The 267,753-nt window shown below is 33.0% G+C and overlaps 1 protein-coding gene across 1 annotated transcript; it reads right to left on the reverse strand.

Moving 5' to 3' along the window:
- Window positions 1–120,652: 120,652 nt before the first annotated feature.
- On the reverse strand, window positions 120,653–242,403 carry LOC143253247 (carbonic anhydrase-related protein 10-like). The gene is made up of 10 exons (XM_076506792.1): window positions 242,015–242,403; window positions 215,025–215,072; window positions 172,568–172,704; window positions 159,366–159,560; window positions 152,011–152,112; window positions 138,570–138,636; window positions 132,967–133,121; window positions 132,183–132,314; window positions 131,277–131,319; window positions 120,653–123,643 (listed from the first exon to the last, which is right to left on the reverse strand). The coding sequence occupies exons 1-10, from the start codon at window positions 242,070–242,072 to the stop codon at window positions 123,612–123,614; spliced, it is 969 nt and encodes a 322-aa protein (XP_076362907.1). The 5' UTR covers window positions 242,073–242,403; the 3' UTR covers window positions 120,653–123,611.
- Between the last annotated feature and the right edge of the window lie 25,350 nt (window positions 242,404–267,753).

Raw genomic sequence — 267,753 nt, forward strand, 5'->3', positions numbered from 1 at the left:
TTAACTACTTTATTAGGACAACAGAGAATGTGCACCACTGCGATACCAAGTGGCACGATTCTGTTTAAAAATAGGGTTAGATCTGCTTCAGGAATTTTAATGCCTTTTTTACTGTCTGGTTCTTGTGAAGGACATATTAAAAACTAACATTAGACAGATAATAATCAGCCTGGTGCAAACAGAAGAACACAGCTTTAGTAGTGCTTGAAGTACAAACTGAGAACAATGAATGACTGGAAGCGTATGGTGTCAGGTGATTCCTTAATCATAGACACGATCACATTATGGTTAATCAATAAAGGGAGAGGTATGTTTCTTTGTTTGTTTTTGTTATTCCTACCGGTTGTTAAATAACCTTTGTAATCGGATCCAGTAGCAGTGGCAGAAGAGGGTGAATAGCTCTTCCACTAAGAAAACGTGTTACCACAAAATAATTATAGCTGACTACGAGGAAAATGGTGAAATTGGCATGCAAAGTGCAACAGATATCACACTGCTTTCTAACTGATTTGTTTTAACGTGTCTTGGTTAGCCCAACTACACCTGTGCCGTACGAAGTATATTAGAAAAACTATCATAAGGCAGTCAATAACCAGTTTGAAATCAACTTTTCATTGCTGCAAAAGGAAAAGAAAAAAAAGTTCCATAAGAGTTTAGACGCAAATCATGCATAATGAATTAACAGAAGCGTGTGTTGTTACGTGATGAACTGAGTTTCTCCCCTTTTCTGTGTGAAAGTATAGTGAATATTTGGAGTAAACTATATAAGGCGTTTAACTCATTTATGTTTGTCCATAGTTTGGAAATTGTTATGGCAAACATCCTTTAATGCATTGCTTTAGAAAAGTCAATAATTTACAGAATTACTTGAATAATGTTGCCTGTCATGCCCTTCCTACAATTCTTTGTTTCATTTCTGATGGCTGCTAATATTAGTTAACGATCTGACTGAGGATGTACTTGAAAATTTCATTTGCTGCAATTATCATGTGGTGACGTCTGTTAACCAAATACAAGATATAGTCCTTGACGAATTGGCTACACTTGAAAAACTTAGACCATTTAAAGTACAGGCTGTTATTGGAGAAAAGTTGTATTCTTAATAAATCAGGGTCTTAATGAAGTGTAAAATCACCAAGTGTACATACAACGTACAAAGCTATGCACTTTTGTTTATTGATTTGTAATTAATCACAAAGCTTTACAACGGGCGACTTGTGTTCTGCCCACCACGGGTATCGAAACTCGGTTTTCAGTGTTTTAAGTTTGCAGACGTATCGCTGTGCTACTGGGGAGGACAATTATGTAGGTTAAGGAAGAGCTACACAGAATATTGCAGCTGCGTTATGTACTTTCAGTGTAAATATATTTCATGTTACTCATGGTTTTCTATCGCGAATATGTCATCACGCAAAAGTGTTTAAGCTTTATTTTATCAAAAAGCTATATAAAGGTAAGGTTTAAATAAGCTGGTATAATTTGTTATTCATGATTATTTAACTAATATTATATATATTTTAAAACAACATAAAACCGAGATATATGTAAACATTTATATCTGTAAATGAAAGTCACAAAATTCCCAAGCAAAGTTACATGGTTGTTTGAAATAAGGTCATATCTAAGGTTAGTTTTTTCATTTCCACCTGTAACATACCTTGCATATTTAGTTTATATATATATATACACATACACACACACACACTAGGATATGATATGTCATTCCTACTCTGAAGTTTACAACGTATCTTTCTTTATCTTCCCTTCTCTCACCCCCCCATACATGTAAATATATATTCCACATGTGAATATAATACAGTTAAGATCTTGATACAGACTTTAAAAAGGCCACAAGCTGAAACGCAGCACTTAAGTTGCAACATTACAACCAACCGTAGGAAACTAGCTGAAACGTTGCACTTAAGTTGTCACACGACAGTCCAAACCTCTATTCATAATTTAGAAAAATAGAGTATCGGCAAGGTTTGTTTGGAAATCAACTCACCAATCACATGGCCCTGACTTGCAAACTGGATGTTAAAATCTATACAGCAATTTATCTCAGAACGACTGGTATGGGTATTAACACTTTTATTGATAAGAAGAGAACAACGTTTCGACCTTCCTAGGTCATCTTCAGGTTAAGAAAGAGAGAGTTTGCAATTATACAACAATATTTCCTAATAATGTAAGCTTAATAAGACACAAACGTAACCCTCATAAGAGGAAACCGGAATTTGATACCCATGGTGAGTACAGCATAGATAGCCAAACGTGTAGTCTTGTGCTTAGTTTGTTTTGTTTTTGAATTTCGCACAAAGCTACTCGAGGGTTATTTGTGCTAGCCGTCTCTAATTTAGCAGTGTAAGACTAGAGGGAAGGCAGCTAGTCATCACCACCCACCGCTAACTCTTGGGCTACTCTTTTACCAACGAATAGTGGGATTGACCGCACATTATAACGCCCCCACGGCTGGGAGGGCGAGCATGTTTGGCGCGAAGGTGTTGCGAACCCGCGACCCTAAGATTACAAGTCGCACGCATTAGACGCTCGGCCATACCAGGCCGCCTTGTGCTTAGCAATATACGAACAAAGAATCATAAGAGGATATATTCGATATAATTCCTGAAATTTGCGCTCAGACTCTTTACGACTAAATTTTTTCTTTGTAAAAAGTGAGTGTTTCTAACGCAAATATTAGACGGATGATGGTAGTTTCTAGTATAAAGATTTTTTTTTCGAAGCATAGCACTTAGATAATTAAATCTTCGTAAGAATTGCATTTTAACGGGCATTTTGTTCAGACATTGTAATGGTGTTAAAATATGAAACACCGTTTTAACCTGAGCATTTCATTGTTTTATTCACTGTTTCCTTGAGTAAATTTATTACAAGCTGGAAAATATATACCTTCTATATGTCATAGCTACTTCGATTCAATTGTATGGAAAGTAAATGGAAATATTCATAAATATCGGAATAAAGAGTTTCTCATTGTTTGTTTGTTTGTTTGTTTTTGAATTTTGCGCAAAGCTACTCGAGGGCTATATGCGCGAGCCATCCTAATTTAGCAGTGTAAGACTAGAGGGAAGGCAGCTAGTCATCACCACCAACCGCCAACTCTTGAGCTACTCTTTTACCAACGAATAGTGGAATTGACCGTCACATAATAACGCCCACACGGCTAAAAGGGGCGAGCATGTTTGGTGCGACCGAAAGAGTTTCTCATGACTAAACTTCTGGAATAACACATTCTTTATAATTTATTCACGTATATTTTACCATTTTCTTTTTATTTATACTCTGAAATATAACCAAACCAATTTTATTTTTAATTTCCTGTATTTAAATATTAGCACATTTCCTGGGATATCTATATAACAACACATCTTTAACTAATACAATAACACTTTTCAGTACTAAAATAACACCAATGACAACTATAAACTATAATAGATGAGAACAAATTAAAATTTTAACGGAAAGTAGAGAACGTTGGTTATTCGAAGATTGCTCCATTTAACTAAACGGATCACAATATTAACCAAAATAGGGATTGAAAATTGTTTTAAAATTTGTCTACCTAGTATCACTTTACTTGTTTATGTACTTTTTATTGCAGCATTTTTATACTTCTTATAACAATTTTACGAACAACTAACAATACGTCCTTCCCTTAAAATTTTGATTTTCTTTCCCATTTAGTTGTTTAGTTTTTATAGTCCATGGAATGGACACAACAACTATAAAATTTCAGTGTAGCCATATTCCTGATAGCTATAACCTTTAAAAGAATTAAAACCACATTCACAAGTTTATAAAATTTAATCCTTGCTTTCGCCTACAGATAAATGTTTAAAGTTGCCAATGCAGGGATTAAATTTGTGATTGTGGTTTCATTTTTGTTTCAGTACCTCTCTTAGTAGGATTACTACTTCATTTTAGAATTTGTAACTTTAATACACTTGTTTGTTTACTTTTTACGTTATACCTGTATAAACAATATACTTTACCTTTAGAAACAGTAGCGTGTTTATCTATCATTATGTGGCGTCATCTATTGGGTTGAAAAAATATTTAAATATGTGCATGATATGTGTGCTATTTATATTACATCTGGATATATATATGTGTGTGTGTAGATTTTTATTAGAATATCGAAAGTGGATACCCAAGACTAGTAGTCAAGTAAGCTGGAGAAATATTATATGGGTTGTCTCGCTAACGTGATCAGGTTGGTAGTAGTCCAAAAGATTGCTTTTTGAGAAATTTTTGAGTTGTTATACTGGAAATATAACGATATTTTTAGCGTATTATTAGTAAATATGCACATAATATATACCGTAACCAGTATTCTGAATGGTTAGTTTTTTGTTCAGAAATTCGACAGCGTGGTTTGTCGGTGTGTAAATTATTTGGAATCATTGTCGAACCATACTATTAAGTACTACCGTACTTAAAATACAAAACATATTTTTGCTAGATCTATAAAAACTTCTATACTAAAATAACACAATAGTTCTTTTCTATACTAAAACAATAACCTTTCTTTACAGTGACACTATAACAGTTTTCTGTAACTTTTGCATTATGAAAGATATTTTGCAATTTTAGTTTAGTTTTTGCATTTCTCTCATGTGCAGTTATTTAAGAATCTATAAATAATTAATCCGTATTTCAGTAGTAACCATAAAAATGTAAGATCTAATGTAATTAAACTTACTTTTAGTGTTATTGTGTATTTGTTTTACGGAAATCATTTTTTGAAGCTCGCAAAAATATCCGAAAATGATAATATCGAAAGTTGCCAGAGCCTAATGTTTATAATAATAAGACTAAGTTCCCATCAAAGAACGCTGTTAAGTTTGAATTAATTTTACATTTTTCAGCTTAAAAGACGGATATTTTTATCTAGTTTATTTTTAATTATTTATAATTTGAAAGACAATTTACCATCACATTCAATACATTCCTCCATTAATGAAATTATCTTCTGTTTAGTACAGTTTATTTTTTTAATTTAGTCATGCAGATCTTAAAAACTACCTTCCAGAAATATTCTCTATCGTCAAGATTTACCCGTGGCAAGCTCTTAATGAGTTGTTACTTCAATTGAAATAAAAAATAGATTAATTACTTTGATAAAGTATAAGTGTGATTAAGTGGTCCTTCCGAGATAATTAACATCAATGTCCTACACTGCTTATGACACGTCTTTTTGAATAATGATCACAGAGACGAAGAAAGCTGTATCAAATATAGATTGGAAAAAGAGGAAAACAAGAACTAAGTCAATAGTTCCGTCCAATGTATGCTGTCAATTAGTTTCTCTTTAGAAGACCGGTATTCTTTCTGATGGATCTCGATTATAAGGGGTTGAAAACACCGTAAGTTTCAATATGAATTTCGATCTACAAGCTCAGTTGCAATACTTTTCCAATCATCTAGGCGCTTTTGCAAGCAGCATGAGATACCGCCGAATCGATTTAGAATATCAGTACAAAGAGAAACGCAAATGAGACGTAAGAAATTGGATGCGTTGAATAGGAAACACAGATTGGGGGTACGAGTAATATACTTCGATTTTGGGCTAAGAAGTAATCGCATTACATTAAAAATGTTTGAGTTTATTTTTTCAATATTCTCGAAACAGTTGAAACTTCTAGTTTGGTGAAAGCAAAAATATCAGAGGAACGCGTACGTACGAACGTGCGAAGAAATTTTCATTCGTGTAATTATAGTTAGAGATAATTGATGTTGAATGTACTTGTTCTTTAGTATGAATAATCAATATACTGGATTTGTAATTTATTTCCACTAAGTGGACTGCAAATCAAAATATTAGTTAAAATAATCACAATTTGTTATAATAGCAGGGAGTCAGCCTGCTAAGCGAAAATAACATCTAAGATAACATGAGAATTTAGAACAGATTTTCGTTTTTCAATAATTTAAAAGCTTCATGTTTTATTTTATGTTGAAGAATGTAAAATTTAAATTTTTCTTTCAGATATGAGCTGGACATCACCTTATAATTAGCATGCCTGGTATGTAAATCCGTGGAAAAATAATTTGCGACCCCTTTCACAAAATGCGTTTCGTAATTTGTCTTACTGGGTGAGCAATAAGAGCGATGGACAATTCCCACAGTTTCATCAGACCAAAGAGATTAGAGAGTTGACGGTATACTCTACTGACTAGCTACATTCCCTCTAGTTTAAAATTTCGAAATTGTGGAACAAGTAAACATATTTTTTTAAGTATATGTTCTGTTTGTTAAGAGAAAAAAAGGAAATAAAACCAAGGAACCCGAAATTTGAATAAAATGGAAATCACAGTTTTTTTGTAAAATATAAATACGTTATTTAATATAATAAGGAACTTATGTGACATTAAAAAATGGTGAAGGATTGCTTATTTTACATCCTAATATAAATTTAATTATTAAATTACTATTTTTAACAAAAATAAGGGAAATGCTGACTAGTTTCCATTTTCTTAACTTTTTCTTAAAGAAAAAGGGGCCTTAGATATGATTAAGAATACAGACAATGGAAGTTGGCTTGAGTTAATTCAGATGCAATTATTGCAAATTACGATGTAGTTACCTTTATAAAATAAAACGTAGTCTTGAAAGTTCGTTGAAACCTGCTATACCTTATATAGAACATTCCATTAAACAAGTTGAAATTTGTTTATTTTTTCATCACGTTCATGACACTAAAATAAATATTATATACCAAGGTTGTACTAATATCTTCAATCACAATTTCTGTGGAATCCAGGAGGTCAGGAATTTTTGTGTAATATGAAACGAGTCATTGCTTATCATTGTAACAGAAATTGACTTGTTTGTTTCAGAGCAAAACACATTAGGTTATTTACTGTGTCCACCAGCTGGGATCGAACCTAGGATTTTAGCGTTGCAACTTCGTAAACTTACCGTTGTTTGTTTGTTTTCTAATTTTCGCGAAAAGTTACATGGAGGCTATCTGCGCTAGTCGTCTTTAATTTAGTAGTGTAAGACTAGAGGAAAGACAACTAGTCATTACCACTCACCTCCAATTCTTGGGCTACTTTTTTACCAACAAATAGTGGGATTAACCAATCATTATAACGCTCCCATGACTGAAAGGGTGAACATGTTTGGTGTGACGGGGATTCGAAGCCGGGACGCTCGGATTACGGGTCGAGTGCCTTATCCACCTGGCCATGCCGGGCCCTAAGAGATGCAGGTGTTTTATATCTACACACAAATGAAGTAATATAATAGTTAAAACTTGGATCTGGAATGGCCTGGTAACTAAAGCGCTCAACTCGCAATTTACAAGTAGTGGGATCCAAAAAAGACGCTGAACATAGATGCTCTTTCAGCCGTGAGAACATGTAATGATCGCATTACCCGTTGGTTAAAATTAGTTGCCAACAGACTGCCTTTCTTCTAGTCGGCAGTTCAAAATTAGGGACGGCGAAGATAGTTTTAGTTGCTTTGCCAAAGATTAAACAAACGAAGAAACAGTTGTATCTCAAAAAAACAAATGTTTATTTACATTTTAAATGTTTCATTTCTAAGGAAAAGTATACAATATGGGATTCTGTATATTTTACTTATTTTTCTAATAAATAAAATGGTTTAGTAAATTTAATTCAATAACAATATGAAACGACTGGCCTTCCATCTTATATATATATTGGAAATTGTGGTGGCTGAGCGTGACCCGGCATGGCTAAGTGTGTTAAGGCGTTCGACTCGTAAGCCGAGGGTCGCGGGTTCGAATTCCGGTCGCACTCGCCCTTTCAGCAGTGGGGGCGTTATAATGTTATGATCAATCCCACTATTCGTTGGTAAAAGAGTAGCCCAAGAGTTGGCGGTTGGTGATAATGATTATCTGCCTTCCCTCTAGTCTTACACTGTAAATTAGGGACGGGTAGCGCAGATAGTACTCGAGTAGCTTTGCGCGAAATTCAAAAACAAACAAACCAACAATAACATTTGATAAATCTACATTTTTATTATTTACGTTTTGTCACATTTCAAAATGTGAATGAAAGTATATTAATATAACATTTTAGTGTAGAATATCCTGGTTGCGAAAGAAAATTTAGCATCATGAGAAAAAATAGATAAAAAATTGTAATCACAGCCATTACATTTGACAGTATATCTGCGCAAATAATCTGATTCCATGTACTATGGATTGCTAAAACACTTTCTTGAAAGCCTACGTGATCCTGGCCGTGAGACTGACGATCAATAACAAATGAAATAGTTGGAGCATAGGACAAAGGCCATTATTATTTCAAAGTTCGATTAACCTCAGTTGTATCATGCAATGAATATGCTCACTACAGCTATAAGTAAAATATTTTCAAGAATTATCTGTGAAATTTTGACATAAAATAAACAGTAAAACAATTTCGCATAGTTATCTATGCGTGTTTTTCTTGTAGCAAAGCCAAATGAGGCTATTTGCTGAGTCCACCGATAGGAATCGAGCCCCTGATTTTAGGGTTGTAAATCCGTAGACTTACCGCTCTATCAGCGGGGGACTAGTTTGGGTGAGCGCTAAAGTTTACAAATTTGCAACGTTACAGTGAGGGGATTGATTCCTTGCGTTGGACAGACCGTAAGTAGTCCATTGTGTAGTTTTGCATTCAGGTATTAATGTATGAAGAAATCTCGAGGTAAATAACGCTTATACTTTTCTAGGATAGTTCAGGTTTTACTGATATGATACGACAATACGTTTCTTAGAACGAATGAAATAATCATGAAATTTAGTAGGATTTGGGCTACATTTTGTTTGGTAATTAATTTTCTATTCTCAAGGCAAATGTATTTTTATGCTTAAATGGAATTCCTTACAAATGTGTTTAAAAGTATCATTTTAAACAATAAAGTAAAGTAGGAGAGACACTTCATAGGTTTGTTTGTTTGTTTTTTATTTCGCGCAATGCTACACGAGGGTTATCTGCGCTAGCCGTCCCTAATTTAGCTGTGTAAAACTAGAGGGACGGCAGCTAGTCATCACCACCCAGCGCCAACTCTTGAGCTACTCTTTGATGAATGGATATCCAGCTTGAAACCTATAAAGTGTTGGCTTTAGAATTTATTTCATATTCAAATCCTCATATATTGCTTTGTTAACCGTACCATCTTCGTAACATGTTTCTTTTTTTTTTGTTTCTTACGGATGGTTCTCATTCGTTACAATAACCTTCATTTTACTGATGACTGTGTTGCTTTAAGTTGACTTAGAATATAGTCTTGCAGCCTCTTTCTGTCCCAATAGCTCTACTGTGCTCTTTTTCTACGAAGTTCAATTCTTCAAAATGCTCTGTCTTTTAGTGTCTTGTGATTGCACTCGTTAAGTTTTGAATTTCGCGCAAAGCTACTCCTCAAGGGCTATCCGCGCAAGCCGTCCCTCATTTAGCATTGTAATAAGTCTAGAAAACCGTGAATTAAGCATATATTTTGAAATATAGCATAGTATGTTTTATTTTAAATAAGATAATGCAAATACTAAAAATCTTTCTTTTGTTATAGTTGTTGCTTTTAAACTTATTTTTTGATATATTAGCTCTTAAATGTTGTTCATATGTATCGTGATTGAAACGTCATTTCTTCAAACAAAAATTATTTATATTCATATATTAGGTTAATGTTATAACAATTTATTATTTTGTATTATTTACCTGACAAAATGTTTGAAATAAGATAAATATATTATCATACTCAGGATATAGGATGGATCGCCTTTTACCACGAAAGCATAGCCTTAACTACAGGTAGCACGGCCCGTCACTCTGTGCTAGAAGGTGTCTTGTTCGATCGTAAACCTGTTTATCTAGGAATACGGTTATCTTGTTTGATTAAAATACAACTTGTTGAGGCATTTTGTCTATATTTATTTTAGTGTACAAATGTCGGCAGAGGATATTTGTGATGAGTGCGACATTCAAGTTTATTCCAAAATGTTTAATCGCATTAAGATCTCGTGATTGTACTCGTTAAGTTTTGAATTTCGCGCAAAGCTACTCGAGAGCTATCCGCGTTAGCCATCCCTCATTTAGCACTGTAAGACAAGAGGAAAGGCAGCCAGTCATCACCACCCACCATCAACTCTTTGGCTACTTGTTTACCAACAAATAGTGGGATTAACCGAACATTATAATGCCCTCCCGACTCGTAGGGCAAATAAGTTTGGTATAATGGGTATTCAAACCCGCGATCCTCGTATTACGAGTCGAGTGCCTTAACCACCTGACTATGCAGGGCTGAAGGTAAAAGAACATGAAAAAGATAAGTTGGCGTCATGTTTTATGAAACAATTTCGAGCAATACGAGCGCAACATTATGGTAATAGATAAACCTTTGTTCATCATAGTAGAAATGCATAATTGTAGGGTGGACATATTCGGCTCAATAACAAGAACAAAAGTCGAAACATATGATCTGTAACAGCATCAATTCGAACAATAAAGCTATTTAAACATGTTAAGAATTAAAAGCCTAACAGACATACTATACTAAATAGAAAACTTACCAGTTAAATCAACTTTTAATGAATCCCCCCCCCCCAGTGGCATAATGACATCTCTGCAAGAATCCAGGTTTCGATATTCGGGGTGAGCAGAGCACGGAAAGCTCATAGTGTTGCTTTGTGCTTAACTTCAAACAAAGAAACAAAACTTTAGTGAATTAAATAAGCAGTAAAATGTAAATGCACTAATACAAATGAAGTGGGTTATTCCAGCGAAATGAAATAAGTTGCCTTTAATAACTTCATGTTTAAATATCTACCCATCTAAATTTTCAAACTGAACTGTCAAATCGCTGTAAATAGGAACTTAGAAACGACACTACTATTAATTAAACACAGTCGTGTTTGGGAAAAAAAATCTTCATGTGATTAAATGTTATTTCAAAAACAATTATTTTTTTTTGTTTTTGATTATAAATAATAGATCCTTGTTAGATTCAAAGCGGCTACTGTAGAGGATTGAAGTATAACTATCGATTTGATTAAAATTGCCAGGCACGTGTCCTGTTGCGTATCTTTTGATAAATTTCTGTAAAACTTCAGTGCTAGAAAAAACACTGTCAGTTGAATGGTGTGAATTTCCTGTAAACTTTACTATGTGTTACAGTATATTAATATATAATGATACTATTTTACAAGCTGGTTATACATTAGAACTATATACAGTTCTTTTATATCATACTTCAATTACCTTTAAGCAAGTTAATAATTTTGTAGTTTCAATCGTGTACCACGTGGAACATCCTCGTGTAATAGAACCTCACATATTGTGTAAAGTAAAACGAGATCGAACTTCTGTAAATATCTATCCTCTTCGAAATTTACATGGTTTCAAGCACGCTAATAAACTTTCAGTTTACTGTTATACTACGAAATACCGGACTGGAAAGATTTTTTTAATATTTCAAACTGAAGACCTTCTTTGACAAAAATACTTATAAAAATACTTTCTACTTACATAATTGGTGAGGAATCTGTTGCAGTACCCTGCTCAACACATAAAGCTAAAACAAACGACAAGCAATCACCAATACAACAATGAGGTTGGACTGACCATTATTTCCACAATTTCCAATAATTTCAGGCCACCAATTCAGTAGACTACTATGTTTTCTCCCTTGTATATGTTGATCTTTTTTGATCAGATAGTTATCTAATAATAGAGGAATAAAAACTAGCAAATTAATTGAAAAATTATCTATTATTATGCTATTAATTTGGATGTTTCACACAGCCTGAGGATCGCAGGTTCGAACCCCTGTCCCACCAAACATGCTCTCTTTTTCAGACGTGGGGGTTATAAAAGAGTAACCAAATGGTTGGCGGTGGGTGGTGATGACTAGTTGGCTTTCCTTTAATCTTTTGCTGTTAAATTAGGGATGGCTAGATTAGATATCCATTGTGTAGCTTTGCGCGGAATTCAAACCTAACCAAATGTCACTGGCTAAACTTTATTAATGTTATGACTAAAGTTCTTTTAATATAAACATAAAGAAGGATTATCTACCTTCAAAAGGCCACCGACTTTTAGCCGCGGCATAGCGAATCGTAGAATAGTTTTGAGTTGGGCTTTTCTCTTCCAAGTACGAACTTTTAGCTCATAGCTCCGTCATCTCTTGACCGATTTGAAATCTAATTGCACTTTTGGACTCAAGAGGTAAAAGCCTTTCGACTGATGTATTGGACCACGCCCAAGACCCAATAGATTAGATTACTCTAATCCTGCCTAAAATAATTTCAATTTGAGGGTAAGCTGGTAGAGATCCTAATGAGTAATAAAAGTGAATCGAGTATACGCGCGCCCCACGCTTGGTGTTGCTAGCACACAAAATTATGGCTAATAAAAGGAAAGAAAACGTCTTATAGATTAATTTAACCTGATCCTACCTAAAAGAATTTCAAGTGCTGCGGCTAAATGAGGGTTCCTTCTTATTTTATTATGTACTGGGACTCTTTAAATGAAGTAATAAATGTGCAGTTATCTTCTGTAAACTACTTTCTTGTAACGATAGGAAAAACCAGCAATAAAGTCGTCTTACGAGAGATTATTATAGATCTACAAACTTTCAACATTAAAATTTCGGGCTTGATTGTCCATGGTGGACAAAGTGCAGATGGTTTTGTACTTAGATAAACAACATTTACTATAGACCTTTAAGGTATGCAGTTATGACTGAATTACAAATTACTACTATACATACACACACATTTATATAGAAAGAGTAGATAACCGGTAAACAAAAAAGTAACGCAAACAACGTCTTCAAGCATCTCCCACAATATAAAACTGTTTAAATACCTCGACGTTTCACTGTGGTGGCTTTTACATGTGATAAAAATCATCTTTCAGTATGGTGAAATAAACACAATTAATCTAAATTTTATTAATGATTAACGTGCTTATTTATACAGGTAATATAGTTCATTAGCACCTCCTAACTTGATAGAACTTAATGAAAGAAACATGACAATTAAAGAAAGGAAAGGTGAACAAACAAATCACATATTTACTGGCAGGATCACAAGTTAGACTTTACAGATAAATAGATTGCATTTGAAGTCTAAAATGTATTTTTCGTAACAAATATAAAATAAAAGCATTAGAAAAAAATGAAAAGTATCAGAGATAAAGAGCGTTTTACATCTGCCAGGAAAATTAATAATTTTTTTCTCTGCTATAACAACAATAAAATGTTGACCAAAAATGGCAAATCGTATTTGCAAATGAAACTTACTACCAAAGCACTTTCCATTCATTCTCACTACAGCAGCCTTGGGTATGTTTGAAATAGAAATTAGTGTCTCAGTTTCTTTAATATAACGTTCACCAATGTTAAACACACAGTTTTTGATCACGGAGAAGCAAAGCAAACGGAAATAGTTTGTTTGTTTTTCCTTTGCTCAATAACAGCTTTAAGGATGATAATATTAATTTGTTAGTTATAAGAGACTGTTCGCATTTATCCATGAATTTAAAAAAACACGTTATTTTATTTTTTATTAAAGGCTCTAAAGATTTTAGGGCTAAACAATATTACATAAAAAGTGCCTTTACGTCTTTTTTTTCTATAATTGTCAGTTACAGTTAAGAACATTTTTATGGTGTTTACAGTATTACCATTAGCTTTTAAGGTGACCTTAAGATTTTCCAGAAGATAAGTCACATCGTTAGAGTTGTTACTGGTCTAGGAATGATGGAGATATTTATTGTAAGAAAGAAGCTGGTTTCGTAGATGTTTCTGATACGGGCCTGTTATTAGGTGACTATTGACTTTAATGTTGGAAAGCACAGACATTCAAAATCCAAACTTGTTTAAAAGTCAAATTTAACTTTTTTGTGTGGAAGTAAACTTCTAAATTATCATTCCAAACACCATAGACCAATGTATAAAAATCTCGTATTGAGCTGCTACTTACTACGGATTTACCACATCTGTTATCTCGAAGACTACAACTACTGGTCTGGTAATATACCTGGACCTGGAATAAAATCCAAATAAAATGTTAAGTGAATTATATTCAATGTATCTTAGTTTTATGGACACGGAAAAATGACATGCTATAGTAATTTTTTCTTTGATGTTTTTACGTAAGTAACAGCAAAGCCGAAAGAAATTATTTTGTATTATTGGTCATTCTGATGTTGGTGGATTGAATATTCTACGTATTTACAAGATTTAGTGAACTATGAAGCGCATTATGGTTTTTTGGTCTCTTAAAAATAAAATCACATAACTTTCAACAGTTCTAATAATCTGGACAATTTCAGGTAAAATCGTTATGTCAGTTTGAAATACCATATTTATATGGAAAATATTAAAGAGGAGAGGTTAACTTTAATTTAACCACTTCAGGAGAATCATAACCTATACTAGCATAACTACTTTTCTGTTACTATTCATTAACTTGAAAATATTCAAATCTTAAAGAAAGAATTCCTAGGCCGTGTTTTGCTTGTGCACAGAATACAAAAGAAAAACCATTAATAAGAGCCGATTTGTAGACCAGGTGTTAGGATCTACTGATAGCGATGGTTACATGCCCTGAGTCTACCAAGAGAATTAGTATAATGTTAACTTGCTGAAATAAAAGGCGAAATGTCGAGTTAACAGAATACGTTGTTGTGGTAAGTGTTATTTTGCTTTCTCTTGTTATACTTACTGTTCGATAAAGCTGCTATTGAGTTTAAAACATGTCCGTAAGTGACAGTTTAGAAACGATTTCTCAGTTTGGTAACATAACCTTCGTCTGTTTGTGTGGGTCAAACCTGTGGATGTAGCAGAAATTTAGTCAGAACAAAAAACATGAATAGATTTTTATAATGGTGTGTGCGTTTTATAGCAAAGCCCCATCAGGTTAGTTGCTGAGTCTATCGATGGGAATCGAACCCCATAATGGTGTAAACGGAAAAGCATTAAGTACGATTTTTCATAGTTTAATAACCACCTAACGGTATCTAATCTCTACTTGTTTCCAAAGCAAAATAGAAAATCTTGTTCTTTTAAATGGCATAATCTTTGAATTAGACTATATAAGGAATTATATTAAAAAAAAGAAAAAAATGATGATTTACCACATTATACACGAATAAAGCGTGCTATAAACATAGCTCCTAACATGCAAGATATTTAACATGAATAAAGAAAATTAAACTCTTCAAGGTATGTGTAACTGCTTTAATATTTTCTAAAGAGTAAATAATGCTGCACCTTAAGATAAACGTGAATGACAATTATTAATAAATTAGCTGGAGTATCCATCCCCTGTATGGATTAAGAAATGTTATCTTAGGACATGAAAATTTGATTCCCTTATACATAATTGTAAACAAACGTAAAACTGAAAATTTGTACGTACACTTGCTTGGACCCAATGAACCTGCATTCAATTTTGGCGAAAATTTATTCAAACCCTTGCGAAATAATGATATGGACAACATGCAATACTATTATGTTTATACAGTTACTATTTAAAACACGCTGCACATACATTGTGCATTTTTCACTATATACCAAAAGACATTTTAAATAAATGGCTAGGCACACCATGGTCAGGTGGTTAAGGCACTCGACTTGCGATCCGAGGGTTGCAGCGTCGAATCCCCGTCACACCAAATCTGCTAGCCCTTTCAGTCGTGGGGGCATTATAATTTAATGGTCAATCCCACTATTCGTTTCTAAAAGAGTAACCCAAGAGTTGATGGTGGGTGGTAATGACTAATTTCTTTTCTTCTGGTCTTATACTGCTAAATTTGGAACGGCTAGCGCAGATAGCCCTTGCGTAGCTTTGCGCGAAATTCGAAAAGAAACAAACATATAATGAATGGCTTCAAACGTATACATGCTTTACGCAACAGTTCTCATCCTATTTTTAATTAAGATACTACGTAGGAATATAGGAATACGAAGTATTCAAGTTTCTATGGAAATTTAAATATCAGAGTGTTTTATTCTCAGAACACGTGCAGAATTTTGTTTGTAGTTAGTTGTGGATCATTAATATTACAATTTATAGGCAAAGCGATTATATCTGAAAATAATAAAATATATTAAATATTAATATGAAAGACAAATAAATTATATTGACAACAAACAAAATATACATGTTTTTGTTAAAAAAGCTCACAAACTGTGTATTTCGTACGGACTTTCTTGGTGCATTGTACATGAAACTGGAAATTACTACCTCATTTTTAGAGCATCCTCTAGTAGCTTGAAGGTTTGTAACACAAAACCTTTGGGTTCGATCTCCGCGGCGGAAACAACACACATGATCCATTGTGTAGTATTTTGCTGAAAACACAGATTAACTCATATATGACTGAATTTAAAAATTATACATAAATGAAACGTTTAGTCCTTTCCTTGATTTTATGTTTTACTTGTAACGAAAATATGATAAAAAAAACTAAACACAAATCACGTTTGCAAGCATAGGTTTATGTATTTGTCAGAATTAAATAAATGAAAGTCGTACAGCCATTAAGTTTCTTCATGCAACCCTCAATAATATGCACTACGTTAAATCAATTGTTTGGAAATAATCTTACTTATTTTTCCGTTATATAAAATCTAACTTTGTCAATCTTTTAAAGTTTACTTTAACCAAAAATCACCAGAACAGTCGGTGCACAAAAGTCGTTTATAGTTCCCCGCTGGGATAGCGGTAAGTCTACGAATATACAACGTTGTGATCAGGGACTCGATTCTCCTCAGTGGACACAGCAGATATCCCTATATGGCTTTGCTATAAGAAAATATACACACTCACAGTTATCAATAAATTATCTTTAACTTTTTTGTCTTTGCCACTCAGTGGGTTATCGATAAGCTTACTGATTTGCAACGCTAAAATTAGAAGTTCGATTTCCCGCGTCGGACAGTGCACTGATAGCCTACTGCGTGGCTTTGCACTAAAGACAAACATACAAACAAAGTGTCTGTTTTTCTATATATATGTTTCTGTATGTATTCGCTTTATTCGGGATTTGTACAAACACATATTTTCGTCTTTTTTTTTGTTTAAATCACTAAGTTAATATGACGATAAGACTTTAAGCAAAGTTTTTAACCTTATTGTGGCAAGTGGTATAGATAATATCACTAAGTATATGAAATCCTCAGTCCTAAGTCTTTCTGTTATTTTCAACTTATAGGAAGTGAACAAAACATTCCTTTGAAGAAAAAAAACTTTTAAAAATAAGAAACGAGTGAACTGAACGAACCTTATCTCATATTAAGAAGAACATGGAATATCGTTATTTGAAGTTGTATTATTAATGAACAGCATGGTCATAAACTTTAATTGTTATTTTTAGTTTGACAAGAACAAGAGTAGAATAATTTCGCTTCTGGGTGTTTTTCAAGTTGAACAGGAAGTAATGGTACCAGTTGAAGATAGCGGGAACAAATACAGAAAATAGAAAGCTTTAAAGACAAATAACAAAGCAGATTATACTGTCATACATGAACATAACACTGATTATAACCACATTGCTATTTTGATGAGAAGAACAAATGCGATACTTTCCTGGTAGAGCATCTTTTTCCACAGTGAAATATAACTAACCGCATTCTGGATGTTAACGATGTAAAAATATGACAGCGATAAGAAACAAAAATATACTCTTCAAAAAAAGAAACGCAAAAGGGATATTTTTGTTATTTTAAAGAAAAATATATGTAATAACGTTACAAGCTCAGAGTATGTGATTTTACACGTGTTAAGGCACTGATTGTCAGACCAAAATGACAATAAAAGTTGTGCACTTTGAAAACGGAGGAAAACATCGGATTTTTCGCCAAAACGCATGCGTGTCCAATAAATTTGTTTGAGAGATCTGCATGTTCTGCAAGTGCAACATGTGCAAAATTCCTATAAAAGTGACGGGTTCTCGGTTTCCATAGCTCAGTGTTAAGCCACCGACACGCAATACAGTTACGCCAAGACTGACTGAAGCACAACGCAACAACGCCATTGGTCGCTTGGAAGCAGGCGAATCTCGATCAAATGTTGCCAGAGCTGTGAATGTCCACCAAAGCACCATCACAAGGCTATGGAATCGTCACCAACAACATGGATCAACTCGTGACCGTCCACGATCTGGCAGACCTCGTGTGACCACGCCCGCACAAGATCGCAACATCCGGTTACGTCACCTTCGGGATAGGACGTCTACTGCCTCAACCATACCAGGGCTGCGTAGGATTTCCGATCAGACCGTACGCAACCGTCTACGAGATTCTTAGGCCCCATGTGCAACCCATCATGGTGAACGTCAACGACGTTTTTCAACATGACAACGCCCGTCCTCACACAGCCCGATTCACCACTGTCTTCTTGAGACACCACAACATCAACGTTCTTCCCTGGCACTCCAGATCACCAGATTTAAACCCCATCGAACATCTTTGGGACGAGTTGGACCGACGTCTGCGACGGCGACAACCTCAACCGCAGACTCTACCTCAGCTTGCAGCAGCTTTGCAGGCTGAGTGGACAGCCATTCCACAGGATGTGATTCGTCATCTCATCGCTTCCATGGGCAGGAGATGCCAAGCAGTTATTGATGCTCACGGGGGGCATACTCGTTATTGACGTTGAGTGACGTTAAACTTTACCTAGTGAGCGTGGACTTCGCCTTTGCAGACTTTGGATGTTCAGCAGTGAACGTGCAAAGTTTCACACATGTCATACAGAACTACCCGGAATAAACTTGTTAACAATGTGTCTCATATTTTGCCTTTTGCATTTCTTTTTTTGAAGAGTATATGTTAGTGCTTCATATATATTTATGTCGGGCAAGGCCTAGTGGTCAGAGCGTCCTGACTATGAATCAGATAATTCTTCGATCGCTTCCTATTTGTTTAGAAAAACGCCCTTAACACTTTGAGGGCGTGGGCGCGCTATAAAAGTACGATCATATCAAACTATTTGGTCACTGCTAAATTAGGGACGGCTAGCACAGATAGCCCTCGAGTAGCTTTGTGCGAAATTCCAAACATACAAGGCTTACATCCGTCCACTAATAGAGTACGGATGTCAAGTAACATACAATATGTCAAACAACACACTCCAGAAAATCCAAGTGCAACAAAACAGAATATTAAAATCCGCATTCAGCCTACCATCATTTACACCAATAAATTATCTACACCAAATTAGTAATTTACCAACTATAAGAGATAGAATAACAGAACTTTCTCTCAAATATTATCTAAAAGCAGAAAATAGAAACAAACTAACGGCATCACTACACAAATTATCAAGTGCACCAACAAAATACATATCACCTTACAACATATTTCAAGAATCACAATCCACTCAACAAAGAATCTAAATAAATAAAATCCATGTTATTAACATGAATTCCTTTTTTTCAGATACAGGGCACACGACAGGCAAAACTTTCGGCGCCTGTCGTGTGAAAGTGGGTTTTCTCGGGGCACTCCCTTTTCCCCCCACATCAAAATCTTTAGGCATTGGATTTCTAGATCTCAGCCCAGGCAACTCTTTTGCCAGACCCTGAATCGTGCCGTTTGATTTGATCTGGATTTGAATGAATTATATTCATGTTCACATCTGCCCAACTTCTTCCTTTCGGGACAGGTCCCGGCCTTTCTTTCCACTGCTGCCTTTGTTTCCACCCAAAACAACATTTAGAGAGACATCCTCCACCCAAAAAAAGTCAAGAATAATAACAATAATTAATTTATTAAATAAAATAATAATAATAAAAAAACTACCACTTAATCTTAATAACAATCCATGAAAGGGGACGAAGAGGAACCACAACGTTCCTGAACACCCCAGTTGGAGAGAGAACTCTTCTGATTTCTCTCTCTCTAAACTGAACCCCTGCCACGTTAGTTTAGTTAGTTTAGTTTACTATTCGGTCAAATGAAAGTAATCCCAGAATTGGCGGTATGTGCTGTTGAGGAATTTCCTTCTCTCTATTTTGTCAGCTGAAAATAAGAAATGGCTATATATTTATGTACAGGAAGCCCTTTTTGTAGCTATGAGTGAAAATTTTGAAATAATCTAAACTTCACATCAAGAGAATTTGTTTAAGTTTTTTTTTACAAAGGATTTCTTAAACTTGTGTAACTTTATCAAGGTTTATAAATTATTAAGAATTTTGTCAGTGATCTAATATATCTTGATTCTTTATAAAAAAATGATGTTACAACTAACACAAAAAATAGAATAAGTATACTGATTTATAGTAACTGTGTTATACCAAAAGTAATGACTAACTTTTTACAGCTATTAGTTATTCAATAGAGGCATCGAATAATATATCATACTTGGTACTGTTGTCCCAGTTCTATTTACTATTATTATTTCTTACTTTTCAAGTATTAGAAGATTTAAGATATTATTAGTTGACTGACTATTTTATATCTATAAGAATAAAAAAAAACATAATGTTTCTCACCAATAAAATAACACTATTTTTTTACAGAACGTCTTGATTTACGTCCTACATATTTTGTAGATTGAAGAAGATAAAAAGGCCCAATTATTAAATTTTTACATATGTATTTCAGCTCCGTTTAAACTGTGGTATATTCGTCACACTGATACTTGTACGAGATAAGCTGTTCAATTCCCACTGACAGTGTCACTTACATTAAACTTTGTTTCATGCCAATTTTTCAAGTTGATCAAAGTCACTGAAAAAGTTCTGCAGGCTATCTAATTCAAAATAGCTTACGAAATACACTGGTCTTTCTATATTCCCATGCTTGTTGATATATTTAAAATATATTCCCTTAATAAAAAACACTCTGTCTGAATATTATGACAAGTAATGATTATTGCATTATCTTTATAAAATAATTTGTTAAATTTGTATACAGTAAAGTAATTTCACCAGACAGTCGTTAAGTAAAAAGACCTTTCGGTTTTATCTGTATTTAATTAGTTTCTTTCTTGGAAGTGATTTAATCAGTTTTTGCTCATTCAGTACGAATAGATAAATGACCTTGCATATATTCTAATTTAATATATGCATAATATCTATACATAATTGCATAATTTTAAACCGTTGTGATGGCTTAACGGTAAGTTGGAGTATTTACAATCTAAAATTCAAGACTCGATTAATGTGTTGTCACGCAGTAGATAGTCCAATGTGCAGCTTTACACTCTTTAAACGGAAAACAAAGAACAGATTTCCTAAGGTAATAATATTTAGTGTTGTTGTCACGCAGTAGATAGTCCAATGTACAGCTTTACACTCTTTAAACGGAAAACAAAGAACAGATTTCCTAAGGTAATAATATTTAGTGTTGTTGTCACGTAGTAGATAGTCCAATGTGCAGCTTCACACTCTTTAAACGGAAAACAAAGAACAGATTTCCTAAGGTAATAATATTTAGATGATAAAAGCTAAAAACAACAACCTTTATACAACAACCTTCAGCTTCTTCATCATTTCGTCAAATCCCACTGAGAAGTGAACACTCTGAAAGTGCGTTAATACTTTCTCTGATGCCATCTTGGAGATCGAAAAGTGTAGCTAGATAGACGTAGAGAGTATTGACTTGCCATGTTCAGAAAGACAAAAGCCTATTAGCAACAGGTTTGAACAGCTCCCCCCCAAAGAAAAACAATATTAATCCTACATGATCAGTCTAGCAGTTTGGTGAGATATTGTACAGTGCCTAACACAAAACTAACAAACACACACACACAAATGGAATGTATAAATACCTCATTGTACCCAGGTAATGAACTCAGAAACTGTTTTCTCTTCTAGAAGAGAAATACCACATATCTTTCGTTCTATAAGAGCATACCAAACATTAGGGTATTTTAAAGACTTTCTTACATAACCTTAAGGCTACCATTCTTCTCAAATTCGCAAGTAGCTGAACTGATGCAATAAAACGCTTTTTCAATCTTTTCTCCTCAACTTTTCAAGTTAAGTTCAAACAATAAAGATCATAACATATCATCCAAAATTAAAGCAAGTTAATATCAATACTATTTATACTCATTGTTGTTTGTGAAAAATAGTGAAGAGTAAGTTAATATCAATACTATTTATAATGATTTCATAAATTAAATAATAAAATAAGATCATACGCAGCTGTGCTGCTTCAAAATGGAAGAATAAATTATAGAAAATAACGACAATATAACAGATAAAACCCATGAATGTCTCAACTTAAATAATGGGAATGGAGAAATAACGTAAGATAGTGGAGTTTTTTTTCGCTATTAATATATCGTGACAACTTCGGATGAACATAACTTACTATATTTGTAAGTCAAATCTAATTTTTATTCTGCTATAAATGAGCTTCTTGTGTGTGTTTGTAACATAGGAATGACTTTCAAAGTTATTAAAATTTCCACTTATAAATAGAACCCGGAATGGCCAAGTGGTTAGGGTGCTCGATTCGTAATCTGATGGTCACGGGTTAAAATCCCAGCCCCACCAAACATGCTCGCCCTTTCAGCCGTGGAGGCGTTATAATATGACGATCAATTCCACTATTAGTTGGTTAAAGAGTAAACCAAGAGTTGAGGGTGGGTGGCGATAACGTACAATGCTAAATCAGGAACGGTTAGCGCAGATAGTCCTCAAGCAGCTTCGCGCGAAATTCAAAACCTACAAACACTTACAAATGTAACGTGTACACATTTCTCATGTACATATCCTCCGGTCAGTGAAGGGTAAGATAAAATAAACTAGCAACTATTGAAGACCGACATCAGGCTAACAACTACAATATTTATTGCTAACCTATAACTGTGCTTCATCATCGAATATTCTAATAAATTTACAATATAAAACTTGGGATTTTTCCCTTTTTTAGCTGATGTCTTTTATGGTCAAATTCTAAAGCTACAATATAAGAGACTAACATATTCTTTTATGACTGAGTTGTAATTTTAAACTAATATATAAACACTTTCCATTGGACACAACAAAACGTATATAATAAAATGGTATAAATATACTCGTACTTCTAAACAATATTTGTAAATATTCACTATTTAGATATATGGTGAAACTACGATTATATTTTCATAAACAGAATGAAATCCAATAAATGAGAAAAAAAATATACAAATGTACGCACAATTTCATCAAAAAACATCCAGAGACAGGAAAAACATGGCTATTAAAATAGTAAAATACCAGCTCAATTTAAACCCTAAAAAGAAAGTTTCGAAAATACACGGACATAGAACTGTCAAAATTTCAACTTTTGAGCAACACTCACTTCAAAAGCGTTTTGTTTACTATATGCCAAATATATGATTAAATAAGATATTGATATCTATTCAAGAATTTAAGCAAAAACATTTTTTTTTGTAACTGAGGAAATACAAAAATTTGCCATCAATCATAACCTTGCTATTGTAGATCTTACATAAACAATTTCATGACATTTAGAAGGGTCACGGGCTCGAATTCCCATCCCACCAAACCTGCTTGCTCTTTCAGTCGTGGGGGCGTTAATTTGTGAGCGTCACTTCTGCTATTCGTTTGTGACAGAGTAGCCTAAAATTTTGCGGTGGGTGGTGATGTTAGCTGCTTTCTCTCTAATTTTTTTACTAATAAATTGGTGTTAGCTAGCGCAGATAGCCCTGAAATAGCTTTGCGCAAACTTCTACGCAAACAAATCAATCTTAACAAAAAATGCTAAGAACGCTATATTCTTTTGTTTTTGCGCTCTACCAATATTAAAACGTGTGTTGGATAAAAATGTAATATGAGTTCACTCAATAAAAAAACGTATCAGTCGCGGAAAATTTAATCCATTTTTTCTCTTTTTAATTTAACGTTACCTTTTGTTGTGTGTAAAAAGTTATCAACTTGGGCATATTAAGAAAAATAGCTTAACATTATGTTTTAAATTTAGATTATTTTCTAAAGGACTCCACTTTGACATTTGTTTACTGTCAACTGAATGTTTACGGAATTGAAATAGCTCTCAGGTGACTAAATTGTAGATCCGAAGGCTTGTAACTCTAAAAATCAAGTTCCAATAACCACAGTGACAGAGCACAGACAGGTTTATGCTTAATAAAAAACCAAAAATAAATAACAACTGAAATGTTTACGTTTGTTTTTTGTGCCAGTTATTCGTTTTAAATATTCAAAGCTCATACAACCAGCTTACATTTATCATACAGACATTTGAGTCAGTAAAACAAGAAGGAATCTTTAATAGCCGCAACCATAATTAGGCCTTAAATCGGTCAAGAGATGGAGCTGTGGGTTAAAAATTTGTACTTGAAAAGAAACTCGGAGCCGTTTTATGAACCGCTATGCCGCGGCTATAAATGATTAAATCTCTTACAAAAAGAAACAAAAAATGACAATGTTACCTTTAAGTTGTTTCTGTTTATAATTTCCACTTAAAGCTACACTTAATTATTTTCGCATGCCTTCGTTGATGCTGAATTGACAGACAAGAGGGAAGACAACTAGTTAGCAACACCTACCATATTTTTGTCTGATCTTGTGGTGAGATCTGACTGTGGCTCACCTAACGTATCCGTGAGTTGTTTCGCTAACGTGAAGTGAGACATGAACCGTTAGATTCATAGCCCGGTTAGCTTCTAACAGTAACAGGTACAAGCCAGTCAAAGACGATTATCACAGACTTTCAACTGTTTATTTGAACCCGTTAGAAACCAGTAACATGGATAATATTATTACAGTGTAATAATTAATGTTAACTATTTTAAGTGAACAATTGGTAAGCAAAAAAGTGACTTTGGACAGATATTGGACCCCAGGACCCCTTGTTAAAATACAAACAACAACAAGTGGGTATTCTGTACATAAGTATGTACATAAATATACATGAAACGTGTTGCTTAAATAAACAGCTAAAATTCAATTCAGAACCTTAGAAATAGTTTGATGTAAACATGCGGTTTATATATCTTAAAGAAAAATTCTTATTTTAAAACCTGAATACAAATTTATATTCTTTAACCTCCACTTCATTATAAACAGGCGTGTATCAGATTTACAGTAAGCTGTAAAAGTCTTTAGTATAAAACGATTAAACTAGTGACCCGACGTATAACCGGTCTTAGCATGAGATGAAACAAATACTGTCAAAGGATTTGTTTTATTAGGCATAAGAGGATCATCTGAGCTCAGCAAAAGTACCAAATCAACTTTTAACGAGCGCTTTTTATACGATTTTGATTACGATTTGCAAAATCGTGGAATTTAGGGGTATTTGACACATTTATATAGTTTGTCAAGATATATGTATATTTGAGCAAGACTCCTAATGTAACAAGCTACGTACTATAAAATAACTTGTACTGAATAAAAAGTATTGTAGAGTATTGCTTATGAAGTGTTTGTATTGTTACAAATGCGTCACATTTTAAAGAAACATGTATAACTTATTGATTATTAACAGAATCTGTGGAAGAACATTTTCATCACAACGAACATTATAGGCTACATTTTTTTAAACTGACGATCAATTTTCACCAGCTGCTGCTCATTTAAAACTGAGTGTGTCAAAATGAAGGCTTCTAAGAAAAGTTTATTCTTCTGTTCCCACCCGCCAACAACCTCTAACAGTGAGTCACAATAGAAAATTCAACCAAGGAGAAACTGGCTGGAAGCCCATCAATTACTATCTTTTGTGCCGTGAACTTTGTTTGACGACAGCTTTATTGAGTTCACTGGTGAATTGGAAAACTGTTGAAAACAAACATTCTAAAAAAAAAAAAAACAGAGCAAGGTGATGCGATAGTTTACTTTTGTTTCTCTGTTTTCTATCACTTACTCCAAAATTGCATGTCATTTCGCCAATGTAACGTTTGTTCTTATGCAACAAAATGGTCTCTTTTGAAACTTTGTTTAATAGATAAGACTAAACCATGTAAATTGAAAAGAAAACAAATCCCTATCAAATATATAGATGCATAATACGACAAGCTATTTGTTTGCCTGTTTGTTTTGCCCCTGGGCTATCTGCTGAGCCCACCGAGGGGAATCGAACCTTTGATTATAGCGTTGTAATTTCATAGACTTACTGCTGTGAAGTATTTTAAAACCAATCAAACAGCACTTTAACCATATTAAGATTTTTTGTTGTAGTAGTAATAGTTGTAAATACCGTTAAATATATATTTAAATGGCTCGGCATGGCCAAGCGCGTTAAGGCTTCCACTTTTTTAAAAGTTTTGCTTCCTGAAAAGTTTTTACTGATTGTGACAGGTGCCTGTTGGGTATGCACAAATATAGTTTTGGTTTTGCTTCATCACGTAGGAACTCTGAGAAATAGACAGTTTGTTTGTTTGTTTTTGAATTTCGCACAAAGCTACTCGAGGGCTATCTGTGCTAGCCGTCCCTAATTTAGCAGCGTAAGACTAGAGGGAAGGCAGCTAGTCATCACCACCTACCGCCAACTCTTGGGCTACTCTTTTACCAACGAATAGTGGGATTGACCGTCACATTATAACGCCCCCACGGTTGGGAGGGCGAGCATGTTTGGCGCGACGGGGATGCGAACCCGCGACCCTCAGATTACGAGTCGCACGCCTTAACATGCTTGGCCATACCGGGCCAAATAGACAGTTAACTGTTTACCGGCAATAACGTATTTAATTGCATTTATGTTTCTAATAAGCTATTAAGTTCAACATAATTAAAAGTGTTTTGCTCCTGATTTTCGTTTGTATTCAATGTCCAGTTTATCACGTTGCAGTGTCCAACAGTAGGCAGCAAGCATTGACGGATTCCAGTTGCCCTGATATCGTTTTTCCATTGTAGCAATGTCCTGGTGGAAACTAAAGATTTTGATGAAACGGTACGTTATGGGCACATTTAGATGTGATTTTCGTGATCAGCAGCCAAAAATCAATAAAGAACACCCAACAGTGTTCAAGAAGCAAAAACTTTGTTGTGCAGTGTAATTTATATAAGATTATATAAGATCTCACTGCTTAATCACATACTGCTGAATTCGAGTCGCTACGAGTATAAAAATACCTGTGCTAGTTTTATAAACTGATGAAACATAGAAGTAGATATGAATTATAATTTATAACAGTACAAATTTTATTTTGTGGGTTTTAAATGCCTTTCCGAACAAAGGAGAATGTAATCAAACTAATTTGTGTGTGTAGATTTTATAGCAGGGCCACAAGCTGTCTGCTGTGCTCACCAAAGAAATCGAACCCTTGATTTTATCATTCTCAATCTACAGATTTACAATTGTACTCTTTCTTCTGACATACTAAAAGTAAAAAAAAAAATTGTAGTCTGTGATGTTTTATCAGCTCAATGCTGATTTACAGTTATCCAACGTTTCATCTTTCATCGCATTTAAGACAAAGCACAAAAAAAACTTCAACTGAATCACAGACAAAATATAGATATAATATAAAATGTGTTTCAAAAGTAGATCAAAAGTACAATAAATAAAATGATATAGCTATTTTTGTAGATATAACTAATCGGTTCCTTACGTAGAAAATACCTCTTCAATATATATTTATATACATATTCTTTATATAAATCGTCGTTAATTCTTCTCCATTTTATCATGAAAGTATTGAGTATATAATAACCAAAGGATTTGTTTGCTTACCTCAAACGTTGCAAACTTGGTTATCATTTATAGTTCTAGCTAAATTAAAATATGTTTCTTTATTTATCAGGAGAACGAAAATCTTTCAAACGAAAATCCTAATCCAGGAATTCTCATTTCTTTAATTGTCGGATCGGAAACTTTTAAAATTTTGTTGCAATCCCACTTAAGACTTTTATAAAAGCATTAAAAATTAAAACATTATATTTTTTTCGAAATTGTGAAATCTTTTATAGCTGTATATTGAAACGCTAACATAAGTTCTTTTTATGATACCCGGGTGGAACACGAGCATTAATATTTATAAATTAATTCATGTAAAGTATAGCATAGGTAACGGAAATTTTTATACGCACTTTTGTTCTTGAAATCTGTTGATAAATAACATTTTTTTTCTTGAGGGAGAGTTTCTAAACTCGGAATAACTACTTCATTTTTTAGCTCTAAGAATAACACATCTGAAAATAACATAAATAAAATCATGCAGCTTTAAATTATAAACAAGTCTAATAATAGGATTAGAAAAATTAACATCTCAATGTTGTCGTTTTTTTCTTTTTTTTGAGGTAACTCATGAATAAAATCGATAGTATCTCTCTATATGGTACTTTAACAATGGAAGGCCCTAAGATATTATCTAAAATAAATAAGTGGTTTCATTACTTTTCCTATTTCACCTATTATAAACAAAACATGATTTCATTATTTTAGAAGTTAGTAAAATTGTGTAAAGCAGATCAGTTCAACATGTGTACATTGTAGGTGCAGATTTAACGTTTTCTGTAAAATTTATGTCTTTCTTTATATTTTAAAAGTTTTAGGTAAATCTGTTATACATATATATGTCTCGTTTTTGATTTTCTTTTTCATTTAGTCCCACTAATGAGTAGCAAACAAGTTTACGAACTCGAGCGAATAACAGTTTGAATGATTTTGTGAATTATTATATTTATTTTTTGTAATTATATTAAGAAGTAATTCAAAACGAGCACCAATAATTATATAAACAAAACGTGAAAAATTCTGATATGCTCTTGAAGAAAGGTTATGATTTTATCCTATGGGTCCCCCGCTGGTACAGCGGTAAGTCTACCTATTTACAACACTAAAATCAGGAGTTCGATTCCCCTGAGTGAACTCAGCAGATAGCCCAATGTGGCTTTGCTATAAAAAAACGTACATCCACACATTGTCCTCCAGGTGTTATATCTGGGTTTAATATTTCATTTTTCTGGTCGTTGTTTGAAGTTAAGCGTAAAGCTACACAATGCGCTACCTGTTTTTTCCCTACCAAGGGGTATCTAAACCAGGTTTCTAGCGTCTAAGTCCACAGACATACCGCTGTACCACTGGGAAGCGGTTAGGGAACTTGCAACCTTCAGGTTGCGAATTTGAAATCCCTGTCGCCGAACATGGTCGCCCTTTCAGTTGAAGAGGCTTATAACGTTACAATCATTCCCGATATTTGTTAGTAAAAGAGTAGCCCAAGAGTTGATTGTGGTGGTGCTGACTAGCTGCCTTTTCTATAGCTTATTACTGCCAAATTTAGAAACAAAATTAAACTATCCCAGATCATTTTCGAGTAGCTCTGCCCGAAATTTAGACAAAACCAATTACAACAATACGGTATTACCTGAAAGAATAAAAGAAAAAATAGAATTATTTTATATATTGATAAAATGAAAACTTTCTATTACATGAGCCATACATATTACCACTATGTCTTCAGTCTGAAGGAGATTCAAATTTATTACTTTAACTAGTTCCATTTACACACAAACGACGTAATATAATAGTTACAACTAGGGTCTGGTTTGGTCTGGTAACTAAAGCGCTCAACTCGGAATTTGCATGTGGCGCTATCCAAAAAAGACGCTGAACATAATGTTCTTTCAGCCGTGAAAACATAATAATATAATGATCGGCTCGTTTGGGTTGAGAAAATATTTTACATAGAAGAGCGAACAACGTTTCGACCTTCTATGTAAAATATTTTCTCAACCCAAACGAGCCGTTTTGCATATAAATTTCTCAACAAGTGGGTTTCTCGACATCACTGAATATAATGATCGCATTATCCGTTGGTAAAAATTAGTTGCCAGCCGGTTGTTTATCCTCTAGTGAGCAGTTCGATATTAGGGACGACGTAGGTAGTTTTAGTTGCTTTGTCAAAGATTAGACAAACGAAGAAACAGTTGTACCATTAGAAAACAAATGTTTCTTTAAATTTTAAAGATTTCCTTTGTATAGAAGATTATATAATATAAAATTATGTGTATTTTACTTATTTTTAGTGGTTTAGTTAGTTTAAATCAGTGAAACGACAGGCCTTTCATCTTATATACATTGCAAACCGTGGTGTCTGTCTGAGCGTTCGTCTGTCTTCCGTGTGTTTGTTTGTATTGAATTTTCGCGCAAAGCTACATAAAGGCTATCTGCACTAGCCGTCCCTAATTTAGCAGTGTAAGACTAAATGGAAGACAACTAGTCATCACCACTCACCACCATCTCTAGGGCTACTCTTTTACCAAAGAATAGTGGTATTGATCGTCACATTAAAACGCTCCCACGGCTTAAAGGGCGAGCATGTTCCGTGTAACGGGGACTGGAATCCGAGACCCTCAGATTACGAGTCGAACGCCTTAACCCACCTGACCATGCCGAGCCCCTCCGTATGAAAAGCTGCCCACGCAGGCAAAGCTCAATATTCACTTTTGAAATAACGAGAGAAAAAAGCATGAATAATGTTGATGCTAAATTTTATTTCACAACCAGGATATTCTACACTAAAATGTTAGGAATTATTTATATTAATATACTTTCATTTACATTTCAAAATGTGACAGAACTTAAATAATACAAATGTAGATTTAACGTATGTTATTGTCGAGTGGCTCTTAGCACGACTGAGATGTTCAACAATTACTTTTGGCAGTTGGCGATTAAGTAAATCAGAAATTTCGTTTTGAATGAAACTAAGAGTACAAGAAATTAACTTTTTAAAGTCCGTGAAGCAATTTACTCTAACAGGGCACTTTTGCTAGTGTTAAACATTTGTTAAAAGTACTAACTCAAATGATAACCCGTGTTTTAATTTATTATTTCATCAGATCGGAAGATGACTTAGAAGTACGAACATAATCTATACTGTGTAATATTATGCTTTCTTTCTATGTGAAAAGTTAATAAACCAGTACTATGTAAACGCATGCAATAGCTAATTAATAAGCATAGTTATACTTCATCTGTCAGTCAATGTTTCATCTTCCACTAATCAGAATGTGGAATCTTGTTCACTTTTTTCTGAAACAGGCAGAAAAAGGCCCAGCAGGTTTAGATGTTCCTGCTTCTATCTCGCATGTGATCTGATTAGTGTTACGATGGACTCAGTGGTTAGCATTCGCTTTATTCCAGCAATTTTTTGTTCTGTTCTACCATTGCTACCGTGGAAGTTAGTTTGGCTGAATGAGATGGGGTGGAGTCGTTTTCAGATAGAGTTGAATTTGTGAACGTTGTATTAAAACATTGCAGCTGAAAACGTATCAGCTCCAATTTATGTTCTACTATGAGGAGCAGACATGCGTAAATGTCATCATGATTTTAATTTTTGACTAATATACGGTCATGTAATCGTGTTGTTTTTCACGTTGATAAGAGCAGTGCCGAATGTGCTTGTTTTTTACACGAACAAAAAAATGTGAACTTTACGAAACAGACAGAATAACAGTTTGAATTATTTTGTGTTTTATTATATTTGTTGTTGTTTTTTGTAATTATGTTAAAATAATTTAAAAAGAGCACAATAATCATCTTAGCAAAATGTGAAAAATTCTTTTATGTTCTTGAGAAGAGGTTATGATTTTGTCCTCTAAGTGTCACATTTAAGTTTAATAGTTTATTTTTCTGATTGCTGTTTGAAGTTAAGCACAAAGTTACATAATGAGCTGGCCCGGCATGGCCAAGCGTTTTAACGCGTGCGACTCGTAATCTGAGGGTCGCGGGTTCGCATCCCCGTCGCGCCAAACATGCTCGCCCTTTCAGCCGTGGGGGCATTATAATGTGACGGTCAATCCCACTATTCGTTGGTAAAAGAGTAGCCCAAGAGTTGGCGGTAGGTGGTGATGACTAGCTGCCTTCCCTCTAGTCTTATACTGCTAAATTAGGGACGGCTAGCACAGATAGCCCTCGAGTAGCTTTGTGCGAAATTCAAAACAAACAAACAAACATAATGAGCTACCTATGTTCTGCCCACTACAAGTATCTAAACCCGGTTTCCATAGACATACTGTCGTGCCACTGGGGAGATACAAGAATGGTAATATTACTATTTAACTAGAATAAATTATCATTTTCTTATACTTATTGCTAATTGTTTTGTGCTCTCGGTTTAACGTGAGCTCAAAACTCAAATTGCCTTATTTCTCGACCCATTATAAATTAATGGTAATTCATACCTGGAGTTGGTTTAATGTCTGTATACACATGGTTATAAGTATAAAGATTTATTTGTGAAATCACTTTCAGTACTTTATACAGAAAATGTGTTCCTAGAAGATAAGAAAGTAACTTTTCTTCTTACTTAACCCTTTAAGGATCTCTTAATTTTGATTCGTGGCAGTGTTCACTGACATTTATGTTCGATTAGCAGTCACCGTAAAAACGTACGAATTTTGTTCTTTGGAAGCAGAAAGTGCTATTATTTTATAGTTTAGTCTCCCCACTTCTTGTTGTAATGGATCTTAAACAACCCCAAGATTTCAAAGTTAAGGAAACTAAACCCAAAGGAACAATTAAGCGTAAGTGATTACAGTCCGCTGTGTCAGCTTGCTTTTCGTGTAAATGATAATAATATAAGAATGAAATGTATTAGCAATATTACTACAAAAGATTGCATTACACAATATATGTAAAACTCAAATGTATTAAACTTCTTGCTGGCGTTAGAATAAAAAATAAATAGGATGTTACTTGTATCTACGAGTTGACAAATTCAGCTTAGGTTTAAGCTCATAAGTTTCGTTAAGGCAATTTCGAATGATGACTTTTGAAATCAATCTCAGAAAATTTAAATATAACTTACTTATTATTGTTCAGCCAACCCCCAGTGGCACCACTGTTTGTCTGCGGAGTTAAAACGCTTGCATCTTGGGGGTTAATTGGACGATAATAGTTTGAAAAATAAAGTGTTTTTAATATTTCGTTAGTAGTGTAAGCTACAATAACTAAATGAAGAAGCTGTTTAAATAACAATATTCAATGCCTGTGCAATAACAAGCCTTTTGTTGAATGTTAGATTAAGTTTGTATAGTTATGATGCTACATCAAAATAAGATTGATAATAATTTAAATTACTTCGGATTTATTGTGGTGTAATATCACACATCCGTTACTACTAAACGCCGTGCTACACTATTTAAGAGATTTGGTTTCATTATAATAATTACAAGTGGTTTAACTAGTAAGTTTGTTTGAATGCTAATCTAAGCAAACAACTTTTAAACAGTGTAGAGTCTGAGTTATATTGTTATTTGGTCTAATGCAAGTGGTTATAAATGTCGATTTTATTAATCGTGGCGTCTCTCGATAAAACTTTTCATAACGTCTTGAAATTAATCATTTATAAAACATATTCAAATCAAGTTATTCAGCACTTTTAATAATTCACTTTAAAATCTTTAAGGATACTTTCAATAAAAGAGGTTGTTAGGAGTAAAAACTGCATGAAATGTTAGTTTTAGGGTATAATCAGTATGTCGAGTGGAGGTAGTTAAAGGAAAAATATGGCAGCATTTCAATAATTTAAATATATTTTACCTGAGACATTTGCATATTAAGAAAAAACAGTCAAGTATTAAATTACCACAACTTTACTAAAATTCTAAAGTAGATTGACAAATGCTGAAAAAACGTAACAAAAATACATGCTCTGTTCCTGCACATTAATAGTCCACAGTAATAAACAAGACCAGGTTTGTTTTGAAATATAGAATAGGTTGAGCAACGTCAGGTTGTTTTAAATTAAACGCCTCAACCATTTATAGCTTTCAGTGGTCAAAACTTTTACTTCTGGCTAATTCTTAGCCCTTAAATTTCAGATAAATGTGTTAGGAAATGAACAAATAAGATTAGAAGTATAAGAAGAAAAACAAACAGTATAAAACCACAGGAATGACTTTACGGCATGGTTTTCATAAAGCTAACATCAATACAAAACACTACCTTGTTAAAAGACGTCACGTGCACTTTTCTGTACTTTTTAACACTATAAATCCGCCAAAACAAAATATTAAACGAGACGTACATCTTTCGCTTCTATATACCTTAATTTTACCCACTTAATGGCCAACTTAGCTGTTTTTAAGGATTTATTATCAAAATAGGTTTCTTGATATAAAGTAATATTTTATAAGATTTTGAGCTGCTTGATATAAAAGTAATTTTTTGTAAGAACTTGAGCTGTTTGGTACAAAGTAATTTTTCTATAATTACTTCATTCATAACTTAATGTTTCTGATTGGTGCAGCCAAAGCTTTTAGTCTAAAAGTGGATAATACAAATAAAAGAACAGTGAGTGACTAGTGAAGATAACCACGTTAAAATCCCATGATTAGTGAATGGCCCTTAATAAGCGCCATTGATTTGTGAAGATGAGTATACTGAAGATCAATGATTAATAAAAGGCATAAAAACATAAACAACATAATAAAGTATTTAGAGTAATAGCAATACTTTAAAATAAGTTTGAGATTTTGTCACATTTGACAAACTTATGATCAAAAGAAGCTAGCTACTTAAATTGAAAACTAAAAACCAATTCGGTAATAAATATGGCCAATTACCTTTACTGCTCTTACGTTCTTACTTATAAAGATTAGAATAAATTATCTCATCAGTTAGTGCCCTCGCTATTTACAGTACTTTCGGCCGTAAGTACAGTAACATCTCAGGAAATTTCACTTAAACCTAAATCCACATATTAAGCTAACAATGGAAAAAATATTTAATAAATACGAAATAATAAAAACTAAAAATGTAATAATTTTAAACATACTAAGCATTCTAACCAATACTGTTAATAAAAGTAACGTTGAAGAAAGGATAGAGTATATCTCATTTATTGAACACAAACACCAGATTAAGTCGTGCCATAAGTTTAACGTTCGTTGAACATCATACAGGCAGTATTTCAGAAACGATCACGAGTCTCCCTTTTTTAGAATTGCTATTATAAATACAATAGATTGTTTAAAGTATTGATATTCACATGGCATTACGACAGACTTCAGAATCAGATATACATCATTCTGAGTATAACTTGAAAGAATATAACTGCTTTAAAGTTAACGATGTAATATTTGCGAATCTTACAAAAAGAATAACTTAAGATTAGATAACATTCATTTTGGATATAGAAAATAGAACTTTTCATTGCAAGTGATTTTAATGACGGATCTTGTAAATACGTACACATTTACAAACTTCATGAGCTGGTGAGTTGTTTAAAAAGTACTTGATGTTATCGAGACGCATCCCCGTCGCACCAAACATGCTCGCCCTTTCAGCCGTGGGGGCGTTATAATGTGACGGTCAATCCCACTATTCGTTGGTTAAAAAAGGTAGCCCAAGAGTTGGCGGTGGGGGTTTGCGCGAAATTCAAAAACAAACAACCTAAACTTTCCCTTTCCAGAATTATAGATGTCACGAACCATATTTTGAAAGATTTTGACAAGTAGGCCTAAAATTCTCCAATAATTTTAAAATATCGCGGTCATTCTATTGACAATGAAGATATCCATGACTCAGACTTCTTAAAGCTAAGTTTAAATTTTATTCTATTCATTCATATACTAGCTAGTTTAGTTTGAAAAGGAAAGAATGGTCCACGATAAATGTTAAAACATTTTAAAGAAAGTAACATGGGAATTGTAATAACAATTGATTTATCATTTCATTGAACATATCCCGACAGTTTCCTACAATAAATGTGAATTGCAAAAAAAAAAGGTTCGTCAAACCCTCGAGAAATGCGAACAAAAGTCATTGAAAGTTCGAATTATTAAATGAAGATAATCAACTGGCATTATCTATCAATGTTTTCTTTAATTTATTTGTCATGTTTCACAGACAAATCAAAGCAGCAACAATATTATACTTTTAAGTAGATGTAGTAATCACGATCACATTAACTATAATTGTGAAACTGAGACTGGTTTTATGTCTCATTAAATATCTAACCGAATAAATATTTTTGAAAAAGACCCATTTAGCAAAATAAGGTACTTAATAATCAGCAAGAGCCCTCTTTGTGTTGATGTAATATCTATATCTTTTATTGTACTTCTATTCAGCCGATGGACTGCGTTTTAGAGGGTCCTATTTCGTTCTTTAGTCAAAGCAAAGTGATCATCTCTGATTGCATGGTAATTTAAAGAGCTGGGGAAGTTCAGGACCTCAGAAGTGTTATTCTGTTAAGTCAGGGTTTCATTGATGGTTTATGATTTTTTTTTTTTCATGTAGCTAATGACAATCTGGATAATATTAAACCAAGTTATCCGACATCTGTACAAAGTCTGATCTAAGAATTGTCCTGCAGCTAGATCTAAAGTTTGACTTGAAGGTACTTGTGAATGACGCAGAACTATGTCAACGTGTCAAGTTTTGTTTGTTTTGTGAATTTCGCGCAAAGTTACACGATGGCTATCTGCGCTAGCTGTCCCTAGTTTAGCAGTGTAAAACTAGAGGGAAGGCAACTAGTCATCACCACCTACCGCCAACTCTTGGGCTACTCTTTTACCACCAAATAGTGGGATTGACTGTAACATTATAACTCCCCCTCGGCTAAAAGAGCAAGCATATTTGTTGTGAGGGGAATTGAAACCCGCGACCCTTAGTTCGAGAGTCGAGCGCCCTAACCACCTGGCCATGCCGGACAAGACATATCAAGCAAACCCACTTCTCTGAACAATAAAAAGACTTTTGTTCAAAGTCATGGCTTTCCACACCATAACTCAGTTGCCACGAAAACTAATATATTAAACGATGTGACGCTAAATATATCATTTGTTTGTGCCTTTTCATTCATGAACCAGGCAAGTTTTGGTTAACGCGCAAAAAAACTTTGATTCGTATGCGCCTAGTGTCATTTTTTACAGTTCCAGTGATAAAACATCACGAGCTGTGTGTAACTGTGGCGTTACGACCGGACTCATGACTTACTGGTTATCATTCCCGCTTTTCTATTGAAATCTATGTTGCAACAAGTCAGTGAATTAACAAAACTTATTTGTCGTGTTGACATTATGACATTAATGACCATCATGACCATGTTCAAATATCTAATGCAAGTGTTCTCAAATTGATGTCCGAGAAGCCCGGAAGTGTTAAAGTACAAGGGGGGCGTAGCAAGTACACAATAATGCTAAGATATTAAGTCTCTGAATTAATGAGGTGGGATCTCAGTTAAATGCAAATGTCCTGTTTGTGTGTGCAAAGAGTGGGATGGTGGTCTTGTGCTGAGAATATGTGGGATCCCCTGGACTGATATGTAAATTACATATGCAGTACGAAATTTCAAGTTTCTTTTTATGTTTCTGGTTTGCCCCCCGCTAGTACAGCGGTATGTGTCCGGATTTACAATGCTAAAATCAGCGGTTCGATTCCCCTCGGTGGGCTGAGCAGATAGCCCCATGTGGCTTTGCTATAAGAAAATCACAATCACTGTTCCTGGTTTTCAAGATTTCAACTTAAAAGGTCTGATGGTTAGGACGCTGGACTCGCAATCTGAGGATCTTGGGTTTGCATCCCCGTCGCCGAACATGCTTGCATTTTCGGCCATGGAAAAGTTATAATGTCACGGTCAATCCTACTTTTTGTTGGTAAAAGGGTAGCTCAAGAGTTGGTGGTGGGTGGCGTTGACTAGCTGCTTTCCTTCTAGTCTATCACTGCTAAATTAGGGGCAGCTAACGTAGATACCTCTCATTTGGTTTTGCACAAATTTCAGAACAAAACAAACAAATCAAGACTGCAGTAGCCTTGATAGTCTGTTTTTCCATCCAAATCGCTTGTTTTCACCAGCAAGAAATTATACGACATAATTATAAGGAAACAATAGGAGGAGTCCAAGCGATCTATAGAACAGCGTGAGAAAAAACGATACAGTATTAACGTCAGATGAAGGTAGGCGGTTTAAAATGTATAACAGGTACCTAATGCACCGAAACAACTGTGCATTCTAACAACATAAGTTACGGGTTAATAATATATCGATTGCAAGAATTAAATTGAGGAGTAATTTTCTACACTGTGTTAAATGTTCGTCTCTTTAAAATATCAGTCTATTGTGAGTTTCAAGCTTAACATCAAATTTTAGAGTTAAAATTGTAATTTATGATTTTTTTTTGTATTTATGGAAACAAGTACGTTTGTTGTAACTAATTTATTATTTAAAGCGGGACATTTATTAACATGTATGTAACGTATGTCTTTCCGCGTTGAAATGGATGATTTTTATATCTTTTTTTTTTTTTTTGCATTTGTAATTTAAAAACACGGGTAACAGAATAGATTTTACTCTAATAATAGGAACATTAACAACTTCTTGCGTCCCGGCATATCCAGGTGGTTAAGGCGCTCGCGTCGTACTCCAAAGTTCGCAGGTTCAAATCCACATCGCACCAAACGTGCTCGCCCTATCTGTAGGGGCATTATAATGTTACGGTCAATGCCACTGTTCATTGTTAAAAGAGTAGCCCACGAGTTGGCAAGGGGTAGTGATGACTAGTTGCCTTTCCTCTAGTCTTACACTGCTAAATTAGGGACGGCTAGAGCAGATAACCCTCGTGTAACTTTGTGCAAAATATAAAAAGAAGCAACTCTCTTTTGAGATAAAAGTAGGCAGTTATTATTCAAAAAGTGTAATAAAATATCTGAATATATTTTTAATGGTATACAATTACATGTAGCTACGTTTTTCGATAACACATCCAATCATCGATTTTGATACGATAGATGTTGTAAGTCGACTATAAATCATTTCAGTTGCAAGTGAATCATTACATTACTAAATTTGCACAAAGAAATTAAGGTTCATATATATTAAATAACACAGTTTTTAAAAAGATAGAAATTTTAACTCTATTTAATTAAAAACTACATAAAACTAAAATATAGATTTGAAAACCATATTTTGTCACTTGAAGTCATAGCAGTTTCTAATAAGTTCTTTCCAGCTAGAGTATTTAAAAACAGATTTGAATACTGTAAGAATTAAACGACAAAAACAGCGAGGTATGGCCGGCATTTTTATCTTCTTTTCAAAACATTGTTGCCAAAAGATGGCGTCACACAAACAAGAGTTTACACTATCTTTTCTGTGCCAAAGCCAAACCGTTTTGTTGATTTAGTGATCAATCAAGAGCATAAAGCAATTTTTTGTATTTTTTATATAATGTTGAACTCCTTTGAGCAGGTTTTGGAGGAAATCATATAGTACGTTTGATTAAATTTGCTTCCCTGGCAGAAGTATTGCTCAACAACGTTTCTAAAGAGTCTTACTATTGCAACGAATGGTTTACAACTCTCTTTAAACAATCACTATAAGTTTGTATCTACGAAGTGAAAAGCTAGATAATGTTACTTAAGCTACGAGATTACTATCTTAACGTTACAGTCACAGTGGTGAACAATTTTATAATAACTATATACATTTATCAAATCAACTACGAGATATCGCATAATTTGTTTTTTTTGTTTTTTGAATTTCGCGCAAAGCTACACGATGGTTATCTGCGTTAGCCGTCTCTAATTTAGCAGTGGAAGACTGGAGGGAAGGCAGCTAGTCATCACCACACCACCAACTCTTGGGCTACTCTTTTACCAACGAATAGTGGGATTGACCGTCACATTATAACGCCCCCACGGCTGAAAGGGCGAGCATGTTTGGCACGACGGGGATGCGAACTCGCGACCCTCAGATTACAAGTCGCACGCCTTAACACGCTTGGCCATGCAGGGCCGGCATAATTTGAACTATGACTTTATCACATTCGTAACTCTTTTACTTTCGAGATAATTATGTGCAAAGTCATTATTTCTAGTTGCTTTCCACTAGTCTATAAAGCAAATTCTTGATTTTTTTTTGTAGCCAGTTAATAACTTGCATATAGGCTTAGTAATTCTCGTCTTTTTATTTTCACAATGGGAACTTCTTTAAGTACGACTGTAGAACCTTTTTCTCAGACTATACAGAAATTTTCATAAGAACGTCGTTAAGTATGCGTTAAGACTATTTATTTCGATACAAACTTTTCAACTTCTACTGATGCTTTATCCTGTTCTAAGAAAATGTTTTAGAACTTTATGTAGTTATGAACAGCATTGAAGATACTCGTAGGTTCTCTAGGATAAACTAAGGTTCATAAAATTAGCACTGATACTAACAATAGTTTTAACTATTTATGAAAATGCATGTCCTGACACTTGCGAATTAAATTTTCTATAAAGCAGGTTTAACAGTTCTCTAATCTTTATATCCCGCTAGCTGGCATTATTTTCCAAAACAATAGGAGTTCTTCACACATTTTTTATCTTTTATGTTCTGAAATATTTTCTTTTGTTTTAAAAAAGGTTTATCAAGAATCTTTGTTCGCAACGTGAACTTTCTAAAACTGCCAAACGTTTCATTTCAATAAACCATCTCATTCGTTTTTCTCAACAGTTTTACTTAGCAAATGACCTTCTTTAAATTGAATAGTTTTTAGTCTCTTTTTAACTCCACATCTTTATCATTGTTTTTCACCATGCTGCTACACAAATTACGTTAAAAATACTATCATTGGCGTATAATGTTTCTCTTCGTTATTTCATTGTATTTCATTTTCTTGCTTTCTAAAGACACACTATCAGATAAATTATTTCCTGTGCATTTTTCGTTCCAGTATGATACAGAGGGAGTTACTCTTGATGTAAACATTGTAAAATAATTAATCGAAGATATGGGCTGTTATCGTATAATAAGCAGCTCTGAGCATGCGTAAGGACGTATTCTTGGCAGAGAAAAAATCGTTTCTGATACCACCATGTATACAGTATCTCTTGTGTAAGGACACTTGTGAAGATATTTGTTCCACTATTTTTGCATAACAAAGCTTAACACTTTGTTTAAAAAAAAACTGAATTCTTAACCCTATCGCCCCATTCACGATCATTAAAAAGAGCTCAGTAAACCTTACCGTACTTTCTTGTTAACACAACTCTTACAATGAGGAGATTTGAAAGAACAGAACAGCCTTTCATCATAGACTGACCCATTTGTTTTGACTCTTTTCTAAAGTTTTGATTACAAAGTCTTAAGGAAACTTATAACGTTGTTAAAGATATGTCATTATTTTTCTACCTTCCTCTTAATAAGCATTACTTATATCATAAGTGTAAACGTTTTAAATGCTAAAAAGCTTATTTTATGTTAAAAGTATAATTTTACAGCTCTGTGTGGTTTAATCTTAAGCATACACATATTATTGGTCAAAATGTTTGTATGCTCTTATATATCGATGTCATTGTTTACGTACATGGAGTAGTTATTGTGCAAATGCCTGAGTAGTAACAGAGAAGATAGCGTATAATCGGACAAATCTGTACGAGTTATTATTATGGTTCTGTTTAAGTTGTTTAGAGTATTTGTTCATTAAACCACACATACACATCTGTTTTGTATAAAAAGTTGCGTTTTTGGTATAACGTTTCTCGAAACAAATCAATGATCATTCAAACAAATTCTTTGTACATGATGAAACGTCGTGTCTCGTCACGTGCTAGGAGTTATGTGACGTAAAATTGTTCAACTATCCAAAAACGGTATGAAGCAAATGAACACTGTTAGAACAATACGGTACCCCTAGTGTATCGTATCCACAATCATGAAATGAAATACAGGAAACGTTATTACAGAAACGTCTGCTTGTAGACGCTGATAATTATTGCCAGAGACGACCATGTTTTGATGGAATGGCATGAACACATTCCTTCTGGAGTATCCAGGAGGACAGTGAATAGGATACTGTACAAACAGTTATTTTGCAAGAAGGTCTATTTGCAAACCAATATTAACCAGAATTTACTATCTTTATTAAGTTACTTGGGCAAAACAAATGCCAACTTATAGTTAAAACAATGGCGACATTTCATCTTTTGAGATGAGTCCTGTTTCCAATTTGTTAAAGCTGACGATGAAATTTGTGTTTTTGTTCTGCCTGGAGAACAGAAGAAAGCAAACGACGAACAGGAATTCCACCAGGAAGTGGTGCAGTACATGTTTGAGCAACTATTCATCAAGGTGGAAAAACTGCTCTACATATTCTTCACGGAAACGTCAAAAGTATCTTTTATAGGCATCACACTGAGATGAATTCCTGCCACATGCTTGAGTAAGGCTTGACAATAACTTTCTGTTGAAGGATAGCGATGCCACTGCCCCCACTGGGCGTATTGTGTATGATTATCTCGACTAGGGGAACGTTACAAGATTATCATGAACATCAAGCTTCCTGACTGTAATTACTTTGAAAACTGTTATGCAGAAATTACTCTAAACCAGCTACTGTAGCTGAGTCGCAACACTTTCTAGTAAAAAAAGTCACAGTATATTACATCAATAGCCTCATCGACAGCGTGTCACTCCACCTTGCGGATGGTGTTACAGTACGAGGAGAATCAACCAAGCATTGAATGTTTAATATGAACTGATATAAGGTTATAGAAACTATTTATAATAATTTGATATTATTTCTTGCCGTTTTATATTTTTGCTAAGATGTTGTTGTGATAGGTGAACTATTGAAATACTCCTCTTTCTGTATGTATCTCATAAACTATTTTGCTGTTCTAATAAATTTTTCATGATGTTAATAGAACACGATGTCTCATTATACAAATTACATATGTGCTTAATATAACATGCATTTCTCAGTTTCACAGCACTAAGTGTATTTATATTCCATCTTAATAATACGGATTTTATTTGTTACGAAATATGTAAAAAGTTTAGTCAAGACTGTATATAGGATTGTTGACTCAAATAATTATATAATTTTTCATCTGCTGTCAAAAGCAAAATATTTTTTATATTTATTGTAGAACTATAATACAAAAAGAAAGATTAATAACGAATTAAAGTAATTTGTAGTATGCTGAGAATGAATGAACAAATTTTTCAAGTTCTTCGCATCAAAGCAAATTAATAATAATTTTAAAGCAAAGTTCGTGAAACAACTCAAAGAAAATGATATTTAAATCTAATTAGTAACTCAGAAATATGCCCTGAAAGTGAGCTTTACTCTTCGGGCTCTTTAATAATTACATTGTAAAGTTACTGCACGTATTTCACACCATATTTTGTCCCCCTTTACCTAGGCCTGGCACGGCCGAGCGCGTAAGGCGTGCGACTTCTAATTCGCGGGTTCGCGCCCGCGTCGCGCTAAACATGCTCGTCCTCCCAGCCGTGGGGGTGTATAATGTGACGGTCAATCCCACTATTCGTTGGTAAAAGAGTAGTCCAAGAGTTGGCGGTGGGTGGTGATGACTAACTGCCTTCCCTCTAGTCTTACACTGCTAAATTAGGGACGGCTAGCACAGATAGCCCTCGAGTAACTTTGTGCGAAATTCCAAAACAAATAATCAAGTCCCCTTTACCATATTTAATAAAAACACCCCAGACTTTTGATTTAATCTTTGTCTCTCTGGATTATTTTTATGTTTAAGTTTTAAGACTTCTGCAATAATTCACTTGCCTTTTCAGGCTGCTGTGAAGAAACAAAACACATTTTAAAATGAATTTCTAGAAATAATATAAGGTTATACAACAGGTTTCCTCTATATTTACAATTTTATTGAGACAAGTCATCTGATCACACACACATAAAACAGCTCCAAAACTAATATTTGTTCAGAATCGCTGAGTGAAACCAGCATGACGAAAAACTTATGTAGCAATGAAGATGATTTAGCACTGCAGAGAGATAATCACATTTTACAGGACTAACGTGCATATAATACTGAAATGACTCACTCCTTATACGAGTCATAGCGTCATGTGCAATATGTTTAACTTATTTATTCGCTGTAAATTTTACGTAAAGCTGCTCGAGGGATATCTTTGCTAGCCGTTCCTAATTTAGAAGGGTAAGACTAGAGGGAAGGCAGCTAGTAAACACCACTCACCGCAAACTTAGGTTTTCCCTTTTATCAACAAATAGTGGAATTGACCGGAACAATATAACGCTCCCAGGGCTGAAAGAGTGAGCATGTTTGGTGACAGGAATACGAATTCGAAATCTGCATATTTCGAGTCAAGCACCTTAACCATCAGGCCATATGTTTAGCATCTATGCATTAGGTTCATGACGAATTCCTGACCATTTGACGATACAATGCCACCACTGTCAGATTTATATATAAAAATTCTAAATAATATGTCTTTTCGTAATATTTCGAAGAAAGAAACCTTCAGTATTCTTTTTGGAAGCAGATGAACTCGTACAGAATAGGGTTTAAGAAACGACGGACTTGGCGTAAGCCAATCCAATCTGAAGCAACGCTGACGTCGGTAAAATCAAAGTCATAAACAATTTTCCAGTATCAATAAAATATAACAAACAAGGTCTTAAAGTGGATGAAGACTCACAGTCTTCAAGACATACCTTGAAATAAACGGTCTTTTTGAGGAAAAAAAATGGCAAAAGAAACCAAAATTATAGCAATCGTTTTGGACCATAAATTGCCATGTCATCTGATGAAGCTCCAGCGCGCTTTTGTTTAAACATGCCTTTGGAAACCGACGTCCAGTTGGAAGACTAGAATACTTGAAGAATTTAGATTTGTTTGTTTGTTTGGAATTAGGCACAAATCTACATAATAGACTATCTGTGCTCTGCCCACCATGAATATCGAATCCGGTGTTTAGCGGTGTGATTCCGTAGACATACCGCTATTGGGAGGCGAAGAACTTAGAAGCATAAGATATACCAGAAGGTTTTTGTGGTTTATACCTCTCAGACATGTTCTAATACAGAATCAGAATAGTGCCACTTTGGCACCTTAGTTTTAATGTTTTTTTTCTTCATAATATCAAGTCGAACTGGTCATAGACGGCGTGTAGCTGGTACATTTTATGAAGTAGAAATTACAATATTTTTTTTTTACTTTCTTGTTTAGTTGAACTTAAGTATAGAGCCAAAATGTGTGTTTTGCCCACCACGTGTACAACAACCTTGTTTCTCGCGTTGTAATTCAGCAGATATAACATTGTGCCACTGGGAAGGAAGCCTTTTACTTTCTTTAATAATATTCTTACAGCAATATGTAAGGTACCAAAAGCAATCCATCTAAGTTAAGTTAAAGTAATCTTCAAAATAATTCAATAAAATTCCACAGGTACATCAAAAGATGTACAAAAGGTCATGGTAGTGAATATAAAATGAAGTCTTAAAGTGTAATTTACATTTTCCCTAATTATCAATGCAGTCACATAAAGATATGTACTATACTTCATAATCTAAAAATGACATTAAATATAACAGGAGGAACTATCTTAAGCGTCCAAAACAATGTTTTCAATACAAAACTTATAAAGAAACGGAAAGGCCATCAAAATGATTTTATCTTCAAAGATCTTTATAAAATCAATAAATATATGTTAAATTCAGTCTTAAAGACATGTAATTTATTCCATGTATTTCAACTGCGTATCATGAATAGACCACTAAATTTCAGCAGGTCATGCACTAACATCATCATTACTTGGTAATAAACTTTTGTCAAAATTATATTACTTTGAAATCACTACATACAAAACGTGAAGAGTTATATGCCAATGTTTGGCAGCAAAATCGGTTAATCTAAAGCTGTGCCCCTAGAGTATCATATTCGAAAAGTGTTACGAGAAATCTGACCCCTAGAATTTACCTAATTACACCGTGACTTCTATCTTGATGTTTCTTGGAATACAGATGAAATATTCTGATACAATTTATTTTGGTTACCTTTATAACTTCCTACAAGATGCTTCACATTTCCATGACTTAAAGTTCACAATAAATTAGAAGAAGATTTTCACATCATATCTTAAGTTTAATTTTTTCGCCACTGTATTCTACTTGCATGAATGAGTATCAAAAAATGCATTTTATTAGAGCGACTGACTTTTTATGTAAAAACAATTTCATTATATGTTTATATGTGACTACTAGAACACAACACTGCATTGAAATACTCTTTTAGTTTTAGTTTTTTCGTAAACTAAAGGACTCTCACCAATCTGGTGAAAGCTGACATAGTGATGACAAATATCAAGTTAAGCTGCAAACAGGTTTGACGCCTATTTTGATCTACTTTTGGAAAAGAGAATTTCTATGAATTGTCAACATTCTAGCCCAGCAGCGATTTCTCATTTAGTTTGGCGTAATTTTTGTTTTGTTGTCAACATAATCACTTTACCTGATCCTTTCAGGTCACATTACCAAAACAACAATCAATGAAACATATTTCTCAGTTTTATGGATGAAACGACATTACTTCGAGCAGGACTTGACTGATCTCATTCGCTGTTATCTTGTGCTGCCAAAGTTACAAAAAATAAAATGTACAAAAATAATACTAAATTAGCCCTTAATCATATTTTATAAAGACCGTTAGTGTTCATAACTCATTGTGTGGCAGATGAAAATTAATAGCTGACTTCGGATGCTAGTAATTCCTTACGTTCTTTTTACGTTTACAGCTTTATTTCTTGCCATTGTGGAGAGATATTTTGTTATATTCAATATCGTCAGCCAAGTTCTATTGCTTCTACAAATTCATCACCTTATCTTATTTTGTTTAACTCATAAAAATAATTCACTACTCATTAAAAATGTATTCTTTTTGGGCTAAGCACGTGTCTTAGCTACTGATTTTCAACATATAATTTAATGTCGAATAATTCATCATTGCTAATACGTCGACACCATTAGGGTAATTATGCTAAGTTTCTAAACTTAAAGAAACATTTTATAACACAACTACTTAAACTGTTTTTGTCTAGAATTTTAGATGTACTTGCGCAGCGTCCCCGAAAGTGTTCTGTTCTAAGAGTAAATAAAACCAAAATTAAGAGTAACAAATATTTTTTATCTGTTGCTTTTGAAGTTCATATGTCACACTGTGCATAATGCTTCTCGTGATTCATGACATGCGCATTTTTAACTGAACTTACAACAATACAAACTGCAAGCATCTCTTATGTGATATAATTTTAGTGTTTACTGACCGACTGACAAACACACTTCTGCATAGTGGTCCAGAGGGTTAAAACAGGTGACCCCACCAGGCGGCCTTTGACCCTCTTTTTGCGAAATAAATATGTGACTGAAACAATCTTAGATGAGGATGACCACTAGAGGCACTGCGTTGTTGTTGTTGTTGTTTTGAATTAAGCACAAAGCTACACAATGGGCTATCTGTGCTCTGCCCACCACGGGTATCGAAACCCGGTTTTTAGCGTTGTAAGTCCGCAGATGTACCGCTGAGCCACTGGGGCGGCACTACGTTTACTTAAAAAGTATGGAAATAACCATCTTGTAAATTTACCTTTTACTTCATTAATAAATTAATAAGAAAAATACACGTTATAGATTCAAATATATTTTATTTTATTAATTAAATTATTTGAAGCTTTGTACTGTCAGTTTTAGTTTGTGTTTTAGTGAACGCTCCTGAAGAAGCTATAAAGCGAAACGTTAAGCGTATAATTAAATTTAGAAAAACTAATTTTGGTGTTACAAGATCGTTTATTTCTAATATCAATATGTCTTCTGTACTCCAATATGTACTCAAGAAACTAAATAATGAGGTGCCTGTAAGTAATTAAAAATATATATCTAAATATTCCAAAAACACCAGCTAAACAGCCGTTGCCAGTTGAAGTATGTTTTCAGAGTAGCGGAATTATAACAAATCAAATGTAAACCAGTTTCACGTAAACTAAATGAAATTCTGTTATTTTGTAATAAAAAAATCGTACGCTTCATATCATAATTTTGACAATTTTAGCCTACTTTTTCCTTCCTTCATTCGCGTGAAGGCATAAATAAGAAATGTTATACTAACAATATACGGTGGTTCGTAACTGATAGCTTTTCACCTTGAAAAGAAAGATAATTTAAGGTTTAATTTACGAAGGAAAGTAAGTATAGAAAAAAGTGAGAGTTCAGCAGAGCAAGAGGTGATAAATTATCTCTCAACATTGTTGAACACAAAGTTTTTGGCCGATTGATCAAGAAAGTTTTGTTCTGGGATTGTTAGATACGAAAAGCGAGATTTTTTTTTGCACCTAGATACTATCGTTGTTCCTCTTAGGATTCTTAGTATCTCCGCTGTGATTAAGGAATACTGGTTATGTTTTCCCATCGAATCTGTATACACCAATATCAAGAGACAAAATAACAAAAATGAAAAAACTCCTTCTCTTTTAAAAACCCAATGATAGTGGTTATTTTTTTTTATTTTTTGTAGAAAGTAAAATAAATCTCAGATTTTCTCCAAATACCAGATGCTTTCAGATCAGAGTAGTATCTTTAAGGACTGAAAAAGTTTAAAGACTGAGTTAGTTTTGAAGAAAGTTCTTTCAAGCAAATTGATATGTCATCAAAATACATTTAACAGTTTGTCAAGACTACTAGAGAAAATGTTTTGGTTACATGTAGACTAAATGTAGAATTTGAGTGTCGATTGAAACAAAAAGTGAAAAATCAGTTTTTAGTCGTCACAGAAATCCCTATTTATTGACTATACTGAAATAGAATAATTTTCTAGTTTCACTTGCATTGTATATGTACTAGTATTTTTGTCATTTACACATGCTTTTTTCTAAGGCAAACTTCCTCTCATAGATATTATTATTATTTATTCTAATTGTACTGGTTCGAGTATTAAATTGATAACTAGCATCAAATCTTAGTCAAGTAATACTTAGGCATGTACGGAACATTTAATATTCATCCACCGTTTAAGGAACAGTATAAATTACAATTAAATATTTAAGCTTACTCATTAAAACAGTTTCTGCTGAGCATTTACACGCACAAACAAGATACATTTCCTTTGAAAATAAATGCGTTTTAAATAATGGCTGTAAACTTTATATGTAAAGATAATTAAACAATTATTTTCAAGAGAACTTTTAAAAATTTTCGCAGAATATTTTCATATTGTAAAATATCAATAATACGTACTTCAATGGAAAGATATGGAATAGACACACATGTAGAGAGAGAGAGATTAAAAGCTAGATATATACATATATACGTTGCTTACATCTCTATATGTAGCTTACATTGTGTAAATGTAAATGAAGCAAGGATAAGTCAAATGCAGTCGTTGACTTTGACAGAACAAGGATACAAACTTCTGAAAGTGATATTTCAACGTTGTTTGTTATACGTTTTTTGTTTTAAACCTTATCATTCAGATATCTTTCATAGTTAATCTGTGTAAACAATATTTTGCGTCAACATTATTTATATTAAAAAATATGGGGAATGTGTATATTTGTTGCTAAAGCAATGTTACACAATAGACTAGCTGTGTTTTGCACGTCAAAGGGATCGACTTTTAGCGTTTTAGCTCTCGACCTTACTCCTCAGTTATCGAGTGGGGGGGGGGGGTTGGAAATATGTGGCCGTCTTATCGAACCTTGAGTAGAGGCTTATATTAGGGTAAATGTATGTACATAACGTGTTCAGAGTGAACGAATGGTTTCATTATTTTTGAAGAATAGCAGATGTTTAGGTTAGAAAATGCTCGTCACTGGACCTCATATCTAGTAGTCCATTCATTCCTCTCATACTTTTAATGTTCAAAACGCTTATATTTTTACATTTTACAACTTCCCAATACTCTGAAATTCAATGAAGCAAAATATTATAGAAAAATTAACTTTATAAATATTTTACCTACAATGTAGGCCCGGCATGGTTCAGGTGGTTAAGGCACTTGACTCGTAATCCGAGGATCGAGGGTTCGAATCGCTGTCACACGAAACATGCTCGCCCTTTCAGCCGTGGGGTTGTTGTAATGTGACCGTCAATCCTATTATTAGTTGGTTAAAGAGTAAACCAAGAATTGGCGGTGGGTGGTGCCTTACCTGTAGTCTTACACTGTTAAATTAGGGACAGCTAGCGCAGATAGCCTTTGTGTAGCTTTGCGCGCATTTCAAAAATAAATAAACAGACAAAAACAAAATTATTTATGCTATCTTAAAATTAAATAAGTCACGTAACTAATTTGGCTCGTGTTATTAGTAAAAGTCCATTGAATATAGTAAAATATGAGCATTAAAACAGCTAATTTCAATATTGAAATTAGCCCCAGAACACTTTGTTATTTTTTTATCTGTTTATGATTAATAAAACATAAACTGATAATTAACCAACAAGTGTTGATGATGCAAATCAAATGTTATCCACACACCAAATACTTAAATATGAGGAATGTTCTGGATAACAACATGAAAATATTGAAGCTTTTATATTAATGTTTAGAATTAATCAATGTGTAATTCTAACGTATTGCTGATGACCTACACTTGGGTATCGATTCTTGTTTTAAGTATCGTATACGTTGTGTTCTTAGCCAATATATAACTATTTAAAGCAATAACTAACATTTATATTATGTCGTATTTATTTTAATTTTCTCACTTCAGTAATTTCACGAACTGACTTTAAGTTTGCCAGGTAAGTTTATTTTCTTTATTTCTGGTAAACATAGAGTCAAAAAATCATCCCACAGAAACTCATTTACGAATTTTTTGCATTCTTAATGATGTCATATTATTTCTGCCTGAGTTGACTTTATGTGGAAATCATAAAATAAGTTTACGAGTGATTTTATCCATTTTTTGATCTTCTTTTTTCCCTTCAAGAAGGGTTTTAAGTGTTTCCACCATAATTCGACAAATGATGCTTCGTTGTCAGCCCTGTCCAAATGAACGAGAGTTTAACGAGATGAAAAGGCCACCCATTGAATGACTCTTTCATGAGCACAAATACGCCCGCCTGTATGAAATTACGGCTCAGGTGGTGCTTCACACTAGAGTAGGCACAAATTATCCACTCAGCTTCTCCAAAAGTATCAATAATGAGCTGAGAGCGGAAAAGAAATAGCCTAACGCAAGTTCTTTTTCTCTCTCTCTTTTTTTTTCCACGATGAAATGTTGGACGCGCATGAACAATAAAAAAAAGGAAAACGTGATTTGTGCACGTTATTATCCTTCAGAGTTTTAAAGATGTTATTTGTACCTTTAGAAGCACAAGTTGTTATCAAACCTTCAGCTGGTTCCTTTTATTTCTAGTGATTGTTATTTACTTAGCAGATAAAAGACCAAACTTAATTTTGATTACAGTGAGCAAACTATGTATAAAATCAGAAAAATTATTTGATCAGTTGTTTAAATGTCTATAATAACAAACTGATCTTTTTCGCATAGCTTACAATCCATGGATGCATAAGTTTGAAATGGGAATTATGAAATTTTGCTAGGTATTTCATAAGAAAGTGTATAAAGTCAGTTGGCTACAGCACCTTGTGAAAATACAAACAATTTCAGCAGTTCAATTATCTTTCATTGTAGTCACGCGATATCACTCACGTCAGGAAAAACAATTCTACTAATTTTATTTTTTGAAATATCGCCTAGAATAACTCCTATTTCCTAAGTCTAATGAATTCGATTTTGTATTAGAAAAAAATGCGCGGCTGGTCGGAATCTATGTTGTAAAAAAACAAATAATATAACTTAGAGGTCACTAGGGTCTATCTATTGATTTAACTGAGGAGCCAGCGCGATACGATATAGGAAACTACAAGCAACGTTTTAAAAGGTATACAGAGCATTTGAACGTAATAGATATATGAGCTTTAGACATATAAAAATAATCTACAACATAAACTAATATACTTTAGGTCTGAACATTGGGAAATTGTATACGGAGTTTTTATAATGATTGTGTACAATATTTCTTAAGTAACCTCGTCATTGCCACAAGCATCAGCACTCAAAATAAAGACTAGTCAAGGCGACGACTTTTGAATAGTAAATCAGGTAGTCAAGCGGTGCTAAAAAAGACTCTCCAACTAGTCGCTAAAATCGATGACTACCTAATATGACTATTAAATATTAGTCATTTTTACTATTGTGTTGTCGGAAAATAGTCAGGTGATGGTGGCAGGGATACCTGGCAGGTAATAAATTTGACTGCTCTATGATAGTCGTTATGACTTTCGTTAGGTAGTCATTCTGACCAATGCTAACTACCTAGTCAGTGTGATCCTATTCGTCCAAGGAGCGGTTGTCATTATGACTATCCAACGATCATGGAAGATAAGTTATGTTGACCCGGTCAGGACCACCTCTGCAATGTCACTGTTAGGCAAAGAGATCATCTTCAGTCAGTTGTGGTCAGCAGAACCGCTACTGAGCAGTGAACTCTGCATCCATCTGATGATTCAACCTAAGTCCCAGTAACCTGCCACCATCCTGAAAAATATAAAATGCATTTTAGCAGCACCATTTTTATTCTAAACTGAACACAAGTGTACATCAATATACATGTAACAAAATAAAATTCAAAATGCAGCTGCAATTTGAAAATAAACAACTGAACTTCACACTTGGTTTTTGAAAATTCATCCTGGATCAAATACACACGACAAGTTACTATTACCAGATCTTTGAACACTTTCCTCTTCCTTTACCTTTGGACGTTTTGATAGATTTCCCGCTGCTATGTTTTTTGACATTCAAGAGATCAAACAACTGAAGAACACATCTGTCTGCATCTTTATCAGATTTGCTAATTTTCTTGGACTCATCATAGAGCTTCAGAACAACTCTTTCAACAAAGTTGAAAGTTTTCTTAAGTTTTGTTGGAAAAGTTAAAGATATAAAAACTCCCTATATACATAGTGAATGCTTCCACAAAATCTTAAGTGGCACAAATATCAAAGCCATCAATATATAGTTTGAATTCCTGATCACAAAACTGAGAAATTAAACCACATTGAATGTATATACCACTCTCAGTAGGTTCCCTAACTTCAGTACCCACCATGATACTTTCACTTTCTTTTAAAAGAAAAGGAATACCAAGAATAGCAATACTAGATGTAACATCAGGCATGTGTGAGGACTGTTTCATAAGAAATGTTAGCAGTGGATTATTTTCTGGTGATATGTTTCTGTCCTGCAAGTGAGAATTTACTGAGTCCTTATATTGAGAAAGTTAGATAATCCTTTTTCTACATCATTTCCTAGCCGCTTAAATTCATTCAATAGTTGTGCTGGTGATGCCACAAGGAAAGGATAATGCTCTATAAGTTCATTGACAGGAGTGTTGTCAATGACCAGTTTCCTACGATCATGCAGAGTTTTGTCCATAAGCAAGTCCACTTTACAAAAATCATCCCTTTTTTCTGCAATGAAGACGAGTTTTCATCCATTCCTTGTGTTTTTCGGTGGAAGTTTCATCCTCCCCAACTGGCTTTTCACACAAGTATTGCTTTAATCCATATAGCCTCTGTTCTGAGATGTGTTTTGGAGATGGGGTTTCATCTGTTGCAGTTTTCGTCTTTTTATTTCTTTCTTGGACTATAGGCAATGATGAATCCTTCCGCTTTCTATTATTCTGGAATTTTTGACGAATCCTCATCCTCCACAGCTCCTGCAATTAGAATTGACAGAATTAGTTCTATTGAGAATGAATAACAAAACTGCCCTGGTATCACTATAATTATTTTAAACAGCATTTCTTTTAAACCACTTTTGGCATTTTTCAAGTTTAATCTGAGAAACTGAAAGTCATACACATACTGGTTAATAAATCAGTTGTACGAGTTCATCTTGACAATGTATTCTCTTTAGCGTCAAATTAGTTGAGTTTCATTAATTGAGTCATGTTACATCGTATACAAACAAAACAAATATTTCAAAGTATCAAAATAGTATTCTCCATAGCTCCTCCTTGGTAAATATATGTATTTGTGTGTATTTTAAAAAAATATAACTTCCCACAAAATTTGCACTTGTTTCTTTACTAGTATTATGCAGCACAAAAAATGTCATTTAATTTATTCTGTAACTAATGAATATATTTTTTGCAGAATACATTTACACCCTTACAAGTGGTGATATGGTTATTCCTGTTATGCACTTTAGGACTAATTTTATTAGGCTCAATGGCTTTTGGGCTCATAAAGTCAAATGTATAGATAAAAGAATATATTTGTGATGAAAATATATTTCACAACAAACATAACATAAAGCACATGTGGATAGTACTTACACGAACACCTTGAGGTGTTACATTTGGAGCATCTGACAGCTGAGGGTAGCGCTTAAATCCACTACTTGGCCATACTGCCTTGAACTGGGATATCTGGAAAATAGAGGTTGGGCAGGCTATCAAGTACAGATGAAGACATCTGAAGAGATATAATTGCACGCTTGTAATTAGAAATGGTACACATGGTATTCACTGCACAGCACTTACAAGGTATAGTTGGAAACCTCAGTGTAGACTGCATTCAGTAAATGGAAGCGAGCTTCTTTCTCAACAGGCTTCCCTTGCGACAACAGCAAAACAATAGATCTAGGCAGATTTGAAAAATTTTCCAGCTTAAAGGGTACTGGCCAAGGCTTGAATGCTAAAATGCTGACCAAAGAAAATATCAAATAGTTCAAAACAATTACAAATTGGGGTTGACTGATTGCAATGAAATACTAACTAAGGCCTAATTGTCTCAAGTGAAAGATGAAACTATTTCTCCAACAGATTGAAAGATCTGTTTGACATTCATTAGGACATATCCTACCATGATGATATGGACTGAATTTGCTCAGTAGTGGAACCGGGTGAAGATGCACTCTGCTTGCTTGAAGGCACTTCAGGGTTTGGTGGATTCTGGTAAAAAATACATTTTTAACGGGTCTAAATTTGGAATAATAAAAATTAACAACCGTAATTGTACTATGTTGAATAATGTATATTGAACAATTTTACTTCTTTTCTTCGGAATAAAGTTTCCGCAGAGTGATTTCCAATAACTACATAAATGATTATAATCACTCAAATTTAAATGGGTTGGGCATTCTTACAAACGACTTGCCACAACATCTATCTCTCAGTCAGAGGCCCCAGCATTAGAAACTGGAGAAACGCGTAACTTTGCTCGTGTACAGTTTTCCATGTACACTTGAGCTGACAAGTTGGTAGCATCTACATCCAGATTTAGGCTGTCAGAAATCTTACTGGGCAGCAATCCCAGATCATCCACTGACACCACAATTTTTTTCATTGTAGGTAATGTGGTAGGATAAAACCATCTCTCTGGAATCTAAAAGTATGGAACTGATCAAAAATAATTTATATGTATACACATGAAGAAAAGTAGTCATTGAAGAACAACTACAAAACAACAAAAAAAGATATATTAAATTTTTATAAATTTAACATCAGCAGGACTGGTATAAATCAGCTAAATAAGTAATTTGGTTTTTTCCCCTAACAAATAGTAGCCTTTAAAAGGTGAAAGCAAATATAAGTAGTCTGACCTCATTAGATGGTGATGATAGTGGTGAATTTGGTGCAAATATGCATGATACATATTAATATGACACAAGTTCTCTCTGAAAATTTTGATGAAATTTGTCACAAAAAGGCAGAAACAAATTTACATAAAATATGTGAAATCTTTTGATGAAGTTTGTCACTGGAAGGTATACACCAAGTTACATAAAATAGGTTAAAATTTACCACTGATTACCAAGTTTTGTTTAAAATTTTCATCATTCAGTCGCCACGAATGTAGTGATGTAGGATGATCATATTTCCACCTTTGTTCACATAACAAGGCAATGGGTGATGATCATAAAGATCTGAAATGCTCAGGAGTTCATAGCTTCTCATTGGCTCTACAATGTAAGCATGAAGATGCCTGTGATAATCAACAGTTTGGTATATTTGACAATACAAAAAAGGTTTTCCCCAAAGAACAAAACAACACATCACTGAAGAAAATTGAAGACTGTCAAATTCGTAGCTACTGACAACCATTGTCCCTGTGTTGTATGTGAGGCAGTTGACTGTGCAACCTGATGCGTCAGTGACAAAATCGCCTTCCCCAACAAATGCACTGACAAGGTTTTGCTCTTCTCCGAGTGAATTCACAGGCAATTTGACAGGATTAGTCAGGTCAAAGGCATCTATTCCAAAAAATCCATTGCTTTCCAAATGTGAACAGAGTTTATACTGGTGTCTCATTGCTATTGTTTTGGCTAGATTCCACCTGTTTTTGGTACGCCTTGCAACATTAACAAAAAACTATGTTTGGCCTCAAATCTCATGGTCCACACATTTCTCAGTGGACCAAATCTGCGGGTCATCTCTGGGTATGCAAAGTAAAATGTCCATTTGGCTTGAGAGTTCTATTTGGAAATTCTTTTTCATAAAGAGAATGGAACTGTTGTATCACATCATTTAAGAATTTAATGCCTTGCATATGACATTGATGGACACATTATCAATTCTACCATATCCAGCAAAGCCAAAAGAACTTCCCATTTGTTGTTGCCTTCTGGTACTGCATCACCCAACAGTAATGAAAATAACCTTAAGAGACACCAAACTTGCACAGCTTTTTGCTTAATGTGTACAGACCCTCTCAAAATAACAAGCTCAGGCCTATTGATTTTATCAGTTCCTTTATAGTGGAACTCCTTCACTCTGCATGCAAGGTACTGAAGGCTGAAGTATCCAGACAAGCCATACTGATCTATGAGTAAAACTAAAATTTCTGACATCAAGCCAGATTCAAAAAGGTCATGTAATATATCAGGTGGTAGAGCATTTGCCACATGAAATTGCTGCATAACGTTCAGGGGCGATCTTTTTTTAACCCTATATGTACTTGACAAAGTCGGTTCAGTTTCGACCATTGCAACTTGGTAATTATAGGATACAATAGATCTCTCTAGACATTTTGAAATATCAGTCAACTTTCTTAAATAATCCCGAGTTACCATGCAGAATCTACATGATCTGAGAGCAGAAAATGATTTAAGAAATTCTTCAATAGCATAGCTTCCCAAATTATCTGCATCAACAACAAGAAATGCACCTTTGAATTTGAATGTTCCCTCTGGTTTGACAATGTCAATACCAATGTTTTCAAAAACAGATAGTTCTTCAATCAAAGGTCTCATCACTGTATTTAGCCCATGTTTTTTTTACATTTTGGCTCTTCACCAAGATTGCTAAGAATATACAATGAAACTGTGATCTCAAAGCAGGTTCAATATTGCCTAACTGATAGTAGAAAGCAGCATATTTGTTAGCAGGAGCTCTTATTCTAGCCTAGTTCACAGCTGTAAACTCGTCAAAATAGAGAATGATTTGAAGGGCAAGGGTAGTTTCTTGCCAGAATGGATGTTTTTTGAAATGATCAATGACATCTCTAAGACAATCATCAGCTGACTGGCGAGGATAAACAACCTGGCTAAAAATATCATCATGTTTAAGCAAACACTTCAGAGTATCTAATAAAGAAACATACCAGCAATTCCCAGGTCATACTCAACAGGTTTTACAAATGCCAAATTATCGTCAATGTAAAACTGGAAATTATTGTGGTCAGTGAAATTTTCAATCATGGAATGTAAGTCAAGACTTTCTTTTTTGCAAGCTTTCATCACTGTAACTATACTATTTCTAGGAACCTCCTTACTGATCAATGTTCTTTTTATGGTTTGGAATAAATGTTCATCTTTGGCAGCCATAATAGAACAGGACAAATTTAAAAAGAATACTTGTAGTTTTGTAAGTAATTTGTTTTCATTTTCACGCAGCTGCAGAATTGTTTTAGCTAAGGTTCTTTGCTTGTCTGCGACAACTATCTCCTTATTACCATCAAATGCCTCATCACTGTCAAAGTTTTTATATCTCTGTTCCATAAAATACTTGGCACATTCATCACCAGCTTCATTATCATGCATACTGGTAGTCCATCCATGCATTTTATTTATATGTCTTTTCAAACATCTGATGCTTTTGCACGGTCTTTCACATCCATTAACCCCACATGGACAACAAATCCAGGCTCATGCTCACGAACCAAAGTAAAATGTGAAAGAAGCTTCCTAAAATGCCTAACCTTATAATTACATTTAATGCAAGGGAAAATACTGAAAACGTCTGACTGTTCTGCTATGTTTAATTCCAAAGTTTACCAAATTTCACAGTGTCACGGGTTTTTATTCTGGAACGTAAAATGTATCATTTATTTAACTGAATTTAATGATAAATGTCAACAATAACAACTAGCAAATGTAGTCAATTTGAGTGATGTCAACACAACAACATTTTAAAGAATAGCAGAAGATAATTAAAATATGGATAAACCATTATAGTGAGATGTAAGTGGTAATTTTACCTGTCTTACAGTGTCAACAGATGGTCGAGTAGTTTCGCTCGTCAAAATGTTTGCATTAGTTACTGTTATTTACGCCCCCCGATGTGGCTTTGCTATAAGAAAACACACACACACACACACACTGTTATTTACGGTTGCGTGATCTTTGGTCAAGTATTAAGACTTACACAATTCTAATTTAGTGTTAATATAAACAGATGCTTATTCAATTTTATTTGTAGTATGATCTGCTTCAACGATTACATACTTTTCATTTGTTTACTCACTCTAAATAAAAGTTGTTCATTACGACTACCAGGGCATAGTCACGTCTATTTTCTGCTCTAGAGATATCGTGGTCGCTGTCAAATTGACTATCTAAAATATATCAATAAGCAAGATGACTATCATTTTGTAGTCGTGGATATGCAATTGACTATTAAGTAGAAACGATGATCTATTACTAGTCAGTTTGAGTGACTTTTAGTCAATTAAAGGAATTAGTCAGTTTGACTACTTCCCAGTCAGAATGACCATGTCTCAGTCTGTTTCACCACTTCCAAGTCGTCTTGACTACTTCATAGCAGAACTGCTATGCTAGCCTTAAGGATTACTTTGTGGTCAGGAAGACCAACACCATAGTCAGCATTAACTCATGAATTAACACCCTTGATGTTTCTTATAGTATTAAGGCGCAGTTCAAACAAATGACTGTATACGTGCATTTTGTTCCATAAATACAACAACTGAAATGTGACCAGGTCTAAACTTTACAAGAATTTATTTATTTACTTTTTTAAGGGGGGAATAAATTTCTTTCACACAAAATAAATCCTACCTAAATAAATCTTAGTTATCGACCACTACTATTTCTTCACTGTTTTATTTGACAATTGTGTTTTTATACTGTTGTGTGCGTGTGTTGGAATATTCGAATATGAAATCCAATAATCAATACATTTATTATTACAATCCACAACGATCTAAGTTATGACTGAAATAAGCTTTCCCCACGTGGTTAACCCTCTCGCTGACACTACACGTCCGGGAAATGCATCCAGTTCGTCTAGTAGTCCGCAGCGCAAATCGAGTACAAATGGAAAACATCTACACATTGGCGCGAGCGAGACTATCTCTTTTTCAGAGGGGTGTACCAGGTCGAGTTTATCTGAAGGTGGGAGTTCCTTGTGCAAGGAGGGCTGTAGGTGTTATTTGTGGAGAGCGGTTTATCATTTCTCAAGGTGGTCGAGTGGGGATTTAGGGGCTCACATACAACAATACATACACAGGGGGGAAGTGAAGTTCACTCCTTAACGGCAGCCGAAGGTAGGGATGACACTATAGGGGGGGGGGAGAAATCACATAAAGAAATATTTTATCGCACAGTGGAGAATTACATATGACGTTTATAGAATTTATAATGACCGAAACTTGTACTGATATTGCACAATTGCCATGCAACCGCGCAGATGACGGAAAGAAGAAATCCAGGTAAATATTAATCGTTTATGTCTTATTTTCCTATACTATGTTTCAATAAAACAATATAATAATACGAATGTTTAACTTTCTAGATTAGCTGAAGTGAATCCATCCGTATTTTTTGTACAACTCGTTATGTGTAAACAAGGGTGGTTGCCCGTTACATTGTGTAGGTCTGTACTACTGTAGTCTAGCAGTAGTAGAGTAGGAATATTTATATTTAGGTAATGCTTTGAAGCAAGTATGAAATCTAAAACATTTCCCAGTCTTGACATCACAAATGCACATATTTTGTATCTTGAATGCATATCCTGTGGTAGAATCAAAAGCCCGCAATGATCCATGTTGCTGCTCTGTTAAATTTAGCGCCACCTATACCGCTGCTGAAAAGATTTGTTACGGCCACCGCTACACAGATGAAAGTTGTATACTCATTAAAAGGGACCTCGTCTGTTATTATTTTGTAGACCTTTGATAATGAAAGATGACATACGATAATACGTTAATAATAAATCCTTATTTTTAATAAATCAGCTGAGCTACAAATGCTAAAGCGTACACACTTTATGCGACGTGTATATTATGGCGGGATCCACTGACACAGCCAACAATGGAGTTACAAATGGGAGCGGCAAGACAAATCATTTGAAAATGGCAAAAAAGTGAAACCTATATTGTGTTTAATGTGTGTTTTCTTTAATTTAATATTACAAACTATCTAAAAATCTCTTTAGGTACAAAATGTATTTAAATTTTTAAACTCTATACTTTGAAATCCAATGGTGCGAGATAGGAGCCAGCGCCAGGCCGTACACTATGAATAAAAGGCCTGTGATCCTGCAAAATATTCCCCCAACCCCCTCTCCCTTCTTTGCTCCCAGGGAACTTTCTCAGACTTTGGGTCCCTCCCATAATCCATACCATATCCATATCGGTGAGAGAAATGTAGGATCCGGGGGATATCGCATCGAGTTATGAGCAACCGAGTTGTGTAGTTAAAATAATAAGAATTCTATACCCTTACGAAAATCAGGGGGATACTATGGATCACGCATGAGCATGCGTGTGCGTCTGCAGAGATTTCATTGTTCACTCTACAGTCCACAATTTCTTTCGGATTTCTGTCCAATTTGGTGAATATGTTCGTTAGGTTAAGGTCTGGCCAATAAATGTATATGGCCACCCCCGGGGCGGTTGTGGCAAGAATTTGCATTTTGAAATACGTTTTTATTCGCTAAATTGAGGGCAAGTCCGAGGACTTGCAATTATTTTATACACTGCAAGTTGTTTTTTTTCCTTTAGGAACATAACAGGAAACCAGTTGAAATATCTTGTTACTCCACGAACCGTGTAAAATGATGTTACAAGGCAGTTTTATCTTGACATTCAACAGCACTGTACATATAACTCATAGAGTGAACTAGCTCACATTAAATCCTGAAGTAATACACTGGTAATAGAACTTGGAATTACCTCTTATGAGATACGAGGGCTGTTCAAAAAATACGCGGACTGTTTGAATTGCGCGGCTTCAGTTGGTTCCGGGGGAATCCGCTTGGTGTCGCTAGGTTTGCACATATCAGCTGATTACGACGCCATTTCCCGATTGCAGATATCTTCATTTATGTATTAGCTACGCGGTTTTAAGCGAAGTGCGATTTTTTCGTTTGGCGGATTTCAGAATGAATGACCTGAAGGAGCAACGACTCACTGTGATATTATGTGTTAAACTTGGAAACTCTGCGACTGAAACTTTTGCTATGCTTAACACGGCTTACGGTGATGTTGCTATGAAGCGTACGGCATGTTTCAAGTGGCATGAACGTTTTAAGGATGGTCGACAGTCCATTGAAGATGATGAGCGTCCTGGACGTCCTTCCACGTCAACTGACGACCCACACGTCGACAAAATCAACACCCTGGTGCGGGCAAATCGACGTCTGACTGTCAGGGAGCTTGCTGCAGAGTGTGGGATATCAGTTGGATCTTGTTACGAGATTTTGACCGAAAAATTGAAGATGCACCGCGTTGCTGCGAAATTTGTGCCTCAGAACTCGTGAGTTTTTGGCCAAACACTCGATCACTGTTCTTCCCCACCCCCCCTACTCACTTGACCTTGCTCCTTGAGATATTTTCTTGTTCCCCAAACTCAAAAGACCCTTGAAAGGAAGAAGATTTGAGACGATTCCCGAGATTAAGGTAAATGCGACGAAGGAGCTGGAGGACATTACAAAAGAAGCGTACCAGGACTGTTTCAACAAGTGGAAACACCGTTGGGATAAGTGTGTGCGTTGGGGAGGAGAGTACTTTGAAGGGGTCCCAGACCTGTAACTTCTAAATAAAGTACATTTTGTTTTATGACGTCAGTCCGCGTATTTTTTGAACAGCCCTCGTATGTGGATAATGAACACAGATGTGTATGTATAACTGACCAACAAGGAGATTTTTAGTTCTAGATATTGCGTTGTTTTACAGTCAGTTAATAAACAGAGAAGTAATTAAAAAAATTCTTTATACTAAATTTGTCCCGTTTACGTTGAAACGTAAACAAGTACATTAACTTAAAGTAAAGTTATGAAAGTAACTTTGAATTTTATCTTTTGCAAAAGCGTCGAATTATCCGTTGCGCAAACTTTTGTTGCTTCTGTTTCTCATAATTCTAATACAATAATATTTATAGTTTTACTCGTTCGTCATTGCTACAATTGTTCATAAAATCGCAATATGTATAATTTTTCATCGTTTTTTTTAAGTACAGTAATTTAGTATATGGTATACGCCTCCTGCTGAGTAACTTCTGTATATGAGAAATGCTCAGTCATTAGTAAATGTATTTAAATTCATATTTACTTGTTTAATGCTGATTTTTCATATAGCCCAAACGTGATTACGAACTCAGAACATTCTCTTAAAAAACATCTTTGTTATAAACCTAAAATTACAATTTAATATGTTGGGTACATTAATTTTATTGTTAAGTAGCTATTCTATCATAAATAACAAACATTTAAACTGAGTTATGAGACATCATTATACGAAATGTTATCAGGCCAATAAATCTTACTCATGAATGGGCTACTTGAAAGCATTTTTAACTTAACCATCTTGTGTACACAACAGTGTAACAATATAAATTTTTGGTTAACCGAGTATTTGCCCATTTGAAGCTTCAACTTTTTATAGGTCAACCGTATGCTGAAATACATTTTGCTCCTGGGTTGCATTGAAATATTCCAATTAACCATTTTGTATATGTAATAGTGTAACAATCGAATTTTCGATTAACCGAGTATTTTCATATGTTAAGCTTCAATTATTTCATTTTTTTAATGTCCAAAGTTTTAAATACTAATATTAAATCGAACAAGCTCAAATGGTTTTAACTGTTAACCTAGCGGTTAAATGAAATAATCTTTTTTTTCGACATCCAACAATAGAATGAAATATTACGTTCAATTCTGTTAGTTTAGTTTATTGTAAACTCATTTAAGTTTCAGTACGAAGAAAGTACGTGTTAGTAATCGACCAGCAATAATAATTGTTTTAAACGTATTGTTTAATTTGTACTAAAGTAATAATGTCGTCTCATCTTTTAGTCTGTTTACTGTTATGTTTAGATTAAGTTCGGAGGGTACTTGTTTTTAAAAATATCTATAGCGTTAACTTTAGAAATTTATCAATTGGGCCTCAAAAAATTACAAAAATAATGTTTTTTATTGATATACTTGTTTCTGAATTTAATATTTATATTTTTCATCATTTCCAATTTTCTTAGTTCTATATAAAACACTCCAAAGATTTTAAATTGCGCCATAATAAATTCTATTTCATGAACAAAACTATCCTTAATTCTTTTCTACGAAAAAAATGTATAACTTCAAAGTATACATATGACTTGGAGGGAAAATAGTCATTAATCAGCTACTCAACCAAACGAATGGGATTGCAGTTAAAGAGAGGCACATTTAAAAGAACTGTCCCGTAAGTATATCAATCTGTAAGAAATTTATGATCAAAAGTTTCCTTGATTATGGACTGTGGCAAAGCCTAATAGTTAGAATGCGGGTTTCGTGACCAAAACCAGGTGCCGAACATGCTCATCGTTTCAGTCTTGGGTGTTTACAATGTTGTAGTCATTCCAACAGTGTGTTGATAAAGAGTAGCCTAAGAGTTCGCAGTTGGTGCTGCCGACTGGTCGCATTCCATATATTCCGTAGTTCAAAACCAGAAAAGCAGTTGTTAGCCTCAGTAGCTTTGCTGTAAACAAGCAAAAATACTTTGATTACTTACTTATACAATCAGATTTTGAGTGAGATATGTAATAAAAGGTGGGGAATTAGTAAAAACCGCATTACCATATTTAAATTTCTAACATGTGTGATCTGTACTTTCAAATTCTGAAATATGAAACGTAAACGAAATATATGTGGACATTATTGGCAGATAAATATTAGGTTTTTTTATCCAACGATGCCGTAGCTGAATTAATTAGTACAACCACTCAATATAGTTGTCTTAGTGGAAATCAAAATTACTGCCTATTCAGTAGTGGAAATATATATATCTAGAAACGTGTCTGTAGTTAATATTGTAAAATGTGATGCGATAATGACAGAAACAAATTTGAGAAGAATGATATTAGAAAGTACTAAAACACAACATTGTAAGCTATCAGGTGGGTCAACATTAAATCTAAGGGCTTATAACGCTAAAAACGAGTTTCGATACCTGCGATGAGCAAACCACAGATTTGTGCTTCATAATAAACAAACAAACGTACTTGCATGTTGAAACCACATAATCCACTATAATGATATTTTGTTAGAATTTGTATTAAAAAAAACGAAATATTTTGCAAAGTAAATAATTCTAGAAAATAGAAATTATTACTATAATCATATAAATAAGGTTTATTGAAAATCGACAAGCTATAATTCATAACTTCCAAAATTTTGTTTCAAATTAAATTTTTATGCTGCCTAATCGTGACAGATATGGAGTGGTCATCTTGTTTTAGGGGATGGTTTGTTTGTTTGTAATTAAGCACAAACCTTCAGAATAAGCTATCTCTGTGCTGTCTACCAAAGGTATCGAAACCAGATTTCTAGCATTGTAAGTCCATATACATATCGCTGTACCACTAGGGGTTTGAGCGATTGACCTGTACACATAAGTGATGTTTTTAGCTTTTGATGTAACAAAAATTTAGAAACACAGAACGAAAGCTAAAATATCAGTTTATTCTTCCTATTAATATATACCACTAGTGTATATCAAACAACAGCAATTCTTAAATTTATTTACAATATCTATAATGGGATAATTCTGATATTGTTTTACTTTTCTCTGTCCTCTTTTATTGGTTGTTTTAATGATGCAAATCTTTACAGAATATCTGTTGGTGAATTGTTTTTACGTTACGTACACTAAAATTGTTTTTATGTTTTAATGGAAGTTTTAAGTTAAAAATTGATTATAGGTTTATATTTGTTATACTTGGTTGCAGTCGTCAAACATTAAAATGAACGAGGTAGAAATTGTCACAACTAGAAGAGAAACCTCGTGTCGAATGCTATCGTTTTCTATATTTGCTTCAATACATTTATATTTGGCGGCCTGCACATAGTTTAGTGTAATCAGTCGAGAAGTGTCAGTTGACCACCAGTATATTTTAATTTAGTCATTCGAGGCATGTCAGTTTGTTTATAAAATATTTTAATGTGGTCAATCAAGACATGTCTTTTAGTTAACAACATATTTTTATGCACTGAGTCAGGAGACATTTGGTTAACAAAAGTTTCGTACGGACAACTTGTTAGCAATATAATTTAGTTTGATTATTTGAAAGACGTCAGTTGTTAGCAGCATAATTTAGTGTGGTGAGTCGAGAGATGTCAGTTGGTTAGCAACAGACGTTGAGTGGCTAACTCATAGTTCTCTTAGCTCACTGAATTTCTTCTTGAATAATAGTAATTATTTAGCTACTTTATTAGCTACAATTGTCACAATAAAATATAAAGGAATGAACATGTTATATTAAAATAATTTTGAATGTTTAAATCAGTAATTGTGTTGAACCATAGCCACTAGAGACGCGGTGGAACAGAATGTATCATAACCACATTTTCAAATTGTTTCGCTCCAAAGTGCGGAAAGCTTTTATGCCAATGGGCTATAAATCATGAACTCTCAAACTTAAAGTTCAAGTAACCTTGTTTTTAGCCGAGACTGATCCGCTAGAACAAAAAGGAACTGAATAAGTTTGATCAATTTATCTGTCACGAATATGGGACGATTATAGCACCTTTATCTTTCAAGGAAACAATCCATGGCAATTTCAGCTGAAGTCCACGAAGAAAACAAAAGCAAAATCGAGCGTGTCTTTTCTACTTCTTCAAGATAATGTAATAGTTATTTACTGTTTAATTGCAATTTATTTAACTGTGTATTCAAATACAGCTTAATTTACCGTACTCCAATTTTTATTACTTACATTTCTAAATTACATTTAACATGGAGCTTTCCGTAAATATTAATATAAGCCAAATGGAATATATATATCACGCAATGGTTTATAATCAGAAATAAAACCTTCTTTAACTCTTAAGTTTTCATCGTTTACAAAATTAAAGTAAATTTGACTTACATCGAACTTTTTAGCATGAAATTGATTGATCGTTAGTATAAAGTTATATATGATTTAAAACTAAAGGACATGTAATGTATAGTCAAAATATTTTTACATGCATACATATATTCATATCTGTTAAGACTCAAACAATCTCTGCTTATAAGAAAGCAATCATTTGATCATTTTATACTGTAGCGAGTATGATTTCAGAGTGTGAGAATCAACTTTTTAAGTAGTTCTTTACTTAAACGGTACTTAGACAGATAACTGGAGTTTTGCTCCTATGGATCAATCTAACCAAGTGTCTAAAGGTTCTACAAACTTAATTTTTAGATTTTGGTCTAACCACATTTTCTCCTTTAATATCTCGTCCAAGTATGCAATTAACATATGTTTAGAATTTTGTATGTATTAGTAAACCCATCGCCAAGTTGCACAGGAAAAGCAGGTTAATATTTCACGCTGAGATTTTTGTATAAATAAATTTATGAAGTATTGCACAAGCATAATCCTGGCTTAAGTTTACATTCGTGGCTAATAATACTTTATTACGTCAAAGTAAGTACTTTAAATTTTTAAAACTAAAAATAATCGCCATGCTCCAATTTGACAGCTGTCTATGAATAAGGACGTGTGTGATAAATTTTTCTCTTTATTGAGCGTAGGACATTTTAAGATATATTTTCATGGATTGCAGACAGCATAGTCTTTGAAAACAACTAGAGGGATTGCAATAAATTGATTCAAAGTTTTAACTGATTACAGAAAAATATTTTTGAAATACGAAAAGTGGGAAGTAAATATGAATTTAGAGCACAATTCACCTGAGTTGCCTGTAATCGAGTAATAAGTATATCACTTTCTAATTTTGAATCACTGACCAGTTACACAAATATGAAATAAAATAGGTGATATAAAATATGACGGACAAGACAAACAAAAACATTAACGAAGAAAATATTTTGATATATGAACAGCTTCGTAAATAAAAGTTTTTTGATAAATAAAAATATACAGAAACACTAGTTTGAAAGTTTTGAGGCTCATGGTTGCTTTCTGTTGCCGCAAAATAAAACAACAAATACACTCCATACTTTGAGGCCATGAGTGTGTTATAAGAGTGACGGTCATATCCTACTATTTGGTCAGAGCAGAATAGCCTGAGCGTTAGATGTAGATGTTGTTCACTAGCTACCTTCCTTCTAATTTGTCACTTTAAAATTAAGAGGATGGTTGTGTGTTGACAGCCCTTGTATAGCTTTGTACTGAAATCCACCTCAGGCCAATGCATTAAAACTTTTTACTCTTAGACCAAACCCTTTTACTCTCTTTTGTTTAATCTGTTGTAAAAGGTTTATTTATGTTTATCAAAACAAAATATCTGATTACGTACTACAGTAAATAAGATAATTTGTATGATGTGTAAACTTCGCTCCTTTCCTTTCAACTGATTCATTGTCACAGCCGTCATAGCACGTAAGCTTATAGACAATTGACGATTTGGTTTGATGTGAAACAAAAAGTTTCACAGAAATGCGTTAGGAAGAATACTTGAATTTCTAATTGCTCAAATCACATGATTAGAGATGCTTAATTACCGGTGCCGGTACCGACAACCTAGTATAGCCGGTATTACTGCTAAACCTGCACCATATTTTGCCAAAGAAACTTATCAAGCTACCCTTGCTAACTACCTGATTACAACGAAGCTATCCTAAAATACGAGTTGCTTATAACTGCAACACTTAAGTTTCAATCACAATCAACGCCAAATGCTTACAACTTTTCACCATTACCATAATTCTTTAATTAGTTATGGACACGAGAAAGTTGTGATGGAAAAAAAATAATCCTTTTTTTTCTATTGATATTTATATGTAAAACTTGTTTTTCATAAGCAATATAAGAATATGCACTGGATCTTAGTTCTGTTTACCGGCTAACGTGATAAGTTATTGCAACTTTACGTTAAATGGGACTTTGTGGTACCGGATATGTCTTTACAAATGACTAGCTAGTTTTAAGACTTCAGATACTTATATACCTTTGATATTTAGTACATCTTTAATTATATCTCCAGTGTTATATTCTGCACGTCACGTTTACAGACGAATGAGATAATTCAATTGAAAAAATATCCATTCTCAATATTCAGAACTTTTGGTATTTAAAAAAATCCACAATAAGTAAAAGTAGTATAACAAAAACATTTTGCTTTGAGTGGGTTTATTGTTTATAGAAAAAAAAGGTGAAAGAGATATTTAAACAAAAACCACACGCCCTCGTTACCCCTGGACAGTATGAGATACATAACTCAGCTCACGTATCACCACAAGTTTAGTACAATCTTGTAAATTAAAGCTTGCCGCTCAAACTCTTCTTATAAGAGTGAATTTTACGCTGTTTTTAAGCCTAAAAGACCTATAGATAAGCATATCATGATAGGTTTATATATAATTGAACAATAACACATTTCTTAATTTCACTTGGCACTGTTTTCTCAGACTAACTTTTGTTGTGTTTCTAAATAAAATATAAAAATTATGTTCCCATCTACAATCTTTCATTTCGTTAGAAACGTTTACGTTTCGCAGGTACAAAACACATCGAAGAAACACATTAAACCAATTCAGAATGAAACAGTGGACGCTGATATAAAAAGGTATGGTAATAATATACTTAAATCCAGGCTCTGCATGGCCAGGTGAGTCAAAGCATTCAATTCGAAATCTGATGGTCGCAGGTTCAAATCCCAGTCGCACTAAAAATGCTCACCCTTTCAGCGGTGGGGGCGTTATAATGAAACGGTCAATCCCACTATTCGTTGGTAAAAGAATAGTCCAAGAGTTGGCAGGAGGTGGTGATGACTAGCTGCCTTCTCTCTAGTCTTACACTGCTAAATTAGACACAGCTAGCGCAGATAGCCCTTGAGTAGCTTTGCGCGAAATTGAAAAACAAACAAACTAAATAAAGTCCAAGATGAGCGAACCTTCTAAAAAATTCTCTCGCGTGCGTATGGTAATTTTTAGCAGTAGATTATCATGTACTACTAATCTGAATTACTTTAAATGAAACTTCTTTAGAAGTTAAATGTTATTAATAACCATAATATTTCACAAGAAATAAAATTAATGAATTAGTAACAATAATACTGGACTTTTTTAAGGAAAAAATTAGTCCTCTTGTTTATTTACAGTCATGTGAAAAGTTAGGACACCCTATGAAAGCCTGTGTATTTGAGTAACATTTTTGGATATATAGATATTTAATCTCAATTTCGACAATACTGAGAGATTATAGGAATATAACTAAACAATTAAAACTGAAGAAAAGACTTTTCAAAATTTTCTGAAAATGTAATTCTACAAAAATGCATATTCTAACTGAGGAAAAGGTTAGGACACCCTACCCCCAATAGTTAGTGTTACCCCCTTTGGCTGAAATAACTGCAGTGAGACGCTTCTTGTAGCCATTTACCAGTCTCTGACATCGGTCTGAAGAAAGTTTGCCCCACTCCTCCATGCAGAATTCTTTCAATTGTGAGATGTTTCTTGCATGTACAGCCCGTTTCAAGTCGCCCCACAGCATCTCAATGGGATTAAGATCTGGACTTTCACTCGACCATTTCAGGACTCTCCATTTCTTAGTTTTCATCCAGTCCTTGGTGGATTTACTGGTATGTTTTTGTCGTGTTGCAGGGTCCAGTTCCGCTTCAGCTTTAATTTTCGTACAGATGGTCTCACATGATTTTCAAGCATCCTCTGATACACAATAGAATTCATGGTGGATTCTATGATTGTGAGCTGTCCAGGTCCTGCTGCAGCAAAGCAGCCCCAAACCATGACACTTCCACCTCCATGCTTCACAATTGGTATGAGGTTCTTTCCCTGGAATACTGTATTTGGCTTACGCCAAACATGTCCTATGTTCTGGTGTCCAAATAATTCAATTTCGGACTAATCTGACCAAAGAACATTATTTCATTATTTCTCTACCTTCTCTCTGGCAAACTTCAGTCTGGTCTTGATGTTTCTCTTAGAGAGCAAAAATTTCCTCCTTGCACACCTCCCATGCAAGTTAAACTTGTGCAGTCTCTTTCTGATTGTAGAAGCATGCACTTTCACATCAACAGTAGCCAGAGCCTGCTGTAGGTCCCGTGATGACATGTTAGGGTGTTTGGAGACCTCTTTTAGCATCTTGCGGTCTGATCTCGGTGTGAACTTGCTTGGACGACCAGACCTGGGCATGTTGGTAGTTGTCTTGAAAGCCCTTCACTTGTTGACTATATTCCGGACAGTGATATGGTTGATTTCAAAATCTTTTGGGATCTTTTTAAATCCCTTACCAGACTTATAAGCTGCTACAGTTTTCTTTCTGAAGGCTCAGACAGCTCTTTTGCTCTCACCATGGTACTCACTTCAACAGTCAGGAGCACGCCAAACTAAATATCTGAGGTTTAAATAGGGCAAACCTTATTCAAAATGCTGAGTAACGATCTTCTAATCATGTGCACCTGGTGTGATACGCCTGTGTGTGAGTTGAGCCATTTTAAGTGGGAATAAATGTGGGGGTGTCCTAACTTTTCCTCAGTTAGAATATGCATTTTTGTAGAATTACATTTACAGAAGATCTTGAAAAGTCTTTTCTTTAGTTTTAATTATTTAGTTATATTCCTATAATCTCTCAGTATTGTTAAAATTGAGATTAAATATCTATATATCCAAAAATGTTACAAAATTACACAGGCTTTTATAGGGTGTCCTAACTTTTTCACATGACTGTATGTTTATTCATTGTTTTACTATTAACAGAAAACATTTTGTGAAATGATAAGCTTTGGTTTATATTATGTAATATAAAAAATCAAAATAAGCATATTTTACTCTGTGAGACTTTTGCTGCTCCACCAACGATGAAAGATATTTTATATCTTACTTGCATTTAGTTGTTTTGAGAGGTATGTATGCAGCACTAGTTTTATCAGCAAGTCTACATGTATTTCTATAATTACACTTTACAAAGTTTATCACTGAAAATAGGCCTGGCATGGCCAAGTGCGTAAGGCGTGCGACTCGTAATCCGAGGGTCGCGGGTTCGCGCCCGAGTCGCGCTAAACATGCTCGCCCTCCCAGCCGTGGGGGCGTATAATGTGACGGTCAATCCCACTATTCGTTGGTAAAAGAGTAGCCCAAGAGTTGGCGGTGGGTGGTGATGACTAGCTGCCTTCCCTCTAGTCTTACACTGCTAAATTAGGGACGGCTAGCACAGATAGCCCTCGAGCAGCTTTGTGCGAAATTCCAAAAAACAAACAAAAACAAAACACTGAAAATAATAGCTTGTATAAAAAATATGTTGATGAAAATACTGTTAATAATGCCATTACAACAATTTTGAGAGAGTCAAAAGTTTCAGGAACAGAATTCCAGAGTTACAAGACCTTATTTCTGTGTTATTCCAATCACTAACCGCTCTCTTTCAATACATTTCTAGTTCAGCTCTTGAGTCGACAAAGTTTTGCCTCAAAATTGAGCTGCTTTGTAAATCAATCAGTTGCATTACAAAATTATCCAAGCCAATCCACTGTAACAAATTTAGTTTGTCTAACGTTACACTCTCTGCATACTTCATGTTTTTTGAAGTTTCTTCAAATAATCTAAACAAAGAAAATTTGTTCAAAAGTTGAAAGAGTGATGCTTAAAAATTGCATTTGCAAGCTCAGAATCTATATTTTGTCATGAATTTCAAGATCTGTCATGTGTTTTTTAGGTTTGGAAATATTTAAAAGTGCCGTTGTAAACATCACGTTTAAAAATTTTCAGTTTGGTTTCAAAAACTTTTATGTTATTAACCATAACACCAGGTGTTTTGCCATATTCCTGCAATCTGGTGTTCAGTTCGTTTAAATGTGAGGGGAAACTTGATAAAAAACACCCATCTACAAATCCACACAATACCAGATAATTTTTGACAAGAAAATTTTTTTATTTGTCAAAAACAGACGAATTTCATCCAAACACTCAATAAATCGTTTAAGAACAGAACCTCTACTTAGCCAATGAACATTGTCGTGCATAAGTAGTCCTGTGTACACCAAATTCGCCTCTCTCAGTAAATTCTGAAATTGTCTTTTTTATAAAGCATGCGCAGAAATAAATTTTAACTACTATGGCTACAATCTACCTCACTTTTTCAAGCTTCCTAAGGCCAGCTTTTGCACATAAAGCCTCCTCGTGTATAACGCAATAAAAGCAATGCAAACAGATTTGCAAAACCTACTTCTTTACCAGTCATTCTGGGTGCACCATCAATTGTCACGAAAACTATTTTTGAGAGGTCAACCTGCGATTGGATAATTCACTTATCCAATATTTCATATTTCAGCCTCTGTGATATGTTCAGGTAACGTTACCAAGTTAACCAGCTCTTTACAGATTACATCGCCCCCACAAAATCGAGTAATAATGGCTAGCCTCATCAAGACAAATGGAAAAAAATTACATGAACTAATATCTTTTGTTAGATGTTCTGCTATGTTTGTTTACATCTTTGATATTCTGTCTTTTACCGTGTTTCTACTCACTGGCAATTCCTTAATGCATTGAATATTTTTGTTTTTCTGGAAAACCATCAAAAAGGAAAGGAGCACATTCTAGCCATAATTCTTTAATATATTCCCCAATATTTAGTGGTTTACCATCTCAAAACTAGGAGCAATTAAGTTGGAACTACTTGAAAAAATCTCATTGAAACATTTGACTGCATTTTGTTGTTGCTGACTTCTCGAGAAATGTGTTATTTTTGTTCTTGCTCACTCTTATCACAAAGCCATTCATGAACAGTTTCATAATGTTGCTTTGCAGAGAAATAGAAACCACTGTTTCAGAACATAAGATGCACAATGCTTTATCGCCCTTTTTGATCATGATAAATCTTTCAGTCCACGATTCTTGAAAATCTCTGATACTGCTGCTTCTATTGGAACGTTTTTGTTTCTTTGCTGATTGAGCTGACATTCCGACAAGCTGAAAAGGGTAACTACAATTTAAAAATATCTCACCAATTAACTTAAGTGCGATAATTTAACTTACCGTAACATAACAGCAAATGAAAATTTATGCCATTGATATGAAAATAAATCTATAATTAACTAACTGATCAAACATATACCCATGATACGCCAAAAACATAATTTTAACAATATAATTCATATATTTTATACGACAAAAATAAATACATATTTACCATTATTATCACTAAATATCCAGTATTCACTCAGAAACAACAGAAGAAAAATATAAACACAGCGAAGTCAGTACCAACAGTTCATTTCTATTTTTATTCAAATACTGATGTGTATACTGGGTCTGCGAGGAATTCAAAACCAAGAGGGCGTGAGACGTCTCCTATGAACATTTCTCACTGCTCCCGGGTTGGAAAAAATTATTCGCTGCTGCATTTGGCAATAATCATAATCATTTATATATACATACATATTTATTATGGACTAGCGTTAGGATTTAAAGAATCAAAAGGCGGCACTGCATGCCGCGTGCCAGCAAATTTTGTCGCGTGCCATAGGTTCGCCATCACTGAACTAAACCAACGGGAAACGAGACATATAATTGTGATATGGAAATATCTTGTAATAATATATTATATTACTCTCGAAAATACGATTAAGAATGACTAATTAACCCAATCTATTGACTAAGTTGACCATAAGCCTTCAAGTAGTTTAGAGTGCTAGCGGTAACTGTTCGGATCCACAACACTAAAATCAAGGACTTGATTCCTTGTGGTGGATAGTTCGCAGATAGACTTTACTAACAGTCTTTTAACTTAAGTTTTTATTAATGTAGACCAAATAGCTGTGGTTCAGATTTTTCACTAAATTATGCTTAATGTTGATGTCCCAATCAATATCTGAAAGTTTTTTTGGAAAAATATATTTGTTCTTACCACCTAGGTTCACAGAATGTTCTTGATGTCTCCGTACGATGTCAGTATTTTGTTAGAGGTAACTTTTACTTGAACTTTTAATTAATAATGATATATTTGAAATTTTACGATTCTGTGTAAAATATATCTTTCAGTCAAATAAAGAATATTAATATGGAAAGAAATTATTAGTTTTGAATAAAAAAGAAATGAAAAGTAAACCATTTATATTTAAAAAAGTAGACGTGGAAAGTGAGAATCAAAGGTTGACTGTAATAACGTCTCTTCAAAAACAGGTTCGTCACATCAGAACTAAACAGATAACAAATATTTAATAGTTGTTTTTGTGGAGATTAGTAAATGTTTGCACTCATGTTTCCTGATTACAAGTATGAAGAAATAATATATTGCTTTCCGTGTGTAATCCCCAAAGGAAATATCTTCAGAAAGTACCTAGAAGATAAGAATATAATGCATCTAGTCGTAAGCTTTAAGTACTATAATTCACTACTTGGAGAGAGACGCAATTTTTATTATTATTTTCATCACGATGAGTGCTGTCATTATCTGATCAATATTTTTACTTCCAGTTCCATTCAGCACGAGAAAAATCAGGTTTTCTAGCATCTTAACTCTTTACTTGAACTATGGAAATTTTTGTAATCCAAAAATTAATCAGTTGACTAGTATTAACTTAGTAAAGAAAATATAAACTTTTATAGCTGTGTGGATTTATATCACTAAGAGTCAGCATAATAGCGTTTAGCTACTTGCGCAAGATTTTAAAAATTTTCTTTTTTTAATCACCAATCCAATATTTTATTTTCATATATATGGAATATTTTAGTAATTATGTGATTATCAAAAATGTTGATTTATTTATTTAGTTATAGCTATAAGATTTCAAATCAAATATTTACTTATGTTTTTTTGCTATGACCAGAAACAATGTTTACTTTTCAAGCACAGTGTTAGAGCAGAAATATCTTAGTAGCAATATTAGTACGTTTTGAGCTGTATGTTCAAGGGTCAGTTACTTCAATTAATTTACAAATGTCTGCTGTTGGCTTTCAGGTGCATTGTTAGGGCAGGGATATCTTATTAAGAATATTAGTATGTTTTAAGCTGTATTTCAAAGGATCAGGTACTTCAGTTAACTTTTCTGATATCTGTTGTTAGCTTAAAGGTGCATTGTTAGGTCATGGAAAGTTTAAAACAAACTTAGTTCAATTTATTTGTGGATTTTTCTGTTTTTCGCCAAAATGTGCCCCACCCCCAAGGGCACAGCTGTATGCTTACGGACTTACAACGCTAAAATTCGGGTTTCGATACATCTGGTGAGCAGAACACAGATAACCCATTGTGTAGGATTGTGCTTAATTACAAACAAGCAAGCCAAAATGTGAAATTTTAATAAAGAAAATAAAGGTTTTATTTAAACATTTCAGGTATTTTAGGCTATTACTAGTAAATAAAGGACTATATATCAAAGAGCCAACAAACTTAAATCAAGTTTTAGGCAAGATAAGTGATCATATGGATAAATGATAATCAAGCAACTTTATGGTGTAACACGTGTAGCAATAAGAAAATTATCTGATAGGTGTGAATTCAACGTGTTACAGGTCTAAATTCACACGAGACAAAATATTATGAAGCAAAGTCTTAACCGCAGCTTGTTTGCAATTTTAAACTTGTTATGTAAGTTAAGAGTGTGGAATTAGAACAAAGTTTTAATGATTATCAACTATGTCGTTTGTTATTAAGCACAAAGCTACACAAATGACTATCTGTGATCTGCCCACCAAGAATATCGAAACCCGGTTCCTACCAGAATAACTTCGCAAAAATATCACTGTGCCACCGGGGAGCGATAATCAGTTATTGCTATTGGTAAGAAAATTATTTCTTCCATATTTCACTTGGGATATAATTGGATATTTACTTTTTTAGATAAACCAAGTTTGACAAAATTTTTGATTAAGCTATATAAGTCATTTTAATTTTTTAAACGTTATATTAGAATTATACCATCAACAATAAAATTGTTAGAACTGTCAATCTGGAATACTGCACTTAAAAACAATCCTAAATTATTAATGACTTTGCTGCAAGAAATCGAGTTAATGTCGTTGTTCCAAAACAAAACTGAGCTACTACACGTGTGTGAAAAATGAAAACTTTTATACTTTCTATATACAATAAACTACACAATGAAAATATAAGCTTTCTACTTAACGTCCTGAACATGGATGAAACAGTAATGTTTACATGTTTACTGTAATGAAATCATCAGGGAGGGGTCAATATTAAAACTAAATTATAGTCATTTCTCAAATGGTCCGAAATATTATAAACTTGTTTCCATCACACAGAATATGCTTATCCTTTAAGCTATGAAGAAATTATTATGTGGCGGTCATTACCACTATTCATTGCTAAAAGAGTAGGCCAACGTTTGGCTATGGGTGGTGTTGATCAGTTCTTTCCCTCTAGGTTATCACTATTAAATTACAGACGTCTAGCGCAGAAAGCCCTCGAGTAGTTTTGCACGAAATTCAAAATAAACCAAACTTACAACCTCGTAAGAAATTTTCAGTTGCCTTTCAGAAAGTTTAATTTTCCATCTTTGTTTCTGATAAGTATGTCTACGTTATTTTTCACTGGCAATGTCGAACCTGTTTAACAGAAAGTTAGCAGCTGTGCTAAAAATAATAGTAACAAACCCAAACATCACCATTGTAGTTCTTTTTCTCATCTTAAATTGCTCATACGTGTGTTTCATTTTCTCTCTCTAATTTCTTTTATATTTTTCCGTAAGGAGCTTGAACAGATTCAAGTAAACGTGTAACGTAATTCAGTCATTTCTTGTAGCTCTCAAATAAAAAATAGAAAAGAAACGTTAGTTGAAAAACATTTTTATGCAGTTTTTCTTGGATTAAATTCACAAGGTTTTTGTTATTAAATACTTTGGAAACGCAATAAAGCATTATTATCTATGCCTTAAAGAAACTATTATTACCTCATCTGCAACCGCAGGCTGCTCACAGACAACTACTATATTTCCTACATATATCATGCAACTTAAAATATGAAAAAATTCCTATAAATCTATTTTTTCAAACAGAGAAGACATTCAAGTAAGTAATGCCTTAACATTTCCTTCGTATCTAATGCATGAGGCGGATGTTATGGTATCTAAATTCTATAGTTTTTATCATTAAAAATACCATTATAACTCAGCTCACAAACGCGTTGTAGATTCAATTAGGTTAGTTACTCACCCCAATCTTATTATTTTTATTGTATTTTTTGTTTTTTGATTAAAAATCAATCTTCACTCTCCTCTCTTTTTTAAACCAAATATTTCCCATTAATCATTATAAATTTGATGCACTTAGACATTTATTTTAATTACTAAATGCATTAGTGCCAGCCCAAAAACCATATACAACGGTACTAGGTACAGAAATGGCGTTATAAATATGGTCAAAATATAACATTAGCTGGAAATACTATTCAGTATATGAGTTATTATAGGAAAAAAACAACTGGAAAACACGCACTAAATATAGTTGTTATTATGTTAATATTTTTACTTGACATAAACCACATATACGACGATTTCCTAAGTTAATATTAGAAGCTTTCAGTAGTAACGTGATGGTCTTAAAGCATAGCGATAATTTACACTTTATTTTGGTCATCTCGAGTGGTTTAAATAGACGTAAGCGTATTATTAATAATAATTTGGTGCTTAATTTGCTCAAAGTGCAATCGTAAACCAACGAACATGAATTTTTACAACTAACGGAATGAAAAATAAGGCAAACAGTTAATATGATGATATTACGTTTACTAAAATACCGTAACTTTAACAGTTCTGTTTCACTTGTAATTTAACTTAATTTTATTTCTTATTCACGCAGTTATATTTGTGATACATATAGTTTTCAATATCAACAAAAATAGCCCAGCATGACTAAGTGGTTAAGGCTCTCGACTCGCAATCCGAGGGTCACGGTTTCGAATCCATGTCACACAAAGTATGCTCGCCCTTTCAATCGTTGGGGCCTTATAATATGACTGTCAATCCACTATTCGTTAGTAAAAGAGTAGCCTAAGAGTTGGCGGTAGATGGTGATGATTAGCTGCCTTCTAGTCCTTTAGTCTTACACTGCTAAATTAGGGAAGACTAGAGCAAATAGCCCTCGTGTAGCTTTGCGCGATATTCAAAATAAACCAATCAACAAAAATGAAAAAAAAATCAAAGATCAAGCTCGTGCCACCTACAAGACAAGATGAATCTCTTCAGAAAATAAAGTAAATCTAGGGATGGCTAATATAAATCCTTCAAAATTATTCTAAACTAGATAGTATAGATGAAATTTGCATACAGTGTAGTAGAACGTTAACAGACAAAAATAAAGAAAATTAAACTCAATTCTGATTTAGTAAGTATAGATATACAGCTTTATGTTAATTCTTATCTGTGCTATTATTTAATGCATTGTTTCAAGACATAGGAAGGTTTATTTATAACCAAGTTCTACGTATAATGAAATACGGTGATACCTAGGTTCTCGAACTTAATCCGTTGCAGAAGGCTGTTCGAAAACCGAATCAACTTTTCCCAATAGGAAATACTGTAAATTAAATTAATCCTTACAGACCTCCAAAAATTATGCATTATGAAGCATTTTGAGTAAAAATATTGCTTATTTATACCTGTATAATAATACTTACATGCATAAAGTCAACTACAAAAACTATAAACAGATTTAAAAAAACAATAATTGAAAATTTAACTGCACTTTACCTGTGCTGAGGAGAGCTGATGGCGTAAGTGAAAGGTGGTGAGGAACGTGGAGAGTAGGAGGATTATTATTGTTTGGAAGGGGAGTCACCTTCCATAAAGACGTCAGTAACCCTCCTTCTGGGGTTTTTTCTCTTTTCTGTCTCTTTGCATCGCTACAACCTGCTTGAAACTCACTGGGCCTATTTCTCACTAAAAACTTGTCTAATGAGGTTTGTTTCTGCCTGGCACCTTCCCCATGTCTCACCACACTATGTATGCCACTTTTCTTCCTAAATTTTCAACCCCCCCCTACTAGCCTTAAAGGCATCACTTGTATCAGCACTAGTTCCAGGGGTATTTTTCAGGAGGTCAGCATGCAACTGCTTTACTTTCTCACAAATGATGGGCTTAGAAATTCTATCACCAGCTAACTGTTTTTCGTTTACCCAAATCAACAACAGTTTTTCTACCTCTTCCATTGTTTGTGATCTTTGTTTTGTACGCACTGTCACTCCTTTTGCAACATCAGCTCCTTTGATAACCTCTTTATTTTTCAGTATGGTGCAGACTGTAGACTTCGCCATACCAAACTGTGTAGCAAGGTCAGACACGCGAGCACCACTCTCATATTTCGCTATGAGATCTTTTTTCACCTCTATTGTAGCTCTAACAACTTTTCTTTTTGGTTTGCTGCTTTCATTATCCTTCTTTGACCCTATGGTGGCTTATTTAATCAGAATATTTAGAAAAAACAACAAAAAAACGAGAACGTTTACACCAGATTTTAGCGGGGGTGTGGACTGAGCGACAGGTGCGGGTAAAATGTTTTGGGAAAGCTTGGCGTGAGGCAAATATGGGCGAAGGGTCGTTCGGGTCATCAGTCGGGTTATTTCGGGGGTTCGGGCCACGACAGCTTATGTTCGACAACCGAGGCATTTTTTTCTCAAATAATATGTTCGAAAACCGAATTGTTCGAGAAGGAAATCGTTCGAAAACCAAGGTACCACTGTATATGTTGCTTATTTATTTTTGAATGCTAATTTTATAGGAACAACAAATGTTTGTAAAAAAGCTAAATTTAATGGGTAATGATAATATAAGTTACACTAGAATTATGAATTTTAAAAGATTACTAGTCAATAATACTTATAAAAGCAGATTATATAGTATTGTGAAGTTCTGATGACCTGTTGAGAAGATACTTAAAATACCATTTCGATGAACAATCCGACCTATACCTACACAGGCAGTGCTACCGTCTGCCTGATACTGTTCAAGAAAGTGTGAAATTCGTCAGTACAGGTCCAGGGACAGTCCTTACGACAAACTCTAACTTAATTTATTTTGTAAACACTAAAATATAAAAAAATATCATATCATATTATTTAATAACGTATTCTTTTAAACTATTATTTTGGGATTTTTAGCTTATAATGAAAAATATATAAAATATAATATATATGAACTAAATAAATCACTGTATAATATTGGCAGCTGTAAGCTCATAGACTGAACCTAAACTGTCTCATTTACTGTTGAATTTTTTATTTGACTTTGTCGAATTATGTGTGTACCTCAGAGAACGCTCATCTGTTTTCTTGGTAATTATACTAACTGGATAACGAAACGTACTAATTTACAATGATGAACCATTGTTTCACATGCATTCTTCACTCTGAATATATAACAATATGAAATATATCTTTAGAAAAAAAGTTAAAACATTAGGTCTTTCGACATGTGAACAAGTCTTTTACCAGAAGTAGGACGACAGGTCCATCTGTAAAAAGCGATAAAGGTACATCGTGTTGTTTATTTTAATCTATGATTTCAGAGCATTTTTGATACGACGTGTTTGTTGTTCTTACTGTACAATACTATGGAACATGTTGGTTATTAATTAAGTGTCCTCTTTTGGCAAAAAGTTATTTATGATTTACTTTATAACACTTATCTTATAAGGATGATAAACTGCAGAAGTTGTACGATTTTTATGCAACTACATAAATGGGGCAGAACTTAAGGCTAAAGAATGGGTGCCAATAAAGGTCTAAAATTTCATGGATTAGAATTTCCACAAACATAGCAAGATGTGATCGTCAATTTTTGGATATAAATCGTACTGGACTGTAAATAACATTAATCCAGGCCATTAATGCTACTAATCTTCTTATGAATGTAGAAATAATATACTGTTGTGATACTGTGTTCTTTTAATTTACTGTCATTTCAACACCAGAAAGTCTATGACATTGTGAATTCTTGACAGAGGTGTACGTTAAAATGTTGGGGTTGAACAATTTTATCTTCTGAAGTCGTTTAAATTATCATTTTGAAATATGATGCCATCGTTACTATCAGCTCTGTAGACTTTGAAAACTGATAAAGATATATCACAAAATGTATTATTTTTAAGAGTAATATTTCCATACAAATTGTAGAGAAGAATGTTTCATTTCGAACTAAAATATTTACAATAATTTATTGGAAACATTTTACAAACGAAGTATAATAACGACACATTTCAATAAATTTGTCATTTTAGTTTGATATTTATTCAAATGGACATGACTGATTAGATATATTCTTGGTAGACTATTTGTGTGGTATCATATGCACATTTCTGAAAGATAGAGTTAATAGAAAAAATGTGTAATGCGTTTTTGAAAAGTATATTTAACTGAAAAAAAATGTGTATTGGGCTTTTGTTCATGTAGTTCGGCATGGCCAGGTGGGTTAAGACGTGCGACTCGTAATCTGAGGGCCGGAGGTTTGCATCCTCGTCTCAACAAGCATGCTCGCCTTTTCAGCCGCGGGGCGTTATAATGTGATGGTCAATCACACTATTTGTTAGTAAAAGAGTAGTCCAAGCGTTGGCGGTGGGTGGTGATGACTAGCTGCCTTCCCTCTAGTCTTACACTGCTAAATTAGGGACGGTTAGCGCAGATAGCTCTCGAGTAGCTTTGCGCGAAATTAAAAAACAAACAAACTTTCTTTTCTTCATTTTATCTTTTGACTTGCCTCGCGGTGGCTCAACAGCAACTTAGAGAGCTTATAAAGTTAAAAATCATGTCTTGACACCCTTGGTTAAAACAGAACAGCACAGATGCCTTATTTGTATATCTTCGAAGACAGCACGCAACTTCTTTAAATATTCTATTTGATTATGTTTTATTACTAGTTTATTGAGTTTCTTTTTAATAACTTTTGTTTAGTTTTTATTTTATTTAAATGAAGATTGCTAAGGAGATAGTTTTTGAGTCGTAAATCCGGCACAACCTTTGGATTTAAACATTCCAAGAAAGCAACCAGATTTATTTGTGTTTCGATATTCATGTAAGACTATTCAAGGGTTATCTGCACAATATGTCTTTAATTCTGGACTGATATAATGATTGGTTTGATTGTTTGTAATTAAGCACAAAGCTACACAATCTGTGCTCTGCCCACCACGAGTATCGAAACCCGAATTTTAGTGTTGTAACTCCGCAGACATGCTGCTATGCTACTGGGAGGCTATAATGAAGGGAAACTGCCAGTCAACAGTAACTTGGGCTACGTTTATATAATCAAATAGTAAACCTGACTATAAAATCGGAGTGTGACTGTTCTTTTATATTGTTGTTTTTGTTATTTTTTTGCGATAGTGAGACACAAACGAGGAACCCATCGACCCTTAATATGACATACTAACGTTAGGGCCACGTTCGGTACAAGAAACAATTAAAACAAGATATTTTAAGCATTTAACTAAGTAAAGACGCCAAGGTTATTATACATATACGTGTGTAGTAAAATAATTGCTTTTCACACGATTGGACCTTAGACTCGTTTTAAAGAAGATCCTTCATCAAATACATTCACCATATGTTTTCAATATTACATAACCTAAAGTACGAAAAAGTGATAAAACATAATGCAAAAACAAAATGAAATTAGGAAAAACCTGTTGAGAATCCTCAAGAGGATAAAAATAAATAAATTATCTTTGTTGAGGAAGGACTCGATTGTTAACAAAGATATCCTAGGTATTCCAGTTGGTAATATACAAAGCAAATTCATTCAAGTGTAACAATCTGAAAAGCACTTACCTATGGCGCCTTTTCTCATACTATACTTTTAAGCCTAGTCCACAATTAACGTTTATGGTTGGTAACGAGCATGGCAGAAGAAGAAATACTAGGTACTCCGTGTACGTGAAAGCTCGTATCATTAATTACATAAATTTTTACCGTCATTTTAATTAACTTTCACCAAATTCGCATTTGAAACATCTCTCTTTAAAAAACAATAGACAGTTTTAATTCTCTATTATAAATGTGCTAATATATTGCAATTTTTATGACCCAATTAGCTCAGCCTTCTTGAAACCATGTTTATAAAGTATGTTTTCTAGCCTATTCTTAGTTTCGTATGACATCTTTGTTTCTTAGCTTACATTAAACCCAGTAGTTACATTTTTCACAGCTGAGAATAAAAGCTTCTAACGCCTAAAAGTTACATTACTAACACCATAAGTAATTGTGGTTGAAAAAAAACAAGTTTAATTTTTTCTCATACAAAAAGTTTTCCTCAGGCAACCGTTTGCAAATTATAATACGAAATATTAAGGTCATTCGCTTATAAGAATTTAAAACAAAGCCAATTATTTTGTCAAGGTTTCTAGAAGGTAAATTATTTTAGGTTTACTTTAATTTTTTCTTCCATAGTTTCCCTTACGATGAACGAAATCTACTGTAGAATCAGAGCTGCGAGTACGGTCATGTTTAATTTTATGTTACGCATGCTACTATTTAATAAAGATTTAGTAAAGATCGACAAGAGTTCCAAAATTTCACTTGCCGAAAAACCGACCGTTCAAAGTACTGGTTACGATGTATTATGCGCATATATACAAATAAAACGCTAAAAATATCGTTAACATTTCTTGTACAACAATTCAAAAATTTCCAAACAGAAACTTTTTCGTCCACTTCCTACCTGCCTGATCACGTCAGCGGGGCTAACGTCTGGATGGCTCGGACTATCCTATAAGGTTTCATTAGTTTACTTGACTTGTCTGTGAGCTGATAAAGTTAGACTGTTTTATTTAGCTATACGGATTACAATGTTGAATAAAGTACGGATTGAAAATCGCTCTAAAATCTATTCAACTAGTATCCCTTCACTTCATTGTATACTTTTCTTGCAGCAGTTATTTCGTTTTCGACACATCTTATAGCAAATCTACAAATAACCAACTATACCCTTTACACGCAGTATTACCTTACCTGCAAAAGTGTGATAAACCAAATGTAAGAAACTAATGGTAATAATAATAATAATAAATAGGAAAAAAATAATGAAATTTTATCGGAAATTGAACCTGGTTTAATATTTTTTGTTAGAATAAATATCCGGTGGATATTTAAATCAGCTAACTATTAAAATGTCAAAACAATTTGTATTTAGTGCAAACCAGAACACAAAAAGGCAATTGTGTAGTTTTGTGTTTAACAACAAACAAATTGTACAAAGCAGAACACAGACAGCCAAGAGTGTAGCTTTTTGTTTGACAGTAAACTAACAAGGAATTCAAATAAGATTTAATGTATTTTTTTCGCTTACTGCTTTTATTCTTTATACTGGAATTCATTTATTTAGGTAACAAACAGTAAAATTTTACAAGTAACGATTAGTCTGGTTGTCAAAGACTCAGTTTGATCGTATTCTGTCTTTATTTATGTTATAAACAGGAGAACATCCCGAGCAACTACAGTTGTCTGTATTTTCTTCTTTAATGAGCAATTGAAGTGCTAAAAGGTTATTTGCAATCGCTACTAATTTCAAACTAATGACCACAATGCAAGCAGCTAGTAAGCAGCACCATACCATCCACAATTATCGCTATAGAATTGAGTTTCGCTTTTACAACACAACCACATTTTAAAGCACAGAAATACATTTCTTTTATCGCACCAAATCAAAACTGGTTTGCTAGCTCCGAAGTATAGGAGTTTACTAGATGGCAGATCGAGTCGATTTGAGATATTCGGTTTAGATTTTGTTAAAGCGGTTTTCTTCATTTTAGTTTCAAAGGTTTCTTATGATATCTGAAACTCGTTTTGTGACAAGCAGTCACAATTTTGTAACTATAAAGATATAAGCGCGAGAATATCTAAAGAAAACTAAGCTACTTTATCCTTTCTTACAAGTGACTATATTCGTATGATAACTAGCGAGTTATAAATTTAATCAGTTGTTACAGATTTCAGCTTAATCTATTATGTTCACCACCAGTAATTTTAGGCAAGAAGACGATAATTAAGTTTCATATGTGTATAGTGACATGTTCAGTTTAAAATCTATCGAATGTACAGAATATTGTTAAAGTTTTTAACTGCTCAATAAATACATTTTAGTATTTTTCTCTTTCACGACCAGTGTCTACCGTGTTAAACAAACTTGTTTATCCACAAGCTTAGAAAACGCATTAACAATGAAACCGATTAGGATATATGAGACCTGATCTTAATTTAACTTTATTCTCACTTCTTTTTCAAGTTTCCATAAGGTGATTAAATTATTCTACTGGTTAAGATTAAAATTTACTAAGGAACTATTATGGTTTCAAAGAGATATCAATCAGATGTTGTTCTTTTTATCTATACTAGTGATTCGTATAGGGCTAATTATGTCGATTATCAAATAACATTAAATAAGATTATCGTTGTTGTTTCATTGCAAAGCCTCAGCGCTCTATTCACAGTGAGAGTCGAACTTTGAATTGTAGGGTATTAAGTCCTTAAACTTATTGCTGATCTACCGGAGGGCTATTAAACAGTTCAACAATAACCTTGAAAGTTTATAATGTTATAAGCTGGTGTTCGATCTACGCTAAGTAAATGAGTAAAACCATCTTGCTAACGGCACAACAAATCGATTAACAGCCAAGCATGCTACGAATGGTGTAACTGAAACTTAAACTGTAAAAAATATGACATGAAATGTCTCAAGTGAAAGATTAATGTTTAAATAGAAAACGACTTTCATAAAGCATTATTAACATGGGACATTTAACGTGTATTAGTTCTTCGTAAATAATAAAATGTTTTGTTTCATTTTGAGACACATTTGTTGAGTGTATTTTAACATGAGGAATTGGTTAAATCATTGCATTTCAACAGTACTAGATGAATGTTGACCCAAGATACAAACGTTTTTTTTTTCTAAAAATTAAGTTGAATAATTATCACTTTCTCTGATGTCGCAAGTTGATATGGGAAAATAGCTGGAATTTATCAATGAAATTTGGTAGACTTAATGTTGATCTTCATGTCTCGACTATAAATAGTTAAACAGTCAGAGAGACGATTCTAATTTGACAGGTATTTCGAATTTACCGGTTTAATGCTGGGAACCATAGCTCAATTGAGAAAGGAAGTTGTTTAGTGCAACGACCCAAAATATTAGAACCCCAGTTTACAGAATAACTTTCTAATTCCGACTTTACTGGTACATTTACTAATCTCTGTATACTTTTGAGTTCCAGAAACAAAGTTAAAAGTGTATATGAGTTATCACACGGTGGAACAGTGATACGTTTACGGATTTACAGCTCTAAAATACTGGTTTCTATTCCCTTATATTGTACAAAAATATGATAATTGTAAGTGAAAACAGTTTATTCTAACTCTGTAATTATCTTTTTCGAAGGTTTCAACTATCTTGCATTTTGTTTAATTTAAAGCTCTGGAATTTTATAACTCATTGAAAAAATTGTAAGCATGTAAACGTGTTATATAAGACGTGTTTTTTTATCGTAACTATAGAAATATATTTGTATTCCCTCATAAAACTGTTCGTATGCAAGCCTGTTATGCAATGAATGTGTTTGATTATTATAAATACAGAAATATATATTTGTCTTCCCTTAACCTTATTGTTTTAACCATTCATAGTTGATCACTATCTTCTAATAATTTAAATATCTGTCAGTTGTTTTAGAAAAATACATTATCATGTAGTTTCAGGTTTTTATGCTTAAGAACCAGTATCTCTTGAACAAAGCTTGCTAATTATTTCGGGGGCTGTATTATTGTTAACTACTAAAATTGTTTTCATTCCAAAATTTATATTTTCAACCATTTTAGAATCTATGTATTTTGACATTTTCAGATTTTCATATTGATCGTAGATTGACTGATTCCAAGCAGGTTACGGAAAAATTGGTTACAAAACTTTCACATTGGTATTACTATAGATTTACTTTTTGTTAATTAGTGTTTTAATTTTTATAAACTACTTTCAAGATAAACCTATTTTAGACTGGCAGTTAAAAATATTTGACTGTCTTTGAACCATTACTGGGTAATAAATATATATAATCAACCTTATACAAATATACAACAACACACAGATATAGATGACTTTATATTCAGCAGAATAGATAACCAATAGTATTTTTGTGTCCATAATTCAGTTTCTTCCCTGAGTGTTTTATGAGTCTTTCAACTATTAAAATGTGGTTTAAAAATGGTATAAGTTAATATTATCTGTTAATATATTTTACTATTATAACACTTCGACACCTTTTAGATTCAGATGAGCCCTATTCATAAAAAGTCAATGTTAATGTACTGTTGTTCTTTATTATCTAAATAATATTTTTTTACGTCTAATGCATAAATACTATACAGCCTTAGAAAAATCAATCAAAATAAGCAAATAATTTAACAGCGAACTTCAATTCTACTTAAATACTTACAAGTTATATCTATACAAATATAACAAGATTGTCTGTTTTATATCCATGTAACTACTTCGCCGGGTGTGGGTGGATCTTCATCAAACTTGGTATGGAAATTTATTAGATCCATGCGTGGATAGCTACAACTTTTCAGTTTTTAATTTCATATTTTACAGATTTTATAGATATTTTTGTGTGTTTTTCACAATTACATATGAGGGAATCAACTTTTCTTGCTCCAAGATAACCTTTCATTAATCATGAATTTACATAACTTTCGTGCAGGAGAAGGGGACTCCGGCTGGTTTAATAATAATAATAATAGGATAATTAGAAGTGACTGTATGTCACATGCTATACATACACCTAAAGTATTTTAATTATTATTAGTGAGTACAGGACTATACATCTAAGCCCAGCAAACAATTTACATTCCACCACTGTATTAGACCTACTTTATCTATTTACTTCCACATAGTACTGATGAATCATGAATTTCATTATTCAGTGTCAAAGAATAGATGGAGCATCTATATAATCTTTTCGTCACGAAATACATGTTCTAGTTGAGAACTGAAAATAACAAATAGATATTCTACTTTCTAACTTAGCTAGAAATTGATAGTTTTCTCTCTGTAAATTATTTAAACACTAAACTACAACTCATGCTGTGTTAACAGACATATAGAGTAAAAACTAAATACAACAGAGCAATCAGAATAAACAAACAAAAACTCAGAAAACCAATAAATAAATAGCACATTTCGGCTTTTATACCTTTTACTAACATTTGCAAAACGCCAACCAAAGCTGACCATCGAATGATGTCAGAAAGCGTAATGTTTGAACCTAGACTCTAGATTTTCTATTTGACCTTTAAATAAAAATATCTTAAATATTTTAACTCAATCGTCTTTATACATTGTTTTTTGTGTTTTATTTTTAAAAGAAATTACTTACAATATTTATTGTCTATCTAGCGTCTCATAATGAATAGATTAAATTTCCGTTTTCTTGTAATCACCACCAGTTAAAACTACGTCAAACTTTCCGATGGATGAATCGAAACGTAAAGCAAGGATATTGATTACCAGTCACATAAGTTGCAGTGTTATGTCATTAAAGAATTCACTTTTCAAAAATACGACTAATAGTGACGGAGTTTGAGTTTTAACCATTTGACTGATAGACAGGGACTTTATTAGCAGCTTGGTCAAGACTAAGAATAACAAGATTCTGTGAAAATAGAATTTATGTTCTGCTATGATAAAAAGCGTATCTTATGAATATAACATTGTTGACAATATTTGTTTGTTGTAAGCTAAGCTGTACGAGAGCTATCTGTATTCGCCGTTCCTAACTTATCAGTATAAGATTAGAAGGTTTGGTTTGAATTTTGTTCAAAGCTACTCGAGGACTATCTGTGCTAGCCGTCCTTAATTTAGCAGTGTAAGTCTAGAGGGAAGGCAACTAGTCATCATCACCCACCGCCAACACTTGAGCTACCCTTGTACCAACGAACAGTAGAATTGATCGTTACTTTATAACACCCTACAGCTAAAAAGGGCGAACATATTCGGTGAGATTACAATTTGAGTGCCCTAACCACATGGCCATGCCGGACCTGCTGACAATGACTTGATGTTTTTTTTCTATGTGCCCTTTTGCACAATGGACTTAAAACCGTAAATAATAATAATTTATTGAATTGTTTTATCTCGACGAAAATAAATGTTTTAAACAAACCAACGTAAGTTAACAAACGCTTCGTGTCTATTAATGAAAAGTGAATATTAGTTCTAATTCTGATGTATAAATAATTATAAACAATAATATTTAGTAAAAACATCATTAAAATTCACAATTATGTGTTATTTTTCTGAAAACTTAAAAATAACAACTTAAGCGTTTATTATGATGTTGCGTTTTTCCAAGTGAGACTACGTAATATATATATATATATACTGTAATTGAAGAAACGTCGTGAAAAAGTACACAAATATTTGTAATAGTGCATAATGTTGACGTGATCACACGTAGAAATGAAATATCGAACTTACAACTGAAAAATGTCTTGGAGGTTTTAAGTTAACAAATATCCTCAAAGTTAGTTGAACAATATTTCTAAAAGATAATTTAACTTTTTATATTGATAGCAATTGTGTCAGTTCACCAAAAGGTTCTATTAATGTTGGCATTGTGAGTCTATAAGATGATGTCTATTAACTGATCATTTCCTTCCAATATCAGATACAAAATACAGATATAATAGGATACTTTATGTGTTATCCTTACGTAATAGAATAAGTATTGTTCACAAATGTTGAATGAAATTAAGTAGGTTCACTTAAGGTAATTGGGATCTGATTCGCAGAACCCCTTATTTTGCTCAATTTTACATTAAGATGTTTTTATTTCTATGATTTCTTATTCTTGTCGTGTTTTACAGATTAAATGAATTCATATATGGTGAGTATTAAGTGTTTTTTAGTAGGGTTTACTAGTATAAAAAGTAATGTATTAAGTAACTATATATGGGAGGAATCTAAAACCGACAATATAATTCGAGGAAGCTTTTCACCAAAACTTCAGATGCCTAATTTCAACTATCGTGTTTGATTTTTTCCCTAATGGTTATAATATAATTTCAAAATACACGGAAAATACTTTGAATATTTTTCGATCTTTTTATGGATGGAAATTGAAGTTTCGACAATTTTTTTCCATCAAAGCCAATATTACTTGTGATTGTTGTCTCGTATAGCTTTCTCTTCAGTTCCAAACCGTTGATGTGAAAGGTAAGCCTACAAAAGTTTCAAAGACGTGATGTCTCACAACGTCTTCGCCGTTTACACATCGAATTTTCAAGAATGTTTAACGGAATATCTACTCGTCGAGCAAACAGAAGCGAACCGGGATATTTCCAACATCTCTTTGACAGATCACTTATACACGTCAGCGTTAACGTCTTTATCGTACAGTGCAGAGGTCCATAGCTATCGGTCTTCTTGCAGACGTCGTTGATGGCCAATTTTTCTCTTCTAAAACGCTAGTAATTCTGAGGACTGCAGGAAAGCTCTATGAAAACCACTGTGGGGTCACTTTGAAATGCTCAAGTAAAAAATAGAGTTTAACTACACAAACACAAAAGTGGTTCTGTTCTGATTTGAATAGAAAGTAGCGCTACGATAGCTGGGATTTTGAGGATTCTTTTTATTTAATATCAAGTGACATATCACATTAGTATATAAGGAGGGTATCGACAGTCTAAATAACAAAATCTAAAGTTTGTTATGAAGTTACTACAGCGTGATATAAGATATTCTTATGAAGTTACTACAGCGTGATATAAGATATTCTTATGAAGTTACTACAGTGGGATATAAGATATTCTTATGAAGTTACTACAGTGGGATATAAGATATTCTTATGAAGTTACTACAGCGAAATATAAGATATTCTTATGAAGTTACTACAGTGGGATATAAGATATTCTTATGAAGTTACTACAGCGGGATATAAGATATTCTTATGAAGTTACTACAGCGGGATATAAGATATTCTTATGAAGTTACTACAGCGGGATATAAGATATTCTTATGAAGTTACTACAGCGGGATATAAGATATTCTTATGAAGTTACTATAGCGGGATATAAGATAATTATCTCATACGAAACAATTCAAACATTAAATAGTTTTAAGTGTTTCAATTGTCATTGAAAGTTTATTACTACTTCAAATTCGGTTAGTTCTGAACTACAGAATTTGAAGAACTGCACAGACTTCCATTAAGGAAATTAAAACTTTTTAAAGCAACAAACTGTCAGAGTCAGTGTGAAAGTTGTACACTTAACTAGCGTGCTTTCTGACTCCGCAGTTGACGAAGGAAAGAAAAGTTTTCGTTAGCTCTATATTTTACTATCCTGTAATTTTGCTGTTGACAGAGAAGACGAAATTTTTGTCAGAACTAAATTTAACTAACCAACTTTTTGACTTCGCTGTTAATAAAGGAGACGAAAGCTTCAATAAGCACTATTAATCACGCTTGAAGAAAATTACAAAAATGCAAGATATTATAATTAAATCTTTCGATTACATTTATTCAAGCCGATGCTTAATTAATCTTTTTAGCATAATTTCCATTTTTCTTTACAATAGCAAAATATAAATACTCAGTGATAACAACTTCAATGAAATGGTGAGGTAAAGTCATATTTATGTTTGTTTTATTTACACATACATCTCTATTATTTTTTTCAAACAAAAATAGTTAAGAGTAGTCTTATTTAAATAAAACACGAATAATTCTAATTTCGTAAATGATTTATTACAACCAACAGTTTGACTTATGCTTTCATTATAAGGATGAAATATTCATATCAACTAAGAAATAACTGACAATGTTAGGAAACAAAAAATATTCAAACAACTAAAACGGCATGCATACAATACCAGAAAAAGTGGTTGTGTGAGGTTGCAAAAAAAGTTACATATGAAAAATAAACAAGAATTACAACATGATCAGTTCTTTAATTGTAAAATAGTATTGCAAATTTTAAATATATGATTATTTACCAGTCTTAGGTTCGTAACTACAATTGTCACTGAGAATGTTTATTGCATTTGTATTAGACGCTTATTCAAGTAATTTGCATTTAATTCCTCGTTGTCAATATATTTTTGAGTAGATAGAAGTGCGTCTAGATATATTCTGTCCATAATTAGATCTAACTAAACATTTCCACGTTAGCTGTAGCTTGTAGACTGATGTGCCTATATTGAGAATCCGAAAGTTTGTGGTTCACGTCCCTTTGCCCAAAAAGTGCTCTTCACGGTGTGACCAAAGTGGCTCATACGTTAAGTGTGGGAGTTGTTGATTAGCTACTTTACCTCTAGCCTATGACCTCAAAATGAGGAACGACGATGTGCAGAAAGCCCTTTTAAACATTACGCAAAAATTCTAAAAGAAGCAACAAAAATTCTCGCAAAAATATCATTCGATCAAAGCAAATTTCTTTTTTGATTCTTGAGTTATTATTAAGTAACGTAGTTTTCAATTATTTGTTAGGATTTAATGACAATTCCCTTATCTTAACCAGCTAAGAATTAAAGTTTCGATCTCAAGGTATTAGCGTCCATTAATCAATCTTTGCCAATGGTGTAGAGAATGGGAGATAAGTTTGGCTATTCTTCATCATTTGATAATGGATCAGGAACGTTTGTAGTTTTCGATCAATTTCAATATTCCTAGTTTAGTGTTAAAAATTGGTTTCATTGTTATTTAATTTCTCTTTGCAATTTGTGGATAGTTCATTTATTGGCCTGTTGATCTCTTTCATTTTGTTTTTCTCCCTACATAAAAGGTCAGAATCAACGTTTATCTGGTCACTTGAATTGCTTAAAATATATTACGCCAAAAAGGATAATGCTTCAATTCGCTCATTTGATTAACATCTATGAAGAACGCTTCATCTTGAAGACTAATGAATTATTGAGTAAGCTTAGACTATGAGTAAAAGAAAACAGTTAAGATAACATTACTCAGCTTCAGAGATAATTATAATAGGAATTGCAACAAAATATATAAGGATAGGAACATACTATTGTAAAAATTGTCTCATCTCAATGTTAATAGTAATAAAATAATACACTAAAATTACCAAAACAAATCATGCAAATGTATCAAATAAAAGCATTCTCGTAGAAGTACAAGTTCCAGATTACACCACTTTTAATATTAATAACTATATAAATATGTTCTTGGCTAATAATGTTTTTCACTAAAAGCTTCTAATAGAGGTACATGCATACATTTGTGTGTATGTGTATATATTTATATCGTTTATAATCATATGCAGGGGTTTTTAGAAGTAGAAGGGCTTCGAAAATTCACAGTTGGTAAACAGTGACAAGGAAAGTCTCTAGCCTGTAGATACAACCAGTTTTTTTTAATGCTTACATCTAAACAGAATGTTTAGTGACAACAAGGGACTTGTTGATTCATCTCGAACGTTCTATCCACTAAGCTAACTAAACTATTAAGTAAAAATATTAAAGACAGCCCATATGATTCAAGTATATCTAGCAATCTTTCTTTTAAATCCACTCAAATTTACTACATCCACAACATCCGCAGGCAATTTCTTCCATAGAGCAACAATCCTATTTGAAAAATAATATTGTCTTGGTTGAAGACTGCTTCTACGTTACCTAAATTTATATTTGTTTTATAGTTTTTTATTATCCCTGTTAAGTATGAAAAATATTGATGCATCAACATTATCGATTCCTTTCATATTCTTAAATACTTCAATCAGATCCACCCTAAATTCCCGTTTTTCAATAGAAAACAATTTTAAGGATCTTAATCTTTCCTCATATTACAACCTCTCCATCCCAGATACCATTCTAGTAATCTTCCTCTGAACCCTTTCCAACAATTTAATTTTTTTTCTAGAGTAAAAACTTAAGACTGAACACACTAAACCAAAATGGTCTAACCAGTGACTTGTACAATGAAATTATAACCTCCTTAGACTTTTATTCAGTATTAATGTAGGTAAAACCTAAAATTCTATTTGCCCTACCACTAGCAACAGCACACTACTTGGATGGCTTTAGAGACTGATCAAAACCCATCTGCTATTTGTCCATTTAATTGATCTAAAACCTTGTATGAAGCAGCAGCATCCTCTTCACAACCAGCAATACCCAAGACCTTCACATCATCAGCAATTTATAAGACATACAATTCTCCTTGCTTAAACACTTCAATCAAGTAAATGGTATTAAATTGGTTCTGTTAATCTGAACTACATTTATACAACCTCCCGCTTTCTTTCATTCAGCCACTCGTCTATCCAATTAGTTAACTTATTCTCTACACTTTAGAAATAAGCTTCTTCACAAGCCTTTTATGTAACACTTTGTCAAATGCTTTTTTTAAAATCCAAATACACTAAATTTACACATTTATGCTTAACTACTTATGCGGTAACATTTGAAAAGCATGTCAAAACATTTATAAGGCAATATCGGGCTATCTGCTGAGTCCACTGAAGGGAATTGAACCCCTAAAATGAGCATTATAAATTCGTGGACTTACCGCTGTACTATCGGGGGGCGTACAATGTGTGTAGATAAATTGTTACCTATCAGTATTGTTACCTCAGCTGAAAGTTTCAGAAAATTTCCTATCTAGCTTATAAAAGGTAACCAACGCAATATGTGGAAATCGTTTTATATTGTTGGTTTGTTACAGTTAGTATGCGACAAACCTCGGAAAGTACAACTGTGGTAAACGCTTGTCAATCAGAAAATTATGGATATTTAACCAAGAATGTTTACATATTTTGAACATTACACTTCTTTGTTTAAGCACAAAATTATGCTATGAGCTATCTGTACTTCACTTGCTACGGGTATCGAAAGCCGGTTTATAGCAGTGTGAATCTGCAGATATACCTCTGTGCCACATTACAAATCGTTTAACTTCAGTGAATTAACTTTAGACCTTAGATATCTTCGTCGGTGAAAAGTCAGCTTGTAACAGGTGTGAGATCAACCAAGCAACTGAGTTAGCTAGCTATCCGTTAAGCGAACTGTACTGATGTCAACTTGAAAGTAATTCGTTTATGGTGAACCGTTGATCAAATATTCCGTTCCAGACCAGATTGAAGATCCAGTATTGTTTGATAACTGTATTACTGTTTTTGTATTCAAATACATTTTTCTTAAGAAAGAAAACTGTGTGTGTCAATCTTGTCGATAAATATCATAAATGTAACACATATTGACACTTAATTAACTCTTAAATTTAGATTAAAATTTCACACAATTCGAAATCGTAATACTTAACACGATAAAGTAGAAACTAGTTGAAGATAAATTATAATAAATAACAATATTTTGTAAGTGAAGAAAAATTACATAATTACTTAACACATGAAAAATTCCTTATCACAATCAGGTCCAGTTTTACGTTGGTAGTAAACCTTGGCGTGGGTGATTATTTATAAAACATCTTAGTTAATAAATTTCCTTCAACATAATAATGAGCAGATAATGAACGAAATATAATACAAAAAGAATAGTGTGCGTATTAGGCCACATACCCTGCCACACATTCACATATCCCATCCATTCCTTTTCCCTTCAAATGAAAATAAACGTTTTGTATTCTTGCCCCGTCATGTATATCATATAATCTGCCTAAATAAAATAATTCTCAGTATCACTACTTGTCACGCCTTGGCTTATTTTTTTGAATATTCTTCCTCAAATTAGTTATATGCTCTCAGTAACATGTAAGCAGTATTCTTTTTTAGTCAAATAATTTGTTTTTGCTACAAGTCAGATGCATTTTCAATTTCCATATGTTCCGATATTCTGTTAAAATGTCTTTCCTATTTGAAATTGAGCACAAAAATCATTCTTTTTAGAAATGATCTAGTAATGTTTCGTCCATTTTCTAGGAAAATCTTGTGTTAATTAATCAGTTTTGCAAAATATTGTATGGAAAATCTTAAAATACTAGATACAATTTAATACTGTATTGAAGTAAATGTGGACACCATCTATCTTGTAAATTCTTGCACTATCTTTCTAATTAAGATTCCTCGCGATGTAGAAAATGATAAGAACAATCGCTTATTGGAAAGTTATCCATTGAAGAAATAATTTAAATACCTTGTAGAAAGACTTTAAAATTTTGCTTTCTAAATTTCGGTAAATACCTTTATTTTAGCAAAATAAAGGTTTATCTTGCACATTTAAGGTAATATTTATGTGTTTATTTGTTTGTTTTGAATTTCACGCAAAGCTACAAGAGAGGGCTTATGGGCGTTTCTTTTACCAACGAATAGTGGAATTTAACGCCACGTTAGAGCGCCCACACGGTGAAAGCTCGAGCATGTTTGATGTGACGGGAATTCGAACCCGCGACCCTCAGATTACGAGTCGATCTTTAGTATCTAAAATTGTCATTAATGATAGTATAAGAATAGCAAATTAAACTGAGCGAAATGTGCATACGTACTTTTATGTAAATCATATTAAACATAAGTGTTTTTATTGTTATAGGAAGAGAAGTGAAGCGCTTGGTATTAAATTAAGTTTCTAAAGTACAATAACATATGTTAAGTATTATAATTTATCCTGGATAAGTCTATGGTTTATTATGTTACGTATTACGATTTCATATAACCAAAACTTTGAATTAGTTTTTGGAAGTTAAGGGTGAATGCCGATATGTATCAAATACATGGCATTTGCAAACAAGAATTATAAACACAATTTTCTTGATTAACATAAATATATCTTAATATACAAAAAATAAAGTAGTTTATAATAACAGTTATTACAAATAATGACTTGCATACAAAAGTTTATAAATTAACAAACAATATTGAGTCTTCTATCTGGTCTGCAACTGAATATTTTATCGACAGTTCACAATTAGCGAATTAGTTTCGAGTTAATATCCATACAGCTCACTTAACGGGTAGCTAGCTAGCTGCTTTACTGAACTCACTCAAGTTTAACATCGACAAAAATATCTAATGTTCTCGTAGAAATACTAACGTCCAAAGTTAATTCACTGAAGTTAAACAATTTGTAATGTTCAAAATCTGTTTGTTTTATGGAATTTCGCGCAAAGCTACTCGAGGGCTATCTGCGCTAGCCGTCCCTAATTTAGCAGTGTAAGACTAGAGGAAAGGCAGCTAGTCATCACCACCCACCGCCAACTCTTGGGCTACTCTTCTTCACTAACGAATAGTGGGATTGACCGTCACATAATAACGCCTACACGGCTAAAAGGGGCGAGCTTGTTTGGTGCGATGGGTATGCGAACCCGCGACCCTCGGATTACGAGTCGCACGCCTTAACCCGCCTGGCCATGGCTAGCCGTTCAGAACCTATCATCGTTTCTGATCAAATATCTGTAGTTTTCCGATTAATAAGCGTTTATCAAAGTTTTAGCTCCTGAGCTTTATAGTATACTAACTGTAGCAAACCAACAATATTATAGTGTCTCTTGGCACGTCAATTTATAAATTTTTCGGGTGAGGTTCTTGAAAGCTCAGTTGGCAATACTATTCGAAGATACGCTTGCGCTTTCGTAAAACATATATTGTTGATTTTTATATTCGAGAATCTTCTAGAAATTTAGAGAATAGGCGGGACTTTCACAATACACATCTGGTACTATACATTACATGCATTTCTCAACATATATTTAACTAAAATATCGCTTTTAAAATAAACACACAATAGTAACTCGCTACAAATCCTTCTACAATTTCGATTCACAACTTTTATTTATGCCTTACTTAAAAAATTTAGGGTTAACACAATTTTAGATGATTAAAGTTACATTGTATTAGCAGCACAGTTTTTTCATAGTATTGCCTTGTTAATCATAAGTCTAGTTTAGTTAACTTTTAAATTGAGAAAACACCAAGTTTACTTTTAAACCTATCAAGTAACTCATCTCGTCATTTTAACCTCAGAATATTTGCATTACTGTCCTGTCTTCTAATAACAAAAGACCGCCTCTAATAATAATACTGTATTAAATACCGGGAAAAAATACAATAACATGACTTAATATAGGATGTACAATAAGTATGATATGACTCATGTTCTTTCTACATGTGTAGATTCATTCGAAGTGTGTAATGTTGCATTTGTTGAGTTTACAGCTCGTATCAATACATTGTTGGTGGTGTGAGTGGCCTTGTTTTATTAAGCAGCAGCAGTGTTAGTGTTTGAATAGTTTATTTGTATTTCTTCCAAACTTATTTACTTTTATGATATTTCAAAACTGTCGTTGCTTGATAGTTTTATTGAATATGGCGAAATGTGATTGAAAATATTATCTAAAATCGAAAACAATAATATTTAACCTTGAAATTTAGTCTTATGTATTGATCATTAGACAACTTGAACATTACCATGACATTCCAGATGAAATCCAAGTGATATTTAACCAAAGCAGAATCTCTGCAAGTAAATAAAATATACATATTAACAGAAATTTCTCAAATTTATTTACTAATGTGATATAATAGGGCTCACTTCTTGAGGTCTAAACCTACAGGATAAGAGAGCTTTCTTCTAAAATAATTCCTCTTGAGTTGAAACAATAAGAAAAGTAGGTACATGGTACAAAACAATGAAAGTGCGAAAACTGTTAATAGTGTTGGTAAATGGTAACAAAAGACGAGAAGAAATTTTTAAGAAACTTGTTAAAAGTAAAAACAAATGTTAAAAAGCTAGAACAAAATCAAAGTTATTTCTCATTTCAAATGATCTATTTATTTGTAGTTAAGTAAAAACTACCCAATAAACTACCTATGCACACCATGAGTACTTAAACCCGGTTTATTGTGTTGTGAGGCTGTAGACTTACTACCTTGCCACTTGGTGCTTGGAATAATTTGAAATTTCATGTGCATAGCTTTCAAACACTTCAATTAGAATTAATAACGTAATTGAATTAAATTAGTAATTATGAAAAATTCGTTGTCACCCGCCGTTACAGCGGTAAATCTACGGATTTACGACGCTAAAATCAGGGGTTCGATTCCCTGGGTGGACACAGCATATAGCCCGACGTGGCTTTGCTATAAGAAAACACACACACACTGAAAAATTCGTTTTCAAAAGTACGATTCCTCTGTATAAAGTGGCCTTGCATAATCATTAGATTAAAAGTAAATACGGAAATTAAAAAGTTTCTGAGGAGAAAGTAACATTTTTAATTGTAAGTGAGCTTTATGAAAATAGTTAAAACTGTGAAAAAAATCAACTCACTTTTACTAATTCCTCATATTAGAAGAAGGACATTTTCTACATATTGCTTTATATCTCTGTAACATGGTTAACAGGGATAATAAAATGAGCTTTATTAATTTATTTAATCTTGTGGCAAAGCAGTTCCCAGTTTAAATATGAGACTTTTCTTCTTCTACTTTCTTTAAAATATGTTTGTTGGAATACGTCACAGTGCGTGCTATACTTACGTTTGTAAAGTCAATATATTTTACAGTATTTATTTTATGCTTATTCAGTATGCTAGAACTATAACCGCTTATATTTATCTTAACATTTTACAACCTATTTCACAGGCATCAAATTTATTGTATTTATAACAAATGAAGCAGTAAGTAATAGATTCGAAGATTCACGTAGAAGACCTCTGGATTTTATAAAAAATATAAAAACTAGAACTCTTTTGTGCCAAATCTATGAATTTATATTTCAATGAATGTATTGTACTTTCTTTTCACAATATAAAACTATTTCAAACCACTCTAGTTTCTAAAAACGATTATTTTTAAGTATAGTCATACGAAAAATTACGTTTTAAATAATTACAGAGCTATCTTGAATAGTTTTTGGGAGTTTCACTACATTTCTTTATCTGATCATGCCATGCATCTTGACAATAGCTCTGCAACGTAGTTTCCATTTCAAAAGATTCCGTCGTATGTTTGACATGTCTAAAGTATGCCACTCTTCTCTGTTTGCTTTCCATAATCAGTCTATTGTACGATAACTGCGGTTTCCCCGTGACTTTCAACAAATTCGTTGTATAGAAATTCGTTGACACTGTTACTTAATTGACGATTATGTTTTCGTGTAGACTAGCATGAATACCCATGTCATTTTCTATTTTCTTGACATATGCAGCTATTAAATAGTTATGTCGTAGAAACAGAGGCAAATGCTTTTCTTGACAGCGTTGCGCACTCTGAAGTGGGAAGGGATTTTGCCACTTACTTTTTGGGAGTGAATTTTCAACTGAATTTTTGCAGTTACCTTTCTGGATAGGCCTCGTGTTTCACGTTTGTCCTCATTATCTCTTTGTGATATACCAAAACTTTCAAAACAGACTATGTAAATAAGAATTCTCAAAGGTAACTCGTGAGTTAATGAAATTAATTTCGTATAGTAAAATGACTAAAAGTACATAACTTCAGTAATCAAAATCAAGGAAAATGAAACTTAAATACATTGGTTAACGATTGTGAACAATATTTTCAGCTGTAAATTCAATAATACCTCTCGAGCTCTGGCCTGTTTACTAAATTTAGTTTAGTTCTGAATCAAATACTGATAGAACAATAAGTGTAAAAATGATAATTAAATATAATATTAAAGTTATAACTATTAATTAAACACAAGTGAACGAAAAATCTGTTGTTTGTTAATATATATTTTTTACTTTTCCTATATGTCTCGAAAAGTAGACTAAAAGATAATAATCATGGCTGGTTAGCCATAGTGCCGAATCACAGTATCGAATTCAAGTGTTCGAGATATGACATTTGCTCCTTCTGTCCAGAAGCTCTGTTACAAAGTCAAATAACCACAATTTCTATCAAAATACTAAATTTTAAATTTTGTAAGTGCTGATTTTTAAAGCTGAGATCAGCTAAACTATTTCACATTATGCTGAATAGTTTCGTCTTGGCCAGGGAAGTGCTCTATATGTATCAACTGTCAGAAAATATACAGTATCTAATATAGTGTTACCACCTGTTGATAGGAAATTACGACAAGGTTTACAAACACATCATAGATAAAAATAGATCTGTACATTACTTCATATGTGTAAGCTACATGAAACGACAAGTCACAATAAGGCTTTCACAAGCCTTAAGGACTCATGCCAAGCTAGGTAGAAATTAACAGAGTAATGTGGAAAACACATAGGAGACAGAGAGGTGACAAAGGTGGCGAAGATCCAATCGCCAATTTACGTAAAAATACAGTTATAACTGTAGATTTTTAAAGATATCATTAGGTTAGAAATAATAAAAATAAAGGTGACTTACAAAACCGGGTTATAGGAAATAAACTTGATTGATTAATTAAAAAATTATGTGTGTATGTGTAAATATGTATGAATCTTTTTGATAAGTGAGCTATACTTCTTTTGTTTGAGTTTAATCACAGTATTTCCTGTTCATAGAAGGCATGCAAATGAGAGCCAATCTTTACTTTTAATTAACACTAGTGAAATGTTTGGTTTAGATTAGCAGTGATACCATAACCCAACAAAACTAGTTAGCTCTGAATGTCTCCCGACGTCAAATCTGTCAAATTAAATAACCAAATAGGGGGATTTTTTTACCTGCTTTCTCCGTTTCTTGATGTCCAAACAAAAAAAGTCTGGAAGACTACGTACTTGCTAATTGTGTTTATGAAAACAATAATAATATAGAAAACTAGTCCACGTGATTAAAATAAACGGCAAATATATATTTTCGACATCTAAATATCAGTATAATATTGTTAAACCAAGATGTTAAGCATGTTAGACAATTTTATCGGTTTGTATGTATTGTTTGTGCAACAACTAACATTAGTAATGACTCGGTGTACCTTTCTCATTATTAGTTTAAAACATGTTTTGCAACATTACCACATTATTTTGTCTTACTGTGCTACGTAATGTTTGATTTCGAACAGAAGCAAACTTTAAATAATGTTAAGAAATTTATTTTGAGTACCAGTGATGTTCGATATTTCACTTGACCGAATCATGTTTCCAAGAAAATCTAAAGTTAATAAAGAATATAATAAAATACTTTTAAAAAAGCTTAATTCTGCACCATCCTACATACACGTGAATGCGCACGTCTATCAAAACATTTGGACGTGGTAGAAACCGATAGATATAGACCTGAATAAAAACCCAGTATGGAGTCCAAAACGACCTCTCATAACCAAGAGACGAGGCAGAATCTCCTGAGATACAATTTCAACACGCCAAATACACTGGCTAAACCCACACTGAAGGAAGAATTGATGGTATACGAAATCAGCATATGAAGTATGTGTGGCACATTTCACTGTATAAACTACTTTACACATTTCTAAATTTATATTGTAAAGAAAATTAGTTTCGAATACCTGGTTTAAAAAATTAAGTTCCTTTGGTTGTTTTTGTAATGCATTATGGTTAATTTAAAGTAAATATCAGATAGTATAAAAAGTTATTCATATTTTTTCTCACTTTAAAGAATTAAACAAAAGGTTATACTAGATTTCTTTTGAAATGTTTTTTGTTTTGCTACTACACATGAAACTACACAAAAGATTATCAGCGTAGTGTCCTGCAGGTACTGAAACTCGATTTTTAGCATTATAAGTCCACAGACTTACCGCTGTGTCACAGAAGGGCACCTCTTTTAGAAGAACTAAAACTGATAATTAGTTTTTATAAAAACAAAATTATTAATCAGTTACTAACACTTATTTTTGAAACTTTCGTAAATTTCCACACTTTTTCTCTTGAAAATATACTTTGGACATTTTTATGATGAAAGTTTCATTTGTAGCTTATTTCTTTCAAAAAGAAATTTTTCATTTACAATGATGTATGATAACATACAATATGCACGGTTATACATCATAAGTTCCCTTAATTAAGCAGGAAGCAGTTGAATTACGTTAAATATTATGGTTTTTAAAACTTTTCGCTTTAAATTACAATATTGTTTAAGAAAACCTTGGACCAAATATGTCATTTGCACTTGGTAGAAAGTTAGCCAAGAATATAAGAATGATGTTTAAAGACATTCAGCCCTTATATTACACATTTATTTTTGCATTTGGAATACAAATGACAGATAAGTTGCAAATAAGCTGTCAAAATGTCAAGAATGCCCACAATTTGTATTTTAATTCACACACACTTTTACAAAAAATGTTGATATTAATTATAAAACAATTTTTAAGCAAAAAGTACTTTCGTCAAAATGTCACCACATACACTTCAGTTTTGATATTAACATATTAAATGTGTTCCAACAAAAAATATTTATACATTTCATGTATCTTGTCTATTATCATATGTTCTCTTTTTGTTTCGTTTTTTTTCTCGAATTTATAATGGCTTATTTCCTACAAGCTGTATAAACATAGCCTTGACAACTTCATTAAAAGACGCTCTGTCCTCATACTTAGGTTTCTGTTTTGTTTCCAGTTGGGATTTATTGTAGTTCAATAGTTAGTGATATATAAACAATGTCAGTTTCATATGCATGTATATATTATTCTCCTTTTTTTACTTACGGTATGTACTTTCATTTCCCATTCTAAGTTAGTGCCAACCACTCTGAAAATGTTTTTTGTGTGTTGAAACAAGAAAAGGATGTAATTTTGCAGGCAAGTAAAATTGGACTGATACTTTTATGAAATAAATGAAAAAAAATTCGTATGTTTCAAATTTATTTTGAAGCAATCAGCATACAAAATATATGCAACAGAACAAGATATTTTTTGCATATATACGCAAAAGTGAGACAAAAAATATTCAGAAACGTATTTAAAGATAAATCATTCTCATTGTGTAAATCTCTTACTGTGCTCAGTTATCATTGCACTTAGTATTTACTATTGCAAACTTTTTAATATACATGGAACACACGTTAAATGCTTATAATTGTCATAATAAAGTGCAAAAGATTCCTGAAATAACAACTGATATACAACTGAAGATTTATTTCGTCTTAAGTCATTACTAAGATATTAATTCTTTGCATCCGGGGTTAGTTAGTTGGGTTTCATTACGATTGTTTATTTTTTAAAAATTTACATGTTTTAATATTTCATTTTTAGAAAGAGTTACGTTGGCCATAAAATATTATTACTTTTTATAGAGAAATCGTTATATACAGTAAGACCACAGGTATGGAAATGGATAAAAGGAGAGCCAGCCTGACAAGGAACATAAAAATAATATATATTTGTTTGTGGAAAAGAAAAATGATAAAAGAAGCTCTGAGAAAACAAAATATGTTATTTCACTTCCAGTTTCTTGATCTTCTGGAGTCTTGTTGTCATTTAACGAGCTGTTTCATTCACGTATTTTTATTACTGTTCTTGTAAATCAGGTGTTCAGAAACTTGTTTGAATAGCTTATAATTCTGAAGATATTAGTTTGGACGTAGATCTTGCGTCTATTTATTAATATGGCAAAAAAACGACAACACATTTTAGGTTCAATATCAATGGTTTGTATTTGTTTCTCAACACTTGTCCAGCAGGTTTTTATTCCAGCAATTTTCCAGAACGATTTGTTTTCTAGCGAAGACAGAGTATATCTAGTATTGACTAGAGGAGATGCAGCTAATCAACAACACAAATCACAGTCTCTTGTGCTAGTTTAATCTAATAGAGGGAACTGTTACTTTAGCAACACACGCACTGCCCCAAGGAGCATACAATTTTTTTAAGATAACAAGCTGCGGTCCAAAAATCCTCAGGTCCTCAATCCGGCAAACTAACTATCGAACCACATTTGACATTTGTATAAAGTAACAGGTCTCAAGTAAGATTTTAGGTTAATGGGTTCATAATGTGTTGTAATTTGTATATTTCCATTCATAACAAAGATTTGATGCCTCAAAATGTAACAACATATTCGGATAAGTTCGGAAATAAACTGAAATTTCGAATACATAGATAATGAATAGATAAAGGTTGGGATAATAAGTAGAGCTAAATATATGGTCGATGAATCACGACTGTATAAAGAAAGAAAACAACCAGATTATTGTGACTTGTCGTTTTATGTAGCTTAGACATATGAAGTAATGTACAGATCTATTTTTATCTATGATGTGTTTGTAAACCTTGTCGTAATTTCCTATCAACAGGTGGTAACACTATATTAGATACTGTATATTTTCTGACAGTTGATACATATAGAGCACTTCCCTGGCCAAGACGAAACTATTCAGCATAATGTGAAATAGTTTAGCTGATCTCAGCTTTAAAAATCAGCACTTCCAAAATTTAAAATTTAGTATTTTGATAGAAATTGTGGTTATTTGACTTTGTAACAGAGCTTCTGGACAGAAGGAGCAAATGTCATATCTCGAACACTTGAATTCGATACTGTGATTCGGCACTATGGCTAACCAGCCATGATTATTATCTTTTAGTCTACTTTTCGAGACATATAGGAAAAGTAAACAAATATATTAACAAACAACAGATTTTTCGTTCACTTGTGTTTAATTAATAGTTATAACTTTAATATTATATTTAATTATCATTTTACACTTATTGTTCTATCAGTATTTGATTCAGAACTAAACTAAATTTAGTAAACAGGCCAGAGCTCGAGAGGTATTATTGAATTTACAGCTGAAAATATTGTTCACAATCGTTAACCAATGAATTTAAGTTTCATTTTCCTTGATTTTGATTACTGAAGTTATGTACTTTTAGTCATTTTACTATACGAAATTAATTTCATTAACTCACGAGTTACCTTTGAGAATTCTTATTTACATAGTCTGTTTTGAAAGTTTTGGTATATCACAAAGAGATAATGAGGACAAACGTGAAACACGAGGCCTATCCAGAAAGGTAACTGCAAAAATTCAGTTGAAAATTCACTCCCAAAAAGTAAGTGGCAAAATCCCTTCCCACTTCAGAGTGCGCAACGCTGTCAAGAAAAGCATTTGCCTCTGTTTCTACGACATAACTATTTAATAGCTGCATATGTCAAGAAAATAGAAAATGACATGGGTATTCATGCTAGTCTACACGAAAACATAATCGTCAATTAAGTAACAGTGTCAACGAATTTCTATACAACGAATTTGTTGAAAGTCACGGGGAAACCGCAGTTATCGTACAATAGACTGATTATGGAAAGCAAACAGAGAAGAGTGGCATACTTTAGACATGTCAAACATACGACGGAATCTTTTGAAATGGAAACTACGTTGCAGAGCTATTGTCAAGATGCATGGCATGATCAGATAAAGAAATGTAGTGAAACTCCAAAAACTATTCAAGATAGCTCTGTAATTATTTAAAACGTAATTTTTCGTATGACTATACTTAAAATAATCGTTTTAGAAACTAGAGTGGTTTGAAATAGTTTTATATTGTGAAAAGAAAGTACAATACATTCATTGAAATATAAATTCATAGATTTGGCACAAAAGAGTTCTAGTTTTATATTTTTTATAAAATCCAGAGGTCTTCTACGTGAATCTTCGAATCTATTACTTACTGCTTCATTTGTTATAAATACAATAAATTTGATGCCTGTGAAATAGGTTGTAAAATGTTAAGATAAATATAAGCGGTTATAGTTCTAGCATACTGAATAAGCATAAAATAAATACTGTAAAATATATTGACTTTACAAACGTAAGTATAGCACGCACTGTGACGTATTCCAACAAACATATTTTAAAGAAAGTAGAAGAAGAAAAGTCTCATATTTAAACTGGGAACTGCTTTGCCACAAGATTAAATAAATTAATAAAGCTCATTTTATTATCCCTGTTAACCATGTTACAGAGATATAAAGCAATATGTAGAAAATGTCCTTCTTCTAATATGAGGAATTAGTAAAAGTGAGTTGATTTTTTTCACAGTTTTAACTATTTTCATAAAGCTCACTTACAATTAAAAATGTTACTTTCTCCTCAGAAACTTTTTAATTTCCGTATTTACTTTTAATCTAATGATTATGCAAGGCCACTTTATACAGAGGAATCGTACTTTTGAAAACGAATTTTTCAGTGTGTGTGTGTTTTCTTATAGCAAAGCCACGTCGGGCTATATGCTGTGTCCACCCAGGGGAATCGAACCCCTGATTTTAGCGTCGTAAATCCGTAGATTTACCGCTGTAACGGCGGGTGACAACGAATTTTTCATAATTACTAATTTAATTCAATTACGTTATTAATTCTAATTGAAGTGTTTGAAAGCTATGCACATGAAATTTCAAATTATTCCAAGCACCAAGTGGCAAGGTAGTAAGTCTACAGCCTCACAACACAATAAACCGGGTTTAAGTACTCATGGTGTGCATAGGTAGTTTATTGGGTAGTTTTTACTTAACTACAAATAAATAGATCATTTGAAATGAGAAATAACTTTGATTTTGTTCTAGCTTTTTAACATTTGTTTTTACTTTTAACAAGTTTCTTAAAAATTTCTTCTCGTCTTTTGTTACCATTTACCAACACTATTAACAGTTTTCGCACTTTCATTGTTTTGTACCATGTACCTACTTTTCTTATTGTTTCAACTCAAGAGGAATTATTTTAGAAGAAAGCTCTCTTATCCTGTAGGTTTAGACCTCAAGAAGTGAGCCCTATTATATCACATTAGTAAATAAATTTGAGAAATTTCTGTTAATATGTATATTTTATTTACTTGCAGAGATTCTGCTTTGGTTAAATATCACTTGGATTTCATCTGGAATGTCATGGTAATGTTCAAGTTGTCTAATGATCAATACATAAGACTAAATTTCAAGGTTAAATATTATTGTTTTCGATTTTAGATAATATTTTCAATCACATTTCGCCATATTCAATAAAACTATCAAGCAACGACAGTTTTGAAATATCATAAAAGTAAATAAGTTTGGAAGAAATACAAATAAACTATTCAAACACTAACACTGCTGCTGCTTAATAAAACAAGGCCACTCACACCACCAACAATGTATTGATACGAGCTGTAAACTCAACAAATGCAACATTACACACTTCGAATGAATCTACACATGTAGAAAGAACATGAGTCATATCATACTTATTGTACATCCTATATTAAGTCATGTTATTGTATTTTTTCCGGTATTTAATACAGTATTATTATTAGAGGCGGTCTTTTGTTATTAGAAGACAGGACAGTAATGCAAATATTCTGAGGTTAAAATGACGAGATGAGTTACTTGATAGGTTTAAAAGTAAACTTGGTGTTTTCTCAATTTAAAGTTAACTAAACTAGACTTATGATTAACAAGGCAATACTATGAAAAACTGTGCTGCTAATACAATGTAACTTTAATCATCTAAAATTGTGTTAACCCTAAATTTTTAAGTAAGGCATAAATAAAAGTTGTGAATCGAAATTGTAGAAGGATTTGTAGCGAGTTACTATTGTGTGTTTATTTTAAAAGCGATATTTTAGTTAAATATATGTTGAGAAATGCATGTAATGTATAGTACCAGATGTGTATTGTGAAAGTCCCGCCTATTCTCTAAATTTCTAGAAGATTCTCGAATATAAAAATCAACAATATATGTTTTACGAAAGCGCAAGCGTATCTTCGAATAGTATTGCCAACTGAGCTTTCAAGAACCTCACCCGAAAAATTTATAAATTGACGTGCCAAGAGACACTATAATATTGTTGGTTTGCTACAGTTAGTATACTATAAAGCTCAGGAGCTAAAACTTTGATAAACGCTTATTAATCGGAAAACTACAGATATTTGATCAGAAACGATGATAGGTTCTGAACGGCTAGCCATGGCCAGGCGGGTTAAGGCGTGCGACTCGTAATCCGAGGGTCGCGGGTTCGCATACCCATCGCACCAAACAAGCTCGCCCCTTTTAGCCGTGTAGGCGTTATTATGTGACGGTCAATCCCACTATTCGTTAGTGAAAAAGAGTAGCCCAAGAGTTGGCGGTGGGTGGTGATGACTAGCTGCCTTTCCTCTAGTCTTACACTGCTAAATTAGGGACGGCTAGCGCAGATAGCCCTCGAGTAGCTTTGCGCGAAATTCCATAAAACAAACAGATTTTGAACATTACAAATTGTTTAACTTCAGTGAATTAACTTTGGACGTTAGTATTTCTACGAGAACATTAGATATTTTTGTCGATGTTAAACTTGAGTGAGTTCAGTAAAGCAGCTAGCTAGCTACCCGTTAAGTGAGCTGTATGGATATTAACTCGAAACTAATTCGCTAATTGTGAACTGTCGATAAAATATTCAGTTGCAGACCAGATAGAAGACTCAATATTGTTTGTTAATTTATAAACTTTTGTATGCAAGTCATTATTTGTAATAACTGTTATTATAAATTACTTTATTTTTTTGTATATTAAGATATATTTATGTTAATCAAGAAAATTGTGTTTATAATTCTTGTTTGCAAATGCCATGTATTTGATACATATCGGCATTCACCCTTAACTTCCAAAAACTAATTCAAAGTTTTGGTTATATGAAATCGTAATACGTAACATAATAAACCATAGACTTATCCAGGATAAATTATAATACTTAACATATGTTATTGTACTTTAGAAACTTAATTTAATACCAAGCGCTTCACTTCTCTTCCTATAACAATAAAAACACTTATGTTTAATATGATTTACATAAAAGTACGTATGCACATTTCGCTCAGTTTAATTTGCTATTCTTATACTATCATTAATGACAATTTTAGAAACTAAAGATCGACTCGTAATCTGAGGGTCGCGGGTTCAAATTCCCGTCACATCAAACATGCTCGAGCTTTCACCGTGTGGGCGCTCTAACGTGGCGTTAAATTCCACTATTCGTTGGTAAAAGAAACGCCCATAAGCCCTCTCTTGTAGCTTTGCGTGAAATTCAAAACAAACAAATAAACACATAAATATTACCTTAAATGTGCAAGATAAACCTTTATTTTGCTAAAAAAAAAGGTAATTACTGAAATTTAGAAAGCAAAATTTTAAAGTCTTTCTACAAGGTATTTAAATTATTTCTTCAATGGATAACTTTCCAATAAGCGATTGTTCTTATCATTTTCTACATCGCGAGGAATCTTAATTAGAAAGATAGTGCAAGAATTTACAAGATAGATGGTGTCCACATTTACTTCAATACAGTATTAAATTGTATCTAGTATTTTAAGATTTTCCATACAATATTTTGCAAAACTGATTAATTAACACAAGATTTTCCTAGAAAATGGACGAAACATTACTAGATCATTTCTAAAAAAAGAATGATTTTTGTGCTCAATTTCAAATAGGAAAGACATTTTAACAGAATATCGGAACATATGGAAATTGAAAATGCATCTGACTTGTAGCAAAAACAAATTATTTGACTAAAAAAGAATACTGCTTACATGTTACTGAGAGCATATTATTAATTTGAGGAAAAATATTCAAAAAAATAAGCCAAGGCGTGACAAGTAGTGATACTGAGAATTATTTTATTTAGGCAGATTATATGATATACATGACGGGGCAAGAATACAAAACGTTTATTTTCATTTGAAGGGAAAAGGAATGGATGGGATATGTGAATGTGTGGCAGGGTATGTGGCCTAATACGCACACTATTCTTTTTGTATTATATTTCGTTCATTATCTGCTCATTATTATGTTGAAGGAAATTTATTAACTAAGATGTTTTATAAATAATCACCCACGCCAAGGTTTGCTACCAACGTAAAACTGGACCTGATTGTGATAAGGAATTTTTTCATGTGTTAAGTAATTATGTAATTTTTCTTCACTTACAAAATATTGTTATTTATTATAATTTATCTTCAACTGGTTTCTACTTTATCGTGTTAAGTATTACGATTTCGAATTGTGTGAAATTTTAATCTAAATTTAAGAGTTAATTAAGTGTCAATATGTGTCACATTTATGATATTTATCGACAAGATTGACACAAACAGTTTTCTTTCTTAAGAAAAATGTATTTGAATACAAAAACAGTAATACAGTTATCAAACAATACTGGATCTTCAATCTGGTCTGGAACGGAATATTTGATCAACGGTTCACCATAAACGAATTACTTTCAAGTTGACATCAGTACAGTTCGCTTAACGGATAGCTAGCTAACTCAGTTGCTTGGTTGATCTCACACCTGTTACAAGCTGACTTTTCACCGACGAAGATATCTAAGGTCTAAAGTTAATTCACTGAAGTTAAACGATTTGTAATGTGGCACAGAGGTATATCTGCAGATTCACACTGCTATAAACCGGCTTTCGATACCCGTAGCAAGTGAAGTACAGATAGCTCATAGCATAATTTTGTGCTTAAACAAAGAAGTGTAATGTTCAAAATATGTAAACATTCTTGGTTAAATATCCATAATTTTCTGATTGACAAGCGTTTACCACAGTTGTACTTTCCGAGGTTTGTCGCATACTAACTGTAACAAACCAACAATATAAAACGATTTCCACATATTGCGTTGGTTACCTTTTATAAGCTAGATAGGGGATTTTCTGAAACTTTCAGCTGAGGTAACAATACTGATAGGTAACAATTTATCTACACACATTGTACGCCCCCCGATAGTACAGCGGTAAGTCCACGGATTTATAATGCTCAATTTATGGGTTCAATTCCCTTCAGTGGACTCAGCAGATAGCCCGATATTGCCTTATAAATGTTTTGACATGCTTTTTAAATGTTACTGCATAAGTAGTTAAGCATAAATGTGTAAATTTAGTGTATTTGGATTTTAAAAAAAGCATTTGACAAAGTGTTACATAAAAGGCTTGTGAAGAAGCTTATTTCTAAAGTGTAGAGAATAAGTTAACTAATTGAATAGACGAGTGGCTGAATTAAAGAAAGCGGGAGGTTGTATAAATGTAGTTCAGATTAACAGACCCAATTTAATACCAATTACTTGATTGAAGTGTTTAAGCAAGAAGAATTGTATGTCTTATAAATTGCTGATGATGTGAAGGTCTTGGGTATTGCTGGTTGTGAAGAGGATGCTGCTACTTCATACAAGGTTTTAGATCAATTAAATGGACAAATAGCAGATGGGTTTTGATAAGTCTCTAAAGCCATCCAAGTAGTGTGCTGTTGCTAGTGGTAGGGCAAATAGAATTTTAGGTTTTACCTACATTAATACTGAATAAAAGTCTAAGGAGGTTATAATTTCATTGTACAAGTCACTGGTTAGATCATTTTGGTTTAGTGTGTTCAGTCTTAAGTTTTTACTCTAGAAAAAAAATTAAATTGTTGGAAAGGGTTCAGAGGAAGATTACTAGAATGGTATCTGGGATGGAGAGGTTGTAATATGAGGAAAGATTAAGATCCTTAAAATTGTTTTTTATTGAAAAAAGGGAATTTAGGGTGGATCTGATTGAAATATTTAAGAATATGAAAGGAATCGATAATGTTGATGCATCAATATTTTTCATACTTAACAGGGATAATAAAAAACTAAAAAACAAATATAAATTTAGGCAACGTAGAAGCAGTCTTCAACCAAGACAATATTATTTTTCAAATAGGATTGTTGCTCTATGGAAGAAGTTGCCTGCGGATGTTGTGGATGTAGTAAATTTGAGTGGATTTAAAAGAAAGATTGCTAGATATACTTGAATCATATGGGCTGTCTTTAATATTTTTACTTAATAGTTTAGTTAGCTTAGTGGATAGAACGTTCGAGATGAATCAACAAGTCCCTTGTTGTCACTAAACATTCTGTTTAGATGTAAGCATTAAAAAAAACTGGTTGTATCTACAGGCTAGAGACTTTCCTTGTCACTGTTTACCAACTGTCAATTTTCGAAGCCCTTCTACTTCTAAAATTAATGTCTGTCCTTTTATCATTTCACACCAAAATCACTAGAGCTCCAATAATGTGGTTATCATTTAGTTATAAATACTACCCGAGAAGCCAATAAATTGAAAGAGATAAAAATTCGCCAGGTATAAAGACTGTAAACATAAAAAAAATGATTTTGCTTCTTAAAAAAAAGTCACAGTGGATTGTGCAGTGCAAGGAATTGGACAATGAATTTTAGTGTTGGAAGTTTCTAAACTGACCGCTGTTTCACCGGGTAACAAAAAACTGTTTTACTGGCTATAAAAAACTGGTATCAACAATACCTATTATTCCGATAATATTCATGTATAAGTTTCTTTACATTTGATATAGCATATAAACAATCAACCAGTTATATGAAAACATGTTTCAATGTCATTATCAATGTCACAAACCCAATTTAATCACCTTATGATATTTACATTTAAGTTATCTCATAAAATTCCTGTTGACAACGGCGTCTGTGTCTTCACTTTATCTAATTGTCCATTTTCATGTATGCTCTTGCAAACTACGTTGATGGATCACACATGTGTAAAAGAAATGGAAAGTAGACTATAATAAGAAACTGTGATAAATGTATATGCAAAGTACTACAGTCTTAGAAATAGTGAATTTTAACCTGTCTTTATTAGTTGATAATTAAGTCTGTAATCAAATCAAATGACTGTTTTTCACACCCAACAAGTGAAACAAATTAAGCTATGTGTATGGACTCACATCGCAACCAACTTATCCACTATAAAGGAAAAAAAAACGTCATTTAATTCAACAGCATCTATACATACACGATATCGACTAGAGAATTTGTATATTAGACGTTTCAGTGGTAATCTATATAAATAAACGTCAGTATATATGTGTATCTGTTCCTTATACGTTTCCATATTTCTTGATCAATCAGCCCTAAACTTGACATAGAAATACAGGATGATATGAGAAAGGTAAGGAGGAGGGGGTTGAACCTCCACCTAATTTCATATTGATAGAATTCTTGGAAACAATTTCAATCTTTTCAGTATTGGTACACTTATGCATTTCTCATTGTAGTTTTAATGTTTATTATGTTAAGAAGAAAAAATAAACAAACAGAAACACAATTTTCTATCTTTTGTTAAAAAGGAGTTTTTATTGCACCTGTGCAAAGGATGGGTATTTAAGTTCGTGATTTATATGTAAAACAAAACAAAGATCTGAAACTGGAGATTAGAAACGACTCGAAATATTGTATTTTTATTATTACTATTATTGTCTCTATCTATAAGTAAAGTCACAATTTCGTAAAATTCCAGAGGTTTTATTATTTACAAGTAAGATTGGAGGAACTATTCTTATGTAAAAATATTATATCTATATAAAATGTTATTTATTGAATATCTTTAAGTACTAACGAATTTATTTTCATAACTTGATGATGTTTTTATAAGATACCTTTGTACAGTTATCAAAATAGCTTTAAGAATACTTTATTACTGTTTATATACTGGAGTGTCTCGGTGATAATCAATTTTAAAAGTAATGCTATTAGAATTTCTAGTGGGCCGATGCCAACACTGATTAACATGAAATTTTCTAAAATTTCAAAGTTTTACTGACATATCTAGGAAGTCAAATTTCATAAGCTTACTATTCTATTCCTATTAATTAAAATGTAAATATCTTTCCATCTATAATTTTTCTCAAGAGGAGATTTTGTGTTCGGAAATTCCGGTATACATGCATGTAAACGAAATTTAACACATTTCTTTTGTTATTCGTTATCTTACTTCAAAATCTACACTGACTAAGAACACAGTAAATAGTTCTAAAACTTAAAAAAAAGAGTAATATGCTAAAATTTTATTCAACAACTTGTCGTATGTCAATCTTAAGGCATAACAGAGCTGTGATAATTTCTAGTAAAAAGCTACACACCGGGCTTGGGTGATCTGCATTCTGTTCATTTCAAAGAATCGAACCCCAGATTTTGATGTTATAAAATAATATCGCCAGCCAAAGAGGGAACAGAAAAATCTCTTGAAGAACGTTCTTGTGTAGCGAATTTACTATTATGTATTTATTTTAATATAGGTATTTGTTTTAGTTATATATATATTTAGAAATGCATGTAACTCATATTGTTAAATGTGGATTGTGAAATTCTCGCCTATTCATTAAATTTGTAGAAGATTCTCGAGTGTAAGAATCAATAGTGTATATACGTATATAAATACCAACATTGTTGCCTTAGCTGAAATTTCTAGAAACTCTCCTCTCAAGCTTATAAATCATCGCAACAGGCTAAGTGACAGTATGTATTGTTGGTTTGCTACATACAGTTAATATACTGTAAACATCGGAAGCTATAACTGTGATAAGCTGTTATCAGTCGGGAAATTACAGATATTTGACCAGGAACGTTTGTAGATTTCGAGGATTACAAAATGTTTGACTTCAGAGAATTAACTTCGGACGTTAGTATTTCTACGAGGACATTAGATATTTTCGTTGGTGATAAACTTATGTGTGCTCAGTAAATCAGCAAACTACCCGTTTAAAGAACTGTCCTGATATTAATTCAAAACTAATTCACTCATCATGAACTATCAATAAAATATTCAGTTCCAGTCCAGATAGAAGACTCAATATTAGTTGCAAGTCTATAAAACTTTTGTATATAAATCATTATTTGTAATAATTGTTATTATAAATTGTATTGTTGTTTATATATCAAAATATTTTGGTTTTAGGAGAGTAAACTGTGTGTATCAATCTTGTTGGTTAGCATCATAAATTTGATACATCTCTACATTTAATTAATTTCTAAAGTTATGTTGCAATTTTACTTAGTTTCAGACCATTTCAAATTGCAATAAGTAACGTAATAAATTGGAGCCTCTTTTAAGATAAGTTATAATACGTAATATGTGTTTTAAACTGTAAAAAATTAAATCACCAAATATATCTAGACGTAAACCGTATCGTCGATATTGCAGTAAATATTTTTCATCGATAATTACTCCTTTCGTAACTGTTATTTTTATTTTTTTGTTTTCCATGTTTCCTTTAGATAATATTGAAGTTTCATAGCTGGGGTAAATTTTTATATTGCCAAGTAAACTGCTTATATAAATGGTATCATGAAATATGAGCCCGCCATGGCATTGGACTTATAATCTTAGGGTTGCGGGTTCGAATCCCCATCGCACCAAACATGCTCGTCCTTTTAACTGTGGGAGCGTTATAATGTTACGGCCAATCCCATTATTCTTTGGTAAAAGAGTAGCCCAAGAGATAGCGGTGTGTGATGATGACTAGCTGCCTTTCCTCTAGTCTTACACTGCTAAATTAGGGACGGCTAGCGCAAATAGCCCTCGTGTAGCTTTGCGCGAAATTAAAAAAAAAATCATGAAATATTTTGCCCTTACATTATTATAGAATTATTATTGTTAAATAATACCCTCAAACTGTAATTGATAACAATTATAATTTTAAATGTTTTGTACCACTAATTAGTTATTTATAATTTTTTCAGCTAAATCCAGATAGACAAGATATGAGCCAACTATTCTCCTTATTATTTTATGGCTGAAATGGAACGATGAGAGCAAACTATAATATGTATAAAAAGTATGTAATTGGTACTAGGTACTTACAATATCTACGTGCTATACAACACACAGTGTTCTTAGATTTCTTTGATATGCTTTTACTGGAACTATTCTCATTACAAGTTATGACCCATCTATGATTTGTCAGGTTAAAAATGAAGAGCTATGTGCACTATTTGAATTCTTACATGAATTTGTCGGATTTAACGTTTTTTAAAGGCTGTAAAAATACCTTTTTACAAGAGTTTTATTGCTAATAAAATCTGTTATCATACTTTACTGAGATAAAGGGCACAATTAATTGAAAACTCTTGGTCCATTTTCATGTAAAACCAAAAAACAGCTCCATGTTAAAACGTCAATACAAGTGATAAAATGTGTATATCATTTATTTAAGAAATAAATTGAGTCACAAAGTAATAAGATTGGAATTCTCAACGGAAAAATTCGTCATCTTTGAGAAACCAAAAAGTGAGCAAGTAGCGACATATATTTGTCTTCGCGAAAAGTGGTTATAATGAGTGTGTGTTTTTTTATAGCAAAGCCACATCGGGTTATCTGCTGCGACCACCGAGGGGAATCTGAACCTCTGTAAATCCGGAGCCATACCGCTGTACTAGCGGGGGGCAGGTTATAATGAGACATGTAATTAGATGTGATTAACAATCTGTTTCGTTTTTATTAAGCTTCAAATTATTAATTACCTATAAATTATTGTTTATTGATAAAGAAGTTAATAACTTATGTACGCTTTTATGATTTGGGAAGAAACGTAGATGTTTAATTAAATATAAGATAATTAATTATATTGGATGAAACAAGAGACAACTATTATATAATCTCCCTTAAAACGTAATAAATGGGCATATTTTATGTCGTGTCACGAGTGACACAAACTCTAGGAATCCTTTCATTGGTTAATAATTTGTGGAAATATTCCTTGCCGATTGTGTTTATTCCAAATAAGAGGTTCTCTGTTACATGATTACCTAAGTATTCTTAGTCCACCGTCAAGTTGTTTCATTTACTGGTAGGTTAGGTTGATTTCTTTTCAGTACTGGCAACGAATTCCTTGACATACAGTGGAGCGCCGTTAAGCCGCGGTACTTGGGGGGTCAACCTGCTTAACCGCGGCTTAAGTGGTCCGCGGCTTAAACCTTTGTGACTGAAAAGCCGAAGTCGCCAACAGCTCCGCCGAGGAGCCTCATCCGGGCCATTGCGTGATCATTATATCGGATTATTGAATTAAAAATAATACTTTAATTATTTATCACTTTTTTTCACGAATTTACCGCGAATTAACTTTAATGTATGGAGAGGTGTGATTCGATAACAATGGCGGCCTCCATAAAGCTAACATAGAGAGCGGATAAGGTAGATTAACGGTCGATTTCTATTGTAATATATTTTATTTATTTCCCAAATCAAAGCAAGTCCTTTTTTAAATATCCCCTTGAAGTTATAAAGCCAGGATTAAATTCGTAAGCCGCGTTTTTACACGTTCTTAAATTAGCGGTGAGCCGCGATAATCCTCGCTCACATCGCTCACAAGACTTGCTACAGCGGCTTAAGCGATTTCACGGTTTACTGGTCCGCGGCTTAATGGCGCTCCACTGTAAATTAATTATGAACAAACGTACATTTAATATACTTATGCACTATTGAGCTAAAACACTAAGCTCTACTACCACGAAAATTTTAGGATAACTCCGTTCTGTAATTTCATCCATGTTACTATATGTGTCTTACTGAGTTCTATTTCTTTAAAGCATTAATTTGTCGTTCATTTTCGCGGAAAACAGTGTTAATACTTATTTTCAACTATTTAATTGCAAATGTAATAGTAAACAACAGTAAATGACGCATCTTCTAATTCTAAACGTAGGAATTATTTAAATTTTTTTTTGAATTCTTTAAAACTTGATATGTTGCTCTCACGCATATCTATGACAATTCAAAACGTAAATCTATGTGCATACATATTTACGTAATGTACGTCTGTGTTGGTAAATTTCAATAAAATGCAAAACATTAGTCTATGCATCTCATCTTTCTCTCAAATAGATCAGCGGTAAGCCTGAGGACTTATAACGCTAATGTTGAGAATTTCGATTCTTGCAATAGGCACAGCACGGACAACGCATTCTTTAGTTTTTTTGTTTAATAATAAACAAACAAGACTTTTCATAAAATAATTAAGCAGCCGGAACAATTAGGTCTACTAAATCAGTTTTGATTATAATCAACTCGTTCTAGCTTGCCGTGTGCGTTTGTTTTGAATTTTCGCACAAAGCTACTCGAGGGCTATCTGTGCTAGCCGTCCCTAATTTAGCAGTGTAAGACTAGAGGGAAGGCAGCTAGTCATCACCACCCACCGCCAACTCTTGGGCTACTCTTTTACCAACGAAAAGTGGGATTGACCGTCACATTATAACGCCCATACAGGTTGGGAGGGCGAGCATGTTTAGCGCGACTCGGATGCGAACTCGCGACTCTCAGATTACGAGCGCATGCCTTAACGCGCTCGGCCATGCCGGGCCTACCGTGTGCGTCTTTTGAGGTATTTGTTAATTTTAAGTCAATATGCGGTGAATTTTAAAATGAAACACGCTAGCGTATGTTAAGTAAGGGAATGAAATAAAATGTATTTAAGATCAATGAGGATCCGCTTGCCATTATTCAATGTAAGAGTTAATTTAATGTGGTCCAAATATAAACAATCCTAGCTCGATAAGAGCTAGTTAACTAACGATATTTAATATGAATTATATTACAATAAGCAGAGAGAGTTGTACTGATTCTGTAAAGCTTGAACTAATCATAGTTGTATATGCATTCGCTGCCCCCCAATGGCTCTACAATAGGTTGCATGGCTTATAACGCTAAAATTTTGGATTCGAAACTCGCGATGAGCATGAGCATCGCATAAATAGTCTGTTAGTAACTTTGTGCCTAGCAACAAATAATTATACATATTCCAGAATGACAAAATTGTATTTTTGACACCCAAAAGTACATTATTGAAAATGAAGCTAAAACTGTTAGTATTATTATTAATTTTAGCTGTCTGATTTCTTAATCGCTACAAAACTTTAGCTCAGGACAAGAATATTAATTAGCAACTTATTTTCAACAATTCTATCGGAGATTTTACTTTGTATGGAATACAAGCTTTTGAGAACCTTACAAATTACTATGTCCAACTCTCCCTGCGACTGGTCCGGCATGGCCAGGTAGTTAAGGCATTCGACTTGTAATCCGAAGCTCGCAGGTTCGAATCCCCGTCGCACCAAACATGCTCGCTCTTTCAGCAGTTGAGGCCTTATAATATGACAGTCAATCGCTGGTAAAAGAGTAGCCCAAGAGTTGGCGGTGGGTGATGATGACTAACTGCCTTCCTTCTCGTTCAACACTGCTAAATAAGGGATGGCTAGCGCAGATAGCTCTCGTGTAGCTTTGTGCGAAATTCAACAGAATCAAACCCCTGCGACTGAGCGGCAAGTCCGAGGGCTTATAACTTTAGAAATCGGGTATCGATATTCAAGGTGGGTAGAGCACAGATAGCCCATTATGAAATTTTATGCTTAAAGACAAATATGTAAATAAAACAAGTTCTTCTTGCTATATCATATTATAAATGCTATGAAGAAATACTAAGTTAGAAATATAGATTATAATTCTCTGCAAAACAACAACAAAATCAGTCCTTAAGAGCACCTTGCAGTATTTATCAAATTGAATTTTATAGCAAGGGCTCTTCTAGGCTGCCTATCGATATTCACAATGAACCGTTTCGTGCAATAAATATCAACCACAAAAGGACAACCGACAGCATTTATCAATATTTATGGAAATTTAATGAAGATGCATACAGCTTCGAGTCCGTTCAGAGCCATATTATTTACCATGTCCAACATCAAACCAAGACAAGAGACACGCAAAACACAGATTAAGTGTGTGTGTTTTTTCACAAAGGCGTCAATTTTATTTGAATTTCAAGTATTAGTTAGGATACATCTGACAAAACTTTTGAGAGAGAACATTTTTTCTCAGACATAATATTCAATAAGATAAAATTTAACCGTGGTACAGTTTCTTTATTTTCCTTGGTAAACGTGGTCTCTTGAGATAAAAAAAACAAAATGGTTACAGTTTATTGGAAAACAGTTGGAACAGATATATTCGTTTAGCGGTTCTGATTTTCTTAGCAAATAATAAAATTATAAAACTAATCATTTAAAAAGATCAATCATATCTTCTTTTTCTTAGCTTCGTCTGCCTTATTTCAATCGTACTTGCTAAAAAAAACACGTTGTATAACATTACAATAACCGTAGTACTGATTCCTTTGATAAGTTATTCATTCTTTGGACAGTTTCATACGACACTTAAGCAACAGCCATAAAAGTAGCTCTGCATCGTAGGGACTTAAAGGCTATGCACATAACCAGTAAGTTAGATTCGTCAGTAAAATCTCGCTTCGACTTCGATTTATTCAAAACATTGATAGTCTTATCATTTCCTTGCATTATATTTTTCTACAGCTTAAAGAATGAAACAAATTATGCTAATTTTATTTTATTTCTTTTTTTCCTTTTATTGCCTTTCAAAAAATAACTGTTAAAGTTGACAGGTTAACTTAGAAATGATTCTTAAATATAAGTGAATAATATCCATCATTATATTTTGAAGTGTCTCATTGATATAATTCATTAACTTACAAAACGTTTGGTTTTAATATAATACACAGTAATAAATACATACATACACACCTACATATATACAGATATATATAAATGAATAATAATTTAAAAGTTCTACATCAAATCAAATATGGTTTTTATGTTAAGATATTTTAAACATAGATGGTATTACACTCCTATACCGAGAGAGTGTTGGAACACATTCTGAAATTTTAATGAAGCGCTTGGCTTATAGTTTTAAATAAATAATAGAAATATCCAACCTCGAAGCGATTTAAGAAATAAAAAAAAAGAATTAGCAAAAAGATATATGATGGTGAATCGCTTAGGATCAAACAAGTTATCTGACAGAACAACCCAACCAATAATTAATTTCAGAAAAATGATTCGTAAAATACTAAATATTACGCATATAAAACACTATAATTAATTTTTCGATAAGTTAGCCAGCGAATATATTAAAACTGTATGTACTAAACGTTGGTAAAATGCTACCAATGTCTAATCCATCAGTAATAACTTAGAAAAAAGGAAGACATCTGGTGATAAATTACTATGTGGACTTTTTTTAATGCGCCAAACTACCTCTAATAAAACTCATAAAAGCTCTATGGTTTAATTGAAAACAACTAATTCACATTTGTATATTTGTCACAATATATCTTTTATATTCTAGGTTATGTTACTTTCAAGTTGCAAAGTGGGTGATTTAGTTGCTAGCGTAAAAAACTTTAAAGAAACATTTTTTCTCAGATTATGAAAGAAAAATAATTAAAAGACTGTAACATACAGATGTCAGAATGAAGGGGGCGATTTTTCCCAAAGTTATAACTGTTGGACCTCTAGAAACAAAAAACAGGAAACAACGTAGAGAAAAAAAGAAAAATATATTATTTTCTCCGTCATAGAAAAAACAGTAGTTTTCTGCTTCCCAATGCAGTCATAAAAATGAAATTACAAACTTTTATGACCGAAACAGGATCAGACATTGTAGGATTTGAAAACAAAATTACTTGAGATTTTTTATGTTACTTAACTTTTTATGAGTCAAAAGGTTTTAAAGATTCCAGATATAATTTGTTGTCAGATAATATAATTAAATCGAACATTTTCGTCCGTGATGATTAATAAAAATAAAAATTCAAAGAATTTGTAAAGCTCCAAGTGTTTATGGACACATGTCTTTTAATATTCATGAAGCATAGCACGAATCTACGTTAATTCAACAGTTACATTTTCCCGTTTGAAAAGATGCACACTGTTTTCCCTATAAACTTTGAGTGAGTTTTTAGTTACTGATACCTGGGCACTAGAGAGGTTTTGTGCCTTAGAATTCCATTTAAAAGAGCCTCAAAACTCTTTTTTGAGATAATTATTTTGCCTCCTTCCGCAGTCAGAAATTTCTCCTTATATCTATGTAATAGAAACATGTTTATAAAGTATGTACTTAATAAGTAAATAATCTAGTGTTTTCTGTCCAAAAAACGAGGGTCTTAACTATACGCATACTATTATATTACCTCTTTGGATGTTCTAGCTTGATTGTATGTTTTGTCTGAGAGAAATGTGAATAAACAATGCCACTTTAATAAAATGTACTTGATAATCGTGAACATTGTAACCATATTTCGACCTAAGTGATAGCCATATTTAGCAGCTAATAAACTAAATTCTCGAACAATAATACTATGCATGAGTATTTCATATGCAAGGTCTGTGTTACAAGAAATGACAGTTTTCAGAACTTTGCAATTTGAAACTGTGACAGCTCATTTAGTTAATAATATACCTTCATCAAATTATCGTATTGTACAATCACGTTGCAAGTAATTAAGATATTATAATCCAAGTAAGTGAAGAAAATGTGCAAGGTTTTAGCCAAGTTATTCTATGTTTGACCCCATAAAAGATTAAAATTCTCATTTGCAACAAAAGTCATTAAAATCTTATTAAGTTTCACTATTAATCTAACACTAATGTTTCAAATGAGTTATATGCGCCCACCACACAAGTTTTCAGTTCATCTCTGTCAAGAAAATAAACAAAAAAAACACAAACTCTATATACAAACTGTGGAATTTCAAATCAGATGGCTATAAGCAAATCAGAACTTCATACAGCTTGATCAAACTGTCCGTGTATAAGTGTTACTACAGTGACTGAAGACTGGCGCGGAGGTTATTGATGGCACAAACAGCTGATTTATTCAGTTGGTATTCCTCATTGGTCGCGGACGTCAGGACCCATCGTTCCACGACTGAGAATTCACTAAAATTTGAAAGAAATAAACTATATCGAGTTCAGTTTCAGGCTGCTGTGTGCCTGTACTCCTAGTGAATCGTTATTAACTTTATTGTACTTTGTTTTATTATTTTTTCGGGTAATATTTTATCTAAATATACTGTATACTACTAGTATTCTATTAGTAGGTAAATACACAATACCTTGTAGAGTAACCTAAAATAAAGTTTAGATTGTACTTGTATAAACTTGTTCCCTAATAGTGGATCTAAATTTTATTTTTGACACATTAATATATTTGTAACAAAATTATGTAAATCATTTAAAGTGTAAAACAGAGTGAATTTCACTATCTTTTAGAAGGTATCAAACATTCAGATATACCGAGTAGTACTTACTTACAACAAAAGAACTTTGTACCGTTTAATTCACCAACTAAACAAACAAATATACCAGTTTTCTCTTCCTCAGGAGAAACGTATACATAAATAAGAGAAGCGCCTCACATACATATCTAAAATTTTAAATGCATTCCTATAAAACTTGCTGATTAAATTAATATCATCCTATCTGTTGTTTAGAAATGACAATTTAAAGTGTTACTAATTTCGATCAAAATATGCACATAATTCGTTTTTACTCACACAAACCTTAATGAGCAAGAATCCAACACGGTTCTTCATTTTCTTTTAAATAGGTAACACAATATATTATCTAAACATCGGTAATGAAATATTTATCTGACTTTTACAATTATTTTGTTTTCCGTTTCTTTACGTTAGGTCGAACATTTAATTACGAAGTACTTAGAACAGGTTTATACACCCCTAAAAGTTATGCAACGACATTGAAATTCTTAGAAAATAACTTTTTTTTTTGCACACTAATATCATGCCACTAATAACCCTTCTGTATTTAACCCCAAATTAATGTTTTATTGATTTTGAAACTCATTAAGGGCAATATTCTGTTATGGCAATATTCAGTGTTAGTTTTCTCCACATCAAAAATAGTATATCAAATTTTAATACAAATTTTTAGAAAGTTCACTGTACATTATCTTATATTTTTCAATAATAATCAATAATATATAGTGTTGAAAAAATATCCATATTCTAATTCTGGTGTAATGTGACATAAGTAAAATTTATAAAAAGTTACACTTCACCAACTTAATCCAGTTCAGCTGTTATAACAGTCAATCTCAGTTAATTTGCTAACATTATTAGATCAACCACTACTCTGCCAATCGTATTCTAGCAGACCTGAAAAGTCTTGGTGTTAAGCGAAAGTTCTCGTTGACACAGAAATGTGTGATTGGTACATTATTATACTTTTTTTAATATTTTTACTCAAAAGTTACTATTATTCACAAAGTGGCAATCCTTTATATATTACACAAAAAATCATATTAATTTTTAAACCATTAGGAACCCGACCGTTTCAATACAATCGGGAACAATCAACGTGATGTTCCATTACAGTAGCTATCATAAAACATTGTTTCATCATCAAAACCTTATTTAAAGGAACAAAGCTTAAACGTTATATGGTAATGGTGGTATTATACCTCTCTCAAAGGAGTTATTCAGCCAAATAATCATTAAACTGTTATTCAACAGGATAAACGTGAAATCGTTTGTTAACTGTTGATAATTTTTGACGAAATAATCTATCTTTTGTAATTTGGATTCGCATTAAAGTTGCATCAGTCAATACATAAAAATAATAAAATCGTGTTATAAATAGAAGTAAAAAACGTATTTATCAACCAAGTAAGTTTGCAACCAGCCAAAGCATGAGCAAGTTCTCTTCCCTCTAATTGTGGATTACCGTCGCAGCATTCTCTGACAGTGTAAAGTACAGGTAGAATTGCGCCGTCCTTAATTTCGAACCACCAACAGCAAGAAGGACATCGGCCGGAAGTAACCATTTTTACTTTACACCTTATTATTATTATTACTAATCTGTATTGTTTTTCCCATAATTATTTTTATTACCAAGTTTTCTTCAATATAAATAGGACAATTTTAATATTATTTATCACAGGATAGGGCCATCCAATGTCCTTAATGTCCTTTTAGTAATAATGCCCAGTTGAATTTGGTTTATGTGGTAGTGTCATTCAAAATACTTTCACACTACATTTCCATACTTTCACCTTCCTTTCACCAGTCTTCAAGTTGACTATTATGACTTTTTTTGTCTCCCAGTTAGACAATGATAAATTTACGGACTTACAGTGCTCAAATCCAGATTTCGATTCTTCTCGGTGGACAATGTGATTTTGCTCTAAAATAGACAAACAAATAGACACTGACTTCTTCTCTTATTTCTTTGCTTAATCTTGGCTCTGTTTTATTGCCCACCTTCTTTCTGGTATATTACCAGATTTTCTAGAGGCCGCAACTAGGCAGTCCACTTTCTTGTTGAATGATAGGTCGTTTTCCAGATGAGGCTTCTCAAGTCTCTAAAAAGGTTTTAGCTATGTTCTTTGTACACAAAATCTCCAATGAAGTTTAGAGATTCTTTCAGGAATATAATCCTGTTATGAGTTTTACTGTTACTCATCAAGCAGATAAATTAATCCTCACGTCTCGTATTATGCTTTGAATGAATTAGTTCGCCACATTTTTTCCCGCTGACCATTCCAGCTCTCCAAACCTTCCTGCCTATGCAGTCACATCTTTCATTTACCTACTTATATATTTATTTTATAACTTCTACGTATTGATCAGTCGTGATACTTCCCTAAACATTCTTTAGCCGAACTTTACTATGTTTAAATTATTGTCATTTTACTGAACCAACTGAATACATTTGACGTTTTAAAGTAGACATATCTTTTCTGTATATTTCTTGGCCTCATTGAGCCATAACGTACCGATTTCAACTTGTTGGTATTTCAAAACACATGAAAGAGAAACTAATCTATTGGCAGCAAATTCAATTTTTGGAAACAAACGAGAATGAAAAATAAGCTTAAAATATGTGAATTACATTTATAAAAAGAAAAACTTCATGGTGTAATAATTCTGCTAAGGGCAAGATTCTTTTTTCTAAAGTCTCAATGCTAACATGCCTAATGACAATACGTTCGTTATTTTAAAAAAAATCAGTAAAGATTTGGAATATTTTTGTAATTTACTTCTTACTAGCTACTAACTGGAAAGCAAGAAATAACAGTTGCATGGTAGATAAAAAAGAATAAGACATGAAAGGAAATGGGTAAGTGATTTTCATTAAGAAAACTGTATTTTTATATATTTTAAGATTCTTTTGGTCCACTGCCCTGCAGTTAATTCTAAAGTAATGCAACTGACTAAATTAAGATGGTGACTTCTTTGCCCTTGTATATTTTTCGGGTGATTGCGGAAACTTTGAGAACTTAAAACGCTGAATTCAAGGTTCGATCTATGCAACTGTGCCAGAATGCAGTCTGTTGCATAGTTCTGTATTTAATAACAAAAAATAAACAAAGTTATTCTTTGTGAGAATAAACAAAACTTTTAAGTATGTATGGTGACCATAATATCCTTTGGATGCCTTGAAACCATAACATTTATAAAGGTAAAACTTAGGGTGCACAATTTTCAGCCAGTAAGAGAAAAGGAAAGAGAGTATAGAAATAAATTTAATATATTGTCACCAGGTGGCACACATATACAGTACCTGTTCAACTTATTCTCCTTCATTCTAAGCTACAGCATCTAGTCGAAATATAATGATAGAAATTCCGATAGCAACATGTTCCGAGAATATAAGCATTGAATTACATCTCTTTATATGACTAATAATTGAAGAACGTTCCATTAATCACGATCTTTGATGTGTCTCCATAGCCAATAATCTGATAGGTTGAAACCTGTCTTCTCTTGTGGGGTCAGATTGACAGTTCTTGTAGCCAACATCTAAATGATGTCAGCCTGCTTCGCCATTTCTCTTTTGTTATTTGATCAATTATGCAAATTATGGCCACAGATATGCCTCTTAGTTGCGAAATAATTATTACTTTCTTTCTATAGGTTCATCTTATCTCCCAACTGTTTATGATCACTTTTCCCGATTTCCAACATCATGTACCATAGCGTTTATCACCTACAACAAATGATTTTATTGCATGCACCCTGCACATCAATGACGTGTTCTGAGACCAAAATGCTTATATCGAACATTTAATTAGCTATTGATGATTCTGATTAAATGAATAACTTAATAGATACACACACCAATATCCCAGGAGGCAAGAAATATATTCACTAACACTGGTAATTTATTTACTTGTAAAGCAGTAATAAAACGTTTGTTCCCATCAACACCGGAAATTTGCATATAAAGCAGGAAGAAAATCTTTGTTTCCATTAATGCCGTGTTTTATTTACATGTAAAACAGAAATGAACGTTTGTTTATGATGTTCGAGAAATATATCCATTGTAACGTTTGATCACGACAGGCTTGATATAATAACGGGTAAGTTGATCATTAATATTAAAAATATTTACCATATATGGATACAAAAATACCATGTTTCTTTGTATGGTGTTTAGCTTATCTCTTACTAATTGTTTTGTGTTTATTGAACATTAAAACATTTAATTTTCAAGTGTTCAGAACATATTGTAAGGCCATGTTTAAACAAGCGCTAAATTGTACCATTCCTTCGCGCATAGTTTGTTTTCTTAGAGCAAAGCCACATTAGGCTATGTGCCAAGCCCACCGAGGGGAATCGAACCCCTGATTTTAGCGTTGTAAATCCGGAGACTTACCGCTGTACCAGCGGAGGGCGATCGCGCATAGTCAATAAATGTGCATATTATATCAAGAATGCAGGGCAAAGGTTTTTTTGTTTTGAATTTCGCGCAAAGTTACTCAAGGGCTATCTGCGCTAGCCGTCCCTAATATAGCAGTGTAAGACTAGAGGGATGGCAGCTAGTCATCACCACCAACCGTCAACTCTTGGGCTACAACGAATAGTGGGATTAATCGTAACATTATAAAGCCCCCACAACTAAAAGGGCGAGCATGTTTGGTGCGACAGGGATTCGAACCTGCGACCCTCAGGTTACGATTGGAACGCCTTAATCCACCCGACCATGCCGGGGCCTACAGGGCAAAGGAAAGTGAAAAACTTATTCTCCATCACAGCTTTAAATATATCTGAAAGCGGTATCGAAAACTCAAAACTTCTTTTCATTATGAAGTATTATGAAAAAGTAGTTTCATTTGTCTGAGATTCACACCCTATGGAAGGATGTTTTCCTTTAAAAATACACACACTCTTTAAGCCCCTTCCATATTTTAAATAAAGTGCTATACGGATGTGAGCTACGAAATCAATAACTACAACTTCCGAAAGGCCAGCAAGCGACTATCAAAAACTTTTTTCAACAGGGCCAGTATCCCACTGGTACAGCGGTAAGTCTACGGACTTACAACGCTAAAATTAGGTGGACTCAGCAGATAGCTCAATCTGGCTTTCCTATAAGAAAACACACAAAAACACATACACCCACCAGGGCCGAACACGTGATGTAAAATTAGGTATTACAAAATCAGTAAAGAATACAACAGGCAATTAACTTGCTATCAGTGAAATATTTAAAGTAATCATGTGGTAAATTTACATTCAACTTAGCTCTCAAAACACCACATCACCATCGTTAGGTTGTTGTGTTTATGAAGTCTCACATACGGTTTATGATCAATCAGAATATTGTCTTGTTTTCCTTCTCAATTGCTTTTAGAATGGACTGCACACATTTTGTTGTTGTTACGTCAACCCAAGACACTTACGCTGTAATTATTATCGTTTAGCTACACTTTTAGAGGGAAATAGCTGATGCAGAAAAGTAAAAAGTAGTTCAGGATATTGTTGATATTACTCATTATCAAGTAGGTTTCCTGGAATTGGAAAGTGTGTTATGTTTGAACACGACGTGTGAGAAAGAGCTAAAAGCAGCAACGACAGCGAATACCACTGCAAGTTCTGCGAAATTAGCTCTTGAAAAGAGAATGACCTACAATTAATAAGGATTAGGTAAAACCCTATCAGCCGTGGTCGCTAGAAGCTTGCGTTGTAAGATCTCATTTTAGTGTTTCCAACACCAATTGGAGTGCTTATCATTTTATGGATTTGCATCGCTTAGTTGTGAATAAAGGCGAAATAGAATGTTATTTTGAAACGCACTTCAAATCATATTTAATATTTTTGTCAATCACGTTTTGTGAAAGTGGGCACACTAAACTTCCTTCTCTATATACATACCACTGAGAAAAAAACTTCACTGTTTTTAAATCTTGGACAAGGATTGATGGTTCTGATACTTTAGAAATTTTCTGGATGCTTCACGTGGTTCTAGAATTAAAAGCAGAAAAATCTGGCGAATGGAATTATGCACGCTTGTTCGAGAGCTACATAGTGTTCAGAATCAAACAAAGCATTTGATAATTTTAAATTCTGGACAACATATGAATGTGTACTTTATTCATAACAAGTAAACCAAATAAACAAAAAACAGTACGATAGGTTTATTTCCGCTTTTCCTTTTTAATTTTGGCTATGATGAACTAACAAACGCATAACAAAGGCAACATTTCGTGTTTAAGCATTGCCTAACGAAATTGAATATAAAATCTAAAGTTTAGGAAATTTTATTACTAGGGTTGCATTTTTCCTTTTAATATCCTATTAGCTTGAAAAACAATATTTGACGAATTTCAGATCTTTACTCGACTTTGTATTAAAATTTATTTGCAATAAAAACATTCAGTAAAATAAAAAAGTGATATTGTCAAACCGAAAGAAATGTACTCTCTGCTACATAACCGTTTAAAATCTTCAACTGTAAGTCCTTCATGTTATAATCATAACTTGACAACTAACGAAAACTGCTAAACACTATTTCGTCAGCTAATGTTAGCGTTACTCTTATTTGCTTACCAACTTTTTGTCTTTAGATTAAAATATTGCAGAATGGTGAAACTAACTCATAAACCATGTAATTCAAGATACTAGAAAGGACTCTATTTAAAACAGAGATCCCAAAATATTATGTGCATTTTTGTGTTGTTGGGTTTTTTTTTTGTTTTGTTTTTTCATCTATATAAACTTCAAGAAGCATCGACCTCAAACGTAAATAGGAGTGTTATATAATGAAGGGAGATACAGACATAAACATCACCCTCGCCCCAGAGTTCCTTCAATACATTTTGGTAACGCTAAATCTTAGAGAAAATAGCCTTATTTAAATCAAGAGTGCGAAAACAGTAAGTATTACTAATATAGTTAGGCATATTTAATAACCATGATCCAAAGTCACTTCTAAAAGATATTAGCCACGTAATTATAAAATTATGCATCCTTTATAAAAACATGTTTCTCTTGAACAAACCATACAATAACACATAATTAATAGAAGGTATGTGTTGCTAGCAGCGTTATTTTCGTTATTTAATCTGACTAGAATTACAAAATAAATGTTATGGCCAATAACTGTAGAAATAAATTAATAATACTTTCTAGCTTTATGAAGACTTTCTTTCATACTTTCACCAAACTTAAATAAATCTCAAATAGATGTGTTTACCTTATAATAAAACCTACGTTTGCAACGTTAGTTCACAAAACATTAAGATCGTATATATATATTCACTACTCACCTCGATATTTGAGGTCCTGAAACATTGTTGGACAATGTGTGCCCTGTAAGAAGAAACTAAGTCGTAACTACCATAGCTATTTGCATTTCTTTCTGATACTTTTGTCCAAATTATCTTAGCACGAATCATTTTAGTATATTAACGTTTACAACAACAACTCGCTTTGCTGGAGAGAGAGAAAAATCACAAACCTTTATTTTTAAAATCCAAACACTTTCATTGTATTCGTTTAAGCTTCAGGCAAGGAAAGAGATTGGTTTATTGTAAAAATTTTAATTCCAACAAACCTGAGAGATATTATTATTTGTCCCTAACACGTGACTAGTTATCAACTATATTAATGGTCGAAAACTCCATTAGGCAAACAAAACTTGAGAATAACATTGCACTTACTACTATGTTAAGTAGAAAAAGACAACTTCGAATACAGTATTACATGTCTAAGTATTTTTGAAAAGTAAATAGTAAGCAATGTGATCTAATAGCACTTGTAAAAGATACTGGATATCAAAAACATATGGATTGATAAGAAGAAAGCACTTGTTCACGATAACGATCTAAAGACACGTTAACTTAAAAGTAGATACATACCTTAACAACACTATTAAATCATGCAAGTACATTAACGTTAGAATAAAAGAAAAATTGGAACACATGCATAGAAAGAAAATTAGTGGCTTCGGGTTGTAATTTTGTTCCGTACTGAGCCTGCTAAGTTCTATTAGCTGCAGTTCATTAGCAGCGTCGATTAAGGTGTGAATCGTGACAAAAATAACGCCGATTGTTACGCTAGAACTCTCTGATTTATGCACGATGATTAACAAGCGTTGATTGAATGTTTTGAATAAACTAACATCATTAAAATTGCACACAAGTGTAAAGCCAAGAAGCTTTTGAGGATCTTACCCTTGGTCTTCTGAAATCTATATTAGTTCGTACAACTCGGTGGTTAAGAGCTTGAATAGGTCTAAAGTTATCAGCCAAAGGTGCTTTAGGAGTCGGTTTGTCACCTTGCTTTAGCTTTCGTAACGCGTGCAACTGAAAAGAACGTGAATTATTCAACTGTAATCTTAGTTTAAAATATTTATTCTTAAACAGTTCTAAATATATAATCTACATAAAATAAAAATTACCTCATGCTTATCTTGTCACAAATTTAGATATAAATTATTAAAAGAACCTGTCTCACATGTGTGTGAGTTGCAAGAGCTATGAAACTTCTTATCAGTAGTGAAATTAAACATTAACTCATTTTTTTTCTTTTTTACTTTAACAAGTTCATATTAACTTTCCGGACTAAGAGTGTTAAATCCGGGGTTCGTTTCCCCGAAATGGACAAAGCACAGTTAACCCATAATTAGCCATAAACGTAAGAAGAAAATTAATTAATTGGTACCGAAATTTAAAGTAGCGAAATATATATATGTGTCTGTGTGAATGTGTTTGAATGAAGTATGTTCATAAAAGATTAAAAATTTTAAATGCACATTGTAACAGAAAATAACACTTTCCATTGTGCCTTACAGATACGTATTTTACTTATTGTGAATCCTACGACAGTCTTTAATACTTTTCAATAGTTCCTTGGGGAGATTTTAAAAAAATTGAATAATTAACATTTAGTATGAAACGTGAAGACATTACAACATTTTGAAATATTTTTAAAAATGTTACAAAAGACTACACCTACTTGTTGTTTAGTAATGAATATCGGTTTGTTCATAATTATCCAGGTTACTGTTTCGTAACATCCGGGTAGAGTAGTGGAGCCATCGTACGTAACGTAAAAATCTGTTTTCGGAAGAAGCTCTCGAAACGACAGGTGTTCTATCTTTGCTTCTTGTCCTAAAAATAAATAGAGAGGAAAAGTAGTAAATACGTATGCGTTGTTGTTGGTGTGCTTTTCTTGCTCGTCCATAATTAACACGATGCTTGTTTTATAAAGATAGTTTTTAATAGCATGATATTTTATATTTTATTTCCTGGTTCAAAGAAAGATGTGCGCCTTTTTATTGAGAGAGAGAACAGATGCAGTATATCATGTAATGTTTTATATAACTAAATGTTTTGTCGAAAATACTATTATTGTCTCAAATCTTATCAAAGCTTCCCCCTTTGAATCGATCAACCATACAAAACGCATAAAAGAGTAAAAAAAGAAACAAAACGAAATCGCACTGTAATCTCGGATGTCTGTAATATTTTGGTTGTTTTTTCAGTTCCAACCTCAAATGGTCTGTAATAGCCTATCTACGTGAGCTTAATGTCGTAGGGGATTCTTTATGTCGGCCAGTAGATAGCTGATGTCAATAAAACTTGTCATTCATCATCGGTTCGTGCTCTGCTTAAAAGACCAAGGTTCCATAAAATCAAGTTCGAAATAATATTACTTTTTTATACAGAGCGTTCGAGCTTATGTATGCTAGAGGATCTATTAAAAATAACAATTGAAAATTTCACTTTACTTTAGAAACTTTCGGTTTTTCAGGGTCAGGATCACTTGTTATAAAAGCAATAAACAAAATGATTATGTAATGAACTACACACACTTAAAATTCAATTTCCTGGTCAATATACATGTTTTATTCATCGAGTTGCTTAACTTAGAGGAATAAACTAGAAAATCAAAATATCAAGTGCTGGAGTAGCTCTCTAAATAGAATAACATTGGCCCTTATCAACAGTGTCTCATCAAATGGAATAACAGGAGTATTTCACTAAAAGAAGAAAAGTGCCTCTTATCCTATTTCAGGAGTATTTCACCAAACAAAACAAAAGTGGCTCTTATCCTCTTTCAGGAGTATCTCACCAAATAAAACAAGAGTGGCTCTTATCCTATTTCAGGAGTATCTCATCAAATAAAACAAGAGTAGATTTTATCCTATTTCAGAAGTATCTCATAAAATGAAGCAGTTCTTACCCTATACACTGTTCACCTTTAACTTCTTTAACTGTCATCCATGCCATAATAATTAATACCATATCATTTCGAGCGATTCTACAATCAAATCAAAACCTCCTCCAACAAAAACTGATGATGAGCATCTCACACGTGGAGCCAAGATGTTTTATATAGAGAATAATAAATGATTCAACAAGGTGCTTTGGATTAGGGTTTACAAATTTCAAATATTATTGTTTTTTATGTTGATTACTTAATACGTCATTTTAGCATAAAAATAACAAATATAGGACGTTTAATAATCTTAATAACAATGTTAATTAGCATATTGTGTAACTGCCGTTCTCGAAGGGCAAAAATGACCTTTGAGAAAATGTACATTCACGTAAGTTCCTTTCAGGAATAACGTATACAAGCTGTTCACTTTTCTTCAAACTCAGCATTTACACTAATGTACGGATGCTTAGAAGAAACTGTTTGAGAGTGAAAAGTGCTATCACCATGGTCACCAGCCAGTTTATCTGCAATCAAAGCTCATTCGCTGTTTTAAGCAGACTGTAAAGCAAGAAAAGAAGGTAATTCCAATGTATTCAGGAACACGGATTCTCACATCCGTGGATAGTCCTCATCCAAGTGGACCTATCCCAATCTACAGATAATCTATGATGAAATTTTGTATTAGACAACTTGACAAGCTTGAAGGTGTCTTTTAAATACACCACTAACAGCTGATGGTTGTTATGTATTATGTTAGGTATTACAATTTCAAATAGCTTGAATTAAATTGTAATTTAAATTTAGAAGTCAATTAAATGTAGAGATGTACCAAATTTTATTATGTTTTCTAACAAGATTGTTATATACAGTTTTCTTTCTTAATACAGATATATTTTACTATATAAACAACAATAAAATTTACAATAACAGTTATTACAAATAGTTCTTATAAATAATGATTTATATACAAAGGTTTTACAAACCTATAAATAATATTGAGTCTTCTATACGATCCGAAACTTCATATCTTATCGAAAACTTACGACAAATGACTTAATTCTTTATTGTAATAGGCACAATAAATATAACGGGGTGATAGCTAGCTCACACGTGAGTTTTTCACAACTGAAGTTATATAATGCCTTTGTAAAAATATTAATGTTCAAGTTTAATACGCTGAAATTAAACTGTTTGTAATGTTTGGAATCTATAAACTTCCTGTTCAAATATCTGTAGTTTCCCAATTAATAAGTTTTAATCACAGTTATAGCTTCCGAGGTTTATAATATAACAATTGTAGCAAGCCATCAATACATACTGTCTCTTAGCGTCATGTGTTGGTTAATTTTATAAGCTTGAGAGAATAGTTATTAGAGTTTTCAGCTAAAGCAACAATATTGGCAATTACTAGTATTTACATACACATATAATACATTGCTGATTCTTACACTCGAGAATCCTCTACAACTTTAGTGAATAAGCGGAAATTTCACAATACGGATTTAACAATATAAGGCACATGCATTTATAAATATATATTTAATTGAAACAAACATCGATATTTCAATAGATATATCATAGTAAATCTGTCACATGGTAACAAAGGAATATATTGGACAGTTAAATAAAATCTTTGAAAACAGAAAGATGTGAAAAGTGACAATTGCTTAAATTGTTCGTGAAAGAGACTCTGAACCATCTATAACATATGGATGATGTGTAATAGTTATATTATGTTATGGATGATGTGTAATGGTTATATTACATTATATTATGAATGATCTGTAATAGTTATATTATATTATAGATGATGTGTAATAACACAAAAAGTTATATTTATTCTATAGTGGATAAATTTTTCCATTTTTGATTGAATATAATCGTTCTATTTTTACGTCTGTTTGGTTAGAACAGTATGAATTAATGCAGTTATAATTACTGTGCAATTTGAAATTCAAAATATAATTGAGATACTTAACGATGCGCAACGGTTATTGAGTAATCATATTAAACTCCTCTACCAGAACGCCTAAAAATGAAAATTACTTTACTTGCAAGTTAATGTTATGTAACTATTCATACCCTTTGATACCCAAAACTTAAGTGTGGGTTTTACAATTATATGATCATAGTTTTTAAATATTAGGGTATTTTAAATACACAAGTGGATTTAATGTTAATACCTTGGTAAACTCGACGTTATGAGGATTATCAGACAGAACTGATGTGGTGTTCCTATAAGGCAGGGGTGGCCAAACCGCGGCTCTTTGACATATAATAGGTAGCTCGCAAAAATATGATGGCTGAGCTCCTTTTTGCATCACAATTAATATAAAAGGTAAATAAAAAAAGTTCAAGCTTTATAATTATTCACCGGGTATAAACTGAGAGTCCACTGTTTATGGTGAGTAAATATATTTAAGAATTTAAATCCTTATTTTAATGCTACATTTGAGTCAGGGATTAAAGAAATTTCGGATCAGCAAGGATTACAGAGGAATTGTGCTGGAGAATCAGTGATCATACAAGACAGTGCTGACAATGTTAGTTTTAGTGGGCGTGGCTTGCGATTGCGTAATTGTGACGTGTGTGGCTGTGTTGCGGGCAATGAAATTAGCCATTGGTTTAATGGCCTTCTCTGGCAAGAGATACCGCTTAATTTAATGATATCGCCTAATATGAAAGTGTTCGAAAGCATTCGACAGCGTATGGCACAATGCCATCAAATACAAACTAAATCACCTGCAAATAAATCCCACGGTAGTTAAATGGATTTCAAATTTCTTAACCAATAGAGCAGCACAAGTAAAAGTCAATAAAACTATATCCAAATCATTTAATATAACTGCAGGAGTGCCCCAAGAATCAGTCCTCTCTCCACTTCTATACATAATTTTCGTCAGTGACACACCTTTCCCAAATCTAACATACACACACAATTCACAATACGCAGACGACATCGCTATCTGGAGCACCTCCAGAAACCCAGTGATGGCCATGTCTCGCGTACAAGAATCACTAAACAACGTCTCAACATGGAGCAACAAGTGGAGAGTCGTGTTAAATCCAACCAAAACACAAGCAATCACCTTCTATAGGAAATTAAAGAAACAAAGAAAAAATCTAGAAAAAATAAAACTATCACTCGGAAATACAACCATTAACATGAGCAAAAACATCACATTCCTTGGCATCACTTTCGACACAAAACTAACATGGAAAAAACATATAAACAATATACACTCATCAATCAGAAAAAGGATTTCACATCTAATGGCTCTAACCAGAAAACAATCGAAATGTTCACCAAACACCATTATACAAATATACAAGGCTTACATCCGTCCAATAATAGAGTACGGATGTCAAGTAACATACAATATGTCAAACAACACACTCCAGAAAATCCAAGTTCAACAGAACAGAATATTAAAATCTGCATTCAGTCTACCATCATTCACGCCAACAAAGTATATACATCAAATTAGCAATTTACCAACACTAAGAGATAGACTAACGGAAATATCACTCAAATATTATCTAAAAGCAGAAAATAGAAACAAACTAACGGCATCACTACACAAACTATCCAGTGCACCAACAAAATACATTTCACCTTACAACATATTTCAAGAATCACAAATTACTCAACAAAGAATCTAAATAAATAAATCCATGTCAATAATATGTATTCCTTTTTTTCAGATACCGGGCACACGACAGGTAAAACGTTCGGCGCCTGTCCTGTGAAAGTGGGTTTTCTCGGGGCACTCCCGTTTCCCCCCACAGCAAAAACTTAGGCATTGGATTTCTAGATCCCAGCCCAAGCAACTTTATTGCCAGACCCTGAATCGCGCCGTTTGAATTGAATTGTATTCATGTTGACATTTGCTAGACTTCTTCCTTTTGGGACGGGTCCTGGCCATTCTTTCCGGTGCTGCCTTTGCCTCCACCCAAGACAACATTTAAAGAGACATTCTCCACCCAAAAAAGAGTTAAAAATAATAATAATAATTAAAATAAAAAAAAACTTATTCCTAATAACAATTCACGAAAGGGAACGAAGAGGAACCACAACGTTCTTGAACACCCCAGTTGGGGGGAGAACTCTTCTGATTTCTCTCTCTCTAAACTAAACCCCTGCCACGTTAGTTTGAGTTTGAGTTTTGAGTTTGAAAGTGTTCATTTTAGTGATCTGGAGATAGTGTTCGTGATATTGACCACATCTAGTGTAAATACGAGTTTCATTGAAATCTCAACTATTTATCTGACAACAATAACATTCTACAACTATGAACATTAATACCTGTTTTTAAAATTAAAATTAACTTTATTAATTTTCCTGATATGCACTGACTGATAATGTCCCTGAAAAAAACACAAAAAACACTTACCTCTAAAAGTGATATCATCTAATTTTCTCGTAACGATCCTCAGTTCTGCGTTCGAAAGATCACCAGACTGAAGTTTTAAAAAAAATAATTTGTAATTCAATATTAAAAAACGTTAAGAATGCATAATCATTAAACCATACGTAAAATAACAACACTTTAGAATATGAGTCTAAAGAAAGACGTAAAACAAATATTTGTTTGCTATTTTAAAGGACCTTACAGAGTTTCTACCTTTCCTGAGGCAAATATTTCACGAAACAGTTCTTAAAAAGTTCGTATGTTCGATAGTTATTAGACATGGAACTGTGAGCAGGGTCGGATTATTTATCAGGCATAGTGCTTAGGGCCTAGGAAAACTATGGGTTAATGAAAAATTGTTTTAAAGTTAATCTTTGGTTTAACTTGTAGGGCTGGTACAGAAGGTACCTAGGCCTTACGATCATCTTGATCCGGTATTGACTGTAACTGTAACTTTTCATAAACAGTTCTATCTTTATTAGAATTATAAGTATAAATAGATAGTGGAATATTTCCTAAAAGTATAAGTACATAATTGTATCTTCAGTAGACATATAAATATAAGAAGACAGTTATATCTTTAATTGAGCTGTAAATGTAAGTATATAGTTGTGTCTTCTACAGTCCTATAAGCGTAAGTAGAAAGTTGTACCTAAAGTAGACATCTCTATCTTCAATACACCTTATCATCACTCTTCAGCGTTTTGCCCTTCATTGCATAAAACTCAGATGATTGTGGAATGTGAAAATTTGCTTAGCTGAAAATTCTGTTACACATTTCTATTTTTAGTCAACTCTACTGCTAAAAGTAAAAGATACTTGTATACTTCTAATTGTTGGTTTATCTTTACATTACACAATATCTATAAAGAGGTGGCGTTAATAAACTGGCATTTAAGAACATGTTAAGTATACACTGCTGGCCAAAATCTTAAGGCCAATGAACATAAAGAAAAAATATGCCTTTTGCGTTGTCAGACTCAACCACTTATTTGAGTAGAGCTTCGAAAGATAAGAATAAGAAAAGGGAAAATAAAAATAAAAAGTTTTTTAGCATTTAATAGAGAAAATGTGAACACTATGAAATTAGCCTAAATACCAGCTGGTCAAAAGTTTAAGACCATACTGAAACGAAGCGTTTATCGGTAAACACATAACGAAATTTAGTCATTTGTGTTCAAGCATTAGCGTTGTCAACATCTCCCACTGACATCTCCTGTGTTGCATTGGGTAAACACATGACAAAGGCTAAAAAGTTGACAGAGCTTGAACGTGGCAGAATTGTCGAGCAGCAAAAGTAATGTTTCTCTCTCAACGTGAGATTTGGCGTGGTAAAACCGTTGTTGCAAATTTCTTAAAAGACCCTGAGGGATACTGAATAAGAATTTCAAGTGGTCGGCCCAAGGAAATTTCGCCGGCGTTGAGAAGAACGAATCGATGGGTTGTCCGGCAAGACACCAGCCGATCGTCGAACCGGATTAAGGCCCAACGGACGAATAATACAGCTCAAGAACAATAAGACGGAATCTACGAAAGAAAGGCTTTAAAAACCGTAAACGTCTTCAAATGCCACGTCTCCTTCCACACAACGAAACAGCTCGGTTAAACTTTGCTAAGAAGCACCAAACATGGGACGTAGAAATGTGGACGAAGGTTTTGTTCTCTGATGAGAAAAAATTTAACCTGGATGGTCCAGATGGCTTCCAACGTTACTGGCACGATAAGGATATCCCACCGGAGACATTTTCTACACGACACAGTGTAGGAGGTTCCATCATGATCTGGGGTGCTTTCTCCTTCCATTGAACAATGGAGCTTCAGGTTATATTGGGGCGTCAAACAGCAGCTGTCTACATTGGCATGTTGGAGAGAGCATCCTTATTGAGTGAAAGCCCTCGCTTGTGTGGAAATGACTGGATCTTTTAGCAGGACAACGCTGCAATTCACATTGCACGCAGGACAATGGACTTTTCTCATGGCGAATAACGTGATTTTTTTAACCATCCAGCGTGTTCGCCCGAACTGAACCCCATTGAACATGTTTGAGTGTGGATGGCAAGGGAAGTCTATAGAAATGGACGTCAATTCCAAACAGTGCATGATCTTCGTGAAACCATCTTTACCACTTGGAATAACATTCCAGCCAGTCTTCTGCAAACGCTTATATCGACCATGCCAAAACGAATGTTTGCAGTTATTCGCAATGACGGCCGTGCAACTCACTACTGAGACCTCTTGTTGGGCATTTCCTACCTTGTTTAGGACTTCTTTTTGGTATGGTCTTAAACTTTTGACCAGTTAGTATTTAGACTAATTTCATATTGTTCACATTTTCCCTATTAAATACAAAAAAAAAAAATTATTTTATTTTTCCTTTTCTTATTTTCATCTTTCGAAGCTCTACTCAAAAATAAGTGGTTGAGTCTAACAACGCAAAATGCATATTTTTTCTTTATGTTCATTGGCCTTAGGATTTTGGACAGCAGTGTATACATGTATGTGTTACAAGGATAATGATATAGTTAATTTTTTATGTGTTTTTTTTCTTTAAGCACAGCTTAAAGAGTGCTAGCTATTTTACCATCGACGTTTATATTCCAGTTGACGAACACAGGTATTGCGCAAATTAAATTTAACTAAAAAGACGAAACTGCACAAAATTCTACTGAGATGCCGTTAATTTAAGTGACTGAAATATACTTTTTATTTATTTTTAAATTCGTACACTTTAACTGTAGACTGCTATGAAAATGTTTTTAGTATCATAAAAGTTTGAAAACTTTTGTAATAAATGTAATTTCACCCATAAGTGCACTGCAATTTTTCAGCTCAATGGTTCATTGCGTGTTAGAAAAGGTGAGTAGATCGAAAATGTACACTTACTACAAACCAATTTCAGTTAGCAAATGATGCAATAGTTATGTATTGACTCTTTTAATTTATCTTACCCTCATACAACGTCAAACATTTAACGCACATACACCAAAACATAACTAGTTCAGGCCATAGGAACGCGTCAGGTGTAATTGCTGAGCGTTCAAAATCGAAGTAGTGTACTTTGAAGCAAACAGTACACAGTCGATGTGAAATATATCATAAACAACAATAACATCAGGGTACATAATAGGTTAAAATTATTTTTAGTTAGAATGACTGGTAAATTCAGTAGAATAATCCATGAAGGCGATCAATCAAGATATTTCTGATAGAACACTTTTGAGTTCCTCAAATATCTGACTTCAAACAATGAATACAAACACAAATAAAGTGAGTGTTCTTGTGTTGAACGCTGGATAGTCGTATTTACTGAAGCATAATAGTATTTCGTATAAGTTTTGGTTTGTTTTGAATTTCGCACAAAGCTACTCGAGGGCTACGTGTGCTAGCCGTCCCTAATTTAGCATTGAAAGACTAGACGGAAGGCAACTAGTCATTACTACCCACCGCCAACTCTTGGGTTACTCTTTTACTAACGAATAGTGGGATTGATCGTAAATATAACGCCCCCATGGCTGAAAGGGCGAGACAAGATTAACAAAGATCATTGACAACGTATTATGAAAAATCTACACTTAGCAGAATTACTGATAAAATTCTACAATAAGAAGATAGAAAATGCATGGTGCACTTATCAACCCCACTTTTCCTCACCCTTCACTTCAGATTTTACTTCAAGCTCCTAGTTAATTTTAACTTCAAAAACAATAACTCTATTCAAGGGCACTGGTCAAAGAGTTGGTGAGTCTTCCACCTATATTAACACTTACACACATGGGCCCGGCATGGCCAAGCGCGTAAGGCGCGCGACTCGTAATCCGAGGGTCACGGGTTCGCGCCCGCGTCGTGCCAAACATGCTCGCCCTCCCAGCCGTGGGGGCGTTATAATGTTACGGTCAATCCCACTTTTCGTTGGTAAAAGAGTAGCCCAAGAGTTGGAGGTGGGTGGTGATGACTAGCTACCTTCCCTCTAGTCTTACACTGCTAAATTAGGGACGGCTAGCACAGATAGCCCCCGAGTAGCTTTGTGCGAAATTCCAAAACAACCAAACTTACATAAGCAGACAGTCTTTAACAAAAATAATTATATATAATAAATTTAAATTTCACATGAAAACCCTTTAATGGCAAACAATGAAACTCAATACCAAACTATAAAATATTTCAACAATAACATACAATTCAACCTAAATTTTACATAATAGAAAATTTAATTTTGGCACACCGCTTAGTATCAGTAAACACTTTTAACAATGCTACGTGATACACAGCTTCCTCATTAGAAAATATTTTAATCCAGAATTAAAAAGTTCACAAATGCAATATAAACCTTTCATACAGCATAATTAAACACGTAAAGCAAACCCTTCGTATAATTAACACACAAACTAAAAAATAATATATATTCCTCTAGGCCCTTTAACTAAAACAGGACAAAATATGGAAAAATATACAATAATCCTTTCTCAATAACTACAATACTTCAAAAACAATAACTCTATTCAAGAGCACTGGTCAAAGAGTTGGTGAGTGTCTTTCACCTATATTAACACTTACACACAAAAACTTTCGCAGTAGATCACAAAATCAAATACGAAAAAAAATCATTTTATAAAAAATCAAAATAAATAGCGCTAAAAATCTTCAATAAATTTTCCTTTAAATAATATCTACTTTCACAAATAAACAACTCAGCCCCACAAACATGAAAGAATGGCAATGTACATATAATGTGCAGCAGTTACATTCAGGTACAATCTCATCTCCCCTAATCCCTATCCACATAGCCCCTAATAAGACAGTTGACAAATTACTAGCCATGATAGCAATACAAATACATCTTGGCCAATGACAAAGGATTTTCTACTGAGCACCAGATATATATATATATATATGTGTGTGTGTATTTAAGGCCAGGCATGGCCAGGTGGGTTAAGACGTTCGATTTGTAATCTGAGGGTCGCGGGTTTGAATCCACGTCGCACCAAACATGCTCGTCCTTTCAGCTGTGGGAGCGTTATAATGTGGCGGTCAATCCCACTATTCGTTAGTAAAAGAGTAGCCCAAGAGTTGGCGGTAGATAGTGATGACTAGCTGCCTTCCCTCTGGTCTTACACTGCAAAATTAGGGACGGCTAGCGCAGATAATCCTCGTGTAGCTTTGCGCGAAATTCCAAAAACAAAACAAACATATATATGCATGAAGTGTATAGACTTCATCTTCCAGGCTGGAGGGTTAAATGTCCCTTTAATAAAATTGTTTCTCCTCACTATTACACAATAATTAAGTCTCCATTCATTGTAATGGTAGTTGTACAGTGTTGGCATAGATGGGGATCTTGAAAGATCAATCCTCTGCTGCCATTGAGATAACTTGTGTGTTAATGTCTATATCACCCATAGAATATATATTCCTAACACCTGTAAATTTCTTGTTTCCTAAGCTTAAATGAGTCTCTGCTTGGCCTGCGTTATTATTCCTTGACTCAGGTGAATTCCCCCCATTACTATTTGGCTGCAGGGTCGGATTATTTATTAGGCACAATGGACACAGTGCTTAGGGCCGACGAAACTTTGAAAGCCTACGAAATCTATGGGTCCATGAAAATTTCCCTTAAAAGTTAATCTTAGAGAGCCAAAAGATTATAAACTTATAAACATGAAACACACATTTTACTGTAAAAAATTTGTTACGTCTTTAAGTTATACGATATATTTACGTATATACGCATTAGTCTGTTACTCAGATTCAAAGCCGATATTTAACTACAGCGTATTAACACACATATGCCCTCCCCAGTGTCTCAGCGGTATGTCTGCGGACTTACAACACTAAAAACCGGGTTTCGATACCCGTGGTGGGCAGAGCACAGATAGCCCACTGCGTAGCTTTGTACTTAATTCTAAATAAACGTAGAATAAACACCAATCCACTTCAGCTATACAGCATTTATGAACAACTTCATATGATGCTCAAGCATGAATGTAGGACAAACACAAATATTTATTTATACGCGTATATTGCCATATATAATTCCATTGCATGTAGTCACATGTATTAATAGCTGAAGACAAAGGTATTGGGCTCCTGTACAAATTTTCTTTGTTTATTTATTAATTTCACGAAACGTTACACACATAGGCTCGGCATGGCCAAGTGTGTTAATGCGTTCGACTCGTAATCCTAGAGTCGCGGGTTCAAATCCCGGTCGCACCAAGCATGCTCGCACTTTCAGCCGTGGAGGCGTTATAATGTGATGGTCAATCCTACTATTTGTTAGTAAAAGAGTAGCCCAAGAGTTGGCGGTGGGTGGTGATGACTAGCTGCCTTCCCTCTAGTCTTACACTGCTAAATTAGGGACGGCTAGCACAGATGGCCCTCGAGGAGCTTTGTGCGAAATTTAAAACAAACAAACAAAGCAAAGTTACACGAGGGCTATCTGCTCTAAGCATCCATAATTTAGCAGTGTCAGACGAGAAGGAAAGCAGCTAGTCATCACCACCTACTGCCAACATTTGAGCTATTCTTTTACCAACGAAGAGTAATGTTAAACGTCACATCATAACGCCCCCACGGCTTAAAGAGCAATCATATTTAGTGTGACGGGGATTCGAAACCACAACCCTCGAATTACGAGTTGAACGCTCTAACCACCTGGTCATGCCAGCTCCTGCACAAATTACTTTTGTATCATTTTTGGGGTGCTTTTTGATGCGCGTCCCCAGTGACATACACTCACACCGCTAGAAATCATGTTTCGATGCCTGTGGTTGTCAGAGCACAGATAGCCCATTGTGTAGTTTTGTGCATAAATCCAAACTTTTTGATGCTACGACTAGTAATGTGCTGTCATCTGTGAGCAAATAAATGCAACACGTTTTCTTTTTAGGTGTCATGAAATATGTAATCACCAAGTGTGTGTGTGTGTGTGTTTTCTAATTGCAAAGCACATCGGGCTATCTGCTGAGCCCACCGAGGTGAATCGAATCACCGATTTTAGCGTTGTAAATTCGTAAACTTACCGCTGTACTAGCGGCGATCAAATAATCACCAACAAAATTTAGCCAAACTAAGGATTATCAGCTGAAATTCTCATAAATACGAATTAATGTTCATGTTGTTTCTACAGTAAATATCAAAGTATACTCAAAGAACATGACTCCTCAACTACACATGTAGAAACTGATTTTCAGGTAAGACAAAATGGTTAGGACGTCCGACTCCTAATCCGAGGATCGCGGATTCGAATTTCCGTCACACTAAACATGCTCGCCTTTTAAGCCGTGGGGGCGTTATGATGTGACGATCAATCTCCCTATTCGTTGGTAAGAGAATAGCTCAAGAGTTTGCAATAGGTGGTTATGACTAGCTGCCTTTCCTCTAGTCTTACTCTGCTAAATTAGGGATGGCAAGAGCAGATAGCCCTTGTGTAGTTTGCGCGATGTTTTAAAATAGAAAAAAAAAAAATCGTCACGTACACAGATAGATAGTGGTAATCTATCTTACCACTTTAGAGATCAAATGAGTAATTCGTGTGAATCATCAGAAAACTTTCCACCTTAATAAAACATCCAGTAGCACAGAAAGTAAAAATTGCAGAGCCAATACAAATGAATTTTCCTTTGAACTTCTAACCACCGAACATGCACTTTTTTATAATCTATTTGCTTTTAACACTAGACATCTTAACTGCAACTTGAGAAGCTATCATCTAATATTATGTGAATATTTTCATAGTTAAGCTCTGCTTATTAGTTTGTGAAATAAGAGTCTCAAAACGTTCTTGATTCAGCTGTCTTACGATCCGAACAAACCACTCCAACACTAAGTACTCGAGTAGTTAGCACACGATGTAGTGTAGACATTGCCTCGTATAATACAACCCAAAAACTTTTAAAATAAGGAATGCTACTTCCATTTAGTTGTTGTTTATTCAATCACATGACTGTCATTAGTAGTTTGATTAGCCACAATATTTCTCTTCTATACATGGCACTACATGTTTCAGTGGCATTCTAAAGGATAATAGATATCTCTGGATGTTAGTTTATAGGATATTATTTTCGATGGTTGTGTCATCCATGACCACCGAAATAATCTGTCTTTTTCATGTTTGTATTTATAGCACTAAAATGTATACTTATGGTTGAAACTCGAGGTTGGAATAATTTTTTTAAACATTTGCTCAAAGAGACGATTTAATCCAGAGATTATAGATTAATTTTCTAAAAGACACAGCAATAAATTAAAAATGTCATTATGTACAAAGTTTGAAGGAAGTGGTAAAGTTGAGGCATAAGGATTTTCTTATCGTATGTTCTAGATATGTCAATAAAATTAGGTAATATGATAAAATGCGTACATTATAGTGTAACGTTTTCTACACATAAGTTAAATAATTATCTCATAGGTGTAAAATATTAAATAAAATAAGTTAATAAATGTGGAATTTACAACATTTCTTATCTCTGTGTTTGAGTAAGCATTTGTCAAATGTGTAGGGGTGTAAAATTTACAATTAAGGAAAATACAAATGAGGTAGAAAAATATAAGAGAAATAAACTGGCTTTAGCAGAACATGTGACAAGCACATCTCATATTATAGATTGGAATAAATTTAAGCTGATGAATCATATTGAATTTAAGTGGAAATTTAATATAAGAGATCAGAAGATATTAAGAAAACAAAAATATTCTTTTGAATAAAGATAGCAAACCAAATGTCTTGAAAGTCGAGTTGTATAAATAGTATAAATTGGAGGTTATGTAAGTACAGGAGACATTAAAACAGATAGAAATTCTAATATATCTCAGAAGCTGGTATGGGTATTGGTATCTAACAAGTAGAATTCTTCATATCATCATGGATATGCCACCGTTATGGCTCTTACTAAATCACACTAAAGATACAGAAAGCAGGAAACGAAACCAAGATACAAAGGAAACTGCAGGCTTTCCATATGGTCACAGATTAAGACCACTCTTTCACTCTTACTATTTCAGTAGGAACTGTGGAGATCTACAATCTGCTCATGATATGTCTAAGAATTTGTACTTTTATAAACACACCACTGTACATATTCTTGGTTTAAATTTCAAGTCTATCTTTTTATCAACTGAAATATCAAATCCAGGTTCTCAGCCACAGATTCAAATATACAGTCATACAGCAAGAAATCATCAATACAGACCAGGTACTTCTCCATTGCAGCCTATAGCAAAATTCAAACAAGTGATCGCTCATACAAAATGCCATGTTATATCTGCTAGTTCTATTGATTTATAACGCTGAAATCTAGAATTCGATTTCCTCTGGTGAACACACTAAGTAGCCAAGTGCTACTTTGCTCCAAAATAAACTAAAATTTGTTCTTATCATATAAGTTGGCTTGCAGGATACAAGTATTAAATATAGAATGTTGAGCCAATGAGAACGTTCCAATTCATCTACATATTCGTCTTCTCATGGTAAGAGAAAGACATCAATGTAAGTTAATATATTTACCTATCAAAAATCAATACAGAACATGGGCATATTTTCCTTCCTTACAATAGTCACTACGAGCAGATCAAACACTCTCTGCAAATGTCCATCTCCCTTTAATATTTTATACATCTTAGTTCTGGCTATCACTCTAGTACTCAAGGAAAGTCTAATGGTTATTATTTAATCGAGCATGCATCAGCTGTGTCTATGTGATATATTTGACTCAGTTATTCACCTTGTCTTGCATTTTAATTGATATATTTAACCAACATGTCACAAAGTTGCTGCTACTGCATTCAGTCTACATTATTTGTATTATCTCCAAATAGCAATATTTGTTGTAGTTGTACAAACGCACTCATTCTCAGAACGCCACTTTTGGACACATGTAAACCACTGTAGACAGGTTTGAATGGTATTAAATAGTTTTCACACAGAACATCAGTTCACTGTTGCACTGATAAAAACGACAGATAATGTCTGGACAGAGACATCATCAGCAAAGGACACAAAATGTAACACAAGAAAGGACTTGCATAACCTTGCCCATTAAATGGATGGTGCAGATGCATCAAAGTTCAAAGATATGTTGGTGGCTGTTAAACCCTCAGTTAGGTTCGATTTTAATGCTGGGTAAATTCTAGATAGGATCATCTGTCTGATGTATATATTCTTCCTCCCCAGTGTATTGTCCAGTTTTCCACTTGATTGAGCTTTTAGTTTAATATGGCAGCAACTGTCTCACACTCTTATATTACACCTAACTCAAGTGTTCAGTGAAATCTAGGATCAATTTATCTTGATTCAAGATCAGGAATTTTGCAGCCTCCTCTAAAGTCGGCCATTTAAAACAATTACTCATCTGACATGTTTCAGGAAGTGATCCAAGTCTTCCTTTTATTATTGTTGTTGGTATTACCTGTTTGCCTCATTAACAGAGATCCATGATAGTGTCCAGAACATTTCTTTCATGACTTCTCTGTCATCATTCATGTAAGTTGGGGCTCGGCATGGCCAGGTGGGTTAAGGCATGCGACTCGTAATCTGAGGGTCGCGGGTTCGCATCCCCGTCGCACCAAACATGCTCGTCTTTTCAGCCGCGGGGGCGTTATAATGTTACGGTCAATCACACTATTCGTTGGCAAAAGAGTAGCCCAAGAGTTGGCGGTGGGTGGTTATGACTAGCTGCCTTCCATCTAATCTTACACTGCTAAATTAGGGACGGCTAGCACAGATAGCCCTCAAGTAGCTTTGCCCGAAATTGAAAAAAACAAAATCATAGAAGTTGCCTTCAATGTCATGGGTAGAACATTGAAGTCATGTCCAGGGACACCAGCTCTTGTGTAACTAATCTATCCTTCGTCCAAAGCATAAGATCATCAAGTTAGCATTGATAGCTGAACCATTAGCACTGTGTGACCCGATGCTGTTCCAGAAAGGACACAGAAAGGCTTACCACTGCCTCATGGTTCACTATCTTCACAATTCAATACTTACTAGCTTACCTGCCAACGAGATGGATGTCATTAATGGATCTCATCCACTAACAATATATTCTGTCTTTCTTTACCATTCTCTGATGGTTTCAGCCAGACCTGGGTCTGGTGAAAGATTGTTAGAAGTCCTACAGGGACCACTACGCTTGGTCTCAGACTAATTAAATGCCAAACCACTGGCTCAAGGTTCCCTAATATTGAGAATGATTTGAGGGAGAAAAGCATGAACAGAATTCTGAGTACATCAGACATTGATGGCACTTCTTGCTAAATCTTGCAAAAAAATGAAACCATAAGGCTTCTCATCATCATTGAAAGGCTGATGTATAGGAAAGAACTTCTAGACTCGACAACTTTTATGGTATCGTAAACTATCGAAAGTGAGATCCGAAAATCATCTGGGCTCTTTATATTTTACAATACCCAATTCAAAAGTAATACCAGATTTATTCATATGGCTTTCATTCTAATTGAAAACTAAAAGAGGTTGTAACATTGAGGTATCACATGACCTACTACTGGAGGACACTACTGTCAACATCCTTGCATAATGTACAGTATAAGAGCCATAACGCAATAGGTAAACCAAAAGAATTAGAAGAAAAGAATTAACTAGAACGAAAGCAACTTCATGAATTTCTTCATCATGTGCTGTATTAAAATTGCATGATAACTTTAAAATTCTATATTAAAACAAGAAGGTAGATAATGTATGGTGTACTTCTAAATCACAACAGTATAAGAAAGGAAAGTTACGATTAACACAAAAGTACTAGTGTAATGGCGTCAGCTATACAAGTGTACAAACAGTAACTATTGAAAATTGATTAGGTAAGTGGCTAGATTAATTTAAAACATGTTTATCACATTTTTTATTAACAATAATTTTAATATTTTTTCTATCTAAAAATTAAAAGGTTTTGTTTTGTCTTTGTTCGTAAATAAAGGTGACAAGAATGGCTTATTGCGGTATGAAGTTACTGATGATGGAACTGGGTACAACTAAAAGGTTGGCTTGTTAAAGTTCATAATTTTAGTTGAAGACGCTATCTCATTAAAATATGTAGTATGACTGAAAGAGTTGGCATATAAAGGCATATAGTTTCACCGGAAGGGGCTGACTTATTAGGATATATAGTTTCACTTGAAAGATTTGGCCTATTAGTGTATATTACTACAGCTTAAAGGGCTATTTTACTAGAGTAAACAGTTACAGCTATATATATATTTATATATTCTTAACTATTACATACAGCTGTTATTCTTTCATCAATAGGAATGTTCTTCATATATATTCTCTAAGCACTTAAAAATCGTCTGAAGTTCTAAGAACTAGCTTTACATTTGTCCTAAAAATAATACTTTCAGAGGGTTTGTCAAGAACAAACTCAATAAATCTCAGTGACACACTCTTTCTGTAGTACATCGAATGACCATACGCATCAATGAATTCGTATGAAATGCTGTGATTTATCGACGAGGTTATTAATGGTACTTAACTTTTAGTTAACCACACCTGATGATAGTGTATTGCTTTCATTCCTCGTGTAATTAAAACTAAAACATTTTCATCTCTTTCTAATGGTCTTTAGTACGAAGGCTGAATGTTCCTCAGAGTTAAACTGATCAATCTTTAATGAATGTAACACAGGAATCAAGGTCACACTGACTGTCATCTACTTTCATTAGAATGTTACAAGTTAAATGTAAAGAGATTCTTTGCACCATGCCAACATTTTTCATAGCAATTAATTTTTTTATGTATATTTTAGATTGGAGTTCGCAAAAGTTTAAAATATTGTAATGCAAACATTTTACTGCCTAATTGTGTTTAATCAGATATTTTGTTAGTTTTTCTTACTGTGAGACACTTGTTTTGTTAGTTAATTTTTGTCATACGTGTTGAATCAATTAGGATTTCAGTGAACAAATAAAAACACGAAATCAAAAAGTATAGTTTTTGCTTTTGTTTGAATTTCGCACAAAGCTACTTGAGGGCTATATGTGCTAGCCGTCCCTAATTTAGCAGTGTAAGACAAGAGAGAAGGCAGCTAGTCATCACCACCCACCGCCAACTCTTGGGCTACTCTTTTACCAAGAAATAGTGGGATTGACTGACCCATGGCTGAAAGAGCGAGCATGTTTGGTTGGACGGGGATTCGAATTCGCAAGAATCAGATTAGGACTCAAGTGTCTTAGCCACTTAAATATCTCGTTGTGTATCTTTGTGCGTAACCACGAACAAAGACAAAATAAGATATTTTGGCTTCTGTACTGACACCTTCTCCTTTAATAATGAAAGATAATAAAAAACGTTTTGGGCTAACTTGACTGATGTAAATACCTGAAACACAAAAATGAAAATACTGTTTGGTTAAAGAATAGAGATAAACTGGTTTTGTTGTGACTTTAGTTTTTTGGCGTACAAAAGAAGTTAACTTACCTGCATCAAAGCTGACAGGCCTACTAGCCCTTGATTTTTATGCAGCCTTAAAGCTTCAGTCATATTGGGATATAAATCTGAGTTGTATCCAATAATCTGCAACTGCATAAAAAATTGAATTAACCTCCAGAATCTGAGAGTAACTTAAAATTTTGACTCAATCGCTTGATTGCCAACCATTATAGTACACAGACACTGCTATAGTATTTTGTAACACAAGTGTTATGCCCTTCTAAAAAAGTTTAAGAATAGGATTCTGCAGGTTTTATTTTACAAACGTTCATCATACACATATTCACAAATATATTCTTAATTTTTAATACTTACATGTACTTTGTTGGAGATACAAAACTTAACTATACTTTCTTTATTTCATCACGAATTTACCTCATTCCTTGATTAGCCAAGAAAACTTTGATCATTTTGTGATCAATGCTGATTTTTAAAGAATCGTAGTTTCATAATACCAGATCAAAATCCTCAAAATTACGTAAAACACCCTACATGAGTTTTCTCACCTCACATTCGAATGTTAGAAGGTGTTAACTGGAAAAGCATACTTTTATAACACACTCACCCGTAAATTCGGACAATTTGATATGGTATTCAAGAAGCTGTTGGCAATATATTTCGTTAAAGACTGATTACCTACAGTACGCATACCTACTATATGCCTAATAATATTGAAATGACAAACTCTGACAAGGTATAATATCTTATCACTAGATCTTAGCAAAGAGTAGACCAATCTTTGATGTTATTGCAGATTAGATAGTAGCTGTTCGTATCTAGCAAAGTAAGTCAAAATGCACTATACTTTGGGTTACATCTCTACCGCACTTCAGAAGCCATTTCAAAATTTTACGAATTATTAACTTAGATTCAAATTCAGTGATGTCGAGAAAACCCACTTCTAGAGAAATATATATGTAAAAACAGCTCGTTTGGGTTGAGAAAATATTTTACGTAGACGGGCGAACAACGTTTCGACCTTCTTCGGTCATCGTCTGGTTCACAAAGAAAGAAAGTAACTGGTCTTAATTTGTTCAGTACTGTCTACTGTGGATTTGGGTGTAAGAAGATCATGCCACGAAGTATACACCAAGTAACCACTTCTGTTGAAATGCGTCTGAGCTATTTAACTAAAAACTTATTGATTGGCTGGTTATGATGGATACTAATGTTTATAAACTGTGTGCAGTAGTGCAATTTAAGATCCACGTTTAACTTTATTTCCAAAGGGCGTATTTCTAAGTGGCTTTTGACTTCCCATTACTTTTGATGGTGTTGTTTTTATAACACCAACGTCATCACAATCACGTTTATGGAATTAATTTTATAACCCCATATACACATACAAGTAAAGTCGTTTTGGAGACATTATTTTTTCTGGTCTTAGTATCATATAAATAACAGTTTAACGTATCCGTAATAATCGAGAAACATACAAAAGCGTTTGACACAAATATTTTAGTCTTAAAGAGATTTTTAATACTGTAAAATTAAATAAATTAACTGACTTTAAGAAAAAGAAACCTCGACTGTGATAAGATAAACACAACAACTTAATCTGCTGGTAGAAGAAATTTTGAAACTTCACAAGTTTGATTTAGCACTGACATTCCATTCATCTTTAAAATTCTGTAATTTGCAAAATGAAAAACAGTAGTTTAAATTAGCTAAGAACACTCCATTTTTGCTGCAGTATGTGTAAAAAAATCTGATATATATATATATATATTCGATTGGGATTTTCCTTAATTTAAGCTTCTGCGTGGCAAAGTGGTATGTCTGCGGACATATAGTACTAGAAACCGGGTTTCGATATCCATGTGTCTTTAGATCTTCTTGTTTATTCTCACGAAAGCTCGTACAACTTAAGAACTGTTCATATCACAGCTTTATACTGAACAGTCCATGAGTTTTATTAGTATTTTTACCGTCAACATATCATTTCACAACATTTGTTGTATATTTTGAATCACTGCCTTACTGGAACAATAACTTACGTTCGTATGGAAATTATATGATGGACTACAATTTGCCTCTAATAATCAGAGTCTTGGTGCCTTCAAATTTATCTAAACCAACAACAAGATTGGCCAAGATGAAGCCTCGAACTTGTACCGATCATCAATCATACTATACTGTAGATATCGTGCGCTGACCTTGATACCATTTCTCTCTGTGTCATTGAAGAAATTTTAACCGGACAATGCTGTATTCACCTTAAAGTGCACATGTATCCAACTTTACCCATTCTATTGCGATAGATCTAATGCCCACTTCAACAGTTTGGTACGATTTCTTTTCAGATCCATTTTATCCAACTTTATAGGTAAAACGGCTCCAGACGAAATGTTTACATTATTTAAATATCTAATAAAAATAAAAGAAATATAAAAATAACGCCTCCCGGTGGCACAACAGTATGCCTGCGGATTGACAACGCTGGAAACTGAGTTTCGATACCGATAGTTGAGAGAGTACAGACAGCTCTGTAGCTCTGTGTTTAACTTCAAACAAACTTAAACTAGAAATAACATTGATGATAAAGTAGGATTAATTTTAAAATATTTTACTTTTTCACGATATCCATTTCAATTGTTAAAACTCCATTCAAATTTAAAATGGCCTTTTCCTTCATTGTTTCTATGGTTATTTCAAATACTGTATATACAGAAAATTATAAAGAAAATTTTTCATAGAAAATATTATATCTCGTTTAAGTTTCACATACAATTTTATCAACATTAGAACTAAAGTTGTAGATTCTCACTGTAATTTTAAAATTCTTAGCATATTAATCACACGTAGATGTCAAAGATTCTATGAGGTGATTCACAAAACTGCACTAGATATAACGTTGAAACATGCTTGCGATATCCCCACTTAAACCTTTACGAGCAAAAAATAATAGATAATGGCTTCTCAATATCCTTTAACGTCTGAATATCTCTTGAGACTCATAAGATGTACAATAAATTCTAGTAAAAAAATGTAGATGTTACTTCAACAAAAGAGCAAAAGAAAAAAAAAACAGGAAGGGTAATTGGAGTGAATAAATCACACGGTGATTGCTGAAGTGAAATTATTCTCTCTTTTTTTCTTTTATAATGCTGATAAATTAATTAAAACCTGGAAGTATTGGTATTAAAGTTGAATATTTCTCAGATGATTGAACTTAATGATTTAGGAGGGCAAAGATCTGAATCTTTAACACGGAATAAATTATTGTATGATAGAAAAACTTGTTTTCTCCGTTTTGCATAGCCTCAAATATCAAACACCATTGGGCTAAATTAATTTTACATCGAAATCATCATGTTATTTTGCGATGAGTGATAATAGTGGTATCACACGATTAATAGTTTTTACACTGGTATCTCAAATGTTATGAACAATCGTTCAGTTTCTGCGTTAAGTCCTAATTTAAGTTGTTTTTAAAACTCATATCCGATGTTACTTTTACGTGATTTCTTCTCTTTTTCTTATGCTGCTTGAAGTGTGCGTAGTGTTAGTGGAATTTAACTGTCTATTTTCTGTGTTTATATCAGTTTTGTTCTAAAATATTCTTTACTTCATGTGTTTTTAACTTACTCTATTACAATGGTATTGAATTCTATTGTTACGGCAGATAAAACGTTCGATTAATTATTAAAGTTCTAAATGGATTTAAAATTAATAATATTAGCTTTCAAACACATTTACAGGTTGAAGTACTATGTTAATATATTGTGTTTTGTTAACCCATAAACTTTCCAGTTGTTTGTCAGATGGAATCATAATATTAAATGTGGTGTTCCTTCAGCCTGTAAGTTTTACGTTAACGCATTCCACGTTTAAATACATTAAAAAATTAACACTAACTTACCATATGTAGTACTAAACTTTGTTATTAAAGGTTAGTTATTAAGACTGTAAACGAATTTACCAATAATAAACTTATTCTTGACAACACCATCGACATGCAAACAACAGACGATTTGCGTTTTACTTGTTATAGGAGAGCTTTTTGCAGTGAAAAAAAATAGGTTACTTATAAATACATTTTAAATGTATTTTGCTTTCAACACATAGAGCATTGTTATTATTAATAAGACTAATTAATATGCTACTAGCACATACAACTAATTATATTTACCACAGTATACGGGAGATAATAGATATCATGCTAGCATATGTCTATACTGTGCTAACATCTATGTGTAAGCTTCTTGGTACTGTCTCTATCAGAAGTAAATTGCTAGACACACACAACGCTAGATTTAACGCTTCGTTACTCTTCGAAATGATACTAGCTAGAGTATCTGGGTTAGCTTAATCACTGTTAGACTTCAGAAGCTGAGACGTTAGGATCAGATTTAACTCTAGTTAATTCGTACATCAGTTTACGTGATTGATATACATGCAGCTGATCTAGTGCAGACTCACAAATTAACATTCTAACAGCTAAAAGAACGTTGATTTGCTTATTGAAGTACTTACCTGACACTTAATCATTAGAGTGACCTTCAGGTGTTGCCCTGATTAATAAATACACACGCTAACGACCAATTAAACTCTAACTATTGAACCATTGTGGAAGAGAACCACCATAAAATTTAAGTTACGTGATTATAAACATTATTTTGGGTGTTAAGAACAACTTAAAGTAAAAGAGATTTCGCATTTAACTTACTCTAGTAACAAAGTTACAAGAAAAACAAATGTTCGACGATGTAACTGCAGTACGCTGCTAGTTATTAATAACTGATTTAATTGTTCTTAAAACATTAAAATTAGTACAAGGAAGATGTTTCTTAACGTAAACACCATAGCTCATGTGAGAGCTATGTACAATGAGTGTCGGTGCCTAATTCTTTCACCAAAATAAACTTCTTCACTCAGTGCTTGTAATATGTATAGATTACAAATCAAATAATGTCGCTTATAAGACTCATGCAACTATTGTATTAAGAATTCTATTCCTTGGCATTGGTCACCTTTTGTCCATACATACAAAGTAGTCGCATTTTTACATATAAGCTAGTGTTGCATAAATAGCATAACTCATCAACAAAAAGGGTGTCATCAAGTTAAAATTTACAATTAAAACCGTATTGATATTAAGTTGAAACCACTTCTAAAGTACTGCAGTTTGATGTTTAACTTTCAAACGCAAGTCTAAATACGTCGTCATTTTGTAAAGCGTTATTTTTTAATGTTCGTTCAGTATACTTTTAGCATTATGAAATTAAAAATGAAAAGTTTTTTGTTGTTGTTCTATGATTTTTATATAATGAAGAACTAAAATGCGAGCGTTTTCGCTAGTAGTAGCAAAATTTGTTTCAATACTAATTTGGCAAATGATGTATGAGATATCTTCTTTAAAAGGTGTTTTAAACTAGAAATAAATAATCAAAACTATAGCATCGTAGCAACAAAAATTCTCCTTTCTATTATAACCTATTTAAGATATTTTAAGGAAGTCATCCCAGCTAAAACGTATTACTGTAAGAAATAAAATTCTTAAGTACTTATTTCATGATTATTAAACTGATATGTAGTCAATACAAGAGTCAATTTTATTCGTGTTTTCTAGACTATAGAAAGAACATTAAAAATAAATATAAAATATTGTCAGTTTTCAAAATGAAATGATCCAAAGAGTTTTATTGGTTTATAAATACGAAAACCCTTTATTAAGAAAATAAACAATAAACTGTAATTTAGTTTAAAAAAGATTTCTGATCATACAGAACGTTTCACGTCAGCAGCATACTAGAGAATGGTAAGGAGACCGGAACTTGTGAATTTGAAAATATAAAAGTCTCTATGTTAACATAAACTAGTCATCTTTTTTTTTCTTATACAGAAAAACAAATCACTTACTCCTTTGCTAATTTTCTCATAAATAGACATAACAGAAAAAAATGCTCTATGTATCAACGTACATTGAGTAAGTTGACACATGCTCTGAGGGTAAGTTGACGCGAATGAAATTAAATCAAACACACTATATTCACATCAATACATTTAGTTCACATTTATGAAAATGAAAGAAATACAGTTTAACTGTCTTTCAATATAACGTTTATAAAAAGAGTTTGAAGTTCAAACATTAGAAGAATATTTCAATAAAATAATAAGAAGGGTTTGTTTGTGTTAAAATTAAACACAAAGCTACACTATAGGCTATCTGTGGACTACCCGCCAGGGGTGTTGAAAGCGGGGTTTTAATGGTACGAATCTGGCGACATGCTGTTCTGTCACTGGGGTTGCAAATGAGAAGAAAGTAATATAATGATAGATTTACAAAATGTTAATTCATATTTCCAATACTTAAGATCAGTGAAAAATAATTAAATGTGATCTAAACATTTTTTTCTAACATATCTATGTATCTTTGGCCTAATAACATAAAAAAACGCATGCGAATTCCTGAATGAAGGCTGGTTAACACGCGTGAAATGTGTCAGCGTGACCTAAGTCGTCATTTTGCGAGAAACGACTTGTTAGTGCCGTCCCAATCACAGTTATCAAACAGAATTATGTGCCACCATATTATATAACTCAAATAATGCGTTTTCAAACAATGTGTGACTTAAATTATCTTGACAAAAGAATTTAATATAACATAACAAAATTTTGACAGTTGAAAATATTCACTTATGTGTGTGAAAATATCAATTTTTAATCTAGCTCACGACAGAGGCTTCTTCTGATCACATTAAAACTACAACAGAAAGTGATGCATGTTTATATGTGTCGGTAGTCATGACACCAACTTCGGTATATGATAATTATTGATATTGTGTTAACCTATCCCTGTGGCCAAACAGCCCCATTATCCCTTATCTGTGAACATCTCTTCATTAAAATAAAGTTTTATTTGTTTAGTATTTCACGCATAGCTACAAAAGGGCTATCTGAGATAGTCGTTCATAATTTAGTAGTGATATACTGGAGAAAAGGTAGCTAGTCAACATCTCGCACCGCCAACTCTTAGGCTACGAAGAGTGTGACTGACTCACATTATAACGACTCCACGGCTGGAAGGACGAGCATATTCGGTGTGACGAGGATTCGAAACCACGACCCTCAGATTGCGAATCGAGCGCTATAACGACCATTCCATGAAAATGAAAGATTTGGTGAATATCCATATAGTGGTCTATTACTTTTAACTTATCCAGGCATTTTTATTAATATCAAAACTTGAAATTCCTATTTAAAAGTGAAAAATTTCCTTCTGCTAAGAGTATGCTTGAACACAGAGGGTTTAGACATACTTTTACAATTATTACGAAATATGTAAAATATATAGTACATATTCATATATAAAGTCTTTATAAAAAGCATCACAAACTTACTTCAGCAGGAAATGCGTATCCACCGATCATATGTTCTGAACCTCTGCTATCTTCTCGTCCATAATGGATGTGGATTTGCTGTAACCGGTACTTGTAAGACAATGGACCGCCAGTGACATTAACTGCGGCTACTGCGGGGCTCGTGTCGGCGTCAAATATAATACTATGGCCAGTATTGCGGAGGATTCCGCTCACCTATTAAGAAAAAAAGAATACTTTGTTAACCCATTAGAATCAATACATAAACTCCATCCATTGGAGTCGCGATACTTTGCAAACAACACATACAATTCATCAATTGAAGACGCAATCCTTTGCAAACAACACATATAACACCAGTTTGAGTTGCAGTCCTTTAAAATTAACAGATGAAACATCAATTAGAGTTGAAAACCTTTGCAATTAACGTACACAATTTATCAACTGGAGTTTCAATAATTTTAAGAGTTTTATAATGGTAAACTTTTACTCATTATTTTTGTAGTATATGTAATCCAAGATTATTTTGTTTCAATGGAAAGTGAAGATATTTTGAGTCTTTTAAGCAAGACGTTTGAGAGCATAGTCTTGCTTGTTCATACACTATCTTTGCACAATTCACAGTAGTTAAACACGTGCCTCATGTTTCTGTTGAGTTACTTCTATTATCTGCAATTTTGTTGGCTGACAAGTAATGATGTCTAATACCACTCGTTTTTCTTAGTTGTTGTTGGTACATATTGATAACTTATTACACTCTGCTTGTTTGTTTTTAATTGTTTATACGTAATGACACTTTCATACTACTCTGTTGTTGTTACTGATTTGTTCATTAATAAAGCAAATTTGACACTACTCTGCTTTTGATTGGGGTTCGCTCTGCGATATAGTTTTTATATATCTTACATATTATCTTGGTTTTTATGGTTTTGTGTGATATGAAAGTTTTGTTTGCCTTCTGTTTTTTAATTGATTTGTATATTATGACAGTTTTTACACCTATTTCGTTTTTTGTTGACAGTTTTAATAATATTATCTAGTTTTTATCCTTAAGGATACCAGCTCAACTTTTAAACACGTCTCTTATGCAAGGATTGTTGTAGACAGGATATTATTATCACACTAATGTACGTTACATCTAGTATATATATATGTGTGCTTATTATAGACCGCAAATTCCACGGCTGGTTAGAATGACAGTCATATAACTTTCTCTTTTAAAATAAATGAGACACAAACATCTTGCTATATTCACATTATATAGTAACTAAACTAAATTCCGGGGCTAGTGCTACAAAGAAACATCCAACGCTAACATTTTTAACTGTTCAAACATTTTTAGTGTTCTGTGAGACGACTGGTAAGAAATTAGTCCAGGTCAAGAAAAGAACTTATTCAAGTCATAATAACACATTCTTTTACCTACAATAATGGATTGTTGTTGTATTTTACGCAAAAAAAATGTTGCTCATAATATACAATATAAAATAATCGACATTGATAATTAGTTCACAGAGAATCACAAGGCCCGAGTTTCATACACTATCAGAAAAGGCCCGGCGTGGCGAGGTGGTTAAAACACTCGACTTGTTATCCGAGGTCGCGGGTTCGAATCCCCCCAATCACAAAAAACTTGCTCGCCCTTTCAGCTGTGTGGGCGTTATAATGTGATGGTCAATCCCACTATTCTTTGGCAAAAGAGTTGGCGGTGGGTGGTGATGACTAGCTGCCTTCCCTCTAGTCTTACACTGCTAAATTAGGGACGGCTAGCGCAGATAGCCTTCGTGTATCTTTGTGCCAAATTCAAACCAAACTAACAGAAATATAGAAAAAAAGCTCTAAATTAAAGGAAAAAAAATGTTGTAAACTTGGATAAAATAAAGATATGCTTTAGACGTACAAGTAAAAGTAGGACAATTTCTTTACACCAGGGAATTAACTATACAGAGAGAAAATTATAGTTTTTACTTCTGCTAAAATGGGAATTTAAGGTTGAAAAGATTGTCAGGAATTACTTGAATGGTGTTTTTAATGGCTTTTCCTTCCGTTATTTACTGTATTACACAACAGAGATTCAGAACTCCAGTGAAAATTAATTTCTCCAAACTGTATATACGTAGAACCTGACTGTCTGCAAGCGTTGCTACCGTTTCTCCATATATTTCAGCTAAGAGTAAAGGTGCTATTTATGGGCTTAATTTATACTAAAAATAACGTTTCTTTTATTTTTGTCACAGTAACGAACATAATATTGTGTTTAAGGTTTGTAAAATGACGACTGGTAGATAAAAGTGGCTGTAAACAAGTTAGGAACTACAGTGTATACGCTATCGAATGATATATAATCAGAGGAAACAAGTTAAACAGTCGTATTGAACGTAGCTGCAAATTGAAAAATAAGTACTTATAATTACTTTTACCATATTCTACGCGATACAATGTACCAGTGCATTTTGAGTTAACTTCAAAATATGATTGGTATAATTACATATTGCTTGTATATAGATGTATTGTTACGTTTTGTAATTTTAGAATCAAATTTCTCAGTACGACAAATTTAATGATGATTTGCAGTACAAAAAATATATACATACATATTTTTTGTGAGTATGTAATACACACTGTGAATACAAATTTGTAAGTATTGCAATGTGTATACCTACAAGGAATATCAGCTATCTTATTAATTAATGACAACGATAGGCATTAACCTGTAACACAACTAAAATATTTACACTTTTTAATACAGCAAAGACGTGTGCGTTACAAACATTCTTAAGAACGTTAAACAAATATTGTAAACCTCCGACAACTAAGCAAAACGCTGTACCTCACTTTGTACGATTGTGAAATTTAATATATCATGTATATTAAGGAAATTCGGTTAAGTCCAACGATCGATTTTACTTTCAGAATTGTTCTCATTAAATTAATACAACTTCCTCTGACAGAGATTATTAGTTATTCTGGCATCAAACAGTTCGTATCCTAGGAAAATTCGTCTATATTTTACCAAATTTTGACAAAAATGTTTATAAAAACAATAATAAGCACTTGTATTCTAATCATTTCGAGTTACATTAATGGCTTTTCACACATATGTCTATATATATTTTATAATTATAAAATTGTTGCTATAGTCATCTGAGAATACTGCTTTCATCACAAAAATACTAAGGTATAGTAGTTTAACTATGAGCATTTTATATTGCAAAAATATGAGTATTCCTTTCTAGCAAATGTTAAAAGAAATATCTGTTTGTTTGTTTGTTTGTTTTTGAATTTTGCGCAAAGCTACTCGAGGGCTATCTGCGCTAGCCGTCCCTAATTTAGCAGAGTAAGACTAGAGGGAAGGCAGCTAGTCATCACCACCCACCGCCAACTCTTGGGCTACTCTTTTACCAACGAATAGTGGGATTGACCGTTACATTATAACGCCCCCACGGCTAAAAGTGTGAGAATGTTTTGGTGCGTCCGCAAAAGAAATACAATACAGTTTATTCTTATCAGTATTGGTTTGGTACTTTAAGCTTTTTAGTACTGTTGATATATAAAGAGGGTAGAAATTCATTGTATCTATTTAGGTATCTATCTATTCACGTTATTAATCTCAATAAGCAACCAACTGCGTGTCTTTGACTGGATATATCTGATGTATAAACATCTATTTTAACATCTATTAACAGATATTATTTTCTATGTGTATATAAAATATCCGGTCAACGAAAATAAATTTAACATTTGCCAATATTTCGTGCTGAGTGAGTATGACAAACCAAACTTGTGATATCACATCAAGATTCTACAGTCACAGAACCATTATTTTTGTCTTCGTTTGTTTGCTTTCAAATGCCCTGATGAAAGTTGTAATATGAAAAAAAAAATACTCGTGTCTCATAGAAGTTACGATAAACCACATTAGTTTAGGAAGGTGCAGAAAATTGCTCTAACAAAGTTTGGAAGAATATTTCGTTTTGGAATATTCTTCACTGAACACTGAATGACTATTATGACAACACTCGTGACTTAAACTCTTCATTTGATTTCTTGTTTTTGTAAGCAGTAAAATACGTCAAATATTTGATATTTTCAACAGTTATGTCTGGAATTTCCAACTCTTGAATGTATTCATAATTACGTATCATACGGGTTATTTATTTGTTTTATGATTTAACAGTTTAGAACCACCACCCATTTGCTTTACTACGAAGACTGCCCTTACTACAATTTTAAAGAACAGTTAACGACATTTTTTTAGCTGAAAATATTTTAATTAACAATTAACCTTAAAATAACCCAATTAGAGAGAGACAAGATAATATTAAAGATACAGTTATTTCAAGCCGCATGACTGTCTATGTATATGTTTATTTATTTATATATAACACGATCTGATACCTAAAACAAAAACAAATTATGTACAAAGGACGTCGGAACCGTTTTGAATACCAAAAAAATGTTTATAAGGCATCAAATTAAATAATGCAAATGAAATATCTAGAAATTCACACAGTAATAAATATTAGGTCCAACTTAGCGCTGACCCACTGTGAAACAAATATATTTTTGCATTTATGTTGATAATTAATTTAATTTTACAGGTTGAAAACTTACACAATAAAAGCTTGACAATCAACTGTACTGTGATAAAAATATTTTTTTTAGCTGAAAATGAACTGAACCTTAAAATAATTTAATCAAATGAAACAAGTGTTTTTTATCTTTGTATTTCTATGTATTATCCAAAGTACAGAAAGATATAGGCTACTCTTCTCCATTTCAACAGTTGTTAATAAATATTTAAATTGTATTTTGGCTATCTTGCTACGTTTGAACAATTTTTACGGGTTTGAATCCCCGTCACACTAGACATGCTCGCCCTTTCAGGCGTGAGAGCGCTATAATGTCATGGTCAATCTCACTATTTGTTGATAACAGTTTAGCCCAAGAGTTGGCGGTAGGTGGTGGTGACTAGTTGGCTTCCATCTAGTCATACACTGCTAAATGAGGGATGGCTAGCGCAGATAGCCCCCATGTAGCTTTGCGCGAAATTAAAACAAACAAACAAGTAATTTTTACCTATACGCTTAGTAAATCAACTTTTTGTAAAAGGTACAAAATAATTTGTTCTTAAGCACAACTAATTTTGCACATTTTGATGTAGTGTAGCCCCCAGCCAGTACAGCGATAAGTCTATATATTTACAACGCTAAAATCAAAGGTTCGATTCCCCTCAGTGGGCTCAGCAGATAGCCCAATGTGGCTTTGCTATAAAAAATATACCAAAACACCAACATGTAGTTTTGATGTAGTTTTATTATTTATTAACGTACCGAATACCTGATCCAAATTCCTTAACGCTTGATAACACTATCTGAAATTATATTTTATGAGAAAATATAGCAAAATTTCTACAATTTTTAACTGTATTAGTTAATTTCACTATAGGTTTATTTGTTTTTGAAATTCGTATAAAGAAATATTTGCCTTAGTTATCTCTACTTTTGAACTAATCAACAATATTCACCAATTTTTAGACTATTCTGATTATGCATCTACTGTCCCGAAATACAGATCAGGGTTTTCGAGTCAACAAAACGCAAGCCACGTACCCATAGGTTCACATTTCGCCGCGTTAACCACTAAACCACATCCAGTCTTTAAGTATCGGAATGCTAGATATAACTAAACGGATAAATTAGTAATTTCAGTTTTCATACAACAGTCTGACAAATATCTGTATGGTACAAATCAATGTTATATACTACTTAGAAATATTGCATTAGAGAGGAATAAGAAGCAAGTATTTTATTTGCTGATCTGAAATTAATACAATATTGGCCAAAATATTTGCATACTGTTCTATATTGATGCTATTGTTTACATGCGGTGAATAATTATTGAATAAATGCCAGAGTAACACGACAAAATGTACGAGTTATTATTCTGTTCTGTATAAGTTGTTTAGAGCATTTGTTCGTCAAACACACATACACACCTGTTTTGTATAAAAAGTTGCGTTTTTTGGTATAACGTTTCTCGAAACAAATCAACGATTTATTCAGACAGTTTTTCTTTACTTGGTGTAGAGTCATGCCTCGTCACGTGCTAGAAGTTATATGGCGTAAAATTGTTCAACTATTCAAAACTGGTAGGAAGCAAACGGTCATAACTAGAACAATACGGTAACCCCAGTGTATCGAAGCCAGAATCATGAAACGGACTGCAAGAAACACTGTCCCAGGAAAGTCTACTTGTAGACGGTGATAATTATAGCCAGAGACGACCATGTTTTAATCAGGTTAACACGTCAAAGTGGATTGTAAGTGATTGTAACAGAATATGCATACATTTTGACCAAGACTGTATTTTTCTGAGACATGTAAAACGACTTTTAAGCAATAGCGAAGTTTCTTGAGAACTTGATGATATTGTTTACAAAAGTAATTACACACAAAAACACATAATATTTTTTTATATATCTGAACCTCTAGAGTATTACAAAAATATTTAGGTTATGTAACACGGTTTTCTTTATAATGCCCATACTCTATGTACTACGTAAAGTGAGTTGGATTAAGAGAATAGGTATTTATGTCACGTTTTCACACATATCAACAACTTCATGAACATTGTAGATAATAACTTGGACGTTATATGTTTAAAAACAGCTGGTATGGGTAGAGAAAGTACTAGTAAAGGAGCGAACAACGTTTCGTCCTTCTTCGGTCTTCGTGAGGTTCACAAAGAAAGAAATAAAGGGTTACTAACCGGTAGCTGACTACATGTTTGAAGGCAGTTGTGTAATTGAGTGTAGGAATATAGAGATCGTGCTTAGATGTTTGATTATATTTATTAATATAGGTACAAAGGTGTTCCTTTGTATTGGTTTATTTTGGGAAATTATGTGATAATTTCCACGACTTCTATATTGGAGAAACAAATAGAAAAATGGAAACCAGATTCAAAGAACACAATAATTCACCTTCATACGTGTTCGAACATTGCAAATCAAATAAACACAACATAACCATAGAAAACACCCAAATACTAAATAAAGAAAAAACACAAATAAACGCAAAATTAAAGAAGCCTTACTTACACAACAACTCAAGCCCAAAATAAACCAATACAAAGGAACACCTTTATACCTATATTAATAAATATAATCAAGCATCTAAGCACGCCCTCAATATTCCTACACTCAATTACACAATCGCCTTCAAACATGTAGTCAGCTACCGGTCAGTAACCCTTTCTTTCTTTCCTTGTGAACCTGACGATGACCAAAGAAGGACAAAACGTTGTTCGTTCCTCTACTAGTGCTCTCTCTACCCATATCAGCCGTTTTTAAACACATAATTTTTTCTACAAGTGGATTTTCTCGTCATCACGGAATAACTTGGACGATTATCCAAAATATAGTGGTTGTGTATTTTGTTATATCCTGCCATTTTTTATTTTATTTTTGTTAATTTAACACAAGATTGTGAAAATATTTACTGATTTACAAATTATGAAATCGTCTACTTACTTAGGAAGAATTGTGAAACCGTCTAATGATTTATAAAAAGATTGTGAAACCATTTACTTGTTTATAAAGTACTATGGAACCATCTACTAATTTACAAAGGACTGTAAAAGCGTTTACTGATTCACAAATGACTGTGAAACTGTTTACTGATTCACAAATGACTGTGAAACTGTTTACTGATTTACAAAGAGATATGGAACTCTTTTACTGATTTGCAAAGAACTGTAAAAGCGTCTACAGATTTACAAAGTACTATGGAGCCATCTATTAATTTACAAAGAACTGTGAAACTGTTTACTGATTCACAAATGACTGTGAAACTGTTTACTGATTTACAAAGAGCTATGGAACCCTTTCACGGATTTGCAAAGAACTGTAAAAGCGTCTACAGATTTACAAAGTACTATGGAGCCATCTATTAATTTACAAAGAACTGTGGAACCGTTTATTGATTTACAAAAGGCTGCGTAACTGTCTACTTATTCACACAGATCTTTAAAACCTTCTACTAATTTGTAAGTGAATATAGAAGCGTCGAATCGTCTATTGCTTACACAGGACTGTGGTTTCATCTACTGATAGTGTTTGTTGTTTATTTTGAATTTCGCGCAAAGCTACACGAGAGCTATCTGCTCTAAACATCCCTAATTTAACAGTGTAAGACTAGAGGGAAGGTAACTAGTCATCATCACCTACCGCCAACTCTTGGGCTACTCTTTTACCAACAAATAGTGGGATTGACCGTCACATTATAACGTCCCCACTGCTGAAAGGGCGAGCAAGTTTGGTGTGACGGAGATTCGAACCCGTGACCCTCGAATTACGAGTCGAGCGCCTTAACCACCTGGCCATGCCGGGTCTTGTGTAATTTGGAGAGAAAGTTTCAGTTTTTTTCGCTATGTAATTTGAGTAAACTTTTTCAAATTAGAAAAATTATCACAAAGGACTAATCACGATTTAACGAATTATAATTATACCATTATAATGGTAGTGTTCATACAACTGAAACAAGGAGAAACCTTGAATACCGTATTTCAACAACATAAACATCTTATGTTTTTCAAGTATTAATATTTCCATTCCCATACAGCTCCTTCAGTGAGGCTTTTTTATAATATATATTTAGATGTATTCACTTCTTTCCTATTCGTCTTGCTGTTCATCTACTTATCTTAAGTGTCTCAGTTTATAGAATCAGCCTCTTTCATTCTTGTAGATGTAATTTTTGCATTTTGTCGGAAACCAACAGTGGTTAAAATATTATGCTTCTGGTCATGAAGTTACGGTGTACCTTCTAATTTACTTCTTTCACCGCTCTGTTTAACCATTTCAAGTAGGGAACGCTCTCATTTTTACCCATGAAAGTGAACTTTATCGAATCATAAAGCTTTCCTCTTGGCGTTTACTATCGTTTGGTATCATATATATCCCGTCAAAACGTACATTCTAACCGAATCTAATACATACTTCATACAAAGATTCTGTATTAAAGGCTTTATTGAATAAATGTGTGTATGTGTTTTCTTATAGCAAAGCCACATGGGGCTATCTGCTGAATGCACCAATTGGAATCGAACTCCTAATTTTAGTGTTGTAAATCCATAAAATGCTGGAATAAGCCACTGAAATATTGTATATTTGTTTAGTTTGTCTCTTTTGTCCTGAAAAACGTATTATTTGCTATTTATATTTTAACGTATTACTTTAATCCGAGCTATTACCTTCTCTTTGCTAACTTCACGTCAACGACAGGATATCCCTGTAGTGTGATGTGTAGTCTGTAATGTTTAATAATTTATTAAAGATAAAAGTCGATAAATAAATACGTTACTTTGAAATAACAAATGTGAAAGACGTGTAGAATTGAGTACAATATTCATATCACAAGCAAAAATAAATTAATAAACTACACATTTCTAGAGTGCATCTATTAAGGAACAACAGAACAATTTCTGTCATATAAAACATTGCATTACCTTCTGAACGCCTAAAACAAATAAATATTGTTAAAAACGTTTATATTTCATCTGCTCTCTGCAACCCACTGAACTGCTATAACTTATAAAGTTTTACAACCACGTGGAGTCAGGGCACACAAGGAACAATTGATTGATTGATTGATTGTTTGGAATTAAGCACAAAGCTACAGAATGGGCTATCTGTGCTCTTTCCACCACAGGTATCGAAACTCGGTTTTTAACGGTATGAGTTCGACGAAAAATGACGCTAACGGACGTGTGCAACAATAATAACACGAGTATTTGAAAAACCTCATCCTAAATTCACTGTTAGTTATGTATTGAATAAATGAATGATCACAGAACATTATGATGACCAACAATTGACTTAGTCACCCAAATTAACTTCCATTCAATTCATGCTAACTCTAAGACACGTTTTGAAACTAAATTGCACATAAGGCATTAAATTCATTAATCACTCAGTACTTTAATGAGAGTTCGGGACTACTGGGAATTAAATTGTCTATTAAGAGCTTAATAATGTTGAATTTTACCTCATAAGCTGCTCATTAAAGCTGTGCATGCAAAGCTTTAGCTTTCACACTGTTTTTATCATTATAAAAACAAAGTAGCAAACCATCATGTAGAGCAATTAATCCTGTTACTCATTATTTACTTCGTTTAGACAAATCTGGGTTTGAAAACTAGCTGAAAGACCCATGAATGATCCCCTTTTCAATTGAATTAGATTTGTTCCACTAGTCATAGTTAAGGAAGCCAAATGCTCTGCAATATTTTAAATTTTTTTACAACCATTGATGAAATTCTATGAAAAGAATATAACTCTTTCGACATGATAATGCACCGTGCACAAATTCTTTCTTCAGCAGACACCATCTTACTATGTTAGGAACTGCTTTGCAAAGGAAGTATTGGTCTATTCAAATAAATGAATGTCATTTGTTGATGGCACGTACAACTGTTGTACAGATAGATGTGTGTTATTTTGTTCCTTCTTAAAGAAAACAAGTACAATATGCTGTTGAAATATAAAACTAAACTAACGTATTATTATATACACATGTAGTCAGTTTAGTCTTTCCACAAACCCTCTTAAAACTTCTGTGCTGAATTATACTTTTTCCTAATATTTAAAAAAATCTTAACTTTAACTAAAACCACAAAAATAACTATGAAAAGCATTTAAAACATTTTAGTGAGTTTGGTTTGAATTTCGCACAAAGATACACGAGGGCTATCTGCGCTAGCCGTACCTAATTTAGTAGTGTAAGACTAGATGGAAGGCAGCTAGTCATCACCACCAACCGCCAACTCTTGGGCTACTCTTTTTACTAACGAATAGTGGGATTGACCGCCCATTGTAACGCCCCCACGACTGAAAGTGCGAACATGTTTGGTGTGGCGGGGATTCAAACCCGCGACCTTCGGATTACGAGTCGTGTGCCTTAACCACTTGGTCATGCCGGGCCTCTTTAGTGAGATTATCACATTCAATGAGATTTAACTTCTTTTTTTGTCTGCATTATACTTCCTGACTCACAAAACAGGAGAGCAGATGTCAAAGAAAATATTCAGTTTGTTAAACCTGTTTGCAATACTATGTAATACTTATTACAAAAACATATTCACTAACTACTGAGCTAAATTTCGGTATTTAGCGTTTATAAATTTGTCAAACTATAAGCTTATGAAATTGTATTTTTTTTCCTTTTTTCGATTAATTTTATTAGGTCTGTGGAAACATTACAAAGTAACCGCATACTCCTCTCCTCCAAGCTCAGTTATTAATTAATATTAGCACTATACTTAAGTCTAGGAAGAGTTTGTTTCTTAATAAATCTTGAATATATCAACTACTACAAGTACGTTTTTGGTTTTGCTTAATTTCTTCTTTTTCTGAAATAAATTCCCGCTGTACATATACAAAAATAACTCCTATTTTCACTAAGCCTCTCACTATTTTACCTTAATCCAAGGTAAAATTCTCATTTACGCCCTCAGTTATCTTGAGAATATAGTTCTTTATTTAAAGTCCTTATTCATTGGGCCTACAGATAATACACTTTTAATTTCTGCCTTCATTTCCATTTTGATTCAGTTGTATAACGACGGAAGCTCCTATTTGTTTAATACATCACCTGTGCTTGTATCTCAGAAGTTTTCTTAGAATAAATTTCTCATTATATCTTTAGTAGCTTGATTTGGATAGCAGTAATTAGACATTAGTCTATAGATACGCATAGATATATACAGATACTTTTACGAAAGTTTAAATCTTTGTACATAGTCAAGTCGTAAAAATCATTCGGTGTCCTAAGAAGTTTGTCCTGAGAAGAAAGCAATCTTTTCTTTTCGTATCATTGGCTTTTGAAACCAATTTACGGCATCCATTGCTCGAACACACGTTGGTCTGTCATAGGTAGATAACTTGGGCATGGTCACATTACTTGATCATCACCGTGGAAACCTAAATTCCCAAAGGCAAGTAAAATACTCGTCTATTGTTGAAAATAAAAAGAGAAAGTAAGCAATAGTCATGCATGGTGAATGAATCAACTTTCATGTTGTTGACAATGTTTCAGCTAAGTTAACAATAACGTATTATGTAAGGTATGTTGTATAAGCTCTCCTGTAAATAAAAACATATCTTAATACTGAATTCATGTGCACGCTTTATATATTATTTTATAATTTACAGTTACAGATTATTTATTGTATTTAACTACCATAAGAGACACAAAGAAAGACAAGTTCACCTCAACCAACTGAACCAAAAATGGCTTTTGCTTCCTGCATTTTTCTAACATTACTTTAAATTATTATTAAGTTGGGTTAGATTAAGCTAACTTATAGTGTTTTTATTTCACAAATTTTCTTGGCGGTTCTGGTGTAATATTGTTGGAAAAGAGAACAGTTCATCTGATTATATGTATTTTAATATCTCAGTTCTGGTGAAAACTACAATGAATTAAATTAATTATTTTTTCAAGCACATTTATCTGCCGTTTTTTTAAAATAATACGTTTTGGAAGGGTCTTCTGATGTTTTGAATATCTATTAACTTAATTTTTTTGCGAATGTTTACTTGTTAGCAAGAATGCAAAAATGATATATGCTTATTGAGATCAATAATGGGATATTTAAAGAGTGCTCTCATGTTTTTTTAGGCCTATCTTTTCTTTGATACCCTTTTGTTAAAGTTTGTTTCTCTTTTCACACTGTAATATTTTATAATCGTATTTGTATAAAGGTAAGAGATAAAATACATTATATGGCTTGTAATAAGGTTAATATTGTTTTCCTTTTACTTGTTTTCATCTTCTTGTTTTTAGAACTTCAGATAAGTCCTATTTATTACCATGAGTCCCTAGGACATCACAGTACTTAAAAAAAATTAAATTTTATAAAACTTTGCACAGTTGAAGCTTATATCGACATAACTGTGGGGAAAATTGATCACAGCACTCTAAAAGTTCTTTTTGAATGTGTGAGAACATAAAGATCTTGAGAATATATTTCATTTTATAAAAATGCAAAATGTGCTTGTATCAGTATGTGTATAACAACAAATCATTGACGTATTAAGTAAGCTGAAATAATAGTGTTAAAACAATAGGATTACTAGTCTGACTAAATTATCCCCAGAAGTGTATTTGTTTAGACAATAATGTTTAAAGAATACAAGAATATTATTTTTCGTTACTTACACGAAGCTTGTCTATTTGCAAGGGTCGAAGCTGCGGGTCAAACAGAAGGGTTGAAGGGTCCATGTTTATTGGAGACTGTCGACGACCCTTGTCACACAGCTTCCAGTCAGGATTTAACAAGCCCCAGAAATTTGGGCCTATAAAGAAATGTATAAAGCTAAGTACCTCAAAACATGTTAAAAACTAGGCTACTGAAAAGTTTATATAAATAAACACCGAACTGGAAAAAAACTAGAAATGCTAAAAGTAGTTGTATTTCTAAAAAATCTTCAAACTCCTTAGGATTTCTATTCACATTTTGCTTTCTTTAGTTTATTTTTTACCATTAGTGGATCCTAGAATAAAATTACGGTGTTACTCTTAGCACACATTTCAAACTAATTTCGAGTTTGAGAAGCTCAGCAAATTCGAAAAAAAAGACATTGACATTTCAATAGTGATTTTAAATCATCGCTTAATATTATCTATCATCAATGCATGAATTTAAATGGGATTGGTTATTTCTAACTTTGTCAAATAATTCTATAATACGTATTATACAAATGTTAAGAATTATATCAATGATACAGCAAATTATTTTAAAATCTAATCATTTTATTTAATCGTTTGACCCGCGCACAAAGAATTAGTAGTACAAGTTCCATTAGTAAACCTTTAAAATGAAACTTGAAACACTTATTTTATTATTTATTTTCATTAAAACACTTTCGATAAAATTCTGCTATATTTGTAAGGCAGTTTACGCCCGTTTTCCCATTTGTTTCGTCATGAATGGTGTTTCGCCTAAAACACCAATTAAAGAATCGTTACAATTAAATTTTTAAGTAAAACACTATTCTTTATAAATATAAAACTTTGTGGTTAAAGGGTTGTGTTTTTAGTTTTCTCCGTCTCTATGAAAGTAACCTCACCAATGTGAACTAATACATTTTTAGCACTACAACTGAACTGGCAAACAATTAACAGTTTTTTTTACGACAGTATGAGTCCAAGGTTCATAGGTAAGACTAAGTGCACACCAAAATAAAATAGAAAAAGGTAAAATTGTACACGCAAACTTATGATTCCCTCTTTTGAACACCGAATCCTCGATTAGTCATTTTAGTTGGACAATCTGTTATAATTAAGAATGTTACACATACTTTCGTGAGATCAGTAAAAAGTTTACTCGAATGAAACATAACTGTACTTCCTGAACACTTACCCCAGTTAGATAATATTTATTTATTTCAATACTTACATTCATTATTTCTACTTCTTTCTTTCGCTGGTATGTGTATTTTAAATCTTTGTAGATATGTTTCAAAATTTATTTTATTCTCTTGTAGAGTTATTATAAAGATTAAACATAAAAAATGTAAGTAATCTAAAAGTAATGTTTCTAAAAACTATAGTATTTAATATAAAAATAATTATTACTTGAAACTTATGCTTACAATATATAAATTTTTCCACTGCCGGAAAATCATAAGAAATTTTTAATTTTTAATTTTACAATAAGTTATTTGTTCTCTGTTCACCACGGGAAATTCAATCCCGTATTTTAGCATAATAATTCCGTAAAATTACTTTTGAAACAACAAGAACGTTACAAGCAGAGCGAATAATTGTAAGAAGTAATTAAATAAATTATAACAAAAGCTTAGGTAAGTTTCTCATGGAATAAAAGGTAACATATAATCGAACTAGGAACAAAAAGAAAAAGGCAGAAGGAAGTATTTGACAAGAAAATGCATACTTCAACTAATTTGCCATGAAAATATGAAAAAAAACAATAAAAACAGTAATTTAGAAAGGACAATAGCATATTAATACATTATATTAATTTGGGAATTCAAAAATATTGATAGACGTTGAGGAAATAGCTAACACTACTTAACAACATAAATAATGATTATTCTAAATTAGCGTGTTACTTGTAATTATCTTTGCTCGAAATGCTAATCATCATGTATAACATATGGGCCTTTCAAATGCTCTCATACAAGTAAACATAAACGCTTAAACGTGTGTATTAAACTTCTGCTTATGTAAAATGCATGAAATAAGAGCGATAACAAAAATTAAAATTAATTAATCTTTATATTGTGTTTCTCGAACACATTCACAGATCCGATCACAAGCGCAATTTGTCCTTGTTTAACAATGAAAGAGAGGATGATTCGATGAATAATGGTAAAGCTTGAATTAAATGTCTTTTATATAAAGAAAGTGACACTTTTCAATACCAGTTCGCACAGGATTATCATAAAAATGATGAAGCATCTGTTCAATAGATTGTCTGTATACTGTGTTTAAAGTCACAATGGTAAGTACATACTGGGATATACTCTCGTTTTCCTCAAAAACAGAAGGCCAGGCTATTTGGTCTCTTGTCTCCAACATTTTTCAACTTTAAACAAGATAATACCAGCATGTAAAAGGTAAATTGATGAGGTGTCCTTTACTTTCCTGCTAAGTTCAGTAGAGTCACGCCATTATAACATTATACCTGCGTGACCATCCAGATTATTTACAAGTTTAGAAAATCCGCACCAAGTCACAACGTTAGAATGAAAGATCCAAGACACGTTGCAGCATTAAACTTGCTGGTTATAAATTGTAGATATTCTATTTCTACGCCTTAGGTTATATCATCATATTTGAATAAACAACATAAGATAATATACAAATACGATACTGGGAAAACACGTTAAAAAATCAATTCAACCAAAAAATATAAAATCCTATAATCCGAACTCTCTCGAAAGGTTGATCTTTCGTAAACGTAGGGTTAATGTAAGCCTAATGTAACCCATGGTGTTACATTTTTAAAAACAAGGGTAAGAAAGTAAATCGTAAGTTAGGGAATTAATCTCTTCTCTTCTTTTCTAACCTTGTTTTTAAAAATGAGCTCATCCTAACCCTAAGTATAGGTTGAGCTAACACTATAGATTCTAGCCTAATAACGATAACTGTTTTATCAAAACCAGTCGGATGTAACAAACAATCAACATTTTACCTTCCAATGTGCCAAAAAACGTCGGATTTTGTGTACTGTTCTCACGAAGTAGCACAATGTGTCTGACAGCATCATTTGCTTCTAATTAAGCCCAAAGCTACCCAATGAGCTATCTGTGATCGGCCCACCACAGGTATCAAAATCCGGTTTCTAACGTTGTAAGTCAGAAAACAAACCGAAAGAAAATTAAGAATCTTGTGTCTACTTTTATAGTGTTCTCAATAAATGATCTAGAAAATTAACAAGTATATTTAAAATTACATCTTCCACGAATCAAATCAGTCATACATTCCCACATAGGCTTTGCGCGAAATTCAAAAATAAACAAATAAACAATTCTCACACGATTCGATGATTTTGTTACCCTTCTTTACAATCATGCCTTTATTGCTAATAGTTTCTTTTGACAAACCATATGTTTGTTATTATTCCTTCTAAAACCTGCAGTGCTAAATGTGTAAGGAATGAGGTGTTTGGTTACCTGTCATAATAAAATCCTTATTCATTAACAGCGAAGATCTGATTTCACTTTAATCTGCTTTTGATGCTTTATTTGTCATTTTAGAAAAATATTCCCCCTTTCGAAAAGTTCCAAGTGCTACGAAATGATTATATAGTGGAACCAACTATTAAGCTATCAGAAACTGTAGGATTAAATGTTCATTTTTAGTTTGCAGTTTTACTTACGTTAGTTAATATAATTTGCGAATGAAAGCGTATCTTTATGAAAAGTCATAATAAATAAATACATCAAAATTATAGTTTTATAATATTTATAAAAAAACATAAAAATTTGTTATGAATTTTAGCAAACAATACTGCAAAAGATATTAAAAGTTGTCAAGTAAAAACGAATCAATCGTCCTAATACAACAAAACGGAAGTTTGTCAAAAGATTAAAGCAAACTCGTTAAAAATGGGTATGTAATATTGAATTTTGTTTTTTTTAATCTTCATTTTTTTATGTTGACGATTTCAGAGGATCACAAATGTTAATATTTCTTTTTTAGGTTTAAAATATCAGTCATTAATATAAATAGTGCATGCGGTGTCGATAGTCTTTCAAAATTCTAACAGAAACATATTCTGCTGTCAGCTTCTAAATTGAATGGAAAATTGTATTTCGATATTGTTTCCTATAAGAGTGTGGTGTTAATTCTTTAATGTTGGTTTTATCTTAATAAAGTTTTATGGTAATATGAGAAACAAATTTATAATCTTAAATCTATATAGTGCAGGGTTCATACATAATCTTGTATGAAGTTGTTTTTGAAGTTTTATATAATCAGTTACATGATTGTGTTGTGTTCAATAAGCCATATTTAAATTGATTTGGCTGGTGTTTAATTATGTACTTATATAGCATTGAGATGCATTTCAGATTTGGAATTGAAACTGATATTATATCGTTAAGTATCCTAGTGCATAATTGATAAAGCAAAATTACGGGTATAAATTATTATCCGTTCAAAACCACCTTTAAAATGTTTGAATATAAACAATGGCTATTTTACAGTATTGGTTGAGTGAAACTAAATCTGATTGTACTTATTAAAGTCACCTAAATCTCTATATACCTGTTTATGGAGTGAATCTAAATTTTACTATTTCAACGAATTTTTATTTAAGTAAGTAAGTCACTTTTCCAGGCAAGCGTAGAGAAAAAGTGAACTATATCTCTCTCCTTCTTTCACAGAAATTTTATATTCCAAAAATTGGACAATGTGCTACTTAGGGCGTATAATTATATTTGAGGTAGATCGGTAGAAATCCTGATGAGTAATAAAATCGAATGGGGTATACGTACGTTCCACGCCTGGTACTGCTGGCGCATGAAAACATATCTACTAGAAAAAGGAAACCAACTAGCATAATAAAAAATAAATATATTTTATACAGACGAACAGAGATCGATACATATCTCACCTAGCTAGCTAAAATAATACAGAAACTTTTAAGTAGCTCAGTTTCCATAGTTTTGACTTTTTGTTTCAATAATTTTTGTAGCATTAAAACTTTTTATATTACTGTAGCTAGTTAGGTCACCGATTTCTACTTCTCTTTATAAAATTTAATATTTTTCTGTCATACTTATAAAAACTACAGAAGAGACAAGTGAATTCAATCAAATGGATAAAAGAGCTGATGTTAGAATATATTTTCTAAGAACACCATTCGTTCACTGAACAATGTTAATAAATCAATTTTATTAACAATAAACTTTACGACACGTTTAACATGAGTTGTCTTGGGGACTGACCGATTCGACTTGATGAAAGAGTCAATTTTGGTTAACAAAAAATATCCAACTAACCTTTACTTGATATTAATATTATCTCTTAATTTTGGTAGAATACATCTGAACAGTTAACATAATAAAAACGTTCTTATAGGTAATTCAATCTATTATCCTAGCCACTGTAAGAATAAATACTCTTTGATAAGTCACATACTGGAATTGTATATGGGATTTAGGCTAAAGATTCTTACTAGTCAGTTTATGACCTGTATGTTTTGTGTTCGATGTGATGCGTAAATGCACCTGAGAATTATCGTGCAATTGGATACAATATCATGTTAATATATCATCAACTCTCGATAACACAATAGAATATGTCCATATTTGGCCATTATTTCTGATGCTTCTCTATATAACAACTTAACAATTATTGAAATAATTACATATAAAAGGAATTTTTCGTAAGTATAACGTTCATCTCTGGCTACCTAGACACGACATTATTGAACATTCGAAGGGTAGAAAAACATTTAGTCATTTGGCCTTTTGACCAGTCGTGGTAATATAAAAGTCTAAAGAGTTGCGAGTTATATGTAGTCATGTTCAGGGTTGAACCGAGTCTTACTTCGAACAGATAAAGTTTCTTTCGTTTGGTTACTAGAGACGCTACAGTTGCTGTCTTGAAATCTGTATTATGTTAATAGGTAAATAATAGTCGTAATTGATTTTATTTATAATTATTCTCATGAAGTGTGTAACAGATTTACTATTATGTATTCATTTTAATATCGATGTTTGTTTTAGTTAAATACATATTTAGAAATTCATGTAACTTATAGTGTTCAATGTGTATTAGGAAATTCCCATCTATTCTCAAAATTTGTAGAAGATTCTCGAGTGTAAGAATCAAAAATGTACTACGTGTGTATGTAAAATACTATTGATTTCCAGTATTGTTGTTAACTGAACTTTCGAGAACCTCGCTTAAAGTTTATAAATCGACCCGCCAAGAGACAGTTTTCAGAATATTGTTAGTTTGATACAGCTAGTATATTATAAATCTCGGAAGCTATAGCTGTGATAAGCGCTTATCAATCGGGAACCTATATATATATCTGACCAGGAACGTTAATACATTTTGAACATTATAAACCGTTAAACCTCAGAGAATTAACTTCGAACGTTAGTATTTTTACGAGAACATTAGGTATTTTGGTTGGTGAAAATTCAGCTTGTAAACGATGTGAGGCTAGCTAATAATAAAGTGTGTTTGTGTGTTTTCTTATAGCAAAGCCATCTCGGATTAGTTGCTGTGTCCACTGAAAATAATCGAACCTCTGATTTTAGCGTTGTAAATCCGAAAACGTACCGCTGTCTCAGCGGATGACCCAAAAATAGAGAGCTAGGTAATTTATCAACTTAGAATTAATGCGCTCATCGTGAACCATCGGTAAAATATTCATTTCCAGATCAGATAGGAGACTAAATACCGTTTGTAAATTTATAAAACTTTTGTATATAAATTATTATCTGTAATAATTGGTGCTATAAATTGTATTATTTTGTGTATATTATTATATATTTGTATTATGAAATAAAATAGTTTATATCAGCCTTGCTGGAAAATATCATAACTGTGAAACATATGGGCATTCAGTTTAGTTCTAAATTAAAACTAAAATTTCAGGTTATTTGAAATCGAGAAACGTAAAATATTAAATCGGAGACTCGTCCGAGATAAATTATAATGTTGCACGCACAAAACAGCCATTTTCTCTACTGTTTGTACACATCAGAATGAGCTTTCATTCATATTAGACGACTGTAAGAATCTTCTGTTACAGAATTAAGCTTCGTCTTGAAAATGTAAGTTTTTATTATCAATACCCTGACCCGACATGGCCAAGCGTGTTAAGGCGTGCGACTCGTAATCTGAGGGTCGCGGGTTCGCATCCCCGTCGCGCCAAACATGCTCGCCCTTTCAAAAACAAACAAACAATCAATACCCTATGATCGCCTATAGCTATATCTTTGTGTTTACGTCCAGCGATTGGAAAGGTTTGACGGTGTTGTATCATAAACCTCCACACCACCAGCAGGTAATATTGCACGCAATTCCACGGAAACGATGACCAAAATTTAGCGATTACGTAAACAGCAAATAGTCAAATGTAAAAAAAGTACTGTCTTCTCATGGCGGGTACCACATGAAGAATGAACGGAAACAGCCGTAAATTCTCATCACCGTAGCATGTGAGACGTGCATATAACTAATGATGAATCGATTTTTATATTACATTGAGGCATTTTTTTTTTCAAAACATCTTAAATATTAACCACTTTAATGTCTTATAATAGTTGAGTATATAGTGTAAAAATTTACATCTTAGTGTTTATCAGAATTTTATTATGTCAATAATAAATTTGGGTGAAAATAATAAATTCAATAAACACGTGCTACGCAAAACAAGTACAAACTTTTCAGTAATGTAAATTATACTACAGGTTAAGCATATTTCATGTTTCTACAACTAAACCTTTATTCTACAAACATACTTTAAATTACCTTGTTTAGAATTCTTCTTCTGTTTCTGCCAGAATTAATAGGTTGTTTGTTATTGAAATTTGTACAAAAAAGAAATTTGTATTAGATTCCTTTTATTTGTTTCCACTAGTCGACCATCAGTGAAATTAGGGACAAAGTACTTTTTTTATTCATTATTTCAAAAATATATACATATAACACATACATCTTTATACATATATAATGAAATTTGAATTTTTCAGGAAATATAAATAATAACCAAGTCTTATATCACTAAAAAAACAAGACGGAATCTTCAATAGCCACGCTGCAATTATATCTCAAATCGGTCAAGAAATGAAGCTGTGAACTAAAAGTTTGTACTTTAAAAAAATATCCAAAAACAAACAAACTAGGAACCATTTTATGAACTGCTTTGCCGCGGCTAACAATACTCTAATCGACAAATAAACGAGGCGTTTTTTATCTCTATATTCATTTGCCATAAATAAATATATTATACATATTCGTATGTGTTTATATATATATATATTCAGAAAGATCGAGACTATTTTTGTGGAATTACTATTTTCAAATTACTTTCAGCCACTGTTGTAAAAATATTTTCCTTAAAAAAGAAAAGAGAAACGACAAACTAACTCGGCAGCTCGGCAGAGACGTTATTATGCTATGCTTTAACTCACAGTTTTAAATATCCTGTTCTTGAAATGACTCTATTGCGTGCCGAAGACAGCCCGTGGTCTTTTCACTAGTTCTTCCTTACCCTGGTTGATAGAAGTCTTTAAACGTACTCCCAAAAGCATCACAGTACGTATCATAACTTGCCAAATCTTCCCTCGGTACCATCTTACTGAGTGTACTTTGGCCACAGACTGACTCGTTCACTAGAAACGTAACTGTCAGGAAAGATGTTTTACCTCGATAATGGGATTTCTTTTCTTTATATATATATTTCATCGCGTATAAAGGGAAACAAATTATAGCAGGAACTGATCCTAGTGTTTTTTTTAATTGAAATATTAAAATTCTTATCAAAATAAAATGCGTTATTGTTCAGTTCTCGTGTGTTTCTTGCGATACTTTTAACTTACCGGAAATAACATCTGTGTGTTCTTAACATTTATTATACAAATCGAAATAGTATTGTATTTTCTACATAACGTTTATATTTGTACTTACTGATATATGGAGAGGTCTCTTAGAGTTTTAAATTTCAACATCACTATTTTTTTAGTAGTTGTTAAGCACAAAACTACATAATTCAACACAGATTATCGGTGCTATACCCACCACGAGTATCGAAGGCCAGTTTTTAGTGTTATAACACTCCAGACTTACCACTGAGCCAATTGGAGGACGTCAACGTCACTGATAAAATCTTACTATATTGGTACAACAAATGACTTAAATTTTTCAAGATATTCCTTGTGTTTAGTAAATTAAATCTAAATTATTTGTTTTCGTTTCGATATACAATTAAACGGTTGAAATATTCTCAAATACAAACTTACATGCACGTGCTAGGATATAGACAATGGGTGTCGCACCTTCATCCATTCACTTTCGAGGCTCATTACATTTAATTCTAAATATCAGTTTGTATAGAGTTTCATAGAAGCAGCAATCCTAGGTACTCAGTGATGTCGAGAAACCCACTTGTTGAGAAATTTATATGCAAAAACGGCTCGTTTGGGTTGAGAAAATATTTTACATAGAAGAGCGAATTGCACTTAGGAATACATCGTTATACCTAATTAACTTGTATAAAATATGCTTAATTTAGTATTGTACATATTATTTTCAGTATATCTATGCAGCTTTACAAAGACTATCATGTTCAAACGTATGTCTATTAACAAACAGTCTTGTCTATCGTGCAATATATTCAATAGTACTTTAACTTGAAACTGTAATTAGACTTAATAGGAGATAGTTTAGTAGATTAAAAACTTTAATATGGATAAATCCGGGGCTGGTGCATCTCTAAATGACCTGTGGCATCAGTCTTAAACCCATAGTCTATAACATCCTAGACCCCCATGGTTAAGCCAAAAGTCTAAGGACTTTTCTCACTAAACATTTGGTTTTTATACGTGTGGTAGCAAGAGCACATATAGACCATTGGGTGACTTTGTGTTTAACAATACACAAAATATAATAACTGAACATCAAGTCAATAATAAAACTAGTTTCTGTGGCCCTCACAACTGGACTTTGGATTAAATTACCCTTTTATACATAAACAAAGTTCAGTGTCTAAACATTTGTAAGTTTTTGTGAAACAATTGTCAAAAAACGTAAGGGTGTTTAATATTGACATTTGAAAAATATCTTGGCCATTTAGTGATACCGAAAAGCTATAAAATTATACAACCTGGTGTATAACAAGGTACACTTAACTTAGATAAGTGACTAAATATATCAATAAATAATTAATATACCGGTTTCTAGTGGTGTAAGTCTACAGACATACCGCTGTGCCACTGGGGAGAGGAGCAAACTACTGCTTGACAATACACCATAATTATCGTGTAAATAGTATGGTGTATATGTCGAAATTATAATTGTAGAAAATTGGCTTGTTTCCGATATTCGCATAAGGCCACAGAAAGATTACCTGTGCCAATAGTTCATAATTTTAAACTGATATACAAGAGAGAAAACAACTATTTAACAGCATCTAGTGCCTACTCTTGAACTACTCCGATCCCAAGGCGAGGAGAGTGAATCGTGGATCCTTGAAATCCCATTACAGCACGTTCGCCACTTAACAGCGTCCGACCCGACAGTAATACTCATTTGTGCTATTCGATCAAAAGCAACTGCAAGGTAGGCAAGAACTAATGGCTGATTGCCTTCCTTGTGGTCAGGAATTCCAAACTAAAAATAACCATACCTAAACCTCGGGTTTCGAAAATGGTCGGTTTTTTCCTATGCCGCATAATGCTTCGTTCAAGTTGAAAATACAAATAATAATTTAAGTTAATCAAATACAGATATTTTCGATAATATTATCTCATACGGTCACAAGGAAATGATTTTTTTTCATATTCTGCATACAGAACTTCTGTTGAAATTTAAATTCAGAAGGTTATAGGTAGCGAAAAAAATTATTATTTTCTCAAAAAATTATAGATTCTTGTCAGAACATTATAGTGGTGAGGCAGTCGTGTAATTGATTTTATGTGTTTTTTTTTTACTTTGTATTTACAATATATATATCTGAATACAAATAAGCGCCACAAAAGTGTAATAGATGAATAAATACGACTATTCATTGTATCCGCTACAATATACTGATTAATGCGCTTTTTAATCCACAAAATTCACAACATATAACTTGAGCTGTTTGATTGAATTGTATATTAAAAATACATATTTGCGCTTATTCAGAGAAACGTTGTAGTTTTAGTTTAGTCGGGTAAAACTGTAGTTTTCAGTTGTAATATAATGTAAATAGTTTTACCCTTTAAGTATTAGCAAACAAGTATGTCTAGACAAACATATAAGCAAAAGGCATATCTTTAAAACAATTGACCAAGAAACGCACGTCTTTTCTAATGCTTAAAGGGCAAAACTATTTACATTAAATCACAACTGAAAACTGCAAATTCAACTCTTTCGCGTTTTGAAGTATTTTATTATCAAGCATATTTTAAGTTCAGTTTCCTTTATTGTACGAAACCTGAGCATTTATTTTGAGTTCCACGTATTTAGTATTTTCCTTTCAAAACTATTGGTTTAATTTCTAAATGCTATAAGCTATATAATTATACACACTTTAATTACAAACGTATGTTGTAAGTTGAGTAATTGGATAGCTGCCTATATGTATACACAATCTATAACGACGCCAAAGGCAAAAACTTAACACACTTTACATTGGAAGTATGAACTACAAAAACGGTCGATAAAGATAATATTAACAGTGGTCTTAATCGCAATAGTTCACCTAATTGATCATTTTTTAAACAAACAGGGTTTATTTTTCGAAACAAGCTGGAAATTTGCTTCAAATCATAGTTAGAATTACTCAGTCAATGATTTTATTCGCATGTTTAGTAGTGGTGAAAAGCAAAAATAATGGATTTTTAATTTTAAATGTAAATAATAATATAGAATGTGAAACGCTACCGATTCTGATTAGGTAAATTAAACTGATGAATTAACGCATTTTCTTAACCAAACATCGCCGTTTAGATTCAGAGATATAGGGTTTTTTAGGGATGCATAGGCTTTTCTAAAATGTTAGAAATTTTCTGAATCAGTGAACACTGTAATATGGCAGGATTCGAGTCCGAGATTCTATTTGCTAAGCAGTTTCTTTTACGTGCTAAGCGAAGGAGTTTATTGATTGACGTGAGTGTCGATTCTTACCTCGTTGATTCGGAAAGACGCAATTTGGTAGAACTCTTGACTGCGTCAATCGACAGGCAAGGTTCTCGGCTTGTTTGCTGACAATTCTTGAATAATATCGCATACCATTTTAAAGGTTTTAGTTATCTCAATAATTTAAAAAAAGTGCATATGGCGTGGAAAAAATCACATTAGTTCAGCTTTCCACATTTTAAAACGTGCACATGCATGACTAAAAAAAATGAACAAAAAACTTGTGTGCAATTTTGTCCTCTCCAAAATATTTAGGACTTCACTTCAATCCATATCGATCATTTTTTTTATTTTAGTCTATAACCTAAAAACCCTAGAAGTTGCCTTAATATAACCTGAAATACTTAAAAGTCAGCTTAATATACAAATGGGTCAATTTTAGTCCATTTTCTAGTTGCTCCTTAAAGTTTGTTTGTTTTAAATGCAAAGTTTCACAATAAGTTATCTGTGCTGTGCACAGTAACAGAGATCTTAAACCGGATTTTAATATTATAAACCTTTAAGCTTATCCGTGAGCCGCCAGAGGACTTTTCTTGATCATATATTTAACATGATAATATTCAGATAACGCCAATCCTCCATTCAGAGGATCCTTTGTAGTCACATGAATTGATAAGATTTTACCTAACTTGTCTTATGTTAAACATAGGTAGTCAGATCTTTTAACGTGTAGTTAACAATCACATTTCGCATTGGGATCTGCCCATTGGGATCAAAATGGACATTGCTTTAAAAACATTCGGAACAAAGCAGTGTATGGCATAGCTTTTATTATTTTGTATGGCACAGTCGTGATAATTAACATTAATGTAACAAGTTATCAAAATAGCGTCCACAATTTTTTCGCTCATAAGTTAATAGCCAATTTTATTTAAAGGTCTTAAAAGTAATTAAGGATCTTGCTTGATATTTTAATAAGATCATGATGAGCCTGCCTTCTTTAAAAATCATAGAACCAATGAAATGTTTAAGCAGGGGTTCTTTATAAATAATAATAATAATAATAATTCTCTTTACATAAGATTAGGTTGATCTGTCCATCTTTACAGAATAATATAACAGAAAGTTTCAAAATTAAATGTTGTTTCAGTCTTACACTATAAGCTATCTCTGCTGTGTCCACCGTAAATATCTAAATCACTTTTTTGAAGCTTAATATGTCCGCAAACATTTCAATGAATCAATAAACAGGTTTTCCAATGTGTTTAGAAGTCATTGTTTCAATAGATGACGACCTTGTTTCTTAGCCCTCGTAGGAGATAAATAAAGAAGGTGACCGTACCGAAGAAAGCTTCACGCCACACTTCATCGAAATTACTTCTTTAAATCAATTTGATCACTGCGTTATTAGACGACATCAGACGCAGGTACATGATAAATAGAAAATATCTTTTATCAAACACGTCTTTGAGCCACTCATCACAAAAATTACTTTTTTTAAAGTGATGTAATTCTTCCAAAATGTGTAATGTGTAGGAATACAGCTAGTTAATAAATGATGTTTAAATATGTCTATCTAAAAAAGCTATTTAAAATTCATTGTTTTGATAACGAATTATTTTGGAGAAAAATACATTAGGGGAATTGGTTTAGACACTTTAGCCTGGCCCGGCATGATCAGGTGGTTAAGGCACAAGACTCGTAATCTGAGGGTCGCGGGTTCGAATCCCCGTCACACCAAACATGCTCGCCTTTTTACCCGTGGGGGCGTTATAATGTGACGGTCAATCCCACTATTCGTTGGTAAAAGAGTAGCCCAAGAGTTGGCGGTGGGTGATGGTGACTAGCTACATTTCCTCTAATCTTACACTGCTAAATTAGGGACGGCTAGCGCAGACACCCGTCGTGTAACGTTGCGCGAAATTCAAAACAAACAAACAGTTTAGCCAAAGTTTTCTAAGCTTTGTCATTGAAGCTAAAGTCATTCATACCTAGCTTATGTGTTGGAATGAAAATGATAACCTAGTAAGTATGGTAACATAGAGAACGCAAAATAAAGTTATTTTGTTTCAACTCTTTTAAAACCAAGTTTTACTTAGTTATTAAGGTTTAGGGTAAAAAGTGTGTGAAAGAGCAACAATGTAACCAATATTAAAAACACACACATACACGTATACTAATGAACAATTTTATACAGTACAAAATTCTAAAATTCGATGTATAAATTAAGAATGTCACTTTATATGCAAAAACGAGCCGTTTTTGCATATAAATTTCTCAACAAGTGGGTTTCTCGACATCACTGATAAGAATGTCACTGATCACGTTTATTGACATTTTAATTGATTTTTTCCACTTATACCGTGCATGATAAATTTGACAATCCCTTTGCCAATACTTTGTCGAGTATTTATGTTTGCTTGCTCAAATATCTGATATTCGTGAGATTTTAATTAGACGTCTTCTGGATTTCCATAGTTACACGTATTTTAAGTTAGAATACTGCCAATTTAAATACACTGTATTCACATCACAACCGTTATAATAGAAACAGATGCATGTTTTATGTTTCTCACTAACTGTCTGAATCACCATAATAACACAACGACACAGTTAAGGGAAAATATTAACAGTTTACTGGACATCATGATTCCAGGAAAACGTTTATATTTACCTAATTGTGTTATGGAGAGTGGGCATTAATAACGCAAAGCTTCTAAGTAAAAGCTTATTTGCGAAAGTGTTAGAATCCCTCAGTCTTACCAATGAGACACCGACAAACAATCGATATTAAAAATATAAAAAATTTCAAGCAATTAAATAATTTGTTTAGAAAACGAAAACATGAAATTAACTTCCTTCAAGTTATAATTACAGAAATTCATTAGCTGACTGACGTACATAAAAATTAAGAAATAAATCAAGTAACACATTAAATTAACAAAAACGTTTAATGAACTAAATAATGAGTATTGCTAACTAAAAGTTATCATTTAGATTTTATATAACTTGCTCGATAAGAGTGAGGCTTATCAATGCGATAAAAGTGAAAACTAAATTATCTAAAGGCAATGTAACGCAAGATATAGTGACTTAAAAAGAGTCGCTCAGGCTATAGTGACACAAGCAGTAGCTTAGAATAAGACTTTAAAGAACAAACATAAACAGAACAAAATATACATGTTATTCACAAAATATTTTTTACTCAAATTGATCTAAATGTAATACAAATCATACCAGCTTAATAGGTTTGTAAAAGGGGAGCGTGAAACGCTGTTTTAAAACCTGTAAATCATGTTATAAAATGTAATTTTCAGTCTTATGAAGTTCACTCTTTACTTACGTCACTCTGTATTTATCAATGTGTGAATGTACATATATATCTTATATAAGTTAACATTTATCGTATGTTTGGTTATTGAAGCAAAATGTTGTTTAGTAAATATCGAGAAGATGCATTTTTGTCACACGGGTACTACCCGTGCTAGTTGAAATGTGAAATGCTGTACAAATAATCGAGTAATCGCTCCTCCACCAGAAGGAAGAGGTTTAAGAACCTATTCTGATTTTACTTAAAACAGCTTATAAATGCTAACTGGTCGACAATGAAAAAGTTATTAATGCAAAAGAATGAAAAAGTAAGTTCTGCAAAACAACAAAAAGCTAGTATTGCAAAACAATAAAAAAGTAAGTTCTGCAAAACAATAAGAAAACTAGTATTGCAAAACAATAAGAAAATTAGTATTGCAAAACAATATAAAGCTAGTATTGCAAAATAATAAAAAGTAAGTTCTGCAAAACAACAAAAAGCTAGTATTACAAAACAATAAAAGCTAGTATTGCAAAACAATAAAAAGCTAGTATTGCAAAACAATTAAAAGTAAGTTCTGCAAAACAATAAAAACTAGTATTGCAAAACAATAAGAAGCTAGTATTGCAAAACAATAAAAAGTAAGTTCTGCAAAACAATAAAAAGTTAGTATTGCAAAATAATAAAAAGTAAGTTCTGCAAAACTACAAAAAGCTAGTATTGCAAAACAATAAAAAGTTAGTTCTGCAAAACAATTAAAAAGCTAGTATTGCAAAACAATAAAAAAGTAAATACGACAAGAGTCTTAATAGCAAGATTTAAAAAAACATTATTATAAACTTTTGAATGAATATAATGAAAAATTATTTCAGTAGCATGAATCTGAATTTTATTAAAACCTTACATTCCTTGCTCGTTTTATATATTCGATATATCTGTATGGCTCAAATATTACACCATTTTAATTACTTGTATGTATATACCTGCTATAACGCTCAGTCGATAGAAATGACAAAAAATTCATTTATATTCTGTGAAAATAAACTAAAACTCTCAATAGTAATTAGTGCATTAGTTTCAATATTGCTGGTGTTTTTGTTTAAAGTTTTGATGCAAGTCAAATGTTTTTAGTTACAAAGTAACCACCAAACTCACAGACCATAAAACAGTTTGTCGCATAAATAGTTTAGAAAAGTGTGTTTCAAAAGCCAAAGTTGTCTATGGGTCCTACTGATAAGGTTAAAAATTGGAACTAGAAAAAGCTCTATTTTTTATTTAACTTTTATTGGTTACTATTAATACTTTCTCTCCATAGAAAAGCTTACTATTTGAAATAATAATAATTTTTAAAAACTGTCGGAAGTTCATTGTAAATATTGTGATTTATCTGGAGTACGTAATAGATAAGTAATGTACTCTAATACTGCCTTTTCACCTGCAGTGATTTGTTTGTTTGTTTTAAGTTTGTGCAAAGCTATACGAACGTTATCTGCGCTAGCCGTCCCTAACTTAGCAGCGTAAGACTAGCGGAAAGGCAGTTAGTCATCACTACATACTGCAAACTCTTGGACAACAATTTTGCTAAAGAATAGTGAGATTGAGCGTAATATTATAACGCTCCCTACGACTGAAAGGTCGAGCATTGTTTGGTGTGACGGAGATTTGAATCCGCATGTCGCCAATTACAAGTTCAGCGTCCTAATCCCCTAGCCATGCTGGTTCCCAGAAGGTCGAACGTATCTGAATATGGAGAGAAGGATGAGATAACATTGTTTCATTTCTTAACTGCAACCATTGCATTAAGAAAATGAAGCAACGACTTTCCATAACAGTTATACACAAGTCTCTACTCCCCATTCAAAGAAGCATTCACAACCAGTTCAAAATGGGGAGGGCGTGTCCCCACCATGCCTAGTTCCGCCGTCTATTGTCGTAATTACTCAGTAAACGTAATGGATATTCTTTAAACTTTCCTGTAACTTTAAAATAAACTGCTTAATGTAAATTCCTTAATTAAGTGTAAGTATAGGATTGATTTAGTGAAAGATGGAGGCACGTGCCCCCGGGCCCGCCATCTATTGTTGTTATTATTTACTAATCAAAAGGGATATTCTTTAGAATTTCCTGTAACTTTAAAATAAATTGCCTAATGTAAATTTGTGAATTACGTCTAAGCAAAGGATTGTTTTAGTAAGAATTAGGTGTCTAAAATAAAAATCTATACTTTATTTATCTGTTGTTAACTGACTGAAGTCTAATACCCTTTGTACGTATCAATCATATGACTTCAATCGAGTGTACCTCCGGTTTTACCACCTTTTTTCTTTGTTTATTTCCCTAATCTTTTAATTGTGTAGTTTCGTAATTTAACAGCAGAAGCACGTAAATGCTTTAATACAAAAAATTAATTGTAATAATTTCACAAATGTATAATGTACTACATAAATATTAACTCATTCACTGACGCTGTTTTCTTGCATTTTACTTTGTCATTCAGTAGGAGGAAATATTACAAATCAAAAAATCACCAAGTTAATTGTGTAAGACAGCTTTAATCACATACGAAATCTCAACGATTCATTATAGTCGCATACAGCCATTATTTTGCACTAAATGTACGATAAAAACGGTATATAGAATATTTTGGTGTATTCAAGAACACGCTGCAGAATTTAATTGACGTTGTTAAGCCTAAATAGTTCTTAAAGCTTCTTCTGTAGGTTTGAAGTGACAAGAAACATATATTTACAGGGCATTTCCTTCAAGTATACTAATGTAGCGAAAATAAACTTTATGCTAACTTCGTTTATCGAAACCATCTTTAATAAAACTAGTTAAAGTCACCCCTTAAGGAAGTAAACTTGTATAAAGGACAGTGTTAGATATTATTCTTCTTCCTTCACTCTTTCCTTATTAAATCACCCAATTGCTTCATTAGATGCTAATTGCATACTTTGTTTTGTGGAAGGCATTTATTAACTCATTTAACTGATTAAGTACCTGTGTCTTTAAACTCATGGCCAAAAGTTCTTAAAAACAGAAAAAAAATGTGCCCCATTTCGGACTATTTTTGTCCTCTTCTTTGGAAATATCCTGAAACAAAAGGTATACCGTCAGATGGTTTCCGGTTATCACACCCACTACTGTGATAGTCGAACCAGCCCACTCTGAGCGATGGATGCTAACACACCCACACACACACAATGGACCATATTTATAATAAGATGATTACTTCTTACATGAAGTAGGTGTAGACGTCTTGTTTTTGTTTATTTGTTGAATTTTCTCTAAAGCTACTTGAGAGCTACCTGCATTAGTCGTCCCTATTTCTGAAACGATAGACTAGAGGGAAAGCATCTAGTCAACAGCACAAGTACCAAATTAACGAATACTGGGATTGACACTGTCACATTATCAGCTCCGTGATGACTGTGAGGGCGAACATGCGAGTCAAACGCCCTAACCACTAGATCATGCCATGCATCTGAACGTCTTCTAGAAGAAGTTTGTATTTTTTATATGCCTCATAAAATGTTATGATTAACATCAGAAGACAGTCAACAGAACTATTACCCTGAACACTATTTTATAATGTTACTCAATTTTATTTTGTTCTAATATTATACAAATAGCCATCAGAGTATAAATGTATATCAGTTTGTTATATCTCAAAATTAATTATAAGAAGTTAATCTTTTAGGGCACGAAAAACCTGAAACCAGAATTTTTCAAAGCTGCCTGACAAAGCCAGATGGTTAGTGCACTCAACTCGCGATCCAGGATCAAGAGTTTGAATATCCCTCCCACCAAACATGCTGGCCCTTTCAGCGGTATGATTGTCATAATGTGACAGTAAATCCCACTATTCATTGGTAAAAGAGTAGCCCAAGAGTTGGCAGTGAGTGGCAATGACTAGTTGCATTCCGTCTAGTCTTACACTGCTAAATTATGGACGGCTAGTGAAGATAGCCCTCGAGTAGTTTTGTGCGAAATTAAAAAACAAACAAACAGTACTCTATATTTATATCCAACACAGTTTCGTATCACCTAGTGATTAGAAATAATACATATCATGAGATGTATTTCACTGCTGCGTGTAATTCAAATAATTGGATATCAAAGTAAAACAACTTACTATGTAAGACGTTTGGTGTAATTTGTTTTTCAGTGAAAGTTGGTAATTTTATTTCAATTATAGCAGTTATTGTATCATTTCATAAGCATAAGAATTAGATTATTTCTAATATCATATTTTCAAGATATAATATTTATTCTTCTTACACGTTTTACTACCATATTATTAATTAATAAATGGTAATATTTATGAAAATTTTAATATTTTTCATGCTTAACTGTTCCTGTACATTGCAGCAATGGTCCGAGTCAACGTTTCTCAACCGTCTGTTTGTTTCAGAAATACTAAAGTACTACAAAATAAAAAAGATGACAAACCACGTATCTAAAAAGTACAAACATGAACATTTTCTGTAGTATTTAAAGCTGAATATCCAATGTATTGATTGTTAAATGCTATTTGACTTTTATTAATCTAAGCTCGGTATATTTAACTTGTTATTTCTTAAGTCATTTAAGAATATTTTTAAAAATTTCAACTTTTCACGTCAGTTGATGATCTTACTTTTTTGTGCTGTGAGTTTACTATTTTGTCTTGTTTCTGATCACACTGAAATTATGCAAAACATGTAATTTGCATAAATTAGGGACCTTCTGACTATGAGGTCTTCTACAGCCTAAGGGTTAAGATATAGCCCATGATTCACCTCCAGTTGCTATCACACTTCGAGACCGTGATGCGTCATGAAAACGATGATCAAATTTCACCATTTGACCTGATAAAAGTAACAATGGATTGACGATAGATAGTTTTGGTTATAAGCCTTCGCTATAGCCTCTCACTTTAAAAATTAGTGACAGCTAGCGCAGACAGCCCTCGTGTAGTGTCGTGCGAAGTTCAATAACAAAACAAAACAAAACAAAAAGAAAATCCTCAATATGACTCCAGCTTTCCTCTAGTTGAAACCCTGTCCACGGCTCCGGCTGCTAAGTATATTATCATATTTCAGCATAAGTTGTAGGTTTGACTTTTATTTACAGATTTTGTACTCTTACGGTCTGTGGGAGATTAAAAAGAATTTTTAAAGTAACTATGTCCTCCAGCTGCAGTATATCTGTGTCAAAAAACTAAAAAGTTTCAATAAGCCAGGATTAAAAAAAAAGTTTACTCTGTATCTATTTCTTGTGGTCTTGATGTTAAATTATTGAGTTTATGATTTCTTTTATATTTAATGTTCACGTGCTACTACTGTGTGTGAAATTACTATGCGCAATTCAACCCACTAGCCAAGAGAAACCACTGAGTATACTCATTTTATTTGTTGAATAAACTTCACTTGACTAAGAGCAGTGTTTCATCAAAATCGCGTCGCACGTGTTTATTTCTATTACTAACGCATGACTCGTGCGTCTATTCTCACCAGAGCAAATATGGAATCTTAACTGAATACAAATTTTCTACTTTTCGAAATTCTATGATTTTACCTCCACAAAATGTATCGCATAACGATGTTGGTATGTTGTTACACGCGCAGATTCTATTAAATTGGTGTAGTTTTTTATAAATGATCGAAAGCTGTTTCTTAAATGTAATCGTATTCTTAAATAGACTATGTCTATTTATTAAAGGTGGCTAAGAAAATTCTTTGTTGCAAAGAAACCGTATGTCTGAAGTTGAACAGTATGAATAGTACTTTTGAATATCCTATAGATTGTTTCATATCCTAAATTATTCAAACCGTCATTGGCTATTGCTACAAACCTTAAGCAGTATTTATTAAATTCAGAAATAGAAGATTTCGTTATATGAGGGTCGCTGGTTCGAATCCCCGTCTAACGAAACATGCTCACCCTTTCAGCCGTGGGGGTGTTATAATGTTATGGTTAATCCCATTATTCGTTGGTAAAAGTAGCCCAAAAGTTGGCGGTGGGGGGTGATGACAAGCTGCATTCCCTCTAGCCTTACGCTGCTAAATTAGGGACGGCTAGCGCAAACAACCCTGTATAGCTTTGCGCGAAATTCAAATACAAACAAACAGAATCACGTATTTAAAGTGTTTGTTCTGAAAGCATACGTTTTCCAGATTACCCATACCAAATAAAATCCTATTAGATAAAACTAGAGAAAAACCGTAACTTTCATCATTGTTTCAACGCAAAAATAACACTATGTACACAAATTTTATTCCAGGATAGTATGTGTTATTTCGTAACACATTGTAAAAGTACAGAAAATGGCCATTATTCCCTTCAAACTTTACTTTTGTGACCTAGATAATGAAATTTAGAAATTAACCTGTTTTCTATGTAAAAACGGGCAAATTTGCACATTTTCATTTATATAAGGTCTGAATAAAACAATATATGAATCAAGATTTACATGTATTTATACTAAAGTTGTATAAAAATGTTTAGAAGTGAGTAGTTTTTCGAAATTGGCGACTGTAATTTAAGTCACTTTCAGGTATCAGACCCCAAATATAGTCTCCCATCATGTTTTCGTTATACGCTCATTGGTAGCGGCGTTCAAAGTCCAGTATATCTTGATGGAAGCGCTCGCCTTGCTCCTCTGAGTATGCTCCCATGTTACCCTTGAATTTATCAAGATGAACGTCAAGGATATGAACTTTCAGGGACATCCTGCAGCCAATTTTGCCGTAGTTCTTCACCAAAGCCTCAACCAGTTCCACATAATTTCCGGCTTTGGGATTGCCCAAGAAGCCCCGAACCACTTCAACAAAGCTGCCCCCAGCTTTTCCTTCCTTCCTACTGAGCTTCTTGGGGAATTTTGTGCACTCCAGAATCTTGTTTATATGTGGTCCAACGAAGACACCAGCTTTGACCTTTGCCTCAAGACTTCTTATAGAAGAAGTCTCGAGGTACTTGAAGGTTGCAGACTCCTTATCAAGAACTGAGATAAAGTGTTTCATTAAACCCAATTTTATGTGCAATGGTGGGAACAACACCTTCTGGAGGTCCACTAGTGGCTCACACTTGACATTGTGCCTCCCCACAGAGAATTTGGTTCATTGTGGCCAGTGCTTCCTGTTGTAGTGCGCTGCGGTGTCCCTGCTGTCCCAAAGGCAAAGGTAACAGGAAAACTTGGTAAAGCCATCAGGAATGCCACCATTTTGAAATCTCCGATAACCTCCCAATCATACTCAGTTGTATGATATCATACTTGACGCTGTTGTATTTCTCTTTGAGGTGCACCGAATGAGCCAGAGGAAGAAACGGATACTTATTCCCGTTATAGAGCAGTACAGCTTTGAGGCTTCTTGATGCGTTTGGAGAATGCTTGCAGCTTCTTGGTGACATCTCTGATAAAATCAGATAGGTTTATGTGTTCACTTAAGCAGCTAGAACTAAAATGAAGTGGTGAGTGGTAGGCCCCTGTATATATATTACTGTGGAAAGTTCTACAACATTCTAGAAATTTTTTGAAAATTCTTGTAACTTCGAGGAATTCTCTATCAGCTACTTAGAACTGAATCTACCTGGAATGTTCTGGAAAATAGGTAAATTTGAATATTTCATTACCCAGGTCACAAAACCAAAGTATGAAGAGAAAAATAGGTCTTTTCCATTTACCTTAGGCGTAAGCAATTGCGAAATAACGCTTTCTGCCCAGGAACAAGAAAAAGTAAAAATTTTGTTACATAGTGTTATAAATAGATATATACTGTTACAAGCTTAGAGCTACTAGGGCGTGTTTGTTTATAATTAAGCACAAAGCTACAAAATGGGCTATCTGTACTCTGCCCACTACGGGTATCGAAACCCAGATTTTAGGGGTGTAAGTACATGGACATTTCGCTATGCAATTGGGGGCGAGCTAATAAAAATAAACGAATGTGGTTTCATGTTACAATTTGAAGTCATTCTAGGATAATTTCGATTTATTTCGATTTTTTGTTGTGGTAATGAAGTCGATCAGGTTGACCAATTCCGATTTTAAATAGATTAGAAAAAATAAAAGATAAACTATGAAGGTTTACTGAAGAAAAACTTTTGAAATACGTTTAGGTAGTCTTAAGGATTACACAAAGTAAATTCGGGATGAGAAAAAGTATTTTTAATTTTAACATGAAAGCTACTTTGCATACGGACTATTCAAAACAAGTACTCAATATATTCGTGAGAAAATCTTTATTTTATTAAAATACTGCAAAAGACTGTAAACTAACCTTAGTAAGATGTTATTGGGTTTACGATTGAAAATATCATAATCAGCGAGGATACCCAAAAACACAAAGAATATCTGCTGTGTTCACCGAGAGAAATCGACGCTGTATTTTAGCTATTTAAATTTTTAAACTTACCACTGTCCCACCGAGAGATACGATGCATTTTAATCATTGAAATATAATATAGTTCTAACATTCTATTTCATTATGTCCACTCATTACTAAGTATATATCTTAAGTTCTTATCGGTGTATATATCTTACTTCAATCACAACTTAATACTAATTTAGTTAGAACTGTGTTGCTACAGTCCAGAAATGACAGTATTTAAATTTATTCTATAGGTAAAGTTTGTTAATTTCTTTTGCACATAAGAATTTGTTCATGGAGTGTTTAAAATCCTTCCTCTAAATCAATGCCAGTCAGAAATTAGTATTTCTGAAATTTCTGAAATTAATAAACAAGGCGCACTGTGGATTAAGATAAAACTTTGGACAGCTATATGTGGTAATAAGACTGTTCGCTTTCTTTGCTCATTTTCACCCGTATTCAATACATCTTAAACTGCATTTTGAGTGGCGCCTTGTTTATTAAATACCTACTTATAAACATATATTGATAATAGTTCTTATAGATGAATACGACGTTTTTGTTCAAGCTCAGTGTTATACTATGGGTTATTTACACTCTGCCCATCACAGGGCTGAACTCTCAATTTTTAGCATTAATAGCTCATAAATGTATCGCTGAATTACTGTATGTTATGGTATATAAGGAATTGTTTGTTTCTTTTGAATTTTGCGCAAAACTACTTGAGGGCTATCTGCGCTAGCAGTCCCTGATTTAGCAGTGTAAGACTAGAGGAAAGGCAGCTAGTCATCACCACCCACCTCCAACTCTTTGGCTACTCTTTTACCAACGAAAAGTGGGATTAACCGTAACATTATAACGCCCCCACGGCTGAAAGGGCGAGCATGTTTGGTGCGACTAAGATTCGAACCTTCGACCCTCGGATTACGAGTCGAACGCCTTAACACGTTTGGCCATGCCAGGCCACCGGTATATAAGGAAAGTGGTAAGGAAAAAATAAAACAAAAGAAACCATGTACATAAACTATACTCTTTTTTTTCTTTTTTCTTTTTTGTAGAAACAAAAATATTCCAATCAGTTTTACAGGGTCTTTTTCCTGTGAAATTTTACGTAATTCGCTATTGTTTTGTTATATCTTAATATCCGTAATTAAAATCAACGTGGTTTTTAATTCGCTATTTCCTGAAGTGATTATACATAATTAATAATGTGTTTTCTGATAAAATTCAAAACTTAGAATGGCCAAAGAAGAAAGTATTTTTAGGCCTAAAAAGCTTTTGAGTCTCACTTTGGCTACTCTAGTGTTTTATTAATATTACATACAAATATATTCCACGTAAGCTTTTCATTGTTCATTGTTATAAGTCCAATCTAACTGATGATTTATGGTTTCCAAAGAAAGAGCTTCCACGCAGTGTAACCTGCATATATAGTCCGAGACTTGTTTTGTGGCTTTAAAAATGCTATTGATATGTTTCTCTATTTTAATATAACACGGTCTTTATTCTTTTATATCATAAAATAAAAAATAAGTCACTTTACAGAAGTTCCTTATCAGTTTTCAAAGTTGTTGTCAACTTGGAAACCGAGCACGTAACATTTACTCCATTGGAAATAGAAAATGAAAAGGAGTTTGTTGGGAAAAATCTCTGAGTAGTTATTGTCAGTAACGTTGTGGTGACAGTTTTCTTGATTGGAAAAACATTTACCCGAAAAGATTAAATTCTCAGTGATTGTTAGTCCTCATACTTCATTCAGCTCACAAAATGTGCTTCAAATTTCATAACACTGTCTATCAGAACGACATATATATATATATTTCCATGTGTTTTATCCCATAGATGAAATATTTATTATTCTGTAATAAATAACAATATTATAAACTTGCATAAAATACTTTTAAAGTTTATTTACAGACAAATTAATAATTGGTTAATGGTGGGATTAATTTGCCACTGGTGTGGAACTGGTCTTTTGAGTAACGTCCAAGACTGTGGATCTTAGGGTCCATGGACTAATCCCCTGTTGCTGCAAAAGAAATCGCTTTATTGCAGTGGATGTGTTATAAGGTCTTCAGTGGAATGTTATCGCTTTGGAGAAGTTCAAAAACTGGTGCTGGGTATTTTGATTAGCCACTTTCACCCAAGCCTATCAATTCAAATTTAGAGATGCTTAGTGCATTTAGCCCTTCTGTAATATTGTGCGAACATCCAAAACAAACAAAATCTAATTTACTACCATTTTAGCGTAATGCAACAACTTGACGTATCTCTACACTTTAAAACTGTAGTCTTATACTTGTCACTTCATTATAATAATAGCATCAGACCTTTGCCTGGTCAAAGAGTTACCTCTTTTTATTAATTAAAAAATATTCTTAAAAAAAAACAGCCGTACTTTGTAATCTCATAAACACTGTGTTTTGAAAGTTATGCTAAAGTAATTGACAATAGATTTGGAAGATCGATTTTGTAAAATTTTGTATTTTACAAATTTATTTTCAAAGTTTATAGACTCTTTATACAAAAATTGTTTTGTTTGATTTTTGAATTTCACGCAAAACTACAGGAAGGCTATCTGCGTTAGTCGTTCCTAATTTAGCAGTGTAAGACCAGAGAGAGAAGGCAACTAGTCAACACTCCCACTGTCAACTCTTGGACTACTCTCTTACCAACGAATAGTAGGATTGACTGTCACACTATAACGCTCCCACGGCTGAAGAGGTTGAGCATGTTCAGGGTGACGGGGATTCGAACCCGCGACCCTCGGATTACGAGTCGAGCACCCTAACCACCTGGCCATTCTCGGCCTTTACACAAAGAATGACCGAAAAACTGGGCCTGGCATGGCCAGGTGGTTAAGGCACTCGACTCGTAATACGAGGGTTGCAGGTTCGAATCCCCATCACACCAAATATGCTCGCCCTTTCAGCCGTGGGAGCGTTGTAATGTTACAGTCAATCCCACTATTCTTCGGTAAAAGAATAGCCCAAGAGTTGGCGATGGGTGGTGATGACTAGTTGCCTTCCCTCTGGTCTTACTCTGCTAAATTAGGGACGGCTAGCGCAAATAGCCCTCGTGTAGCTTTGTGCGAAATTCAAAACAAACCAAACCGAAAAAACTATTCGAAACGTAATACACAGATCATTGTTATCTCTTGTTACTCGCAGAAGAAAACATTGTTACATATTACGAGTTTCACCGTAATGCATAAAGACACGTATCTTGTTTACTGGGCATATTGCGATTCCTTTTCAAGGCGGAATTAGGCTTAACATTTTGTGTTTTATTAATTTCTTCAGAGTTTCTACACATTTACTTTAATAATTTCACAAAACCTAATTATATTTTATATTCACCAGCTTCAGGAGGTTTTTTCTCGTTATCTTGTTAAAAGTAATATCTATTTTTATTTCAAATCATCACTGCATGAGGAAAACTTTAGCTAATATACCAACTGCGGAGAAATTCCATGATACGTTTTTTGTGCTATCACCTGATAAGAAGACGAACAGGAACGATGGGGAAAACAAAGCCCTTCCGGTTGGAGTGATACACTTAATACATTGTTATAGAAGACTGCTAGTCTGTCTAAACGTTATTAAACCTGTAGTTTCTCTGACATCATAGCTATTGGAATTATCACATCACCGTTCTATGAAAGGCTAAAGAGAACTTATATTGGAATAAATGTCAGAAATTGGCCACCAAGATAGTTCACTTAACAAGAAAAGAGAGCCCACTTGCTCTTATTTCTTGATAACTTTCTTAGATCCTCTTGAATAGAATTTGAAAGGTAGCATTCACGGAAAGGGTTTGTTTGTTTTGGAATTTCGCCCAAAGCTACTCGAGGGCTATCTGTGCTAGCCGTCCCTAATTTACCAGTGTAAGACTAGAGGGAAGGCAGCTAGTCATCACCACCCACCGCCAACTCTTGGGCTACTCTTTTACCAACGAATAGTGGGATTGACCGTCACATTATAACGCCCCCACGGCTGGGAGGGCTAGCATGTTTGGCGCGACTCGGGCGCGAACCCGCGACCCTCAGATTACGAAGCGCACGCCTTAACGCGCTAGGCCATGCCAGGCGCCACGGAAAGGGAGAAAGCTAATTGTGTTCGATGGGTTCACTTAAGTGTAATTATATAAATCTTCTCTTTAATTATTTAAAAATGCCATCAACTAAGTGCTTTACACAAGAACACCTGTTACTCAAGATGTTTATACGATAAGGATAACTAAAAATTTAAAGATTGAAGCATTAGATGCATTTCCTGAAATTTATTACTTCACTGGTCATTAAAATTTGCTTACTCAGTTAGTTTTTATAATACATTTTTGTATTTAATGTATATATTAGTGAACAACATAGATATATTACTATGTACTACATGTCTAATGAATACCTTTAGCTCTGTTGGATTTTTCTTTTCTTTAATTGCTCATGTTAATATCTATGTATTAATTTACTATATATAACTTTATTCTCAACTTCTGAAAAATATGCTGAAAATCATAATGCCCACTTATGAAACTGTACAGTTTAAAGTGCTGTTTGTGTTTTTTTTTAAGCTGATCAACATAACACGTCTACAGTTTAAGTAATTTGTATCACAGACGTTAGGCCTCTTACAACTAAGGTTTCGCTAGACTCTGGGGTTTAACTAATAATTATTAATCTTACATTGTGTATATAAGCAACGTTTTGGAAAACTTTGAGAAGGCGCTGTCCACTTGAAACCCGCCTTATTCGCTTGACGTGATCGAATGAAATGAAGTTTAAAAATAATAAAAAACATTTGTCCCTCATCATTCAGTCTAACTGACGAGCTATGGTATTGTTTGGAAGGCATCTAGGATAATGTCTCTTGGAAAACAAAAGATAGGCCTGAAATGCTATTTGCACACACCTCTTACTTCAAATTTTAAATGTACAATTTAAGGAAAATGTTAAATATAACTCTACTTTCTCTTAATTATATTATAACTATTACGCATATTTGTTTCCAATGCTGTGTAATGTTTCGACGTTTAAACCGCAATGTTAATTTTTATTGTATTGTTTAATCCACTGTCCTCGACACGAAAGCATACAAAAGATAGATTTTTATTCAAATAGTAACTCTTCTGTCAGATTATATGTACATGAGATTGGATTCTTTACAGTAGGTGTCTGTAGCTCGTTGACGATATATTTCAACAATAAACAAAGAGTACACTGTCCACTTCTTTTAAATTATTATATTAAAACTATTCAAACATATATACAAATGTTCGTTACACACATGTTTCCCACAGTTGTATCCATAGCTTTAAATAATTGTCTCTTTTCGCTAAACTCCTCGCCCTTTTGGCTGTGGGGCGTTATAATTTGACGGTCAATCCCACTATTCGTTGGTAAAATAGTACCCCAAGAGTCGGCGGTGGGTGGTGATGACTAGCGCCTTCCCTCTAGTCTTACACTGCTAAATTATTGATAGCTAGCACAGATAGCCCTTGTGTAGCTTTGTGCGAAATTCTAAACAAACCAAACTGTTAAACTCTATACAGTTTGTTTCAGTTACTTTAGAACACAATTGATGAGACAAATTATTCTTCTCTGCTCAGTTATTACCATACAATATGTGATATTTTCACTTGAAAAATTGCCAGTATACACTCTTTATGGCTAAATTTACTATCATGTAATCTAGATCTATATATCTATTTAACTAAGTTTGATTAATTTACTTAACTTGAACTATGTTTGGATAGTTATTTATAGACTAAGAAAAGTCTAGAACGCTCTATACTCTACAAGATATTATATTTCAATAGTACTTAATCCAAAAAATAAGAAAATCTATAATTTGTCTTTTATTTATAGTTAAGCACAAAGCTAGATAAAAGGCCATCTGTACTTTGCACTCCACAGGTATCAAAACCCAGTTTGTAGCGTTGTACCTTCGCAAACATACCACTGTGCTACTGGGAGAAGGGAGCAAATTTAGAAGACTCTAATAAAATGATAAAATAATAGAGCAAACGCCAATGTATAACAATTGAACTGCACAATGTCTGCTATAAACTATCACTTCTAAACGTAAGTAAAAAGTAACACCTCAAACTTGACTACACTAATTTTTGTTTATTTTCAGAAACTCGGTGTTATATGGCATTCGTTCCATTCAACTCTTTGTTTAACGATCAATTTAGAATTCATACTTGATCTTATTTAGATATAGTAATGTATGAATAAGTCTTTATTGCTGTTCTAAGTTAGGTATAAAAAAATGTATTACCCCAGAAAATATTTTCTTATTGTTCACAATAAACATTTGAAAATTCTTTAAGAATTAAGAATGCCTACTCATCACGAACAAGCCAAGTTAAATAAAATATTACAAAGTGCATAGAACAAAAACATAGCATCAAGTTATCTCGTTATGTGCAAGTTGTTGTCTTTATTTCAACTCAAGGTAGAAATATTCCATGTAATTATGTTGCTTTAAACTAACTGCACCTATGGTTAGTAGTCACAAGGACATTCTGATGTTTTCTGTTACATCTTAACCAATACTTATGAAAAGCTTCATATACGAAGCGTCAGAGGACTTCTACAAAACATCTAACTTGGTAAATTTCGAAATGTTATACGTCCTATGCTGCAAGAAAATAAACTCTGAAACTTAAATTGTCTCGTTATCCTCTTCTTTCTGTCCATTTTGCTCTTATAAAGAGTTGGGACAAATCCTTTTTTCTTTATAAATTCAAATCAATTTTGTATCGTCTCATCGCGTATTTCAAGAGTGGAGAATCTCTCCAGTGGCTCTAAACGTGTTCTGTAGAAGATATTGGAATGAAACTACAGATAATGAATTTTTATTTTCAATACTTTCCAAAGAGAGGTGGGAGAAACTTAAAAAATTGAATTGGTTTTGTATTTCTCAGAAAAAAAATTGGTTGGTCGGTCAAGCTGCTGCAACTCCAACAATTTATTACTTGTTCCTTTGTTTCTGTTTCAGCAATTCCTTTCACCGAAAAATAGCTTTATTCTAAAAATATTGCACAGTCTTTTTTAAACAAATATGTTCTACACATTATTAATGTTTTAAACCTGTCGAATTTTGCCTATTTCTTAAATCTTTCAAAACTTGTAGAAAGTTTCATATTTTGTTTGTTATTATTCTTCTGTTTTTAAAAAGGAGTAAAAAAGACACGTGATAATTTTCATTTCAGTTTTGCCAAAATGGAATTTAGCTCATCGTTAAATATGTTCAATATTTTTTATCAAGGCCGGCTGCAGTCTAATGGTTTGCTTAAGTTAGCGTACCAAAAAGTTTATTGTACGGTTCAAGTCACAATATGGCGTTGAAAACGCTATGCACTTTCAGCTGCTGGAACATTATAACTGTGATAGTCAATTCAGTTATTCGGTTAAAAGTAGTCACATAGATGATGGATGTTTGCTGATTGATTATTCATCCTTTGGCCAATAGTTCTAAACTATGGATAGCCAAACCTGAACTCTAAATATCTCTGATCTGGCCATTTAGTCTGTTTTATAGCATAAGCTGACGTTCAAGCTGAAAATACCAACATCTAGTTATCAATTATAGGACTATCAGCTCCTTGAGTCGTATAGACACAACATAGAAATTATGTGCAACGAAGGAAAATGGTACAAACAGCCTGCAAACTCAACATAGTAGTTCGTAAGTAACAGCCTAGAAGTTTATTTCAAATTAAATTTGAGTTTTTATCTCTAAAGTGAATCATTAAGGTTTCCTTAATGTAAACGTTATCAGTGGTTGTGATCTTGTTGGCGATTTAAGTGCATTTAAATACAAGTCTGATTCACTATTTTATACTTCCTAATATCTTAGAATAACTAAAGCACGTCTCTACTAAACGTCTCTTTTAAATATTCAACGTTGATTGAGCTTATCAGCTCCTATCATAGGAGGTGCGCTAATGCAGTATTACAACGTTTTATAAGATAGACCATGTGATGAATTACCTCATAGGTCACGTCAACAATAAAATCATTTAGAAAAGTATGTGTGTAACTCGATACCCTGATGACGGTTCAAGACTGTCTTTGTAAATAATAATTCAAGTTTTAAGAAATAACTTTCAAATATTGACGTCTTTAAACAAAATGAGGATATCCTAGAAATTAATATCACGTAGCTCATTGTGAGCTTATCCTGCTAACGCCGAATGAGCTGAATAACTCACTTTAATGCTTTTTTATGATCATCTCACCAAGTTTTTTTAAGATTTGAATATATATATATTCACACACAATTTCATGACTATCAGGATTTATGCACGTAGGAGCTGGGATTCTTTTGTAGCAGGCGTCTGTAACTTGTTCGCGATAAATTTGAGCAATAAACAGGCAGCACATAATCCACTTGTTTCAAATAATATATTCAAAACAAGTCAAACGTATATATAAAAATTATTTACACTATATTGCATCAAAATTGTATTTAAAACTCTAAATAAATCTCTTTTCTTGTCAACAGTCACCCAAGCTAATTTAGTTACTTTAGAACTTAATTGATAAAATGAATTATTTTTCTCTAATCTGTTTCTTATTGGCTAGTCTGTGGTAAATTCACTTACACTTACCTTACCTTGTAATTTCTAACATTTGTACCTAGAACTTCAAATAATTGTCTCATTTTTCTCAAAGCTCACACAGTTGGGTTCAATTACATTAGAACACTCTTTGAAAAAACAAATTATTTTTCTTAATCTCTATTATTACAATACCACTGTCAAACTCACTATAAGTATTGCAGGTTAAACTAACAATCATACAGTTTAACTTCACCTTCAGTACATTAACTCTATTTTTTTTTCTGACATAACTTGCGCTCACTTAAATATATATATATATATATATATATATATATGACCATCTGGGGATTAGAACATTCTACAAATTACAAAACGCTATGATGTAATAATACGCACTTGAGGCAACGAGAAAAATTCAGATGATGCGAATAACTTGGCGTCCATTCACAACAATTGAACTATACACACAACGTACGCCACTTACAGAGTTACGTAACAAAATTTGTTACAACTATCGCCTTTAAAATAATTGACTTTTAACACTCTTGTTAAGAAAACTAAATAATCATTAAATATTAGGTCACTAAACGAACTAAATAATAATTCTTACGCGAAACAGATTTGTATATTCAACAACAATTAACACAAAGAGTACAGCCGACAACATTCTTTTGACATTATTTAGGAATTTTATTTGTAGGGAGATATGAAATATGTTTGAAGTCTTAAAAGATTTATGGACTTCTTGAAAATTAGATTTACAAAACATATGGCTAAGGAATTCTGAAACATCTTTCCCAAAAGGAAACACAATATTGGAGCGTTTTATTAAATTTGGAATAATTTCACTTGATTCTAAGCTAGACTTTTTATATTTAGATTTAAACACAAACGAAAGAGAATATCCATTCTTAAACAATTTTTATTTAAACTGTAGTATTTATTTCTCTACAGCGCCTTTTTCTCGAAATATGGCGACAAAATGGTAAGTAGCTATGGCTGCTATGTATGTTGTTGTTCATTTCCTACATTTTTATGCTTCAGAGAGAACATTTATAGAAACGAATATAAATTAAGTTCGGCTGAATACCTGATAATTATTTATGTTTCTAAATTTAGCTGGTTAACGTGTCGGATTGTGGAACTGAAGGTCCATGGTTCACGTCCCGTTACTACAAAATGTTCTGTACTTTGACGCTGTTATTGCGTTAAAGGAATGAAAGTCAGATCACACTATTCAATTAGAATAGTCCAGGAGTTTATGCTTGATATTGTTGATTAGCTGTCTTTCCTCTAATTTGTCAGTTTAAAATTAGGGATGACTAGCGTAGAGAGCCCTTGTTCAGCTTTTCGCTTATATCTAAACTAATCTTGTTGGTTTATAAGCTATTCATTAAATAGCAAGTATATGTTTACTTAAAATAGAATGTCAAACATTAGTTATTATAAGTTGGCCATCTTAGACAACGATCGTTGCATAATAATAGTTATAAACCGCAAGAGGAAAGCTTGCGCGAAGCTCTCTGTAACCTTTCGAATCATTACGACACATTTTGATACCACGTACATTTTTAGCCTGGGTTTACTATTTGTCTGATTGAAATTTTATTGGAACTAAAGGTATCCTGTAAAAATGATGTTATTATACTTAATTCTAAAGATGGAGTTGGTTGACTCATATACGCGTTTGTTGAGAAATTGTCCAACTTTGCTCCAGGTGACCTTTTAGACGTGACATTTGACACTGAACTGTGAATCTTATGTATTCAGCTACCAAGCGAATGTGCCCATTAGAGCATTAGACATGAATTTATATAAATGTAACACCTATAGTTTTGAAAGGAGGTAAAAATGTGTTTTAAAGACACAAGAAACACTTGCGGAAACCGGGCTGTAAAATTAATTTAATTTATTTTGTTTTCAAATAAAGACTCTAAAATGCTGCACGTTGGAGTGTGGGTAAATTTTGTCTCTTAAAGAAAAGTGACTTCTAATAATGAAATTAATAAGTGAAGCTTGAAGCTGAGGGATGCTCTTGATACTTTCAGATTCGTAATCCATGAAGATCCCTAAGAAATTACAAATTCGTAGTAAAACAACACAAAGCAATTAAACACTTGTTAAAATTAAAAGGTATAAAAGTGCTGGAAAAGAAATATATAAGCAATAAAAAAAGAATCCTTAAATGCTCCTAAATTTAAGTAAAAATAATCCTAAAGCGTTTCAAACTAAATTCTCAAATTAAGTAGACTTCTCAATTTGATTGTCTTCATTATGTTGCAAACTAAAAAAGTCTAGAGGGAGAGCACATATTCCAGTTGTAGTATGTCCATTAAAATACTTTTCCTGAAGTCCAACCGTCTATAAAAGATGTAGATCGAAGTCATTCAGTTTATAAAAAAAAATAAGGAAAGCTGACATATATGTAAATAATGTAATTAACAAAGAACTACAGATATATTACAGATTTCTATACATCAAAGGGCAATCTGTCACCCATTACACAGGAACAAATAGCAGCAGTATCCTTTATCATTTATAAGTGGGCATACAAATATTATACTCAACAAATATTAGTAAATATAACATTCATTTGTATGATAATTAATGGTATGAGAAAAAGCGAGAATGAAATTGATTTTAATTAAAGTAATATTTCTTTTTACGTTGTAGTAATAGAAATTGCAAATATCGTGTTTCTTTTTATTATTTATTTATAATTTTATTGGGCCTGGCATGGCCTAGCGCGTTAAGGCGTGCGCTTCCTAATCTGAAGGTCGCGGGTTCGCGCCCGAGTCGCGCCAAACATGCTCGCCCTCCCAGCCGTGGGGGCGTTATAATGTTACGGTTAATCCCACTTTTCGTTGGTAAAAGAGTAGCGTAAGAGTTGGCGGTGGGTGGTGATGACTAGCTGCCTTCCCTCTAGTCTTACACTGCAAAATTAGGGATGGCTAGCGCAGATAGCCCTCGAGTAGCTTTGCGCGAAATTTAAAAAACAAACAAACCAAATGTCCTATGTTTACTCACAATTAACCACGTTGTGTGTTTGCCGTTTGACATTCTCGGTTGTTATATAAGGTCTGCTTTAATGATATTCTTATCGAGACTTCTTACAACAGGCTAAATGATGGTTGCAATGTTCCATCAAATTTATTTTTCTTTTCGCTACAATTTCTGCATGTTTAGAGTAACTGTTTTGCTAAAACATGAATCCCTGGCCAACAGGCTTTGTTCCTGTGGGAATAACATGAAAGATAAGAATCTGCCGTTTTTTTTATTTCTATTTGTCAGCAGTCTGATGCAATAAGTTTTGTGTAGGTTTCTAAGACTGAGATATAGCGACCATTTGTATTACGAGTCGCACGCCTTAACTCACCTGGCCATGCCTGGCCAGGACATTTGGAACAATATTTCACAACCACGCATTTTGTTAAAACTATGGTATTCTAAAAACAACTTTTGTTGCTCTGTCTAATAAAAATAAATACAAAATGCGAGTGCAATGTGTAGTTTATTAACCTTCCTTTCACATTTTCCGTAACAATGTATTCAGTAGTTAATGTCTACATAAAAAAATACCTGATCGCTGTTGACAACATGTGGGAGTTTTAATTTTGGAAGGTAATGGTTTAAACGTTATTGACAAGGCCAGAAGACACTAACGTAGTTGGCTATTTCAGCCAAATATGTTACAATGAAACACAGTGGCACAACGGTGTGTTTACGGACTTACAGCGCTGGAAATCGGTTTTCGATACCTCAGTATAGCTTTGTACATAACTACAAACAAAAAAGCAACCGAGGTAATATTTAAATTGATTATAGTTCTACTAACTTTAGATAAAATAAAATAAAGAAAAGAAGGTTCCGAATCTTAGATCTGCCCCAAAGTAAACACAAGATGTACTGTACTAATGAAGAATTCATTACTTAGTTGTAATTAGCTAGTGCTTGTGTCTCCTGTATGTATATCACCTGTTCGTTTCTATTTTTAGTACTTAACTATATATATACCGAGTAGCAGTATTTCCTTTTAACCAATGATCTTAAATTTTAAGCAATCAGCAAACAAAATAAAAGCGAATAGCTTCTCACATAGAAGATAGGTGATTAAAAACTAAAACTTAATGAAAGTCGTATCTATATAATTAAGATTTAGAAGAGCGGGCTTGCTGTATCTGAGACTTATTTTCTTTTCTTACCTTTTCACATGTAGAATTGGAATAAAAGTTGCAAGCTCACAACGTATTACAGATAAACTACTTTTTTCAACACATGTCGTATGTCATGCTGTGTTGTTGTCTACAGTGTATAATTATCCTTGTGATCCATGATGTCAAGACGGCAAAGTTAAGCGTCCCTTACATGACGTCCTTTTATGTCTACTGACTGATTGACAGACAACACACTTCTGTATAATGGTAGATATTATCCCCTTAACGAAATGGTTTAAACATAAAGCACAATTATTTTCTAAACCAGATAGAAATAATAAATTGTGCTGAGTTCGTTTCCAATATTAGAGTTGGCAGATAAATTTCGTCTCCTGAAGATGATACTTCAACTCCATGAATGGTCAAACGTCAAACAAATAGTTTAATTTCGTTGTTGTTAAGCGCAAAACTACATAATAGGCTATTTGTGCTCTGCCCATCAGGGACAACAAAACCAGATTTTTAGCGTTGTAAGCTTGCTGATTTAACGCTGAGCTCCAGTTTCCATGTAACAATGTTTGCGTGCAGATACAAACCCTCTTTAGAATGAATAAATTGAAAGCAACAAACTTACCGGAAACAATCCAAGTAACAATTAAATAGATTTTTGTACTAAATACATTGTTATGGTGTATAATTATAAGGACAGAAATGTCGTGTAACCTTAATACAAACGTCTCGCTATTTAAAAGTCATTCTGCTGTAAGGTGATACTGATATTTGTAAGATAAAGCTAGACATACTTCTGCAGGGTTCCCGAAAGTGTTCTGTTTTACGAGTAAATAAAACTAAAATTAAGAGTAACAAATATTTTTATTTCTGACTTTTCAAGTTCGTATGTCATGCTATGCTGTTGTCTACAGAGTGTATTCTTGTGATCCATGATGTCAAAACGGCAACGTTAAGCGTCCCTTACATGACGTCATTTTATGTCTACTGACTGAATGACAGACAACACACTTCTGTATAATGGTGTGAGTATTTAAAACAAGTGACCCCGAAAAGGGGCCGAAGATAGTAATTGTGTGCAGTCGTTCTTTAGCTGTTTGTTTAGTTACTAGTTTTCCTATTTTTTAAATAGTTCACACGATTTCGACGAAATTGGGCCCGTCGTGGCTAAGTGTTTAAGGCTCTCGAATCCCCGTCACATCAAGTATGCTCTCTTTTACAGCCGTTTGGACGTAATTAACAGCGGATAGCGCAGATAGTCCTCGTTTAACTTTGCACGAAATTCAAAACAACCAAAATCTGTGAAATTACGTTGGCTCACTTAAAACTGTGCCTCGGATCAATGTAATTAATGTCAAAGTACAAGGCAGTAAATCTGTAATAAAACAACATATATTTTGAAAAGATAAGCACAGATTTAATGTTAGTATTGCCAGGTAAGCACAGATTTAATGCTCATGTCAGTATCACCAAAGGATCAGGTTTTTGTTAATTTTGGCTTGACGAATAAGTACTGACTTTCTACTTGTCTATTGAATTGCTTATAATTGTATTAAGTAATTTCTCGCTGGTAAACTGTATTCATAAGCATTTTTACCTTGTAAGTAAAACGTGCTCGCACTTTTACTAGTCGTACTGAATGTAAGCATGTATAAGATAACATGTTATAGAATAGGTGTGTTTGTGTATTTTTCTTATAGCAAAACCACATCGGGCTATCTGCTCAGACAACGAGGGTAATCGAACCCCTGATTTTAGCGTTGTAAATCCGGAGACATACCGCTGTACTAGCGGGGTGCTATAGAATAGGTTCGCAAATTAGGCTTTATTTAGCTACAGCTGGTAGGAAAACCTCATTTAAGTAAATATATATATATATATATATATATATAAAGACTGCATACGTCGCGTACAAAGGGGCTCATATGATGTTTAATATAACAGTTACTTATACAATTATCATTTCAAAATATAAGATTTAACAAAATGTTATATTAATACTTTTTTCACTAGCAGCGGCCAATCAAAAATGTATTTTAAAATATTTTTATCTTTACATTCCTTAAACCTTTTGTCTTGAAGTGATAAAATAGTTGCACAAAAATATTTTTCCTCAAAATACTATGAAATATTTTACATCTGTTTGTAAAATTTAGTGCAAAAACAATGCCATATAAATAAGTTAGATAATGTAAATGTTTAGCGTATTATCAATGTTCAATTTTAGATTTAGAAGAATTTGTTTTCTCCGTTGTTGTGTGTGTGTTTTCTTATAACAAAGCCACATTTGGCTATCTGCTGAGCCCACTGAGGGGAATCGAACGCCTGATTTTAGTGTGTAAATCAGTAGACATACCGCTGTAGTAGCGGGGGACTTCCTGTTCTTGATGTTTTTCTGCAAAAGCGTGAAGTATTTATTCCCAATGATCCAGTTTATGTCCCTCGTTTTTTCAGGTTTTTTTTGCAAAATCCTAAGGAATTTCTTCCCTATGATCAAGTTTGTTGATTTATATAAAGGATTGACTTTATCTTTCCGAATTATTCTTCATTCTTGTTTTTCTTTTACTGCAAAACCGTGAAGAATTTTTTTATGGTCTAGTTTAAGTTCAGTGGAGGTCAATTTTTTCTTGTTATTACAGTGTTCGTGTTTGTAAAGTGTTATGTTAAAACTAAATTAAGCGACGTTTTTTGTTGTTTTTTATATATAATGTAACGTCATCAATAACGTATTGGAACAGTTTCGGACTTATAGTATGAAACTGAATTACAAACACAATTAACATGAGACACTTTGGCTAAAGGCAGAGAAATCACAGAAACGATGTATTTATGCAAATAGTTATAAAACGTAGTTCATTATAAATTATTTTATTGTTTCCAAAATTTAACAGAGCTATAACGAGCTGCCACATACCTGAAGGATTTATAACATCCAGGTATACTGAATGGAAAACAAGTCTCTATTTCATACATCAGCATAGAGCATTAAAACATATTTCCTCCCGTATTTCGGGTTTTTATTCAACTCGTCTTTCTTAATATAAATCTTCTCTGCTTATTAAACATCATGTTAAGAACATTGGTTATTTTTAGCACACTTAGAATGCATATTTTAACAAGCAAAGTCAACAATGACGTACAATTAAAGACCATCCACTCTCCAATGGCGCAACACTAAAAACCGGTTTTCAATACTCTTTGTAGGCACCTCATAGATGGCTCATCGTACAGCTTTGTATTCAACTACAAACAAACAGTGCCATTTGCTCGTGTGTAGCCAAAATATACGATTGTATTGACTCAGAGGTAATTAAAATAACTAAAATATTGCTGTAAGCACTTACAACAAAATCGTGTTTTATAGATACTACGACACTAAATCTAATCACTTTATGTCACATAAAATGCTTGCACATTTCCTTCTGTATATATGAAAAAAAATATTGAGCATAATTGCCCATAATGTGAGCCAGTGTTTTCGTATGTGGGACCCACTTCTTCTATGTTTCTTTTAACAACATATTTTTCTTGTTTTATGTTTTTACATAAATTTGGGATTATGTAAAGGCTGGTAAACATAAAACCTCTTCCCTGAAATGTCTCCTACTTTCAAATTGTAATCTCATGTAAGCGGCGTTCAGCCATTATTCTTTAACACGTAGCAACAGCCACTGTGTAGTCCTGCGGAAAATATGCGCTACAGGAAAACGGATGAACATACAAAGAAAATAGTTACTTTGTGGTGGAACGCGCAATGATCATTTTATGTAAACAGAGTGTGCGCATCAGCCTTCAGCCGTCGGTCTTAATCTCTGGAACCTAAGTTTTGTGGCAAGTGGTGACTAAAAAGGTAATCAGGTCACATGACTTTGGTCGTAAAGGAGAAACAGGTTTTATATTCTTAAGCAACGAACTACTTTGATTTTACAAAAATCTGCATAAGCAGTTTTTCATCTCGCTTAAGACATTCATTCTTATAATAGTCTCGAACATGAAGTTTGCTACTGCATAGAACTCTAATACTATTTTGAATATATTCCAAACTTCAGTATTTGGTAATGTTTGTTTGTTTTTGAATTTCGCACAAAGCTACTCGAGGGCTATCTGTGCTAGCCGTCCCTAATTTTCCAGTGTAAGACTAGAGGGAAGACAGCTAGTCATCACCACCCACCGCCAACTCTTGGGCTACTCTTTTTCCAAGAATAGTGGAATTGACCGTTACGTTATAACGTCCCCACAGCTGAAAAGGCGATCATATTTGGCGCGACGGGGATGCGAACCCGCGACCCTCAGATTACCAGTCGCACGCCTTAACACGCTTGGCCATGTCGGGCCATCAGTATTCGGTAAGGACTTCTATAGTCACATAATATTTGAATCGATTATATACTGATTGCGTGACCATAAATTATTCTTTAAAGTCATCCTTTCTTTCTCAGAGGATTTTATTAAAGTCTCGTTTCCAATTTCTTATGTGATCTTCTGCTCCTTTACTTAATTGTTTGTTTTTTGAATTTCGCACAAAGCTTGTTTGTTTGTTTGTTTTTGGAATTTCGCACAAAGCTACTCGAGGGCTATCTGTGCTAGCCGTCCCTAATTTAGCAGTGTAAGACTAGAGGGAAAGCAGCTAGTCATCACCACCCACCGCCAACTCTTGGGCTACTCTTTTACCAACAAATAGTGGGATTGACATTATAATGCCCCCACGGCTGGGAGGGCGAGCATGTTTGGCGCGAAGGTGATGCGAACCCGCGATCCTAAGATTACGAGTCGCACGCCTTAACGCGCTTGGCCAAGCTGGGCCCCTTTACTTAATACAAGAAGTGTTGTTTGCACCATAAGCATCGAGATCAGAGTGCAGAAAAAAATATAATTATAGCATCTGCATAGAACTCAGACACGTTTTTCACAGAAAACGTTAATGACAGAACGCAGTACTATAATGGATTATTTGTACGTGAAATCAAAATCCAGCAAGCAGAAATGAAGAATGTTACCCAGACACAGAGAACAAACGAGTAAAACCAGGACATAATTTAGAACTGTAAAATGTATCCTGGTAGGAAAGGGTTCTGCACAAGTAGCGCTTACACTGTAATAGAGCCTCACATATGCAAATAGTAAAATTAAATATTTAAGTTAGCAGCAGATGCTTTAAAAGAAATTATTTTATGTTAACACAATTACACAACAACTCGAATGCATTATAACTTATTCCATCTTTAAATATTTGCTTTGAAAAAAATATCTCAATTACTTTATGTATATGTATGTTGTGCTGGTCTCCAAGTACCATTTAGATATCAATTATGTTATTAATCGCGCATGCGTAATATAAAGTTGTTTTGATTGTATGTGTTCATGTGTTTACAGGACTGAATATTTATTTTACTCCATTATTTGGCTAACCGATGTAAGTCACTCTCTCTACAATGTTAATAAGCTCAAGTAAGTAAATTGAGGCTTTATTTTATTATCCTATAATATTTATTACCTTATTTTCTAATGTTTTCATTATTGTGTTGATGCAGTATTTATATTGTTACATTTTTTTGCAATTTTGAAAGTAAAATGACAATTTCAAGAGATAAGTTTTTTTTTTTTCCCGGTGTGGTTGATTTTATTGTCTTTATCTATTATTATATTTTGTTACCGTTTTTCATAGATGGCTGAACATCTTGGCCATGAGTTTAGCTGGAAAACTGTTCTTTCACAAAGTAAGGTATCAAAGCCGGATTATTATGATCAAAATATAATTGTTATAACAAATTTCAGTTGTGATTAAATTCTAACTCTCTGATAAGGTTAAAGGCTCGGAGCCATCAACACGTTTATTATCCAATACAATTTTCTAAGTGATTTTGTGTGTTTGTATGAAAACAAAAAAAAACAGGAAACATGTTTTGCTAATTTTTTATCCAAAACAATACAGAAAATTTCAGTCAAACCTGAAATTCCATCGTAAGTCCACCAGTCTTCCCAGTTCGATGAAACACCTGGAATGAAAAGAAAGTTTGATATGATGTTGATTGATACAGACATATATCATACTAACCTCTATTCTAGAATGCACATGTACATGTGATAGACAAGAAGCAGAACAGACTGTCTTTGTAACTGGATTTATTTTCTTGGCGTAAAAAGGTTTGACTTTCGTAATTTATTTTATCCTTTGGATGAATCTACCTCTAAGTTATTTCATTATGGTCACCTGTTATTTATAAATTAGCATAAGCCTGCATCTAATACCATTACTAACATGTTCTTCTTCTTGGTGTTGAGTTATTAAATAAATGTTTGAAATAAACGTCCATAAATGTCATGGTTGTACTTTAGAATTGGGCCCGGCATGGCCAAGCGCGTAAGGCGTGCGACTCGTAATCCGAGGGTCGAAGGTTCGCACCCGCGTCGCGCTAAATATGCTCGCCCTCCCAGCCGTGGGGGTGTATAATGTGACGGTGAATCCCACTATTCGCTGGTAAAAGAGTAGCCCAAGAGTTGGCGGTGGGTGGTGATGACTAGCTGCCTTCCCTCTAGTCTTACGCTGCTAAATTAGGGACGGCTAGCACAGATAGCCCTCGAGTAGCTTTGTGCGAAATTTTCAAACAAACAAACAAACAAAAACTTTAGAAACTAATCATAAGCCAGAAGAAATTTGGCTGTGAAAAAACGCGGAATAAATAATCGTTTTACTTACTAGTATTCTCAAATTTGTGAATTTGATAGAAAGATTCCCCCTAAAAATCCAAAACATATAAGGTGTCTCACGAGTTAGGGTTAACAGTTAATAACGTTAAACCGGTGTTTTAAGTTTATTTTATTCGAAACATTGTCGTAACATTACATCTTTCAGATATTTTTACACTACTTATAAAGTTCTTGATTACTCTGATGAAATCATGCTACTACAAATATAATGGATATAATTACAGTAAATCTAAACAAACTTAAAATATTTTTTCTGTTACCCTAGCATCAATACTATTATACAAGATGTGTTGTCAGCTCTGTTCTCCCGCTTTCTTATTTTATATTTCTATGGAAATAGCTATTAAGATTTTTGATAACTACTGCTTTTAATTTTTCTTCTTAATTAACTTATTATTGGTTAAATAGATATAAGATGCTTGTTCTAATAAAAGTGCACTAATGGGATAATAACTTAATAAAACAGTTAGAACAGCAATAAGTAATTATAATTTCTGCACAGTCATATTCGATGCTTTTCATGGCAAAAGTAGAGAAGATATTTTACAATAAATAGAATTATTTTATGGTCAGCATATAAATGCCATGATTTATTTTAGAATTTTTCACTTTTACAATAGTGGAATTAAAGCCGCAAATAATTCGAAAAGTAGAATAGTTGGTAAGGTAAATATTCTGTGTGTAAAATGCAAGTTTTACAAAGGTTTGAAAAAGTTGGGAAGTTGGCGTAGTCATAGTATTTAGAATTCCAAATTATTCTGATGTCTTTATTGTTGTTGTTCAAATCCTTCATAAAATAATATTAAAATTTTGAATGAAGTATTTAGAAATAAAAACCTTCGCATGAAGTGTTTTATAGACTTTTCTTATATTTATAGAATTACCCGCGTGAAACCTGGTAATTAAACTTAATTAAACAACGTTTTGTTTCTTGATTTTAAAATTGATTAAACACTACTATATAGAAGATATTTAAATTTCTATTTAGAATTAGTTTTAAAATAAAAATTGAGTATGGTACAAAATCGCAAGTAATTACATTAAGTAACATAAGTACTAATACCAGTTTTTGTTAGCTCTACAACATGACGATCACTTCCACATTTTCTAATCACTATCAATTTAGATATCTGATATTTGAAAGCTGTGAAATTTGTATTAGCTAAAACTTTTTTCTTCCTTACTGTATAACAAACTACCAATAAAGTTGATTAGTATACTAGGCTGATAATAAGCATTGTTATCATAAAAAAGGGTATATGTGATTTTTTATCATTGCTTTTATCACAAAGGGGAAAAATTTAAGTGTGGAAGCTGTAAGCCGAAGAAATATCAATACGCTCTAGCTAGCGAATCGAAGATTTGAAAGAAGTAAACTAGATACGTGCAAATTGAACAAGAGAACTGAACTCGAAATATATCGAAACTACGAAACAAGTATTGTGTAAGAAATTAAAAGAGTTGGAAAGAATTAGGCTGTAAAGCGATAGATCAAAGGAGAATTTAATGACACTGGTACAAGAACAATACCATTGTCACTGATCTTAAAATATTGGAACTTGGTGATAAGAAACTTTCTAAGATGTGAGTGTCTTAAGATCGAAAATCAAAGGAATACTGGAGTATTGGGAAAAGGCTTAAGTACTTTGAACAATTGTGTCGACCATGAATGATAAAGACTACAGAAAAATACACCAAACTCAACTGTGGAACTGTATAAGCTAGGAACCTGTTGCCAACCGCATCTTAAGGTATTACTTTAAGAGATTTATATTACTCCTTAAGTTTCTCACAGTTATGGTGGATAAATATTTGATGCCACAAATTTAGAGAATGATTATTTCTATGAAATAGTATTCCTCCTAAAGAACAATAAATCTAAATTAGCTGTATCGTACTGGAATATTCATAGTAGCGTCGTAGGTGGTAATGATAAAAGCCGTTACAAAAATTAAAACCGAAAATACAATCATTTTATGAAATAAATGACACTAGACGTATCTACCTAACAATCTTTAAAATATGAGAAAGAAATCAAGAAAGCTATTGCGATCAAAGAGAAAAACAAATATTTCGAAAACTACTTATCAAAGGACCAATAAGAGTGACCAAACCTTTGAGTGCTTTATTAGAATCTAGAATCTATACTTAATAAAAGGCCTAGAGAAAGAGAGAAAAAATGACAAAACATGTCACACATGTGGGACACCCGCAAGTTCAGTCAACCTACTAGTATGTATGATTTAAAAAGCTCTGTTATCTTGTTGAAAGCTTTTTTGAGCAAGACATTTCTACGCAGCATAAAGAAGCTAATGCACCTTGGTTTGTTGACACTGGAATCATTCAAGTAAAATCAGTAAGTAGAGTCTGCTCTACGATACATGGTTATCTGAAGAACATTGCTTATGGAAAGTATTCTTCGAATTTTACCCCGACCAATTTGTTTAACACAGTTTAGATTTGGGTAGTGAGCTTCAAAATTAAAATGGAGGCAGAATAAGAAGTAAAACCCTTATGGACAAAAAATAAATATGAATTTTTGAAAATGTCCAAATCAGTTGTGTCGATGAAAGTTCAAATTATTCTGTAAATCCATAGCATATTTACTAAAATTACTTCACCTTTCTGGAAGCTGATAAAACATGTATCTCTAACGTACACTACTAGAACAATCCTTTGTATACCAGTCTACTTCTAGCAAATACTTTATTCCTCAGCAGTGGGTAATTTATTAAATTCTCCTAGATATCTTTGTATATTATATATTCATATATCTCTTCCATTAATGATCTTCATTTAGGCTATTATAAATTTTGTTAAAGATTGGCAACAGAAATGATAGAGGCCCTAGCACGGCCTGGTGGTTAGGGCGCTAGATTTGCAACCTGAAAGCCGTATGTTCGAATCCCCTTACCGAACGTTTTCAGCCTTGGGAGCATTCAAATGTGAAAGTCAAACATACTCTTCGTCGGCTGAAAGTAGCCAAAAAATTGGTGATGAATGGTATTTACTAGTTTCCTTCCGTCTAGTACTTCTAAATTAAGGACAGCTAGCACAAATAGCACTCAGATAGCTTTGCGCGAAGTTAAAAACAAACAAGTATTAATAGAAATGTCACTTATACTACCATTACATTCAAACTAATTTTGCACTTGTAATGAAAGAAAAAGTAATTAAGTTCGGTAGGGGAATATATGAAACCAGAAAGAGTACGTGTGTTTTTCTTATAGCAAAGCCACATCAGGCTATCTGCTGAGCCCATCGAAGGGAATCAAATGGGTTATTTTAGCGTTGTAAATTCGTAGACTTACCGCTTTAATAGCGGGGGGCACCAGAAAGCGAGATAATATTTAAAATATTCTGTACTTATGAAAAACATGTAATGTATTTCAGAAAGTTAAATTTTCAATGTATTGCAAGTAACCTCTTCCAAATAACGCTTTCTGCTCTTATGTCTTCTGCTGCTTTAAAATATATTCATAAAATCGATGAAATAAAACACGTCACTCTCCCTTTTCTTAAGAAATATCTTCTGGTTATAATTTTAAACTTTTTAAAGGTCGTATATTGCTCAACGGCGTATTTTAAGTTGGAAATACTTTTCATATTATTCTTCCTACAAATAATTATGTGGAATTTGGTTGTGTTATTTCATTAGACATTTCAAAAATTAGAAAATAGATAAAACTCGTTGGATAATAAATGTTTAGGGAACATAATCGTAACAATATACTGGTATATTTACAAATTTTTGGAAAGGATTTGTTTTTTGTTAAACACAGAAAGTTACCTGTGGTGTGTTCACTTCGGATATCAAGGGTGCTTCTTCAAAGAAAATCCTTACATTAGGTTGTCATTAAAACCAAGTCATAGAGAACTCCTTCCAATAAACGCTTTCTATTGAGTTTTCATTAAAATCAAGACATGGAGAAGCAAGCTTATTCAAAGAAAATCTTTCTATCAGATTGTCACCAGAATCAAGATATAAGGAAGAGGGCTTCTCCAAAGAGAATCCTTTTATTAGGTTGTCACTAAAATCAAGATATATCGGGGATTTCTTCAAAGAAAAGCTTTCTATTAAGTTGTCATTAAAATCAAGATATATTGCAAAAAACAAAAATGATATTTCAGGATACTTCTGGAGTAACTATAAAAACAAAAATACTGCTGCCTAGTAATAAATAAAACCTAAAGACAATCTGTCATAAAAAAGAGATTCTGTTAGGTGATGCTTGGCATGCCTCATAGGTGAAAGAGTTTTATTCTTATAAACAAAAATCCGTAGAATAAATTACATATTTACGACAGATTTAACAATGGTATAAATATTATTTTAATACAAACTATAAAATACTGTTTTATGCCACTTGTTTAGTGATTCATATATTTTAAGAAAAAAAAAACAGTTTACTGAACTAAAACTGTATAAAGGTGCATCATCCCGGATGAGTTTTGTAATTAAACATAGTTATGATATTTAAGTTCACTATTACGTTGTTTTCATTTAATCTAATTTGGTCTATTGTTAGGTATGATACGTATAGCTCTTGTTCACAAAAAACAATATTTACTAAACAATGACTGAAACTTGTATTATTGGGAAGTCGTAAACATCCTATAAACACTGTCAAGTAATTAATATAACTTCCTATATAACACGCATAAACTGTAGATGAACTTTATAACATATATGTGTATAGAGAGAGAGATACGAGTTTTTATATCAAAGTAAGTTCGAAAAATATATTTATATTTCAACAATAAACAATGATAAAAGGAAAAGTCGTTTTTAAAGTTCTTCTAAACCTAACAGAAAAGCGGGAAGAGCCAATATTTGAAACAGAACTATTTTGAAGGTTGTTCCTACTACCAAGAGACATGATTTCAACTGGTCATCCATCAAAATGTTTTTATTCCATACATTTCACGGGGGTAATCTGTGACTAAAACTTAAAACGGTGATAGATTTGATGCAGCTGGGGATTCAACGAGGTTCTTGTGTGATTTTGTGACCTGACAGTTAGGTATTGCTTCTTATCAAGCATGAGAGGAGAAAGAAAATATGTAGAGAGACCTGCCACGCTCATGATTACAAAGCAGTGAGTTTGGCCTAAAACTCGATCGATTTCTATTACAATAGAAACAGATGGTCAAATGACTAAACCGTGAAACGGTAAGATTTGACATAACACGATAAGTATTTTAAATAAAAATTGAAAGCCAAAAGCAAAAAACGATAAGAATGGAGATTAGATCTTTGTTCAAATAGAGCTCAAATACACACTACCAATTTTTGCTTTAGAGAACGGTATTTTATGTCTGTAAGATGTAGCTTATAGTACTGAAAAAGGGTGGTATATTAAAAAATAACCGCTACACCTAAATATATAAAAACCCTTCTTTTTTATTAATCTGTTGAGAGGTTATTTAGTTCAAAATGTAACACTCACCTGTCATAATATGGGGCTAATTATCAAATGTGAAAAAAACGCAACAAAATCGGAAAACGAATACAACCAGAGAAATAGTCGAACACATAAACTCTAGTTAACTCCAGCAAAGTTTAATTGTTAAAACATGTTTCGCGTCTAAGCCTTGAGGCTTTAGTATCTTTACAATCTTCAAGCAACTCTTTGCTTTTGCTTCGTTCATATACATGAATCTCTGTTTTAAAGTTTAACAAGTAACTGATGCACGTATATAACGTATATATAAGTTTACGCTCATTAACTCTAATATTCGCATTACGAATAAATCACGTGAAACTTAGCTGAACCAGCTTATGAATTTCTTCTGCTAACAGATTATCTGCCACAAACAAACTATAAGTTTTAAAATAGGTTAAGGTAGCCAGTTATTAGCTAAGGAATTAAAGTTTGCACTTTCTCGAAAAAAATACTATTAAAAAACTGTATGTTTGGATTCAAGGGCGTAGATTTTTTACATCCTATGGGGGGGATGATTTTTGCAACCACTTATGTGGACTGTTCAATTTGCAAATTATGTCAACCTGATAGCTGTAAACATGCAGTCACTGAGTAATCTTGTTGCCACCGTACTTGCATGTATACTTAGGCCTGCTGGCTAATACTTACGAACTATAGCTCAGATCGAAAAGCTTAGAAGCACGCCTATATTAAAAATGTACATTTCGGCTACTGAAAAAGCCTAAATCTAGGTTTAATTATGTAATTCGATTGTTAAGAACACAAGAATTACAAGAACAAACACACAATTTCTAGGCCTGTGATGCAATAAAACAATTCAACAGACCAAACTGTAGGGGGGATGATTGTATGCACCATACCACCACCTAAAATGAAGGGGGGATGTATACTCTCCATCCCCCCCATGATCTAAGCCCCTGTTTGGATTTTCAACCAATTCAACAACTTTCATATTGTGGCATTTAGGTAAAAGAAAATGAGACATTTCAACAAATTAAAAAAATACAAAATAGTAGATCAGCGCAAGTTTCTTATAAAAATACAATAATAATAGAATCTGAAGAAATTATCGCATTCCTTTTTCTTAGGAATATATTAGTAGAAGTGTTAAGGATCAGTGCTATCTTCTTGTGAGGAGTACAGTGGTAATAGTATCCTGGATTAGTTCTATCTTCTTGTGAGGATTACAATAGTAATAGTATCTTGGATTTGTGTTTTATTCTTGTGAGGATTACAGTAGTAATAGTATCCTTGATTAGTGCTATCTTCTTGTGAGGATTACAGTAGTAATAGTATCCTGGATTAGTGCTTTATTCTTGTGAGGATTACAGTAATAATAGTATCCTTGATTAGTGCTATCTTCTTGTGAGGATTACAGTAATAATAGTATTCTTGATTAGTGCTATCTTCTTGTAAGGATTAGTATCCTGGATTAGTGTTTTCTTCTTGTGAGGATTACAGTAGTAATAGTATCCTGTGTTAGCGCAATTTTCTTGTAAGGAGTATAATGATACCTGGATTAATGTTTTCTTCTCGTGAGGAGTATAGTTATAATAGTATTCCGGATTAGCGCAATTTATTTTCTATGGATTATAGTAGTAGTAGTGTCCGCTTGAATTTATCCAGGAAAGAATGCAATATTCTTATTACTTTAAAAAATGTCATGTAAACCTTGTTATTACTAAATCAGGTAATGGTGAATGTATTACGTTTTCTAACGAAGGATATTATAATAGAAAGGTATAGAATATATTTGAATAACGCTAGAAATGTTAAATTATAACAGTCAATTGCTATCACTAGTTATGAATAGAAATTACAAAGATAGTTTATAACTTATAAATAATTTATTATTATTGAAGATGTACACGAATTACAAACCTGCTGGTTCTAATCGAATAATTCTGTATTTCAACCAAAGGTAAACAAGAATGATGGATAAGTTTGTTAAACAGATTATTTCTAACATTGAGTCACTCAATCAACCTCTTGCAACATATTTAGGAAAAAAATATGATGTACACGAATTACAAACCTGCTGGTTCTAATCGAATAATTCTGTATTTCAACCAAAGGTAAACAAGAATGATGGATAAATTTGTTAAACAGATTATTTCTAACATTGAGTCACTCAATCAACCTCTTGCAACATATTTAGGAAAAAAAATTATAAAATAACTTGTAAGAATTTAGTATATTGATGTGAATATAATTCAGTTTGTTGAAGATGTTACACAGCCACCAGATGTACATTGTGTAAACTTATTATATAGTCTTCATTTCTGTATCAACATTGTAGAAAATAATCGACTTTTTTTCTTGAAAACAATTAACAGACTGTACTGTGTTTTACAACTAAATAATAACATCTTATCTCTAATCGGCTTATTTGTCAACATATTTATAACATAGCCATTAAATTTGGTAAAATAAGTTTGTTATGGATGCAACATTCATGACATTTACGGAAGTTCTGAAAATAATATTCATGCTAAACCGTTTCAATATATTTAAATGAACAATATGCCAACGCCATGTTTACACCACGTAACATATAAAAAAATATGAAACTCCTAATTTTTAAATACCACACCATTTTGTTTTATTCAGAGTACCCGAAACTTATCTCTAGATCAGGAGTTATTCCGAAGACCACAAACAATCAATATTTTCCATCATCCTGATTTTCTGAAGCAACCATAATTGACTAGTAATGTGTGTGCGCGCCTATTACTGATTACAAATAATTGACAGAAATGTAGGAGACAGTGAAAAAAGACACTTAAAAGGATTTTTTTCTTATGAAATAATAAATATTGATGCATATGTTCATGCGCATATACTCTTCTGAAATTGATTTCCTGCTTTCTAATCTCGATCTAACAGCTGCCAATTTTTTTGGTTACACAAAACGATTTTTAAGTGAGTATATAAAAATCTTCATGTCGGGCTATGGAAAGCCCAGTTCAATCCTGCAAGATGCTGATGAAAAAACTCGTATCAGCTGATGATACTTTATATAAGTGACAAGTCGCACAGAGAGTGTTATGATAGCTCAGAACAAGCTCTAAGTAGACTTATCAAAACTTTGTGTACCAGAAAGTTTTAAAAATCTATAAGAAACACTTGTTATGATTCTAAAAAAATCGCGCAATATGCAAATCACTGAATTCCGTGCATTCAACTTTAAAGAAGAATCAAAATACTAAATTTCATAACTTGTCGTATTTACTTCGAGTATTTTATAGCATTTGATGAAATAATATTAAATACTAATCACGTAAGTCTTCTCATCTTTTTTTGCCTTATAAATAAGTAGAAAAAACACATAAATAGGTGTGGTTTATAAAATTGTTTTTCAGACTAGCTTTAATATAAAGATAATTTCAGAGCAAATTTTAATGTTAAAGATCAGTCATAGAACACTTAACAACGTAAAAGACACTCATAAGTTCACAGTGTCATAAACAAATTTTGAATTCCCGAATTACAGCCACAGATTTATTGAAAATGTAGAAGTAAAGTTGAAGCGTGAGTACGTTTATTTTATACATATTATATTTGTAATTCTTATTGCACCTTACAGCTCTGTGTACTGCAACCTGTATCGTAGACGAAGATGACAAAAAAGCATGTGAAAAGATCAATAATAAGTTGCTTGTCAGTGATGTCTTTAATCTCGGACATATTTTTATTGCTTTTCAAAAATCGTAACATTAAAAGATGGAGCTTTATATTCGTATACTGAGGACACGAGCGTTTACATTCCTGCTAATATAAAAATATTGGGGAAAAAATTAAAAAGTGACTTTAGGTAGAAATTTAAGTTGCAAAAGGAAATATCGAATATGCTACAAACTGAATTACTCGATACAGTATACTGCTTCTTTGATACTGAGCTTCCACAAGACATACAATAATACTAGTTGCAATAAATAGTTAGTATGATAATCGAACACTGGTATGTTTTTTAGTTTCTTGCAATGATTAGGTGGTATGATGTGAGAATGCTCATTTGTATTTGAGTTTCATGCAACGATTAGGTGGTATGATGTGAAAATATTGATTGTGTTTGAGTTCCTTGCGACGATTGGGTGGTATGATGTGAGAATGCTGATTTGTGTTTGAGTTCCTTGCAATGATTAGGTGGTATGATATGAGAATACCGATAAGTGTTTGAGTTTTGTGTAATAATAAGCTGTTACGACAAGATAATATTAGTATGGGTAAACACTCCTTACAGTAATTATCTCTTACATTAGGAAAATAACGGTATATATGTATGTGTTGCTTGAAATTATTAACTGATATGATAAGAGAATAACGGTATATATATATATATGTACAATACAATTATCAGTTTGTCTCAGAAGTAGAAAGATCCACCTTTCGAAAGTGCTTGGATTATAGGGTTTTCATCATTTGTATGAATACTTCTTCAACCTATGCATTTTTCTGACCTGCAATAATTACTTGGTTCTTTCCAATCAGTTTCCACTAAAGGAAAGCATGTTTAAAAAGACGATATTCCCTTTTATCTCCTCCTGAACTTTAAGGCTTAAAAACAAATAATTAACCTTGCATGAAATAAAAGATCAAGGAATATATAATGTGGTGTATTTCAACCATTTGATCAAAGTTTTTACACCCTTTTTTAATCTACATACAGTCATGTGAAAAAGTTAGGACACCCTATGAAAGCCTATGTATTTATGTAACATTTTTGGATATATAGATATTTGATCTCAATTTTAACAATACTGAGAGATTATAGGAATATAACTAAACAATTAACACTGAAGAAAAGACTTTTCAAGATCTTTTGTAAATGTAATTCTACAAAAATGCATATTCTAACTGAGGGAAAAGTTAGGACACCCTACCCCCTAATAGCTGGTGTTACCCCCTATGGGTGAAATAACTGCAGTGAGACGCTTCTTGTAGCTATCTACCAGTCTCTGACATCGGTCTGAAGAAAGTTTTCTCCACTCCTCAATGCAGAATTCTTTCAGCTGTGAGATGTTTGAGGGGTTTCTTGCATGTACAGCCCGTTTCAAGTTACCCCACACCATCTTAATGGGATTACGATCTGGGCTTTGACTCGGCCATTCCAGGACTCTCCATTTCTTAGTTTTCAGCCAGTCCTTGGTAGATTTATTGGTATGTTTTGGGTCATTGTCGTGTTGCAGGGTCCAGTTCCGCTTCAGCTCTAATTTTCGTACAGATGGTCTCACATGATCCTCAAGCACCTCTGATACACGGTAGAATTCATGGTGGATTCTATGATTGTGAGCTGTCCAGGTCCTGCTCCAGCAAAGCAGCTAAAAACCATGACATTTCCATCTCCATGCTTCACAGTTGGTATGAGGTTCTTTTCCTGGAATATTGTATTTGTTTTACGCTAAACATGTCCTCTGTTCTGGTGTCCAAATAATTCGATTTTGGAGTCATCTGTCCAAAGAACATTATTTCAGAAGTCCTGGTCTTTGTCTACATTCTCTCTAGCAAACTTCAGTCTGGCCTTGATGTTTCTCTAAGAGAGCAAAGGTTTCCTCCTTGCACACCTCCCATGCAAGTTACACTTGTGCAGTCTCTTTCTCATTGTAGAAGCATGCACTTTCACATCAACAGTAGCCAGAGCCTGCTGTAGGTCCCGTGATGACATGTTAGGGTGTTTGGATACCTCTTTTAGCATCTTGCGGTCTGCTCTCTGGATGAACTTGCTTGGACGACCAGACCTTGGCATGTTGGCAGTTGTTTTGAAAGCCCTCCACTTGTTGACTATTTTCCGGACAGTGGAATGGCTGATTTCAAAATCCTTTGGGATCTTTTAATTCCCTTACCAGACTCATAAGCTGCTACAATTTTCTTTCTGAAGGCCTCAGACAGATCTTTTGCTCTCACCATAGTGTTCACTCTCACTCCAAAGTCAGGAGCACACCAAACTAAATGTCTGAGGTTTAAATAGGGCAAGCCTCATTCAAAATGCTGAGTAACGATCTTCTAATTATGTGCACCTGGTGTGATACACCTCTGTGTGAGTTTGAGCCACTTTAAGTGGGAATAAATGTGGGGATGTCCTAATTTTTTTCCTCAGTTAGAATATGCATTTTTGTAGAATTACATTTACAGAAGATCTTGAAAAGTCTTTTCTTCAGTTTAATTGTTTAGTTATATCCCTATAATCTCTCAGTATTGTTAAAATTGAGATTAAATATCTATATATCCAAACATTTTACAAAAATACACAGGCTTTCATAGGGTGTTTTAACTTTTTCACATACTTTATATATATATATATATACACACACACACAGATACTACATCAAAATAGAATAAACAAGTCCTTTCACACTCGTGTTTCTCTCCACACACATACATACTGCATAGAAAGAGAAAGAACAGTACTACATACATACATGCATAAATTGCCAGCAATTTCTCATATTCTTCTTTGTAACTATATGTTATTGATCCGTGATCATACACGATGTTCACATAAAACAAAACATAAAATACGGGATTTTTTGGAATCTGCATGTTTAAAACATCTTTCATTTTCCCATTTTATATCAAGGTCCTTGACTAAAATGGCAGCCATTTATTCAGTATAATGTCGGCGTTTCAAGTATGTAAATTCTGAATAACGTGTGTAAACTTTGAATACTGCGAGTAGTTCAGTTAAATGTATATCTCCATTCTTTGCATTCCATAATTGTAACAGAAGCAAAACCTGGCCCTGGTTTTCCTGGGTTACTACAGAGACTCAGCTTATCGTTAACACTTGATAAGGTGAAAAAGGCTGTCTAACAAGCACAGACTTTCATCAATCATTCGGCTCGCTTGATTTATTCAATCATTCGTAAAAGAGCTGACAGTTACCTTGAAAGCTTCAAAATAATTTCTAATTTGTAAGTACAGAGACTTTTACAATATAATTTTTCAGAATTAAAACACGTAATATGTGATTTGAAAGCTTCAGTGTAAGATCTGTTAAAGCGATCATTAAATAATTTCTTAAAATGTGTTTCTGTGTAATGTTTTTAATAATGAGTTAGGAATTACATTGAGGGGCGTAATCTTTCAGCATAATGTTTTTCACACTTCATAGAATCTGTCAGTCTGTTGATTGTTAATATTTTTATCAGTTTTATCAGTTCACTTATGCTTCTATTGTGCTAACTCAACACACGTTTACAAACCTTTTGTAGACCAAACTTCTCCGTATAAGCTTATGGCCAAATTCACAGAAAGGCTTACAGTACAATTTAGTCAATCTCCGTCAGCCTTTATCATTCCAGTTTGTATAACTAGTGTCGCTTTTTAAGGTAATTCGACACAACAATCATTCATTATAAGCATAAACCTAAATAGTTTTGGAGGAAATTTTTAATAGTTGCTAATTACTAGAATAGACTCATACAGGGCAAGTAAAATGAATGGCCTTTACGCTTGATAATACAAAATGAAAGAAACTCGGATATTTCACAGCCAATGAAAAATGTGGTGTATTTTTAGTAATATACTGAGCACCATTTCCGCCAATTTTTAACGTCCAAACCGATCCCTACAAATACTGTTTCACTTTCAGTGGTCTCTGTAGTCTGTCATGCATTAACAATCATTCTTTTTTTCGCATAGAAATGTTAACCGCGGAGAATATATAGAAAGATTCTCTTTGAAAACTGTGTTATATTATAATGTATTCTGCACTCAACTGAAAAATATCTGCTAATAATTTCATGTTTTTGGAATATCAACTAAAGGAAAGGGAATAATAAAAGAAAACAACATTTTCAATACCTAATAAAATGAACTTATTTATTACATAACACAGAAAATATACTTCAACATAAAATAAACAAAACAAAAACAATACTTTCATCACTCCCACCTCTCCCCCAATAGAGATATGATCCGTTCTCTTTTTCTTTTCCTTTTATGATTGATTAACATATAAAGCATACTTTACATTTTGTAAGTACATAAAGGCTTAATCTCATTTAATAACAGGATACTGATTTAATGTATTAGTATCACTCTATGTGTGAGCTATGGTGTCACAGGTGACATAACACCTTTGCAAAGCTCTAACCATTCGACCGACAACCAGTATTGCCAAGGTTTATTTATGGCAGGATAAAAAGATCACATACGGACGAATATTGTTATAGCGAAGTCCTTACACAAAAGCTTACGCAACAAAAATTTTGTGCTAACAACAAGCTAATTCGGAGCACAACCCTCCTCCAAAAAGTGAGGGTTAAAGTCACGAAAAAAATAAAACAAACAACATCCAACACTTTGTGATAAAGCTGAACATATGTTATATTGTCGCTTGCTAGAATAAACAAATATAAAAGATATGTAGTTGACAAAGGCTTACAAGCCAATTGTTTTTATGGTTTTGTCTACGTTGTGAAATCGGTGGTTACTTCAATTAGAAAGATAGCCGAAAGAACTTTGAATCACATTGAACCACACGTTTATCAATGCCCTAGTGCAGTTGTAATAAGCTCTTGTGTGTTTAATCGACTTAAATTGGGTCTGTAGCAAGGTTTTCTAGGTGCGTGGTCTGAAGGTGATCTTTGGTTCTTCGCAAAATATCGTTACAATTGAAACAGGGAATCGAGCATTAGTAAATATTCATGAGCGTCAAATAAAGTACGACAATAGAAAAAAGTCCAATGGTAACAATTAAATAGCAGTAGCTAATAATGTCCACATATCGTTAAAAAAATTTTAATTCCTCGTAGACTGTAATATAAGTAGAAACCACTGGGGTTACACACTATGTCAATTAAACTGGTTTATTGGTATCGTTGTGTTTTCCTATAAAGTTGTTTTTCTTGGCACGATTTGCAGTTCCTTGAAAAGTATAGCAAAAATCCTTAGGTGAATCAATGCCAATGACTGAGACAGATTTTTTATAGACGTTAGGGGTGTTAATCAAACAGTAAAGTCAAAACTATCGATTTTCTAACTTTTCCACTTTTTTTTTCGATTAATCGCCGAGTCTTAAATGTTTTAACCGTATACATTTATACTTATTTCTCTACAGAACTTATTCGAAGGAAATCGAAATTCTAAGAATAATTTGTTATAAATATATATATTAGATAAACAAGTTACCTGAAACACATAAATATATAGAGACCACTGTGACTACACAGTGTGTGCAGCCCTTATTGCTCGCCCTTTCAGATGCAAATAGCGTTATAATGTAATTCTTAATCCTATTACAACGCTAAAATCAGAAGTTCGAGACCCCTCGATGTACACAGCAGATAGCCCGATGTGGCTTTGCTATAAGAAAAACACACACGTTAATCCTATTATTCGTTGATGGAAGAGTAGCCCAAGAGTTGGCGGTGAGTGGTGTTGGGTAGCTGCCTTCCTTCTAGTCTATCACTAATAAATTAGATACGGTTAGTGTAGATTGTTCTTTAGTAACTTTGTGCGAAATTCAAAATGAAACAAAACCATATTGATATTCTTTTCCCCTATTTACTGAAGTCCATTTTAACCACATATCATCACTTAAGATTTAGCTTTGTTTTTTCTGTTTATATCTTACGATGTAGGTTTGATTTGAAAACCAGTATGTGATCGAAAAAAACGACCATATATTTATTCCACACACCTATATACAGTATATCCCAGTATATCTGGAGCTGTAAGATTCAAAGTCTGTCAACACCAATAACAAAATAAGTAAAAAAAGACATAAATATTCATTTATGTTATTGTTTCTCTTTAAGAAACAATGTCATATATATATAGATATCTCAGTTCACATGAGAAAAGCAAAACTTCAGAGAGCTTAAACTCAGTGTGATTAAATGCAGTTTAGAAAACAACATACGATGCTCGTAAAAAAGGATATTTCATCGGTACAGCTTTCACAGCTATAATTACGTAATTATTTGTAGCTTACGGTCAGTTACAACTCTTCCACAAAGTTTAAACTGTTATACAGTTACGTGATAAGTATCGTGTTTGTGACCTAAGTGTAAGTCACGCTCTATCTCAAAAGCTTTACTTTCTATGTGGTTACATAGTATTTATTGTGATTGTGGCTTAGGGTACACTGTACCTAGAAAGCGTTAACTGTTGCTATTATAGGAAAAGTATCGTGTTTGTTGATTGAAAGAGAAAATATTAGGAACATTAACAACTGGTACTTACTGTACTTATGACAAGACGTTTAAGGGCTTTCAATATTAAATCCAGGATTTGATTCGCAACAGTAAACTCAGTACAGATAGCCAATTGTGTAAATTTACACTAAAACAGACAAACGTAATAAAATACATTTTACGGAGAGAAACTTGTATTTGTTTGTTTTTTAATTTCGCGCAAAGCTACAAGGGAGCTATCTGCGCTCGCCGTCCTTAATTTAGCAGTGTAAGACTAAAGGGAAGGCAACTAGTCATCACCACACACCGCCAACCTTTGGGCTACTCTTTTACTAGCGAATAGTGGGAGTGATTGATCATTATAATGTCCCCACGGCTGAAAGGGCGAGCATGTTCGGTGCGACGGGGATCCGAACCCGCGACCCTCAGATTACGAGTCGAGTACTTAACCACGTGGCCATGCCAGGCCTGCAAAAGAAGTGTAAGTGGGATAGCTGTGTAATCCTTTAAATTGTTCCAGACTGTATAAAAATACCATCCTAACAAAGATTATAAAAACATTTCAAATATTGGAACTATCTATACATTTTAGGTGAATGCCGGTCTATAATTCATACACAGAAAATATTTTCGCCCCCCGCTAGTACAGCGGTATGTCTATGGATTTACAACGCTAAAATCAGGGGTTCGATTCCCCTCAGTGGGCTCAGCAGATAGCATGATGTGGCTTTGCTATAAGAAAACACACACACAGAAAATATTGTAAAATAATCATATTTGCATAATTTTTAAATCTTGAAGTTTTCTTCAGTTTATCATAATATTTTAGTTCTTACTCGCATGATAGTTTTCAAATCACGCTAAATAAGTAATATTTTAGTTCTTACTCGCATGATAGTTTTCAAATCACGCTAAATAAGTAATATTTTAGTTCTTACTCGCATGATAGTTTTCAAATCACGCTAAATAAGTAATATTTTAGTTCTTACTTGCATGATAGTTTTCAAATCACGCTAAATAAGTAATATTTTAGTTCTTACTTGCATGATAGTTTTCAAATCACGCTAAATAAGTAATATTTTAGTTCTTACTCGCATGATAGTTTTCAAATCACGCTAAATAAGTAATATTTTAGTTCTTACTTGCAGGATAGTTTTCAAATCACGCTAAATAAGTAATATTTTAGTTCTTACTTGCATGATAGTTTTCAAATCACGCTAAATAAGTAATATTTTAGTTCTTACTCGCATGATAGTTTTCAAATCACGCTAAATAAGTAATATTTTAGTTCTTACTCGCATGATAGTTTTCAAATCACGCTAAATAAGTAATATTTTAGTTCTTACTTGCATGATAGTTTTCAAATCACGCTAAATAAGTAATATTTTAGTTCTTACTCGCATGATAGTTTTCAAATCACGCTAAATAAGTAATATTTTAGTTCTTACTCGCATGATAGTTTTCAAATCACGCTAAATAAGTAATATTTTAGTTCTTACTCGCATGATAGTTTTCAAATCACGCTAAATAAGTAATATTTTAGTTCTTACTTGCATGATAGTTTTCAAATCACGCTAAATAAGTAATATTTTAGTTCTTACTCGCATGATAGTTTTCAAATCACGCTAAATAAGTAATATTTTAGTTCTTACTTGCATGATAGTTTTCAAATCACGCTAAATAAGTAATATTTTAGTTCTTACTCGCATGATAGTTTTCAAATCACGCTAAATAAGTAATATTTTAGTTCTTACTTGCATGATAGTTTTCAAATCACGCTAAATAAGTAATATTTTAGTTCTTACTTGCATGATAGTTTTCAAATCACGCTAAATAAGTAATATTTTAGTTCTTACTCGCATGATAGTTTTCAAATCACGCTAAAAAAGTAATATTTTAGTTCTTACTCGCATGATAGTTTTCAAATCACGCTAAATAAGTAATATTTTAGTTCTTACTCGCATGATAGTTTTCAAATCACGCTAAATAAGTAATATTTTAGTTCTTACTCGCATGATAGTTTTCAAATCACGCTAAATAAGTAATATTTTAGTTCTTACTCGCATGATAGTTTTCAAATCACGCTAAATAAGTAATATTTTAGTTCTTACTCGCATGATAGTTTTCAAATCACGCTAAATAAGTAATATTTTAGTTCTTACTCGCATGATAGTTTTCAAATCACGCTAAATAAGTAATATTTTAGTTCTTACTCGCATGATAGTTTTCAAATCACGCTAAATAAGTAATATTTTAGTTCTTACTCGCATGATAGTTTTCAAATCACGCTAAATAAGTAATATTTTAGTTCTTACTCGCATGATAGTTTTCAAATCACGCTAAATAAGTAATATTTTAGTTCTTACTCGCATGATAGTTTTCAAATCACGCTAAATAAGTAATATTTTAGTTCTTACTCGCATGATAGTTTTCAAATCACGCTAAATAAGTAATATTTTAGTTCTTACTCGCATGATAGTTTTCAAATCACGCTAAATAAGTAATATTTTAGTTCTTACTCGCATGATAGTTTTCAAATCACGCTAAATAAGTAATATTTTAGTTCTTACTCGCATGATAGTTTTCAAATCACGCTAAATAAGTAATATTTTAGTTCTTACTCGCATGATAGTTTTCAAATCACGCTAAATAAGTAATATTTTAGTTCTTACTCGCATGATAGTTTTCAAATCACGCTAAATAAGTAATATTTTAGTTCTTACTCGCATGATAGTTTTCAAATCACGCTAAATAAGTAATATTTTAGTTCTTACTTGCAGGATAGTTTTCAAATCACGCTAAATAAGTAATATTTTAGTTCTTACTTGCATGATAGTTTTCAAATCACGCTAAATAAGTAATATTTTAGTTCTTACTCGCATGATAGTTTTCAAATCACGCTAAATAAGTAATATTTTAGTTCTTACTTGCATGATAGTTTTCAAATCACGCTAAATAAGTAATATTTTAGTTCTTACTGCATGATAGTTTTCAAATCACGCTAAATAAGTAATATTTTAGTTCTTACTTGCATGATAGTTTTCAAATCACGCTAAATAAGTAATATTTTAGTTCTTACTCGCATGATAGTTTTCAAATCACGCTAAATAAGTAATATTTTAGTTCTTACTCGCATGATAGTTTTCAAATCACGCTAAATAAGTAATATTTTAGTTCTTACTCGCATGATAGTTTTCAAATCACGCTAAATAAGTAATATTTTAGTTCTTACTTGCATGATAGTTTTCAAATCACGCTAAATAAGTAATATTTTAGTTCTTACTCGCATGATAGTTTTCAAATCACGCTAAATAAGTAATATTTTAGTTCTTACTCGCATGATAGTTTTCAAATCACGCTAAATAAGTAATATTTTAGTTCTTACTCGCATGATAGTTTTCAAATCACGCTAAATAAGTAATATTTTAGTTCTTACTAAATAAGTAATATTTTGCATGATAGTTTTCAAATCACGCTAAATAAGTAATATTTTAGTTCTTACTCGCATGATAGTTTTCAAATCACGCTAAATAAGTAATATTTTAGTTCTTACTCGCATGATAGTTTTCAAATCACGCTAAATAAGTAATATTTTAGTTCTTACTCGCATGATAGTTTTCAAATCACGCTAAATAAGTAATATTTTAGTTCTTACTCGCATGATAGTTTTCAAATCACGCTAAATAAGTAATATTTTAGTTCTTACTCGCATGATAGTTTTCAAATCACGCTAAATAAGTAATATTTTAGTTCTTACTCGCATGATAGTTTTCAAATCACGCTAAATAAGTAATATTTTAGTTCTTACTCGCATGATAGTTTTCAAATCACGCTAAATAAGTAATATTTTAGTTCTTACTCGCATGATAGTTTTCAAATCACGCTAAATAAGTAATATTTTAGTTCTTACTCGCATGATAGTTTTCAAATCACGCTAAATAAGTAATATTTTAGTTCTTACTCGCATGATAGTTTTCAAATCACGCTAAATAAGTAATATTTTAGTTCTTACTCGCATGATAGTTTTCAAATCACGCTAAATAAGTAATATTTTAGTTCTTACTCGCATGATAGTTTTCAAATCACGCTAAATAAGTAATATTTTAGTTCTTACTCGCATGATAGTTTTCAAATCACGCTAAATAAGTAATATTTTAGTTCTTACTCGCATGATAGTTTTCAAATCACGCTAAATAAGTAATATTTTAGTTCTTACTCGCATGATAGTTTTCAAATCACGCTAAATAAGTAATATTTTAGTTCTTACTCGCATGATAGTTTTCAAATCACGCTAAATAAGTAATATTTTAGTTCTTACTCGCATGATAGTTTTCAAATCACGCTAAATAAGTAATATTTTAGTTCTTACTCGCATGATAGTTTTCAAATCACGCTAAATAAGTAATATTTTAGTTCTTACTCGCATGATAGTTTTCAAATCACGCTAAATAAGTAATATTTTAGTTCTTACTCGCATGATAGTTTTCAAATCACGCTAAATAAGTAATATTTTAGTTCTTACTCGCATGATAGTTTTCAAATCACGCTAAATAAGTAATATTTTAGTTCTTACTCGCATGATAGTTTTCAAATCACGCTAAATAAGTAATCACGCTAAATAAGTAATATTTTAGTTCTTACTCGCATGATAGTTTTCAAATCACGCTAAATAAGTAATATTTTAGTTCTTACTCGCATGATAGTTTTCAAATCACGCTAAATAAGTTTATTTTATCCACTTTTACATCGTTTTTATGAGCCTCATATATTTTTATATTAGCAATATAAGTGTTATGCAGGCCCGGCATGGCCAGGTGGTTAAGATACTCGACTCGTAATCTGAGGGTCGCGGGTTCGAATCCCCATCACACCAAACATGCTCGCCCTTTCAGCCGTGGAGGCGTTGTTATGTGACAATCAATCCCACTATTCGTTGGTAAAAGAGTAGCCCAAGAGTTGGCGGTGATGACTAGCTAAATTTGGAACGGATAGCGCAGATAGCTCTCGTTCAGCTTTGCGCGAAATTCAAAACAAACCAATCTGTAATGTAATTAGTCACTTTTTCGGATCTAGGCTTATGGTGTACACTTTATATACAGTTCTAGTAAACTCTTTATGGCTCTTTTAAAGACATTTTTCGCAAATTTTCGATAATTATCGACTGGAAACTAGTGTAAATAACAATGAAATATCATAATTATACGAATAAAACGTTTCATATTATTTAAACAGAGACCAATAACTAGCTCAGTCTTAGATTCAAATAGGCGGGCGAATATTTAAAACGTAGCTTCATGGCTCAAGTGAAAAACATTCACAATATCTGACTCATGACTAAAGATTGTCACAACGCACTTCCCTCAGTTCCTTATCTACTCCTTACAAAATTAAAACCTTTTTCACAAAGATCAGCATCATCACGTTATCCCGGTATTATAAGAAAAGAAAATAACTTAAGCGCCTAAAACAACCATAAACTTCTCATCATTGAAGGTTATAAACGATTTCCGAAATCCCATTATTGAGCAACAATGACCTTTTCTAACTACTGATATAACCATTCGTGATCAGCAAGCGTATCTGTTTCAAGAGACCGCACTAATGGAATGAGGTTGCGATTAAACTAGTAAATGTAAGTGATCATGTCAAAATTGTTTACAAGATGTGCGAACAACTTAACCCATCATTTACGAAAGCTAAAAGTCCGCACTCAGTCATCGCAATAAATGGTTCGTTGCTAATCATGTTATATTTTTGCTGTTTTAAATAAACCTACTTCTGATTTTTCCAATTTAAGATTTAATTTTGTTTTTAATTATTCTCTTCCTTTCTCTTTCAGTTTAATATTTTTCGTGGACTTCTTTATAATTTTGTCCATTTTTGGCTTTTTCATATGTACTTTTTTCTCTGTTAAATATCCATTTCTTCTTAAATGTCACTTACCCTTCCCATTTTGCGTATATCATTACACTCTGTGTCTTTTTATCAATTAAACTTTATATTTAAGTAATAAAATGTTTCCTTTAAGCGCAGCCAAGTAGTTAGCGTATCGGCTGATCGAGGGGTCAGGTTCGGGACGTAATGTCAACGAGCATTCTCCCTACTGCAAGTTGTGCGTAGGTGATAAATACGACAGTCCATCTCGTTATTCGATTCCAAACAGCTGAGCAAACCCTTATGATGACAGCTGTTGCTGATAGCTGTCAATCTTTTTTTTGTTGTGAATAGTTTAAAAATGTATTTGATATAGACGAACAAGTTAGTTAAGCACAAAATTGCATAATGGGCTAGCTGTACTTTGCCCACCACAGGTATTGAACCCTAATTTCTAGCATTGTAATCTCACAGACATATCGCTGTCATTGGTGGGAATCTATATTTTTTAATGTTAATAGTCTCTGATTTGAAAATGAAGCCTTCGTGAAATAACGCGCCATTTAAGTTGGAAATTTTATTTCCATTTAGTGACCTATCAATTTTTGGATATTTTATTTGCTTTCATTGAGTTCCTTTCCACTGCCTATTTTCTTCTATACATCCTCCACTCCGATGCCTGAAGAATAGTCTTAATAGCTTCTTATGCTAAAACTCTAGGTTGGATATCTGTGATAGCCACTAACAGTTAGTATAAATCTAGTGCACTATAACGTACCTCGAAGTGTATTGACGATTCAGAAATTGTCTTACAGACAACGAATCAAAACATCCCACCATAGAACTAAATTGATTCAAAACACAACACATAGGTGATGACTAGCTGCCTTCCCTCTAGTCTTACACTGCTAAATTAGGGACGGCTAGCACATATAGCCCTCGAGTAGCTTTGTGCGAAATTCCAAAAACAACAACAATCTAAATGTGTAATTTAAAAGAAGACTACATGTTATTCAATATTAATGAAAGTTGTTTGATGTAAAGAATTTCTTTGGTTAGTTATTCCAGATCGGCGTTGGTCTTGCAAAGGATACTGAAATTTGATAAGTTCATGTTTCTCCGCCATGTTGACATATAGCGGAAACGCAGAGATTGCCCAACGTTTTTTTGTTTTCATGAAAACTCCCATATGTTCATTGGCTATAATTAATAGATGGCGTCTGGTTTTCCCAGTATAAGAGTTATTACAGTCTTATACGCGTGTGTTTTCTTATAGCAAAGCCACACCAGGCCATCAGCCGAGCCCACCGAGGAGAATCGAACTCTTGATTTTAGCGTTGTAAATTCGTAGAGTTACCGCTGTACTAGCGGGAGGCATTTATATTAGTTATTAAACCCAGATCACACGTGCAGGAATTTTTTTCCACACCAAAGATCTTTTCCAACTTTCTCTTTATGGGAGACTTACATATCTTTACACGTGTGGAGACATCAAATTTCAGTATCCTTTGTTAGGTCAATAGTGATCTAGAATCACTCATTACAGAAACTCTCCACATCAAACAACTTTCACTAACTAACATGCGGTCTTCTTTTAAATTGCCAATTTTTTTAATGCACACAAAGATTTTTGCTTGTTACTCCTTTACTCTCTATGTTTTGGTTCAGATTAAATTATCGTTATTGCAACTGAATTGAAGCTTTGACCTGGCCAAATGCAATGTGTACAATGGTGAATCAAAAGATATGGCATCGACCTATAATGATACACTGCCTGCGTTTCATCAACAAAGACGGTATTGCCTAGAATAATTAAAAACGGCAGCAAAATCGTAGCTTTATTAATGATTATCAGTGAAACAACTTGGAAAAAGCTAAACCAGGTCCACACCACCAAATTAGTCTACCATACGTCACACGTGGAATGGTACTGACACATTCGAAGTAAAAGGTCATTATCAAAATCAAACAAATTAATCCTTATAAAATAAGATGCAGAATTGTATCTCAGAACGGCTGGTATAGATATTAACACTTTTATTGATAAGTAGATAACAACGTTTCAACCTTCGTAGGTCATCCTCAGGTTAACAAGAAGATGCAAAAGTTTGTTTTTGAATTTCACGCAAAACTACACGAGGGCTATCTGCGCTAGCCGTCCCTAACTTAGCAGTGTAAGACTAGAGGGAAGGCGGCTAGTCATCACCTCCCACCGCCAACTCTTGGGCTACTCTTTTACCAACGAATAGTGGGAGTGACTGTCACATTATAACGTCCCACGGCTGAAAGGGCGAGCATGTTTGGCGTGACGGGGATTCGAACCCGCGATCCTCAGGTTACGAGTCGAACGCCTTAACCCACCTGACCATGCCGGGCCTAGGTGCAGAAGTATTATTCCCTTAATGCATTGTTTCCATCACTCTTTACCCTTCATGATGATTAAGGCACCACAAGAACGGCCTCTTTACATTAAGACCTAAACTGAGTAATATATGGCTTGAAACCCGTCCGAGAAGTATTGTATAGAACTGAGCTACCTTGGGGACTCACATGTACTAGTCTGTATTACCGCTCTCTCTCTAAAGTTTTTGTTTATGTGTGTAATGTTAGGTGTAGGATGTATTTTCTTAACCCATTTTAAAGTTTGTATTTATCAAGAAGTGGTTAAGTTTCGGCTACTGTGTAGATGTATCACATCAGTGCGTACAGCGATCTTTCCTTTTTTCAAGCGCCCCCTAGTAAGCGAATGGTAAGTATGAAGACGCTGAAAACCGGACTTCGATACCGTGGTGCGCACAGCACAAATAATCCCTTGTGTTATTTAGCGCTTAACAACAAATAACCAATACTGTTTTCAATACCTATTCCTGTTTGAATAAGATAAAGTGAAAAATATTTGTAGAAAGTCCAATAGTTTTTGGTTTTTTTCAGTTCTAGATTTTCCTGTATGCCTTTGATCATATTATATATAGATAACTATCATTTCAAAGATTTAGACCAAAAGCAAATACCCTTACATCTGCAGAGTAGAAAAAATTCATCTATGATATAAACAAGAAAGTAAAAAAGAAAAATGTATCCTAGTAAGAAAAATATCTGTTATTGTGTTATTGTCTTTCCTTTCAATGATAAATTTAAGAACTTGTTTCTAATTTTAAAATCTTTGATGGTATTTTTATATGTATGTGCATAGCTTGTTAAAACAAGCTCTACAAAATGTACAAAAAATCAATTCGTTTAAAAATAATGACACTTATAGTACTGATATTTAGAAATAATGACACTTACAATACTGACATTTAGGATGCAAATAAATCATGGATTTTGCTTTTACTAGAAATGTTAACTAGAATCTATAAGTTATTGTTAGCTGATCTCACCTAATAACCACAGTGCGATGGCACTGTACGTTTCTTATGTTTGTTAGGAGTATAGCTACACGAAGATCAATCTGTGCTCGCCCTAATGCAACTATCAATACTTCATTTTTAGCGTCCTTAGCCTGCACTCTTACAGCTGAGCCACTGGTGTGGAGAAGGGGTTGATATTGATACTATAGGAGGAAAGGTTTTTGTGATCTAAAATTGCGTTTAACTATGTAAAACTTTGGAGCTTTTATTAACTGAGAAAAGAATGCCCAAATTTCTCTTCCCAAGATTTTACACCTACAATATATATTTGATTCAAACATAAAAGTATATATACATACACACACAGACATATATATATATATATAATGAAACAAGTTTCAACTTTGGGTGTACTTGATAACAATATTAACTAATAGATTTAAATCACAATAAAATGAGCCAGTTTTGTGACTTTTAGAGTCACTCAAAATCCACTATAATGAAGAATTACTTAAAACTGACTACCAAATGTATACTCTTAAAAAGCTTGTATTATTTAGAACTGTCTATCCTTAACTACATGTAGATGTGATGAATAATAAATGGCTGAATAATTTATGGGTTAATTGTTTTGCCGTTTGTGTTGACAAAGCTTCTACATTGGAAACACTTAAATGATTGTGTTGACGGGTTAGGTGTGTAACACTATCCAGAAAATGGAAAGATATGAATAAACGTTTATTCACTCACTAGAATTTTAATTGCAATACATATTTAAAGCAAAGCATTATGTGAACGTAATTTTGAACTTTTATGTAACGGCATTAATTAAATTAAAAATGATATCGTAAAAGTTTACTGAAAGCCATGATAGTAGTACTTGGTATCTGCTGTGCATTCCACGTATTTTCAAGACTTCCTCCCTACCATTGGACTTAATGAGGTGAAGGGTCGAGATTGCCTTCGGATTATCCACGCAGCTAATAACACGTAACATTATTCAGCATGTTATGAAGCAACATTAGGTAATTATAGATGGATTCAAAACTTCTAATTAAGGCAGTATACTTGCAATTTGTCGATATAGACCGTTTGAATCCCCGCGCCAAACATTCCCGCCCTTTCATCCATGAGGGTATTATAAATTTACAGTCAATCACACTTTTTGTAAGCAAAAGTGCAGTCCTGAAATTGGTAGTGGATGGTGTTGATTAACAGTCTTCTGTCTAATCTATCATTTTTAAATTAAAGACAGCTAGCGTAGATAGATAGCTGTAGAGTGTGTTTTGAAAGAAATTATATATACAAACAAACAAAACTTGTGGTTGTAGCACAAGTTTAGGGATTTAATGAAAATTCCTTAAGAATATGTGATAAGTGCTAGGAGGTATTATACATTTCCACTTATTCACTTACTTACCTTCTAAGTAAAGAAGAAGTTGACATATAACAGATATACTGACTGCTCTGGTTTTCATTAGGAAATCTTGAAGAAGTCGAACAAGTCAAAAAATTATGTATGTTGTCCTGTTGAAAGATTCCCCAAATAACATAGAGAACTTTGTCTTCTCTGGATTGCACACAAATGTGCATTCATTTTGTTACATTAGCGTGTATTAGAAAATTTGTGCGTTGTTTTTTATGCGAGAAAATAGAATTTATTATGGAAATCAATCGATCAGTAATTATTAAGCTATCAACTCTATTTTTAATTACTTTAGGGTTTGAGCGATTGAATCAATTTGTCGCAGGCAGTCACTGATCTAGTCTTGTAATTGATGCACCACGTTTTGCTTCGACCCTGTAACACTGCACGTGCTAACTCTGTTTGACAAAGAAATACGCTTCTATTTATATTCAGATATATTTCCTTTTTCTTCCGTGCTGCCATCTGTTGGCTACAAAGTTAAAGAGCAGTATTTTTGTGCTTTCTTGCAAGTGTGAATTTTTTGTATTGTAGATACTATTCTTGAAACTGAAATCTTTACACTATTTATGCTCACTATGAATTTTCCATTAACTTGTTTCGTAAACAGATTGAACATTTGTGACATTTCGAACCAATTTCAAGTGAAGAAAAAAAATAGTTTTGTTTTATTTCTTAACTGTTTGTATAAAATAACACGCAATAGAAAATAAAATGTTAAAAAAAAAGAATATCCGGAAGTTTCGAAATGTCTAGCACATAGCAACTCGGATTATTTATCTAGGCTTCAGATGTGTAAATTACTGAGCCTTAAGGTTTATTTTAAACATTGGTTACGTGAGATTTAATAATAAAGTAGTAAAATAGCAACTTTACCATTGAAGTACATTATTGCAACAGAAGTATCATGTGCAAACAAAGATGGGTAAAAAAACTGATTCCCTATCTATTTTAGGTTTATAGACGATACATTTGAGGTATGGAATTGTAATTTGGAATCATTTTTCAAGTTTCAGAAATTCCTCAAAACAGTTTATTTTCATGAACTTCATATTCTCTTTTTAATATGTTTTTATATTAGATGCCATTACCGCAAATATTGTTAGTAAACCCACTATAAACTTGTGTTCTACCTACATTAATAGACACGTGACTCCATGGAGTGAAAAACTGAGTAATAAGTATATAATTTCTCGGGATTTAAAACTTTAATATACCAACAATTATATCACTGAAACTATGAAAGAACTGATACAATCATTCTACGAAAAATATTATAAAGAAAACTATATCCATAGCTTTTGATAAAAATAATTAACCATTAGCCAATTCAAATTACCTTCCATAAATATTAAAATATTACTTTCTCATTTTATCACGTTTAATAAATAATGTCTTACCACACTATTCAAGTGGAAACTTAACAACTCCAGTTCATCATTAAATTTTATATAAGTTATGATGGCACATAAAAAACTAGTGCTTAAATATCAAACGTAAAGACACAAAATACGATCTATACATATACAAGTTAATAAAAAACGTTTTAATAAAGAAAGTAACTCTAGGAATAGCTGATATCAATCCCTCAAAAACAATGTAATAGAATGTTAACAGATAGAATAAATTAAACTCGATTTTGATTTAATGGTTATATATATATTACTATATATTAAAGTTTGCCTGTAATGTTAAGATGCAAATGCCATTTCTATTATTATGTTTTCGTTGTTTTAAGGATTAATTTTAGCTATCCCTACATTACTTACTTTTCTTGAACAGTTTTTTTCTTTACTTATTTGCTTGATTTTCTTAATACAGTGTTTCCGTGTACATAGAAAGGTCGTATTTATAACCAAGTTTCACAAACAATAATATTACAACTGCAATATTTATTGTTTATCTATCACTTGGTGACAATTCCTGTTTCACCCTGTACCTAAGCTTTCTATATGAAAACCAAATCTCTGTAAGAAAGCTAACTTCTGGAGGTAATCATAACGCCGTTTATGTTAGATTTTTTTTTAATTACTACTAATTATCATTAATACTTATAAAAATGGACACTGTTTGACACTACGTTACCTCAATGAGTTTAGTAACACAATTGTTTTGGTTTTTGAGTTATCATGTAATAAAAAAGAAGTACAAGAAATTCAAACTTTTTCCTATGCTATCAACAAACATTCACAGAGCTTGTAACTTAATTGTTACATAAACGTTGCTATAAAAGGAAGAACTGTATAGTACTGTAAGTTCTTATGACATATTGAGGACAGATTTAAATACCATTTCGATTAACAATTCGAGCCATCCCTACTTAGGCAGTGCTACTGACTGCCTGATGTAGGAAAAGCAAGCCGTGCATTACGTTTCGATATAGAGGAACACGTAGCCCCTACACAAGATATCCAAAACACCATCATCAGTGCCACTGCATATCATTACTTTGAAAAACTTGAGACTTCAGAAATCGACAGTCCTTTATCAGACAAAGAAGATATTTTGTAAAAACGAATAATGAAGAGACTATTTACAAAAATAAAGTTTGGCATATATACTATTAACAATATCTTACTGTGGCATCTTTACCTTTATAACACTTGTATTAATGTGTTATCGTCATTGGCTGGAATTATTTTATGTGTGATTCACTATTAGTTGTAAACATAGTGACATCAAAATGGTGAATGTTGAATATTGGTAAAAGAATACACTTCATACGGAAGAAGCATATTTGCTCTTTTCATAACTGTATTTAAATATTTGGTAATGTATCTGTTATGTATTAAAATTTATCCCGAACAAGTCTCAGATTTATGTTACGTACGATACGTATTACGATTTCAACAGACGGAAATTTTAATTTTGATTTATAAGTTAATTAAATGTCGATATGTATTAAATTTATAATTTTTATCTACAAGATTGAAACACACAATTTTCTTTCATAAGTACACTCTCCCCCCGCCAAGTAGTACAGCGGTAAGTCTGCAAACTCCCAGCCCAAGAAACCGGGTTATAATACCCGTGGTGGGTAGAGCACAAATAGCTCACTGTGTAGCTTTGTTCCTACTTCCAAATAATAAATTAATCTTTCTTAACTTAAATATATTTTAATATATAAAAAATAAAAATTATAATAACGATTATAACAAATAATTATTTGTATCCAAAACTGTTATAAACTCACAAACAATATTCAGTCTTCTATTTTATCTGGAACTGTATATTTTATCTACGGTTCAGGTCCACAACGAGCGTATTAATTTTATATTGATACACAGGTGCACTTCAGTTGACGGGAATCCTAGCTAGCTATATTCATATTTGGCCTAACACGGTTTATAAGCTTACTTTTCACAGAAGATACATATCTAATGTCCTCGTAGAAATACTATGTCCGAAGTTAATTCTATGAAATTGAAAGGTTCGAAATCTATAGACGTTACTAGTCAGTTATCTGTAGTTTTTCCAATGAAAAAGCTTTTGTCACAATTATAATTTCCGAGGCTTATAGTACTGTAGCTGACCAACAATATTCTATCTCCATGTTGCAATGGATATCTTTTATACTCATTAGACGAAATGATCGAAAATTCAGTTCGTCCAACAACACTCCAGTGTTTTAGTAAAACATATATATTGTTGACTCTTATACTCGAGAATTTTCTAGAAATTTATAGAACAGGCAGGACTTTCGCAATACACATTTAACAGTATATGTTACATGCATTAAACTGAAACAAACGTAAATATTAAAATAAATGTAAAGTAAACCGTTACGTATCTGTAAAACAGAAATTTCCTGATGGAACCGTAATTTGAAATATTTTATGATAAAATTGTATATTCTGAAAATAGTGGTCGTTTATTATTTTAATAACACATTTCTATTATGTCTTATTAAATCTTTTGTTTTGTCAGTCGACACTAGAGCTACAAACCTCTGTATATTCTTTAATTTTCACTTTCTTAACACAAATCTTTCTTCGTTTTTTGTTTTTTTTCTCATTGGCCCGGTTAACAACTTGAAAATAACTAGCTGTTGTGAAATCAAGATCAAAATCGTTGTTTTGAAATAGATATAATTGTGCAAGAGCAAAAACAAAGTCGCTTTAAATTCACTGAGTAGCCCACAAAACATACTAGAATCATTACTAAAACAACAACGTTCACGAAAACAATAAAACACTCAACGTCTAATTGTTGTATATAATACTTCATTCAGAAAACAATGACACGTTTAACGTCCGAATCTTCTATATAACACTGCATTCGCAAAACAGTTATTTAAACAATACAGATAGCATTTTTAATCTACGTCAGAATACAGATTGTTTTCTAGTGAATACGCACTACTAAATTTATATATCACAACTTATCTTATACAGTAATTAACACAATTTCAGACTCTTGATATCTCAGTCTACTATAATTAGAACAATCCTCAGAAGTCATTCAGACAAAGAAGAGGGGAGGTACTTGAGTACTTACAAACCTTCGTCTGTAAACGTCTTTGTTAACTTAATGATAACATATATTGTAAACACATTAATGTGTAACTTTTCCTGGTTCCAGAATCTGTAAATTAGTGATTTTTTTGGCAGTATGATTAAAATTAACAATTTGCGTCACAGAAAACAGCCCATTGTTGTCAATTATGCTAGTAAAAGTGTGTTCTTGGTTAATATATACCCTGCAATTAACTCATACAAATCAACCAATAACGGTTTCACAATCCATTAATAGTGACTAAGTTCGAATAGTTATGATATCTGATGTGAAAAATTAAATATGATAATCTAACTAACCAAAAGGTATACATAGATAGGCATAACGTTTTAAGCGTGATAACCAAACTAATTGAAAGGTACACATAAATACGTATAGTGTTTTAAACGTGCTAAACAGTCTCACTGACAGGTATATATAGATACGTATAATTGTTAAAAGTTTTAAGCAATCTTACTGACAGGTCTATAGGCATACGTAGACTCTTTGAAACAATCTGAGCCATCCCTAAGTAGACAGTGCTACCGCCTGCCTAATACGTGGCTCGGCATGGCCAGGTGAATTAAGGCACTCGACTCGTAATCCGAGAATCGTGGGTTCCAATCCCCGTCGAACCAAACATACTCTCCCTTTCAGCCGTGGAGTCGTTATAATGTTACGGTCAATCCAACTATTCTGTGATAAAAGAGTGGGTGGTGGGTGGTGATCACTAGCTGCCTTTCCTCTAGTCTTACACTGCTTTGCGCGAAATTCGAACCATACCAAGCCTAATACGTAGATTGTTTTAATAGTAATAAGCAATTTTTCTGACAGTTATGCATAAATACGCAGGCTGTTTGAATGTGACAAAACATCTAACTGAGAGGTATTCATAGATGCGTAGGCTGTTTGAAATATATCACAGTCATTAAGAGTATACAAGCTCAACAAGTTTACAAACAATCAATACATTTTCAGTAAAACCATATGATTATTTTAATGTAAAAAGTAAGTTATAACTTGTTTTTTATCGTCAGTTATATCTCACAGCAAAAAAAAAAGACATTCGAAATAGTTAAGGTTATATTATATCTTTACTTTAAAAGCTGAATACTTTATAGATACAAATCACCTTAATTCTTTAATTGTTTTGAGCCGATAGTAGACTAGTGATTAGTTTGCTTCACCGCAGATTGAAAGGTCCAAGGTTCACATTGTGATATTTTTAAGCACGTTTCGTATTTTCAACTGTTGATGCATCATAAGAGTGACAGTCACTCCCATTATGCGATTCAAAGACCTTTCGATGGTGAGTGGTGTTGTTTGCAATTTTTATAGTCAGTAGTTCAAAATTAGGGGCTATTATAACTGAGCCCTAAGTGCATCTAAGCCTGCAGTTTAACCCACGTATTGTTTTGTAAAATATTTAGTGAAGTATAATATGTGTTACTTATGAAAAGTGGAGGACTGTATTTGAAATATACTACAGTCACTGCATACGTCTGCGTATGCTATATTCTACGGGCAGGAAAGAAACTTAGCAACTGCACAGCAAATATTTCATAGTTTCGTCGTTTTTTCTTCAATAATAAAATGGCATTAAAAAGAGTAGCAGTTTGTTATGGAGAGGTTCCTGGTTTATGGTCCTTATTGAATTATATGCCTCAAAATTAAAAATATAGCCCGAACTCACTTTGCAACTAAAGCATTAGTTCAGCACAAAGCATTTTTATGTACTGGGTTCGTTTTATAACAGGTAAGTCAGTACGTGAGCTTATTACCATGCATACATGATAAATCCATTCCTTCTCTACATTTTATATGACTCAAGGCATATTCAACTGAAATAACAGGTCTTAACCTCTAGTGTCTCGTTTACGAGAGCTAAAATCTCCAAACAAGTGAATTTTGTTGGCGGTGTACACTGCAGAAGAAATAGCGGCTTTTGATTTTAGGAGAAGTTGTTGTTTGAAGAAGCGCAAAGCTACACAATAAACTATCAGTGCTCTGCCCAGAACAGATTACGAGACCCGGATTCTAGTGTTGTAAGTTCGCAGACGTACTGCTATGCCACTGAGGGCTTTACAGAAGGTGACAGTGAAAAACACAAATTTCATTTCTCAATCTTCCTAACATCCATGTTTCTACCGAATGTCCGACTTTACAAAAAAATAAAAAGACTACAGTGATGACGTTCAGTGTTTAGAAAGTGAATATTATGAAGAGAATCTTGTCGAATACCATAAAAAACAAATGTTTCTACTTGTGTTACATGAAGAATGAAAATAAAACACAACACATAATACCGTAACTTAAGATTAAAGCACTGTTTGAGACATCACTAAGGTAGCTAAATGACACTGCTTTGGAGAATATTCGAATATGTATTTATATCGGTGGACTTTAAGATAATACTCTTTACAATAGCAAATATAAATAATCATTTTATAATACACATTTTTAACTCATTTCTATCGCTAAAAAAATTTACAAGTAATTTTTAACATTTCCGTGTTGTTGTTTTTTGTATGATAATTTAATAGAGCTGATCAAACATTTATCAATGATAAAAAGGTTAACTGAATAATTTGATTCATCATCGAAGAATCTAATACCTAATACTAAATAAATACATAATTAATTAGTAAGTTGACAGAAGCGTAGTTTGTTTGATAATTTGTTCAGTATGATTAAAATTGGAATGTAACAATAGAATATATTTTTAAATGTATGCTTGTTTACTATAAAATATATATTCTTCGATGACAGAACCATTGCACTTAAAAGACAAACAAATAAATTTGAAATGCTTTTCTGTCATACTAAATCCATTGCGAAAACTTCACGCATTTCTTGGCTAGTGTTGGAAAAGACAAAAGAAAAAATTGAACACTGTCTCTTTGGCTAGTTCTCAGTTCTCCACTTTATCAACACTTGATAACGGCAATTAGGTGCTCAAACATTGCTTTAACTCAACTTTAGCAGTTATTTGGTTAGAAGCAGTAAACTGAAATCTAATATATTGAATTTAGAAATTATTTTTATTAAACGAATGAAAACGTAGCAGTAAGATATTTCAAATACTCACACGCTATATTTTGCAGTTCTATACGTATATAACACACATTTATATAAATTTTGCTTCAAATAAATATCAATAAAATAACAACGTATAACGCCGAATTCGGTAAAGCATAAATCATCATAACAGGTTAACTAGTATTTCCAATGTACTTCTTATTGGCTGGTTAAATTCTAACTAGTATTTCTAATGTACTTCTTATTGGTTGGTTAAATTCTAACCAGTATTTTCAATGTACTTGATACTGTTTGGTTGAATTATAACTAGTATTTCAAATGCACTTGGATGGTTGAACTGGAATTCTAAAGCATGTCAGAAGTATTACTGTGAAAATTTATCACACTTTCTAGTTTGTTTGTAATAAAGCTAAAGTTCGCTACGGATATCGTAATCCGGTGTCTAGCGTTATAAGTCCACAAACTTATCGCTATGCCACTGGGAAGCTACACTTTCGAGAATATTTTGTTCAATAAAATAAAAACTTTTACTGAGCGAAAAAGCAAAGATTAAATTTCTTCAAAATATTTTTTTCTCTAAAGAGCTTCTAAAGAAACAGTCTAAATATAAAAATTATTGGATTTTAATTTTTGAAAACTTTCTAGGTTATGTCTGTTACGCATTTTAATTTATTTCGAACGAATCTCTGATTTATTATATTACGTATATTAACATACTATTATTTAAAATAACCGGAATTTTGAATTTGAATTTAAAACATAATTAAATGTTAATGTGTATCAAATTTATGATATTTGCCAACAAAATTGATACACACAGTTTTCTTTCTTAATACAAATATATTTTAATATACAAACACAATCAATATAATTAATAATAACAGTTATTACAAATAGCTATTAAAATAAATGATGGTTTATATACAAGAGCTTTACAAACAATACTGAGTCTTCTATCTGGTCTAGAAATAAAGTTTTTATCGATGTTCATGGAGACCAAATAAATTCTTTGTTGATACATCTGTACACGTTTTTTTTTTTTTTTTTTTACGGGTGGCTATTTAATAGATATTAATCACAATTATAGCTTCCGCGGCCTGTGGTACACTGACTGTAGCTGACTAATAATAATATGTTATTGTCTCTTGGCTAGTTGCTTTTATACGAATCACATAAGACTAGAACGTTCAACAACAATCGAACACGCTGGTGTTTTCGTAAAAAAATATATTGAATCTTCTATAAATTTAGAGAACAAGCGGGACTTGCGCAATACACATCAAACTTGTATACGTCACACGCATCAAATTGAAACACACGTAAATATATCCAAAATAAACGATAAATCTGTTACACGTCCTTGCGGAAATTTCTTTCATCCAGCTTCGTGTTATGCCACAAAAACTGTAAATTTGATTTTGCACTTAAATATTTTAAATATTATAGTTGTTTGTTGTTTTTTATACGTAGGCCTTGTAAAGTCATAGGTTTATAAATTCACTCCCACTTAGGGCCTGGCATGCCCAGGTGGTTAAGGCACTCAACTCGTAATCCGAGGATCGTGGGTTCGAATCCCCGTCACACCAAACATGCTCACCCTTTCAGCCGTGGAGTCGTTATAATGTGACGGTCAATCCCACTATTCGTTGGTAAAAGAGTAACCTAAAAGTTGGCGGTCTTACACTGCTAAATTAGGGACGGCTAGCGTAGATAGCCCTCGAGTAGCTTTGCGCGAAATTTAAAACAAATCAAACCACTCCCACTCAAAACTGCAAAATTAAAAGAACCATTTTTTTTCAGACCAAAATAAATATATCACGAAACCAAAAGCCCCCCTCTAGTACAGCGGTAAATCTACGAATTTACAACACTAAAATCAGGGGCTCGATTCCCCTCGGTAAGCTCAACAGATAGCCCGATGTAGTTCTGCTATAAGAAAACACACACACGGAACCAAATACGCAAAGAATTAAATCAGTTAAAAAAACAAACTGTGATGCACTTTATTGTCAAAACGAACGTGAGGACCATAAACAGTTCTAGACATACCTAAAAATACACCTAAAATATTCCCACCCCAGCGGTATGTTTGCAAACTCACATCGCTAAAAACCGGCTTTGATACCGATGGTTGGCTGAGCATATGTAGCCCATTGTGTACCTGTGCGCTTAATTCTAAACAAACAAACAATCCTGAAACATTTTACAAACAGCAGCACAAGAAATCGTACATACACAACACTTATTTTTAACTAGAAATCAACACGCGCGTTTAGAACATAATTACACGTCTCAAAACACACACAACGAACCAGACATGCGCAATAATTTCTATTATAAAGTAAATGATTATGTAACTATCTAATAACCACAAATCCAGATACACATTATTAACACTGTAAACATACTAAAAGTAAAAGATTTATGGTATCGCTCACCGAGTAGCTAAAATTATTGCTGTAACGTGGGTTATACAATTAATTAAATTAACAAAAACATAGCATCAGGATACAATGATATGCTGTCCTTTCTCCTAAAATAAAAGGAAGGTACACAGAGATTATTTGAGCATTGTTTAATCTAATTTTAAACTCTGGATGCATCCCAGCTGTTGGAAACAAGCAAATATTTTTGTGTTCCATAAGGAGGGAAAACCAGCTAATACATCGGATATTTACCGACCAGTTAGTCTTATTAGCTGAAAACACAAAATTGTTCAACATATAATAAGCGACAGACCGGCTCTTTTTATTCCGACAAACAATTGACTGCTTAGTCATATTAACTGAAACCATAGTAAATAATTTCAATATAAAACAGTGCACTGTCTCCTGCTTTATCGATATCGAGAAAGTTTTTTTGTACTGTATATTACAATGGTCTAAGGTTCTGCATTTCTGAAATATAGAGAGCGCCTATTAAGACTATCTCATTCCTGTTGCAGGCGTCCCACAAGATGGATAGTTAGCACTACATTATTCATAAAGTATGCTAGCAATATACCAGATTAAGGCTTAGCTTCATGAACGATGTGGCAGTCTAGAAGAATTCCCTTACACTCTTTATAGCAGCTACAAATCTACAACGTCAGTCAAACCGAATAGTCGAACACTTCCGAAAATATAGAATAAAAATAAACGTTCCTAAAACTCAAGTAGGACCGTTGACTAAATCAACTAAACCCAGATGCAATCCACCTGAGATACAAATGTTTATGATTTCTTATAGCAAAGCCACACCGGCCTATCTGCTGTATCCACAGAGGGAAATCAACCCCCCTGATTTTAGCGTTGTAAATCCAAAGACTTACTACTGAGGGAACTACCCGCAATATGAAACTCTTCTCCCGGCTTGCAAAAGATTTAGACTTGAACTACGATTCTAAATTAACATGGGCCAAGCACATAAATAAAATCCAGAGTAGTCTGGCAACGTACGAACTATACTAGTAATCTGACAGGAGAAATCAGACAAAAATCAGCTGAACACATCATTTAAATATACAATACACATATAACACCAGCAACAGAATACGCATGCCCAGTATAAGTAAATGTTGAGCCTGATGCATAAAACTTAAACTACAAAACATACAAAATTAATTAATTACTCACGACACCATTTGGAGTGTCCAGATCCACGTCACCACCTTTTCTACACAAATACGCAAATTTACAGCCGCTACCTGATCGATTCCTACATAGCTTGCTACATCACATGTAATAAATCTAAACAAAACTGTGTTGTTATGCGCAACCTACTGCGCATACAATACATGATGGACGTAGTCCTACGTTCCTGTCACAATTAACGACTATTATATTAAAATGTAAAATAGTTATAATAAAATGCCACCTGCAGTTAGCAAATAATCGTGTCATTAGTTCAAAGGATTATGATAGTATTAAAAATAGTTTTTCATGTGCAGTACACTCCTTGTTAATTAGTCTAGTGACAAACGTGTGATTATCATTAGAACTGTTTGCGATATACAGGACTTTCGCACAAATTCAATTAACAGATTGTAATAATAATACAGCAAATTGTAACAGTATTACATATATGGAAATAGCCGTAGAAAGGGAAAGAGATCAGAGTATGTATTCAGGCTGCTGGGTTCAAACAGCTTTGCGTAGTGATAAAAATTAACATTTTCTTAAATGAACCAAAACGCAAGGTAAAATGAAATAAGTTCACAAACAAGGAAGGAAGAAAAAGTGATCATTTCATCTTATCTTCCCATGTCAAACATATACTTAAATCTCAGTCACAGAAGGATAGAATAAAATAAGTCAGTGCTACTAAAACTGTTACTGATAAACCGGACAAAACTGTAAGAAAATTTTGAGACGAGATAATGTTTCGATAATGTTAAAAACGTTTACAGAATAAATGCTGCACAAAAACACATAATTTCGCTTTCTGATCGTTAATTGTATGTTTATGCTCTTATACTTTATCTCCAGTGGTTTTTTACTAAATATTACTGGCTTGTATTACAAACATTCCAGGAAATTTTAAAAAGACACACGTTCGAACTAAACAAACCATCGTTGTTTCATCGAACACACGTTTAAATGAAGCATCATTGAGTCAGCAAGTACGTTTGGGTAGAACAGTCAAAAACATTAGCATTTTCTGTATATAGTTTGCGATATTTATTAAGCATTGTGGATTTTATTCTGTGCCTTTCATGTGTAACAAAACATTATTGTTCTAAAGAAAAGATGTAGTGATTAGTTAGTACTATATAGAAATATTTAGACTGGCTCTAAAATTGATTCATCTTGTTTTCGCGAAGTGGATAAAAGTAAAACTATAGTTTTTTTAATAAAATTTTACGTACTGTTAAATACAAGCTTAACACAAAATAATTTTTTTATATGCGAAGTTCTGTAAATAACATAACTATTGAAGGTAGGGTTGTTTAATTTAAATGTTATTTATCGGGAAATTTAAACGTTGTTTATTCTTATTGCGATTTTCAAACTTCTTGTGGGTTCGACTTCCCGTCACACCAAACATGATTTCCATTTCAGTCGTGGGGGCGTTATAACGTCACGGTCAATCCCACTATTGGTTGGCTAAAGAGTAGCCCAAGAGTTGGCGGTAGGTGATGATGACTAGCCGCTTTCCCTCTAGTCTTACACTGCTAAATTAGGGTCGGCTAGCTTATATAGCCCTCGCGTAGCTTTGCGCGAAATTCAAAACACACTAACTTGTCCTGAAGTGATAATGCAATAAATAATACAAAAAAAGGAAGAAAATATATATATATATACTGCTTAAAGTAAAGTATCTCTTTAATAACAGTGCAAGAATATCCAGTTCCTTTAAGAAAACCTTTTCCTGACACCACCTCATTCCTCAAATAACGACTCCCAGTGTCTGTGGATTCATACTGCTAGAAACCACTTTTCGATATTCGTGGTGGGCAGAGCACAGATAGCTCTTTGTGTAGTTTTGTGCTTAATAACAAATAAGCAAATTCAGATATTGTTTGTTTGTTGTTTAATTTTGTACAAAGCTACACGAGGGCTATCTGCGCTAGTCGTCCCTAATTTAACAGTGTTAGATCAGAGGGAAGGCAGCTAGTCACCATCACCCACCGCCAATTCTTGAGCTACTCTTTTATCAACGAATAGTTGGATTGAGCGTCACATTATAATCCCACCACAGTTGAAAGGGCGAGCATGTTTGGTGTGACGGGAATTTGAACCTGTCAAGCGCCCAAATCACCTGGTCATGCCAGGTCTCGAACCCAAAGAACGCCAACAGTCGACATCATTGTTAATATAGTTTACACTTCAAAGAAAATCTTACTTTGACGTCAGTGTTAACATTCTCACCCCTTAGAGACAGCGATAAGTTAAGTTTACGAGTTTACAACCTTAAAATAAAGGGTTTGGTTCCCCGCAGTAGACACGGCAGAGAACCCAGTACTTTGCTTTAAAACAAACAACATCAAGACGTTGTGATAGACTGCTAAAAATCACATGGCATTGGGTTAGCTAGCAGTATACAAGAAACAGAATATTTTGGAATAAAGCCTGTTAATTAATTTGATGCAAGAGAGGTGAACTGGATCAAAATTACAAAGATTAAACCGATAGTTTAATGGATGCCACTGGCTTCATAAAGTTGCTTATAAGAAGCTTAAGTCAGAGAAGACGATACGATATGTCAATTTATGTAATTCTGGATATCATCATGGTTATACAACCCGAAAATAAATCGTGCACAGTACAGCAGTAAAAGTAATCAACTCTTTAATAAACTCTACAGACTGCCAATCCCAATGTTATCTATCAAGACCACCTGTAGAAGAACCATAGTGAGAAAATAGTCTGTTAATTGTAGATATAGAGAGAGACTTGACTGGATAAAAACAAAATATTCAAATGAGGAAAAAAGTCAAATTTATTTGGATCCAGAAGCAATTTTTCCAAGACTCTGAATTAAAGAAAAGAAATTAGTTAATATTCAATTAAGAGAAGGAATACTGAGAAATCATGACACTGAACTATGGAATATTGCTGTTTGATGCTTCATTTGGCTCTGAGTATAATACCGAAACATTTAATTTGTAGTATTGTACATAAATATCATTTCAGATAAGCTTTTGGTTTGCATGCATCTAGACTATTCTGATGAGTTCGGTTGTTAAGTAAAACTTCTCTTCACCAGTGATCAGTGGTCAACAAGAATTAAACTGTAAACGCTATTTTCATAAATATAATAGCATATCTAATTGGAGCACGTGAAAAACAATAATCATAGCGTAAAATTTAGTAAGTTTTAGAGTAAGATTCAATGAAATAACAACACTTCAACAGAGTTTGTACTGACTATCTTCCGTGCAAGAATTTCAGTTGTTTGTTTTGTTTGGTAAGCATACAACTTGTTACTTTTTTAAATGATCTATCGCTACCAATTGTATTTTTCTTCATTCATTCAACTACACGTATAAGTAGAGCTCTGCTCTAAACAGTTCTATTTGAATTTTCTAGGTTTCTCTTTCCGAATAACATTTTTTCACAAATAGTTTGTTCACTAATAAGGCACTGTTCTTTCACACTGCAAATTCTTCAAAATCCTCTTTAACATTAATATATACAGTCGTCGAAATAACATATAGATGTCTTTTGATTATAGACAGTTGAATAAAACAAACCACAAGTATTGTTTCTTGTCTTTTGTAGTTTTCCTTTAATGATGCAGAATGTGGTCATGTAACTCATGTGATGCCCTATGCTGTCTGTGGGAGCTGTTATCTGTAAATGGTCTTCATTACTTTTAATATAATTTATGAGAAGCTTAGTACTAAATTATGAGACCAACATTTTAAAAGCTTCACGTTAAATAACCTAAGTTTTCTTTGTAGTTTAAAAACTGCACTTTTTACACTTCGAGTTGACTCACTGAGTCTGTTAATTTTCTTAATACCCTTAAAGTTCAGAGATTTAAAATCTGTTCTTGTTTCAATTTATGTGTATAATACGTTAGAGGGATTTGAAACCAGTGGAAACCTCAACTATATTACTTTCTGTCTTTTAGCAATAAAAACATCAACCATCTAATTGCTGCAGTTTTTAGGAGTAAAACAATCACAGAAATAACAGAGATCCTACTTTGTTGCTGTGAGCTTAAAACATTTGCTGAAGCAAGAAACCTGCTTTTTTTTTAATTCTGTAATTGTGATGGTATAGGTCCAACTGTGCAACCATTATGATTTGGGTTAATGGAGCATCATAAAATGCTTTGTTGTGTTATAGTGTCCAATATAAAATGTGTGCGTGGAATACACTATTGTAAAATACAACGTAAAATAGATATAACATGGACCGAACAATAAATGTGTCTGGACTTCGTGCATGTTTTTTTTTTATATCAGTTATTTCTGTACTGACTGATCTTAACTGTATTTGTTGTCCCCAGTGGCTCAACTGTATAAGTTTGTGCTTAACGACTAACAAAATGCTATGTTTGTCATAAACATATGACTCACAGTAAACTCTGTGTAATGGAGAATTTTACATTTGAGAAGCTATGTTTCAGGTTTTCGTTTTAATTAAACTAAATACATTGTGTTTCTAATCATAGGTATCACTGGATGTTTCGCCATTGGTTAGATTGATGTCAAGGTAGAGAGGAGTAACATATATTGATAGCACAGTTTTAAATCATCACATTAACCTTGAAAATTTTCTGAAGCAACAGTTTTTTTCTCGGGTTTCTTTGTGTACCTATAAATAACGCTATTCACTCTTGAGCTTCAAGGTTAAAGTTATGTTGAGTAAGATGTGGTAGAAGACAAACATCCTTCTTCATAGGTTTTATCACGTTCTTCTCATCCACGGAGATAAGGATTCATAAATTTTAGTTCATTTAAAACATGATGAGTGTTTTGCAAATATTCGTACCCAGTTTTTTTAACCCCCTTATCTCGTAGTTTTGTCACCTAGCAACAAAGATACTACTAATGAAATGATGAGAAATCAAAATGGTCATTTTTATCACATATCATATTTGTTTTTGATACGTTATTCGGTCCTAACGAGTTAATGAGAAATCGACATGGTCAGTTCGATCATGTATCGTATTTGTTCGTAATACGTTATTAGATTAGGTCCTGACGGGTTGATTTGAAATCAATAGAATCAATTCGATTGTGATCCATATTTATTTCTGATTTATTATTAGGTCCTCTGGAGAAGACGTCTTAATATTATCTAAAAAAGGTCTGAGTATAACAGATTCTTGTTGAGTTCTTCACAACTCCTGTCATACAGCTTAATAAACAAGTAAACAAACTTATTGGCTTTTCAAACTTACTTCAATCACTTTGTACAAAGCATTGAATATCTCTCTTTTTTATTTTCGTTATTTTGACATTACAACTTACACTGCCTTCACTGTGATTTTACCGTGCCTTCACTTAATATTTGAACTTAAAAACAATTGAGTATCTTAAGTCAACAATTCTTATTTTGTAATAACTTGTTCATAAACATTACCAGGCTTATGTTGGTACTGGTATATTCTTCGGGTCTCTGCGTAAGGAATTAGAGCTACGATTACAAATAGTTTTTTTCGTTCTTCTTAAGAAAAATTCAACTTGATACCCAGAGCAATAACACTGATTGCCCAAACATAAGTACTAAACAGAAAATTTTAAACATGTAACCGTTTCTTTCAAATTGCTGCTTCAAGCCAAGGAAGAAGCATACTGGGTAAAAGAAGCATGCTGGGTAAAAGTCTACTTTGCAGTCGTAGCTCACTTCTAAAATAGTGCTGCTTTCTCACCTAACACCTAAGTCTCAGTTAACATTTTGTCAGCGCTTTGAAAATTTACAAAACTGGGAAATGCAATTAATTGTATACCATCAACTTATACTGTCATAAAATGATGAACATTTATATACACACGACAGTGAGTCATATGGCCAAAGCAACCTGTAGGACACTTACTGTGTGTTATTTACAAGAATGATTTTTCAGCAATTTTCATCTGTCTATAGTTCAGACTGTGGTAATTCAAACTATCATATAGTTTAAGTGGATGTATTCTACTGGTCCCTTAATTCACATGCTAGTGTTCAAGACATTCCATTAAGAAAATCCACGAGAAATAAGTACGGAAATAAATTCAACTTTCAAACATTTGTTTTAATTTGACAACCTTCGATTAAGTGTCAAATGTGATCTAAGTATAAGCCATATGTGCAAAGTTATTTAAAAAAAACGGCTCAATTTGATCAAAACGTTTGCCCACGTCTACGCAAAAAAAGTCATTGAGTTATCGCTCTGTAATTTTTGGTACAGGTTCAACTGAAAGGAAATGTGGACCATTTTTATTTGATTGAGGCTACAATGTTTCTGGTTCCAAAATTTTATATAATGTTACGTATTAGAAACAGTTGTTGTAAGGTGATGTGATGTGAAAATATTTAAATGACTTCTGCCTTTATATGGGACATAAAAAAAATAAATCAAACCATAATGTGGAAATTTCCTTCCAATCATACAGAAATTTCTATCATTTTAAACGACTCCATAATTCTTGTACATTGGACATCTCTAGGTGTCCACAACAGAAAAGGTATATGGGATACGAATAATAAAAATTAACTTGTTTAGTTACTTAAACGTTGTGTTTCTCGTGCATTTAAATATCAGAATAACATATGTGATTAAGTTTGCATTTTTTTTCAAATTATCTGTTTATTTGAATATATCAGTGAAACACGGATTTAGTGACTAAATACTTAACGTAATCAATTTCTTATTCTCGTGCTGTTTGAAAACAGCGTTTTTATAAAACTTACTGAGACAGACAATGTTACGCGAATCGTCGCGTAACGTATTTTTTGGTGAGATATTGGCTTTGTTATAATTTCATTAACAAAGGACGGTCGGCGAAATGAAATTGCGAACTTCATAATAGCCTCGTGCTTAGTCATGTGAGTAGAACTGATAAGAAGCATGGCTCTCTTCATTGACTTTAATTACATGTGTGATGTCTGTATTTCTAAAACTGCGAGTCGTCCGATAATTAATGACGTGCCCTGTATTTTGTACGAAGCTCGTGCTCAAGTTGACAGGGTAATTCTGGACTCGAGAAAGGCGAATTGCCAAACTGTCCGTAAAACTGATGAAGCTAAACGTTCATAGTTGAACAGCTGTCACAGTTTTAAATATCGTAAACTAAACCGACTACAGTTTTTAATGACAAAACCCTCATAATGAATTAAAATAAAAACGAAATTAATCGAAGCGCTATTTTTATTCATAACTTTATGTTAACTGAGCAGGAAACAATAGAGTGAGAAAAACGTATTGTAAAAATACTGAAGTGATCTTTTGAAGGTTTTATGGTTGTGCAAATGCTTAAAGTTGTTCATGAGAAATAAGTTATCTTTAAACAGTTGCAATCTAAAAACGAATTAATATATTAAATTCGAGCTTATTTAGCTTTATGGCAACTCTGGGAAGAAATGAAAGGTTTACAGAATGAATGAGTACTGGAAATGTTAATAATCAGATTAAGAGTAAGTTTTTTACGTTCCTCCTTTTCACAAAATTAAATCAAAATTGATTTATTTCTATTTTCTAGTTTACTGAAACAGTAATTGATGTTTTTTTAGGAAAGTCTCCTTGAGTGTTGTAGTCACTCTTAAGCAATATAATAATACTACTTGTTTTGGGTAAACCTAACACATGATTAGAAATAGAGTAACTTTCAGGTAAAGCTAACCTTTCATCACAGCCAGAATATGCTCAATTCAGGTAACCATGAACTGTTTTTTTTTTAAGAAAGTTTTGAGTAATCTATGTAGTGTTCTATTTAAACTTTCGATACTGTTTTTCTGAACCATAAAGATCAAAGTAAAACAATTCGAAGATATATTTACAAGATGGCGTTTTGCCTTTTGATACAACGCAGATAGCCTAGCTGCTTTGTGCCATAAAACACTAAATCAATCAACCAACCTTTTGATATTGGTAATTTTGTTTTCAAACATTTTAGAAAAACAATATAATGTGTCTCCAGTGTGTCAGCTGTAACTTAACGGTCGGAAATAATCTAGGATTCAATATCCCGTAGTGAACAGAGCGGAGAGATGCCCGTACAGCTTTGTGTTAAAACACAACAAACACATAAAACGATATTAGACGGTTAATTCTGTGAACAGCAAAAAATAGTTCAAGTATCAAATCTGAAGAAATCAAAATACCAGAGACGATTTAGAGTTTTGTAGCAAAACTCACTATATATTATGTTGAGTTTAGAATTCATAATATCAATAAACTTACTTATAAAGGTAAATCTCTACAAATAATTAATTAATTCACAATATCGAAAGTATAATGTTTTACCCAATCCTTAGAAGTGATTTATATATCGCACAAGAAATTGTTTGTGGTTCACTTTACAGATATTAAAGCAAACGTAAATAAAGATAAATTATCTTGTTAAAACTCTTAAAAAGCAGTTTTTCAAGTCCTAAAAAACTGTACATATAATTAGTCTAAACTTACAAGATGAAAAATGTAATAGTTTGGTTAATTATATTAAAAGGACAACATACGTATATAATAACGTCTATAGAGCTTTTCAACAATATACAAGCTACACTTACCTATAAATGTTTTACGGAAAATGTTGTTAGTTACTTAGGTATTATTACTTCTAATAAAGTATTCATACGTTCAAGCAAGTATGAACCTTCAGTGGCCATACCACGTGATTCTCTACACTGTTGATTGTGAATATTTTTAATTTCTCTTCGAAAAACAAGTTTTTTCATTTGTATTATATATATGTGTGTGTGTGTGTTTAGCTAACAAAATATATAACAAAAAAAAAAAACATCAGGTTGTGGATTTCCACTGAATTCCTTTAGAACCCATCAGTGATTTGCAAAAGTTTAAAGAAGTAAGACTCGGTGGTAATTGCAAAAATAATAAAAGGAACATTTAAATAATATTGTACACTTAGGTATGCATAACATTGTAATAAATCAAATACGACAGTACTTCGAATCTCAGTTTTCTTTCGGGTACAGAAATGAATAATATGTTGCATTATAATAAAAAATTCAGAGCTTAGAGTTATTCATGTTATCATATGTAAACATCAAGCTAAAACTATTTCATGTATTAACCAACTGGAAATAAATGAAGCTATAAGCTCAATCACGCTACAAATAATTAATAGCAAGTTTCAAATCTTTTAACTTCAAAAAATCGTAACAAAATTTTGGAATTCTCTGAGTTTACATCATCAATTTTTATAACATAGAAAAGCAATATTTTTAAGTATTTTCTAGAATAATTTGAAATAAAAACTTTTAGGGTATGTTTTAAACATACATCAAAATACTTAATTAAAAGAGCGATAATTGTCTGCTTACTTTGTGAAATGTAACTATAAAAATATTCAATTAATTATCAGACCAGAGAATAACATGCTATAATTTGTTTTATTTAATTTTAGCAGAGAGAAATTCATACACTAAAAGAGTTTTAATTCACATCCCATAATATTGTCTTTTGCCAAAACTATATGCTCCTTTGAGTAATTTTCCTAGTTGTTTGTTCTATAGATGAAGGTATGGCAACTCTTTTGTTAATATCGTCTACGACTCCAACCAATTAGAACCGTGATCCTTGGAAGTCTTATGCACTTAGAACTGTGTTGGTTTAGTTTTTGTTTCCTTCTTCTTATACTAAATTTATCAGGGTGTCAGGGCCATATCGACAGCCAACTCTTTCTTTCTTTCAAATTCTTTGTTTCAAGGATTTTCGTTGGTTTTTGTCAATTTGTGATAATTAAAAACTTATTTCCAAAAAACCTTAACTGCTGATCACATAAAATTGCGTTTGACTTTGCACTTGTGTATCACATCCTTGAACTAGTTTATTATTGCTAATTGGCCTTCTAAACGTCTACTAAATTCTAGAGATATACTTATTCTTTCTTATGGTTATATTACTATACCATATTAACAAACTGATTCGTAAGGATTAAATCCACTCTTTAGCGTATCACTACCTGACCTCAGCTTTTCACAGACAAACTTATGCTAATGGTATTGGGGCAGTATATGTAGATTCTGTTAAAGCCTTTTATGGAGCTACACTTGTTTGACCAAATATTAGGATTTGCCAATCATTTCAAAACACATCCACGTCTCGAAAGTGTGGAGAACGATTTTTTTTTCGGTAAGAGAGCGTGGATGATGGACTCTCTGATCTATAACCTGATTCACTAAGCAGTAGGCCACGCCCAGCTCCAGAAAACGATAAAGAAGCTGTATTTTTGTAATCAAGAAGTTGTAAGTAGTTGATCATAAATGAAGCCCAAGGCCAATATCAGTTCTCGATTAAATATGACAGATATTAGAGTGTAACGCATACTGTTATCAGTTCTCTATAAAATAATCATAGATGTTTGAGTGTAATCCGTAGCACTCCCTGTTCTACAAAACTCATCAGAAATGTTGGAGCGTAACTCAACAAATAACATGTTCCAGTTTTTAACTTATCACCAATAATGGCGAATTTTGGTTTCATGTTTGTTGCCTCTCTTTCTCTCTTTCTTTTTTTTTACACGACTGGTTTGTTCAATATCGCGTATTTGAATTGTTTTAATATTCCAGTTGAAGAAGTGTGTGTTATTCAAATTTTCTTGATGTTCGAGGTTCTACCCATCTTATTGGTGAATCAAAGTTTTGGTATTTGACATTACATGTTGTGACTTACATATTGAGTAAGCTGCGAAGGTGTAATAGTTATGAAAATAGCTTTTATCTCTTCGGTTCAAAATAAACGTTTGGATGGTGGGTGAAGCTTGTTGGTCGCCATATTTCTGATCTGCAGTTCTAAATCAAGGGTAGCTAATGCCTGAACCTTAGACGTCTTTGACCTTCTTATTTAGTCTGTGTGTCGTACAGGATGTCACTCTGGTTAAAAATCCCACTGTCGTAATTCATTTCCATGATAAGGTTGTCTGATTCGTTTTTCTTCTTGATATTTTGTCCTTTTAAAACATAGGTGTACAAGTAAGGCTTTACACTGTCACACACACACACAAATACTATACAAAGTAACCTTAACGCAACGTAAATCAGTTGCTTGTTTTTTTAACTTCGAGTAAAGCTACACTAGGGCTATCAGTGTAAGACTAGAGGGAAAGCGGATAGTTATCATTATCCACAGCAAACTCTTAGGATAATGGGATTGGCCGTTACTTTTTAATGCCCCTACGGATGAAAGGGCGAGTATATTAGTTAGGACGGGGATTCGAACCCGTGACCCTCAAATTATGAGCCGAGCCAGTCCACCAATTATTCTTTGTTCTCACTGAAACTGTCATTCTACAGACAATTTTACATATAACTATAGAAAATAATAAAAACTCGAGACGTAAAGCATAATGTATTATTCAAGTTTTTCATAAAGCTATTTAGACATATTGCAACTTCATAACAAATCACAGGCTATTCGTGAATCTGAGTGTATAAATAATGATAAAATGATAAGAAGTATTATCTGCTCTCAATAAATAATTTTTCTTATGTTTTAGAATAATATTTCTTTATAAAGATTGGCTAGCCACGTGAATTACTTGTACATATAATAATATGTTTAATGAAACAAGTAATGTTGACAAGTATTCTTGAATACCGACAACAAGATTAAAATACTTATGATGAAGTAAGACTGCTGTTAGAGGTAATATAAATCCCAAACCATGTTTTTCAAATACATTATTCCAAGCTTCCAAGACACGCAAGTAAGATGCTTAGTAAATTATCATATTGACGTTTAAATCTTCATCCACACTAAGTTTCTCCTGTGTAGTATCACTACTACCGAATTTCGTATTTCTGTTTCATTCATCAAATTATTTAAAAAATTTAAATGCTTAAAGCTCAAGAAAAACAAAGGAGGAAATATGCTTAACTCTGGTAAGAAGACTGACGTTTCTGTCATTTTGAAACATCAAAACATTTCCAAAAATAGTTTCCAACATTTCATTCTGCCAAGTGGTGGACACCTTATACCAATAAAAAATATATTTAAAAAAAACTAATTTATTGCAAGATATCGCTTGACACGGCGCCGGTACGTTTATACCTCTTGTTAAAACTAATATGAAGGTTCCATATGATGATAACTTAAACGTATCTCACTTTTGTTTGAACATTATTATTTATCCAAGACTGCCAACATACTTTTTTGTTTGAACATTATTTTTTATTCAAGAATGCCAATATATTTCTTTGTTTGAACATTATTATTTATCCAAGACTGCCAACATACTTCTTTGTTTGAACATTATTATTTACTCATGACTGCCAACATATTTCTTTGTTTGAACATTATTATTTATCCAAGACTGCCAACATATTTCTTTGTTTGAATATTATTATTTATCCAAGACTGCTAACATATTTCTTTGTTTGAACATTATTATTTATCCGAAGACTGCCAACATATTTCTTTGTTTAAGCATTATTATTTTCCTAAAACTGCCAACATATTTCTTTGTTTAAGCATTATTATTTACCTAAGACTGCCAACATATTTCTTTGTTTGAACATTATTCTTTTCTCAACATTGCCATCTTGTTTGGTTGAATAATATTAATTTTCTAACATTACTTATTGCTATCAAAGATTGTTCGCGTGTCCTCCACATTTTTGACAAATCAATTTAAAGAGCAGAAACCTTTCTTTATCCTGATGATTTTAATGGTTTATACTGACGAGAGTACAACTCATTATCTCAGTGCACATACTTTTGTGCTGCTAGCCGAAATCCTTTCAACCTCGATTTTTTTTTATTCAAAGAGCTTAACTATGGAAAGTTATGAACTCGTGCTGAGAACCAAAATTAATTTTCATGGAAAAATATTATCGTCCTTATCTCCTGTACTCCGATTGTGAATTACATACTTTCTGATATTCATCATTTTTTAACTGTAACTTATCCCTTCACAGCTTATCATTCTGAGAATTAGCCTTGAAAATAAAGGGCTCCTCAACACTTTCAGTATAAAACTATAGTCCAACTTTTATCTTAAGTTTAATTCTAGTCTCTCACTGTCTGTTCTATTGGATTCTCAATTTCCAAGTATTCGCAGTAAGAAGAACGATTTGAAAAATATCTCCGATCGCAGTCATTTGACCATTAAATTGATAAAACTAAGGTCTTGTCATTCATTTATTCGTTTAATTTTTTTGAAAGGGAAAAAAATTTACAAAATCTATTCATCTCTTTATCTCTTATTTCTGTAATGACCATCAAGCTCCTTATGTTATTTCGTTCCATAATTTGAAAGGTTTCTGTAATTACCATACTACATTTTTATTAAAATTTATATTCTTTCTTATTTCAATTCTATAGATAAAATAGTAGTTTCTTGATGTTTTTTGACATAAACTATTCTCCGCAGGATTCAATGTTGAGCTTAAGACGACAAAGGAAAGTCTAATTTTAAAATAATCAAATAAAGCTAACAATTAGACAATAATTAAAACATTAGAATATTTGTGAACTTCATGATAGATCCAGAACCCAAGAGAAAAGTGCTTTATTGAAACATATTTGTTTTTCAGTAATGATGAGATAAATACTTTAGACACTTTTTCCCCACACGGGTTTGCTTTACCACCGACACATAATAAGTCCACTGAAAACTGTCCTAGATTCTCATTGTTTGGGGATATTTAAGCCAGAAAATATAAACATTTTCATTTTTAAAACGCAAACCTGCACAGTGTGCTATCTGCGTTGGGTCGGATAAATTTATATATATATATAGTAATTTAGTTATGAATGTATATGTTGTAAAAAATACAACACATTTTGGTGTTTATTCAACAATACATAAAATACAAGATTAAGTACGTTAAATATAAAGGATTTTGGATAATCAAATCAACAAGTCACCTGACAATTACAGGCAAGATAAAGAAGCGGTGGAAAAGGGTGTATCAGAACTATATATGGGTCATCGTTTTGCGGTTTATAGGTTGCGTGGTGCGATCGAAAGTTTATTACTTTTGGGAAAGCTATGTAACAACCATACCCAACGCAAAATATTCATAAAATTAGATCATAAAGACATATTGAAATCGAGGATTTAGAATTTCCAAGGTGGAGATATCCATGAACAAGGGACAAACAAATAAAAAAGCTGCTTTGCCCAAAATTATTAACGTTAATAATATAGTTGAGAATAAACAAGTATATATTTTTTGTGCAAGCTAAAGTTATAAACTCTTTTATTATTTTTACATGCATCTCAAATGTGACTTTAAAAATGTCATTCTTTGAGTTTGTATCAATAAAATGTCCATACGCTCATTCACAGATATATATAAATATCATAGCACTGTCTGTTGACTGCGGGAGTACATGCGAATTTTCAGCTTTGAATTTTGCAGTTTTTATGAGAATTTTTGTGGTTTTTTTCTAACAATTTCATATGTGAGAAGCAACTTTTCATGTCCTGAGATAGCATTTCATAAATTATGAATTTTTATAACTTGAGTCCAGGGAACGGGTACTCCAGACAGTACATATATATATATATATATAAACCTAACTTTATTTACATAAATACATACAGTACCATAAACTTTATACACAATACAAGTTGCAGCATGGGTTTGTTACATTTCAGA

Source organism: Tachypleus tridentatus, chromosome 6 (genome assembly GCF_004210375.1).
Source record: "Tachypleus tridentatus isolate NWPU-2018 chromosome 6, ASM421037v1, whole genome shotgun sequence".
NCBI classification, from domain to species: Eukaryota; Metazoa; Arthropoda; class Merostomata; order Xiphosura; family Limulidae; genus Tachypleus; species Tachypleus tridentatus.

Coding starts and splice junctions, on each gene's coding strand:
- LOC143253247 (XM_076506792.1), bottom strand. CDS start 242,072: ATGAAAACCAGAGCAGTCAGTATATCTGTTATATGTCAACTTCTTCTT. Junction 215,073..242,014: donor ACTTCTTCTTTACTTAGAAG/GTAAGTAAGTGA, acceptor TTTTCATTCCAG/GTGTTTCATCGAACTGGGAA. Junction 172,705..215,024: donor GACTTACGATGGAATTTCAG/GTTTGACTGAAA, acceptor ATTTCTTTATAG/GCCCAAATTTCTGGGGCTTG.